The sequence below is a fragment of the Pelodiscus sinensis genome, chromosome 8, assembly GCF_049634645.1.
Source record: "Pelodiscus sinensis isolate JC-2024 chromosome 8, ASM4963464v1, whole genome shotgun sequence".
NCBI lineage: Eukaryota > Metazoa > Chordata > Testudines > Trionychidae > Pelodiscus > Pelodiscus sinensis.
In genome coordinates, this window is record NC_134718.1 from 1,425,919 (window position 1) to 1,671,120 (window position 245,202).

Below are 245,202 nucleotides of genomic sequence, written 5' to 3' on the forward strand. Positions count from 1 at the left end.
AGCAACACAGGGCACGAGGGAGTTTCTCTCATGGCCCAACTTCTGCTGGCGAGAGAGACAAGCTTTCGCCCTCATAGAGCTCGGATTCCGGACATTTCCAAATGTCACATCCTGCAGCATGCAAGGCCGGCCCCTGTCCATCATTCCCAGCAAGTGTACAATGCGTGCCTGCAACGCAGAAGCAAAAATGCCCCCCTTTATCTCTGCCACGTACCGCGAGAGAGGCTAGAAAACCAGAGCCTGTTCTCTGGGTCTAGCATGTCTCAACCCTACAGCTCAAAGCACTTTGCCAAGGAAGCTAGCATCTTTGCAGAGAGGGGGAAACCGAGGCAGGGGCTGGGGCATGGCTTGTAGCAGAGCAGGACACTGAATCTAGAACTCTGGAATCCTGGCCCAGTGCTCTGCCCACTAGAGCGCGCTGCATCCCACGTAGTCTCAGTACAGTCACAGTACCTTTAACAGGCCTAGTGCCAGGGGTGTCCTGAACACACAGCTCAAGGCAGCAAGGCAGCGTTCAAGGGTCCTCACCTGCCCCTCAACTTCCAAACCTGGTTATTTCTCTCGTCCCTCCGAGCACTCGGCAAGTCAGCTCCAAGCCTGGCCACAGGGGAGGGGCGACTCGAAACATTTCCCCAGTCCAGGCATGACTTAAGTGCCCCGTTTCCTAATCAGACGCTGCCTGCTCCCAGGTACTGCAGTGCAACACACACAGCCACAGGTCTCACGGGTGGGGGGGCAGAATCCTGCACCACTGGGTGCAAAGGGGACGTTCCCATGGGTGACACCCTGGTAGCTCTGGTCTCTACTGGGCTCTTGGGCACCAACACTTCAACCCAGAATCCGGCGTGTGCTCAGCACAAAGATTCATTTGTGACTCTCCGCCTCACCCAGTGTCACCTGGCGTTGGAGCATGGCAGTAAAATACACAAGTCTTCACACAGACACACACATCCCTTCTCCCCTTCCCCCCTGGAGAAAGCAGGGATACACGTCTTCTCCCCTTCCCCTCCCGCCCCCGGAGAAGGCAGGGAGGACCTGAAAAGCACACCGTGCTGTGGGGAGAGATGAAAGCAACAGTCATGTTGCCAGTTAGCGCCTCAGATGAACTTGAGAAAAGTAAGAAGTGAAACCCCTGCCTGGATTTTTTCAGGCAGGACACAGCCGGCGCTGCGCCGCTCAATGAGCCGCCAGCTGTGGCCAGCCAGCACACCCAGGGCGGGCGGAGGCTGACAGCCAGCCAGCCACGCTGCAGGGACTGCTGGCAAAGCGCTGATGCTCCTCTCGGGCCTGCCAGACTAGAAGATCACCAAGAAACCAGCAGCCCCCCACCCTGACCAGCTCCTCAGCCACCCTCTCCCCACACCTCGGGCACCCCCCGGCCATCAGAGCGGTCACGCAGGCCTGTGCACTGATTTGCACCCGCAGCCTCTCACTCCCAAGGCTGCATGAACCGAGCCCCCTCCCAGCTCCAGAGCGCCCCGCACCTGGGGCCCCCCAGCTCCAGAACTGGCCAGGAGCAGGGACTCAGGAGTCCCCAGTCTGCCTGCAGGGCTCAGCAGCCCTCCCACGGAGGGGGCTACGCAGCCCCCCCGCGACACCCCGAGCGGGCCTGGGACACAGCCATCCCCTCCCGCATGGCCCCGCCAGCTGGGGGGGGCCACGACCCCCACCGCGTGACCCCTCCCTGACTGGGCGACACAGCCCCCGCGTGGCGCCCTACGTGGGAGTGACAACCCCCCCCCCGTGACAGTGATTTACACAGGCCCCCCCGCGTGACCCACCCGGGACGGGTGACACGGCCCCCCCGCGACGGGTGACACGGGCCCCCCCCACGTGACCCCCCCGCGACGGGTGACACGGGCCCCCCCACGTGACCCCCCCGCGACGGGTGACGGGCCCCCCCCGCGTGCCCCTCCACATGGGGCCGCCCCCACATGACCCCCCCGCGACGGGTGACACGGGCCCCCCCCACGTGACCCCCCCACGACGGGTGACACGGGCCCCCCCACGTGACCCCCCCGCGACGGGTGACGGGCCCCCCCCGCGTGCCCCTCCACATGGGGCCGCCCCCACATGACCCCCCCGCGACGGGTGACACGGGCCCCCCCACGTGACGGGGTTGGTGACGCGCCCCGCGCGTGGGGCTCCAGCCACGCGCCCGCCCGCGGCTCCACGTGTCACCGCGCGGCCCCCCCCCCGCCGCCGCCGCCTCCTCCGGCCCCGCCCGGCCCGGCCGCTCCTACCTGCGCGGGGCTGGCGGGGGGGGGCTCCGCGCCGCTGCCGCCCCCCCGCGCCCGGCGCGCGCCCCGGCTGCCGGCGGCTCCCCCGGCGCCCCACAGCGCCGCCATCTTGGCGCCTCAGCTGCCCGCGCGGCCGGTGCCGGCGGCTCACGCGGCCCACGTGATGGAGGGGCAGCCCCGCCCGCGAGGGACTACAGCTCCCGGCAGGCCGCGCGGCGCCGCGGGGCATGCCGGGAGGGCTCTGCGCAGGCGCGGGGCTGCCGGCTTGGCTGGCTGCGGGGGGCGCAGCCGCAGTGCGGGGGGGCCGGGCAGGCGCGGTCTCGGCAGGGCCCCGGCCGCGGTATCCTGGCCCGTGCCACGGGGGCTGGCCGCGGCGGGGGCTGCGGACGGGCCCATTTCCGGGGGGAGGCCTCGCTTCGCCGCCATCTTTACTGCGGGCACCGCAGCCCCGCCCCTTCCGAGCTGGGCGGCTGACGTCACATCGCCACGTCACCCCTTCCTTTCCCGCGGCGCCCGGGCTCCTCCCCTCCACGTGGGCGCGGCCGCCCCTGCCCCTCGGGGCTCCCCCCTCCCCCCGCCGCAAGCGCCCCTCCCCCAGCCCCCCTGTTCCCCATCTCCCCCCTGCCCCCCGCCCTCCTGTTCCCACGTGCCCCTCTGCCCCCCTCCCCCAGCCCCCCTGTTCCCCATCTCCCCCCTGCCCCCCGCCCTCCTGTTCCCACGTGCCCCTCTGCCCCCTCCCTGTTCCCCATCTCCCCCCTGCCCCCCGCCCTCCTGTTCCCACGTGCCCCTCTGCCCCCCTCCCTGTTCCCCATCTCCCCCCTGCCCCCCGCCCTCCTGTTCCCACGTGCCCCTCTGCCCCCTCCCTGTTCCCCATCTCCCCACTGCCCCCGCCCTACTGTTCCCACGTGCCCCTCTGCCCCCCTCCCTGTTCCCCATCTCCCCACTGCCCCCGCCCTCCTGTTCCCCCGTGCCCCTCTGCCCCCCTCCCTGTTCCCCATCTCCCCCCTGCCCCCCGCCCTCCTGTTCCCACGTGCCCCTCTGCCCCCCTCCCTGTTCCCCATCTCCCCCCTGCCCCCCGCCCTCCTGTTCCCACGTGCCCCTCTGCCCCCCTCCCCCAGCCCCCCTGTTCCCCATCTCCCCCCTGCCCCCCGCCCTCCTGTTCCCACGTGCCCCTCTGCCCCCTCCCTGTTCCCCATCTCCCCCCTGCCCCCCGCCCTCCTGTTCCCCCGTGCCCCTCTGCCCCCTCCCTGTTCCCCATCTCCCCACTGCCCCCGCCCTCCTGTTCCCCCGTGCCCCTCTGCCCCCCTCCCTGTTCCCCATCTCCCCCCTGCCCCCCGCCCTCCTGTTCCCCCGTGCCCCTCTGCCCCCTCCCTGTTCCCCATCTCCCCCCTGCCCCCCACCCTCCTGTTCCCCCGTGCCCCTCTGCCCCCCTCCCTGTTCCCCATCTCCCCCCTGCCCCCCGCCCTCCTGTTCCCCCGTGCCCCTCTGCCCCCCTCCCTGTTCCCCATCTTCCCCCTGCCCCCCACCCTCCTGTTCCCCCGTGCCCCTCTGCCCCCTCCCTGTTCCCCATCTCCCCACTGCCCCCCGCCCTCCTGTTCCCCCGTGTCCCTCTGCCCCCTCCCCCAGCCCCCCTGTTCCCCATCTCCCCCCTGTCCCCCGCCCTCCTGTTCCCCCGTGTCCCTCTGCCCCCCTCCCCCAGCCCCCCTGTTCCCCATCTCCCCCCTGTCCCCCGCCCTCCTGTTCCCCCGTGTCCCTCTGCCCCCCTCCCTGTTCCCCATCTCCCCACTGCCCCCCGCCCTCCTGTTCCCCCGTGTCCCTCTGCCCCCCTCCCCCAGCCCCCCTTGGCCCTGGGGGACCCCGAGTGGGGTGGGGGGGCACACTGAAGGGATGGAGCTGGGCAGAGATTTGTCCAGTAGGAGGCAGCATTTGCGGGGTGTGGCCCTCTGACCCCAGCTCCTCGGTGCTGCCCTGTCGGCTCACTCTGGGGGAGCAAGATGGGCAGGGAGCCTGTAGCAACCGGCCTGCGGGGGGCACCTGCCTCAGTGCTCCGAGACTTTCTCTGCTGCTGCATGTACCTCCCCCTGCCAGAGCATCACCTGCTTCCGCTCAGAGTACTCCTGTGAGCACCGAGCTCCCTGAGTACTAGTCACCAAATGAAATGAACAGGCAGAAGGTTTAAAACAAACCAAAGGCAGCATTTCTTCCCACACCACGCAGCCAACCTGTGGAACTCCTTGCCAGAGGATGTTGTGGAGACCGGGACGTTAGCAAGGTTCAGAAAAGAGCTAGATAACCTCCCGTAATGGCTATTTGCCAGGCTGGGGGTTGGTGTCCCCAGCCTCTGTTCTGTTCACTGCCTCTAGGGCACCTGGCATTGGCTGCTGTGGGCAGACAGGACCCCGGGTCTGACCCAGCCTGGCTGCTCTGATGGGTCCTGGGAACCCCTGCCCGCTAGCCCCTGAGTACTGGGCGTCCCGGGGCCGCTGAGGACCAGGCCTGCCTGCCCTTCGTTTTATTTAACGGTTTTCTCGTGGGTTTAAGCACAAATGGATCAACGCTCAGGAAATGGCCATGGCCCCCCCTTGCCAGGGAAGGGCCCGGGGTGGCAGGGAGGGGGCCTGGCAGAGGTTTGACGTGTCAGCTGCTACGCAGTGACCCTGGCCCCCCGGCACCCACAGCTGGGCGCGGTCAGGCTGCACACGGCGCTGAAGGGCCCGGTTCCAGCGCTCCATGGGGGGAGACGGGGGCTCTCCCACAAGTGCCCAGGCTGGAAGGGGGAGGTGCTGGCAGGAAGGACAGAGCAGCAGGCGGGCGACAGCTAGAGCCCCCAAACCACAGGGCCCAACAGCTTTGTCTAGTGGCGCTCCATGGGAGGTGGGCGGGCACCAGGAGCTCACGGGCTGTTGGGCAGGTCTGACGTGGTCGGTTTGAGGGGGGATGCTATGGCTTGGAGGAGCACTTGCTGAGACACAGTCAGGGCACAGTGCTCGGAACCAGGGCTACTCACAGGGTCCTCCGCTATAAGGCACCAAACCAGCCAGACCGAGCGCTCCAGCTGCCCCTCTGGCCTGCAAGGGGTCACACAAGCAGCCCCCTTAAGGCAGGGCTGGGGAACCTTTTTGGGTTGGGGGCTGCTGACCCACAGAAAAATCAGTTGGGGGCCACACAGCAGTGAGAACCCGTCCCGAGCCCTGCAAAAAAAAAACCCTCACTGATGTTAAAGTTCTAGCCTTCACTGCATCCTCTGGCAAGGAGTTCCACAGGTTGTCTGTGCTCAGTGAAGAAAAAATTCCTTTTGTTTTCATAAATATGGCATCTGACTGAGGAGAAAGACTCTCCCACTCCCACCCTTTCCCTCACACACCAGAGCCTAAAAGGGCCCAGCCAGGGGCAGCCCATGAGCCTAGGCAGACTCGGTGGTCGCCTAGGGCGACACTGGCCCGGGGCACCCAATGATGACGTCACGGCCATTGATGGCCATGCAGGTGGGGACGCCGATCGCGCCTTCCGCTTGGGGCACCAGCTGCTGCAGCCGGCCTCGGGCCGCTCCTGGGGCCAGCCTGGTAGATTTTCTGCGCTCCAACTCTGTGAGGGGGAGCCCTGAGCCTCAGGGGCCGGATCTAGGCAAGCCCGGGCCTTAGGTTCTACTCCTGCCTTAGACGCTCCCACTTGACCTGTGCTACAACCAGCCCCGCTCCTTATGCAGATCGGAGGGTCTAAAACCCATCTCAGCAACTCCCAGCGGGCGCGTCCGTCTGTCTGTCCATCCGTCCGTCCGTCTGTCAACTCTAAAGGGTTGGTCGCTGTGACGTTCCTGAATTCTGATGTGAACTTACAAGGTGTGGCTGCGCGACGGCCCTCCTGGCCCGGGTTCTATGGATTTGCCAGAAAACGTCAGTGCGCCGTGCCGTGCTATGTGGGTGTTCGTGTGGTCCCCCCCCTCCGGGCTGCCCCACGGACAGTCCGTGTGTCCCACAGTCCGTGTGTCCCACTGCGGGCCCTGCACGCTTCCCCCTTTGCAGTTGGGGCATTAACAGGTCACGCCTGGTGAAAACGCAGAAGGCGCCTGCCCTGGAGCAGCGGGTGGGTGCGAGCAGGGGGCTGGCGTGCGACGCTCTGACCGGGTGACCTGAGTGGCTGTTGGGGGCGGTGAGCGTTGCCTTCTGGGGGGCTGGTCTTTTACCATCCCCAGGCTCTGCGCACTGGGAAACGGGGGCTCTGGGTGTTGGAGCTGAGGGGCTGGGTGCATGGGGGGGGCTCTGTACTTTGGGGCTGAAAAGGCTCCCCCATAGCCTCTTCCCTGCTGCTTCAGAGCCCCCCCGCTGAGTTTGGGGAGGGAGGGGCCGTGCCCCCCAGGCTGTCCTCACGTCTATTCCCCAAGCACTTGCAGCCCTAAGAAAGGGGGCAGCCCCGGGCAGGGGGTACTGAGGGCCCCTCACAACCCAGGCGCCTCTGCTGCACCCCAGCAAGCGCCTCCCTGTGGCCTCAGCTGGGCCTGATCCTGCTCTGGGAAATGGCAGGGTGGGGGGGGAGCAAACCCCCCTCCAGGACCCACTCCTTGTCATGCTGGGGCAGGGCAGCTGAGACCCCAGGCAGCTCATCCCGCTGACCCAGGCTGGGAGCAGCCCCAGGGATGGCAGGGGGCTGTGCTGGAGGCTGCGGCGGGACCCAAGTGCTGACAGCGGCCCCTTGCCAGGGCCCCTGCCCCCCGTGCAAAGGGGCTTTGGCATGGCTGCAAATGGCCTCGCACGCGCCCCGCCCCCTGGCGCCCCGGCTTGCTGCCTGCTGCAACGACACAGCCCCTGCCGCCGGCACTGCCGGGTGGTGAGCGGGGCTGCAGCGAAGGGAGCAGGTGAGCTCCCAGGTGCACCTGTGCGGGGCAGGAGAGCTGCTCACGCTACAGCCCTGCAACGCACCGGGCCCCTGCTCCATGGGGCCTCCCCAGTGTTTTCCCACTTGTAGCATTCACTGTCTGTCCCTCTGTCCATCACACACACACTCGTGCACAATACACACACTTGTGCACAATGCACACACACACGTGTGCATGCACTCGTGCACAATACACACATGCTCATGCACAATACACACACACACGTGCGCACACAGTGCTACAGACGGGATATAATTCCCAGCCTCAGCTGCTCGTTCTATTTCCCTGGCCAGGCAGTCTGGACCGGAGGGGAGGAGCTGGGTCGGCTCAGGGGCCCTGCTGCTCCTGGAGGATGATTGTGGAACCAACAGACCCAGTTCTGTAGTTTTGCACCCAACTTTGTCGATGTTTAGGTCCATGGCCCCTGTCCTGCCCCACGGCCCCAGGGCCCTGCCTGCCCAGGAGTCACCAGCTAACCCCAGAGGGGACTTTGATCCTCTCTCCTTGATGGGCCTTTTGTCTCTTTCTTGGGTGGGTTCTCTGCAGGGCTCCCTGCGTTGTTCTGCTGTCAAGGTGGTGCTGGCAGCTGCTCTCCAGACAGGCTGGCTGCAGGGCCTGAGTCCTTCCCACCCCACCCCACTTCACTCACAGCTCACTCTGCCAGAGCTCAGGCAGAGCAAAGTTTAACATGGGGGTTCGGTTACGAGGTGGCTTTAAAAGTTCCCACAACAGATTCTCCAGAGGCAGTTCTCAGCAGGTCACTAACTGCATCCAAACCCGTCCATGGAAACTGGGCCGCAGTTCATGAGGTGACAACATGGCACAGGGGTAGGTAGAATGAAAAGGGCCATTTCATTCTGCAGCCCTCCATGGTCACTTGCCCTTTGGGCTGGCCGGGTTAGGGCCTGCTCCTGGCCCCCTGGAATGACCCGGCAAAAGACTGACAGCTGAGACAAGGAAGGGCTTGGACCAGTCCCCGTTATCCTGTGGAACTCACTGCCACAGGAATCCCGGGGGCAGGTTTCCAAAAAAAGGACCAGGCGTTCCTGTGGCTAATGAGTGAGTGCCCCGAATGGCATCCCGGGGGAGGCGGAAGGGGCACAAACACTCCTGCCCCAGGTCATGAGCCAGCCCTGGACTTGCACCATCAGGGAGAAACCCCCCCCACCCCCTCCGGGGCTGGATTTCCCAGAAGTGCCCATCAGGTGGCATCTTGCAGCTTCCTGTGCAGCAGCTGGTGCTGGCCCAGTCTGCGTGGAGGCAGGGCGGTGTGGATCCAGTCCAGCCTGGCAATTCCTAGATCTCTAGGGCAGAGGTGGCACCGGTGCCCCTTGGTGGAGTGAGGACAAATCTGGGACCCTCCCCACTGGCTATCCTGGGACAGGCTCCAGCCCCCCCAACCCTGCACATCTGGGCCAGCAGAGGCTGGCCTGGCCCCAAGCAGGAGTGGCCCAGAAGCGGCAGGGAGGGGCTTGCCGGGAAGTCGCCCTGGCGGGGCCCGGCTCCCCATGGCCTCCTTGGCACAGCGGTTCCTGGGGGAGGCTCTGGCAGCTGGGCTGGGGCTCAGGGCCGAGCAGCGCGAGATCCGGGCCCCGGCACCGCAGAGGGTGGGAGCTGCCCGGGCGCTGTCCCTGGCCGGCCCTGGAGCACAGCCCGGACTGCAGGGAGGCAGCGCCGGGCCGGAGGCTGGGAAGAGCCACAGGCCGGGGATGGACTCTCCAGCTGCCTCCTCCCCCGCAGCGCTGGTCCTCTCTCCTGGCGTCCGTCAGTCTGTCCTTCTGGCCCCGCCCTCTGCCTGCCCAGGGAGACACCCCCAGGGGTTCTGGGGGCTCCCATCCCGCCCCATGCTGCTGGCTTCAGGGGAACTGGGCCCTGCAGAGGCGGGGGGGCCGGGGTTGGGCCAGGGGCAGCCCCAGTGGGGATACTGGGCCCCAGGGATAGGGCCCCCCAGCTCCTCTACCCCCACGGGGGCGCTGCAGCCAGGCTTCCTTGTGGGGCTCAACGCCCCCTGCAAGGGCACTGCGCAGGGCACAGGATCCAGCCGGGTTCCCCCAGGGACTGCGCAGGGCACAGGATCCAGCCGGGTTCCCCCGGGCACTGCGCAGGGCACAGGATCCAGCCGGGTTCCCCCGGGCACTGCGCAGGGCACAGGATCCAGCCGGGTTCCCCCGGGCACTGCGCGGGGCACAGGATCCAGCCGGGTTCCCCCGGGCACTGCGCAGGGCACAGGATCCAGCCGGGTTCCCCCGGGCACTGCGAGGGGCACAGGATCCAGCCGGGTTCCCCCAGGCACTGCGCGGGGCACAGGATCCAGCCGGGTTCCCCCAGGGACTGCGCAGGGCACAGGATCCAGCCGGGTTCCCCCGGGCACTGCGAGGGGCACAGGATCCAGCCGGGTTCCCCCAGGCACTGCGCGGGGCACAGGATCCAGCCGGGTTCCCCCAGGGACTGCGCAGGGCACAGGATCCAGCCGGGTTCCCCCAGGCACTGCGCGGGGCACAGGATCCAGCCGGGTTCCCCCCCAGCACTGCGCGGGGCCCAGGATCCAGCCGGGTTCCCCCAGCACTGCGCGGGGCCCAGGATCCAGCCGGGTTCCCCCGGGCACTGCGCGGGGCCCAGGATCCAGCCGGGTTCCCCCGGGCACTGCGCGGGGCACAGGATCCAGCCGGGTTCCCCCCCAGCACTGCGCGGGGCACAGGATCCAGCCGGGTTCCCCCGGGCACTGCGCGGGGCCCAGGATCCAGCCGGGTTCCCCCGGGCACTGCGCGGGGCACAGGATCCAGCCGGGTTCCCCCCCAGCACTACGCGGGGCACAGGATCCAGCCGGGTTCCCCCGGGCACTGCGCGGGGCACAGGATCCAGCCGGGTTCCCCCGGGCACTGCGCGGGGCACAGGATCCAGCCGGGTTCCCCCCCAGCACTGCGCGGGGCACAGGATCCAGCCGGGTTCCCCCGGGCACTGCGCGGGTCACAGGATCCAGCCGGGTTCCCCCGGGCACTGCGCGGGGCCCAGGATCCAGCCGGGTTCCCCCGGGCACTGCGCGGGGCCCAGGATCCAGCCGGGTTCCCCCGGGCACTGCGCGGGGCACAGGATCCAGCCGGGTTCCCCCGGGCACTGCGCGGGGCACAGGATCCAGCCGGGTTCCCCCGGGCACTGCGCGGGGCACAGGATCCAGCCGGGTTCCCCCGGGCACTGCGCGGGGCCCAGGATCCAGCCGGGTTCCCCCGGGCACTGCGCGGGGCACAGGATCCAGCCGGGTTCCCCCCCAGCACTGCGCGGGGCACAGGATCCAGCCGGGTTCCCCCGGGCACTGCGCGGGGTACAGGATCCAGCCGGGTTCCCCCGGGCACTGCGCGGGGCACAGGATCCAGCCGGGTTCCCCCGGGCACTGCGCGGGGCACAGGATCCAGCCGGGTTCCCCCGGGCACTGCGCGGGGCACAGGATCCAGCCGGGTTCCCCCCCAGCACTGCGCGGGGCACAGGATCCAGCCGGGTTCCCCCGGGCACTGCGCGGGGCACAGGATCCAGCCGGGTTCCCCCGGGCACTGCGCGGGGCACAGGATCCAGCCGGGTTCCCCCGGGCACTGGGCGGGGCACAGGATCCAGCCGGGTTCCCCCAGGGACTGCGCGGGGCACAGGATCCAGCCGGGTTCCCCCGGGCACTGCGCGGGGCACAGGATCCAGCCGGGTTCCTCCGGGCACTGCGCGGGGCCACAGGATCCAGCCGGGTTCCCCCGGGCACTGCGCGGGGCACAGGATCCAGCTGGGTTCCCCCGGGCACTGGGCGGGGCACAGGATCCAGCCGGGTTCCCCCAGGGACTGCGCGGGGCACAGGATCCAGCCGGGTTCCCCCGGGCACTGCGCGGGGCACAGGATCCAGCCGGGTTCCTCCGGGCACTGCGCGGGGCACAGGATCCAGCCGGGTTCCCCCGGGCACTGCGTGGGGCACAGGATCCAGCCGGGTTCCCCCGGGCACTGCGCGGGGCACAGGATCCAGCCGGGTTCCTCCGGGCACTGCGCGGGGCCCAGGATCCAGCCGGGTTCCCCCGGGCACTGCGCGGGGCCCAGGATCCAGCCGGGTTCCCCCGGGCACTGCGCGGGGCCCAGGATCCAGCCGGGTTCCCCCGGGCACTGCGCGGGGCCCAGGATCCAGCCGGGTTCCCCCGGGCACTGCGCGGGGCACAGGATCCAGCCGGGTTCCTCCGGGCACTGCGCGGGGCCCAGGATCCAGCCGGGTTCCCCCGGGCACTGCGCAGGGCACAGGATCCAGCCGGGTTCCCCCGGGCACTGCGCGGGGCCCAGGATCCAGCCGGGTTCCCCCGGGCACTGCGCGGGGCACAGGATCCAGCCGGGTTCCTCCGGGCACTGCGCGGGGCCCAGGATCCAGCCGGGTTCCCCCGGGCACTGCGCGGGGCCCAGGATCCAGCCGGGTTCCCCCGGGCACTGCGCGGGGCCCAGGATCCAGCCGGGTTCCCCCGGGCACTGCGCGGGGCACAGGATCCAGCCGGGTTCCCCCGGGCACTGCGCGGGGCACAGGATCCAGCCGGGTTCCCCCGGGCACTGCGCGGGGCACAGGATCCAGCCGGGTTCCTCCGGGCACTGCGCGGGGCCCAGGATCCAGCCGGGTTCCCCCGGGCACTGCGCGGGGCCCAGGATCCAGCCGGGTTCCCCCGGGCACTGCGCGGGGCCCAGGATCCAGCCGGGTTCCCCCGGGCACTGCGCGGGGCCCAGGATCCAGCCGGGTTCCCCCGGGCACAGGATCCAGCCGGGTTCCCCCGGGCACTGCGCGGGGCCCAGGATCCAGCCGGGTTCCCCCGGGCACAGGATCCAGCCGGGTTCCTCCGGGCACTGCGCGGGGCCCAGGATCCAGCCGGGTTCCCCCGGGCACTGCGCGGGGCACAGGATCCAGCCGGGTTCCTCCGGGCACTGCGCGGGGCCCAGGATCCAGCCGGGTTCCCCCGGGCACTGCGCGGGGCCCAGGATCCAGCCGGGTTCCCCCGGGCACTGCGCGGGGCCCAGGATCCAGCCGGGTTCCCCCGGGCACTGCGCGGGGCCCAGGATCCAGCCGGGTTCCCCCGGGCACAGGATCCAGCCGGGTTCCTCCGGGCACTGCGCGGGGCACAGGATCCAGCTGGGTTCCCCCGGGCACTGCGCGGGGCCCAGGATCCAGCCGGGTTCCCCCGGGCACTGCGCGGGGCACAGGATCCAGCCGGGTTCCTCCGGGCACTGCGCGGGGCCCAGGATCCAGCCGGGTTCCCCCGGGCACTGCGCGGGGCCCAGGATCCAGCCGGGTTCCCCCGGGCACTGCGCGGGGCCCAGGATCCAGCCGGGTTCCCCCGGGCACTGCGCGGGGCCCAGGATCCAGCCGGGTTCCCCCGGGCACAGGATCCAGCCGGGTTCCCCCGGGCACTGCGCAGGGCACAGGATCCAGCCGGGTTCCCCCGGGCACTGCGCGGGGCACAGGATCCAGCCGGGTTCCTCCGGGCACTGCGCGGGGCCCAGGATCCAGCCGGGTTCCCCCGGGCACTGCGCGGGGCACAGGATCCAGCCGGGTTCCCCCGGGCACTGCGCGGGGCCCAGGATCCAGCCGGGTTCCCCCGGGCACTGCGCGGGGCCCAGGATCCAGCCGGGTTCCCCCGGGCACTGCGCGGGGCACAGGATCCAGCCGGGTTCCCCCCCAGCACTGCGCGGGGCACAGGATCCAGCCGGGTTCCCCCGGGCACTGCGCGGGGTACAGGATCCAGCCGGGTTCCCCCGGGCACTGCGCGGGGCACAGGATCCAGCCGGGTTCCCCCGGGCACTGCGCGGGGCACAGGATCCAGCCGGGTTCCCCCGGGCACTGCGCGGGGCACAGGATCCAGCTGGGTTCCCCCGGGCACTGGGCGGGGCACAGGATCCAGCCGGGTTCCCCCAGGGACTGCGCGGGGCACAGGATCCAGCCGGGTTCCCCCGGGCACTGCGCGGGGCACAGGATCCAGCCGGGTTCCTCCGGGCACTGCGCGGGGCACAGGATCCAGCCGGGTTCCCCCGGGCACTGCGTGGGGCACAGGATCCAGCCGGGTTCCCCCGGGCACTGCGCGGGGCACAGGATCCAGCCGGGTTCCCCCGGGCACTGCGCGGGGCACAGGATCCAGCCGGGTTCCTCCGGGCACTGCGCGGGGCCCAGGATCCAGCCGGGTTCCCCCGGGCACTGCGCGGGGCCCAGGATCCAGCCGGGTTCCCCCGGGCACTGCGCGGGGCCCAGGATCCAGCCGGGTTCCCCCGGGCACTGCGCGGGGCCCAGGATCCAGCCGGGTTCCCCCGGGCACTGCGCGGGGCACAGGATCCAGCCGGGTTCCTCCGGGCACTGCGCGGGGCCCAGGATCCAGCCGGGTTCCCCCGGGCACTGCGCAGGGCACAGGATCCAGCCGGGTTCCCCCGGGCACTGCGCGGGGCCCAGGATCCAGCCGGGTTCCCCCGGGCACTGCGCGGGGCACAGGATCCAGCCGGGTTCCTCCGGGCACTGCGCGGGGCCCAGGATCCAGCCGGGTTCCCCCGGGCACTGCGCGGGGCCCAGGATCCAGCCGGGTTCCCCCGGGCACTGCGCGGGGCCCAGGATCCAGCCGGGTTCCCCCGGGCACTGCGCGGGGCACAGGATCCAGCCGGGTTCCTCCGGGCACTGCGCGGGGCCCAGGATCCAGCCGGGTTCCCCCGGGCACTGCGCAGGGCACAGGATCCAGCCGGGTTCCCCCGGGCACTGCGCGGGGCCCAGGATCCAGCCGGGTTCCCCCGGGCACTGCGCGGGGCACAGGATCCAGCCGGGTTCCTCCGGGCACTGCGCGGGGCCCAGGATCCAGCCGGGTTCCCCCGGGCACTGCGCGGGGCCCAGGATCCAGCCGGGTTCCCCCGGGCACTGCGCGGGGCCCAGGATCCAGCCGGGTTCCCCCGGGCACTGCGCGGGGCACAGGATCCAGCCGGGTTCCCCCGGGCACTGCGCGGGGCACAGGATCCAGCCGGGTTCCCCCGGGCACTGCGCGGGGCACAGGATCCAGCCGGGTTCCTCCGGGCACTGCGCGGGGCCCAGGATCCAGCCGGGTTCCCCCGGGCACTGCGCGGGGCCCAGGATCCAGCCGGGTTCCCCCGGGCACTGCGCGGGGCCCAGGATCCAGCCGGGTTCCCCCGGGCACTGCGCGGGGCCCAGGATCCAGCCGGGTTCCCCCGGGCACAGGATCCAGCCGGGTTCCCCCGGGCACTGCGCGGGGCCCAGGATCCAGCCGGGTTCCCCCGGGCACAGGATCCAGCCGGGTTCCTCCGGGCACTGCGCGGGGCCCAGGATCCAGCCGGGTTCCCCCGGGCACTGCGCGGGGCACAGGATCCAGCCGGGTTCCTCCGGGCACTGCGCGGGGCCCAGGATCCAGCCGGGTTCCCCCGGGCACTGCGCGGGGCCCAGGATCCAGCCGGGTTCCCCCGGGCACTGCGCGGGGCCCAGGATCCAGCCGGGTTCCCCCGGGCACTGCGCGGGGCCCAGGATCCAGCCGGGTTCCCCCGGGCACAGGATCCAGCCGGGTTCCTCCGGGCACTGCGCGGGGCACAGGATCCAGCTGGGTTCCCCCGGGCACTGCGCGGGGCCCAGGATCCAGCCGGGTTCCCCCGGGCACTGCGCGGGGCACAGGATCCAGCCGGGTTCCTCCGGGCACTGCGCGGGGCCCAGGATCCAGCCGGGTTCCCCCGGGCACTGCGCGGGGCCCAGGATCCAGCCGGGTTCCCCCGGGCACTGCGCGGGGCCCAGGATCCAGCCGGGTTCCCCCGGGCACTGCGCGGGGCCCAGGATCCAGCCGGGTTCCCCCGGGCACAGGATCCAGCCGGGTTCCCCCGGGCACTGCGCAGGGCACAGGATCCAGCCGGGTTCCCCCGGGCACTGCGCGGGGCACAGGATCCAGCCGGGTTCCTCCGGGCACTGCGCGGGGCCCAGGATCCAGCCGGGTTCCCCCGGGCACTGCGCGGGGCACAGGATCCAGCCGGGTTCCCCCGGGCACTGCGCGGGGCCCAGGATCCAGCCGGGTTCCCCCGGGCACTGCGCGGGGCCCAGGATCCAGCCGGGTTCCCCCCCCAGCACTGCGCGGGGCACAGGATCCAGCCGGGTTCCCCCGGGCACTGCGCGGGGCCCAGGATCCAGCCGGGTTCCCCCGGGCACTGCGCGGGGCCCAGGATCCAGCCGGGTTCCCCCGGGGACTGCGCGGGGCACAGGATCCAGCCGGGTTCCCCCGGGCACTGCGCGGGGCCCAGGATCCAGCCGGGTTCCCCCGGGCACTGCGCGGGGCACAGGATCCAGCCGGGTTCCCCCGGGCACTGCGCGGGGCCCAGGATCCAGCCGGGTTCCCCCGGGCACTGCGCGGGGCTGAGGTGGTTTCGAGGGCCCATGGCAGTGGGTGAGAGGGACTGGCGGAGCAACCAGGACCAGTGACCAGAGAAGCGGGCCTGGCCCAGCCCTCTCTACCGCCCTGTGGCTCCAGCTTGCTCCCCCTCCTCTCTGATCCCTATGCTGCCGGCCGCCCTCCTCGTTCCGCCCCCCTAGCCCGTTCCCTTCTCCCCCCGCTACCCCCAGCACGCCTCTACCTTCCACCCCTGCTAGCGGCTCCTCTTACACCAGGCAGCCAAGCTGGGCCCACAGTCCCTCGGCTCCAGTGCGGCCCACCCCCTGCTTGCTGCTCCAGGCCCAGAGGGGTCAGCTGAACCAACCCCCATGGGCAGGGGCTGCCACAGCACGGGCCATGTGTGTGTCCACCCCTGGTGCTGTCACTGTTCCAGTGGGGTGTGCGTGTACCTGCACACACCCATGCATGCACCTACGTCCCACACACACCCATGCACACGCTGTCTCGCACACACCCATGTACACGCCTGTCTCGCACACACATGCACATCTATGTTCCTGCACACACCCATGCACACGCACACACACACACGACTCCCATGCACACATCTGTCTCACACCATGCACGCACGCACATACACACCCCTCCCATGCACACACCTATGTCTCTCACACCCATGCACGCACGCACATACACAAGGCTCCCATGCACACACCTATGTCTCTCACACCCATGCACGTGCACACATACACAGGGCTCCCATGCACACACCTGTCTCACACACCCATGCACGCGCACACACACACGACTCCTCTGCACACACCTATGTCTCTCACACCCATGCACGCGCACACATACACAGGGCTCCCGTGTACACACCTGTCTCACACACCCATGCACGTGCACACATACACACGGCTCCCATGCACACACCTGTCTCACACACCCATGCACGCGCACACACACACGGCTCCCGTGCACACACTTGTCTCACACACCCATGCACGCGCACACACACACGACTCCCGTGCACACACCTGTCTCACACACCCATGCACGCGCACACACACACGACTCCCGTGCGCACAGCTGTCTCTCACACCCATGCACGCGCACACACACACGACTCCCGTGCGCACACCTGTCTCACACACCCATGCACGCGCACACACACACGACTCCCGTGCGCACACCTGTCTCACACACCCATGCACGCGCACACACACACGACTCCCGTGCACACACCTGTCTCACACACCCATGCACGCGCACACACACACGACTCCCGTGCACACACCTGTCTCACACACCCATGCACGCGCACACACACACGGCTCCCGTGCACACACTTGTCTCACACACCCATGCACGCGCACACACACACGACTCCCGTGCACACACCTGTCTCACACACCCATGCACGCGCACACACACACGACTCCCGTGCGCACAGCTGTCTCTCACACCCATGCACGCGCACACACACACGACTCCCGTGCGCACACCTGTCTCACACACCCATGCACGCGCACACACACACGACTCCCGTGCGCACACCTGTCTCACACACCCATGCACGCGCACACACACACGACTCCCGTGCACACACCTGTCACACACCCATGCACGCGCACACACACACGACTCCCGTGCACACACCTGTCTCACACACCCATGCACGCGCACACACACACGACTCCCGTGCACGCACCTGTCACACACCCATGCACGCGCACACACACACGACTCCCGTGCACGCACCTGTCTCACACACCCATGCACGCGCGCACACACACGACTCCCGTGCACACACCTGTCTCACACACCCATGCACACACACACACACACACGACTCCCGTGCGCACACCTGTCTCTCACACCCATGCACGCGCACACACACACGACTCCCGTGCACACACCTGTCTCACACACCCATGCACGCGCACACACACACGACTCCCGTGCACACACCTGTCTCACACACCCATGCACGCGCACACACACACGACTCCCGTGCACACACCTGTCACACACCCATGCACGCGCACACACACACGACTCCCGTGCACACACCTGTCTCACACACCCATGCACGCGCACACACACACGACTCCCGTGCACACACCTGTCTCACACACCCATGCACGCACGCACACACACGAGTCCCGTGCACACACCTGTCACACACACCCATGCACGCGCGCACACACACGAGTCCCGTGCACACACCTGTCACACACACCCATGCACGCGCACACACACACGACTCCCGTGCGCACACCTGTCTCACACACCCATGCACGCGCACACACACACGACTCCCGTGCACACACCTGTCTCACACACCCATGCACGCGCACACACACACGACTCCCGTGCGCACACCTGTCTCACACACCCATGCACGCGCACACACACACGACTCCCGTGCGCACACCTGTCTCACACACCCATGCACGCGCACACACACACGACTCCCGTGCACACACCTATGTCTCACACACCCGTGCACGCACCCAGGCGCGGCGGACGGGCACGCAGACGCGTGCCCACGTGGGGCCCGCCCGCTCGCCCGCCCGCGCGTGCACGCGCCCCGCCGCCCGCGCAGCCGCACTCCCGCCCGCGCGCCCGCCGGCTCCGCCCCCGCCCGCCGGCCGCCGGCGCAGGCGCGCGCGCAGCCGCACACGCGCCATGTCAGAGGCTCCGGCTCCGGCCGGGTTTGCTCCGCGCTGCGTCACGCGCCCGTGACCGCCCCCGGGGGGCCGCGCGTGGGAGCAGCGCCGCGGGCAGCGCGTGCGCCGGGGGCCCGCTCGGGGCCGGCTCGTGTCCCGCCGCCGGGCGCCGCCGAGCTGCCGGGCCCGGCCGGGCATGTGAAGATGTCAGTGGGGTGCGCATGCCCTGGTGAGTGGGGGGGCTGCACCCCGGGGGGGGCCGGCGGCGGGGGGTTGCAGCCCCCAGGAGGCTGGGGGGGGCTTGCACCCCGGGGGGGGCCGGAGGCGGGGGGTTGCAGCCCCCAGGAGGCTGGGGGGGGCTTGCACCCCGGGGGGGGCCGGAGGCGGGGGGTTGCAGCCCCCAGGAGGCTGGGGGGGGCTTGCACCCCGGGGGGGGCCGGAGGCGGGGGGTTGCAGCCCCCAGGAGGCTGGGGGGGGCTTGCACCCCGGGGGGGGCCGGAGGCGGGGGGTTGCAGCCCCCAGGAGGCTGGGGGGGGCTTGCACCCGGGGGGGGGCCGGCGGCGGGGGGTTGCAGCCCCCAGGAGGCTGGGGGGGGCTTGCACCCGGGGGGGGCCGGCGGCGGGGGGTTGCAGCCCCCAGGAGGCTGGGGGGGCTTGTACCCCGGGGGGGGCCGGGGCCGGGGGTTGCTCCCCGCAGGGGGAGCTGTGTGGGTCTTGCACCACCCACGGGAGGCGGGGGTTGGGGTTTTGCTCCCCCCAGCCTGGGGAGGGGGAGCTGCGTGGGTCTTGAACCCCCAGCGTGGTGGGGGGGGCGGGGCTTTGCACCCCCTCACGGGGAACGGGGCCGCTGGGCCTTGGTCCCCCAACGTGAGGCGGGGGGGTTGGGACTTGCACCCTTGAGGGGAGCTGTCTGGGCGATGCTCCCCCCCATGGGGGGTGGGGTCTGGACTTGGCACCTCCCCGAGCATGGGGGCTGGATAGAAGTGGGGCGCTCTGGGCTGCTAGGTCCTAGCCAGGGCCAGGCTCGAGTTGTTTCTAGTGGGAGGTGGGGCCCCTGGCCTGGCTTGGGTGAGGCGTCCTGGCACTGTGAGGGGTATGCCAGAGTGGGGGAGGGCCGGTGGTGCCCGGGGCGCTATGGCACCGGGTATGCCGGCGTTGTACTGGGGAGGGCCGGTGGTGCCCGGGGCGCTATGGCACTGGGTATGCCGGCGTTGTACTGGGGAGGGCCGGTGGTGCCCGGGGCGCTATGGCACTGGGTATGCCGACATTGCACTGGGGGAGGGCCGGTGGTGCCCGGGGCGCTATGGCACTGGGTATGCCGACATTGCACTGGGGGAGGGCCGGTGGTGCCCGGGGCGCTATGGCACTGGGTATGCCGGCGTTGTACTGGGGAGGGCCGGTGGTGCCCGGGGCGCTATGGCACTGGGTATGCCGGCGTTGTACTGGGGAGGGCCGGTGGTGCCCGGGGCGTTATGGCACTGGGTATGCCGGCGTTGTACTGGGGGAGGGCCGGTGGTGCCCGGGGCGCTATGGCACTGGGTATGCCGGCGTTGCACTGGGGGAGGGCCGGTGGTGCCCGGGGCGCTATGGCACTGGGTATGCCGGCGTTGCACTGGGGAGGGCCGGTGGTGCCCGGGGCGCTATGGCACTGGGTATGCCGACATTGCACTGGGGGAGGGCCGGTGGTGCCCGGGGCGCTATGGCACTGGGTATGCCGGCGTTGTACTGGGGAGGGCCGGTGGTGCCTGGGGCGCTATGGCACCGGGTATGCCGGCGTTGTACTGGGGAGGGCCGGTGGTGCCCGGGGCGCTATGGCACTGGGTATGCCGGCGTTGTACTGGGGAGGGCCGGTGGTGCCCGGGGCGTTATGGCACTGGGTATGCCGGCGTTGTACTGGGGAGGGCCGGTGGTGCCCGGGGCGTTATGGCACCAGGTATGCCGGCGTTGCACTGGGGAGGGCCGATGATGCACTGGGCGTTATGGCACTGGCTATGCCGGTGTTGCTCTGGGGGAGGGCCGGTGATGCACTGGGTGTTATGGCACCGGGTATGCCGGCGTTGTACTGGGGGAGGGCCGGTGGTGCCTGGGGCGCTATGGCACTGGGTATGCCGGCGTTGTACTGGGGAGGGCCGGTGGTGCCCGGGGCGCTATGGCACTGGGTATGCCGGCGTTGTACTGGGGAGGGCCGGTGGTGCCTGGGGCGCTATGGCACTGGGTATGCCGGCGTTGTACTGGGGAGGGCCGGTGGTGCCTGGGGCGCTATGGCACCGGGTATGCCGGCGTTGCAGTGGGGAAGGGCCGGTGGTGCCCGGGGCGCTATGGCACCGGGTATGCCGGCGTTGCACTGGGGGAGGGCCGGTGGTGCCCGGGGTGCTATGGCACCGGGTATGCCGGCGTTGCACTGGGGGAGGGCCGGTGGTGCCCGGGGCGCTATGGCACCGGGTATGCCGGCGTTGCACTGGGGGAGGGCCGGTGGTGCCCGGGGTGCTATGGCACCGGGTATGCCGGCGTTGCATTGGGGGAGGGCCGGTGGTGCCCGGGGTGCTATGGCACCGGGTATGCCGGCGTTGCACTGGGGGAGGGCCGGTGGTGCCCGGGGTGCTATGGCACCGGGTATGCCGGCGTTGCATTGGGGGAGGGCCGGTGGTGCCCGGGGTGCTATGGCACCGGGTATGCCGGCGTTGTACTGGGGGAGGGCCGGTGGTGCCCGGGGCGCTATGGCACTGGGTATGCCGGCGTTGCACTGGGGAGGGCCGGTGGTGCCCGGGGCGCTATGGCACCGGGTATTCCGGCGTTGTACTGGGGGAGGGCCGGTGGTGCCCGGGGCGCTATGGCACTGGGTATGCCGGTGTTGCACTGGGGAGGGCCGGTGGTGCCCGGGGCGCTATGGCACTGGGTATGCCGGCGTTGTACTGGGGAGGGCCGGTGGTGCCCGGGGCGCTATGGCACTGGGTATGCCGGCGTTGTACTGGGGAGGGCCGGTGGTGCCCGGGGTGCTATGGCACCGGGTATGCCGGCGTTGTACTGGGGAGGGCCGGTGGTGCCCGGGGCGTTATGGCACCGGGTATGCCGGCGTTGTACTGGGGAGGGCCGGTGGTGCCTGGGGCGCTATGGCACTGGGTATGCCGGCGTTGTACTGGGGAGGGCCGGTGGTGCCCGGGGCGCTATGGCACTGGGTATGCCGGCGTTGTACTGGGGGAGGGCCGGTGGTGCCCGGGGCGCTATGGCACCGGGTATGCCGGCGTTGCACTGGGGGAGGGCCGGTGGTGCCCGGGGCGCTATGGCACTGGGTATGCCGGCGTTGTACTGGGGGAGGGCCGGTGGTGCCCGGGGCGCTATGGCACTGGGTATGCCGGCGTTGTACTGGGGAGGGCCGGTGGTGCCCGGGGCGCTATGGCACCGGGTATGCCGGCGTTGCACTGGGGGTGGAGCTGCGGGCACCAACGAGCCCTGGCTCAGGAAACGGTTGTAACCACCTGGCTGCGAAGGGGCTGCCAGCTGCTCTTCCCATCCTCCTCTGCTGCCCCAAGAGCGCCTGGCGAGGCTGCCCGGGCAGGGCCAGGGCACAGGCTGGGTGCAAGTGGCCTCTGGTGGCAGTGTGTGGGGAGAACTGCAGCAATGTCCCAGCCAGGCTTTTGGCCCCCTTTCCCGGCTTGGCGGTCTTGCCCTGCAGGGAGTCTCTGGGCCCGAGGGGCTTTTCCGCCTGGCCGGGCCGACAGCGGGGCTCCTGGAGCAGTGTGCACTGGGCCGGAGCTGGGGGGGGCACTGGGTTTGTGGGCAGTGCTGGTGCAGGCATGTGGGGTGTTGGGGAGCTGGGTGAGGGGTTGATCATTGCTCCCTGCCTTCTCTTGCCCTGTCTGGGCAGTGCAGGCGGTGGCTGTTCATGAGCCTGCAGGGCACAGTGGATGGGGGCAAAGAGCACTGCTGGTTGACACTGTTAGGGTTCAGCTGGCAGCGGTGTGGGGGGGGGGGGACAGTCACACTTCCACCAGTTTTCCGTCTAACCTTTTCCAGCCGTGGGCAGTTTTTTTTCTGTCCGCATGTGGTATAAATTTTGTTATGTGCACCAGGGCATGTTTGGATATGCACCACACGGAAAAACACAAACCTGGCTGTGGGCGCTCTGTTCATCAGCTGGGCGGCATTAGAATCTCTCCTGAGTGGCCGCCCAAGCACTCAGCTTACAGGGCACACTGCCTCCCCCCTCCCTCCCAACCCAAACCCAGCATGCCCCTGCCGGAAGGCAGAGATCCCTTCCCATCATGGGGTGTTAGCTGGTGGCCCCTGGGCCTGGCCTGGAAGCTCTTGGCCCGCTGGGCTGCCCTTCCCTGCCAGAGAAGGGCCTGTCCAGGGCTGATGGGGGGGGGGGGGGCAGGGCCCTAGGCAGTCCCTGCTCTGCTACAGACTCCTTGTGAGACCTTGAGTGAGTCACTTCAGCTCCGTGCCTCATTTCCCCCTGTCCAGTGGGGATAGCGGGGGGGGGGGGGGGGGGGACAGAGCGCTCCCTGCCTTGTGACGGGGCCAGCGGGGGCCCCTGGCACGGCGTTGCTCCAGACACCCCCACACTAGGGTGCACTTGGGGGGGGAGGGCGCCTGAGCACAGCGGCCCCTCGGGGCCAGCCCCTCAGCAGGGCCCCGTTCCAGCCGTGCAGCCCCAGGGCCGGCCAGCCAGCCCCCCCTCTCTTGGGGCAGGGGGCCCCGTGCTGCCTGCCCGCTGCCCCTCCCCCGCACTGGTTCGAGGCGGCCCCTTCCCCCATCCGCCTCCCCCAGCTCCCTGGAAGCTGCCAGAGCCCTGCTTCCTCGAGCAGAAAGTCACGTGAGCCTCCCTGCCAGCCCGGGCAGCCGTTAAAGGGCCAGCCCCGGCGGAGACGCCCCCCTCCCCCGGCCCAGGCACCGCACAGCCGGGGGGGGGGGGGGGGGCAGCCCTGCCCCCATGGCTCCAGGGCTTGCTGCCCCGCTGGGACGGGGGGCAGTCCGGCCGGGCAGCGCCAGTAGGCCCTGCTGCACCCCAGGGGAGCCAAGGCCGCTGAGGGCAGTGCCCCTGGGTACCGCAGAGCGGGCACAGGCAGGGCCTTACACGGGGGGGGGGGGGCACATCCCGCCTGCTCCTCCACCCCAGGTGTGGCCCCCGTGCTGCAGAGACCTCGCCCGCATGCCGTGCACAGTCCTGGGCGGGGGGTCACGGAGGCTGCCCCTCTTCCCCCCCCCACCCCCGGCAAGGGAAGCTGCCTCTCTTTCCTAGGCCTCCCAGAGCAGCCGTGTCCTCTTCCCCTCCCCATCTGGGGTGGGTGGGGGGCTGGTGGCAGAGGGAGGCAGCGGGGAGCAGGCAGACACGCGTGTGTGCATGCGTGTGCAATGGCCGTCCCTGCCTCCCTCCCCGCACAGGGCTGGAAAAGCAGCGAGAGATTTCCCCGCCCTGCCCGGGCTGTTTATGGGAAGAGAAGAACAAACAACCTCTGCCTCTGGCCGCCTGCCAGCCAGAAACATTTAATGAGCCGCTGGGCCCAGGCTGCGCTCTGGGGCTGCATTAACTTGGAGGAGTTTCCTGCCTGGGATTGGCTATTGGGGTCTCCGGCGCGCCGCTCTCCCTAGGGAGCCCCTCCCTTTGCAGGGTGTATAGGGGCTCGAGAGGCACCCCACCCTCCAGGGGCCCAGGGTAACATTTGCTCATTGCCCTCCTGCGCCCGCCTCTTCCATCGGCAGTGCTCGTGGTGACAGGTGGGTCCGTGCCAGAGTCTGAGCGGGATCGGGATTGCACGGGGGTCATAGGCCCTCTATGGCTAACGGGGTGGGGATTCTCCTGCGGCTCAGGTGGCGAGGGGAGCAGAGCTCTGTGCCCGCTGGCACGGCGGAGATCCACGCGGCCAGCCCTGTGCTCTGTGGTGCAGAGCCCCCCGTGGGGCGAGGGGCGTGCAGGCGTGGCCCCTGCTGAGGGCAGGAGCGTGACCGTGTGCACTCACCCCCCCCCCCCCCCGCCCCGCGGAGGGACGTCTCGCAGCTGCCACAGCTGGAGGGAGGCTGAGCCCTGACCCCTGGGGCGGCAGTTTCCATAGTGCTCGCTCGGGGCTTGTCCCATGGTAACTGAGTCACGGGCGGCGGGGGCGGGGCGGGGGGAGGCTGCAGGGAGCAGGGCTGCTCTCTCCTCCCGCCTGGGCCTTCCTTGGGGCCAGAATCTCAGGGAGCTGCTGGGAGGTGGGAGCAACATTGGCCATGTCAGTGACTTGCCCAGGGTCACGCAGGGATGTAGTAGCGGAGCCAGGGAGAGACCCCAGGTGTTCTAATCACTAGACCATCCTTCCTCCCACACTTGGAGCTCCCCTGTTAGCCCTAGCAAGAGCTGTACTGGATCAGCGCCTCTTGCCACAGCAAAGCAGAGAGCAATGGGGTGTCTCCGAGGGAGGGGGCTGTGTGGTTTGGGTGAGCAGGGCATGTTTTGGGGAGCAATGGGGGTGTCTCCGAGGGAGGGGGCTGTGTGGTTTGGGCGAGCAGGGCATGTTTTGGGGAGCAATGGGGGTGTCTCCGAGGGAGGGGGCTGTGTGGTTTGGGCGAGCAGGGCATGTTTTGGGGAGCAATGGGGTGTCTCCGAGGGAGGGGGCTGCGGTGGTTTGGGTGAGCAGGGCATGTTTTGGGGAGCAATGGGGGTGTCTCCGAGGGAGGGGGCTGTGTGGTTTGGGCGAGCAGGGCATGTTTTGGGGAGCAATGGGGGTGTCTCCGAGGGAGGGGGCTGTGTGGTTTGGGCGAGCAGGGCATGTTTTGGGGAGCAATGGGGGTGTCTCCGAGGGAGGGGGCTGTGTGGTTTGGGCGAGCAGGGCATGTTTTGGGGAGCAATGGGGGTGTCTCCGAGGGAGGGGGCTGTGTGGTTTGGGCGAGCAGGGCATGTTTTGGGGAGCAATGGGGGTGTCTCCGAGGGAGGGGGCTGTGTGGTTTGGGCGAGCAGGGCATGTTTTGGGGAGCAATGGGGGTGTCTCCGAGGGAGGGGGCTGTGTGGTTTGGGCGAGCAGGGCATGTTTTGGGGAGCAATGGGGGTGTCTCCGAGGGAGGGGGCTGTGTGGTTTGGGTGAGCAGGGCATGTTTTGGGGAGCAATGGGGGTGTCTCCGAGGGAGGGGGCTGTGTGGTTTGGGCGAGCAGGGCATGTTTTGGGGAGCAATGGGGGTGTCTCTGAGGGAGGGGGCTGTGTGGTTTGGGCGAGCAGGGCATGTTTTGGGGAGCAATGGGGGTGTCTCTGAGGGAGGGGGCTGCGGTGGCCTTGGAGAGCGGAGGCAGGCTGTGCCGCGGGAGACGCCCCGTGGGACCGTGGGCGGGTCGCTGTGACTCTGAGCTTCCTTCCCCCGCTGGATTTTGGGTCTGCGTTTCCGGGGGGCAGCGCGAGGCCCCCTGCGGCCTGGCGGGCGGCGAAGAGCACTGGGGCGTTGCTGCTCCTCTGCAGTCTGGCCAGCCCGCCCAGAAATGGCCCCGATCCTGCAGCTGGACGCACGTGGCCATGTGCCGGGGGGGTTCAGCTGCAGGAGTGGGGTAAGCGCCCCCAATGCAGTGCAAGCAGGGGAGGGGCTCCCTGCCTTGCTGGGCGATCCCAGGCCATCCCGGCGGCGTGGCCTGCAGGTGGCAGGAGCAGCTGCCGGGTGTCTCTCCGGGCAGCGCCAGGGTGGAGCGGCTGTCGGAGCCGAGGGGCAGGGCAGGGCCCCTCAGTGCCCCGCATGCTGGCAAGGCCCCTCTCCCCCCCGCTTGGCTCCCCCGGCGACGTGCCCTGGGGAAACCCACCTCCTGGCAGCAGGCGTGTCCCCTGCCCCCAGCCCGAGGTCTCTGAGACAGCAGCCGGCGCGCATGGCTCCCCCGCGGTGGGGCTTGCCCCATGGCCTCTGGGCCCAGGGCTGCAGCAGTGCGCACGGGCGGCGAGGGGCCCAGGAGCGGGGCAGAGCGGGGTCCCTGAGGGGCGTTCCAAGGCCTGTGCCTCGTCGGCTCCTCACTGATTCCCGGGGCCCCGCGGGTGACACGCGCTGAGCTGCCTGCAGCCGTGGGTCCCCTGCGTCCATGGAAACGGGCCTGTGGGCCCGCAGCCCTGGCTGGGCCGTACGCACGGGCCCTGGGTGTTGGCAGGGGAGCGTGAAAGGCTCCCTGTCTCCCCACTCCTGGTCGGGGGGGTCTGTTATCAGTCTGCAGGGCGCAGCTGCTGCCCTGGGGGAGCGCGGGGTCCTGCTGGGCACCGCCGGGTACAGCCCATGTCCTGGGGAGGGGCTGGGCCACAGCCTCACTGGTGGGCCGGTGCCTGGCCTTGGGTAACAAGCGAGTCCAAACCAGACACTGCTCCGCCTGTCCCCGTACCGGGGTCCGCCTGTGTGACTGCGCAGCACCCCCCTCCCGGGCCTGCCTGCACTACTGTGCACCACTGTGCTCGTGCGCACACATGCACGTGCAGTTGTACACTCATGCGCACCTTGACGAGGTGGGGTTGCGGGGCACCGGCAGGGCTGGGGCGGGGGCTGCGGGCGGGAGCGAGGGGCACTGGCAGGGCTGGGGGAGGGGCTGCGGGCGGGAGCGAGGGGCACTGGCAGGGCTGGGGGAGGGGCTGCGGGCGGGAGCGAGGGGCACTGGCAGGGCTGGGGGAGGGACTGCGGGCGGGAGCGAGGGGCACCGGCAGGGCTGGGGGAGGGGCTGCGGGCGGGAGCGAGGGGCACCGGCAGGGCTGGGGGAGGGGCTGCGGGCGGGAGCGAGGGGCACCGGCAGGGCTGGGGCGGGGGCTGCGGGCGGGAGCGAGGGGCACCGGCAGGGCTGGGGCGGGGGCTGCGGGTGGGGGGGAGGGGCACCGGCAGGGCTGGGGCGGGGGCTGCGGGTGGGAGCGAGGGGCACCGGCAGGGCTGGGGCGGGGGCTGCGGGTGGGGGCGAGGGGCACCGGCAGGGCTGGGGCGGGGGCTGCGGGTGGGGGCGAGGGGCACCGGCAGGGCTGGGGCGGGGGCTGCGGGTGGGGGCGAGGGGCACGGGCGGGGGCTGCGGGTGGGAGCGAGGGGCACCGGCAGGGCTGGGGGAGGGGCTGCGGGTGGGAGCGAGGGGCACCGGCAGGGCTGGGGCGGGGGCTGCGGGCGGGAGCGAGGGGCACCGGCAGGGCTGGGGCGGGGGCTGCGGGTGGGGGCGAGGGGCACCGGCAGGGCTGGGGCGGGGGCTGCGGGCTGGGAGCGAGGGGCACCGGCAGGGCTGGGGCGGGGGCTGCGGGTGGGGGGGAGGGGCACCGGCAGGGCTGGGGCGGGGGCTGCGGGTGGGAGCGAGGGGCACCGGCAGGGCTGGGGCGGGGGCTGCGGGCGGGAGCGAGGGGCACCGGCAGGGCTGGGGCGGGGGCTGCGGGCGGGAGCGAGGGGCACCGGCAGGGCTGGGGCGGGGGCTGCGGGTGGGGGCGAGGGGCACCGGCAGGGCTGGGGCGGGGGCTGCGGGCGGGAGCGAGGGGCACCGGCAGGGCTGGGGCGGGGGCTGCGGGTGGGGGGGAGGGGCACCGGCAGGGCTGGGGCGGGGGCTGCGGGTGGGAGCGAGGGGCACCGGCAGGGCTGGGGCGGGGGCTGCGGGCGGGAGCGAGGGGCACCGGCAGGGCTGGGGCGGGGGCTGCGGGTGGGGGGGAGGGGCACCGGCAGGGCTGGGGCGGGGGCTGCGGGTGGGGGCGAGGGGCACCGGCAGGGCTGGGGGCGAGGGGCACCGGCAGGGCTGGGGCGGGGGCTGCGGGTGGGAGCGAGGGGCACCGGCAGGGCTGGGGCGGGGGCTGCGGGTGGGAGCGAGGGGCACTGGCAGGGCTGGGGCGGGGGCTGCAGGGATGGTGTGATGGGGGTCCCAGGGTTCCCCCTCCATCAGTGCACACGCTCCTTGCCGTGCTGGTGTTCTCTGCTGGGCCTGGCTCCGTCGGTGAGTTTGCTGCCACAGGCTGTGCCGGGCAGCGCCTCCCCCTTGGAAGGCCAGTGAACCCCAGGGCAGGCTCTCTGCTCCTGGGCTCTGCAGCCTGTCTGAGGGGGCCGCAAGCGACGCTGGACCAGAGGGAAACCCGCACAGCAGAACTGAGCCCTGGGGACCGGCAGCGGATTGCAGAGCTGCTGCGCCTCTGTGCAAAATGCAAACAAAAGCCGGTTGGGGCCCGCTGGGCTCAGGGCCACGCCCCATCCTGCAGGCCCCCTGGCGGGGCGCATGGGTGCAGGCTGTGGTTGGGGTGGCCAGGTGCTGGTGAGGCGCCCCGGGGGGGCAGCAGGCCCCCTTCAGCCGGCTGCCCCGCAGGAAGGGCAGGCGTGTCGGGCGCAGGAAAGCAGCAGCCAGAGGAAACGGAAGTGCTACATTATTGATGGGGCTGGTTGCTGCTGCTATATTTGGAGAGCAGCTTGGAGCACTCCGCCGCCCAGCCGTGCCCATAACGGATGCTGGGGAACCCTGGAGCCAGGCTTGCCCTCGGGGGGGATGCAAAAGCCAAATTAAATATGCGTATTTGTAGTTGATGGAGTTAGTCTCAGGTGGCTCAGGCAGGGGTGACGGGGAGCCAGGACTCCTGGGTTCTGTTCCCAGTGCTGGGAGGGGAATGGGGTAGAGCGGAGAACTGGAATCAGGGTCTGACTTGCAGTGCGACTCTGGGCGAGTACCCGTGCCTCAGTTTCCCCCTTGTGTAGCCTGGCAGTGCTGCCGTTCGCACGGAGGGGGCCTGGTTTTAACAGGTGGTTGCGGATGGTTCTGGGAGATGCACATGTGGAAATTGTGCTGTTTGCATGCATCTGACCAAGTGGGTCTCTGCCCACGAAAGCGGATGCTCCCACACTGCAGTGAGTCTCTAAGGTGCCGCAGGACTCCTCGCCGCTTTTGCAGATTCAGACTAACACGACTCCCCCTCGGATACTTGCAGTAGGGATGTAATAGTGCAGTCTGTGAACCGATGGGCAAAAGCTTGTAGGTTAATGCTGTAGACTACAGGCATCTCCCCCCCCCCCCCCCAAGTAAATTTTTTAGCAGCCTGGCTCAGTCCTGGCTTGTGCTGGGCCCTGGACCTACCCCTGCTGTAGCTCTGCATTTAAAGAGCATTAGGAGCCAGGCAGGCAGGCAGGCAGCCTGGCTCAGTTCCAGCGCGTGCCAGGTCCAGGAGCTCAGACCCCACCCCCGGACAGGGGCTGCCTGGGGACTATGGAATAGTCGACTGCTCGATAAGAATTTGTGAGGTTAATGAACTAGTCAGTTAACCGATACGTAACATCCCTAGTTCGCAAGCGGCCAGGGCCTGTTCCCATCTGTGCACGGCTCCTGGGGTCCCTGCAGCTCCCCAGTTCTAGGGGGCAATAGCAGCGCCAGGCGACGCCGACCGAGACTGGGGCCCCATGTGCTGGGTGCAGCATGAATCCCCTGCCCCCCAACCACTGCTGGGGCCCCAATGTGCCGGGAGCAGTGCGGATCCCCCCAGCCAAGACTGGGGCCCTGCTGTGCCGGGAGCAGCGCGGATCCCCCCCCCCCCCGACATTGGGGCCCCGCTGTGCGACGGATCTAATCAGAAGCAGCCGTAGCCTGGACGAGCTCGCTGCCAGCAGCCAGGGAGAGGGAGGGGGGGAGGAGGCCTGTCTCCCCTGAGGGCCTGGCCCCAGCTGCGGAGAATCCCCCCTCCCGTACCGTGGGCGCTGCTCGGATGGGGCTGTCCCTGGCGGAGGTGAAGGTGACTAAGCCCCAGCTGGGATGGCTCTGGGCACCTCCCCGTGACTCACGGCTCCTCAGCCCCCAGGCGCTTGGCCCCGCCCACGTGGGGATTCTTCCCTTGGCACGCGGAGACGCTGGCTCTGAAGGGTTAATTGCCGGAGCCCGGCTGCTGGTGGCTGGGTCCTCGGCAGGGCCGAGCCGTCTCCGCCTGGCGGGCGATGCGGTGGGGGAGTTGGGGATGGCTGTGGTGTGTCGCTGCAGGGGTCTGTCCACGCCTGGGCTCCAGCCGCTGACCAGAATAACCAGACAAAGCCTCTGGTCCCCGGCCTGAGAGCAGTGCTCCCCTACCCCGCGGCAGGCGCCCAGGGGCGTTGGGTCCTTTCCTCCAGTGCTGCCGGGCGGACGCTCTCCGAGAGCCCCGCAGCCCGGGTCCCCCGTGGCGCTGCGTTAGCCGATCGTCAGGGCACGGTGTAAAGCCACCAGAGTGGCCAGGCTGGGGCAAACCAGTGGTCCGTGTAGCCCAGGCATGGACAGGACGGGGAGTTATACAGGGATCCCTCCGACCCCCATTCCCGGCTTCTGGCAGGCAGATCCAAGGCCACCCAGAGCTTGGGTTGTGTCCCTGAGCATCTTGGCAGCAGCCCTCCCGTCCAGTGACTTGCTGACTTCTCCTGAGCCCTGTCACGCTTGTGGCTTTCACACCCGCCCAGGCCGGGAGCTCCCCGGGCTGGCAGTGCCCTGCGTGCAGCAGCCCGGCCGTGGCTTTGCTTTCAGCCGGCTGCCTGGGACTGTGGCTAGGTGCCCCCCGGCTCTTGTGCGGCAGAAAGGGGCGAGTCCCACGTCCCGCCTCGCGCTCTGCGCACTAGCTGTGGGTCTGTAGCCCTCTGTCGCAGCCCCCTTGGCTGGCACTTGACCTACGCAGTGCCCGGCTCCTCACCTCTCCTCCGGACACTGCTCCCTGCCCTTACTCGTGGCGGTTCCCCCGCGCTGTACTTTTCCCACTTGGAGATGGGACACCCGGACCTGCCCGCCACGTGGCTGCTGTTCCCGTGGAGTTCTGTCGTGGCACCACGACACCCTCGGGCACGTTCTCTGTCCTTCCCTGACGGAGCTGAACCTCCTGTCCGCGTTGCTGGCTGCCGCTGCCCAGGGAGCGCATGTTTTCAGAGAGCTTTCCCCAGCTGCTTTGGACCCCTGGTTTTGTGTGCGGGGCGGGGATTGGGTTTTGCAGAGCGCATTGCTCGTCAGCTGAGTTTTCTGTGTCCGTTGGCTGCCCGGGCATCCCGCGCTGTGAGATCCCTTTGTAACTCGGCCTGCTTGTGTGCCCCGGAACGCTGCCCCTCCCTTGCCGCTCACCCCCGTTTCCAGGTGGCTGAGCAGCCCTGGTCCGGTACAGACCCGGAGGGACCCCCTGCTCGCCCCTTGCAGTCCAAAACCAGCACGTTCCCGTCCATGGACCGTGAGAGCCCCAGCCTCTGCTCCGACTTTGCTAATGCGCCTGGGCGAGGGGCCTTTGGCAGGCCAAGCGCATTCTGCTGTCTGGGTCCCCCTTGGCCTCAGCTCGCTGACATCCAAACAGCTGGGTACGCCCAGGTGTGTCGTCTGCCAGGTGGCTCATGGGGACCCTGTTGTGTGGGTGCTTTCTGTGTCCCCGGCCCTGCAGTATGGGGGCCCCTCGCCACAGAACAGCCACTCTCCGCTTCTCTGCTGGGGCAAGGGGCATGTGGATCGTTCATTTTTGTATGTGACTGTGAGCAGGGTGTGTGTGTGCATGCCTGGGCCGTGTGTGTGTGTGTGGGTCTGTGGGCGTGTGGGTGGGTCTGGGTCTGGGTCTGTGCCATGTGTTGTCTCTGTGTGCCCGAGTCCTGTGTGTGCATAATCTCAATCTCTGTGCTCAGCGCCATTAGGCCCATTCTGTTCCCTCTCATGTGGCAGTGAGTTCCGCTGTTCCTGCACTCATGAGCCTGGCCTGGCAGGTGATGGGGTCACCGATGCAATGGACACAGCTGGGAGGGACTGTACTCACAGAGCGGGGGAGGGAGGCGTTGAATGCCAGGCATTGTGTGAGGGGGTGCTGGGCAGTGGGGTGCTGGGCCCCATCCCGGCTGGCGCTCGCGCAGGGTGGCTTTGTTCCCAGGTTCCCGGGAGCAGGAGTGACCTTGCCAGGGCGGACTTGGCCGTGTGGGTGGCCGGGGATGGTCTGTGCCTAGCTGGAGGGGGCGTGCTGTGCAGGCCAGTCCCCAGGAAGGGGCGTCTGGCTGCTGTGGCTCCCGACACGAGGGCTGACGGGGGCTCTGGACTCGCCTGGTGCCTGCAAGGACGCAAGGCTTAGGGTGGTGCGGGGCTTGGCTCTGCCCGTAGCCCCTTGGGCCCCATGCACCAGAGGCCCTCTGCCAGGAGGGGGCAGCCAGCTGGTAGCCTGGCCGGCGCTGGCTGCAGGGTGGGGCAGACCTCCGTTCCAGTGCCAGGTCCATGCCTGGGGCCCAAGCCTTGCAGTGTGGGCCAAGTCCCCAGCTGTGAGGCTGGGCTGGCAGGTCTTGGGGCAGCTGCTTGCTGTGCTTCACCCCAGAGGTGGCCGCATTTCAGCAGCACGGGCAGGGTTGGCCGAGAGGTGTCCTGCACCTGTGAGATGAGGGACCCCACGCTCTAGGGGTGCTGCCCCTGGGGGGTAGGAGGGCTAGCTGCAGTGTCCACAGTCCCCCTTGCTGGCCCCCTCTGGGCTCCGCACACCCAGAATGCATGGGGCAGATGCAGGCTGTGGAGGGGCTGCCCCCATAAGTTGAGGAAGGGGCCCCAGCGCCTCTCATGGGCGGGGGCAAAGAGGGGAATGGGCATGCCCCTCACCAGCTGCATCCCACCTCCCCCCTCCAGCGCCTCTTTAATTATTAACTCCGCTGGAACCGTAAGCAGCTGGGGCTGCAGCAGCCACTGGCCCTGCTGTGTCAGAGCCGGGCAGGGCCACGTGAGCAGCCACCGAGGGCCGCTGAGCCCTGGGGGGAGTCGCTGGGTTGTAATGTCCTGGAGCACCCATCTGTGTGCGAATGCACACGCGTGCCCGCCTGCGCCATGTGACCAGCACGCGGGGCCTCAGCCCCGGCTCTTCCGAAGGGGGAACTTGCGTTTCAAGCCCCGTCTCTGCAGGGGTGCGTTGGTCCACGGCCCCTGCCCTTGCTGTTACTGTGGGGGGGGCGGTCTCATTGGGCTGGGCATCACGCACACACAGCCGGGCCCTGCCCAGGCCATGGTGACAGAGTGCTGGAGGGGAAACTGAGGCACCAACCGGGGACGTGAGGTAGCCAGGGTCACCCAGCCGGACAGTGGCGGAGTCAGGCGCAGCCCCTGGGTCCCCTGAACTGCAGCTTCGTCCATGGGATGTGTTGCATGTTGGTAGCGTTCAGTGCCCAGGCCTGGCTTGCGTTTAACGACCCTTTCCCGCCGTTCGTGGCAGCGTGGGGTTTAGACACGTGTGCGCGTGTCCGTGCAAACACCTGTGCACAAGCGCGTGCCCACAAAGCGGAGCCAGGAGACTCTGGCGGTGGTGCCCGAGGCTGGCGCGGAGGCAGGGCACAAGCCATAGCCTAGGAGTAGGGGTGTGCAGGGGCTGTGCAGGGTAGCCCTGCCCACTTCCCAAAGAACCTGCCCCGTGCCCACTGCCCTGGGTCCCGTTACTGCCACCTCTTCCCTAGGGGAGCCCGTTACTGCTCTGGGAGGACGAGGTGCCCGACGGGGCCGTCCCAGCCTCTCCGGCTGGTGGGCTGCTCAGTGGCCTTTTGGCAGCTTCCGGGCGGGGCGGGGTCTGCAGGTTCCATGGGCCGTGCTGCCCAGCGAATACCCCGCCTGCCGTTAGCAGAGGGGCCGGGCAGACTGACCGGTTCTGTCAGCGCCAGGCCGGGGGCAGACGGGTGGCCAGGGCGGCTCCTGCCTGCAGGGCTGTGCCCCAGCCCACAGTGGGCAGCGGGGTGTGGAAAGCGAGGCCCACGGGGCTCTACACTCGCTCAGCGGGTGAGCCACGCGGAGGGGTGTCCACGCGTGGGCTGGGCTGCTCTGCGCCCCCCTCCCCCGGCCTCTGCGGAGCCGGACAGCCCAGACCTTTAGCTCCAGCTCTGCAGACTCCTGTGTCGGGTCCGCCCGGCTGGTGGCTGTGACAGACCCCTGGAGCCAGGGCGGCGGATAGCATCATTGCTGGGGTGTGACGGGAGGACTGGTTTGTGCCTGTGAGGGCGGGGGCGGGGGGTTGCTTTGCCTGTCACCTGCACTGCTTGGCCTGGCACCGTGTCAGGGATGCCGTGGTGGGCGCCCCAAAATGCACGGCAAATAGGCGGGTGTTTTAAGAGCCTCCCGCTCTGCCAGCAAACCCCTCCCCCAGCTGTACGGAGTGTGTGCGGGGGGGGGGACTCAGTGCGGCACGTATGACATTAGCAAGACCCATGCTACCCCTCGGGGGTGGGGAGTTCTGCCTACAGCTCGGGTCTGCCCGTCTACACTGGCGTGCGTGGCCCCAGGGGAAGACTGAGAGGCCCACAAGATCTCAAGCCGAAAGGCTGGCCAGAGCGCAGCCGCCCCGGCCCCGCGCTGCGACCCGGCTCGGCCCGGCGGGGTGTAACCACCCCGTGCAGGTGTTTGGCTTCGGAGCCCTGGCAAGAGACTGACTGGCTGGGGCTGGGACACTGGAAACTAGCCTGCTCGCGTTTCCATGGGGGGGGGGGGGATGTGGCTGCCGGCCGCTGAAAGCTGGAAAAGACGCAGGGTTTCTAAACATAAAACCCAACAAGTCTCAGAAAAAAAATGGTTGTTTTCTACGTGCCCCCCCCATTTCCCACCCCGCTGTGCTTGCGGCACATGGACTAGCTCCTGCCTCGCCCCTCCGCTGCAGCTGGTCACCGCCGGGGCGGGGGTGCCTGGCTCTTATCGCCCCCGCGCAGCAGCTCCGGCCTCGCTTGTATCAGCTGGGTGCAGCGTGTGGGGCAAGACCCTGAGCTCTGTCGCTTCTCTGTAACGTGCGCAGGCTGCATCTGCCCCCCCCTTCAGTGCCTGGCCCTGTGCCCCATTCCTGCCGGGCCCAGGGGAGAGGCACCCAGACGGTGGCTTTGTCGTAGCAGGTCTGCCCCGGGTGGGGTATTCCGCTGCCAGGACAAAGGAGGCCGCTGCCTACTCCATGCAGCCAGTGTCTGCCTTGTGCAGACGCCCAGAGATGAGGTGACGTGCCCAAGTCTATGGCAGAGCACGGATTCCGGCCTGCCAGCCCTGTTCCTTATCCACTAGGCAGTGCTGCCCGGGGTGGCGCGAAGACAAATACAGACTCTAGGCCCTAAGTTCCTAGCTCTCTGGGCTGCAGAGAGGAGCTTGTGATCCTGACGCCTAAGAGCCTCCAAGGCAAATACGACACCCATAGGGTTAGCGTCCAAATCGTGATTTTTACGCCCCTCCCTGGAGTCTGGTGCCTGCTTTGCTGTTTTGACGGCAGGGGCTGGTCTCTGCTCCGAGCCCCAGAGCTGCCCAGCACGAGAGCCTCTTCCAGGTCATGAGGGGCAAAGAAGCACAAGTGCCACATCTCCAGGCGCGAGTGCAGCGTGCGCCCCACGTCTGCCCGGCCGCACAGAATGGCAGCTGCTTCCAGACCTGTGGAGTGCCCTATGCAGCCCACGGTGGCCGACTCCCAATGGGATGGGGGAGAGGTTCTTGGGGAGACCGGTCTTTCCGGGAGCGTGGCGTCTCTGCAGCCCTGACGCTCCTGCCCCTCTCGGGGGAGGGAGGCAGAAGCAGGGATAGATGCAGGACAGGAGGGAGCAGGGAAGGGACTGGCACCATCCACTCATCTGAGCTGCACAGAGCAGGAAATTCTGGGGCGTGCGTGAGCCTTCCAGGGACCGGCCCATCACCCGGCATAAGGCGGGATCCCAAGCCAGGTCCCAGCCGGTGGCTGTTGTAACGACCTGGCCTGGACACCCCAGCGGCTGGGGGAGTCGGGGTCTGCATCTCCCAGCCCCAATCTGCCCCTTGCTAAAACTCCACGGGGTCAGCTCAGGGCAAAGGGGCTCCCGCCAGCCACGGTAGCAGCGGTGCCCGCGGGAGATGGGCATTGTCTCAGGGCCGCTTCCGCTCACTGCTCGACCCACCGGCGCCTGGGGAAGGCTCCAAAGGGCTCCGCTTTGTTTGTTTTTATGGAAATGCTGCTGCTGCTCCAGATTTATCGCTGCTGAAATGGAGGGTGGGGGCGGGTGGGCATCACGCCAGGGCCTTCCTCCGTGCAGCCCCTGCCGGGGGGAGAGCCCTTCTGGGACCATGCACCCGGCTCCTGCCTTTCCTCAGCAAGACCCCCGTCCCTGTGACTGCACCATGACCCTAGTCTCCTCCCCCCCGCCCCCCTGCTCTCCTTGGGACTGGGTTAAGAGTCCCTGCCCCCCCATGTGGGTGCCGGTTCCATCTGGGGGCCCACGTTGCTGGTGCGACCGTAAACAGGCAAGCTGTGGAAAAGCCCCCAACTGGTTCCGGCTGCCCTGGCTTGTACAGCTGGGCCGGCTTGGGGGCTGCGGTGAGTGGCTTTAAAGCCGCAGCTCCTGGGGACGTGGGACCCCCCAGGTGACCTTTAAAACACAGCGCCTCTTGCAGAGCGACGCGGGGGTGGGGAAGGACCCCCGGGTCTTCTGCGTGAGCAGTCGCGGGGGCTGGAGGGGCGAGTCGGCCCTGACCCCCCAAGGGGTGAGAGCAGCGTGAGCCTGCGGGGTAACCCCCCCCCGGTGCAGCGGGGGTGATCGCGGGGGGCTGGCTCACCCCGATCTCTGGTGTGTGCCTCTCCCGGGGGTGTCTGTCGGGGGGGGCGCTTGCCTTAGAGCACCCCGCTTTCCCCACGGCCCAGCCCGTTCCCGCGGGGGCACGTGTCCCACAGGGGCGGGCTGGCGGGGGGAGCGAAGTGGGGCGGTGTCCAGAGCCCCCCGCGCGTGTCCTGGGGCCGGGCCCCGCGGGGGGCGCTGACTTGGGGGGCTGTGCGCCGGGGGGGCGGGGCCGGGGGCGGGGTGCCCTTTGTCGTGCGGCCGCGGGGGAGGCGCGGGGAGGGTGTGGGGCCGTGCGTGTGCACAGCACGGAGGCGGCTCCATCCCCCGCCGGGCCTTGCCGCGCCGCAGCCATTGTTCGCGGGACGCGGGCGAACAAAGGACCGGGCTCGCTCCTGCCCGCGGCCGGCCCCACTCGCGCCCGCGGCGGCCCGTGGGCGGCCCGGCTGGCTCGGCGCGGGCGGGCCGGGGCCCGGGGCCGGGGCGCGCGAAGTTTCTCCCCGGCGGGAGCCCGCTCTTCTCCCGGGTGAGTCGGGCCGCGGCCGGCGTGGGGCGCGATCGCGGGGCTGCGGGCTCCGGCCACGTGCGGCCGGGGGGGGGGGGGGCGAGTCCCCGTCGCGCGTGGGCAGGGGGCGGCTGCGGGACCCTCCGCGGGGCGGGGCGGCTCGTCTCCACCTGCTCCGGGTCCCCCCCCAGTTCTGCAAAGTTTGGAGGTGGGACGGGGCCGCTTGGGGGGCTCCCCTCCCCCCACTGCTGGGGCTTGCTGCTTCACAATAGGGTCACAGCTCCGGGGGGGGGGGGAGGCCGGGAGAGGGACTGACAGCAGCCCCCCCCCCCCAGCTGGTGTGGGGACGAGCCCATGGACTCTGCCAGGGTGGTCCGACTCAGCATCCCTGAGACCCTGGCACCTGCCCCCCCCGCCGCCAGCCGCCCCCTTGGCAGCTCCACTCCCGGCTCCCTGTGGCTTTGCCAGGCCTCCAGCTTTGGCGCTGGCTCCCCGTGTGCAGCGAGTGCAGCCGCAGGTGTGGGATACGCAGGCCCCGGATCCGGGCCCGCTGCCTGTTTGCCCCCGGAGCCCCGTTACCGTGGAGGGGTTCGCACTCGCTCCCGCTGTCAGACCCGGCGCGCCAGGAGCGCCAGCACTGGCGCCGGACCAATGGCCTCTAATAAATGGATCTGATCCGGGGCTGGCTCCGCCGCTGGGGGTGCCGTGCTCCGTGCTGGCCTGCAGCGCTGCTCTCCGCTCACACTGGAAGCTCTCGGGGGCAGGGACCGTCTGTCCTAGAGCCGCTCTGTGCCCATTGGGGGGCGCTGCCGTGGCACAGGCGAGAGAGGCTGGGAGAGCAGCGTGAGGCTGGCGGGTCCTAGCTGAGTCCCCGTGGCTCCCCCGTTCCGGCCAGCGTTGTAACTCCAGGGTGTGGTGGGGAGCATCGCCCACGTGCCAAAGGGGGGGGCTGACTGTGAGCTCCCTCCTGGGGCTCGCCGTGTCCGTGGGAGCGTGGGAACACGTTAGCCAGCACGCGCCTCCCAGCACCCTGCCTGCAGTGTGCGAGCCACGCCGCGGAGCAGGGCCCTGAACCACCGTCCCGGCGCCAGTGCCCCGGGACAGCAGGCGGAAGCAGAGGGGAAGCTGGGCAGTGCCGGCGGGGCCGGGGCTCACACGTCTCCCCTGAAACACCCCCAGCCAGCATGCAGCTCAGGACGCCCTCTGAGCCGTCCCTTCCCAGCGCGGGGAGGCTCTGAGCTCTGTCGCTACAGCAGCGTACGCCCAGCCTCGGACCTAGCCCCCTTCCACCTCCACGCCGGCCGTGCTACGCTGGGACTCGGGCCCAGGCCCACGGGCTGCAGAGTCTGGCCCCGAGTCCAGCTGGAAGGCCCAAGCCCGGCAGCTCTGCCGTGTAGACGCGGCCCCACTGGACTGGTGCTCTGGGACATCGCCCCGAGGATCCCACAGTGCCCCAGGCCGGCTCGGTGTTCCCACGGCCCCACGCACAGCGGGGCAGAGCAGCCCCTGCCGGGAGGGTGCTGGGAAGCTGGGGAAGTGGGCGGTTGGGCTTGTCCCTAAGTGACGCGGGGCAGACGTAGGAGCCCCGGGCACAAGGAGCCCACCCCCAGGAACGGCTCCAGCGTCTGCTCCCACGAGCGCTGCGCCCCGGGGCTGGCTCTCACCGCAGCCGGGCCCGGGAACAGCGACTCTTCCCGGCAGCGCTCCCAGCCAGGCAGACAAAGGGGTGACTCGTTCCCATGTGGCAGAAGGAAAACGGGGGCCCGGGAACGCCTCCTCCGGCTCCTTCCACTGGCACTCGGGTGTGTGTTGCCTCGTGTGGGTAACGTGTCTCTGGCGCCCTGCTCCGGGGCTGGGTTTCCAACTTAAAATAGGCAGCCTGCTCTGTGAGCCGCCAGGGTCGCTCCGGGGAAAGCCCCTCCAAGGCCACCGTCCCGAGATGCTGCCCGGTGCGGGCCCCCCCGGCCTGGCGGCAGGATTGGGGCCACAGCCTTTGAGGCACACGCCAGTTCTGGGAAGCGTCTGGTTGTCAAGGGGCTCAGGGTTGTGTGCAGACAAGGGCCCAGTCTGGAGCTTGTCTGATAACACAGGCAGCCCCCAGGATGCTCAGAATATTGGAAGGGGGGGGGTTCAGTGCACACCAGGGATGGGTCTGTCGGGTGGCAGAGCTGGGGTCAGGCCCTGGCTGCGTGTCCTGGGGCCCCACCTCTGAGAGGGGGGAACCTTGTTATGAACTAGCGCGGGAGCGTCGCACACTGCTGCCCTCGCTGTGTGTCATGGGCCCGGTACTGCAGGGAGCTAAGGGAGAGCCGGCCCTGTGGAGCAGAAGTCTCATTCCCACGGTTCTCAGGAGATTCCCGTGGCTCCCTTGCGGGGGGTGGGGAGGGTTAGTGGGGTGTGTCCGGGCCCTGGTAGATGGAAAGCGCTGCAGCTGCCTGGCGGACGGAGGCACTGACGTCGGGTCACCGGCAGCAGCCCTGCGCTCAAGGGCCACGGCCCAGCCTGGAAGTGCGGAGTTAGAGGCGTGCGGGTTTTCTCGTCGGCTTGTTTGCGCCAGGCCCTTTGCCCGCTGCGTCCTGGGCTTTCCGCACCGGCGCCCGAGTCTGGCACTGCCAGGGGCTTTCTCCGCCCCAGCGCGGAGCCTGGAGATTCTGGGCAGATCTTGGCCTCTGTTAGAGTAACTCTCTAGGCCTGGTGGGAACGGAGGGCCCTGCAGTGACCTGATGTGCTCCTAAAAGCTCAGAATCTAGAAAGCAAAGGAAAGTCCCCAAGCTCATGATGTTTGGAAACCACTTCTTGCTTTTGGGCAGCCCGCCTCAGGGGTAGCCGACGGTGCTGTGCTGCTGGATCCCCCGTTCCCATGAGGCAGCCTGACTTGGGGTAGCAGCGCCCTGGCTTCCCCGGTGGGTTTGGGGCAGCCTGGTACTGCCCCGGTACAGGTGGGGACAGTGGTACACGGAGGTGAAGTGACTTGAATAAGGCCACACGCCACATCCCGGGCAGAGGCAGGAATGAAACTGCCAAGTCCTGGCGTGCGGTCCCAGGCTCCGGTTTTGTGCCTGGTGCGTGTCTGTCGAGTGGCTGCTGGCGTCTCGGTAGGGATGTTGCATTGAGGTTATTTTGGCAATCCCGCAGTCGGTAACGTTTTCATCGATTACTCGATGGGGCGGGCAGCCGGCTCAGTGCCGGGACCAGACCCGCTGCGGCTCTGCAGTTGGAAAGGCGGCGGGAGCCTGGCAGTGGCCCCGCTCCTGCTGCGTTTTAAATGGCAGAGCCGCGGCGGGTTTGGTCCCTGACCCGGGGCGAGCAGGGGCTAAGCCGGGCTGCCTGCCTTTTAAGCCGGCTCCCCCCAGCACTGGCTCCTGCTCCCGCCCCCTTTGCTGCCTCTGACATGGAGGCAGCAGGTGGGGGGCAGGGAGTCGACTCCACCGCTCACTTACACCCCCTGCTCGCGGGGGCGGGGGCTGGCTGTCGGAGCTCAGAGGAGCAGGTTGTGTGGAACCCAGCCCCCCCTTGTCCCTCTACGTCCCTGGCACCCCTGTGGGCTCAGTCGCTCTGTGGCGCCCTGGCTCGGCCCCGGAGAGCGACCGTGTCCCCTGGGGGAAGGGGGCTGACTGCAGCTCCCCGGCTCGGCATGCCTCCCTGGCTCAGCCCCGGAGAGCGACCGTGTCCCCTGGGGAAAGGGGGCTGACCGCAGCTCCCCGGCTCGGCATGCCTCCCTGGCTCAGCCCCGGAGAGCGACCGTGTCCCCTGGGGGAAGGGGGCTGACCGCAGCTCCCCGGCTCGGCATGCCTCCCTGGCTCAGCCCCGGAGAGCGACCGTGTCCCCTGGGGGAAGGGGGCTGACCGCAGCTCCCCGGCTCGGCATGCCTCCCTGGCTCGGCCCCGGAGAGCGACCGTGTCCCCTGGGGGAAGGGGGCTGACCGCAGCTCCCCGGCTCGGCATGCCTCCCTGGCTCTGCCGTGGGCGGGTTTCTCCAGACACAAGCTGGTCCCCGGCTCGCCCTTTGTCCTGGGGCTTGTGCACTCTGGCAGGCCTGCCTCCCGGCCAGCTCCCTTGTCACGGCTGGTTCCCGCCCGGAACGCCGGCCTCTGGGCCGCTCCCGGGCACCTGCTGCCCCTCGCCGTCCGCCTTCCTGCTGGAAGGGGCAGGGAACCTCCAGCTCTTCCGGGCAGCTGTGCACTCACAGCAAAGAGCCGCCGAGCTGCGGGCAGCCCCGTCCCCATCCCTCGGCCCTATCCCCCGGCCCCGAGAGCCTGCAGCCCATGCCTCGCTGTCTCAGGGCAGGGAGGGCGTTTGGAGACTACACGTCCCAGCATGCAACGCTCCATCCTGCCGCACGGAAAAGCTGCTTGGCTGGAGAGGGAGCGTTGCCTGCTGGGATCTCCCGTCTCCGCTGCCCACCTGGGCCTGCGGGCAGCGTGTGCCGCCCAGCCCGGGCCGAGCTCTGCCCTTCCAGCCAGTGCAATCCCGCACTGAGGCCACATGCCCAGGTGCAAGGCACGAGGGCTCCAGGGCCTGCCCCAGCTGGGGTTGCTACCAGAGGAGCCTTCGGGTTCGCACCCCTTGTGCCCCGTGCAGATTCCTTCGTGTCATCCGGCCTGGGGGGCGCCCCCTCCGCACGGGCCCGCGGGGGGCTCGCTACGGTGGAAACGCCCCCCCGCGTTCAGGCCTCGCCGGTAGCTGATAGAGCAAAGTCCAGCGCGTTTCCCCCGCGCACTGCCCGGCTGAGCCCTTCCCAGGCGAGAGTTGAAAGTGGCTCAGCCCCGCTGCGTGCCGGCCGTCGCCAGGAGCCCCGTGTGTGCTGCGCGGTTTGCGTCCCCTGGCCGGGGAGCCAGCGGCGTCAGGGGGGTGGGCTTAGGTCCTGTGTGCTCAGGACAGGCCTGGTAAGTCGCACACGTGGGCCTCTTCCATGCCGCCTCCTACGTGCCACATCAGGGGAGAGGCGCTGGTGTGCACGGCCCGTCCTCGTGCCCAGCCGCCGGCTGCGTGCTGCTGGCTGGAGAGAGCCCCCCTCGCAGAGGGGCAGGTACTACAGTACGTGCCTGGGGCCTCGCCGGGGGAGCGTCTGACCGCCACAGGACGCCGGAGCTGGATGGTGTCCGAGCACGCGCCATGGCGAGATGCCCCGCGGGTGTGCTGGGGAGCGGAGTCACAGGAGGGAAGCAGGACGTGGGGTGAGCTGGAGACGTCCCCCCCAGTCCCTTCTCACTCCTGTATTGCCCCGGCGGCCGGCCAGGCAGAGGTTTTGCCGCGTTGTGCTCCGGTTAGGTGTCTCGTCTGGGGAGGGCTGCGGACAGGAGAGCCCTTGAGGGGGCCTCCAGCATCCCGCCCAGCGGGGCCCCGATCCAGACACGCTCCTGCAGGGGCAGGTGGCCGCCGCTGTGACTTGTGTGCGGAGAGGAATCCCCGCGCCGGGCCAAGGGCCCTTGTTTGCAGCTCGGGAGCCGCGGAGGGTCTGGGAGCCCAGCAGCCGGTGGCTGAGAGCAGTCAGGAAGGAGGGTGGCGGGGTGAGGCGGCTCTCTCAGGGCTCGGAAAGCCATGAAGCTGCAGCCGGCTGGAGAGCAGGGGCCCCAGCGTGTGGCTCTGTCGCGCGGCCCCCAGCGAGCCCCCGTGCTAATGGGCTGAGCGGCCTTCGGGGTGAGTGGGAGCTCGCGACGGCCCCAGGGACAGCGAGAGCCAAGGCTGCGTCCTGCGCGGCGGGCGCCCGGCCGGGCTGTTGGCGGGGACACGGGAAGACCAAGGAAAAAGAGGGAGATAAGTCCATGGCAGTGAGGGTGGCAGGGGAGGGATCACTGGATGGTTCCCTCCCTTGGGGCACCTGGCCTGGGCCGCTGCGGGCCGACAGGAGCCGGTGCTGGCTGGGCCTTGCCTGGCCGCTCGGACGTCCCTGGGGAGGTCTGACCAGCTGGGCAGGTTTTCTAGGCGCCGCGTCTGGCAGGCTTGGGGGCTGTTAGAGAGGCGAGGGCCCGGCGCTCGGCAGAGGGGGTCCGGGTGTGAGCGGCGCCGTCTGGCTCGGGGGCTGCGGGGCGAGGGCCCGGCGCTCGGCAGAGGGGGGCCGGGTGTGAGCGGCGCCGTCTGGCTCGGGGGCTGCGGGGCGAGTGCCCGGCGCTCGGCAGAGGGGGGCCGGGTGTGAGCAGCGCCGTCTGGCTCGGGGGCTGCGGGGCGAGGGCCCGGCGCTCGGCAGAGGGGGGCCGGGTGTGAGCGGCGCCGTCTGGCTCGGGGGCTGCGGGGCGAGGGCCCGGCGCTCGGCAGAGGGGGGCCGGGTGTGAGCAGCGCCGTCTGGCTCGGGGGCTGCGGGGCGAGTGCCCGGCGCTCGGCAGAGGGGGGCCGGGTGTGAGCAGCGCCGTCTGGCTCGGGGGCTGCGGGGCGAGTGCCCGGCGCTCGGCAGAGGGGGGCCGGGTGTGAGCAGCGCCGTCTGGCTCGGGGGCTGCGGGGCGAGGGCCCGGCGCTCGGCAGAGGGGGTCCGGGTGTGAGCGGCGCCGTGTGGCTCGGGGGCTGCGGGGCGAGGGCCCGGCGCTCGGCAGAGGGGGGCCGGGCGTGAGCGGCGCCGTCTGGCTCGGGGGCTGCGGGGCGAGGGCCCGGCACTCGGCAGAGGGGGGCCGGGCGTGAGCGGCGCCGTGTGGCTCGGGGGCTGCGGGGCGAGGGCCCGGCGCTCGGCAGAGGGGGGCCGGGTGTGAGCGGCGCCGTCTGGCTCGGGGGGTGCGGGGCGAGGGCCCGGCGCTCGGCAGAGGGGGGCCGGGTGTGAGCAGCGCCGTCTGGCTCGGGGGCTGCGGGGCGAGGGCCCGGCACTCGGCAGAGGGGGGCCGGGCGTGAGCGGCGCCGTGTGGCTCTGGGGCTGCGGGGCGAGGGCCCGGCGCTCGGCAGAGGGGGGCCGGGTGTGAGCGGCGCCGTCTGGCTCGGGGGCTGCGGGGCGAGGGCCCGGCGCTCGGCAGAGGGGGGCCGGGCGTGAGCGGCGCCGTGTGGCTCGGGGGCTGCGGGGCGAGGGCCCGGCGCTCGGCAGAGGGGGGCCGGGTGTGAGCGGCGCCGTGTGGCTCGGGGGCTGCGGGGCGAGGGCCCGGCGCTCGGCAGAGGGGGGCCGGGTGTGAGCGGCGCCGTCTGGCTCGGGGGGTGCGGGGCGAGGGCCCGGCGCTCGGCAGAGGGGGGCCGGGTGTGAGCAGCGCCGTCTGGCTCGGGGGCTGCAGGGCGAGGGCCCGGCGCTCGGCAGAGGGGGGCCGGGCGTGAGCGGCGCCGTCTGGCTCGGGGGCTGCGGGGCGAGGGCCCGGCGCTCGGCAGAGGGGGGCCGGGCGTGAGCAGCGCCGTCTGGCTCGGGGGCTGCGGGGCGAGGGCCCGGCGCTCGGCAGAGGGGGGCCGGGTGTGAGCAGGGCCGTCTGGCTCGGGGGCTGCGGGGCGAGGGCCCGGCACTCGGCAGAGGGGGGCCGGGCGTGAGCGGCGCCGTGTGGCTCTGGGGCTGCGGGGCGAGGGCCCGGCGCTCGGCAGAGGGGGGCCGGGTGTGAGCGGCGCCGTCTGGCTCGGGGGCTGCGGGGCGAGGGCCCGGCGCTCGGCAGAGGGGGGCCGGGCGTGAGCGGCGCCGTGTGGCTCGGGGGCTGCGGGGCGAGGGCCCGGCGCTCGGCAGAGGGGGGCCGGGTGTGAGCGGCGCCGTCTGGCTCGGGGGGTGCGGGGCGAGGGCCCGGCGCTCGGCAGAGGGGGGCCGGGTGTGAGCAGCGCCGTCTGGCTCGGGGGCTGCGGGGCGAGGGCCCGGCACTCGGCAGAGGGGGGCCGGGTGTGAGCAGCGCCGTCTGGCTCGGGGGCTGCGGGGTGAGGGCCCGGCGCTCGGCAGAGGGGGGCCGGGCGTGAGCAGGGCCGTCTGGCTCGGGGGCTGCGGGGCGAGGGCCCGGCGCTCGGCAGAGGGGGGCCGGGTGTGAGCAGCGCCGTCTGGCTCGGGGGCTGCGGGGCGAGGGCCCGGCACTCGGCAGAGGGGGGCCGGGTGTGAGCGGCGCCGTCTGGCTCGGGGGCTGCGGGGCGAGGGCCCGGCGCTCGGCAGAGGGGGGCCGGGTGTGAGCAGCGCCGTCTGGCTCGGGGGCTGCGGGGCGAGGGCCCGGCACTCGGCAGAGGGGGGCCGGGTGTGCCTGGCCGGTGTCTGGCTGCCAGCTGCCTCTCTGTGGCCTCTCTCCAGGGCTGGGCCAGCTCTGCTCAAACCCTGGAAGGCCAGGGAGGAGACGCAGGCGGGTGGGGAGGGACCAGGGACCCGGCTGGCAGGCCCGCGTGGGGGTCGGGCTTTGGCTGAAGCGGGTGCTGTGAGGGTCCCTCTGCCCGGCCCGCTGTGGTCGGACTCTCAGGGTGTCCCAGATGCCCTAGGGCCCCGGCAGGTGGCCGCTCGCGCCTATCAGCCCAGCTGCCCCGGCGCCCCCCGGAGGCCTCGGTTCTGGCCCCCCAGTCTGGTCCGTTTCTTTGGGCTCCGTTCTCCCTTGCTGCCGGCCGGGACCCCGGTGCGGGCTGGGCGAGGCGAGGTCTGTCTGCGCTTCCCCGCCCGTGCCCGCAGCTGGGCTCGCTTTGGGCCTCGAGGGCTCCCTCACCCCCGCGCCGCTCCCGGGGGCGTTCGCAGCCTGTGGGCAGCTCCCGGGGCAGGATGCTGCTGTGGGTGGGGGGCTCCTGTCCGCAGGCTGAGCCCGTTCAGGTCGGCCTGGCTGCTCCGGAGGGAGGGGGCGAGAGAGCCGAACCCGCTGGGCCTGCCCCCCTCACCGCAGCGGGGCTGGGGGCCGCGCTGTGCTCCCCTGGGTGCAGCCTGCTCTCCGGACGGTGCCTGGGGCCTGCCTCCCGGGGGGAGGGCTGTGAGGCTGGAGGAGGTGGCTCCCTGGCTCGGCGGGAGGGCAGAGATGGGGCTGTGAGAGCTGCACCCCTGGGCCGGCTCTGGGGGCAGGTGTTGGGCTGAGTGGGTGCCAGGTCGGGCTGGCGACGGAGCTGGTTTGTGGGGCTGCCGGCCTGCCCGGAGGGGCGGGGGCGCCGGTATCAGGATGGGAGTAGCCCAGCCCAGCCCCCGTGGCTGGAGGGGGCAGGGGGAACTGGGCCCTGGGGCCGACTCGGAGGGGGTGTCAAGTGTTTGCTGACTGCTCCCTGGAACCCCCCCCAGCTCCTGAACCCCACGACAAGCCCCCCAGCTCCCTGCCCGCCCCAGCACCACCCTGGCCCTGCTAGGAGAGGAGCCAGCGGGCCCCGGTGCCCCCATGCCACACGGGTGCAGGGCCCTTCTGAGACAGCTCCCCGGTCCCTGCCAGGGCCCGCGCCAGGGCCCTGCAGCACATCCAGGCAGCCCCAGGGCAGGCAGCGCTGGATCAGATACCCCTCCCCTCCCCTCCCCTCCCCTCCCCTCCCGGCTGGGCTGTCCCCCTGCCGCCAGACAGGGCCCTGCAGGGGCAGGCGAGGCCGGCTGGGCATGGCTGACATTCCTGCCGGGCCCCTCCCAGCCGCCAGCCCTGGGCCCGGCCTGGCCCCTGGGCCATTGCTAGGTGCCCCGGCCCTGCGCTGCCCGGACGCACCTTGGTCCATGAGCTCCCGGGGCCTGAGCCCAGCCGAGGAGACCCCTGCCCCAGGGCGGGATCCTTCCCCTTTGGGTCCCTTGGTGCCAGTGTGGGGAGGGGCTGAGCGCCAGGCTCTGGGGGCCCAGCTGTGAAACGTGCCGCCCTCCTCGTGCGCTTGCACCGCCCCCGCCACGAGTGCTGGGGTGTGCGGCTCCCACTAACCCGCTTCCCTCCGCCTCCCTGCAGGCTGTTCCTCGAAGTCCTTCAAGCTGTACTCGCCAAAGGAGCCCCCCAACGGCAACGCCTTCCCCCCTTTCCACCCGGGCACCATGCTGGATCGGGATGTGGGGTGAGTGCGGGCTGTGCCGCGGGGCCGGGGCGGGCCGGCTTCCACACACGGGCTGGGGTGCCCCGGGAGGGCTGGCGAGGCCCAAGAGAGACGGTGACACTGACTGCCCTGACCGGCCCTGCCCCCCGCCCCGACGTGGATTTCTTCCCATGGCACCCGATCATCAGCAAAACCTCTTGGGGCCCCAGCCAGCTCTCTGCACCGAGCTGGGCACCCGGGTCCCCCGGCCTGCACGGGGAGCCTCTCGCCCGTCCCGTGGCGCCCCAGGGACCTGCCAGCCAGGGCTGGGGCCTCGGGCGGCTTTCGCCTGCGGGGTCGGGGCCGAGGCCGAAACACGGGGCCCTGCCCTAACCGCCTGGCGGCCCCTCTCTCCACAGACCTACCCCCATGTACCCGCCGACGTACCTGGAGCCCGGGATAGGGTAAGAGACGGGGCTGCGGGCTGGGCGGGGGATCGCGGGGGGCCCCCCCTCTTCTCGGGGTGAATGGCAGAGGAGCAGGATCCCAGGGCCATGACACAGCCCCCCGGGGGCAGGCCTGGGGGAGCACTGGGCGCTGCCCCACGAGCTTGAGGGACAGACGCGGCACCCCCTGGGCGTGGGGCTGGAGCCGGGATTAGAATTCGGGGCTCAGGAGGTGGAGGTGGCGGACATGGGGCCCCCCGGGAGTGGGGGGGTGGGGGCGGGCTGGGTGCGACCGGGCCCTGCTGAGGGCCGTGTGGTGCTTGCTTGGCAGGAGGCACACGCCGTACGGGAACCAGACCGACTACAGGATATTCGAGCTGAACAAGCGGCTGCAGAACTGGACAGAGGTCTGGGGGTGCTAGTGTGGGACCCTGGGGCGGGGGGGGGAGGGGGACAAGACCCTGGGGTTCATGGTAGTGTCCTTCCCTCCCCGGCCCCTTTGCGCGGGGCTGGCCTGGCTGGAGCATCGCAGCTGGGCTCCAGGCCACCCAGCCCGTGTCTGAGCCCTGCGAGTGGCTGGACGCCCGCGGGGCAGGACCCTGGGGCAAAGGGCACCCAAGCTCCCTGCCTTGGCCAGCCTGGGGACCCCGCCCTGTGCTCACCAGCAGAGCCTGGCGCTGGCTGCCTGGCTCCTTCCCAGGTCCCCAGGCTGGGCGGGTCCTCTCCCCTCCCCGTGACGCCGCCCGTCCCCCCCCAGGAGTGTGACAATCTCTGGTGGGACGCCTTCACCACGGAGTTCTTCGAGGACGACGCCATGCTGACCATCACCTTCTGCCTGGAGGACGGACCAAAGAGATACAGTGAGTGGCCCCGGGCCGCCGGCCCTCTGGCGCCGAGGCTGAGACCACGGTGACGGGCACCCAGGGCAGCAGCCTCACGCTGCAGCCCCAGAGCCGTCTCGTCCCGCAAGCTCCCTGCACCTCTGCCCCCGCTGCTGTGTGAGCCGGGTCCCTCGGAGCCTGGCCCAAGCACGGGAGGACGGGGGGCGGCAGGGGATAGCTGGGGGGTAGCCAGGGGCTGGAGGCGGCAGGGGGCAGCCAGGGGTGGTGGGGGATAGCAGGGGTGGCGGAGGGTAGCTGAGGGCAGTCAGGAGTGCAGGGGGATAGCCGGGGGCTGGCGGGGGGTAGTTGGGGGTGCAGGGGGATCGCTGGGGGTAGCAGCGGGTAGCCAGGGGTAGTGGGGGATAGCTGAGGGTGGTAGGAGGTAGCTGAGGGCAGCCGGGGCTGCAGAGGGATAGTGGGGGGCAGCTGGGGCTAGCTGGGGCGGCCTGGCCAGAACTGCAGCCCTGAGGCGACCGAGCCGGGGCTCCCAGGAAGCCGGGCGCTGATGGTCTTCCTCCCTCTCTCCCTGCCCGCTGCAGCCATCGGCCGGACGCTGATCCCCCGTTACTTCCGCAGCATCTTCGAGGGGGGCGCGGCGGAGCTGTACTACGTGCTCAAGCACCCCAAGGAGTCGTTCCACAACAACTTCGTCTCGCTGGACTGCGACCAGTGCACCATGGTGACCCAGCACGGCAAGCCCATGTTCACGCAGGTAGGCCAGGCCGTGGGGCCGGAGACCCTGGGCGTGTCCTTGAGGCCCGGGCCACGCTAATCCTGCGGCCGCTCCCTGGCCTCGACTGCCTGGCGCTGGGCTGGGCGTGTTTGGGTGCCGGGGCGGGCGCTGGAGCAAGGGGACCAGCCGTGCAGCCCTGGGCCGCCCTCGTAGGGCCTGTCCGGGCACCCTGGGCGAGGAGGCGGGGGGCAAAGCCGGGCTCGAGGGGCCTATGCTGGGCGGTTTCTCCTGGGGGGAGGGGGCGCGGGGGCTGGGCTGGGCCTGGGGGCGCTGGGTTTGACGTGCCCCCCCCCCCCCCAGGTGTGCGTGGAGGGGCGGCTCTACCTGGAGTTCATGTTCGACGACATGATGAGGATAAAGACGTGGCATTTCAGCATCCGGCAGCATCGCGAGCTCATCCCCCGCAGCATCCTGGCCATGCACGTGAGTCCCTGCGCCAGCGGAGTCAGTGTGGCTCAGCCCCCGGACCCCGGCAGGACTGCAGCGTGGCCCAGGCCAGCAGCCCCTCACGCTGCGCGTGCCGCCCTCCCCTCGTGCAAACACGGACACGCCCCCGACCCTCGGGCCATGCGTGCCGCCCTCCCCTCGTGCAAACACGGACACGTCCCCGACCCTCGGGCCATGCGTGCCGCCCTCCCCTCGTGCAAACACGGACAGGTCCCCGACCCTCGGGCCATGCGTGCCGCCCTCCCCTCGTGCAAACACGGACACGTCCCCGACCCTCGGGCCATGTGTGCCGCCCTCCCCTCGTGCAAACACGGACACGTCCCCGACCCTCGGGCCATGTGTGCCGCCCTCCCCTCGTGCAAACACGGACACGCCCCTGATCCTCAGGCCATGCGTGCCGCCCTCCCCTCGTGCAAACACGGACACGCCCCTGACCCTCAGGCCATGCGTGCCGCCCTCCCCTCGTGCAAACACGGACACGCCCCTGACCCTCGGGCCATGCGTGCCGCCCTCCCCTCGTGCAAACACGGACACGCCCCTGACCCTCAGGCCATGTGTGCCGCCCTCCCCTCGTGCAAACACGGACACGCCCCCAACCCTCAGGCCATGCGTGCCGCCCTCCCCTCGTGCAAACACGGACACGCCCCTGACCCTCGGGCCATGCGTGCCGCCCTCCCCTCGTGCAAACACGGACACGCCCCTGACCCTCAGGCCATGTGTGCCGCCCTCCCCTCGTGCAAACACGGACACGTCCCCAACCCTCAGGCCATGTGTGCCGCCCTCCCCTCGTGCAAACACGGACACGTCCCCAACCCTCAGGCCACGTGTGCCGCCCTCCCCTCGTGCAAACACGGACACGTCCCCGACCCTCGGGCCATGTGTGCCGGTCTCCCCTCGTGCAAACACGGACATGTCCCCAACCCTCAGGCCACGTGTGCCGCCCTCCCCTTGTGCAAACACGGACACGTCCCCGACCCTCGGGCCATGTGTGCTGGTCTCCCCTCGTGCAAACACGGACATGTCCCCAACCCTCAGGCCATGTGTGCCTCCCAACCCTCGTGCAAACACGGACACGTCCCCGACCCTCGGGCCATGTGTGCCGGTCTCCCCTCGTGCAAACACGGACACATCCCCAACCCTCAGGCCATGTGTGCCTCCCAACCCTCATGCAAGCATGGACACGTCCCCGACCCTCGGGCCATGTGTGCCTCCCAACCCTCGTGCAAACACGGAGACGTCCTCGGGCCATGTGTGCCGGTCTCCCCTCGTGCAAACACGGACACGTCCCCGACCCTCGGGCCATGTGTGCCGGTCTCCCCTCGTGCAAACACGGAGACGTCCCCGACCCTCGGGCCATGTGTGCCGGTCTCCCCTCGTGCAAACACGGACACGTCCCCGACCCTCAGGCCATGTGTGCCTCCCAACCCTCGTGCAAGCATGGACACGTCCCCGACCCTCGGGCCATTGTGCCGCTCTCCCCTCGTGCAAACACGGATATACCCCGCCCCTCGGGCCATCTGTGCTGCTCTCCCCTTGTGCGAACGTGGACACCCCCCCGACCCTTGGGCCATGTGTACTGCTCTCCCCTCATGGACACACAGACTTGCATGCTTGCTCTCCCCTTGTGCAGACAGATACACACACACACCCTTGGGCCATCTCTGCCGCTCTCCCCTCGTGCAAACACAGGCACGCACATTGGGGCCGTGGCGCGGGTGCCGCTCTCCCCTCGTGCAAACACAGACACGCACGCTGGGGCCGTGGCGCGGGGGCTGCTCTCCCCTTGTGCAAACACAGACACGCATGCTGGGGCCATGGCACGGGTGCCACTCTCCCCTCGTGCAAACACAGACACGCACGCTGGGGCCGTGGCACGGGTGCTGCTCTCCCCTCGTGCAAACACAGACACGCACGCTGGGGTCGTGGCGCGGGGGCTGCTCTCCCCTCGTGCAAACACAGACACGCACGCTGGGGCCGTGGCGCGGGTGCCGCTCTCCCCTCGTGCAAACGCAGACACGCATGCTGAAGCCGTGGCGCGGGGGCCGCTCTCCCCTCGTGCAAACACAGACACGCACTCTGGGGCCGTGGTGCGGGGGCCGCTCTCCCCTCGTGCAAACACAGACACGCACGCTGGGGCCGTGGCGCGGGGGCTGTGACGCTGCTTGCTCAGCTGTGTCTTCCCCATGTGACTGTGGGGGGGCTGCAGAGCCGCGGGGGCAGGGTGGGGAGCTGCCTGGGTGCCGTCCCTGCTGAGCGTCCCTGTCCCCTCGCTCCTAGGCTCAGGACCCCCAGATGCTGGACCAGTTATCCAAGAACATCACGCGCTGCGGGCTGTCCAACTCCACCCTCAACTACCTCCGGGTACGTGGTGCGGCTCGGGATCGGCCCGGGGCCCTGCCTGGAGAGCCCCTGCGAACGGGACAGAGAGACGCACGGCGAGGGCGTTTTTGCAAATCTGGCCATGCATATTCCTGAGTTATGTGCACTGTGGGTAGGACACTGCCAGGGCCACACCGTGGCCTGGCCCTGCCCCAGAGGCTGGGCTCGTGGCCCTGGCCCGCCCAGGGTGTGGCGGGTGGGATGCGCAGGGCGGGGGCTGGGGCCGCCGAGGCTCACTGGCCGGGGGCAGGGCGTTTGGCCGGCTCACTCCCGAAAGGAAGGAGCAGACGAGGGGACGTGGCCGCGGTTTCCGAGTATCTCAGAGGGTGTCCCAGGGAGGAGGGAGAAAGCTGGTTCCCTTGGGCCTCTGGGGACAGGACAAGCAGCAAGGGGCTCAAACTGCAGCCGGGGAGGTTGAGGTTGGACATTAGGAAAAGCCTCCTGCCTGTTGGGGGGGTTCCACGCTGGGATAAATTGCCTGGGGGGGTGGAATCCCCGTCCCTGGAGATACGGAGGAGCAGGCTGGACAGACCTCGGTCAGGGATGGGCTAGGCTAGTGGTTCCCAAACTTTTTGGCATCACACCGCCCCCAATAATAGCAAAACTTGATTGGGGGGGGCTGGGTCGCCTCGCACCCCCCCTGCAATTTCTGCCTTCCCCCCAGTTTGGGAGCCCCGGGTCTAGCCGGTGCTGGGTGCTGCCGTGGGGGCGGGGGCCTGGCCTCGAGGGCCTGGCGAGGTCCCTGCCAGTTCTAGGGCTCTAGGATTCTGGGTCCCTCTCCCCCCAGCTCTGCGTGATCCTCGAGCCGATGCAGGAGCTGATGTCGCGGCACAAGACCTACAGCCTCAGCCCCCGCGACTGCCTCAAGACCTGCCTCTTCCAGAAGTGGCAGCGCATGGTGGCACCGCCGGGTGAGAGCCCGCGGAGGGGAGGGGCGGGGCGGTTGGGGGGGTCTGCTCCCTCTGTGCCCATCCAGGGTGGGGCTCTCGGTGCCCGGCCCCCCAGCTGCATGCGGTCCGAGGGTTCTTGGCAGGGGTCCCCCCTCGATCCGAGCCAGCCGGGTCTTCTCGCCCTGGGCAGCGGGGGCGGATTGGGGGAGCAGGCGCGGGGGGGGCTGGGCAGGGCTCCTCCCCGGCCCAGCCTGGTTAACGCCCCTCTCCCCCCAGCCGAGCCGGCGCGGCAGCAGCCCAGCAAGCGCCGGAAAAGGAAGATGTCGGGGGGCAGCACCATGAGCTCCGGCGGCGGCAACACCAACAACAGCAACAGCAAGAAGAAGAGTCCGGCCAGCACCTTCGCCCTGTCCAGTCAGGTACCTGTAAGCATCCCGTTTCCATTTCTCTGCCTCCCCGGGCCCTGCCCCGCAGCAGCTGCCCCCCGGGCCCCGGGCCCCAGGCTCCCCGGGGGGCTGATTGCAGGGGCCAGAGCCGAGGGCTCCCGTCCTGCCGGCGCGCAGCAGTCCCGGTCTGGGGGTCTCGCCCGCGGGCGGAGCAGGGACCCGGCGGGGGGCCCATGGAAGCAGGTTGGCGTTGAGCTGCCTGGGCTGGGGCCGGGGGCCGGGGGCCGGGGCCGCCTCTGCCTCGATTATGTTTCGGGACCGTCTCCCCTTTCAGGATGTGATGGTGGTGGGCGAGCCCACGCTGATGGGGGGGGAGTTCGGGGACGAAGACGAGCGGCTCATCACCCGGCTGGAGAACACGCAGTTCGACGCCGCCAACGGCATTGACGACGAGGACAGCTTCAACAACTCGCCCGCCCTGGGCGCCAACAGCCCCTGGAACAGCAAGCCGCCCTCCAGCCAGGAGAGCAAGTCGGAGAACCCCACGTCGCAGGCCTCGCAGTAACGGCCCCGGCCCGGCCCGGCCCCGGACGTTTGCAAAGGAAAGGGACTGGAGAGCAGCCAGGGCTTGGGGTGCCAGGGCGCGGAGCCCCCAGCCCTGCCAGCCGCCCTGCCCCCGCATTGTCCCTGCTCTCTGCGCTCCTGCCTTCCCAGGGGAACCCCCCCACAGCCTGAACCCCTCTCCCGCCGTCCCAGGCCCGCCCTTGTGAAGTGGGAGAGCCCGGCCCCGGGGCGGGGGTTCTGCGCCCATCGCTCCTGCCTGTTACCGCCCGGCACCCTCCCTGGATGGGGAGCCCTCCCCGTATCCCTGCGCTGGGGTACTGAGGCAGACGCCTGCCTCGCTCCCGCCCCGCAGCCCACAACCCCTGCCTCTCCCGTCCCCTCCGAGCTGGCCCGTTGCCGCAGCCCGCGGGGGGGCGGGTTGTTCCGACCCGGTACAGAGGAGCCTTTTGGGAGGCTTGGCCCGTGGCGCCCCCTTCTGGCCACTTGGGAAGTGGCAGCCGGGGGGGTCCCCCTTCTGGCCTGGCCGGGTGAGGTTTGCCTGGGCAGCGTGGCCGGCCGAGGCGCAGAGCTGTGTACGTACCAACCTGCGATGGGGACAGGAGTCCGGCGGGGCAGTGGGGGGCAGCTCCTCTTAGATCTGGGGGGGATGGGACGAGGGGCCGGAGGGCAAGCGCCCCAGGCCCTCCCAGCTTGCTCGCTGTCCCCCCCGCTCTGTGCGGGTGGGCCCCGGCACGGCCCCGCCTCCTCTGTTTTTTAAAATAATATTATTAAAATTGTAAGTTTAAAACAATGCCCCCCCCTACTCCTTCACCCTGCCCCCCCCCCCTGATTTTTGTACAGGCTTCTAGATCTCTGGGGAGTCGTGTTTTCTACACCGTTCAGAGAGCTGCAGGCCAGGAGAGGCGTTGCAGACTCCCCCTCTAGCCCCCCGGGGCGAGGGCAGCCCCCCGTGTAAATCCCGCGTGCTGTTGTCCCCGCGCCCGCCCTCGGGTTTGTGTACCTCGTGCTTGTACATTTCAGCGCTGTAGTCGGTGTATGACCTGTTCTTTCCGTGCGGTATCACGAGAGCAGCTGCCTCCTTCCGTGTTAGGGGAAACAAGGCAAATAATAATGATTTTTAAAAGGAAAGTTCTTCCAGGCTTCTTCCGAGCCGGCAGGCGGGGTGGGGGGCCGGCGCCGGTTACCCCCGTGGGTGTTCGTGGGGGTGGGGGGTACAGTACGGTCTCCTGGGGTCACAGACTCACAGGTCGCGCCCTTGCGCCTCCAGCCTGCCTTCCGCAGCCCCCCCCCCCCCGGTCCTGCACCCCCATAGCAGCCACAGCAGACTCCGCCAGCCAGTAGAACGGGGGGTTATTGCTCCTCCGGGACACAGCCCAGCACAGACGTGACGTGGGTACTGGAGTCAGGGCCAGGGTGCCTCAGACCCTGCGGTTAGGGGTCCATCGCCCCCCATAGGCCCTCAGCTTAGGCTGTTCCCTTCATGTTTCCCAGCCAGCAACTGCCCCTTCCCCTGAAACCTCCCTCCCTTCGTCCCCTGCCTGCCCCCAGCCGGTCGGACAGGTTGGGTCTTTACGTGGCCTTAGGCAGCCGTCCTGCTGGGCAGAGCTACAGGAACCGGCCAGCAGGGGTCACCCCAGCCCACACGAAGCCACTGGTGGATGCCAGGGGGTGTGGCCTGCCCACCACACCACACTGAGGAGGTCCTGCCTCTTGCTATTGGGGTGGGACTTGAGGGTGAGGAAATGGAGCCCAGCTCATCTGAGTCTCCCCTGCAGCCAGGGGGGCTCTGCCTGCCCCCCTGCCTGTCCCGCAGCCCCCTCCTTCCAGCCTGGGCGCCGGGCCGGGGCAGGGTGGCTCTCTGGCCAGTTGTGCACTGGGTGCTGGGGTGGGACGGGGCAGGGTGGCTCTCTGGCCAGTTGTGCGCTGGGCGCTGGGGTGGGACAGGGCAGGGTGGCTCTGGCCAGTTGTGCACTGGGTGCTGGGGTGGGACAGGGCAGGGTGGCTCTCTGGCCAGTTGTGTGCTGGGTGCTGGGGTGGGACAGGGCAGGGTGGCTCTGGCCAGTTGTGCGCTGGGTGCTGGGGTGGGACGGGGCAGGGTGGCTCTCTGGCCAGTTGTGTGCTGGGGTGGGACAGGGCAGGGTGGCTCTGGCCAGTTGTGCGCTGGGTGCTGGGGTGGGACGGGGCAGGGTGGCTGTCTGGCCAGTTGTGCGCTGGGTGCTGGGGTGGGACGGGGCAGGGTGGCTCTCTGGCCAGTTGTGCACTGGGTGCTGGGGTGGGACGGGGCAGGGTGGCTGTCTGGCCAGTTGTGCGCTGGGTGCTGGGGTGGGACGGGGCAGGGTGGCTCTGGCCAGTTGTGCACTGGGTGCTGGGGTGGGACGGGGCAGGGTGGCTGTCTGGCCAGTTGTGCGCTGGGTGCTGGGGTGGGACGGGGCAGGGTGGCTCTGGCCAGTTGTGCGCTGGGTGCTGGGGTGGGACGGGACAGGGTGGCTCTGGCCAGTTGTGCGCTGGGTGCTGGGGTGGGACGGGGCAGGGTGGCTCTGGCCAGTTGTGTGCTGGGTGCTGGGGTGGGACGGGGCAGGGTGGCTCTGGCCAGTTGTGCGCTGGGTGCTGGGGTGGGACAGGGCAGGGTGGCTCTGGCCAGTTGTGTGCTGGGTGCTGGGGTGGGACGGGGCAGGGTGGCTCTGGCCAGTTGTGCGCTGGGTGCTGGGGTGGGGTGGGGCAGGGTGGCTCTCTGGCCAGTTGTGTGCTGGGTGCTGGGGTGGGGTGGGGCAGGGTGGCTCTGGCCAGTTGTGCGCTGGGTGCTGGGGTGGGACGGGGCAGGGTGGCTCTCTGGCCAGTTGTGCGCTGGGTGCTGGGGTGGGACGGGGCAGGGTGGCTCTCTGGCCAGTTGTGCGCTGGGTGCTGGGGTGGGACAGGGCAGGGTGGCTCTCTGGCCAGTTGTGCGCTGGGTGCTGGGGTGGGACGGGACAGGGTGGCTCTGGCCAGTTGTGTGCTGGGTGCTGGGGTGGGACAGGGCAGGGTGGCTCTCTGGCCAGTTGGGTGCTGGGTGCTGGGGTGGGACGGGGCAGGGTGGCTCTCTGGCCAGTTGTGTGCTGGGTGCTGGGGTGGGACGGGGCAGGGTGGCTCTCTGGCCAGTTGTGTGCTGGGTGCTGGGGTGGGACAGGGCAGGGTGGCTCTCTGGCCAGTTGTGTGCTGGGTGCTGGGGTGGGACGGGGCAGGGTGGCTCTCTGGCCAGTTGTGCGCTGGGTGCTGGGGTGGGACGGGACAGGGTGGCTCTGGCCAGTTGTGCGCTGGGTGCTGGGGTGGGACGGGGCAGGGTGGCTCTCTGGCCAGTTGTGCGCTGGGTGCTGGGGTGGGACGGGGCAGGGTGGCTCTCTGGCCAGTTGTGCGCTGGGTGCTGGGGTGGGACGGGGCAGGGTGGCTCTCTGGCCAGTTGTGCGCTGGGTGCTGGGGTGGGACGGGGCAGGGTGGCTCTCTGGCCAGTTGTGCGCTGGGTGCTGGGGTGGGACGGGGCAGGGTGGCTCTCTGGCCAGTTGTGTGCTGGGTGCTGGGGTGGGACAGGGCAGGGTGGCTCTCTGGCCAGTTGTGCGCTGGGTGCTGGGGTGGGACAGGGCAGGGTGGCTCTCTGGCCAGTTGTGCGCTGGGTGCTGGGGTGGGACAGGGCAGGGTGGCTCTCTGGCCAGTTGTGCGCTGGGTGCTGGGGTGGGACAGGGCAGGGTGGCTCTCTGGCCAGTTGTGCGCTGGGTGCTGGGGTGGGACGGGGCAGGGTGGCTCTGGCCAGTTGTGCGCTGGGTGCTGGGGTGGGACAGGGCAGGGTGGCTCTCTGGCCAGTTGTGCGCTGGGTGCTGGGGTGGGACGGGGCAGGGTGGCTCTGGCCAGTTGTGTGCTGGGTGCTGGGGTGGGGTGGGGCAGGGTGGCTCTGGCCAGTTGTGTGCTGGGTGCTGGGGTGGGACGGGGCAGGGTGGCTCTCTGGCCAGTTGTGTGCTGGGTGCTGGGGTGGGACAGGGCAGGGTGGCTCTCTGGCCAGTTGTGCGCTGGGTGCTGGGGTGGGACAGGGCAGGGTGGCTCTGGCCAGTTGTGTGCTGGGTGCTGGGGTGGGACAGGGCAGGGTGGCTCTGGCCAGTTGTGTGCTGGGTGCTGGGGTGGGACGGGGCAGGGTGGCTCTGGCCAGTTGTGTGCTGGGTGCTGGGGTGGGACGGGGCAGGGTGGCTCTGGCCAGTTGTGCGCTGGGTGCTGGGGTGGGACAGGGCAGGGTGGCTCTCTGGCCAGTTGTGCGCTGGGTGCTGGGGTGGGACGGGGCAGGGTGGCTCTCTGGCCAGTTGTGCGCTGGGTGCTGGGGTGGGACGGGACAGGGTGGCTCTGGCCAGTTGTGCGCTGGGTGCTGGGGTGGGACGGGGCAGGGTGGCTCTCTGGCCAGTTGTGCGCTGGGTGCTGGGGTGGGACGGGGCAGGGTGGCTCTCTGGCCAGTTGTGTGCTGGGTGCTGGGGTGGGACGGGGCAGGGTGGCTCTGGCCAGTTGTGTGCTGGGTGCTGGGGTGGGACGGGGCAGGGTGGCTCTCTGGCCAGTTGTGCGCTGGGTGCTGGGGTGGGACGGGGCAGGGTGGCTCTCTGGCCAGTTGTGCGCTGGGTGCTGGGGTGGGGTGGGGCAGGGTGGCTCTGGCCAGTTGTGTGCTGGGTGCTGGGGTGGGACGGGGCAGGGTGGCTCTGGCCAGTTGTGTGCTGGGTGCTGGGGTGGGACGGGGCAGGGTGGCTCTCTGGCCAGTTGTGTGCTGGGTGCTGGGGTGGGGTGGGGCAGGGTGGCTCTCTGGCCAGTTGTTCGCTGGGTGCTGGGGTGGGACGGGGCAGGGTGGCTCTCTGGCCAGTTGTGCACTGGGTGCTGGGGTGGGACAGGGCAGGGTGGCTCTGGCCAGTTGTGCGCTGGGTGCTGGGGTGGGACGGGGCAGGGTGGCTCTGGCCAGTTGTGCGCTGGGTGCTGGGGTGGGACGGGGCAGGGTGGCTCTCTGGCCAGTTGTGTGCTGGGTGCTGGGGTGGGACGGGGCAGGGTGGCTCTGGCCAGTTGTGCGCTGGGTGCTGGGGTGGGACGGGGCAGGGTGGCTCTCTGGCCAGTTGTGCGCTGGGTGCTGGGGTGGGACGGGGCAGGGTGGCTCTCTGGCCAGTTGTGCACTGGGTGCTGGGGTGGGACAGGGCAGGGTGGCTCTGGCCAGTTGTGCGCTGGGTGCTGGGGTGGGACGGGGCAGGGTGGCTCTGGCCAGTTGTGCGCTGGGTGCTGGGGTGGGACGGGGCAGGGTGGCTCTGGCCAGTTGTGCGCTGGGTGCTGGGGTGGGACGGGGCAGGGTGGCTCTCTGGCCAGTTGTGCGCTGGGTGCTGGGGTGGGACGGGGCAGGGTGGCTCTCTGGCCAGTTGTGTGCTGGGTGCTGGGGTGGGACAGGGCAGGGTGGCTCTCTGGCCAGTTGTGCGCTGGGTGCTGGGGTGGGACAGGGCAGGGTGGCTCTCTGGCCAGTTGTGCGCTGGGTGCTGGGGTGGGACGGGGCAGGGTGGCTCTGGCCAGTTGTGTGCTGGGTGCTGGGGTGGGACAGGGCAGGGTGGCTCTCTGGCCAGTTGTGTGCTGGGTGCTGGGGTGGGACGGGGCAGGGTGGCTCTGGCCAGTTGTGTGCTGGGTGCTGGGGTGGGACGGGGCAGGGTGGCTCTGGCCAGTTGTGCGCTGGGTGCTGGGGTGGGACAGGGCAGGGTGGCTCTGGCCAGTTGTGTGCTGGGTGCTGGGGTGGGACGGGACAGGGTGGCTCTGGCCAGTTGTGCGCTGGGTGCTGGGGTGGGACAGGGCAGGGTGGCTCTCTGGCCAGTTGTGCGCTGGGTGCTGGGGTGGGACGGGGCAGGGTGGCTCTCTGGCCAGTTGTGTGCTGGGCGCCGGGGTGGGACAGGGCAGGGTGGCTCTGGCCAGTTGTGTGCTGGGTGCTGGGGTGGGACAGGGCAGGGTGGCTCTGGCCAGTTGTGTGCTGGGTGCTGGGGTGGGACAGGGCAGGGTGGCTCTGGCCAGTTGTGCGCTGGGTGCTGGGGTGGGACAGGGCAGGGTGGCTCTGGCCAGTTGTGCGCTGGGTGCTGGGGTGGGACAGGGCAGGGTGGCTCTCTGGCCAGTTGTGCGCTGGGTGCTGGGGTGGGACAGGGCAGGGTGGCTCTGGCCAGTTGTGCGCTGGGGTGGGACAGGGCAGGGCAGGGTGGCTCTGGCCAGTTGTGCGCTGGGGTGGCTGGGGCAGGGCCGGTGGCTCTGGCCAGTTGCGCGCCGGGGTGGCTGGGGCAGGGCCGGTGGCTCTGGCCAGTTGCGCGCTGGGGTGGCTGGGGCAGGGCCGGTGGCTCTGGCCAGTTGTGCGCCGGGGTGGCTGGGGCAGGGCCGGTGGCTCTGGCCAGTTGCGCGCCGGGGTGGCTGGGGCAGGGCCGGTGGCTCTGGCCAGTTGCGCGCCGGGGTGGCTGGGGCAGGGCCGGTGGCTCTGGCCAGTTGCGCGCCGGGGTGGCTGGGGCAGGGCCGGTGGCTCTGGCCAGTTGCGCGCCGGGGTGGCTGGGGCAGGGCCGGTGGCTCTGGCCAGTTGCGCGCCGGGGTGGCTGGGGCAGGGCCGGTGGCTCTGGCCAGTTGTGCGCCGGGGTGGCTGGGGCAGGGCCGGTGGCTCTGGCCAGTTGCGCGCCGGGGTGGCTGGGGCAGGGCCGGTGGCTCTGGCCAGTTGTGCGCCGGGGTGGCTGGGGCAGGGCCGGTGGCTCTGGCCAGTTGCGCGCCGGGGTGGCTGGGGCAGGGCCGGTGGCTCTGGCCAGTTGTGCGCCGGGGTGGCTGGGGCAGGGCCGGTGGCTCTGGCCAGTTGTGCGCCGGGGTGGCTGGGGCAGGGCCGGTGGCTCTGGCCAGTTGTGCGCCGGGGTGGCTGGGGCAGGGCCGGTGGCTCTGGCCAGTTGTGCGCCGGGGTGGCTGGGGCAGGGCCGGTGGCTCTGGCCAGTTGCGCGCCGGGGTGGCTGGGGCAGGGCCGGTGGCTCTGGCCAGTTGTGCGCCGGGGTGGCTGGGGCAGGGCCGGTGGCTCTGGCCAGTTGCGCGCCGGGGTGGCTGGGGCAGGGCCGGTGGCTCTGGCCAGTTGTGCGCCGGGGTGGCTGGGGCAGGGCCGGTGGCTCTGCTGGGCAGCGAGCAGGAAATGGGCAGCAGCTGGTGGTGGACGTTCTCTGCACGGTGCAGGGGCCGCCGTGGGCGCCAGCGGGGCAGAAGCAGCCCAGGGCTCCTGTGTCCTGCCCGCCCGGCCCAGCTCCATGCCAGGAGAGGGTGAGTGTTTGGCTCCCAATGGCCACCGGGGGGCGCCTCTGCACCGGCCCGGTCCCTCTCAGGCCACCCCAAAGGGTGGAGCCGGGGGGAGGGGGAGGTCCCTGTGGGTCACGGCTGCCCCCTCAGGCTGGGGGCTCGGCAGGGGATCCATCTGGCCCCTTCCCTCCCCCGGCCTCACTCCCATCTGAGGGCCCAGCATCGCTCTGACTGGGGCAGCCCAGCCCCACTGCGGGGCACCTGGCTCGGTCTCCCAGCAGCCTCAGAGTCACTCTGCCCCACTGCTGTGCCCCGCCCTGGCTGTGCTCTGGGCCAGGCTGGCTCCCCTGCCCTTGGCCTGGGAGGGAGGGCCAGGCGCTCTTGGGGGCTCCCCCCATGTCCTGGCTAAGATGGAGCCCAGACTGAATTGGGTGGGTGGCCGGGGGGGCTGTCCCCTCCCCGTTGCTGTGTCTTGCCATGACATGGGACACGTGTGCCCCGCTCTGGCCCCGGGCCCTGTAATGGCCCCCCCCTCACCCTGGGGCGCTCTAAGGCTGCTTTCTGCCCCCCCACATTGGTGCCATGGGGTGCGCCCTGATACCCAGTGGTAGACGGCCCCCTCCCTGCTGACGAGCCAGGTGCCCCCCCATTTGCCAGTGACGCCAAGGGCCTGGCCCTGCCGGTGCCCTGTGGGCTGGGACCGAGATGCCCCGCGGGCGCTGTCCTGGGACCAGCCTGTTGCAATGGGCCCATGGCCCGTGCCTGGCGCCTGTTGCCGCGGTATCAGCCCTGCGCTTACTGGTGAGCTGAGCCTGCCTTGCCCACGGCCGCCTGGGCCTTGGGCCTCCCCCCGGACCGTGGGGTGGGGGCTTCTTTCAGGCCTCTTCCCTCCAGGGGTGGCGCTGAGCCAGCTATGGGGGCACTGGCAGCAGGGGGAGCCTAGCCCGGCGGGCAGGGGGGCTGTCAGGCTGCACCCCCATCTCCCCGCCAGGGCAGGAAGGAGTTAAGCGGCTGCAGCTGGCAGCTTCCCAGCCAGCTCCCCTGGGCTGTGCCCATCCTGGGGGTGGAGACAAGCTGCCAGCAGGAGCAAAGGAACAGTTGGGGGGGGACCAGGCCGGGTCTGGGCACCGCTGAGGGCATCCGCTCAGGGCAAATTGCTTGAACTTGGGGCTCCTTATGACCCCAGACTGGAGACCTTCCCAAACAGGCTGCAAACCAGCCCCACAGAGCTCCAGCTGCCTGCCTGGCCAGCCATATGCCTGATGGGCAAAACCCCTCGGACACCCCAGCTCTCCCTGTGCCACAGTCAGCCCCAGGCCTAACACACAGGTGAGGGGCTATAGAACCCGATCTCACCTCCCCCCAACGGGTCCTCCCAGTCCAAGAAACCAGCCACAGATCCCTGCCAATTTACACTCTGGATCTTACCCACAAATCACGCTGGGCCGACCCTCTAGAATCTACAGTGTGAAGGTTTATGACAAAAAGGAAAGGTGGCGGGCGAGGTGGTTGTGGAGAATACGTTCCGTGCACCAGTCCCCCAGTTCTCGGTGCAGGCTGCAGCAGGGATGTTACAACCTGCCAGCTTAGGAGTCTGGTTACATCCTACGCCAGGACGGGTCCCCGGTTCTTCCCGCTCGCTGCCCCTCGCAAGGCTGCATCTGGGATCAGGAGCTGAACTGAAGACAAGATGGAGTCGGCCACGTGGCATTTTAAATCCACCCCTAGTACCTTCCGAGCGGGGGCTGGTCACGTGGCCCAGTGACCGATCCCTGGGTCCCAAGTCAGCAGCCATGGGACCGGCGGGTTTGCAGGTCTCAGACACATTGCTCAGGTGTACTGGCCTCTCGGGCGCCTGTCCCTGGAGCCGAGCTAGTTAGCAGTCACTGACTGACCATTCCTGGCCCGTTGCGCTGTTCTTGAACAGACAGACACATGTGGACAGACAGACAGACACCCACATAGACAGGCATGCGCACGCACACACACGCTGTGACGACGCAGTCGAGGGCCTCCCGTTCCTGCAGCCCCGTGGCAGCCAGAACCGACTCCGCCAGGCGTAGAACCGAGAGGGGTTCACTGCTCCTTCAGGGCACAGCCCCGCACAGACGGGATGTGGCTACAGGGGCCCGGGCCAGGATGCCTCAGACCCAGGGTTAGGGGCTCATCGTCCCTAGGCCCCTGCTTAGCCTCTGCTCTCCATGCCTCCCCGACAGCCACTGCCCCCCTCCCAGGCCCTGCCCCCCAGCCAGGTGCGAGTCTCCCCCTCCCCCTTTGTCTCTCCCTGGGAGGCTGGGTTAATCCACATGTGGGTGAGTCGGTGAGAATCTCCCATCCCAGCGCAGGGACCCCCGGGTCACAGAGCAGACGCCCCCCCCCCCCCGCGCCACACGCGCGCACACTCAGACATGACAGCAGACACAACATCCTTTGCGGTTGCCCCGTGTCAGTGACCCAGCGCAAGGGGTCCCGTCCCTGGAGCTCCCGGCTGTCGTCACGGCGCAGCGTGCGGCTCGCTCACGCCTGCAGTCGGCACCCTTCGAAAACGGGCCCCCGGCACTTTGCAGGCCAGGTTTCTGTGCGCCCGGGTAGCTAGTGGGAGGGACGAGGGGCGCTGGGGGGTTGATCTCCGAGGCGCGCCTGCCGCCGGGGGCCATTCGGACTAGCGCGTAACACCGCGACCTCCACAAGACCCTCCGGCTGGCCTCGGTGGCGCTTCCCCTGGACCTCGAATAGAGCCTCCCGCCTCACCTGCTGCCCGGCTCGACAGGCGCATGGCAGCTATTTGCACGGCGCAGCAGCTGGCTAAAGCCACGGTCTCCTCCGGATAGGTCCCCGGGTGCAGAGGCTCCATACAGCCCCGGGGAGCTGCCTGTCTTGTAGCCGTGTTCACAGCTGGCTGTGGCGTTTGACTCCCACTGATTCACCCCACATTGGCCCACCCACGTAGGCCCAGCCGAGCGGATAAGGCTGTTCCTAGAGAGAGACAAAGGAAGGGAGGTGGGGACGGCGGGGGGTAGGGCCTGGGCGCTGGGGCAGCCTTGGCTGGGGGACGCAAGAGGAGAGCAGACTAAGTCCAGGACGGGGGGGTGTCAGGGGCCGGGAACCCCTGCCCCCGAGAGGACTAAGGCTCTGCCCTGGCTCCTGTGGCAGCATCGCCCCTAAGCCAGGCCGGTCTCTGCGAACCAATAACCCTTCTGCTCCACTGGCGGCCGAGGGTCACGTCTGGCTGCAGACGGGGGTGCAGGGCGGGCCCCCCGCCGCGCCGTCACAGGAGCCCCGAGCTGTGTTTCCCCAGAGGCACGTGGAGGAAGGGCCGGTCGGCCACGAGGGGACTTCCTGTCCCGCCCGGACTTCGGGAATGAAAGCGACGAGGAAGTGGGGAGAGGCTAATCCCGGCCGGAACTCGGCACATTCCACCGGAGGCTGCGCACAGCACACGCCCTCCCGACGTGGACGGCCGCACACACGTTGCCATGCAGGTGACCATGTTTCCGAGGCGCGTTCCTGTAAACGGCTGTTTGGCAAGAGCTGGATTTGCCACCCGTTGGCCGACTATTTACAAGCATCCGGTGTGATTCCTAAACGCAAAACCACAGGATAAAATGGGGGGGGCCAGCGCGAACGGCTCCCGTGGGAGGGGTGCTGTCGTCCGTCCGTACCGGGATAGCGGTTGCAGGGACGTGCCGCTTGGCACGGGCCCAGACCTAGTTTGCCAACCCCAGCCGCTTACCCCAGTTGCACTCAGCACGGTAGGGGGCTGGGTGTGGGGCTCTATGGGGCAGCAGATTGCACAGGACAAAGAGGTGCCCTCCCCCAGCTCCTTCCAGCCAGGCTGGTGGTCGTGGGCCATGTCACCTGGGGTGACCCACGCGTCCCGCCCAGCCGGTCCCAGCCCAGCCCCTGCCTGGGTTAACTAATGACTGGTCATTTCAAGGCTTAGCCTGCTCCAGCCTCAGCTTGAAAACTTCCCAGCAAGTGGCGGGCACGGCTGGCTGAGCCGCTGGGAACACAGACCCCACTCCAGCCCGGTGGGCAGGGGAGGTGGGGAGCAGAGTCGTCCCCCCCGGCTGCAAGGTGCAGCCCATGCCCAGATGAACACATGGCTCTGCCCGGTGCCCCGTGTGAGGAGCACAACAGGGGCACCAGTGAGTCACAAGTCCTCGTGCTAGGCTCACCAGGGCCGTGTGTGCAAGGTGGGTCTGAGTGTGGGGGGAGCAGGGGGGTGGGCGGGAGGAGATGGAGTGTGGGGGCAGAGTAGGGGCCGAGGGTCTCTGGGCAGAGGCACCATATGTGGAGCCAGGTCTAAGTGGAGGCGCAGTGCCAGGGGACAGGGCAGGGTGTCTGGGTGAAGATTTTGGGGGGTAGGGTGGGGGCAGGTTTCTGAGAGGGGCAGGGTGGGGGCAGGTCTCAGGGTGAAGATTTTGGGGGCAGGGTGGGGGCAGGTTTCTGAGAGGGGCAGGGTAGGGGCAGGGTGTCTGGGTGAAGATTTTTGGGGGCAGGGTGGGGGCAGGTCTCTGGGTGAAGATTTTGGAGGCAGGGTGGGGGCAGGTCTCTGGGTAAAGATTTTGGGGGCAGGGTGGGGGCAGGTTTCTGAGAGGGGCAGGGTGGGGGGCAGGTCTCTGGGTTAAGATTTTGGGGGGCAGGGTGGGGGCAGGTCTCTGGGTGAAGATTTTGGGGGCAGGGTGGGGGCAGGTTTCTGAGAGGGGCAGGGTGGGGGGCAGGTCTCTGGGTGAAGATTTTGGGGGCAGGGTGGGGGGCAGGTCTCTGGGTGAAGATTTTGGGGGGCAGGGTGGGGGCAGGTCTCAGGGTGAAGATTTGGGGGGCAGGGTGGGGGCAGGTTTCTGAGAGGGGCAGGGTGGGGGCAGGTCTCTGGGTGAAGATTTGGGGGGGCAGGTCCCTGGGACGCGAGGTCTCCGTGGGGCCCGGTCTCCGGGCGGGGGGCGGGCTCTGTGCGCGCCCGGGGCTGGCTGGGGGCAGAGCCGAACTTGGCGCTCCGGCCGGGGCTGGGGGAGCGCTCAGCGGGTCCCGCCCGGCGAGCCAGCGCCGCCCCGCACCGCACGGAGCCTGCCAGGGTAAGCGCCGCCGGGCTGCGGGAGCCTGCCCCACGGAGCCCCACACCCCGCCCGCCCGCCAGGGCCAGACCCGGGCGGGGCAATCCGGGCCTGATGCCGCCCATTCAGCGGCGCGGGGGGGGGGGGGGGGAACTGAGGCACAAAGCGGGGCGGGACCTAACCACTGCCCTGCCGGGCTGGGAACAGAACCCGGGAGTCCTGCTTCCAGCCCCCTGTCTAACCACTAGCCCCCACTGCCCTGCTGGGCTGGGAACAGAACCCGGGAGTCCTGCTTCCAGCCCCCTGTCTAACCACTAGCCCCCACTGCCCTGCTGGGCTGGGAACAGAACCCGGGAGTCCTGCTTCCAGCCCCCCGTCTAACCACTAGCCCCCACTGCCCTGCTGGGCTGGGAACAGAACCCGGGAGTCCTGCTTCCAGCCCCCTGTCTAACCACTAGCCCCCACTGCCCTGCTGGGCTGGGAACAGAACCCGGGAGTCCTGCTTCCAGCCCCCTGTCTAACCACTAGCCCCCACTGCCCTGCCGGGCTGGGAACAGAACCCGGGAGTCCTGCTTCCAGCCCCCTGTCTAACCACTAGCCCCCACTGCCCTGCTGGGCTGGGAACAGAACCCGGGAGTCCTGCTTCCAGCCCCCTGTCTAACCACTAGCCCCCACTGCCCTGCTGGGCTGGGAACAGAACCCAGGAGTCCTGCTTCCAGCCCCCTGTCTAACCACTAGCCCCCACTGCCCTGCTGGGCTGGGAACAGAACCCGGGAGTCCTGCTTCCAGCCCCCTGTCTAACCACTAGCCCCCACTGCCCTGCCGGGCTGGGAACAGAACCCGGGAGTCCTGCTTCCAGCCCCCCGTCTAACCACTAGCCCCCACTGCCCTGCCGGGCTGGGAACAGAACCCAGGAGTCCTTCTTCCAGCCCCCTGTCTAACCACTAGCCCCCACTGCCCTGCCGGGCTGGGAACAGAACCCGGGAGTCCTGCTTCCAGCCCCCCGTCTAACCACTAGCCCCCACTGCCCTGCTGGGCTGGGAACAGAACCCGGGAGTCCTGCTTCCAGCCCCCTGTCTAACCACTAGCCCCCACTGCCCTGCTGGGCTGGGAACAGAACCCGGGAGTCCTGCTTCCAGCCCCCTGTCTAACCACTAGCCCCCACTGCCCTGCTGGGCTGGGAACAGAACCCGGGAGTCCTGCTTCCAGCCCCCTGTCTAACCACTAGCCCCCACTGCCCTGCTGGGCTGGGAACAGAACCCGGGAGTCCTGCTTCCAGCCCCCCGTCTAACCACTAGCCCCCACTGCCCTGCCGGGCTGGGAACAGAACCCGGGAGTCCTGCTTCCAGCCCCCCGTCTAACCACTAGCCCCCACTGCCCTGCCGGGCTGGGAACAGAACCCGGGAGTCCTGCTTCCAGCCCCCCGTCTAACCACTAGCCCCCACTGCCCTGCCGGGCTGGGAACAGAACCCGGGAGTCCTGCTTCCAGCCCCCCGTCTAACCACTAGCCCCCACTGCCCTGCCGGGCTGGGAACAGAACCCGGGAGTCCTGCTTCCAGCCCCCCGTCTAACCACTAGCCCCCACTGCCCTGCCGGGCTGGGAACAGAACCCGGGAGTCCTGCTTCCAGCCCCCCGTCTAACCACTAGCCCCCACTGCCCTGCCGGGCTGGGAACAGAACCCGGGAGTCCTGCTTCCAGCCCCCCGTCTAACCACTAGCCCCCACTGCCCTGCCGGGCTGGGAACAGAACCCAGGAGTCCTGCTTCCAGCCCCCTGTCTAACCACTAGCCCCCACTGCCCTGCTGGGCTGGGAACAGAACCCAGGAGTCCTGCTTCCAGCCCCCTGTCTAACCACTAGCCCCCACTGCCCTGCCGGGTTGGGAACAGAACCCGGGAGTCCCGCTTCCAGCCCCCTGTCTAACCACTAGCCCCCACTGCCCTGCCGGGCTGGGAACAGAACCCGGGAGTCCTGCTTCCAGCCCCCTGTCTAACCACTAGCCCCCACTGCCCTGCCGGGCTGGGAACAGAACCTGGGAGTCCTGCTTCCAGCCCCCTGTCTAACCACTAGCCCCCACTGCCCTGCCGGGCTGGGAACAGAACCCGGGAGTCCTGCTTCCAGCCCCCTGTCTAACCACTAGCCCCCACTGCCCTGCTGGGCTGGGAACAGAACACGGGGACCTGAACTCCCAACCCCCCGTCCCAGGGCAAGGTGGGGGCTGGATCCCTGCCCAGGCTGGCCAACCTGACCCCAGTTCAGCACTGGGTGCTCTGGACCCAAACTGGGGCTGGCATGGGCCACCCACTGTGAGCTGTGACCCCGCCTGCAGCCCTGGGCTGGACCCTCCAGGCGCTGGCCGACAGCCTGACCCCGGCTTGGGACCGGGGCAGAGCTGCAGGCTGGGCACTGGGGGACAGGGGCATCCCTGGGGGTCACCTACTCCCCATGGGCTTGGGGGCTCTCCTGTTACTCGGGGGATGGGCTGTCTGCAGCCCCCCGGGAGGAGGCATGGCCCAGGCACTTGTGTACACTCTCTGGACCCCCTCAGACACCTGACCCACCGGGCTGCCCCACATGTTGGGGGCAGAGTTAATGCCCCACCTACAGTGCTACTGCCCTGCAGGGGTTAATTAGGCCCAGCCAGAGACTTTCTGCTCTAAGCGCAGCTGGGGTGGGGGGGGCAGGTTAAGCGGCTGGTGGCTGCCGCACGGGGTTACCCCACAAGCCAGGCCTGGCCAGAGGCCGGTGGGGGGGGCTGGCTGGGGCATCATGTAGCTGGATATGAGTTCTCTGCCCCCAACATGGGGTCTGAGATGGGGGGCGGAGGGGAGGGGGTCTCTGGCACCCGTGGGCCAAGCCAGGGTCTGTGACAATCAGGGCAAAAAAATGGGGGGACATAGGGGGGAACCACGTCCTCCCAGCCGCCTGCTAATGGCTGGGGAGCAGGGCACCAGGGGGCACCCACCCCAGGGCCGCCTTTCTGTTTTGGGGCCCGGAATCCCCCGACCCCCTGCCAGGCTCTGCGTCAGCCCCCAGAGGGGGACGGGTGGGCCGGCCTGGTGCTGTTTGCATTTCGGTGCCTTTGGGCTGCTCTCCTCACTAATTAGCGGAGGCTTCTGGGAAGGAGCGTCCCCCCATAGTGTTTTCGGGTGCCCCCACCCCGGGCCCCGTGTGCGGTGCGCCAGGCCCGCCCAGCTGCGCTGCGTGGATCCCGTGCCTGTCTGCCTGGGCCGCTGCCCGCCAGCCCCTCCCTGCCTCTCCCGGCAGAAAGCACCAACAGGTGTTTGAGTTTCTGCCCTACTTCCTGCTGGGCCCAGCGCCCTGCTCACACTCTGGTCTCTCTCAGGAGCCTGACCGGGCAGGACAGCGAGGAGCCAGCTTGTTGCCCCGGCGGCCCTGGGGCCCGGCCCAGGATGGCCCTGCAGAATGTCTCGCAGCCGGAGTACCAGCCGGAGCCGGTGCCCTCCGCGGGCAGCCTGCCCGGCGTCTCCAGCATGGTGCACTCCTTCCTGGCGCTGGTGCAGCCCAACGCCTTCCCAGCTGGTAAGCCCCTGCCTACTGCCCCAGAGCTCCCTCCCCTCCCTCGGGGTTCCCCAGGGTGGGGGCAGTGGCTGATGTGGAGCAGGGCAGGGCCAGACCTGGGTGACTTGGGTCCCTCCCAGCTCCCCCGCGTCCCACCCCGGTTCTGCGTGCACGGGGCCGGCCCGGCGTTCACGGCTCAGCCACCCCACAGCTGTTTGCTCCCCTGTCGTGGGAGGCCGCATGGCCCCATGCCTGAGACCCCTGGGTTCTCTACCCGGCTCTGCTGCTCACCGGCCGGCTGAGCTTGGGCTGGTCATGCGCCTGCCCCGTGCCTCAGTTTCCCCGTCGATGGGATGGGCTTGGGATGCACGGCTGGAGCGCGCGGGGCCCGAGGACAGTCTGTGGTGGCGTAATGCGCAGTGCAACAGACGGAAGGGCTGTGGTGCGGGTTACAACATGCTTAGGGGCTGGAGGAGGGATGCCGGAGCCTGGCAGGCCTGTTAAAGGAACGATTTACTTTTGAACTGGCAGCCCCCTGCTACGTGAGGGGTCCGGGGGGGTGGAGTGACGGGGGAGCTGGCTGGCAGGAGGGCATAACAGGGGCCAGTGGGGAAAGGTTCAGGGTGGCGACAAAGGGGGCATGGAGGATGGGGTCATTCATGGGTCACGGGGCAGAAACTCAGCTGGGACAGAGGGTGCATCTCAGCCAGACTCCTCTCCCCTCCCCACCTTACCCCAAGCCCCACCAGCCCTCTCAGCTCTGCCTCCTTATCCATGGGGCTGCGGTGGGGGTTCTCGGCCTCAGGAGTGTTGCAGACGGGCTGTGGGCTGAGAGCCCTGGGGGAGCGGGGGGTGCGGCCCGCAGCCCTGCGCAGGGCCTGGCCTCCGGCCTGGAGGGATGACTTCTGGGGCGTTGATCCAGCCCTGCCCTGTCACGCGGCCGTCGACTGGTTACGCGTCAGTTCCAAGGCAAAGGCTGGCCAGCCAGGGGGCAGTCGGCAGAGGTTACAGGATTGCCCCGGGCAGGTCAGTCCCAGGCAGAGAGCGCAGCGCTCCAGCGGGGCGACTGGGCAGCACCAGGCCGGCAGTGTTGTGGGTCCTGGGCTACCAGGGAGAGCTGGGCGGGGAGTGGGGGCCTCTTACGGGACGTGCGTCTGTTGTGTCTTGAAGAGCAATAAAAGCTGCTATCGAGCGCCGCGTCTCTTGGCAACAGAGCGGCAGATCAAAACCAGTGTGCCGAACGCAGCGTAATGCCCGCTGGAAAACACCCCACTAGCCGTGCAAGGGACGGCATCGAATACGCCAAGAAAAAGCTCTTGGAGTCGGCAGGGAAAGTAACTTAGTTTCTTACAGGTACCGCAACCCGGCTTCCTGCTGGCTCTGCCGGAGCTGTGCGCCCGGGTGCCCCTGCTCCCTGCACCCCGGGGAGTCCTTGTGGCTCACTCCCTGAGAACAGCTGCTCGAGGTGCAGCCGCAGTCCCAGCAGGCGGTCTGCGAGGCGCCGTTGGGAAAGGGGTGACAATTGCACCGTGCCACTGTGTAGGCAGCCAGGAGCATCCACACCTGGGGCACGGCACGCAGCTCTGTCGCCCCCCCAGCAGGAGATTAGAAGTGGGACAAGCGCAGAGAAGGGCCAGGGATCAGAGCCACCCGCGGGGAAACGAGAGCGCAGGGGCTCCCGGCGTAGGAGCGAGAGGGCGGGGCGGCCGGAGGGCCAGGAGACCGAGGCGGGTGTGGAGAAAGTGACTCGGGGCGTGTTATTTACCCTTCCCAGAACGTGAGACCTCGGGATCACCCAGTGACCGTAACAGGCAGCTGGTTGAAAGCAAACTCACGGAAGTGCTGCTGCATGCGCGGCACAGCCAGCCTGGGGAACTGCTCCCGGCGCGGGGCCGTCAAGGTCAAACTAACTGGGTGACAAAAGAAGTTCCTGGAGGGCTGATCCGTCAGCGGCTCTTAGACTGGGGGGCAGGGAGCCGAGCCCATGCTCAGCGCGTCCCTAACCCTCGCTCTTCCCCAAGCCAGCCAGACTCCCCCACACCCAGTAGCCCAGCTAAGTCCCTGCAGCCCCTCCTCTTCCTTTGTCCCCGGCCAAAGGTATCTCGTGGTCACACCTTCCTTCCAGGTGCAGGTTCCTTACGGGCTGCACACACCTCCTCAGTGAGTCCCGGAATCCCCCATCCCTAGCTAGATAGTAATGCAGTGCCCAGGTAAACCGAGGCACGGCCCGGGGTACCACAGGACAGCAGCAATCACGTGCCACAGAACAAAGCAGACCGGGCGACTCCGACCCCCGCTGCGTCACAGGGGTGCGGCAGGATCTGAGTAGGCTGGAGGGCAGAGGGTTGGGTGGTGTGGGGTGCAGGTGAGCTCAGGGCAGGGGTGTGGGGGGGGGGGGGCTCGGGCCTGGGAGTGCAGCCTGGGGCCCTGATCTCCACAGGTTGGAGCACCTCGGATCACCCTGGCCAGAGATGGGTTTGTGGGGCCCACCCCTCTGAGTCAGGTCCCTTGGAGGAGGCCTTCACGTGGGCACCCAAGGTCAGGGAAAGCGTTGGCTTTGGGCTTTTCCTGCCTCAGTTTCTCTGCTCTGTAGAACGAGGATCGCGACCCTTCCCTGTTTGCAATGCAGGCCGGTCGGCAGGGGCGGGGGTGGGAGGCCGCCTGGGAACGGCTCAGCTGTGCTGGAGGGACCGTTTCACACATGAACCCTACGAGGAAGGGCCTGGCTGCTTGTGGTCAGCGGAGAGCCTGGGCCGGGCAGCCCTGGGATCCGCCAGCCGGTCCCGCTGCGCCAGCTGCTGCTGGCTGCTTTCCCTTTAGCTTCCGGCTGCTGGGCGCTGCTCACCAGCCGCCTCCGTCCAGCCCAGGGGGCTCTGGCCCCCTGAATCAACCCCCCCCCTTCCGCCTGGGCCAGCCTGAGGCGCTTTTGTCCTTAGCCGCTCCCTTTGCCTCCCTGGCCTTGTTTCCTTGTTGCCCCATCGCGCCTGTTTCTTTTGCAGCTTGCAAACACGCAGCTCTGACTGGTTTGATCAGTTTCTGTGGTCAGCTGTGCCGGGGCAGGGGGCGGGGCTGTGCCGGAGCAGGGGGCGGGGCTGTGCCGGAGCCAGGGAGGTGAAGGACTAGTTGACTAGTGGAGTATCTAATAAGCAAATGCTTGTCGGATAGCCGACATGCTAGAGGACTAGTCATTCCCCCCTCCCCCTTGCTGCCTCTGTCAGAAAGGGGCAGCAAGGGGGGAAGGGGGGGGGTACTTCAAAGCAGCAGCGCCGTGTGGCGCATGGGGCCAGACCCCGACTCTCTGCCCTGGTGAGGTTCCTTGCGGTGTTTCAAAGCAGCAGCGCCGTGTGGAGCCTGGGGCCAGACCCCGACTCTCTGCCCTGGTGAGGTTCCTTGCGGTGTTTCAAAGCGGCAGCGCCGTGTGGAGCCTGGGGCCAGACCCCGACTCTCTGCCCTGGTGAGGCCCCTTGCGGTGTTTCAAAGCGGCAGCGCCGTGTGGAGCCTGGGGCCAGACCCCGACTCTCTGCCCTGGTGAGGCCCCTTGCGGTGTTTCAAAGCGGCAGCGCCGTGTGGAGCCTGGGGCCAGACCCCGACTCTCTGCCCTGGTGAGGCCCCTTGCGGTGTTTCAAAGCGGCAGTGCCGTGTGGAGCCCAGGATCAGCTGGAGTCCCCAGCTGACCCCGGGCTCCTTGGGCGCTTTCGCCTTTGAAGTGTAGCAACAGCCCTGGGGAATCGCCCTATCGACTGATCAAAGGGTTGATGCGAAATGCACCGACTATTTGATTTAGTCAGTTAGTCGATACTAAACATCCTTAGCCAGGGCAGGGGGCGGGGCTGTGCCAGGGCAGGGGGCGGGGCTGTGCCGGAGCGGGAGGGCAGGGCAGGGCAGGGAGCAGGGCTCTGCTGGAGCAGGGGGTGGGGCTGTGCCAGAGCGGGGCTGTGCCGGAGCAGGGGGTGGGGCTGTGCCAGGGCAGGGGGCGGGGATGTGCCGGAGAAGGGGCGGGGCTGTGCCGGAGCGGGGAGCAGGGCTGTGCCAGAGTGGGGCTGTGCCGGAGCAGGGGGCGGGGCTGTGCCGGAGCAGGGGGCGGGGCTGTGCACAGCCCTGCCTCTGGGGAGAGCGCCCCCTGCTGCCCCCGCCCTGCTCCTGGCAGTGCTGGCCTTTTGCTCAGCATTCTTCCTTGCACACAAAGCCGTCGCCCTCGAGGCCCGGGTGGCGCAGAGGGAGGGGCCGGGCGGGAGCAGGAGCGCTGGGTGCGGGCCCTGCCGGTGGGAGAGGGGCTGGCTGGGGGAGGCGGAGGGAGGAGAGGAGGCGGTGGGGCGGGGACGGAGGTGTGGGGGAGGGGCAGGGGGAAGGGGCAGGGGGAAGGGGCTTGGGTGGAGGCAGAGGGGTGGAGGGGGAGGGGTGGAAGACGAAGAGGCTTGGGCGGGGGGAGGGGAAGGCACCAAGAGACAGGGTGGAGGAGAGACAAATGGCAGGGGGCCAAGTGCAGACAATGAGGGAAAGGGCAGGAGGGGAGGTGTCAGTGGGAGGGGGACAGGGCGATGCTGGGAGAGGAGAGGGGAGGGGAGGGGAAGGGCATTGGGGGCTAGAGAGGGGAGGGGGAGGTGCTGGGAGAGGAGAGGGGAGGGGAGGGGAAGGGCATTGGGGGCTAGAGGGGGGAGGGGGAGGTGCTGGGAGAAGGCTTGAAAGAAGGGGTGGGCATGAGGAAGGTGGGGATGGAGCAAGGCATGTGTGAGGGCACAGAGGGGTAGGAGGGGGACGGGGCAGAGGGTGGTGAGGGGATGGGAATCAGGGAAAAAGAGGGCAAAGGGGGCAGGGCAGTGAGGGAAGGGGGAGGCACCAGGAGGGTGCAGGTGCCAGGGGATACTGGGGTGAAGCAGAAGGGCAGACACCTGCAGGGGAGGGACCAGCACCAGAGGAGAGAGGCAGGGCAGGTGTGTAGAGGGAGGTGTTAGGCGAGGGGATGAGGAGGGGTAGCTCACACGATCAGTGTGGCGCTACTGGAGGAGTGGGCACAGGGGAGAGAGAAGGGCTGGTGGAGGGGGGCAGGTCCCAGGAGGGCTGAGGGCAGTGAGAAGGGCAGGAGTCAGGGCAGCAGAGGAGGGTGAGGAGTCGGGGGGCAGCAGGCACCAGGGGAGCTGATGGAGACAGGGCAGCAGAGGAGGGTGGGGGGTTGGGGCAGCAGGCACAGGGGAGCTGATGGAGCCAGGGGAGGAGACAGGGCAGCAGAGGAGGGTGAGGAACTGGGGGGCAGCAGGCACCAGGGAGCTGATGGAGCAAGGGGAGGAGTCAGGGCAGCAGAGGAGGGTGAGGAACTGGGGGGCAGCAGGCACCGGGGAGCTGATGGAGCCAGGGGAGGAGACAGGGCAGCAGAGGGGAAAGGTCAAGGGTTATAAAACATTTATTAATACTTGGTCTGCTGCCCACGGCCAGTGTGTTTGTGCCCCGCGGTGCAGGTTGGGTTTCTGTGGCTCTGCAGGAAGGCAGCCCGCACTGCCCCCTGCCTGAAACCTTGTGCAGGTGTTGAACAGCTGTCCAGCCCACCCCAGAGGTGACTGCATTTCAGCGTGCCTGAAGCAACACTGCACCAGCAATGGACAGGAGAGTGGCTCCCGGGCGTGGCTTGCTCCACTGCTTCAGTCCCGTTGCATGGGCCTCCGCCTCTTTCCTTCCCCTCCCCCACTTTGCAAGGACAAGTGAGGCAGAGACCGGCCCTGTGGGGTGAATGAGGTGGGAATGGAGGGGGCGGAAGGTGACACCTCTGGGCAGTTGCAAAGGCTGGAGAGGGGAGGGAAGCCAGATCCAAGATCAATGAGCCCTGGGAAGGGGGCCCGTTGAAAGGAGACTGGACCTGTGGATGCCTTGGGGGTCTGCAGCAAGGGGCGGCTTTGGGAAGCCCCCTCTTTGGAGGTGAATGCCGCAGCATTGAGACACCACCCAGAAGCAGGCGCCACAGACACTAACTGCAGAGTCGTGGGACGGCTCTCACAGATCTTGCACATGCACAAGGTGATAGCTCCGGGGGCGGGAGGGCGGAGGGGTCAGTTGCCCCTGGGAGAAAAATAATATAAAATGTAGTTAAAAATAGATGTCCCACGTTTTTAAAAGGAATCCCAGATCTCCTGCCTTTGGTCTGTTTTTGTCTCTTTAGGCCCCCAGTTAACATTTTCAAAAGCACTTGAGTGACTAAAGTCATTTTTGAAAATTGGACTAGGAAATCTAAGCTCAGATTTTCAAAGGTAATTAAGCTCCTAAAGAGACAGTTGCCAACTCGGATCTTCAAAGATACCTATCTGATCTTTACACACCTTTGAAAATCTGGTCGTAAGTGTCCTAGTCAGTTTGGAATGTGAGATGGAGGAGCCCAGTCCTAATTCCTTCAGGCTTTTTTTTTTTTTTTTAATTTGAACATTTATCTACACTAATTCCTCTCCTTTCTCTTTCACTATCCAATAAATGCCTGGATCAAAATTATAGGTGCTTTGTGAATACGCTGATTTAAGAGTGGAAAGATTTCATATTGTCATGTATGATTCCTGGTAACCCGTCTCAAATATGAAAAACTAGGTTGATACCTGTTCATATGAGGAGCTGTTGAATTCAGTTCACCATTTGCAGTATCTCGTTAGGATGTTTAGTGGAGAAGATATTGTGCTTTTTGTATTTATACTGTGGGCAAAGCATGGGCTCACAAGAATTCCTCTATTGTTTTACCATGAGTCTCAAAACATTTGGTAGTGATGGAAATGTAGCCGTGTTAGTCTGGGGTAGTTGAAGCAAAATGCAGGACAATGTAGCACTTTAAAGACTAACAAGATGGTTTATTAGATGATGAGCTTTCGTGGGCCAGACCCACTTCCTCAGATCAAACATTTGGTGTTTTTCTAAAGGCCTGGAGTCAGTTGATTATGTAGGAATCTCAGCTTTCATTTAAAAAAAGTTCTCTCTACTTGTATCCTTTGGTATATATGGTTGTGACAATTTTCTTCCACTATTTGATCTGAGGAAGTGGGTCTGGCCCACGAAAGCTCATCATCTAATAAACCATCTTGTTAGTCTTTAAAGTGCTACATTGTCCTGCATTTTGCTACAGCTAAGGAGGAAGCTTTAAAACATGAACCCTACACACTCAAGAAACAAAAGGCCAATAAAAATCCAACATGTTTTATTTTTAAAAAATCTTATGATTTGTTAGACCATTCTCATAACTTTGTGTAGGCGTTCCTTGGGATTTTGGGTTGGCAATACTGCTCTTTGATTGGTGAATTTAGAGAGGTCTCTCCCTTCAGTTTCCCTTTCCACCCTCCTTTTTTGTCACAGGTCATCAGAGACAATGGAGAGTAGGGTGAGTCCATGACTCTGGTTAATGACTGGTCAGGGTGACTAACTATTATCAGCCAGTGGTCTGAATGAGCTATCTACTGCCATCTGCTAATCAACTGTAGGAAAAGGCTTCACGAGCAGACCTTATATATATAGACAACCTACTTTGCCACAGAGATCAGTAGCCACACTTGCTGTGTCAAGGTGATCAGTTTTGGCTCTCTTGGGTTGAAATTCGCTTAAGACTTGGAGCTGGGAGAATGAAATGTTGTTATCCGTATTGTAGGATTAAAAGGTAAAAGACCTGAACTTAATATGACCTGGCTTAGGGTCTACCATAACTTGAACACTACGCAGAGGATAGTGAGTCACATCGAACTGAAAGTCACAGAAGATGGAAACAGGTTTTATTTCTGGTGGTGTAGAGTCTATTTGGGAGTCCTCAATTACATCTGACCCTTTACATCCAGGCTGCGTCTAGACTGGCATGATTTTCCGGAAATGCTTTTAACAGAAAAGTTTTCCGTTAAAAGCATTTTCGGAACAAAGTGTCTAGATTGACATAGACGCTTTTCCACAAAAGCACTTTTTGCAGAAAAGCATCTGTGCCAATCTAGACGCGCTTTTCCGCAAAAAAGCCCCGATCGCCATTTTCACCATCGGGACTTTTTTGCGGAAAACAAACTGAGCTGTTTACACTGGCCTGTTTGCGCAAAAGCTTTGCGCAAAAGGGACTTTTGCCAGAACGGGAGCAGCATAGTATTTCCGCAAGAAGCACTGATTTCTTACAGTAGGAAGCCAGTGCTTTTGTAGAAATTCAAGCGGTCTGTGTAGACAGCTGGCAAGTTTTTCCGGAAAAGCGGCTCATTTTCCGGAAAAACTGGCCAGTCTAGACACAGCCCCAGTGTTTAAAGGCAGAGCTGACTAGAATCAATTGAGAGTCCTTGTCTTGTCTCAATGATCGCTTGAGCAAAAATCATTGATAAAATCTTGTGTAGACTGACCTTGGACTCAGCATGCAGGCAGCGTGTTGAAGGGCAGTGCAAGGAGGCAAGGGTGGGGAGGTACCATATTACCTAGTGAAATCATTGGTGCTGAAATCACTAAGGCCTGGAATTTGACCACAGAACTGACACGTTCTTAACACAGACTCCATTTTTGCTATTTAAAAAGTAAATCAATGTAACAGAAAACTGCAACGCTCTCTGGTAACTTTTTAAAAATCAAACTTTAAACTTTATTGAAAACATTGGATAGTTTGCAATTGAAAATATTTGCTCTACACTTAAGGCAACGGATTTAATTTTGTGTAAAATTTTGCATAATAAAGGCTGGCATTTTTTTTGAAAATGTTCAACTATATTGATATACGTTTTGATGAGATCTACTTCTGATGTGATATTTGTGTGTGGCTGTGGTCTGTTGTGTGGGTGGTTTTTTTTTTTTTTTGCTCAACAAAAAATTCTGGTGGTGGGGGGGTTCGAATTGGGCCCCGCACTTCCTACAGCCGGCCCTGCGTGCTGCAACGCAAGGGCAAACAGGCCAAGGTGATGCCAGCCGAGGGCGGGTCTGCGCTGGGGCTTAGCGGAGACGTGTGGGCTCCCAGGCTCATCCCAGCCCATGCTGAAAGGGAGCTCGGGGGTGGGGGCTGGAGGTCTAGGGGTGCCCCCCCCCGCAGGATCCTGCAGCCCCGGGCGCTTAGCGCCGTGTGGACGTAACTGGGGAGTCGTCCCTTCCTGACCACTCGGCTCCAGGGCGCCCGCCTGGGCTCCAGGCAGGAGCTGCTGGGTGAACTCTCGGGCGCGGCCGGGCGGGCTGCGGGCGCGTGTCTCTAGGACTGCTAACCCCCCTCTGCTCCTCTCCCCAGAGATCCTCAGCAACTTGATCCAGAAGAAAGCTCCCGTTTCAGACTCCTCCGCGTACAAAGAGGTAAGGGCCCTGGCGGGGTGCCGGGGCAGGGCTCCCCTGGGGCACAGAGGGGGAAGGTCCCTGTCCGGGGACCCTGGCCTCAGCCATGCCCCAACTGCCGCCCCTCCCAGGGATGCCATCCACGCTGCAGAGGGCACGTTGCAAGAATCTACCCCCAAGGCACTTTTCAAAGCCAGGGGTGTCCCAGGCAGCGGGGGGGTCTCTGGTCCCCAGGGACCCAGCATGGCACAGACTGGGCAGCACAGGGACATGGGGCAGCAAGTCCAGCCTGGGGGGAGGGGCCCAGAACCAGGGCCTGGCCCCCCTCACAGCCCCCCCAAGCCAGCTCAGATTCCCCCACACCCAGCAACTGGTCCCAGCCCTGCCCTGCCCCCCTTTCTCCCCTTCCCGGGCAAGCTGGGTGTGACGGCGCGTCGGGGCGCCCCCGGCCCTGCCCCCCGTCCACAGCCAGAGGGGATTCTCCGCCGGCCGGGAGAGGAGGTTTTACTGCGTCTCCGACACGGCGCAGCGCAGGGTCCATGCTGACAGGGGCCAGGGCAGAGCCTTAGTCCTCCTGGGGGGAGGGGCGTCACCCCCTTCCTTGGTCCAGAGCATCCTCACTGCCCTAGCCCCGAGACTGACCCAGCTCCCCGGCCCTGCGCCCAGCCTGGGGCCAGTCCCTGCCTCCCTCCCTCTGTCTCTCTGGGAGCAGGGTTGTTACCTGCCCGGGCTGGGCTGAGGTGTCTGGGCCAATCCACTGGTGGAGTGAGTCAGTGGGACCCACCCAGCGCACGACACAGCCGGCGGGGACACCGGGCACAGAGCACACAGCCCCCCACTGCGTCATAAGGGGTCACCTGATGACTTTCGAGGTCCCTTCCAGTCCTAGTGTTCTATGAGTCTATGAAACTGAGGCACGCACAGAGTCACTCCAGAGCAGCACAGGCCCACAGGAATCCCGTGCAAACCCTCCCCACTTCGTTACACGTGCTCCAGACTCCCTCCTGCCTCCCCACAGCCTCGCACCTCCCCCGCAGTGGCCACTGGGCGCCCCCTCACTTCCCGCCCTGAGCTGCCAGGCTGCGTTACACTCCACCGTGTTCTGCCCCAGAGGCAGCTGCATTCCGGGCGGGGGGAGGAGCGCCGCGGGGCGGACGTTGCTAGCGCTCGCGCTCTTGCCCTAGGTGCTGGTTTACGAGGTGGGTTTCCTGGTCTGCACCGCCATCGGCCTCCTCTTCATCCTCCTCGTGCCCCTGGTGGGCTTGTGCTTCTGCTGCTGCCGCTGCTGCGGGCGCTGCGGGGGGAAGCTGTCCCAGAAGCCAAGCAGGCACATGGCCTGCCGGCGCCGGGCGCTCTTCGTCTCCGTGCTGCTGGTCACCACCTTCATCCTGTGAGTGCCACGCTCCGGGCCCCGCCACGGCGCCCCCAGCTCCCCGGCCGGGCGGGTCTGCCCAGCACCTCCCCGGCTCGGGCACTGCTGCCTGGCCGAGCCGCGCCGGCCCCAGGGTGCAGGGCCCCCAGCTGCGGGTGGGAGGGGTGGGAAGCAGCCCGAGGAGCCTCTGGCACTAGCCCCTCTGAGCAAGACACATCCCTCGGCCCCCAGGCTGTCCCTGTGCGTGGGCCCCGGCCGCCTCTGCTCACAGCGCGGTGGCCTGGGCCGGCTGCGTGAAACCCCGGCTCCCCGGCTGAGCGGTACCGTGTTCTGCCTGGCCCCAGCGGGCTTTCCGTGCGCTCTCGCTGCGACCCCGCCCTGGGGAGCGACCCAGCGCAGGGGCCGGAGGGTCTGGCCGGAGAGCAGCTGGGCAGAGGGCACCCAGCTCCCTGGAGCCACCTTTGGGGGAGAGGGGGCCGGGGGCAGGAGCCTGGGGAGGGGCAGATGCTGGGAAACGGGCGAGGCCAGGAAGTCCCCATTGTTCGCAGGAGCAGATTCCTGCCTGAGGACAAAGGGCCGGAAGCTGCAGGAAGTTGGCCCTGGAGTTCAGCCCGGGGTCAGAGCATCGCAGGCCAAGCCGGCGCCTGGGACTCGCCTTGGGGCGGGGCGCCCAGCTAGTCACCAGGACTGGGGGGTTAGCGCCCGGCTGCACAACAGGGCTTTGCGCAGAGACCCCCGGTGTGCCCACAGCTCGCACGCGGTTTTGCGCAAGTAAATCTGCAGGCAAGCGCCAGGGCGGAGGGTGGTTGTGGTGCAGCCGTTCCTCCTGCTGCGAGGCGGAACTCCGTCTTGCACAAGAGCTCTTGTGTGGACGAGCAACGGGGATTTTGTGCGCAAAATCAGCCAATCGGAAGACGCCCAGGTGCCCTGGTGGCCATTCTGGGAATAGCTGTCAGCGCTTTCTTTCCAGAGCGCGTCCACGCAGTCTGGACGCTCTCTTGTGCAAAAGGGCATCGCTTCTCCAATGCACTTTTCCAGCGTGGACGTGCTCTTGCACAAGAAGTTTTTGCTGAAGATCTTTTCCACAAAAAGCTTCTTGCACGAGAAGCCTGGAGTGCAGACGTAGCCTAGTGTGACCAGCAAGATGATGCTGGAGCCATGCTCGGGGAGCAGCTCTTGCAGCTGGGCCCTGGCCACACTTGCTGGGGCAGGTCGGGCTCTCGTGCCTCAGTTTCCCCATCTCTGTGATGGAGAGGGTGGAATTCGCCGGGGCGGAGGGCGAGCGGATTGACCAATCTGTGCAAAGTCTGGGCTCTCCCAAGGGGCCACGGACCTAGCTCCCACTGAGAAGGGGACGGGGTCTAGAAATGCTTGCCACAGACCGGCTAGCCATGCTGCCCCCTGCTGGACAGGATAGGAGCCACCAATGTTTGTGTCATAAGGCCTATACCGCTGGAGGCGATTCTCCTATAGCTCAGCTGATAGGGGCCGGGGATTGATGCCTCCTGTGGTGTAGAAGTTCGCAGGCTCAGTGTGCACAGCTTGGTGACCCCATCGTGGGGCTGTTGCCAACCTCCCTCCGCAGCTGGGTGCAGCCCCTCAGGAAAGGGGGGTCAGTCGACCTGGGATTGGGGTGACGCTCTAGGGCTGGTGCCTTCCTTGCGAGCCGTGCTTTGCGCTGGCTTGTTGGTTATGCCCCCTCACCCCAAGGGTGGACGTCCTCAGGGAGGAAACTGAGGCAGGTGGCTCTGTGAGGCCGTGACGGAGCTGCCAGGAGTCCCAACGCCCAGCCCTGCTCTCGGAGCATGTGGGCAGCCTGGGGGCTCAGCACCCAGAGCTCGCCCTCCCCCGCCATGTCTGACACTGCCCCCCCTTTTCTCCTGACCCCAGGGCTGGGAACATCTGTGCTTTCATCAGCAACGACCGCGTCTCCCGTGCCGTGAGCGGCAGCTTTGGCACCCTCAACGCCACGCTGGACAACCTGGCCATCTTCGTCCGCTCCGTCCCCCAGGTACGCCCGGCCTCCCCGCCGATCCCAGCAGCTGCCCCGGGGTGACCCCCTGCCCCCGGTGGTCCCTGGCTGCTGGGCATGGCCCGTGCCCGTCTTCACCCCTTTGCCTTGTCCCTGCAGCAGGTGGATTTTATCCTGGACGCCAGCGACGGGCCGGTGAACCGGGCCAATGGGAGCCTCCAGGGTGAGTCTGCAGGCGGGAGGGGGCTGGCGAGGGACCTCGGGAATAGGGGCAGGTGCAGGGCTGGGGGTGGAGGGGTGAGTGCGGGGGACAAAGGTGCCATTTCGGTGGGGGGGGGGTGCAGCTGCACATCCCAGGCTGCTGCTGCTCTTCTCCCTCTGGCTCTCGGAGCAAGGGGCAATTCACGGCCGGTGGCATCCTCTGCCCTCTCCGGGACAGCCGGGAGCTGGAGGAGGACACAGGCGCTCGCTCCCTGAGAGCCAGGTGTGGCTGCAGCTCCGGAAAGGGCTCTGGGGGCAGGGGGCTGGGGCAGCCCCGGACGGGGGCAGGGGCGCGCCCCCCAGCCAGCCCCTTTCACCTGCCCGGCTCCCTGTTGCTTAGCAAGGCAGCCTGCAGGAGAGCCCGGAGCCCGGCGCCCCAGCCGGTCGGTTTCTGCTGGCCAGCGGGGCTCCCCGGGTGCCGGCTCCTTCCCCTCTCTCGCAAGAGCAGAACAGAGGCATAAGGCCTCCTGGGTCGGATCGACGGAGCAGTGGTGAAAACCACGGCTGCCCTCTCGAAAAGAGGACAAAGGGCTACCTGGGGACCTGGCTCCCCGGCAGGGCACAGGGGGGCCTGGCTCTGGGGAGGGGGATGGGAGAGGGTGTGGGGCTGTGGGGGGCCTGGCTCTGGGGAGGGGGTTTGGGAGAGGGCGTGGGGCTGTGGGGGGCCTGGCTCTGGGGAGGGGGATGGGAGAGGGTGTGGGGCTGTGGGGGGCCTGGCTCTGGGGAGGGGGATGGGAGAGGGCGTGAGGCTGTGGGGGGGCCTGGCTCTGGGCGGGGGATGGGAGAGGGCGTGGGGCTGTGGGGGGCCTGGCTCTGGGGAGGGGGATGGGAGAGGGTGTGGGCCTGTGGGAGCCTGGCTCTGGGATGTGGGGTGCGGGGACCCTTGGGGGGCCTGGCTCCGGGATGGGAGAGGGCGTGGTTCCGGGGCAGGCAATGGGAGAGGGCGTGGGGCTGTGGGGGGCCTGGCTCTGGGGAGGGGGATGGGAGAGGGCGTGGGGCTGTGGGGGGCCTGGCTCTGGGGAGGGGGATGGGAGAGGGCGTGGGGCTGTGGGGGGCCTGGCTCTGGGGAGGGGGATGGGAGAGGGCGTGGGGCTGTGGGGGACCTGGCTCTGGGGAGGGGGATGGGAGAGGGCGTGGGGCTGTGGGGGACCTGGCTCTGGGGAGGGGGATGGGAGAGGGCGTGGGGCTGTGGGGAACCTGGCTTTGGGGAGGGGGATGGGAGAGGGCGTGGGGCTGTGGGGGGCCTGGCTCTGGGGAGGGGGATGGGGGGGCCCTGTGGGAGGCCTGGCTCTGGGGAGGGGGATGGGGGGGCTCTGTGGGGGGCCTGGCTCTGGGGAGTGGGATGGGAGAGGGTGTGGGGCTGTGGGGGGCCTGGCTCTGGGGAGGGGGATGGGAGAGGGCGTGGGGCTGTGGGGGACCTGGCTCTGGGGAGGGGGATGGGAGAGGGCGTGGGGCTGTGGGGGGCCTGGCTCTGGGGAGGGGGATGGGAGAGGGCGTGGGGCTGTGGGGGGCCTGGCTCTGGGGAGGGGGATGGGAGAGGGCGTGGGGCTGTGGGGGGCCTGGCTCTGGGGAGGGGGATGGGAGAGGGCGTGGGGCTGTGGGGGGCCTGGCTCTGGGGAGGGGGATGGGAGAGGGCATGGGGCTGTGGGGGGCCTGGCTCTGGGGAGGGGGATGGGGGGGCCCTGTGGGGGGCCTGGCTCTGGGGCTGCATGATGTGCTGGGCCCTGGCTGCCCCATGGCATGACTGGCTCCCGCTCCCAGATGCCCTGCCCCCGTGCTCTCCCCACGGCCGGCTTTGTGCTGCCCTGGGCTCTGCCCCCGGCCCGTACGGCCCCACGCGGGGCCCAGGAGCCTGTACCCGGCTGCAGGGGGTCCCGCCGGGGCGCTGGCCCCTCTGGCTCCTGCCTGCTTGCCCCCCCCCGCCCTGCCAGGCTCACAGTCCCTGCCGGTGCCAGCCGTGGCGTTGGCCCCTCCCTCTCCGGGGGCCGTGGCTCCGTGGCCCCCTGCTCTGTGCCCTCTGCCCCCCGCTTGCCCAGGGCTGCTGGGCCCCTGCTGGGCGGCGGGGCCCCACGGTGACAGCTCTGCCCCCTTCTCCCCAGCCATTGGGCCCACCCTGGGCGGCAGGATCGTCACGGCGCTGGGGCACGAGGCGTATGGGGCGCTGGACTCGGCCACCCTCCTGCTGGCAGGTACCGGCCCTGGGCTGCTGGAGGGAGTTGGGGAGCCCCACGCACAGCCCAGCCCCTCCGCCCACAAGAGCTGCCCCCCAGCACCCGCGAGGCCTGAGGGGCTGGCACATGCCGTGGGCTCCCCTAAATGCGGGGGGGGGGGGGCGAGTCACCCTGGGGGTGTCAGGTGGGAAAACACCAGCTGGGGGGCTCAGGGCAGCGCCAGGGGGCTCAGGGCAGCGCCAGGGGGCTCGCTGTGTGGTGTGGGGCGGCACCTGAGGGGCACAGGGACTCCCTGAGCCCCAAGGCCCCAGGCTGGGGAATGGGAGCCCTGGACCCCCTTGGGCCCGGCCTGGGGAATGGGACCCCTGGACCCCCTTGGCCCCAGGCTGGGGAATGGGAGCCCTGGACCCCCTTGGGCCCGGCCTGGGGAATGGGACCCTGGACCCCCTTGGCCCCAGGCTGGGGAATGGGACCCTGGACCCCCTTGGCCCCAGGCTGGGGAATGGGACCCTGGACCCCCTTGGCCCCAGGCTGGGGAATGGGACCCCTGGACCCCCTTGGCCCCAGGCTGGGGAATGGGACCCCTGGACCCCCTTGGCCCCAGGCTGGGGAATGGGAGCCCTGGACCCCCTTGGCCCCAGGCTGGGGAATGGGAGCCCTGGACCCCCTTGGCCCCAGGCTGGGGAATGGGAGCCCTGGACCCCCTTGGCCCCAGGCTGGGGAATGGGACCCCTGGACCCCCTTGGCCCCAGGCTGGGGAATGGGAGCCCTGGACCCCCTTGGCCCCAGGCTGGGGAATGGGACCCTGGACCCCCTTGGCCCCAGGCTGGGGAATGGGACCCTGGACCCCCTTGGCCCCAGGCTGGGGAATGGGACCCCTGGACCCCCTTGGCCCCAGGCTGGGGAATGGGACCCTGGACCCCCTTGGGCGCGGCCTGGGGAATGGGACCCCTGGACCCCCTTGGCCCCAGGCTGGGGAATGGGAGCCCTGGACCCCCTTGGCCCCAGGCTGGGGAATGGGACCCCTGGACCCCCTTGGCCCCAGGCTGGGGAATGGGACCCCTGGACCCCCTTGGCCCCAGGCTGGGGAATGGGACCCCTGGACGCCCTTGGCCCCAGGCTGGGGAATGGGATCCTGGACCCCCTTGGCCCCAGGCTGGGGAATGGGACCCCTGGACCCCCTTGGCCCCAGGCTGGGGAATGGGACCCCTGGACCCCCTTGGCCCCAGGCTGGGGAATGGGACCCCTGGACGCCCTTGGCCCCAGGCTGGGGAATGGGATCCTGGACCCCCTTGGCCCCAGGCTGGGGAATGGGACCCCTGGACCCCCTTGGCCCCAGGCTGGGGAATGGGACCCCTGGACGCCCTTGGGCCCAGGCTGGGGAATGGGACCCTGGACCCCCTTGGGCCCGGCCTGGGGAATGGGAGCCCTGGACCCCCTTGGCCCCAGGCTGGGGAATGGGACCCCTGGACCCCCTTGGCCCCAGGCTGGGGAATGGGACCCCTGGACCCCCTTGGCCCCAGGCTGGGGAATGGGAGCCCTGGACCCCCTTGGCCCCAGGCTGGGGAATGGGACCCTGGACCCCCTTGGCCCCAGGCTGGGGAATGGGAGCCCTGGACCCCCTTGGCCCCAGGCTGGGGAATGGGACCCCTGGACCCCCTTGGCCCCAGGCTGGGGAATGGGAGCCCTGGACCCCCTTGGCCCCAGGCTGGGGAATGGGAGCCCTGGACCCCCTTGGCCCCAGGCTGGGGAATGGGAGCCCTGGACTCCCTTGGCCCCAGGCTGGGCCCGGTGCAGAGGGCCGAGCCGGAGCCCTAGGGTCCCTCGCTGTGTCCCCAGAGACGGGCCGGGTGGAGCAGGCGCTCCGTGCCGTGAACGCGTCGGGCCAGCGCCTGCAGGAGCTGCAGGAGGGGCTCAGAGGGAACCTCAGCCGCCTGCAGGGGCAGCTCAACCGGACCCTGCAGCGCTGCGGCCCGCCCTGCGCCAACGTGTCCTCCGGCGGCCTGGCGCCCGAGGCCGACTTCACCAGGGTGAGGCTGGCCGCAGGGCCCCGGGGGTGGGGGGCGGGGTGGGGACAGAACCCTCCCCCACGTGAAAATCCCCCCCAGACGTGCCCGCTGCCCCCCCAGTGGGCTGGCCCTCCCCTGCCTCTGACCCGCCTGCTCCTGCGCCCAGGTCCCGGACGTGAGCCACCAGCTGGAGCTGCTGAGCAACCTGTCCAAGGCCAACCTGAGCGCGGCCCTGCAGCAGGTACGGCCGGGGCGGGGCGGGGCGGGAGGGACCCGGGTGCCAGGCCCCCAAGCCAGGGCTCCGGGGTGCGGGCAGCAGGCGCTGACGCCGTGCGGAAAAGGCCGAGTGTGCCAGCGCGGCCCGGGGGCGGCAGGGGAGCTTCTGGCCTGGTACCTGCCCGGGGCTGGGCCGGGCCGGCGCTGAGCCCCCAGCATTGGCCGGTGCCCGCGGGCTGGGGGGCGGGGTGGTGCAGGGCTGGGCCCTCGCCCGTCTGCGCTGGGCTCTGAGCTGTCTCTCCCCTGCCCGCGCCGGGCGGCAGGCCAACCGCACGCTGAGTGAGACCCCCCTGCGGGTGGAGCAGCAGGCGCAGGAGGCGGTGGCAGGTGAGTGGTGGCAGTCACGCTGGGGTGCCCCAAGGGACGGGGCAGTGTCACGGGACCCTCCCACCCCGGCCACGCCTGCTCCCCGCTCTGGGACTGGATGCGGTGCTGGCCAGGGGCCCCCAGGGGCCCTGACTGCCCCCCTATGGTGCCAAGGGTCCTTCCTGCCTTGCCCCTGCCCTCCCCCGGCGCCCTGCCTGCCCTGCTCCCTCCAGGGGCTCTGCCCATCCCCACCCGCTGTCCCCTCCGAGCTGGGTCCGCCCCATGTGTTGTGCGGGGGAGAGGGGGGGCCAGGAGCAGCTGTTGGCGGCTGGGCGGCCCTGAGGTTTCTGTCCCCTCCAGACGCGCGGCGCCAGCTGGGCGAAGTCAGGGGGGCGCTGGGCCGGGTGCGGAGCGAGATCCCGGCGCTGGACACGCTGGGGGACGTCGCCGAGACGCTGGGCAAAGTGGGCCGGAACGCCAGCCAATACGAGCCCCAGGTCACCACCTACGACCACTACAGGTAGGGCTGGGCCGGCGGGACTCAGCGGAGCCCCCGGGACCCCGGATCTGGGGGGATCTGAGGGGAGCTTGGGGGGCCGGAGCCCGCTCGTGGCACCAGCTCACACGCGCCCATCCCCTGTCCTGCTGTACCCCCAGCTCACACGCGCCCATCCCCTGTCCCGCTCGTGCCCCCAGCTCACACGCGCCCATCCCCTGTCCCGCTGTGCCCCCAGCTCACACGCGCCCATCCCCTGTCCTGCTCGTGCCCCCAGCTCACACGCGCCCATCCCCTGTCCTGCTCGTGCCCCCAGCTCACACGCGCCCATCCCCTGTCCCGCTGTGCCCCCAGCTCACACGCGCCCATCCCCTGTCCTGCTCGTGCCCCCAGCTCACACGCGCCCATCCCCTGTCCTGCTCGTGCCCCCAGCTCACACGCGCCCATCCCCTGTCCCGCTCGTGCCCCCAGCTCACACGCGCCCATCCCCTGTCCTGCTCGTGCCCCCAGCTCACACGCGCCCATCCCCTGTCCTGCTCGTGCCCCCAGCTCACACGCGCCCATCCCCTGTCCCGCTCGTGCCCCCAGCTCACACGCACCCATCCCCTGTCCCGCTCGTGCCCCCAGCTCACACGCGCCCATCCCCTGTCCTGCTCGTGCCCCCAGCTCACACGCGCCCATCCCCTGTCCTGCTCGTGCCCCCAGCTCACACGCGCCCATCCCCTGTCCTGCTCGTGCCCCCAGCTCACACGCGCCCATCCCCTGTCCCGCTGTGCCCACAGCTCACACGCGCCCATCCCCTGTCCTGCTGTGTCCCCAGCTCACACGCGCCCATCCCCTGTCCTGCTCGTGCCCCCAGCTCACACGCGCCCATCCCCTGTCCCGCTGTGCCCACAGCTCACACGCACCCATCCCCTGTCCCGCTGTGCCCCCAGCTCACACGCGCCCGTCCCACTGTGCCCCCAGCTCACACGCGCCCGTCCTGCTGTGTCCCCAGCTCACACGCGCCCGTCCCGCTGGTGCCCCCAGCTCACACGCGCCCGTCCCCTGTCCTGCTCGTGCCCCCAGCTCACACGCGCCCATCCCCTGTCCTGCTCGTGCCCCCAGCTCACACGCGCCCATCCCCTGTCCCGCTGTGCCCACAGCTCACACGCGCCCATCCCCTGTCCTGCTGTGTCCCCAGCTCACACGCGCCCATCCCCTGTCCTGCTCGTGCCCCCAGCTCACACGCGCCCATCCCCTGTCCCGCTGTGCCCCCAGCTCACACGCGCCCATCCCCTGTCCCGCTCGTGCCACCAGCTCACACGCGCCCATCCCCTGTCCTGCTCGTGCCCCCAGCTCACACGCGCCCATCCCCTGTCCCGCTGTGCCCCCAGCTCACACGCGCCCATCCCCTGTCCCGCTGTGCCCCCAGCTCACACGCGCCCATCCCCTGTCCCGCTCGTGCCCCCAGCTCACACGCGCCCATCCCCTGTCCTGCTCGTGCCCCCAGCTCACACGCGCCCATCCCCTGTCCCGCTGTGCCCACAGCTCACACGCACCCATCCCCTGTCCCGCTGTGCCCCCAGCTCACACGCGCCCGTCCCACTGTGCCCCCAGCTCACACGCGCCCGTCCTGCTGTGTCCCCAGCTCACACGCGCCCGGCCCCCTGGTGCCCCCAGCTCACACGCGCCCGTCCCGCTGGTGCCCCCAGCTCACACGCGCCCGTCCTGCTGTGCCCCCAGCTCACACGCGCCCGTCCCGCTGGTGCCCCCAGCTCACACGCGCCCGTCCCGCTGTGCCCCCAACTCACACGCGCCCGGCCCCCTGGTGCCCCCAGCTCACACGCGCCCGTCCTGCTGTGCCCCCAACTCACACGCGCCCGGCCCCCTGGTGCCCCCAGCTCACACGCCCCCGTCCCGCTGTGCCCCCAGCTCACACGCGCCCGTCCTGCTGTGCCCCCAGCTCACACGCGCCCGTCCCGCTGTGCCCCCAGCTCACACGCGCCCGTCCTGCTGTGCCCCCAGCTCACACGCGCCCGTCCCGTTGTGCCCCCAGCTCACACGCGCCCGTCCCGCTGTGCCCCCAGCTCACACGCGCCCGTCCTGCTGTGCCCCCAGCTCACACGCGCCCGTCCCGTTGTGCCCCCAGCTCACACGCGCCCGTCCCGCTGTGCCCCCAGCTCACACGCGCCCGTCCCGCTGGTGCCCCCAGCTCACACGCGCCCGTCCTGCTGTGCCCCCAGCTCACACGCGCCCGTCCCGTTGTGCCCCCAGCTCACACGCGCCCGTCCTGCTGTGCCCCCAGCTCACACGCGCCCGTCCCGTTGTGCCCCCAGCTCACACGCGCCCGTCCCGCTGTGCCCCCAGCTCACACGCGCCCGTCCCGCTGTGCCCCCAGCTCACACGCGCCCGTCCTGCTGTGCCCCCAGCTCACACGCGCCCGTCCCGTTGTGCCCCCAGCTCACACGCGCCCGTCCCGCTGTGCCCCCAGCTCACACGCGCCCGTCCCGCTGTGCCCCCAGCTCACACGCGCCCGTCCCGTTGTGCCCCCAGCTCACACGCGCCCGTCCCGCTGTGCCCCCAGCTCACACGCGCCCGTCCCGCTGTTCCCCCAGCTCACACGTGCCTGGCCCGCTGTGCCCCCTGGGGCAGGGCCCCCGGCTGGCCCCTGGACTCCTCTCCCATCTCCCCACAGGTGGATCGTGGGCGTCTGCCTCTGCTGCCTGGTGCTGTGCGTCGTCTTGTGCAACCTGCTGGGCCTGGCGCTGGGGGCCGTGGGGCTGCAGCCGGCGGTGCTGCCCATCGAGCGCAGCTGCCTCTCCAACTCCGGCGGGCAGGCCTTCCTGGCGTGAGCACAGGGGCTGCGCCGAGGGGCTGGCGGGGCGGGGGAGAGGCGGTCACCGGGGGGTCTGGGCTGGCGGGGCGGGGGAGAGGCCGTCACCGGGGGGTCTGGGCTGGCGGGGCGGGGGAGAGGCCGTCACCGGGGGGTCTGGGCTGGTGGGGCGGGGGAGAGGCCGTCACCGGGGGGTCTGGGCTGGCGGGGCGGGGGAGAGGCCGTCACCGGGGGGTCTGGGCTGGCGGGGCGGGGGAGAGGCCGTCACCGGGGGGTCTGGGCTGGCGGGGCGGGGGAGAGGCCGTCACCGGGGGGTCTGGGCTGGTGGGGCGGGGGAGAGGCCGTCACCGGGGGGTCTGGGCTGGCGGGGCGGGGGAGAGGCCGTCACCGGGGGGGTCTGGGCTGGCGGGGCGGGGGAGAGGCCGTCACCGGGGGGTCTGGGCTGGCGGGGCGGGGGAGAGGCCGTCACCGGGGGGGTCTGGGCTGGCGGGGCGGGGGAGAGGCCGTCACCGGGGGGTCTGGCCTGGCGGGGCGGGGGAGAGGCCGTCACCGGGGGGTCTGGGCTGGCGGGGCGGGGGAGAGGCCGTCCGTAGTGAGAGGGGGGTGCTCAGTCACACACACCCCTCCCCCGCCGGGCCAGGTTTCCCGGGGTCTCTGCATGGGGTGACAGGCCCCAGGGGAGCTCACGGCTCCGGTTGCTTTTGCAGGGGGGTCGGATTCAGCTTCCTCTTCTCCTGGCTGCTGATGCTGCTGGTGCTGGTGAGCTTCCTGCTGGGCGGCAACGCCTACACCCTGGTCTGCCAGCCCTGGCACAGCCGGCAGCTCCTGCAGGTGAGAGCTCGGCCCGGCCCCCGGCCCCCGGCCCCTGGCCCCCGGCCCCCCCGCTGCTGGCGCTGCCCCCGGCCCCCGGTCCCCCACTGCTGGCGCTGCCCCCCGGCCCCTGGCCCCCGGCCCCCCGCTGCTGGCGCTGCCCCCCCGGCCCCCGGCCCCTCGCTGCTGGCGCTGCCCCCCCGGCCCCCGGCCCCCCGCTGCTGGCGCTGCCCCCCCGGCCCCCGGCCCCTCGCTGCTGGCGCTGCCCCCCCGGCCCCCGGCCCCCCGCTGCTGGCGCTGCCCCCCCGGCCCCCGGTCTCCCACTGCTGGCGCTGCCCCCGGCCCCCGGCCCCCCCGCTGCTGGCGCTGCCCCCGGCCCCCGGCCCCTCGCTGCTGGCGCTGCCCCCCCGGCCCCCGGCCCCCCGCTGCTGGCGCTGCCCCCCCGGCCCCCGGCCCCTCGCTGCTGGCGCTGCCCCCCCCGGCCCCCGGCCCCCCGCTGCTGGCGCTGCCCCCCCGGCCCCCGGCCCCTCGCTGCTGGCGCTGCCCCCCCGGCCCCCGGCCCCCCGCTGCTGGCGCTGCCCCCCCGGCCCCCGGCCCCTCGCTGCTGGCGCTGCCCCCCGGCCCCCGGCCCCTCGCTGCTGGCGCTGCCCCCCGGCCCCCGGCCCCTCGCTGCTGGCGCTGCCCCCCGGCCCCCGGCCCCTCGCTGCTGGCGCTGCCCCCCGGCCCCCGGTCCCCCGCTGCTGGCGCTGCCCCCCGGCCCCCGGTCTCCCACTGCTGGCGCTGCCCCCCGGCCCCCGGCCCCTCGCTGCTGGCGCTGCCCCCCGGGCCCCCGGCCCCCGGTCCCCCACTGCTGGCGCTGCCCCCCGGCCCCCCGGCCCCTCGCTGCTGGCGCTGCCCCCCGGCCCCCGGCCCCCGGTCCCCCACTGCTGGCGCTGCCCCCCGGCCCCCGGCCCCCGGTCCCCCACTGCTGGCGCTGCCCCCGGCCCCTCGCTGCTGGCGCTGCCCCCGGCCCCCGGTCCCCCGCTGCTGGCGCTGCCCCCGGCCCCCGGTCCCCCGCTGCTGGCGCTGCCCCCCGGCCCCCGGCCCCTCGCTGCTGGCGCTGCCCCCCGGCCCCCGGCCCCTTGCTGCTGGCGCTGCCCCCCTGGCCCCCGGCCCCCCGCTGCTGGCGCTGCCCCCCGGCCCCCGGCCCCCGGCCCCCCACTGCTGGCGCTGCCCCCCGGCCCCCCGGCCCCCGGCCCCTCGCTGCTGGCGCTGCCCCCCGGCCCCCGGCCCCCCGCTGCTGGCGCTGCCCCCCCGGCCCCCCGCTGCTGGCGCTGCCCCCGGCCCCCGGCCCCTCGCTGCTGGCGCTGACCCCCCGGCCCCCCCGCTGCTGGCGCTGCCCCCCCGGCCCCCCACTGCTGGCGCTGCCCCGCTAGGGTGCTCGGGGCTGGCTCACTGCAGCCTGGGGAAGTTTCCTTCTCAACCCTTCTCCCTCTGCTTCCAGTCACTGGAGACCTCAGGCCTGGCCGGGAGCTTCAACCTGTCAGAGATGCTGGGGCTGCCCGGCGGGACGGTGACCCTCTCCGGAGTGTACAAGTCAGTGCCAGCCCGGCCGGTCCGTGAGCCAGCGCCTCCTGGGACCCCCCCCGCCCCATGCCTCGGTTTCCCTCTCTGCACATGGGACGGGGTGATTCTCATCTCCCCAGGAAGGACACCAGCTGTGGAGTGGGACGGCATGAGGCCCCTACGGTGCTGCCGGGTTGCCTGTGCACAGGGTGGGGCATGGCCCATTGGGTGCAGGACCCTGGGTGCCCACGTGATGGGGGGATCCCGCTGGTCACATGGGGAGCCTCCCCACAGCCTGTGGGAGTGGCAGGCCCTGGTTGCACCCCGCCTGCCCTGGGCATGGGCTGGACCCAGCGCCTGCTCTGCCGACAGGGGTGTCCCCAGCTGGCACCCACCAGCCCCCACTAGCCCCCTGCCCTGCCCTTAGCTCTGCCCTCCCCCTGCAGCAACTGCCAGCACGACCAGCCCCTGTGGAGCACCCTGCAGCTGGACAAGGCTGTTTCCCTGGACCAGCTCCTGAACATCAGCCAGGTGAGTGTGGGCCACGCGGGACCGGCCCGGCTGTGCCCATTGGGGAGTGTGAGATGGGACCGGCTGTACCTGGCGGGGAGTGTGAGATGGGACCGGCTGTGCGCGGTGCCCATTGGGGAGTGTGAGATGGGACCGGCTGTGCCCGGCGGGGGGTGGGGACCGGCTGTGCGCGGTGCCCGTTGGGGAGTGTGAGATGGGACCGGCTGTACCCGGCGGGGAGTGTGAGATGGGACCGGCTGTGCGCGGTGCCCATTGGGGAGTGTGAGATGGGACCGGCTGTGCGCGGTGCCCGGCGGGGAGTGTGAGATGGGACCGGCTGTGCCCGGTGCCCGTTGGGGAGTGTGAGATGGGACCGGCTGTACCCGGCGGGGAGTGTGAGATGGGACCGGCTGTGCCCGGTGCCCGTTGGGGAGTGTGAGATGGGACCGGCTGTACCCGGCGGGGAGTGTGAGATGGGACCGGCTGTGCGCAGTGCCCGGCGGGGAGTGTGAGATGGGACCGGCTGTACCTGGCGGGGAGTGTGAGATGGGACCGGCTGTGCGCGGTGCCCGGCGGGGAGTGTGAGATGGGACCGGCTGTGCCCAGCGGGGGGCGGGGACCGGCTGTGCGCGGTGCCCGTTGGGGAGTGTGAGATGGGACCAGCTGTGCGCGGTGCCCGTTGGGGAGTGTGAGATGGGACCGGCTGTGCGCGGTGCCCAGCGGGGAGTGTGACATGGGACCGGCTGTGCGCGGTGCCCGGCGGGGAGTGTGAGATGGGACCGGCTGTGCACGGTGCCCGGCGGGGAGTGTGAGAAGGGACCGGCTGTGCGCGGTGCCCGGCGGGGAGTGTGAGATGGGACCGGCTGTGCACGGTGCCCGGCGGGGAGTGTGAGAAGGGACCGGCTGTGCGCGGTGCCCGGCGGGGAGTGTGAGAAGGGACCGGCTGTGCCCGGTGGGGAGTGTGAGATGGGACCGGCTGTGCGCGGTGCCCGGCGGGGAGTGTGAGATGGGACCGGCTGTGCGCGGTGGGGAGTGTGAGATGGGACCGGCTGTGCCCGGTGGGGAGTGTGAGATGGGACCGGCTGTGCGCAGTGCCCGGCGGGGAGTGTGAGAAGGGACCGGCTGTGCCCGGCGGGGAGTGTGAGATGGGACCGGCTGTGTGCGGTGCCCGGTGGGGAGTGTGAGATGGGACTGGCTGTGCCCGGCGGGGAGTGTGAGATGGGACCGGCTGTGCGCGGTGCCCGGCGGGGAGTGTGAGATGGGACTGGCTGTGCGCAGTGCCCGGCGGGGAGTGTGAGAAGGGACCGGCTGTACCCGGCGGGGAGTGTGAGATGGGACCGGCTGTGTGCGGTGCCCGGCGGGGAGTGTGAGAAGGGACCGGCTGTACCCGGCGGGGAGTGTGAGATGGGACCGGCTGTACCCGGCGGGGAGTGTGAGATGGGACCGGCTGTGCGCAGTGCCCGGCGGGGAGTGTGAGAAGGGACCGGCTGTACCCGGCGGGGAGTGTGAGATGGGACCGGCTGTGCGCAGTGCCCGGCGGGGAGTGTGAGAAGGGACCGGCTGTACCCGGCGGGGAGTGTGAGAAGGGACCGGCTGTACCCGGCGGGGAGTGTGAGATGGGACCGGCTGTGCGCAGTGCCCGGCGGGGAGTGTGAGAAGGGACCGGCTGTACCCGGCGGGGAGTGTGAGATGGGACCGGCTGTGTGCGGTGCCCGGCGGGGAGTGTGAGATGGGACTGGCTGTGCCCGGCGGGGAGTGTGAGATGGGACCGGCTGTGCGCGGTGCCCGGCGGGGAGTGTGAGATGGGACTGGCTGTGCCCAGCGGGGAGTGTGAGATGGGACTGGCTGTGCCCGGCGGGGAGTGTGAGATGGGACCGGCTGTGCGCGGTGCCCATTGGGGAGTGTGAGATGGGACCGGCTGTGCCCGGCGGGGGGTGGGGACCGGCTGTGCGCGGTGCCCGTTGGGGAGTGTGAGATGGGACCGGCTGTACCCGGCGGGGAGTGTGAGATGGGACCGGCTGTGCGCGGTGCCCATTGGGGAGTGTGAGATGGGACCGGCTGTGCCCGGTGCCCGTTGGGGAGTGTGAGATGGGACCGGCTGTACCCGGCGGGGAGTGTGAGATGGGACCGGCTGTGCCCGGTGCCCGTTGGGGAGTGTGAGATGGGACCGGCTGTACCCGGCGGGGAGTGTGAGATGGGACCGGCTGTGCGCAGTGCCCGGCGGGGAGTGTGAGATGGGACCGGCTGTACCTGGCGGGGAGTGTGAGATGGGACCGGCTGTGCGCGGTGCCCGGCGGGGAGTGTGAGATGGGACCGGCTGTGCCCAGCGGGGGGCGGGGACCGGCTGTGCGCGGTGCCCGTTGGGGAGTGTGAGATGGGACCAGCTGTGCGCGGTGCCCGTTGGGGAGTGTGAGATGGGACCGGCTGTGCGCGGTGCCCAGCGGGGAGTGTGACATGGGACCGGCTGTGCGCGGTGCCCGGCGGGGAGTGTGAGATGGGACCGGCTGTGCACGGTGCCCGGCGGGGAGTGTGAGAAGGGACCGGCTGTGCGCGGTGCCCGGCGGGGAGTGTGAGATGGGACCGGCTGTGCACGGTGCCCGGCGGGGAGTGTGAGAAGGGACCGGCTGTGCGCGGTGCCCGGCGGGGAGTGTGAGAAGGGACCGGCTGTGCCCGGTGGGGAGTGTGAGATGGGACCGGCTGTGCGCGGTGCCCGGCGGGGAGTGTGAGATGGGACCGGCTGTGCGCGGTGGGGAGTGTGAGATGGGACCGGCTGTGCCCGGTGGGGAGTGTGAGATGGGACCGGCTGTGCGCAGTGCCCGGCGGGGAGTGTGAGAAGGGACCGGCTGTGCCCGGCGGGGAGTGTGAGATGGGACCGGCTGTGTGCGGTGCCCGGCGGGGAGTGTGAGATGGGACTGGCTGTGCCCGGCGGGGAGTGTGAGATGGGACCGGCTGTGCGCGGTGCCCGGCGGGGAGTGTGAGATGGGACTGGCTGTGCGCAGTGCCCGGCGGGGAGTGTGAGAAGGGACCGGCTGTACCCGGCGGGGAGTGTGAGATGGGACCGGCTGTGTGCGGTGCCCGGCGGGGAGTGTGAGAAGGGACCGGCTGTACCCGGCGGGGAGTGTGAGATGGGACCGGCTGTACCCGGCGGGGAGTGTGAGATGGGACCGGCTGTGCGCAGTGCCCGGCGGGGAGTGTGAGAAGGGACCGGCTGTACCCGGCGGGGAGTGTGAGATGGGACCGGCTGTGCGCAGTGCCCGGCGGGGAGTGTGAGAAGGGACCGGCTGTACCCGGCGGGGAGTGTGAGAAGGGACCGGCTGTACCCGGCGGGGAGTGTGAGATGGGACCGGCTGTGCGCAGTGCCCGGCGGGGAGTGTGAGAAGGGACCGGCTGTACCCGGCGGGGAGTGTGAGATGGGACCGGCTGTGTGCGGTGCCCGGCGGGGAGTGTGAGATGGGACTGGCTGTGCCCGGCGGGGAGTGTGAGATGGGACCGGCTGTGCGCGGTGCCCGGCGGGGAGTGTGAGATGGGACTGGCTGTGCCCAGCGGGGAGTGTGAGATGGGACTGGCTGTGCCCGGCGGGGAGTGTGAGATGGGACCGGCTGTGCGCGGTGCCCGGCGGGGAGTGTGAGATGGGACTGGCTGTGCCCAGCGGGGAGTGTGAGATGGGACCGGCTGTGCACGGTGCCTGGCGGGGAGTGGGGACCGGCCCGGCAAGGGGCGTGCACGGTGCCGAGTGGGGAGAGGGGACCGGCTCGGCGGGGGGGGGGAGCGGGGACCGGCTCGGCGGGGGGGGGAGCGGGGACCGGCTCGGCGGGGGGGGAGCGGGGACCGGCTCGGCGGGGGGGGGGGGAGCGGACCGGCCCAGCGGGGAGGGGGGGAGGGGGAGAGGGGACGTGCCCGGCTGTGCTTGGCAGCCCCGGCCCCTCACACCCCCCGGCCCCACAGTACACCGGGGAGATCACCGCGGCCTTCGAGCAGCTGAACATCAGCCTGAGCCCCGTCACCTTCCTGAGCCAGAGCCAGAAGCAGCTGCTCTCGGACATCAGCACCTCCGGCCTGCAGCTCAACTTCACCGGCACCCTGCAGCAGGTCAGCTGGGGGGGGCTGTGGTGGCGAGGGAGGGGAGCTGGGGGGGGGCTGTGGCAGTGGGGGGAGGGGAGTTGGGGTGGCTGTGGCGGTGGGGGAGGGGAGCTGGGGGAGGCCGTGGCGGTGGGGGGAGGGGAGCTGGGAGGGACCGTGGGGGCAGGGAAGGGGAGCTGAGGGGGGGGCTGTGGCGGCGGGGGAGGGGAGCTGGGGGGGGCCGTGGCGGTGGGGGCAGGGAAGGGGAGCTGGGGGGGGGGCTGTGGCGGTGAGGGAGGGGAGCTGGGAGCCTGGCTCAGGCTGTCGGCGGGATCTCGTGGGGGGCGGTTGTGGGATCTGGGGGTCTCTACGTCGGGGTGTTTCCAGGGGGTCGCATGGCCCCAGCCTGCTGCTAGGCCATGTCCCTGCCTTCCCAGGGCAGCGCCCCAGACCGGGCCCCAGCGGCCAGTGGGGGCTTCTTCCGCCCCAGGGTTCCTCCCCCTCCCATGTGGGGCAGAGGCTGGGCAGCAGGAGAAGGGGTAGGGGCAGGGGGCAGGGGCTGAGCCGGGGGGCGGGGCGGGGCTGGGCTCTGCGTGCCTTCCCAGGTCTCAGGGCCGGTGCTCTGGACCCCGCTGCTCCCCCCCCACTGGCCACGTGGCCATTTGCCCCCCAGCTCCCCTCCTTGCCTCGCCCCCCAGCTGACCCCATCTCTCCTCTGCCAGCTGGCCAGGAAGGTGACGCAGCGGGACCTGCTGCCCCTGGCGCTGCAGCTGGAGGGGTTGGCCAACGCCACGGTGAGTGCGGCTGGGCCCCGAACCGCGCCCCCCCCCCCGCGCTGGGCGTGGGCTCCCTGGGTCACTGGCCTTTGCATGTCGCTCCGCGGGTCCCTCCGGGGCCAGCCCGTCTGGCCCTGCCCTCCCCTCCCCGCCCGGCCCTGGCCCGCGGGCGCCTCTGACTCTCTGCCCCGGCTCAGGACAACCTGACCTTGAGGATGGAGCTGAAGCAGGAAGCCGCTGACCTGAGAGACATGGACGGGCAGATCCAGGCGCTCTACCCCCCGGAGATGGTGAGTGACCCCGGACGCGGCCCCTCCCCGGCTGGAGCTGGGGGCAGAGGGCAGCGGCGGGGGGAGCCCTTGGCCCCCTCGCTTGCAGGGTCCCAGAGGGGCAGGGACCCCGGCTAGTCCCCTCCCCTCTCTAACCCCCCGCCTCTCCGTCCCCAGCAAGCCCTGAACGGCAGCATCTGGATCCTGCAGGCAGCGACCCCCCAGCTCCCGGTAAGCAGCGCGGGCAGGGGGAGGCTGCCTTGCCCTGGCAGGGGCTGGGCGGTCGCGGGCCGTGATGGGCGGCCCAGTGGCTCCTGTCCTGGCACTGACCTCTTACTCCCCCTGCAATTCTGCTAGCGGCCAGGAGGGGGCGCTGCCTCCCAGGGACACCCCCAAGCCGGGTGGGAAGAGCTGGCTCTGAAAGGGGGACCCGATCCACCAGCTGCAGCAACCAGCCTGCTGGGGGGGGGGGCTAGTGCCCAGCCTGGTCCCACAGAGACCCACTGATCCACCCAGGGCTGAGATCACAGAAAGGGGAGCAGGGGCTGGGGGCGGGAGTGAGGGGCACTGGCAGGGCTGGGGGGCAGGGGCTGAGGGGCGGGAGTGAGGGGCACCGGCAGGGCTGGGGGCAGGGGCTGGGGGTGGGAGTGAGGGGCACCGGCAGGGCTGGGGGGCAGGGGCTGAGGGGCGGGAGTGAGGGGCACCGGCAGGGCTGGGGGCAGGGGCTGGGGGGCGGGAGTGAGGGGCACCGGCAGGGCTGGGGGGCAGGGGCTGGCGGGCGGGAGTGAGGGGCACCGGCCGGGCTGGGGGGCAGGGGCTGGGGGGCGGGAGTGAGGGGCACCGGCCGGGCTGGGGGGCAGGGGCTGGGGGGCGGGAGTAAGGGGCACCGGCAGGGCTGGGGGGCAGGGGCTGAGGGGCGGGAGTGAGGGGCACCGGCAGGGCTGGGGGCAGGGGCTGGGGGGCGGGAGTGAGGGGCACCGGCAGGGCTGGGGGGCAGGGGCTGGCGGGCGGGAGTGAGGGGCACCGGCCGGGCTGGGGGGCAGGGGCTGGGGGGCGGGAGTGAGGGGCACCGGCCGGGCTGGGGGGCAGGGGCTGGGGGGCGGGAGTGAGGGGCACCGGCCGGGCTGGGGGGCAGGGCCTGGGGGGCGGGAGTGAGGGGCACCGGCAGGGCTGGGGGCAGGGGCTGGGGGTCGGGAGTGAGGGGCACCGGCAGGGCTGGGGGCAGGAGCTGGGGGGCGGGAGTGAGGGGCACCGGCAGGGCTGGGGGGCAGGGGCTGGGGGTGGGAGTGAGGGGCACCGGTAGGGCTGGGGGCAGGGGCTGGGGGGGCGGGAGTGAGGGGCACCGGCCGGGCTGGGGGCAGGAGCTGGGGGGCGGGAGTGAGGGGCACCGGCAGGGCTGGGGGCAGGAGCTGGGGGGCGGGAGTGAGGGGCACCGGCAGGGCTGGGGGGCAGGGGCTGGGGGGCGGGAGTGAGGGGCACCGGTAGGGCTGGGGGCAGGGGCTGGGGGGGCGGGAGTGAGGGGCACCGGCAGGGCTGGGGGCAGGATCTGGGGGGCGGGAGTGATGGCCCCGGGGCTGGCGGGGAGGAGGGTCTGTGCTTTGCCTCAGCCCCCTGCAGAGCAGCTGGTGGGCGGCTCTGGGGTGTCTGCGTCCCCGCTGGGCTCCCCGCTGGGCCGCTGGTCCCACCCTGCTCTCCCCCAGGCGCGGATCAACGCCACGCTGCAGAGCGTCGCTGCTGCGCAGACCTTCCTGGACAGCAGGGCTGCGGACGTCGTCCGGAACGTGAGCTGCGCTGCCCCCCGGCCCCGGGCCCCACGGGGAGGAGGCCCCCGGCGAACGCCCCCTGGCTTCTGGGGACCCTGCCCTCTGGCAGGGCTGCGCGGCAGGTCGCCGGGAGGAAGGGCTGGGGGTCCCCAGATGCCTCCCATGCCCCCCCAGGGTGCGGAGGGGGGCGCCCGGGGACAGGGCGCTGGGAGGAAGGGCTGGGGGGTCCCCAAACGCCTCCCATGCACCCCCAGGGTGGGGAGGGGGGCGCCCGGGGACATTGCACTGGGAGGAAGGGCTGGGGGTCCCCAGATGCCTCCCATGCCCCCCCAGGGTGCGGAGGGGGGCGCCCGGGGACAGGGCGCTGGGAGGAAGGGCTGGGGGGTCCCCAAACGCCTCCCATGCACCCCCAGGGTGGGGAGGGGGGCGCCCGGGGACATTGCACTGGGAGGAAGGGCTGGGGGTCCCCAGATGCCTCCCATGCCCCCCCAGGGTGCGGAGGGGGGGCGCCCGGGGACAGGTTGCCGGGAGGAAGGGCTGGGGGCTCCCCAAACGCCTCCCATGCACCCCCAGGGTGGGGAGGGGGGTGCTCGGGGACATTGCACTGGGAGGAAGGGCTGGGGGGTCCCCAGATGCCTCCCATGCCCCCCCAGGGTGTGGAGGGGGGCGCCCGGGGACAGGGCGCTGGGAGGAAGGGCTGGGGGGTCCCCAAACGCCTCCCATGCACCCCCAGGGTGGGGAGGGGGGCGCCCGGGGACAGGGCGCTGGGAGGAAGGGCTGGGGGCTCCCCAAACGCCTCCCATGCACCCCCAGGGCGGGGAGGGGGGTGCCCGGGGACAGGGCACTGGGAGGAAGGGCTGGGGGTCCCCAAACGCCTCCCATGCACCCCCAAGGCGGGGAGGGGGGCGCCCAGGGACAGGGTGCTGGGTGGGGTTCGGACGCCCTGGCGTGGGGATGTGGGCGTCTGGCACCGAGCTGTCCCCATCCCAGCACAGACATGAGCCCATGGGGCGGGGGATCCTGCCCCCCAATCCGTGGGGGACACCAGCTGCTCTTACTCCACCCCCCCCCCCGCTCCCAGCCACCAGCCCTGAGGGCAGCGTCTCACCCCTGTGCCCCCCGCAGGAGAGCCGGGCCTTTCTGCAGACGCTGCTGGGCTACTTCCAGTCCTACATCGCCTGGGCGAAGAGCACGGTGAGTGACGCCCCGACCCGGGGGCACCGCCCTGCCCCTGTGCCTGCGGGCGGGGCTGGCTGGGCTTCTCACCCCTATTGGGGACACTGAAGCACTGAGCGAGGCCGGGCCCTGCCCTGGGCGTGCCGTGAGCTCTGCCCGCGGGGTGCTCTCTCTCCCTTGGGGCGGGCTGACCCCGTGGGGGGCTCCCTGCCTGGTGGCGGGGGGGTGGGTGGGACGGGCAGGGGAGAGGCAGGCGGGCCCATGCCAATGGGGCGCTGATGAGCCGTGTCCTGTCTCTAGCTGAAGGGACAGGTGGGGCGCTGCGGCCGCGTGGCCAGGACCGTGGACGTGGCTGGGATCGTCGCCTGCAGTTACATCGTGGACTCCCTGGTGAGGGGCAGCGGGGATGTTGGGGGCAGGTTTGTGGGAGCTGGTGGTGTGTGGGCTGTGGGGGGCGTTGGGGGGCAGGATTGTGGGAGCTCGGGCTGTAGGCAGCAGGGAGGCATTGGGGGGCAGGTTTGCGGGAGCTGGGGGGCTGTGGGCGGGGGGGCTTTGGGGGCAGGTTTGCGGGAGCTGGGGGGCTGTGGGCAGTGGGGGAGCATTGGGGGGCAGGTTTGCGGGAGCTGGGGGGCTGCGGGCAGCGGGGGAGCATTGGGGGGCAGGTTTGCGGGAGCTGGGGGGCTGCGGGCAGCGGGGGAGCATTGGGGGGCAGGTTTGCGGGAGCTGTGGGTGTGGGCAGCGGGGAGGCATTGGGGGCAGGTTTGCGGGAGCTGGGGGTGTGTGGGCAGCGGGGGGGCATTGGGGGGCAGGTTTGCGGGAGCTGGGGGGGTGTGGGCAGCGGGGGGGCATTGGGGGGCAGGTTTGCGGGAGCTGGGGGGCTGTGGGCAGCGGGGGAGCATTGGGGGGCAGGTTTGCAGGAGCTGTGGGTGTGGGCAGCGGGGAGGCATTGGGGGGCAGGTTTGCGGGAGCTGGGGGGTGTGGGCAGCGGGGAGGCATTGGGGGGCAGGTTTGCGGGAGCTGGGGGGTGTGGGCAGCGGGGGGACATTGGGGGGCAGGTTTGCGGGAGCTGGGGGGTGTGGGCAGCGGGGGGGCATTGGGGGGCAGGTTTGCGGGAGCTGTGGGTGTGGGCAGCGGGGGGGCATTGGGGGGCAGGTTTGCGGGAGCTGTGGGTGTGGGCAGCGGGGGAGCATTGGGGGGCAGGTTTGCGGGAGCTGGGGGGCTGTGGGCAGCGGGGGGGCATTGGGGGGCAGGTTTGCGGGAGCTGGGGAGCTGTGGGCAGCGGGGAGGCATTGGGGGGCAGGTTTGCGGGAGCTGGGGGGCTGTGGGCAGCGGGGGGGCATTGGGGGCCAGGTTTGCGGGAGCTGGGGGGCTGTGGGCAGCGGGGAGGCATTGGGGGGCAGGTTTGCGGGAGCTGGGGGGCTGTGGGCAGCGGGGAGGCTTTGGGGGGCAGGTTTGCGGGAGCTGGGGGCTGTGGGCAGCGGGGAGGCGTTGGGGGGCAGGTTTGCGGGAGCTGTGGGTGTGGGCAGCGGGGGGAGGCGTTGGGGGGCAGGTTTGCGGGAGCTGGGGGGGTGTGGGCAGCGGGGGAGCATTGGGGGGCAGGTTTGCGGGAGCTGGGGGGGTGTGGGCAGCGGGGAGGCATTGGGGGGCAGGTTTGTGGGAGCTGGGGGCTGTGGGCAGCGGGGGGAAGTTGGGGGGCAGGTTTGCGGGAGCTGGGGGGCTGTGGGCAGTGGGGGGCGTTGGGGGGCAGGTTTGCGGGAGCTGGGGGGCTGTGGGCAGCGGGGGGGCGTTGGGGGGCAGGTTTGCGGGAGCTGGCGGGCTGTGGGCAGCAGGGGGGCGTTGGGGGCAGGTTTGTGGGAGCTGGGGGCTGTGGGCAGCGGGGGAGCATTGGGGGGCAGGTTTGTGGGAGCTGGGGGGCTGTGGGCAGCAGGGGGCGTTGGGGGCAGGTTTGTGGGAGCTGGGGGGCTGTGGGCAGTGGGGGGTGTTGGGGGGCAGGTTTGCGGGATCTGGGGGGCTGTGGGCAGCGGGGGGTGTTGGGGGGCAGGTTTGCGGGAGCTGGGGGCCTGTGGGCAGTGGGGGGGAGTTGGGGGGCAGGTTTGCAGGAGCTGGGGGGTGTGAGCAGCAGGGGGACATTGGGGGGCAGGTTTGCGGGAGCTGGGGGCCTGTGGGCAGCGGGGGGACATTGGGGGGCAGGTTTGCAGGAGCTGGGGGCCTGTGGGCAGCGGGGGGACATTGGGGGGCAGGTTTGCGGGAGCTGGGGGCCTGTGGGCAGCGGGGGGACATTGGGGGGCAGGTTTGCGGGAGCTGGGGGGTGTGGGCAGCAGGGGGACATTGGGGGGCAGGTTTGTGGGAGCTGGGGGCTGTGGGCAGCAGGGGGCGTTGGGGGCAGGTTTGTGGGAGCTGGGGGGCTGTGGGCAGCGGGGGGTATTGGGGGGCAGGTTTGCGGGAGCTGGGGGGCTGTGGGCAGTGGGGGGTTTTGGGGGGCAGGTTTGCGGGAGCTGGGGGGCTGTGGGCAGCGGGGGGTGTTGGGGGGCAGGTTTGCGGGAGCTGGGGGCCTGTGGGCAGCGGGGGGTGTTGGGGGGCAGGTTTGCGGGAGCTGGGGGCCTGTGGGCAGTGGGGGGGAGTTGGGGGGCAGGTTTGCAGGAGCTGGGGGGTGTGGGCAGCAGGGGGACTTTGGGGGGCAGGTTTGCGGCGCTGACGGCTCCTGGCCTCTCCCCTGCCCAGAACGGCTTCTGGTTCAGCCTGGGCTGGTGCACCATCTCCCTGCTCCCCAGCATCGTCCTGGCCGTGCGGCTCGCCAAGTTCTACCGGCGCATGGAGACGGCCGACGTCTACGAGTAAGGAGCCCCCCCCCCGCCGAGCCCCCCGACCGCCCCCCCGGTTACCCCCAGCCCCGGAGCCAACCCCCACCCGCCAGGCCCGGCCCCACCCTCTGCCTTGGCGCAGGCAGTGAATTCACCTGGCCCCGTGCTGCCCCCCAGCGGCACTGGGCTTATGGGGCCTGGGTCCAGCCCCACAGCTGTGGTGGGAAAGGGCTGTGGGAGGGTGGCCCGTTCACACCCTGCCGCTCACTGCCCAGGCATCAGGGAACCCCCGGACATGTGGGGAGGCCCCGGAGACGTGGGGTGTCCAGGCCCTGCCAGCTTCACGTCCTCCCGGGTCCCTTCCCCTGCGCCCGCGCCCGCCGGGGGAGAACCAGAACCCCTCGGCTGGCCCTGGGCCTGGATCAACCCTGCCCTGCCCCCTTGCCCCTGCTTGGGGTGAGGAGAGGGCGGGCCAGGGATCTCGAGGGCTGGACTCCCCTCCCTTCTCGGCACCTGCGGGGGCACCAGCTGCGACCGGCACGCCCCAGCCCTCACTGCCCCCGTGGGCCCAGCGGGTGCTGGTTCTGGCCCATGTGCATGGTGGGGGGATGTTGCTGCTGGGGCCCAGGGCGCATGGGGGTCTGTGCAGGGGGAGGCCAGGGCCCTCCAGCCCAGCCCCGAGCGGTGAGACGCCCAGCCAGGTCCCTCCAGCCCAGCCCATCTGCCTGGCTCCTGCCCAACCGGACCCCAACCCCCCCCGCCCCAGGCCGGGTTGGACAGTGCAGGCGGATGCTGCGTGGGGGCTGGGGGGCTGCTCTGCACAGCCCTGCTGGCCTGCATGGGGCGGGATGGGGGCACATGCCCACCCCCACTGACCGCCTGCCTCTCTCCCCCAGCAGTGACCAGGAGGCCCTGGAGATGTAAGTACCTGGGTGGGGCTGGCCTGCGTGGGGGGCAGGACGGGGCCACAGGCGGATGCTGCGTGGGGGAGGGGGGGCTGCTCTGCACAGACCAGCTGGCCTGCGTGGGGGGTGGGACGGGGGCATGTGCCCACCCCCACTGACCGCCTGCCCCTCTCCCCCAGGAGCGACGAGGAGGCCCTGGAGACGTACATTCCTGGGTGGGGCTGAGCGGGGGGCACAAGGGGTGAGGCCGGACGCCATCCCAGGGATGTGGGGGGGCCATGCCCTGGGCAGCAGGGGGTGGGGGGCAGATGTCCGCTTCGGGGGAGGGCCCCAGGACCTGTGGATCGGCCCCGCCGGGCTCTCCGGGCTGTCCCCGCGGCTCACAGGCACCGTTCATGGAGGCTGCAGGCTGCCCGGGCCAGGCCTGTGCCCCCCGGGGGCCGGGATACCCCGCCTGCCCCCCGCCCGCGGAGGGCCTGACCCGCCCCGTGCTTGGCTTTGCAGGGCTTCGTCCACAACGCAGTTCAAAATCCCCCGCGTGGAGACGAGGCAGTAGCGGCCCCGCCCCCGCGCAGACCTGGACTCTTCCGCCCGGCCCGTGGGCTGACCCAGCCAACCCGCTGCACCCCCTCCCCCAGCGCCGCCGGAATCTACGTGCTCAGCCAATCACAAGCCTTCCCTGGTTGGGCGCCGGCCCCTTGGCTATGTCGTGTTCCATAGACCCCGCGCTGCTCCACAACCCCAGAGCCCCCCCGCAGGGAGACAGTGGGGGGGGCCCCACCTGGCACCCTCCCCCTAGGCACCATGGGGGTTGCTGGGAGCTGCACATGAAGGCTGGGATTCCTGCTCTAGGGGCAGGGCCCAGCCCTGACAGAAGGGCTCTGGGTGGGCTGCCCCCCTCGCTCCGTGTGGGGGCGGGCGCCTGTGCCAACCGCAGCCTGCCTGTGGCCGTGGCTCAGCCAAGCCGGCGTCCCCGTCCCTTCGCCCTCCCGGTCGCGGCCCTGGGCGCAGCGGGGGGGGGGCTGGCGCTGGCTCGGGCTGGCCTCCGGCGGCAAGCGCAGGCCCACACGCGGCCCCCGCAGCGGGGCGGGAGGGGGCAGAGCTCTGAGGGGCCCCGCAGGACTCGGCCCTGGCCTTGCGCCCGTGTCCCGGCCAGCCTGGCCCGGGGGGCTCCTAGCTCTGGCCACCCCGCGGGCAGCGGAGCGTTTATTTATTTCTGTAGGGCGGGGAGCCAATAAAGCGGGTGCTGCAGCCGTGCGCGTCCCTCCGTGAGCCGGGCAAAGGGGCCTGGGGCAGCCTGGCCTCCAGGCCTAGTGTGGGGGGGGCAAGGGGCTAGCGGGGCCCCCTTGACGCACAGGGGGCACCTCAGCCCAGGCCTGGTGCTCTAACGGGCCACCCCTCCCTGCCATGGCCCTGCACTCTCCCGACCCGGGGGGGGTTCCCCTGCCAGTACAGAGTGGGGGCAACACAGCGCTCCCCGCAGGGCAGGACTGGGGGGCAGGCCCGGCCCACGTGAAGCCAGCCACCCCCGGGGCTGTGCTGGGCAGCGGGAAACGCCTGTGGTGAGCCGCGTGGGGCGGGCACCCCGGGGGGCTGGGTTCTGCTTGGCGGGGGCCCGCGTGAGAGAGGGCAGCGGCCGGCCTCGCCGTCACGGAGCCTCCGGCCCCCAGGGACCCACAGGGGCCCGCCGGGTCTAAGCCAGCAGGGGCCCTGGCTGGCCCAGCCCCGTCGCTGGGGTCCCCCGGCCAGGCCGCCCGAGCAGGAACCGGCGGGAGAGCAAGGCCTGGGGCAGCGGCCTGCCACCCCGGGGGCCGTGGCTGGGAGCGGGCGAGGCAACAGCTCCCGGGACATGGGGAGCAGCCCCACCCTCCACCCCCCCCCCCCGGCCCAGTGCACCAGCCCCACCCCCACCCCCACTGCCCTCCCCAGAGCTGCATCTGGCCCCTTTGCCCCTTCCCCTGCAGCCTTGGCCTCAGGTGCCTCTGGGCCGCCCCTGGCTTAGGGGGCAGGAAGGGTCGGGGGGAGTCTGCCTGCCTTGCCCCACCCCCAGGCCACCTTGGCGAGCCCCGACCTGCCGAGGGGCATGAAACCGACCACCGGGCCGGCTGGGCCAGGCTGAAGGGACTAGCCCAGCACCCAGAGCCGCTAGCCACCCAGGTGCACGTGGGCGCAGACTGGGCCGGGCTCTCCCTGCCTGGGTTCTGCCTTCGCTCCCCCCCCCCCCGGCCAGCCTGCCACTCAGAGCCACGCCCCCGGGGCAAGGGGTGCCCTGTAGCCACACTGCCCCCTTCCCTGCCTGGGTTCTGCCTTCGCTCCCCCCCCCCCCCGGCCAGCCTGCCACTCAGAGCCACGCCCCCGGGACAGGGGGTGCCCCGTAGCCACACTGCCCCCTTCCCTGCCTGGGCTCTGCCTTCGCTCCCCCCCCCCCCGGCCAGCCTGCCACTCAGAGCCACGCCCCCGGGGCAAGGGGTGCCCTGTAGCCACAACTGCCCCCTTCCCTGCCCGGGCTCTGCCTTCGCTCCCCCCCCCCCCGGCCAGCCTGCCACTCAGAGCCACGCCCCCGGGACAGGGGGTGCCCTGTAGCCACACTGCCCCCTTCCCTGCCCGGGCTCTGCCTTCTGTCCCCCCCCCCCCCCCCCGGCCAGCCTGCCACTCAGAGCCGCGCCCCCGGGGCAAGGGGTGCCCTGTAGCCACACTGCCCCCTTCCCTGCCTGGGTTCTGCCTTCGCTCCCCGCCCCCCCCCCGGCCAGCCTGCCACTCAGAGCCGCGCCCCCGGGGCAAGGGGTGCCCTGTAGCCACACTGCCCCCTTCCCTGCCCGGGCTCTGCCTTCGCTCCCCCCCCCCCCGGCCAGCCTGCCACTCAGAGCCGCGCCCCCGGGACAGGGGGTGCCAGGTAGCCACACTGCCCCCTTCCCTGCCTGGGTTCTGCCTTCGCTCCCCCCCCCCAGCCAGCCTGCCACTCAGAGCCGCGCCCCCGGGGCAAGGGGTGCCCTGTAGCCACACTGCCCCCTTCCCTGCCTGGGCTCTGCCTTCGCTCCCCCCCCCCCCGGCCAGCCTGCCACTCAGAGCCACGCCCCCGGGACAGGGGGTGCCCCGTAGCCACACTGCCCCCTTCCCTGCCTGGGCTCTGCCTTCGCTCCCCCCCCCCAGCCAGCCTGCCACTCAGAGCCACGCCCCCGGGACAGGGGGTGCCCTGTAGCCACACTGCCCCCTTCCCTGCCTGGGCTCTGCCTTCGCTCCCCCCCCCCAGCCAGCCTGCCACTCAGAGCCGCGCCCCTGGGGCAGGGGGTGCCAGGTAGCCACACTGCCCCCTTCCCTGCCTGGGCTCTGCCTTCGCTCCCCCCCCCAGCCAGCCTGCCACTCAGAGCCGCGCCCCTGGGGCAGGGGGTGCCCTGTAGCCACACTGCCCCCTTCCCTGCCTGGGCTCTGCCTTCGCTCCTCCCCCCCCAGCCAGCCTGCCACTCAGAGCCGCGCCCCTGGGGCAGGGGGTGCCCTGTAGCCACACTGCCCCCTTCCCTGCCTGGGCTCTGCCTTCGCTCCCCCCCCCAGCCAGCCTGCCACTCAGAGCCGCGCCCCTGGGGCAGGGGGTGCCACTGCCCCCTTCCCTGCCTGGGCTCTGCCTTCGCTCCCCCCCCCCCAGCCAGCCTGCCACTCAGAGCCGCGCCCCTGGGACAGGGGGTGCCCGGTAGCCACACTGCCCCCTTCCCTGCCTGGGCTCTCCTGGGCCAGGCGGCCGCCCTGTGGGGGGGGGGGGGGGCACAGACCTGCCAACAAGCAGGTCCAAGTCGTCCAAACAGCCCTGTGCCAACTGCAGCCAGGCCCCTTCCCTGCTGGCCCAGCCCCACGGCCGGGGGAGGGGAGCGCGGCGCTCCGGCCCCCCCAGCTGGGTGCAGCAGCCCCATGGAGGGGGGGTGGCTTGGAGGGGATGCCCGCAGGGCTGTGGCAAAGCCTGGGCGCTGGTGAAAGCAGCAGGCAGCACACTCAGCCCCCCCACTGGGGGGTTCCCCTTCCCCCGAAGCAGCAGGGATGTCCCGAGCCAGGCTCCAGAGGGGGGACGGGGAAGCCTGGCAGTGAACCCCCGTTTCCTGCTCAGGGACAATCACCCCCCCGACTGACAGGGAACGGGGGGGGTGCTACCTGTTCCCCCCCCCAGCCACGGTCACGTGGCTATTGCGTTACCCGGGCCCGTCCAGGGCCTTGCCCCGGCACTTCCTGGGGCTGACGTGCTGAGCGAAACGCACGGGCCCAGGCCAGCCGCTGGCCCTACAGCCTGGAGCACTGCGGCCGCGGCGCTGCCTTTTCAGTGCACCCTTAACCCGGAGCCCAGCCCCCGGCCGGAAAACATCTCCCCCCTCCCCCCCGGGGCTGCTCACGCCATTCAATTCTCCCCATTCACTTCCTGTCCTAAACCCGCCAGCCTCCCTTCCCCGCCTGCTGTGCCCCAGCCTGGCCCTGCAGCCCAGAGGGGCAGCCAGCTGAGCCGGCCCTCCCTGCGCCCGCCACCAGCACGTCCCACTTCCCCTCTGCCCCAGGCCCAGCAGCTGCCCCCCCCCCCCGGCCTGGGGGCACAGGGCTGCAGGGAGAGCAAGCCGAGCAGCAGTTCCTCTTCCCCGTGCAGCTGCTCCGGGGGCTTTCCGCAGCCGCAGGCACTAGGGCCGGGCGCCCCCCCGCAGCCCGGCCCCAGGGCGAGACAGGAGACAGGCAGTCGTTAAACACCATTTAATATTGCAGAGTGGGGCAGCGCCCGCCGGCGGCATGCAGAGCCAGCGCCTGCCTGGTGCAACCCCACGGGCCCTCGGACACGCCCGGGGACGGGCCGAGAGGGGCCGGCTGGCACCGCGCCTGCTTCCCCCACCCCCTTAAAACAGCAGCCAAGCCCCTGTGTGCTCCAGGCAGCTGGGGTGTGAGCACCGGAGCGGGGCAGAAGGGGCCAGGCCGGCAGTCACCCCTGCGGCCCCGGAGCGGATCAGGGCCGTGGAGCCGCAGGGCTTGGGGGACAGGCACGCCCCACACCACCCCCTCTCGCACCCCGTGTCCGACCCAGCTGGGCACTGGGACCGGCAGCAGCTTTCTGGCCTGGGGGGCTGCCCAGCAGCAAGGCTCCACTCCAGGGGACACCCTGTCTCCCAGCGCCTATCAAGAGCCCCTGCCAGCCCGAACCCAGCCGCCTGCCTGCGCCCCGCGCCCAGCACCCCGAGGCAGCCAGCTGGCTCCTCTCTGCCCCTGCCGCCTCGGGCAGCTCCTCCGCGGCCACAGGTCAGTGCCCGCCGGGATCGGCAACCAGCCAGCAGCCCCCTGCGCTGCCCCTGGCCGTGCTCCCTGCCCGGGGGGCTGCCCCCCTCCGCACAGGCAGCGGGGCCAACTCCAGCCGAGTTCATGGGGGTCGGACAGCCAGGCCCCCTCTCCCCGCTCACGCCCCACTCAGCGCTGCTTAACCCAGTGCCGCTCCTGTTTCAAACACACTCGGGGAGCTCTGGTTTCTGTCTACATCCCCCTAGAACCAGCCCCCTTGGGCAGCACTCCAGACAACCTCCCCTGCCCGGCCAAGGCTGCCCCGGGGGCTGGCGTCTCCAGACGGAAGGAACCTGCCTTTCCCTGCTGTGGGCAGGGCCGGGCGAGGGCCCAGGGCCCTGTCCTGCTGCCCAGCCACTCTGCGGACGTGGCGGTGGAGGGGGCGGGCCAGGCAGCCGGACCCAGCGCCTTTGGCTCCGAGAAGGCGGAGACAAGGCCAGAGCCCAGGGCAAAGGTAGAGGGGCTGGGAACAGGAGCGGCCAGGCCCGGTCTAGCTGCCTGCACTGCAGCTGCACCCACAGGGCAGGCTGGGCCCAGGGCAGCGAAGGGGCAAAGCTGCTGGGGAGGCCTGGGCGAGCCCAGGGCAGCGCTAGCTGGGGAGTTTCAGGCCAGTGGGGGGCAACCGAAGACCCTGCCAGCCCCAGGCTCCGCGCTCGAGGGAGGAAGCCGGGCGGGCGCCCACAGGCAGGCCCCTTCCCCAGGGAAACTGCCTCAGTGTGAAAATCCCCCTGACACCCTGGGACCGGTCAGCTCCCCCCCGCCTGCCGACCCGTGAACCGTGCCTCTCTGGAGCTGCTGGGCACTGCCTTGGGAATGGGGCAGGTTGGGGTTCGCCGCCCCCACCCCGCTGGGCTGTGCTGCTCAGTGAGCGGAGCGCCCCCCCAGGCTGTCGCTCCCATTCCGCCCCCCCGGCGTTTCACACAGCGTCACTGGGGCTCCAGTCCGAGAAGGGAGTCCTGCCAGCGCCCCCCTGGAGCGCCGTGTCCGGGGCTGCCTAGGGCCCAGCCCTGTGCTCCCGCGGGGGGGTGGGCGGCGGGAAGGGGGAGCCCTGCAAGACGTCGGCGTAGAGCTCGTCCCGGGCACACTGGTGCTGCGCCACCCGGTGCAGCAGCGGCTTCAGCAGGGCCAGGGTGAGCGGGGCCCCCCCGGCACAGAAGGGAGCCGGGTCGCCCGGCGAGGCGGGGAGGTGCTGCTGGAGGGTGCCGAGAACCTCGGAGGCTGTCAGGTCGGCTGGGCACAGCTCCCACAGGCTGGCCAGGTAGGGGTCCAGCTCCCGGTGCTGGGCGACCTGAGCCAGGAGGGCGGTGAAGATCTCCTTGTTGAGCAGCGGGCTGAGCCGGGAGAAGGTGGCGGCCGCTTCCACCAGCCGCGGCCACCTGCGGAGGCGGATGAGGAGCTGCACGGCTTGCAGGACGGCGTTGGGCCGCTCGCTGCACAGCAGCAGCTCGATCTCCGTCTCGCCGGCCGGGCCGTGGCGCGGCCGGGGAAGCACGGCCAGCGCCCTCTTGTAGAGGGGCACCCCGCCCTCGGGGCCCTCCTTGTACGGCCAGGAGGCGCCCACGTACTGCTGGGTCAGCACCACAAAGCGGGGCAGCCACTGGGGCTTGAAGCGGTGCAAGGACCTGCAGATGAGCTCGAAGAGCGGGAGCGCCCCGTTGGGGCCCATGTCCCCCTGCGGGGCCGGCCCCCCCAAGACCTTCTTCCAGATCTCCGGGGTGGCCCTGGCCACCAAGAGGCCGTCTCCATTCTGCTGCAGCTGCAGGCTGCCCCGGATGGCTTTCCAGGCGGCGCGGGGGAAGGACTGGAAGACGGCGTTCACGTAGGCCAGGTTCTCCCGGTCCAAGTCCACATGCAGGAGGCGGCCGAGCTCCTGCTCCACCAGCTCCTCACAGCACCGGTCAACGTCACTCTCCGAGGCGCCCACCAGGCAGGCCTTGAGGAGCTCCAGGCTCAGGTAGCTCTGCAGATCCACGCCCATGGAGCCCAGGAGTTTGGCGTAGGTCTGTGGGAGGCCTCTGGCTGCCTTCTCCGGGGAGAGGCTGTGCTGCAGGAGGGAGGCGAGCGCGATGGGCGCCTGGAACATATCCCCCTTCTTCAGCTTCTCCACTGTCAGCTGGGAGCCGCTCAGGCTCCGCCGCTGGTAGAACTTGCAGGCTTCCTCGAAGACCATCTCCACCAGCGTGGGCTCAGGCCGGCTGCCCTCCTCCTGGCTGGAGAAGCTGCAGCGATAGATCCCGGTGGGGGTGAGGAGCCGGATCGCCGCCTCTCCCTGGGGGCACGCCAGGAAATGCACCTCCTTAGAGGCCAGGAGCGTCTTCTCCAGCAGCCGCCCGCTGGCCAAGTCAACGAGGTACAGGACCCCGGCCCGCACGCAGGCCAGCGTGCCGCCAAAGGCCGTCAGCTGCACGGGCTCTCCCCGGGCCAGGCGGCTGCCCTCCACATCCCAGACGTGCCTCCAGGCCCCGTCAGGCTGCACCAGATGCACGGCACCGTGCGAGCCGAGAAGCAGGAGCCCCCCGCAGCTGGACAGGGCGCACGCATGAACGTCCAGGGGCACCGCGGACAACAGGAGACCCACGGACCCAAGCACGAGCTTCTTGAAGTCGCCGGAGCGCAGGGCTTCGCTGTGGACGAACGCTCGGGAGGGGGCTGCCATGGTGACTTTAGTCTCCCGTGGGCACCAGATGAGCAGGAACGTGGAGATGCTGGCACAGGCGGCACCGGTGGGCACCAGGAAAACATGCTGGGGTGAGGCCAGGACGTGGTACTGGGGGCTGTTGTGCACCAAGATGCTCAGGGCGCCCAGGCGGGCCTCTTGCTCCCCCACCTCCAGAGCCCTGGTGCAAATGCAGAACCTGAAGGCCCCCCTGCCGGGGTCCAGATGAGCACTCGAGGGGGGTCTCTCCTCGCACCAGACCAGGCTGTCCCCCTGGCTGCAGATGGAAACAATCCGAGCACGGGCTCCGTGGCACAGCTCCAGGGTCTGCTGCAGCTGCCAGCCCAGGGCGGGCACGAACCGCCACAGCTCGGTCCTGCCCTGCTCCCAGACGACGGCCAGCACCCAGGGGGTCAGCGCGCCAGGGCTCTGCAGGAAGAGCAGCCCCACCACAGGGGGCTGGGGCGGCTGCCAGCTCCTCTCCAGGTCCCCACCGCCGGTGCCCAGGCGCTGGAAGGCGAGTACCTGTGGCCGACCCTGCAGGAGCAGCAGCAGGTGCTGCCCATCCGGGCTGCTTTGGACCTGGCTGGGCGCCTCGCCCGGCCCACGCTGGCTCAGCAGTTCCCGGAGCCGGCGGCTGCTGCCGAAGTCACTGAAATCCGAGAGCTGCCCCAGCGTCCGAGCTCGCTTCATCTTCCGGTGCCTGGCACGGCCGCCCCAGGCATGAGGCAGGGCAGAGAGGGGCCCGGCTGCTGAGCGGTCACTGCTGCCGGAGGATCCTTGCACCCTGACTCCTTTGGGGGCTCCCCCAACCCCCGCACACCTTAAGTCCCTTGGGGGCTCCCCACGGCCCCATTCACCTAGCCCCCTAATTCCCACACACCCTGAGACCCTTGGGGGCTCCTCAAGCCCCCGTTCACCTAGCCCCCAACCCCGGCACACCCTGCGCTCTCCCCAACCCCCGCACACCCTGCGCTCCCCCCAACCCCCGCACACCCTGCGCTCCCCCCAACCCCCGCACACCCTGCGCTCTCCCCAAGCCTCCGTTCACCTAGCCCCCAACCCCCGCGGCTCTCCCCAACCCCCGCACTCCCTGCGCTCTCCCCAAGCCTCCGTTCACCTAGCCCCCAACCCCCGCACACCCTGCGCTCTCCCCAACCCCCGCACTCCCTGCGCTCTCCCCAAGCCCCCGGTCACCTGGCCCCCAACCCCCACACACCCTGAGTCCCTGCGCTCTCCCCAAGGCCCCGGTCACCTAGCGCCCCAACCCCCACACACCCTGAGTCCCTGCGCTCTCCCCAAGGCCCCGGTCACCTAGCGCCCCAACCCCGCACACCGAGACCCCGGAGGCTCCCCGAGCGCCCAGGCGCCCTAGGTCCCCAAACCTCCTGCGCGCTCTGCGCTCGCTGCGCCTCCCCGGCCTGCGTGCGCCCCGGGCCCCGCCTGTGTGCAGCGCGGCTCTGCCCTGCGCCCCGGCCTGGATACCAGCGTCCGGACTCAGCTGCGCCGCCCGCCCAGATCACAAGGCCTTTGGCTTCCGGGCGGAGCCACTCTCCGCCTCCGCCCCCCGTCTGCGGCCCCGGCTCCCCGGCCCTTCCCCTTCCGCCCCGGGCAGCGGCGGGTCGGAAGGCGGCGCTGGAGCTGCTCCCCCGCAGGAGCCACTCGGCAGCGGGGCGCGCCCCGTGCGTACAGGGCGGAGCAGGCCCGAGTCTGGGCAAGAGGGGCGCGCGCTTAGACTGGGGAACTCACCGCCACAGCATGTCGTGGAGATCAAGGAGTCCAGAGAGCGCCGGGCCACGGAGGTGGGAGTGGCCAGAGCCGGGGGCGTTTTCAGAGACACAACCCCCCCCCCCCTCCCCGCCGCTCTGGGATGTAAACCGGCCTCCATGAGGAGGGGCTGGGAAGAGACTTCATAGTACCCGAATATCCCCCTCCCCCGTCTGCCTGCTGTGGGGTTACCACAACTGCCTGGAGAACCTGGCGGGTCACCATTACCCCACGCAGGGTCTGACCCAGCCAGGGCTCCTAAGCTTGGCCCAGCAGGAGCACATGCTGGGCACGCACAATGTTGCACTTTCCTTTTAAAGAGCAAGGAGCCGTAGCACCCCGAGTCCCACTTCTCCCACCCCTGGCTTGGCCAGATGGGGTCAGACCCAAGGCCCGTCCAGCCCAGCGACCTGTCCTCCGACAGTGGCCAAGGCCAGGTGCCCCAGAGGGAGTGAACAGAACAGGGAATCAGCCAGTGATCCCTCCCCAGTCGCCCATTCCCAGCCTGACAAACAGAGGCCAGGGACACCAGTCCCATCCCGCCAGGCTAACAGACACTGATGGACCCAACCTCCATGAATTTATCCAGCTCTTTTTTGAACGCTGTTCAAATCCTAGTCTTCACCACATCCTCTGGCAAGGAGTTCCACAGGTTGGCTGTGTGCCGTGTGAAGAAAAACTTCCTTTGGTTTGTTTTTAAGCTGCTGCCTATTAATTTCATTTGGTGACCCCCTAGTTCTTATGTTGTGGGAACCAGTTAATAATTTTTCCTTATTCACTTTTTCCACACCACTCATGATTTTATAGACCTTTAGCATATCCCCCCTTAGTCTCCTCTTTTCTAAGATGAAAAGGCCCAGTCTTTTTAATCTCTCTTCATATGAGACCTGTTCCAAACCCCTCAGCATTGCTGTTGCCTTTTTCTGAACCTTTTCCAGTGCCAGGAGATCTTTTTTGAGATGAGGCGCCCACCTCTGTAGAAAGATGGAAAAATAGCTGCGTTGCTTTGGCATGTTAAACAGTCTCAGAGGAGTCGCGGTTTTAGTCTGCAACTTTAAAACCCAACCAGGAGTCCTGTGGCACCTTTGAGACTATGGAGCTAGAGGAAAGTTCCTGATCCTGTCTACTGTACATCTATTTGTTGGGCTCTAAGGTGCCCAACCACTGGTTGCTTTGGCATGTTCTCTCTTGCCCCCTGCGCCGCTTGGGCCTTGCCACCCAACCCATCCGAGGTAATTCGTGGAGTGAGTCAGCAGTGATCTGAGACCAAGGAAGGGTGCTGGCGGGCAGCCAGTCTGCTCAAAAGCAGGGGGGGAAGGGGGGAGGACGGTGTAACTGTACACCTGCTAGGGGAGGAGGAATTCTGGAATCTGTCCCCCGGAGCAGTGGAGGAAATGGGGAACAGACCTTTTTGACCTTACCTAGGGCGCCTTTGCCATAACTGTCCCCAGGGTGGCTTCTTTCCCACATTGGCTTCAGGTTGCTGCCTTTGCTACCAGTCTGCATGGTCAACATGTATTAAGGGGTGTCATGATTCTGGGGGTTATCCAGCAGCCTGGGGATTAAGGGGTTAACTACTCCTAGCCAGGTGGAGTGACCAGTAGGAATGTAGGTGAAACTTTCAAACTGGGACAAAGGAATTTGTGGTTTTTTCCTTTCTCCTTTTGTCTCTCTGGGTGAGTTCTCTGCAGCTACAATGTCTCTCTCTCTCTCTCTCTCTCTCTCTCTCTCTCTCTCCAAGAAACAATTCTTCACTTTCTGTAAGTAGGGTAAAGTTTAGATAAATCCGTCAGGTTTTCTTGTTTTATGATTTGGTTATGGGATCTGAGATCTGTACATGTTTTAAAAGATGTTTTGCCTTTTCTTTGTAACTAAGTTCTAGGTCCATGGAGTTTCTCCATGAGTATATTTTTTTACCTTCCCATCTAGTCATGATGCTTGCAACAGGAATATTGTTGTAATAATAAAAGGTCTTTCTTTTCTTTTTATTAACCTGGCATTGGTTAATTGTGTGCCCTGATTTTTATTCTGGGGTGAGATTTCCCAAATGATCTTTCCCCTGATTTCTTTATTAACATTTGGACGGTGGCAGCGGAAGTTTTATTCCCAAGATCTAGGGTTTTAAGCTTTTGGGGGAAGTTTTATCCCAAAGCCTGGTAGATAAGGCTTTGGGATACACCTGCTGGCCCCCACTTCTGCATTTATCATTCCAGAGTGGGGAAGGAGCCATGACAAAGGGTATGTCTGGTTGCTACCTAGGAGCCTGGCTGCTGGGCAGGGCAGGCTGCCCAGGGGGCCGGTTTTGCCCGCGATGCTGAGCCTTGCCCTGCGTGGCAGGAGATGCACTGACGATTGTGCACTGGCAGGAGACGTGACAGCCGTTCGGCCCATGCCCCCTAGCCTGCTCCTGGCTCCTCACTGAGTCAGGACTCCTAGGCTGTCTATGGAGTGAAGTGTCACGTTTAGAACAGGCGAGGCCTGGGGTCTGGGTGGGGAGTGGGGTCTAGTGGTTAGCGCAGGGGGCTGTGAGCCAGGACTCCTGCGTTCCAGTCTCGGCTCTTGGAGGGGCCTGGGGTCTAGTGGCTGCAGAGCCAGGGCTCCTGGTGCACCGCCCTGCTTCGTCGCCGGCCGGGCCGTACAGCAGTAGGGGCTTGTAACGCCCCGGGCCGTTGCATGGTTCGGGGCAGCCAAGCTCCGCCCGAACAGGAGCGGCGCTAGGACCCTGCGGGACGCTAGCGTGGCGGGCGTGAAGGGCTGCCGCGGGGCGCACGCGCAGTGGGGCAGCGAAGCCGGTGGCGCCTGCGCGTTGCGGGCAGCGAGCCGCTCCTCCCAGGTAGGTGCTGGGGTCCCGGCCCCGCCCTCGCTCGCGGGGCCCCCGTTGCCATGGTGCCCGGGGGTCCCGCCCCGCGCCGGGCCCCCAGCCCGGGGGAGCGCCTGCTACGGGGGGGGCCCTGCCACATGGGGGGTGTCTGGGGGGCCCTGCCCCCATGGGTGTGGGGGTGTGTGTCGGGGGGGGGCCCTGCCCCGCGGGGGGGGTGTCTGGGGGGGCCCTGCCACATGGGGGGGTGCGTCTGAGGGGGGCCCTGCCCCCAAGGGGGGGGGTGCGTCTGAGGGGGGCCCTGCCACTTGGGGGGGTGCGTCTGAGGGGGGCCCTGCCCCCAAGGGGGGGTGTGCGTCTGTGCGTCTGAGGGGGGGCCCTGCCCCCAAGGGGGGGTGTGCGTCTGTGCGTCTGAGGGGGGGCCCTGCCCCCAAGGGGGGGTGTGCGTCTGTGCGTCTGAGGGGGGGGGGCCCTGCCCCCAAGGGGGGGTGTGCGTCTGAGGGGGGGCCCTGCCACTTGGGGGGGTGCGTCTGAGGGGGAGCCCTGCCACATGGGGGGGTGCGTCTGAGGGGGAGCCCTGCCACATGGGGGGGTGCGTCTGAGGGGGGCCCTGCCACTTGGGGGGGTGCGTCTGAGGGGGAGCCCTGCCACATGGGGGGGTGCGTCTGAGGGGGGCCCTGCCACATGGGGGGGTGCGTCTGAGGGGGAGCCCTGCCCCCAAGGGGGGGGGTGCGTCTGAGGGGGGCCCTGCCACTTGGGGGGGTGCGTCTGAAGGGGGCCCTGCCACATGGGGGGGTGCGTCTGGGGGGGGGGCCTGCCCCCATGGGGGATGGGTGTGTGTGTGTGTGTGTGTCAGTCTGGGTGTTTGTGGCTGGCTGGTTGAAGCATGTGTGTGTATATGTGTGTTTGGGCAGCCCCTGCCTTATGGGCTGTGTCTGGTTGGGGGAGGGGAGGGGTGTGTGTGTGTGTGTGTGTGTGTGTCTGGATGGCTGTGGTGGTTCTGTTACACATGCAGGGGAGGGGAAGGCTCCTGCTTACAAGTGTCACCCCCTGGGTCTGTGCCCCTCCCAGGCTGTGCTTGCCCGCCATGGCCTGAGCTGGAGTGAGCCAGCCCTGGTGCCACGTTTTCGCTGCAGGGTGCAGAGCTGCATCACAACTCCCAGTCGCCTTCCCGCGGGTGTATTCTCCCATGGGGCCTGCATGAGTCTGGGGCTCCCCCCCTTCGGGTGCCTGGGGTGGACCATCCCTGGGGTGGCTGCCGGAGGCCAGGGCTCACCCCACATGGGACCTTGAGGGTGACATACTGCCCTGGGCGATGTTATTTTGGGGTATGTTTATGATCCACCTGCTAAGTGTGTGGACAGAAACCAGGTGTCATAGATTTGTCCTCCTGCCCCTTTTTGCTATGAAGTATTCTATAGCAAATGGCTCAGTCCAAGCACTGTAGTGCACTAGTATTTCTAATACCGTGTTTGCAGAAACCCGCTCTGTTGCACATCCACTCTGGTGCTGCTGGAGGAGCAGGGGAGCTGAACCGGAGTGCCCCCTTGGCTTCCAAGTGGAGCTACCCAAACCACAGGCGTCCCAGGGGCAGGAAATGTAGCTGGTCTTGTTGTGAATGAGAGTGAATCCAAACGTGAGTGGAATTTCCCACCAAGCCCTGCTCTCCAGTTCATTTCAGAAACACTGACCTGTTCATGAAAGGGAGCTGCCTCTCCCTGAATGAAACTGATGCGCTTGTCAGTTTCATAGCTGCTAAGAGCAGACAGCTGACAGAAATGTCCGTTTCACTTAGCAGCTGTGGGGGGGGGGGTGCTGTCTCTGGGCAGTACCCTACACTTGATGGGGCTGCAGGACCTGGCAGCACAGTCTCGGACTTCCAGGCTCAGCGGCAGGGAGCCTGTAATGGCAAGTCCTAAGTATTTCCTGCTCCCTGGAATTGTGGGAGGAGGCAGAGCACTGGGTGTGTGTGTGGGGGGGGGGGGGAGGTGGGAAGCGGCTGTGCTTCGGCAGCTCTCTGGAAAAGGGTTTTCCCAATTTCCCTAGCAAAGATTGAGGCAGAGGAGAGCTGCCATGTGACAGGCCTGCTATTCCACGCACAGGACGCTGCCTTTGAAAGCAAGCAGGGATGTGAGCGGGAGCCGATGGAAGGGTTCAGTAAGAGGGTTGGCAGAGTGAAGGCTTGCGATGGGAACCAGGGCAGGAGGAAGGTGGCTAGGCACTGTACAGCACCTTCGATGTGAGGTCCAGATGTGGCAGAAGGGTGTGATTGGAGAGGCGAGTGTGGGAGGGGGTTTGCTCTGCAGTGCCCTGAATGGATCATGGAGGGGAGAGGTGACAGGCCATGAAAGATGGGGTATTAGTGAAGGTTACAATAATCACACTGAGCAAGCCTGAAGGGAAGGGACATGCTTCTGTGGGGAGAGAGGATGTGGCTGTGCTGGAGACATTATAGAGGTAAAAGTGTCAGGATTTGGCGAGAACTTGGGTGTGAGCAGGGAAGATTAAAGAGGAATCAAAGATCATCCCAAGGTTGCTTGCTTGGTGATCTGAGGTCACTTTCCACAGGCATTGTTCCCCCTCATGTTTTTCCATGGACCAGTGGAATAAATTTCGTTATGTACACCACCAAATAGAACCACATAGTGCTGGCTGTGGGTGTTCTGCTGATCAGCTTGGTGGCATTTGAATCTCTCCTGGATGTCTGCCCAAGCGTTCAGCTTATGGGGAACACTGTCCAGAGGTGGCGAAGGGAATGGAGGAAGCCAAGGGGGGCTGAGGTGACGGGAGACAGGAAAGGAGATGTCCATGAGAGAGGTGATGGAGTGAGGGAGAGGTTTGATTTAATGGATTAGAGGGAGTTGGAGTGGAGAGGGGGCTGTTGAGAAGTCCGGTTGTGACGGCGCGTTGGGGGTTCCCCGTCTCCTGCACCCCGAAATGGCACAAACAGACTGCACCAGCCAGTGGAATTGAGGGTGGTTTATTGCTCCTCCAGCACAGCGCAGCACAGATGTAATCTGGTTACAGGAACTGGGCTAGGATGCCTCAGGCCCCCTTGAGATGGGGGAGACTGGGCCCCTAAACTCCAGCCCCTTCCCCTAGGCTCTCCTCCATGCCCTCCGACAGCCAGCAACCAACTCCCTAACTTCCAGCCCTGCCCCCAAGCCAAGGCAGCATCCACCTTCCTTTGTTCCTCTCCATGGGGGGTGTCTGGCCACTGGTTTGCATAGTGACTCATCCTGTTTTGCTGGGTCGTGGTACCCACGGCAGCCAGTGGGGGTTCCCCCAGAGCCAGCAGCATAGAAACCAGCCAGGTACCCCCACTACGTCACAGTTCTCCCCCCTCCGAGAGCGAACTGAGCAGGGTCACTCCGCTCGTGACCTAGGGAAGTTCGGGTCCTCTGCGTGGGAACCCGCCCCGGGGACATGGGTGCTCCCATTGACTCGGGCCGGCCGTGGCGAGGCCCCACATGAATTGGCTTCCCTCTGTCCACTCGCCGCCCCGCTCCAGGGCGACTGGCGCAGGCCTGTCCTCGGGGGTCACACCCACCCTTCCACTGGCCTTGATCTCTGGCCGGGGTTTCTCGGGCCGGGGCCATGAGCCCAGCGAGCCTTCTCTGGACAGCCAGGGCGGCTTCCACCCCCGATGCTCCATCCAGGGAGGACTTCCCCTCCCATAACTCTCTCAGCAAGCCCAGAGGGTCTATCTGGGGTAGAGCCCCCCAAGCCGCTTTCCTCCTGTCTTGGGCCTTCCCGCCCCTCTGGCAGGAGTCACAGGACCGGCAGTACCGCTGCACGGCTGTAAAGATTCCCGGCCAATAGAAGTGCTGGAGCAGCTTCAGCCGGGTGCTCCGGATCCCCCGGTGGCCCCCAACGGGGACATCGTGGGCCAAATACAGCAGCTTGAGGCGATACTTTCGGGGGACGACCAGCTGCCGCTGGACACCCCATGCCCTCGCCTTCCTGGGGGGGAGCCACTCACGGAACAGGAGCCCACGCTCCCGCAGGAATCTCTCCTGGCCACCTCTCCCCCGGGGCTGAGCTGCACGGAGGCCAGCCTGGTCCCTCAGCCTCTGCAAGGAGGGGTCTGCCTGCACCTCAGCCTGGAATTCAGCTGCTGAGGCAGGGATCGGGACCTGTCCCCCACCTCTGCCTAGGTCCGGAGTCCCAGCCTGGCTGGACCCCGTGTCCACTGGGATGGGACCCTGAGGACGCTGCCAGGAGTCCTTCCCTGGACCCACGTTGTCAGCCCCCCGCTGGCTCTGGCTCCGGGTAGTGACTAGAGCCCGCTGGGATTCATGGGGCCACTCCTCTAGGTCGTTCCCCATCAGCACCTCGGTGGGCAAGTGCGGGTGCACCCCCACTTCCTTGAGGCCCTCCTTGGCCCCCCATTTCAGATGCACCCTGGCTACAGGCACCTTAAACGGGGACCCGTCTATGCCCTTCAGGGTCAGCTGCGCGTGGGGTAGTATCCGCTCCGGGGCCACTATGTCGGATCGGGCCAGAGTCACCTCCGCCCCCGTGTCCCAGAAGCCCGTCACCTTCCTACCATCCACCTCCAGGGGTATGAGGCACTCGCTCCGCAGGGGCCGTCCTGCCCCCACCCGGTACACGGAGAAATCCGCCTCCTGAGAATCAGACCTCCCAGGGGAGGTGCACTGAGCATCCTTCCCCTCTCTCTGAGCTGAGGTTTGCCTGCCAGCCCCTGCCTCTGGGGCAGCCTGCCCTTCCTCCCGCCCCAGCCAGTTAACCCTGGACAGTCCCCGGTCCTGGGACCTGGTGCACTGAGCCCTCTTGTGGCCTTTTTGCCCACAGCGATGGCAAGTTAGGCTTTGGGCTGTCTCTGTCCAGGCCCTGGCTGGTTCTCTGGGGCGCAGACGACCTGTTCCTTGGTCTCGCCCCGTAGTTGACTCCCTCCGTCGCTCAGCCGAGATCCGGTCTCTGCGCGGTTCCCTCTCTCTCCGGGACTCCCGTTCACACCCGGACCGGCTCTCCGTGAACTCATCCGCCAGTCTCCCGGCCTCCTGGGGGTTCTCTGGTCTCCGGTCCTTGAGCCACAGCCTCAGTTTGGGTGGGCACGCTGCATAGAACTGCTCCATCATGACCAGCTTGAGCAGCTCCTCTGCAGTCTGGGCTCCGACTCCAGACACCCACTTGCGGCCGTATTGAGCCAGGCGGGAGGCCAGGTCCACGTAGGTCTCCCGTGGCCCTTTCTGTACCCCCCGGAACTTCTTCCTGTACATCTCGGGGGTCAGCCCGAACTTGTGCAGCAGGGCCTCCTTGACTCGGTTGTAATCCCCGGGCTGTAGGTCCTCCAGCTGACTGAGCACTCCGGCCGCCTCCTGGCTCAGTGCGGGGATGAGCTCCTGCAGCCAGTCAGCTGGGGGAACCCGTTGCAGTCCACAGGCCCTCTCAAAGGAGCTGAGGAACCCGTCTATGTCACCCATGTCCTGCAATTGGGCCACCACGGGCCTCTCCAAGCATCTGGCAGTCCTGGGACCCTGGGGCCCATCCGCACTTGGCGCAGCCGGTGCCCCGCCGGTTCTCCGCTCTGCCATGGCCAGCTCATGCTGCCGCTGCCTCTCTCGATCTTGGCGATCCCTTTCTCGGTCCTGGCGGTCCCTCTCTCGGTCCTCTACTTCCAATTCCCTGATCCGCAGCTGGATCTCCAGCCGCCGCAGCTCTGCTTGGCTGGCCCCTGCCCTAGATGGGCTGCAGCTTGCAGGCCTCCTGGGGGAAGCTGTCTCATCTCTCCTGTGGGTTCCAGCGCTCCTCCCCCTCTCTGAGCCTGACACACTCTCAGGGGGGGTCTGGCTGCTTCCCCTGGGGACAAGATCCTGGCCCTGTGGCTGGTCGTTCTCTTCTAGCTGAGCAATCAACTGGGCCTTGGTTGCTTTCTGCACAGGCAAGCCCCTCTCTCTGCACAGCCCCACCAGCTCTGCCTTCAAGAGTTGGGCGTAGGCCATCTGCCCGCTGGGCCCCTCGGTGCAGACTCACCAGTCTAGTGCTGCAGCGCCCCACGATACCCAGGAACCGCTTCGCTCTGTCTCCAGCACGCCTGGCTCCAGGGCTCTTGCTTCTACTGCGCCTTGTCGCTTGCCGCTGGAAGCTCCATCCACGGGGTGCAGTGGATCCCACCGCTGCCACCAGTGTGACGGCGCGTTGGGGGTTCCCCGTCTCCTGCACCCCGAAATGGCACAAACAGACTGCACCAGCCAGTGGAATTGAGGGTGGTTTATTGCTCCTCCAGCACAGCGCAGCACAGATGTAATCTGGTTACAGGAACTGGGCTAGGATGCCTCAGGCCCCCTTGAGATGGGGGAGACTGGGCCCCTAAACTCCAGCCCCTTCCCCTAGGCTCTCCTCCATGCCCTCCGACAGCCAGCAACCAACTCCCTAACTTCCAGCCCTGCCCCCAAGCCAAGGCAGCATCCACCTTCCTTTGTTCCTCTCCATGGGGGGTGTCTGGCCACTGGTTTGCATAGTGACTCATCCTGTTTTGCTGGGTCGTGGTACCCACGGCAGCCAGTGGGGGTTCCCCCAGAGCCAGCAGCATAGAAACCAGCCAGGTACCCCCACTACGTCACACCGGTCCATCCAGAGGAGGTTTTTGTAAAGACTAAACGAGACAACAGCCTGATGGAAAGCCCTTGAGAGCGAAGGGCAGATGCCGAGGAAGCCAGAGGGGCAGGTTAAGGGGTTACACTTGCAGGGATTCCCAGACCGTGTTACGTGTCACGCTGGGGGGGGTGAGTCTGATGTTCCATCCGTTCTCCCCAGAGCATTTTCAAGAAGGTGGCATGTGTGGGAGGGAAGAGTGCAAAGGATGAGGAGGACTCCCCCCTCGGGCCTTTTAGCCCCGTGCTTAGGGCACTTGCTGGGTTCAGTTCCGAGTTGAACAGCGATCTGCTTCTACCCAGAGTGCTGTGAGCACAGCTACCCGATTGGGCCCTGCATGCGACTTAGGCAGCGACCACCTATCTGCCGGTCTGAGAGTCGCTCCGGGGATGAGGTGGGGCACCTAGGTGGGAACTTCCATTGCTGGGGGTGTTTGGGTGCCTCCAGGGGTCGGAGGTAGCTCTGCGAATCACAGAGGAGCTGAACGCTGGGATTTAGGTGTCCTGTGCTTTTGTGGCTCTAGAGCTAAGTGCCCCGGGTCACGCAGCAGAGCAGAGAAATGAGCTTGGGTCTCTCAAGTCCTAGGCTAGTGCCCTGCCTTCCCCTCTCAGTTCTGGTACCAATACTGGGATGCAGTGTCAGTACCTTGCTGGTTGCTGTGGATGGCCCCTACTGGCCTCTGTCTGTGAGCACTGCCCAGCGGGAGGCACCTTGAGGGCCCCCATGACAGCTACCGGTTAAGGGGAGGGAGTGTCAGGGCACAGGACTAGGAGCCAGGAAATCTTCAGTTACGATTTGGGCTCTAGTGGCCTGCTGCTGCCCTTGGGCCGCTTATGTCACGTTCTCCAGAGTCCAGGCCTCAGTTTCCCCATCTGCAAATGGAGATTTGCCTCTTGGCTCCTGCCGCCACCTGCTCCTTATTCCATCAGCTGGGGTTGGGCTGTGCAAATGTCCATTGTCATTGTCCAAGGCAGCACTAAGACCCACCATCCTTTCTGGTGCAGTCCATCCATCCCTTCCTCTGCTTTCCTCAGGATCTCTCTCCTTTCTCCCCTCCCCTCCCTCCTGCTGTTTTCACCAGGTCCCTTACCTTCATCCACTGCATGTGTCTGACCCAGCCACATTACTGTTCGCTACCCCTGTGCAAACTCAGCCAAGGCAGTGGGATTCATAGATCCCAAGCCCAGAAGGGACCATCCAATCTGACCTCCTGGATAACACAGGCCAGAGAAGTTCCCCAAACTAATTCTCAGAGCCGATCTGTTAGAAAAAGTTCCAATCTCGATTTTAAAAATTGCCCGTGCTGGGGAATCTACCGCAGACTTGGCAGATTGTTCCAGTGCTTAATTACTCTCGCTCTCTCACAAATGTGCATCTTGTTGGCGGTCTGAACATGTCAGCTCTATGGTTCTATGATTCTAGCTTCAACTTCCAGTCGCTGCTTCATCGTTTGATTGGAATATATTTTAAAAAAAACCACTCTCCTTATTTTTCTTAAGTCTGCTGGCCTTTGGTTTTTACTTGAGCGTCATGGCTTCCCTTATCAATTTTCTGTAATTCCTAACTTCTGGTTTATGGTTTACTATCAACTTCTGCTTTCTTCCATTAGTTAACTATTTATTTATATATTTTGCAACTGCCTTCTCTTCCCCTCTATCCCAGGCTGTAGTTTTAGCCAGCACCACCTTCTTCCTCAGTTGTGGGACAGTGGCTTTTTGGTCATCTCAGTGAGGTGTTCTTAAAGGGTTCCCAGTTCGTCACATTTGTGTAATTATGTTCTTTCTCTCAGCTGATTTGGCTTAAAATGGATCCTGTTAGAACATACATAAGAACGGCCATACTGGGTCAGACCAAAGGTCCATCTAGCCCAGTAGCCTGTCTGCTGACAGTGGCCAGCACCAGGTGCCCCAGAGAGGGTGGACCAAAGACAATGATCAAGCGATTTGTCTCCTGCCAACCCTCTCCAGCCTCTGACAGAGGCCAAGAACACCATTTTATCCCCTGGTTAATAGCCTTTTATGGACCTAACCTCCATGAAATTATCTAGCTTCTCTTTAAACTCTGTTATAGTCCTAGCCTTTACAGCCTCCTCTGGCAAGGAGTTCCACAGGTTGACTACACACTGTGTGAAGAAGAACTTTCTTTTATTAGTTTTAAACCTGCTACCCGTTAATTTCATTTGGTGTCCTCTAGTTCTTCTATTTAGGAAACTAACAGACAACTGAGAATATCCCATATATATAAATATAATTATCCCCTTATTACCTTACCCATTACAAAGATAGCTTCCCCACTTATCACCTCTGATTAGCCATTCATTGACTCATAAATAGCTATTCCCTCCCTCCCTGTCCCTCGCCCCACCTTCTGTACTAAATCTGATTGGTCAGTTTAATAATGTGTTTACTTTTTTCATTGTATTCCTTTGGTATATAGGGTCATGCCAATTCTCTTCCAGAATCTGATCTGAGGAAGTGGGTCTGGCCCACGAAAGCTCATCACCTAAGAAACCATCTTGTTAGTTTTTAAAGTGCTACATGGTTTTTCTTTTTGCTGTACCCTAAATATGAGAGAGTCTTTGTGTCCGTTCAAGAACTCTCCCTGAATGACGAGGGGGCCTATGGCACCGAGAAGACGAACTGATTTATTTGGGCATCAGCTTCCATGGGTAAACCGAATAAATCGGTTCGTCTTTCCAGTGCCACAGGACTCCTCGTTGATGACACAGATTCACACGGCTGTCCCTCGGAGACTCCTACATGCTGAGAACTTGGGCTATCGAATGTGATGTGCAGCTTCTTCTTCTCTGGCTTCGGTCGAGCCAGGGAAACAGGCTGGGCCTGGAGTGGGATTGCTTTCATAAAGCAGACTCCCCAGGCACTGCCCCCCTTCCGGGACTGCCGAAGCCCCACCCTTTAGGAGGGTTGGGGTACTGAATTCTCCCCCCCCCCCCCCGTGATTCGAACAGGAACGTGGCTGGCTGTTCCTCTTGGTCAGGGAGCAAGGGGCAAGTGCCCGGTTTGCTGCATTCCCACTCTGGTGGGGGGTGCAGGGGGCAGATGAACTTGGACCTGCCTGGGCCGGGGACGTGCACCCTTCCCCTGGCTGTGCCTGCTGGAGCTGCAGCGGCTAGGCAGAGGCACTTCTCACCGGGCCCCACGCTGCTGTGGTGAGAGGGGGCTGGGGTTGTCCTCTCTCCCCGGGGCAGCCTGCCCCCCAGCCCCTTCTCCAGCCCCGCCCCAGAGCAATGATTCCAATGGCAAAAAAATTAATTGAGGTTAGGACCCGAGCAACCTCTCTGGGTCAATCTTCTAGTGTGTGTGTGTGTCTCTGTGTGTGTGTGTGTGTGTGTGTGTGTGTCTGTGTCTGTGTGTGTCTGTGTGTGTGTCTGTGTGTGTGTCTGTGTGTCTGTGTGTGTGTTTTACTTCTCTGGACTTTATTCTGCTTGCGCTTTGTAAGTGTGGTAAGTCATGCTCACTCATACCTAAGCTCCCCTCCCTTTTCAGTTCTGGGATCGCACAGGACTCAACTGAACAACAACGTGGTGGATCATGATGGCATCCCAGAGGCCCTAAGCTGTAGAGATCGGAATTGGCTGTTGATACAGGTGTCACGGTGGGTTTTATTTGCCCTGTTACAGTTTACGGGTGTGCAGGGAAAAGGATCCAGCTTCACGGGGCGTGGGGGTGGCGAGGATGAGTCTGTGGATTAGGAAAACCATTGTTTTACTTGCACGCTGGTCACCTTTGCAATGAACTCCCGGAGAGATGACCAACGTGGAGCCTTGCTGTGGGCTATTGACAGGGAGTTTTCAGGACAGCTCTGGGCTAGTTTCATATTGGACGTCTGCAACATAAGTGTAAAAACCAAACCAGGCTTGGTGTGGACTAGCAGTCAGTGCTTGGGGCTCGGAAGCATTCGCTAGTCCTGGATTGTGGCCAAGTGTAGATTTCATTCCCAGCTCTGTGTGCAGTCGATAAAGACAAAAACATTTGAAAATGCCGTGCGGGGCATATAGACAACACAGTGTTGTCAACTCTCTTTTTTAAGCAGTGTGACGCTGCAGTGGTGAACCAGGGTGTGGTTATTGGGCATTGCATGCCAAAAGCCGCGATGGTTTATTTAGGACTGTGCACTGGGATGTGTGGTTGTGTGTGGTGTGATTGCTCACAAACACCCGAATGCGCAGGGCGGTTAGCCAAGGAAGCAAAATGCAAAGCAATGCTAATTCAGAGTAATGCTGAGAGAGAAAAACCAAAGTCCAAACATTCCAAAATATGGCTCCACGGGCTGGAGTTTAGAGTGTTGTAGTTAAAACCATACAGAGGAATCTGTTTGCCATTACAAGGGAGATACTGTGTACAATGAAACAAGGTCTGTATGTGAAAGGGCTGGCGGGGAAACTAATTTTACTGTCCAGGTTTGTGTGATCAGAGCCCCTGAACATTAAGGGTTTTGCTTGTAGTGCCTGTGGGTGTTTTAAGGCCAGGTTAAGAGCTGCGTGTTCAGTGGAGGGGCCTGTGTTTGCTTGGGGGGCTCTGCTGTAGGGATGTTAAAATTAGATGAATCAACTAATCGAATAGTCAGCATTTCCATCGACTGTTCGACTAGCCGCTTCCGCTGTGAACTGTAGCAAGAGCCCGCCCGGCGGTTGCTGTATGTCAAAGGTGGAAGTGCCGCCCTGCCCCCTTCCACGGAGCTGGAGCAGATTTTGAAGCTGGCTCCCCCCAGAACCCCTTCCTCTCTCTCCCCCTCCCTCTTTCCGATAGAGGCAACGAGCCAGGGAGGGAAGGGACTAGCGTGTGGGCTAGCCGATGAGATGCTGCTTCTCGGCTAGTCGCCTGGTGGCTTACATCCCTGCTGTGCTGGGGGTTCTCCAGTGTCAATGACGGGAGTGGTGCTAGGCCTGCCTTGCGCCTGGCTGCCGAGCCCAGCGTTGGCGCTCGGAGAGCTTTCGAGAGCAGGCAGAGCTCTTCTGCCCCAGCCCTTCACTGCCGTGGCTTTTATGTCCCCACCTGGGGCCGGTTCTCCAGTCTAGTCACAGACAGGGAGCCGCCGGTCTCCGTGGAGCGATTACATTCCCAGGTAGCGCGCTCTTGCAGCTAGCTGCGTTACAGACTGGCAGAGCGCGAACCCCAAGTCCGTTAGCACTGGCTCATTGGCCCAGGTCGCAAGGCCGGTCCGGCCCTTGGGTGCTTCGGGATGAGAGGAGTCTTGAGCTCTTCTCCTCTGGTTCCTCTGCAGTCCCTAGAAGAGTAAATAGCAAACCAAGGCCTTACTGCATTAGCCCCTTGGCAAGCGTCTGTGTGTGCTTGCCCTGTGCTTTAGGCCAAGACCCTACATCCCAGTTCTCATCTTGACAAAGACCAGGGCTTTCGGCGTGCGTCCGACGGCCAGCCTGGCCACAAGCGCGTTTCACTCGGGCTGTAGCATCTCCTGTCTGCCGACACGTGAGACGTGTTAAACCTCCCTGCACTCTCTTGGTCTGCAGGGCGTACATGGAGTCCCCCCCCCCCCCGTTAGTTTGATGCAAGGGCACAGACCCAGGAGCGCTGCAAGCTGGTTTCTGAGCCTTGCGATTCATTAGCTGTAATCCAATTAGAATTGGACAGTGACAGCTGTGTTTGTGCACGTGGGCGCGGGCTGCTTTGGGTTCCGAAACTTGTGATTCCAATTGGAGTCTCATGCAAGCGCTCTCTCCCCCAGCCCGGCTGGCATCGCTTTGGTTTACTCTCCAATAGACCCCGTCTGTTTCCAGTTCTTGTCCCCACTCAGTGCGACCTCTTATTCCCGGGACACCGCTGCAAAGCAGCGGAGGGTCCCGAGGAGGGAGGTGATCAGGATGAGTGAACAGCGTTTTCTTGTTCACTTCTGTTTGACTTGGATGTCCCCTGCAGGGAAGTTAAATATCGGTTAACTGAATAGTCGACTGACCTCATGAATTCGACTAGTCTATAGTCCCTGGGGCGGGGGCAGCAGCCAGTGCATTCCGGCCCCGTGCCCGAGGAGCCCTGCGAGGGGAACCAGTTAAAAACCTCTGTGTGTGTGGAAACGCACGTCGTCTGTAGCACGAACCTAGGCGCTTTGCTCGTCGGTCAGTTGGTTAATCAGCTACCCCACTGCATCCCTAGTTCCCTGATCTTCGCTCCGGGGGCCTGCCAGGTTACAGAATGCAGGTCCAATGTCTGTCCGACGTGGTTCAGTAATTACTGTTGTTCCCAGCTCGGGGGGGGGGGGGCGTTCCAAGCCCGTTCACGTAGCAGTAAAATCCAGCTCTCCGTTCTGACACGGACACCCATTGGCCCCTGCCCTCTGCTCGCCGAGCGAAAGGCAGCTGGATCTTTGAACGTGCCGTGGAAGCGGTCCAGGCTCTCTGCTGTGAATTCCCGGGCTGCCTGCCGCCGTGCGTTGCACCAGGGACGTGTGTCGTGCACTTATCTGTGTGCACTGTGGCCTTGCTGTGCTAGCGGCCGCCCTTCTTTTCCTGGTGGCTGCCAGTAGCGTTGCCCGGGCAAGCCATGGAGTCCGGGGTGGTGTGGGGAGCATGGCAGGGAGATCAGGAGGTGGCCTGGGTTTGAGAGAGGCTAGATGCTCCATTGCCCCAGTGCTAGCGCCTGCCAGAGGAAGCCGTGCCCGTGTGTGACGGGCCCTGTGAAGGTAGGAGCCAGGGATGGTTCCCAGGGATACCCAGGGTGATGAGGCCCCTTGCGGGGACCCGCTCTTAGCGTCAGTTCTGTGCCTGCCGTGCGCTGGCTCCCTGGCTCCACGGATGACACGCGCCCTGCCCTGTTAGCCTGCCAGGCGCGCTGTCCCTCCGCAGGGTAGCGACGGGCACAGCCAGCCTCCAAGCGCCTGCTGAACGCCGAGTCGCTGCTCCCACCTCGCCAGTCTCCCCTTCCCACGCCGTCCGGGGCACCTTTGCAGGGAAAACGAGCTCACGCTGATGTACTGAGGAGCAGGGAACCAAGAGTTGCATGTCAAACGACGGCAGCGCTCTAGCACCCAGCCTGACCAGCCGGGTACTGGTAACTTACACCCCCAAACCCCTCCGGTTTATTGCAGCCGGGCTCGGCTGTCCTGCATTGGCGAGACGAGTCCCATGCTGCGAGGGCAGAGTCTGGGCCCCCTGCTCCCAGCGAGCCAGTCTCTTCTCCACCCTGCTGGCAGCTTGCCCCGGGTGCCTCTGTCTCGTCCGTTTCCATCTGTCAATCGGCACCGACTTAGACCGGCCTCCGCTGTGGCGTGGACGATACCCCACGCGCAGGAGCGGGGAGAGGGAAGCACCTTGTGTCTCCCGCCGGACTAGGGATGGACTTGTGCAGCCGATTAACCGATAAGCACAAGTGTGTAGGTTAACGCTATAGACTACATGCATCCCCCTCCCCCCTTGCTAGTACGTTTTTTGGCAGGCTGGCCAGCAGCCCGGGGCTTGTGCCGGGTCCGGGACCAATCCCCACTGCGGCTCTGCATTTAAAGTGTATGAGGAGCCAGGTGGGCAGGCAGCCCGGCTCTAGGAGCTCAGCGCCCTCCGGACAGGGGCTGCTGCCACCCCGCAGTGCTATCTCTGCACCCGAGGCAGCAGTGCAGGGCCACAGGCAGCCGGTCGGCTAGGGGCTGGTTTTTAAACTGTCTCCCCTCGCGGCCCAGCTCCCGCCGGGCAGGGCACAGAGGCAGCAGTGCAGAGTGGCGGGGGCTCTTCGGGAGTGGGGCCGGAGTGCACTGGCTGGTGCCCCCGCCCCCGGGGACTATAGACCAGCCGACTGGCTGATAATTCACCATTCAATTACCCGATGGCTAACATCCCTGTGCTGAGCCGACACACGTATTGTGCCTGGCTGGGCGCCGGCCTGGCGTTCAGAACACAGTGATCAGTGGAGACACAATTCCTGCAGCCATATCCATTTGCATGTTTCACGCTGATTGTGTGGCCTGTGGGTTATTGTCTCTTCCTGGAGCCCTCGTGCCACCCTTGTAGGAACTTCCCTTGCACGCATCTGAGCCAGGGGATCCCTGCCCGGCTCTGCACTTGCCGTGCCCACTGCCAGTTGGCAGGAAGCGGTTCCTGGCTCTCAAATCCGGGTTGTGTGTTTGGGAAACAGATTCCTTCGGGTGTGCGCAAGGGCCCTCTCTGAGACAGGACTGCTGGGGATCTGTGCCAGCCCATTGCCAGGCATCTGGTAACCTGCTGGCATGGCGCCGTGGCAGCTGCCCGCAGGCCGCAGATGGCCCGTCGGGATACCGGGTGTGGCCACGAGGCGTCGTGTTTGCTGTCACCCAGGCACAGGGCAGCAGATTCCGCTGGTTTCTGTCTGCGTCGGTTTTTCCTCCCAGTGTTACTAGTGACCCATGTGCAAAGCCAGGGCCCGGGGCATGCGGTGCGTTCCAGCTGCACACACTGCTTGTGGGAGCCATGCGCTCCCCCACGTCCCATCCCGGCGCTGCTCCGCAGCCGCCAATCCTGGCTCCAAGCGCCGGGAGCCAAGCTGCCCTGTCCCGGGAGAGCAGCTTGGTCACGCCCCTCTTGCAGCCGTGGCGTGGAGGGGGCCACTTGTGCGGCCGCCCACTGGCCACGGTTGCCCGTCGCTGGGGTAGCAGGGAGCCTGGGGGGTCCCGGACACGCTGGCAATGTGCCGCCTCTGCCCCCGTAGCACTGTGCTCTCGTCCCCCGTGCAGGCCGCGCCATGGCCCAGGCGGAGAAGAAGGGCGGGCTGCTCTGGAAATCGTCAGCCTCCAAGAAACCCTTGAAAGAGAAAGTGGTGCTAATGTACGACGAGATCTTCCTGGTAAGGACGGGGCCCCTTCCTCTGCACGGCGTGGCCCGGTTTGGTCCCCGTGGCTTGGGCGGAGGGCCCCGTGGTGCTGTCCCCGGCCTGAGACAGGAACCCGCGAGGCAGCAGTGCGTCGGTCCCAGCCAGGCTGCGCCACGCCCGTCCCAAACCACGTGTCTCCCCTGCCGCCTCCGCTTCACTCTGTGGCCTCCCCTGCAGCTGCCGCTGGCTCGTGGGGGCGCCGGATGGGACGGTGGCGAAGTCGGGACAAGGGGCGGGAGGCCAGGGAGGAAGGGAGTCCATAGCCCCAAAAGGAGGGGGAGCCAGGCGAGAGTGGCTTCCGCAGGCCCTGCTTCTGGGCCGCAGTGGGGATGGCTTGTAGTCGGCGCTCCAGGACGGGCGGCCACCTTCCTCTTCGGCGTCCGAGGTGTTTCTGCTGCTGCGCTCCTCACGGGCTCCCCTTTCTCTTTCAGACGGAGGACCCCAGTAAATGCAGCCCTCGGTTCTGGGAGGAGCTGTTCCTCATGAAGGTACCGCCTCTTCTCTTTTGGTCCCCCTTGTTTCTTTGCCCTGGGCTGGGGCAGGTTCTCAGTCCCGGGGCTCCCCCGCCCCCTGCCGTGGGTCTCCACTTCCTTCCAGCAGCTGGCTGAAAGGCATTTGCTGGCCCTGGCAGGTGAACCTGGAGTATCTGGAAAGCAAGCTGGAGTCTCTGGATGGAGAGGAGCTGATGAAGATCAAGGAGAACATCAACTGTCTGTTCCAGCACTGCATCCAGGCCTTGGGCGAGGAGCACCCGATCCGAGTGGTCAATGCGCTGCAGGTACCCGCGTGGCGGGCCGGGCCGGGAGGGGAGCACCCGGTCCGAGTGGTCAATGCGCTGCAGGTACCCGCGCGGCGGGCTGGGCAGGCGGGAGGGGAGCACCCGATCCCAGTGGTCAATGCGCTGCAGGTACCCGCGTGGCGGGCTGGGCAGGCGGGAGGGGAGCACCCGATCCGAGTGGTCAATGCGCTGCAGGTACCCGCGCGGCGGGCTGGGCAGGCGGGAGGGGAGCACCCGATCCCAGTGGTCAATGCGCTGCAGGTATCCGTGTGGCAGGCTGGGCAGGCGGGAGGGGAGCACCCGATCCGAGTGGTCAATGCGCTGCAGGTACCCGCGTGGCGGGCTGGGCCGGGAGGGGAGCACCCGATCCGAGTGGTCAATGCACTGCAGGTACCCGCGTGGCGGGCTGGGCAGGCGGGAGGGGAGCACCCGATCCCAGTGGTCAATGCGCTGCAGGTACCCGCGTGGCGGGCTGGGCAGGCGGGAGGGGAGCACCCGATCCGAGTGGTCAATGCGCTGCAGGTACCCGCGTGGCGGGCTGGGCAGGCGGGAGGGGAGCACCCGATCCGAGTGGTCAATGCGCTGCAGGTACCCGCGTGGCGGGCTGGGCAGGCGGGAGGGGAGCACCCGGTCCGAGTGGTCAATGCGCTGCAGGTACCCGCGCGGTGGGCCGGGCCGGGAGGGGAGCACCCGATCCGAGTGGTCAATGCGCTGCAGGTACCCGCGTGGCGGGCTGGGCAGGCGGGAGGGGAGCACCCGATCCGAGTGGTCAATGCACTGCAGGTACCTGCGCGGTGGGCCGGGCCGGGAGGGGAGCACCCGATCCGAGTGGTCAATGCGCTGCAGGTACCCGCGTGGCGGGCTGGGCAGGCGGGAGGGGAGCACCCGATCCGAGTGGTCAATGCACTGCAGGTACCCGCGCGGCGGGCTGGGCAGGCGGGAGGGGAGCACCCGATCCGAGTGGTCAATGCGCTGCAGGTACCCGCGTGGCGGGCTGGGCAGGCGGGAGGGGAGCACCCGATCCGAGTGGTCAATGCGCTGCAGGTACCCGCGCGGCGGGCTGGGCAGGCGGGAGGGGAGCACCCGATCCGAGTGGTCAATGCGCTGCAGGTACCCGCGCGGCGGGCTGGGCAGGCGGGAGGGGAGCACCCGATCCGAGTGGTCAATGCGCTGCAGGTACCCGCGCGGCAGGCTGGGCAGGCGGGAGGGGAGCACCCGATCCCAGTGGTCAATGCGCTGCAGGTACCCGCGCGGCGGGCTGGGCAGGCGGGAGGGGAGCACCCGATCCCAGTGGTCAATGCGCTGCAGGTACCCGCGCGGCGGGCTGGGCAGGCGGGAGGGGAGCACCCGATCCGAGTGGTCAATGCGCTGCAGGTACCCGCGCGGCGGGCTGGGCAGGCGGGAGGGGAGCACCCGATCCGAGTGGTCAATGCGCTGCAGGTACCCGCGCGGCAGGCTGGGCAGGCGGGAGGGGAGCACCCGATCCCAGTGGTCAATGCGCTGCAGGTACCCGCGTGGCGGGCTGGGCAGGCGGGAGGGGAGCACCCGATCCCAGTGGTCAATGCGCTGCAGGTACCCGCGCGGCGGGCTGGGCAGGCGGGAGGGGAGCACCCGGTCCGAGTGGTCAATGCGCTGCAGGTACCCGCGTAGCGGGCTGGGCAGGCGGGAGGGGAGCACCCGGTCCGAGTGGTCAATGCGCTGCAGGTACCCGCGCGGCGGGCTGGGCAGGCGGGAGGGGAGCACCCGATCCGAGTGGTCAATGCGCTGCAGGTACCCGCGTGGCGGGCTGGGCAGGCGGGAGGGGAGCACCCGATCCGAGTGGTCAATGCGCTGCAGGTACCCGCGTGGCGGGCTGGGCAGGCGGGAGGGGAGCACCCGGTCCGAGTGGTCAATGCGCTGCAGGTACCCGCGTGGCGGGCTGGGCAGGCGGGAGGGGAGCACCCGATCCGAGTGGTCAATGCGCTGCAGGTACCCGCGTGGCGGGCTGGGCAGGCGGGAGGGGAGCACCCGATCCGAGTGGTCAATGCGCTGCAGGTACCCGCGTGGCGGGCTGGGCAGGCGGGAGGGGAGCACCCGATCCGAGTGGTCAATGCGCTGCAGGTACCCGCGCGGCGGGCTGGGCAGGCGGGAGGGGAGCACCCGATCCCAGTGGTCAATGCGCTGCAGGTACCCGCACGGCGGGCTGGGCAGGCGGGAGGGGAGCACCCGATCCGAGTGGTCAATGCGCTGCAGGTACCCGTGCGGCAGGCTGGGCAGGCGGGAGGGGAGCACCTGATCCGAGTGGTCAATGCGCTGCAGGTACCCGCGTGGCGGGCTGGGCAGGCGGGAGGGGAGCACCCGATCCCAGTGGTCAATGCACTGCAGGTACCCGCGTGGCGGGCTGGGCAGGCGGGAGGGGAGCACCCGATCCCAGTGGTCAATGCGCTGCAGGTACCCGCGCGGCGGGCTGGGCAGGCGGGAGGGGAGCACCCGATCCGAGTGGTCAATGCGCTGCAGGTACCCGCGCGGCGGGCTGGGCAGGCGGGAGGGGAGCACCCGATCCCAGTGGTCAATGCGCTGCAGGTACCCGCGCGGCGGGCTGGGCAGGCGGGAGGGGAGCACCCGATCCGAGTGGTCAATGCGCTGCAGGTACCCGCGTGGCGGGCTGGGCAGGCGGGAGGGGAGCACCCGATCCGAGTGGTCAATGCGCTGCAGGTACCCGCGTGGCGGGCTGGGCAGGCGGGAGGGGAGCACCCGATCCGAGTGGTCAATGCGCTGCAGGTACCCGCGTGGCGGGCTGGGCAGGCGGGCTGGGCCGGCAGCTCTTCACTCCTTGTGGAGGACGCTTCTTGAGATTGCCAAGCGCCTTGTGCTAGTTCCTTGAGCGGGGCTGGGGGGCGGTGGCTGCTCCCTGGGGCTTCGGCTGTGTCTCACTTGCACTGGCTTGACAAGCCGCGGGTGCTTCACCCTCTTCTCCCCCCCCCCCCAACAGCACAGCTGTGCTGCGGCGAGTGCCGGCAGATGGCGAAAGCCGCTCGGGGGGAAGCAGCGATCCCACATGCTGACCCGTAGCGGCCGGGCCGTGTCCACCCTGCCTTGCTGCTCCACGTCCCCGTTCAGAGCCTTAAAGACGACACTGCCCACTGGGATCATGTGTCAGCCTCTCACTCAGCGCCGTGGCAGATTGGTACAGTGCAGCCTCCTCCTTGCTCCTCACTCACCGTTGCGCTTTTCCGGTTGTCACACGTGTGGCTTTACTGGGGCGCCCCCAGTCCTGCCTGCCTAGAGGAGCATTACGGGCTTTGGCAGGCAGGGGCTGGGTTCCTGGGAGCGTAGGGAGACCCCACACAGCCGGGGGGGCGGGGGGACGGAGAAGGGCTGCTGGGACACCAGGCTGGGAGCTGCAGTGTACTGCATGACAAGGTCTCTCTTCGCCCCACCTGCTGCCTGCCCCCCGCCTGACTCCCCCCAGCGTCTGTGGAGAAGGCCGGCTAGGATCCGTACAAGCACCGTGCTGATAGAGCAGGACTTGGCTGAAGAGGCGGCCCCATGGAACCATTTGGGGTTTTAAAGGGCCGCCCTGGATTGCTCATCCCAGCGGGAGGGGCTGCCCCATGGCAGAGCTCTCCTCTGGGCCCAGCGGCTCGCTTTTGTGGTGCTTCTCTCGCCCGTGGCTGTGCGGGGCACCCTGCGAGCAGAGGGCGCTGGTGGAGGCGCGGGAGTGGCTGCCCGCACGAGGGAACACGCGTGGGGAGGGGCAGAGTTCGGACGGGAGGGGACCGGGCGCGGTGACGGCCGTGGGCGCGCCTGCTCGGTCAGTCGGGTGAGTGCGGCGTGGGCGGGGCTTTGCCGGGCGCGGTGACGGCCGTGGGCGCGCCTGCTCGGTCAGTCGGGTGAGTGCGGCGTGGGCGGGGCTTTGCCGGGCGTGGTGACGGCCGTGGGCGCGCCTGCTCGGTCAGTCGGGTGAGTGCGGCGTGGGCGGGGCTTTGCCGGGCGTGGTGACGGCCGTGGGCGCGCCTGCTCGGTCAGTCGGGTGAGTGCGGCGTGGGCGGGGCTTTGCTGGGCGCGGTGACGGGCGTGGGCGCGCCTGCTCGGTCAGTCGGGTGAGTGCGGCGTGGGCGGGGCTTTGCCGGGCGCGGTGACGGGCGTGGGCGCGCCTGCTCGGTCAGTCGGGTGAGTGCGGCGTGGGCGGGGCTTTGCCGGGCGTGGTGACGGCCGTGGGCGCGCCTGCTCGGTCAGTCGGGTGAGTGCGGCGTGGGCGGGGCTTTGCCGGGCGTGGTGACGGCCGTGGGCGCGCCTGCTCAGTCAGTCGGGTGAGTGCGGCGTGGGCGGGGCTTTGCCGGGCGTGGTGACGGCCGTGGGCGCGCCTGCTTGGTCAGTCGGGTGAGTGTGGCGTGGGCGGGGCTTTGCCGGGCGCAGTGACGGCCGTGGGCGCGCCTGCTTGGTCAGTCAGGTGAGTGTGGCGTGGGCGGGGCTTTGCCGGGCGCAGTGACGGCCGTGGGCGCGCCTGCTCGGTCAGTCGGGTGAGTGCGGCGTGGGCGGGGCTTTGCCGGGCGCGGTGACGGCCGTGGGCGCGCCTGCTTGGTCAGTCGGGTGAGTGTGGCGTGGGCGGGGCTTTGCCGGGCGTGGTGACGGCCGTGGGCGCGCCTGCTCGGTCAGTCGGGTGAGTGCGGCGTGGGCGGGGCTTTGCCGGGCGCAGTGACGGCCGTGGGCGCGCCTGCTCGGTCAGTCGGGTGAGTGCGGCGTGGGCGGGGCTTTGCCGGGCGCGGTGACGGCCGTGGGCGCGCCTGCTCGGTCAGTCGGGTGAGTGCGGCGTGGGCGGGGCTTTGCCAGGCACGTGGCGGGATGGCCAGGCGTCCTGCCTCAGCGGCTTCCTTCCCTCGCAGACCCTGTGCGCCTTGATTCGTGGCGTGCACCAGAAGAACAAATCCACCTCGGGCTTTGACATCATCAACATGCTCATGGGCTTCGACAAGGCCGAGCTGTGCATGAAGGTAAGGGCTGGGCGAGCGGCCGGCAGCCCTTCCCGCTCGCTGTGGCCCGCCAGCTCTCCCTCGCAGCTTCCCCCAGCCCAGGGACCCTGGGAACTCCGCACCCATCTCCGTAATGGCGGAGCCCCTGCGCTCCAGCCTGCCGGCTGCCGGAGTGGCGGGAGCAGAACTGTTAGGCTGTCCAGTCGCACAGGCCGGCAAATCCCCCCACAACCCAGGGCGAGTCCTGTCGCTGGGGGCAGCCCTCTCTCCGGGCTCTGCCCTCGGTACGGCGGGGCGCTGGGACTTGCCGCGGCTCAGCCAGAGCCTGACCTTTGACGCCTCTCCCGCTGAGCTGTGTGGCTCGGGCAGCGTCCGTCTGTCCCCCAGCAAGCTCTGCGCCGCTGGCTGCTCTCGCCCACGGGCGTCTAGCGACCGGACGTCCGACTCCCTCTGCCCCGCCGGCATCTGCTGTGTCAATCCGTGGCAGGCGGGCACGGCGCTTCAAGGCGGCAGTTCGGCCCACCCTCTGCCTTGGTGCCGCCTCCTGCTGTGGGTGCGCCGAAGGCGTCGGGTGCCGCGCTTACGGAGAAACCCTTCTCTGAATTACAAGGTTGGATGTTGGCCAGGAGCAGCTCCATGCGGTTGGGGGGGGGAGGAAGACAGATGCGCCTCACGGGCTAACATGGGCCCTAGGTCTTGGTGGGGGCGTTCCTGGTGGGCTGCGGATGGGCTCTGCGATCGGGGCCCGGCTGGCATGCCGGCGAGATGTGGCCGGGCCTCGGGCCGCGGAAGCTTATCGCACCCGCCTCCTCCCTCAGAATCTGATGGAGAGCTTGGACTCCCTGCTCTGTGCGGAAGGCTCCGAAAGCCTGAAGAGTTTGTGTCTGAAGCTGCTTCTCTGCTTGGTAACGGTAAGTCCCACGACGCCGGCGTTTCGCTGGGAGCCCGGCCTGCGCCGGGGGGCCAGCCTGCCTGCCGAGCGGCGTCTGCGAGTGCCTAGTGTGCAGGGCGCCGTGGCTGGCCGCACTGTCTCCGGAACGGGCCTGCCTCCCGGCCTGAGTGGGCACTGCCAGGTGTTTAATGGCCACTTGGCATTTCCAGATGGGTGAGCAGCACGTTAAGGAGCCGGGGTGACGGCTGCGGGGCTTGGAGGGGCTGCTGGCTAGCCAGGGCTGGCCCTCCGGAGGACACATTAACGCTTCGCTTGGCACGGGGCGGGGCGGGGCTGGCCCAGCTGTGGGAAGGGCCGGGGGCCGGTCTGTGTCCTCTCGCAGTGTGTCGAGCACCTTGGTCTGTCCCTGGGACTCAGGTACAAACTGGGCATCTGAGAAGCTCCTGGCAGGTGCCAGGACCGGGGTGCCCGCAGGAATGGAGGCAGCATGCTGGGAGCTGCCCGGCTGGCCCCACTTCGCCAGCTCTGGTCCTACCCCCACTGCCCATGAGCGTGGGGGGCTGTTCAGGAGGGCAGCGCACACAGCTGCATTCCAAGGCCTGTGATTGCTTTCAGGTGACAGACAACATCAGCCAGAACACGATCCTGGAGTACGTGATGATTAACAGCATATTTGAAGCTATTTTACAGGTAAGGGTCTCTCCTCCAGTTCAGAGCCTTAAAGACGACACTGCCCACTGGGATCATGTGTCAGCCTCTCACTCAGCGCCGTGGCAGATTGGTACAGTGCTGCCTCCTCCTTGCCCCTCACTCACCGTTGCGCTTTTCCGGTTGTCACACGTGTGGCTTTACGCTCAGACAGCAGCTGAACGGCCCTGCTTTCCTGGCGGGTTTCTAGACAGGGACTTTGGACGGTCAGCCTGGGGCATAGCTTGGGAGCACACAGATACTGTCCTGTCCAGCGATGGGCGCAGCTGGGGGTGCCCCGTTTTACTCCCCGTAAGCCCGTGTTGTGGAACCGGCTCTTTGGGTTTCTTGTAAGCATTACAGATTCCCGTCTAGTTGGAAATGTCACTGTCAGAGCATTTAACAAATCTTGAATTTCATGGTTTCAGATACTGAAATCTTAAACGTTCCGGTGTTGTAAGGTGGGCGTCCCGACCTAAAAGAGGGCCCGGGAGGGGCTGCACAGCTATTGTAGGGCAGCTGCGGTATTGTCACCCTTGCTTCTGCGCCGCCTTCGGAGGTGGGTGGCCAGAGAGCAGTGGCTGCTGGCCAGGACCCCAGCTCTGAAGGCAGTGCCGCTGCCAGAGCCAGTGGAGAAGTAATATCATACCATGACTAGGCCATATCATGCCATGCTACCCTTCTGTACTGCTGCTGGGGGCGGGGCTGCACAGCCAGCAGCTGCTGCTCTCCGGCCACCCAGCTCTGAAGGCAGCAATACTGCATCCCCCAGCAATAACGGAACTTCACAGGGAGACCAGGTTTCCTGGTGTGTGATGCTTTTCTCACAGCTGTGGATTCCGTAGGGCCCTATGCATTAGTCGCTTAGCACAGGCTGTGCTGATGTGTTCCCATATTGGTCCGCTTGGTTGTCTGGCTTTGGGAAACGAGCTACATTTTAGCCAATAACTGGGCAAGGCGATTCATTTCTGCTTCTACTTCCAGATTCTGTCCAACCCGCCCAGCCGCAGGGAGCATGGCTACGACGCTGTGGTCCTTCTGGCTTTACTAGTTAACTACAGAAAAAACGAGGTAGGTGTGGGGCGCAGACAGCTGTGTCGTAACGCTGGTGTCTGACTTCAGCAGGTCTGTCCTTGGCGCGCGAGCCCTTTGTGAGTGCTAAATACACTGGTAAAGGCCAGCTTTGTATGCACAAAGGCAGGGTTGGTCAAACAGTGACTTCTAAACAAGCGCAAAGGAAAGCCGTTCTTGACAGAAATGCTTTCAAGAGGGCGTCCCGCAAACCGACAGACAGAACCCTTCATGTGTAGCGTGTGTGTGTAAAATGTGTCTTCCCCAAAGAGCGGCAGGCTGGTAATTTTGCCTGGGGTTTCAGACCCTGGCCGTGTGATCGGGAAGCTGACAGTCGCCTCAGAAGAATGTAGAACTCTTCCGAGAGCTGCCAGTCATGTGATTAGAGGGTGAGCTTTAATCTCTCAGCCTCCAACTCCTTCGAATGAGAAATGTGGTGCTGCGCCTTCCCCAAACCCACCGATCCCCTTTCCTCGGCCACGCTGAGTAATCGGCTTGTGTTTCTGCAGTCTCTCTCTGTCAATCTTATTCCTGAGAGACAGCGAAAGCAACGTCCCCGTGAAATGTCAGGGCCTCGTGTGTTTAATTGTCATAAGGGTTTCCTCAACGTCGGGAGTTTGAATGTGGTTATTTTGAATCACGAGTTCTGGGCTCCTCCGCAACGTGGTCATGAAATGCAGGCGTGTTTCCGTGTGACCTCGCGCCCGACTGCGGGGGAGAGGGGATAAAGGTTTCCTTGCGTATGTTCGTATTGGTCACAATGTGCTAGGGGCAGATCACATGCATCGGCAGATGCCCAGGAAGTAGGACGCATCTAAATGAAATGCAGGGGGAATTCGGACAATTCCTCACGTTCGGCTTTGGCCAGGACTGGTGGTTGATGAGCCAGCGTGTGTTCAGTGTCAGAGGGAGAGTCTGCTTTGCCTAGAATTCTGTGCAGCATGATGCACTCTGGAGCCAGGCAGGACCCTGGCTTCTGTAATAGATGGCCCCCTGAATCAGCTTTGTTACCCAGCCAGCGATGCCTCCAGTGAAGTTTGCTGAACCCCTTCTAGGACCCGACTGGGTTTTCAGGCGCTTCTAACTTGGCCAGACGCGAGCTGCTTCCAAGTTGGGTGTCGGCCCCGGCTGGCTGTTTTTGGAAGGATTCAGCCATGGCCTAGCAGACACTGGGGAAAGCACCGTTTGCACCCGTGTAGAATGGTCCCTGTTCTGCCAAAAGGTGGCTCCGTGCTCTGGAGCACAAGTTGGGGGGGCTGTGGTGCCCATCCCCAGCTCCCGGAAGCTGCCCCCGTCTGACCGATGGCTAAGCCTCTGGAAATCTGTTTGCACATGCGCAGCAGAGGTTTGTTAGTGGCAGCTAACGGCTCCCGAGATTCTCTCTGCACCGAGCATGCTCCAGACCGTCCCCGCACGGCGCCTGAGTGCGATGCAGCCCTGGGGCGCAGGGGCTGAGCGGGACCTGTCTGACCATGGCGGTCCAGGCTGCGGGATCCCCATGGTGCTCGGAGAGCAGGGAACGCCGTGCCCAGGAGGAGGAGGAGGCAGCGTAACTCGTGTGTGCCTGGGTGAGGGGCAGGGGGCGGGGACAGGAGTATGGGGGGCAGTGAGGGCAGACGGGGCTAGCTGGTGCGGGGAGCTCGTGGACAAAGGGTTCCGGAGCCATCAGAACACACATCTAGTACCACAATTGAATCCCGGAGACCTGATCTGAACATGCCTCCGCTGCCGAGCCAGAGACCAGGAACCCCACTGGCCTAGTGTCTTCCTGCTGCGCCTAGGGCAGCGGCGGGCCCTACGTGTATCCCGCAAGGCCTTGTATTTCCTGTTGCCCACATGCAGGGTTGCCAGATTGCACCAATTTCCGTCCTCCACGTAGTATTTCTTCCTCCTGGTACTCCAGGAGTGACCCGCGTGCAAAGCCAGGGCCTGGGGCGGGCTGGCTGCTCACACTGACCGTGGGAGCCGGGCTCCCTCCATAGCCCAGCCCTGCTCCGGGGCAGTCGGCTCCCCCCCGCACATTCTAGCACCGTGAGCGCAGCTACCCTTTCCCGGGAGAGCCTCTTGGTTATAACTTGCAGCTCACTCAGATGGAGGAGGCCACCCATGCGGCCCACTCACTGGCCTAGGCTGCCCATCGCGGAGCTAGAGAATAACAGCCTACTACTGCAGCCAGTGGCGGACATGGCGCCTACGCGCCCCAGCTCTGTTCTGTAGAGCCCTCGGCCCGGGTGCTGCAGTGCCACTCCTCCGCAACGTGGGCTGTCCTCCACTCCACACTGGCTTCCCATGGACGGGAAGGCTGAGGGGCCTGATCCTTACCTCGGGGAGCCCCGGCCTCGCCTGAGAGCCTGATCCTCCTGTTGCAGACCGTAGCCGGCAGCCCCGCTCTTCAGGCAGATGGGACCCTTTTGCCGTAAGGAGATGGCATTCCGTTACCATGGAACGAGCCAACGACCCCTCCTCCGCTCCCCCGGGGTCCGTCTTCCTGCCCGCACTAGCGCTAACGCGGCGTGGGCATGAACGTGCCTCTCTGCGGAACCGCAGCACCCTACAGCTCAGCCCCAGGGCGAGAGCCCCGGGCCTGGCTGGCTGCTGTGCGCAGAGCCTGGGCTGAGCCGAGCACTGTGGAGAGCAGGAGAGCAGCCGTGGGGTTTGGTCCGGGGCCGCAGCAGGGCATGGCTGTTTTCAGACAGCTTTTTCCGGACCGGGGGGACTTACCCACGGTGAATGAGGCCAAGTGTGGCAGGGCGAGATGAGACGGTCTCACAATTGAGGCAGCCGAATGCCGCCTTGGGGGCTGGATTCTGCCCCTGGGAGGGGCTGGGCTGTTACTCGCACCAGACCCTTCCTGGGGGCTCACTTGCTGTGTTCCTCCTTTTCTGGGGGCCTGACAGCCCGGTGCTGCGTACACCCAGCTGCAGCAGGGCGCGGTGGGGCCATGCCGTACCATGCTCAGCACGCAAGTACCCGGCATCTCAAACTGGGCACCCCAAATGAATGCATTGCTAACATGGTTCTCCCTTGATCAGCCTGAGCCAGCGCTCCAGCACCGACATCTCAGCCTCCACAGAGCTTAGCAAAGTTAGAAGCAACTGAAAACAGGGTCTGCCTTTAACAGGTAGCGCCAAGCCGCCTTCTGTGTGACCAGCTCTGCCCGTAATGCAGCCGGTCTCCCGGCTGGGAGGGAGAAGAGCCGTCTCTCCTTTGCCTGACCCGGGCGTTTGTAGAGTTCGAATTGTCAGCGTGGCCGATTGTTTCATGGCTTGGTTTCCTTTGCGTTTCTCTCTGCCTTGCTTCACTTGGTTTATCAGTTCCCTTTTCTTTTGCATCCCGTGGGTTGCTAATTGTTGTTCCACTTACTTAAGGAAATCTAATCGGGCTGCGAATTGATTAGTTGCCTACAATTTTGTGGGTGTCTGAAGAAAGCACCAGTGTTTATATGAATGTTCTTTCAGATTTCTGCTATTTGTGTTTTCTAGTCTCCTTTACACCTCCGTGTGGAATATCTGTTCAAGATTTCATAACCAATGCAACTGCATCATGTGTCTTGGTCATAAGAACGGCCGGACTGGGTCAGACCAAAGGTCCATCTAGCCCAGTATCCTGTCTGCCGACAGTGGCCAGCACCAGGTGCCCCAGAGAGGGTGGACCGAAGACAATGATCAAGCGATTTGTCTCCTGCCATCCCTCTCCAGCCTCTGACAGATAGAGGCCAAGGACACCATTTTATCCCCTGGCTAATAGCCTTTTATGGACCTAACCTCCATGAAATTATCTAGCTTCTCTTTAAACTCTGTTATAGTCCTAGCCTTCACAGCCTCCTCTGGCAAGGAGTTCCACAGGTTGACTACACGCTGTGTGAAGAAGAACTTTCTTTTATTAGTTTTAAACCTGCTCCCCATTAACTTCATTTGGTGTCCTCTAGTTCTTCTATTATGGGAACTAATAAATAACTTTTCTTTATCAGCCCTCTCCACACCACTCATGATTTTATAGACCTCTATCCTATCCCCCCTCAGTCTCCTCTTTTCTAAACTGAAAAGTCCCAGTCGCTTTAACCTCTCCTCATATGGGACCCGTTCCAAACCCCTAATCATTTTAGTTGCCCTTTTCTGAACCCTTTCCAAGGCCAAAATATCTTTTTTGAGGTGAGCAGACCACATCTGTACACGGTATTCAAGATGTGGGCGTACCATAGTTTTATACAGGGGCAGTAAGATATTCTGGGTCTTATTTTCTATCCCTTTCCTAATAATAATTCCTCTCTTATTAGCTTCAGTTACAGGCACTGAAGAGATGTGTGTGTTCTTTACACAGACACACTATCAACCTGAAATCTAGCCATGTTCAGGAACAGTTTAAAGTCGACTTGGGTATGATCTCTGCCCAAGTCCCTCTGTCGTGGGTTGGGGTTTATACTGATATTTTCGCATTTCATAGAAAATATTTCACTCTCCTTTGTTGCTCTGTGAGAGACTCACATGAAGAGGGGAAATTAAATAATTGATTACACAATGGAGGTAGTGACGCTAACTATACACAAGCCTGTCAACTATAGAAAATCAACTTGGCAGGGAGTGAGGGGTTTCCTGTAATCTGTCCTACTTCTAGTCCTCTGGCTTGCTCCTTGTGAGGCTAGGAGAGGGTAACAAAGTGACTGAAGCGGGTAGATCCCTTGAGAATCACATTTCTGCCTGGCAGTGCTGCTAAGTACCTGCGGAGTTACCAACACTGCCTGCCATGGGGAGAGCTGAAAGATGTGGGCACACATATTGTTCTCTCTCACATGGTTTATTATTTGCATGGCTAATGCCTGGCAAATCTGTGGATATCTGCAGTGGGCTGCAGATCCATGCTTTATATCTAGAGCCCTGCAAATCTGCAGACCATGTTAGTGCATGTTGTGTCTAGTCAGTTTCACTGTCTCAAACTGATTAGACACATGAGCTATGAGGGAAGGCTGAAGGAACTGGGTTTGTTTAGTTTGGAAAAGAGAAGCCTGAGGGGGGACGTGATACCCTTTTAGATACCTGAAAATGGCTGTCACAAGGAGGAGGGAGAAAACTTGTTCATCTTGGCCTCTGAGGATAGAACAAGAAGCAATGGGCTTAAACTGCAGCAAGGGAGGTTTAGGTTGGACATTAGGAAAAAGTTCCTGACTGTCAGGGTGGTCAAACACTGGAATAAATTGCCCAGGGAGGTTGTGGAATCCCCATCTCTGGAGATATTTAAGAGCAGGTTAGATAAATGTCTAACAGGGATGGTCTAGACAGTGCTGGGTCCTGCCATGAGGGCAGGGGGCTGGACTCGATGACCTCTCCAGGTCCCTCCCAGTCCTCGTGTTCTATGATTAAACCAGTCAATCTCTCCTTGAAAAGGCTGTATCCAGGAGGGACCAGTCAGGGAAACGTTTATAACCCTTTTGAAAGGGAATTGTAAAGGGGAAATGGCAGGACGTGCTGTTTGAAAGGAGGTGGATCAGAAGCCTGAATTATTTTACATGAGTCCAGATAGCAAAGAGGAGATACCTTCTCGTTTTCTTATGAGAGAGGGTGGCAGTGCTTGGGGGGGATCAAACATGTTCAGGGCGTTTATTTCTCCGGTGCTTCTCTCCACTCCTGTGTGCGTCTAGTTGGCTGGGGATTTTCCTTTGGTGGTTGGTAGCTGCAACACTCTCACGCTGTCCCTGCTTAGAATAAGTCGGTTGGTTCTGCTTTTTCCTGTCTCTGCCCGCCAGCTCCAGGATATTTTGGTCTCTGCCTTCCTGTGCAGCCACAGAGCTTTCAGTGGGGGCAGACAACTGCTCGAGACTGCCCCTAGGGCCCCGGTGGTTGGGTGCCAAGGGCCCATTTAAGCAGGTCACGCTCCTCTTCTCCCACCACTGCCCTGCTCGCACCCAGGACCTGGGAGCCACCACGACACCGGCTGGATCGACGCCTCTTTTCCAGATTCCTCCTCTCCCTTTGCCCTGGGGAAGCCGCTCTGTGGTGGCTGCTGGGGCAGTGAGGGAGGTCGGCTCTGAAACTGCCCCCACGCACCAGTAGGCCGGTGAATGGCTCTGCCCCGCTCAGGTGCTGCCGAGCGAGGCCCTCGGGCAGGGAAGGGGCGTGTTGCAGGGGTGGCAGGGCAGCCACGGGAGTCCGCACACCGCGGCAGCCAACTCACAGAGCCGTGGAGCCTGGGTCGCTTTTGCCGACTACCTGGGATGCCGTTGGCGTTGCTGGTTCTAGTCCGTGGTTCTCCTGAGCGTTCTTACTGAAGGGTTCCCGATTTCCCTCGGCCACCCGTGTGGAGGAATTTGGAATGCGTTCGGACACGTCATGGCAGGGCGCTGGCGCAGGGGTCTGCTCTGCGTAGCCAGCTTGTCCGGGCGAGGGTCCCCGCTGTTGGCTTTGGTGTGATTGATCAGCAACAGATTTTGGGGGGGGTTGTAACTGATTTTGGATTCCAAGAGGGGTCCTGTGAGTGTCTTCTCCAGGAAGGTGACTGACTGTGGACAGAGACGCTCCAGGGGGTAGTCGAGTTAGTCTGTCCAGGATAAACGTAACAAACATCAAATGGTCTGGTCGCACTTTATAGACTAACAGCGCGTGTAGATGGTACCACGAGCCTTCGTGGGCACCGCCCACTGCTTCAGATGAGCGGGAGCGGGGGGGCTTGCTCTGCGGAGGGTGCGGCTAGAAAGGCTCCGCCTCCTCCGGAGGGTTGGGGTAATATTCCTGGGGCAGCTGGAGGCGGAAGGACAGCTCTGCCCTCTCGGGACTGCGCCCGAGCCATTCTCGTGGCTTCTGGCTACTTCTCGCTTACTAGAGACGCTGCCTGCCCCGCCTCAGAGGCTGGCCCAGGGCGGGCTGAAGAAGGGCAGGTGGAAGGGGTTTACTGGGGCAAATGTCTCTTGCAAAGAGAAATCAAGGCCACTCTGACCAGGGGGCAGGCCAGAGAGAGTGACGAGGGCTAATACAGATGGGTACTTGGGCAGCTTGCGGTAGCCCAGCTGGTGCGCGCAGAAGAACTGGAATGGTTCATGTGCGCGGGCGGGGCGGGGCGGGGCGGGGTGGGGGGGGATGTTTCCTAATGAATCGTAACATCTCTGTGCCAGGGGCAGGGCAGTGCAGGGTAACAGGGGTCTCAGCGTGCCCTGCCAGCCCTCGGAAATGGGAGGGAGGGACTCATGAATACCTCCGTTATATGAACCAACAAGGGGAGGTGTCTGGGTTGCCCTCATTTTGTGAAAGGCAGCCCGGAGAAGGGCAGTAGAAATAACCAGGCGCCGGAGAAGGGGCTTCCTCGTGAGGAGACGTTAAACGATTGGATTTCTGTAGCGTGGAGAGGTGTGACTGAGCAGAGCGGGGACCGAGCCTATAAAATGATAATAGGTGTTGAGAAGTCTCCACTCCTTGTTTCCCATCCTCCTAGCAGTAGAAGAGCAAGAGAACGCTCAAACTTGGCACACTTAAGAAAGGTAAAGGGGAATGGTCGGAAGCCGCCCTTTTCCACAACCGGTGGAACTCACTGCTGCAGGGTAGCACTGAAGCAGAGACTCAGTTTAGTTTTTGAAGATTGTGTATATGAAGAATGGCATCTGCAGTTATTCAAATGGCGCTTTCCTCCAGCCTCCAGGCAGGTGGGGTCAGGAAATGCTTTTCCCAGGAGGCAGTGTTGGTGAGGGAGGTGCATGGTAGGGGGTTTCTGCCGTTGTCTCACACAGAGTACTGGACACTATTGTGACAAGATCCCCAGAGCGTTGGTCTTGCTAACGTATGTCTATGCGGGGTTTAAACTCCTAAATGGAGCAGAAGTGGGGCTGTTAGTTAACGGGTGGACCGGCCTCATATACACTATCTTCAAAAACTAAACTGAGTCTCTGCTTCAGTGCTACCCTGCAGCAGTGAGTTCCACCATTGCCCTTCCCAGGGCGCTTACCAGGTACCTGGTGGCCCGACATTCCAGCCCGGTTGGGTCCCTCTCCCGCCCCATTTCAGTGGTTGACTGGTTAAATGTCACCTTTAACCAGCTAACCGGGATTTCACACCCCTACATGCAAGAGGAACCCAGGGCCGGCCCACATTTTGGCACTGGGGGGGGAGCTCAAATGACGCCCCCCATGCCCCTCGCTTGGGCCAAAACTTTGAAAGGTCTCAATTCTCTGGGGCCTCGTGGCGCCCTCCCCCCCAGTCCGGCACTTGAGGCGGCCGCCTCAGTTTGCTTCATGGTAAGGCCGGCCCTGGAGGAACCGCAGTCCTCACACAGCGCTGCAGCCTGGGTGCGGGCTGGGCTCTGCCCTGCTCCTGACTGTGTGAGCATGAGCCAGGCCCCAGGCTGCCACGTCGGTAACAACGTGCTACACTGCGTGGTGCATGGAGGCTGCATCGGGAGGGTCTTTGCTGGGTGTGTATTAGGGATGTGCAAGCGTAACCGTACACGTGGTTACACGCGCCCTGCCCCTGCTGCTGCCTCTGTTCCAGAGGCAGCAGCATGAGGGAGGGGCAGGCAGAGCCAGTTGAAAAGCTGGCCCCCTGCGTGCACTGGGTCCCAGGGCGCCTCCTCCCTCCCCATGTGAAAAATTCCGTGGTTCCACGTTTACTTGCACAAACGCCTTTTCACATCCCTGGCATTTGTAAACACCACGTCCCTGCCCCTTCTCCGTTTGTCCCATCCAGGCCCCGCTGGCCTTGGCCAGTCCCTGCATTGCCATGGGGGAGCGACGGGGGTTAAGCGCACCCATGCTGCTATGGAAATACTCGTGGCTTCCTTGTGGGGGCTGAGTCTGGACGTTTCCTTCAGCTGGGAGCTCAGCTGGACCTGAGCCCAGTCAGACTGGGCCAGGCCAAGGGTCTGTCTAGGTCAGTAGCCTGTCTTCCCACAGCAGCTGGCGCTGGATGCCTCAGTGGGCATGCACAGGACGGGGCTGTTGGGAGCGATCCACCCTCTGTTGGGCAGTGCCAGCCGCTTGAGGGTGCTCAGAGCACAGAGCTGTGTCCCTGCCCCGCCTGGCAGACAGCCATCGAGGGACCTCACCTCCAGGAACTCAGCTAGGTCTTTTCTGACCCCCTGTGAGGTAGTGGGGGGCACCTTGCTGGTTGCTATGCTGGGCAGTGGGTTGTGAGTGACCTCCGCTGGCTGTAGCGCGGCCCAGCAGGGCAGGGGATGAGTCATTATGCAAAGAGGGTCTCTCAACCTGTCTGACCAGCTACCCCCCAAGGAGAGAAACAAAGGAAGGAGCTCTGCCGCCCCGGGCTGGGGGGCAGAGCTGGAAGAGAGTTTGTTAGTTTCTGTCTGGGAAGCAGGGGAGAAGGAGCTAGGGAGGGGGCTGGGATTGTAGGGCCCAGCCACCCCCCATCTCAAGGGGGGGCACTGAGGCTTCTTAGGCCCAGTTCCTGTAACCAGATGACATCTGTGCTGTGCTGTATCCTGGAGAAGCAATAAACCTCCACCTATTCTACTGGCTGGTGGAGTCTGTCCGTGCCATTACGGGGGTGCAGGAGACGGGAAAACCCCAACATGCTGTCACCCCCGTTACACTTCTGGCCTTCACAACATCCCCTGGCAGGGAGTTCCCCAGGTTGGCTGTGTGCAGAAGCCCTGCCTTGGGTTTATTTCAAGCCTGCTGCCTGTTACTATCATGGGGTGGCCCCCCGGCTCTTATTTACATCCTTATCTACTTTTTCCACATAAGTGATGGTTTTATCCATCTCTACCATAGTCCCTTCTTTCTAAGCTGGACGGTCCAGTCCTGTCAGTTACCCCTCGCTTGGCAGACGTGCCACGTGCCTGATCAGTTTTGTTCTTTTCTGTGTTTTCCTGTGAGCGGGGGCGGCCAGAACCGCAGCCGTGTGCGGTGGGTGGGCGCCCAGGGATTTGTACAGAACCGTTGCGAGGCTTTCTCTTTTAGCCTGCGCCTTTCCTTTGCGCTTTGCTGCACTTTTAGCCTGCGGCTGCGGCACACGGGGAGGATGTTTTCAGAGAACTCTCCACAGTGGCAGCTGCTGTGTCGTTTCGGAGGGGTAGCTGGGGTTCTGTTTCCCAGCGTGCACTGCTTTGCCCTTCTCTCTGAATTTCATCCCCGTCGCCCGGCACTGTGAGACCCTCTGTAACGCTCACAGGCTGAGCAGTTTGGTGTGAGCTGCAGACTGGCCCCCTCGCCATTCGCCCCTTTCTCCAGAGTGGTGAACAGGGCTGGGCCCGGGGCGGATCTTTGGGGGACCCTGCCATGGCCCCCTCTGCCCTGTGAAAACTTGCATCCTGTCCAGAGCCGGGAGAAGGGCCTTCCCTCCCGTCCCCGACGATCCTCCGGGGAGAGCCTTGGCGAAGGTTTTCGGCAAGTCCGGGTACACTAGAGCCAGTGGCTTGCCCGTGTGCGCGCTGACCCCCAGCGAGGGGCTCTAATAGGTCTGTGAAGCGGGTTTCCCTTTAGGGATGTTACTGGGTAACCGATAAGCCTCTCCCTTAATGACCGGTAGGGGCTGGAGCCGCCCCCTCCTGACCGTGGGTAGCAGCGTGCCAGCCCGGCCCCTCTGCCCGGTTAACCAGTGAACGGGATTTTACATCCCAGCTGGCTCTCCCGAGCACCTGGGTTTCTCCCGGTGTCTGATCCCTCCCGTGCCAGCCGGCCGGAGCCTGTACCGCCAGGGTCACCACTGGAGCCGGTTTTCAAAACTGGCCTTTGACTCGCTCCCCTCCAGCCAGCCCTGTGGCACAGGTGCCGGGCTCCGTGGCTCCCGCGCCCTCGGCCAACTGCACTAGGCAGGCGTGGTCCTGGCCGTGGCAGTCAGTGGTAGTGGGGCCTTCTCTCGAGCAGCCGTGCCTAGCCAGCGAGTGGAGCCAGGCTCGGCCCAGGGGAATGGCCCAGGGGGCCTGCGGGCCTGCCCGTGTCGCATGGGGAAGGCTGCCTGAGGCGAGCAGGGACGGGAGCCCTGCCTGCGCAGTGGAGGCTCGGCTCGCCCGCTGCTCAGGAGGCCGCGTGGACGGAGCCGGGGCAGCGTTGCCGAGTAGCTCGTGGGCCTTTGTGCCAGCACCGGCCAAACTAACGTCATTTCCTTCTCCCGGGCAGTCGGTGAACCCCTACATCGTGAAACTCTCCATCGTCGATGACGAGGCCACGCTCAACGTGAGTACCTGCGTCTCCGGGCCCTCTCCTGGGCTCCGCGCCCTCCAGCCAGGGGGCTGGCCGCCCTGTGTGCTGCTCCTGGGAGTGGGTGGTTCCTGATCATTTCAGTCGTCTGGGTGGCTGGAATAAGGACCTGGCTGGGGAGAAAGGGACGGGCTAAAATGAGCCGTGTCTGCATCCTCGGGGCTGGCCGTCCTAGGAGCTTGCTTGCTGGAGCAGAACCGGCTGCTTGGGCCAGGGGAACACGCCATTCGGGTCCCCCACGTCTCCCGCGGCCGTGGTTCATCGTCTGGCTGTGTGGGAGGGTGGAGGCGAGAACAAGGTGGACTCGGAGCACCTCCCGCTGCTGGCTGGTGGAGATGGTACGCGCCTTGGGGCAGGGCCCTCGTCTCTGGGCTGTGTTTGTGCAGCGCCTGGCGCGGCAGGGCTGGCTCTGGGCGCGGTGGCAGTACAGGAGTGCGTGGCACAGACATTCAGGCTGGGGGATGGGGTGTTGAACTTGAGGCCTCGGTGCCTCTTACTGGTTTAATAGTTCTCCATCAGCGCTGGATTTTCCCGAAGGTGGCCGAGTGGTTCTCGGGCGCTAAAGCTTCCCTCTGCATGGTGTGTGCAGGGGGCTGGGGGCGGGCGTAGGCACAGGGGGCTGGGAGCCCTGCGGTTTGACCGAGCTCGGCCTCACTTTGCCCAGCTGTAAAATGCAGCTCGTACGTCACTCTGAGCGGCCCAGGGCTTCCCGCTGGGGGCCCGCAGAGGCAAGGGGGGTCTCGCTGTTCGTGGCCCTGCACCGTGAAAGGCTTTTGAGCTGCTGTTGGCCCTCGGGGTGATTTTCACAGCGCTGGTCAGTCCTGGCTCCGTGGCTGTCCTGTGCTTCCAGCTCTGGCCTGGGGAGGGGTGAGGTAGCCCCGGGTGACGGTAACCGCTGTCTGGCACATTGCAGTAGGGAACCTTGCGCTCAAGAAGCCGCCCCGGCTCCTTAGGACTTTCCTGCTTGTGGACCAGGCTTGGTCTCTGTGCCGGGGGGGGAGTGTCTGCTCTGTAACCCGGGTCCCCCTGCGCTGGGCTGCGATTCCCACTGACTCACCCACGTGTGGATTGGCCCAGACACCCAGTCCCAGCCTGGGCAGGTAACAGGCTCTTCCCAGGGGAGAGACAAAGGGAGGGAGGTGGAGACGCCGCCTGGCTGGGGGCAGGGCCGGGGAGCTGGGCAGGTTTGGGCTGGAACCCATGAAGAGAAGAGACTGAGCAGCGTGCTGGGGGTTGAGGGGCCTGGACACCCTCCCCCAAGGGGGCTGAGGCTGCCAGCCCCTGACTCCGTACGTCCACGTCCCGTCTGCGCTGGGCGGTCCCCTGGAGCAGCACCAACCCCCCGTTCCACTGGCTGGCGAAGTCTCATCCCGCTGGAGACGGGGTGCAGGTCGGGGGTCCCCGGCGCGCCGCCACTATTGCTGCTAAGGCTCTTTCCGCTGGGCCGAGGTTGGGGGAGGAGCAGACTTTCCCCGGCGGCTCGGCCGAGGGGGATTCTCCGCCCTGGGGCGTCTGTGTAACTGGCCCTCGGTGGCTAGTGTGACTCCCCGCTGGCCCCGGCTCTTGAACTTGCGTCCCGCTGGGGGACTGCGTCTCTGGGCGGTGTCACTGGATTGCCCGCGGCGCGTACAGCTGTGCTCTCTCCCTGCAGGGAATGGGACTGGTCATTGCCCAGGCGCTGTCCGAGTACAACAGGTAAATCCGCCGCCTCGGCGTGTGACTCCCCGTCCGCCCGCGTCTCCTGTGCCCGCCCGCCGCTCAGGGGTGCTGGCAATGCCTCGCGCTGCCCTTGCCAGCGGGGTCTGCGCCAGCCCGGGCAGACGCGCTGCCTGAGGGGAACCCGGGCCCCCTGCCGCCACCTTGGGCAATGCTGGGTGGGCCGTCGTGGCCGATTCACAGAGCGCTGCTCTGCCCCGAGCCCCCCGGCTGTGCTGGGGACTTTGGTGCCTTATGCAGCGTGAGCGCCCTGCGTCCCCTGCCAGCGGGGGCCTGGCTGCTCCGTGAGGGGGGCGGGGCTGTGCTCAGGGTCACGGGGGGCAGGGCACCGAGGCTGGGGGGAGCAGTGGGACCGAGTGGCTGGGAGGCGGGGGGATCGGGGCTGACTGTAGGCATGCCCCATCCTGCGTGTGCCTGTGGCCGGCCCTGGCCCACCTGGGACAAGCAGAACTCTCTGCGAGTGCAGGAATTGCCCCGTTGGACCCGCCCAGCGTCCGGGCTCAGCGTGGGGCCAGGACCAGCTGCCTCCGAAGTAGGGAGGTAATAGCGCAGTCGATTAGCCGATACCCAAAACGGGCAGGTTAATGCTCCAGGGATCCCCCCCCCCCGGCCAGTCAATCTTCTAGCAGGCTGGCCAGCCGCCCGGCTCAGGCCCGGCTTGTGCTCGGTCTGGGACGTGCCCCCGCTGTGGCTCTGCATTTCAAGTGTATTAGGAGCCAGGCGGGCAGGCAGCCCGGCTCAGTTCCGGCTCGCCCCGGGTCCGGGAGCTCAGACCCCCCTAGACGGGGGCTGCTGCCACCCTGTGCTGCTATCTCTGTACCCGAGGCAGCAGTGCAGGGCGACAGGCAGCCGGTCCGCGAGGGAAGCTGGTTTTTAAACTGACCCCCCTCGCAGACCAGCTCCCGCCTGGCGCCCCCTGCTGCTGCCTCCGATACAGCGGCAGAGGGCTCCTTGGGGGTGGGGCTGGAGCGCGCTGGCCCCGCCCCCGGGGCTATAGACTAGTCGACTAACCGATAAGAATTCAGGAGGTTACTCGACTATTCAGTTAACCGATACTGAGCACCCCTCGCGTGCGTGCAGGGGGGGCTAATGTCTGCCACTGGACTGAGAGCAGCTTTCGAGATGACCGGGAGCCACCTGGTGACACGGCCGCTGCCTGCCTTGATAGGCTGGCCATGCCCACCGGGCATTCCGACTCCCCTGGCACCTCGCACAAGCTTTTCCGCACGCCCGCAGGGCTGCTGATGCTCGCGCCCGTGTGCTGCGAGGGCACTTGGATAGAATAGCCCAGTTTCCAGGCCTAACGCCCATCAGAGCGGCCAGACGGGATCAGACCAAAGGTCCATCTAGCCCAGTGTCCTCTCTGGGCACAGTGGCCAATGGCAGGTGCCCCAGAGGGAGGGACCACAACAGGGAATCCTCATGTGATCCCTCCCGTCACCCACCTTTGGAGAAATAGAGGCCAGGGTCACCATTCCTACCCAGCCTGGCTAACAGCCATTGATGGACCAACCTCCATGAATCTATCCAGCTCTTTTTTGAACCCTGTTAAAGTTCTAGCCTTCACCGCATCCTCTGGCGAGGAGTTCCACAGGTTGACTGAGCGCTGTGTGAAGAAAATCTCCCTTTTCTTTGTTTTAAACCTGCTGCCTGTTCATTTCGTTTGGTGACCCCTGGTTCTTATATTATGTGAACAAGTAAATCACTTTTCCTTATTTACTTTTTCCACACCACTCATGATTTTATAGACCTGTATCCTACCCCCCCCTTAGTATCCTCTGTTCTAACACCTGGCTTTTGCTGTCCCTTGCATTCAGACAGTACAAAGATAAGGAAGAGGAGCACCAGAGTGGTTTCTTCTCTGCTTTAACCAACATGGTGAGTGAGGCGGGGCGTTCTCCAGTGGGTGGGACTCTAAGGCCTTGCTCCAGTCCTCTGAATTCAGCGGGTGCCTTTGCCGTAACTTCCGGGAGCTCTGGCGAGCTGGGGCGCAGGGATGCGGACGGAGGCTGCGCTTTGCCGGGAGCACGTCCCGGCTGCCGGGGGCCCTTGTCCTGGCTGCGGCCTTGGCGCGGTTTGGTTGAGGATCAGAACTGCTTTCCCGAGCTGCCTGCTGAAAAGCAGTGCAGGGCTCTGTCTTTCCTGGAAGAAGGCGGCTTTTCTGCAGAAATGGCCTGGCCCAAAGCGCGGCGCGACAGGACCGCGGGGCCACGTGCACCCGGTGAAGCGCTGGTCCAGCAGCTTCTCCCAGGCCCCTTCCTAAGCCGTGCACTGCCGCTTCCTCCCACAGGTGGGCAGCATGTTCATAGCTGATGCCGACGAGAAGATCTCCGTGCAGTGAGTCCTGCAGGCGCCGGGCGAGGCCGGGGCCCGAATGTGGTGTGGGGAAATGGGGCGGGGCATGGCCGTACCTGGAGCGCTGCTCCCCCTTGGCGCTGGGCGTGGCTGTCTGCCCCTTGCCAATCCGGCGGGTAGAAGCGGCTCTCCCCCCCCCCCCCCCCCCCCTGGCCCAGCACAAATGGGAGATGGAGGCAGCCGGCGGCTCAGTGCTCTCAGTGCAGGGCTTTGAGGAGGGAGCCGTGCTTGAGAGCGAGGGACGGGGCAGCCCTTGAGGGGGGAGGGGCTCCGAGGCCTCCAAAAGGGGCCAGCCCTCGGGTGCCCGGGCGATGCATGTTCAATAAGGGGTCCCGGCGCCGCTGCGGAGACTCAGGCCCTGCGCGGGGTTTCCCGTGGGCTCTGTGGCGCGTCAGCCACTGGCGGGGCCCCGAGGTGACTGCGTCTCTGCTGCTCTTGCAGAACGAACGAGGCGATTCTTCTGGCGCTCTACGAAGCTGTTCATTTAAACCGGAACTTCATCACCGTCTTGGCACAGGTGGGGCCCTCCAGCCTCCTTCCCTCCCGGGCCGCGGGCTCGCCACAGAAGAGCTTCTGCTGCAGCCCCGGGCCGAGCCGGGGAGGCCTAGCCGGCCTGTCAGGGTGTCTCGGGAGTCACGGGCCCCTTAGTTCCCACCTTGCCCAGAAAAGAGCGAACACGTTTTTGGGGGGCGCTTCCCGGGATGCCTCTTCACACTGACCCAAGGGCTGGGGGACTCTGAGCCCTGCTAACAGTGCCGGGGCGGGCTGGGGGCTCTGGCCAGGAAGCACTGTGGAAGGGGGCCTGGTCCCTGCTAGCCTGGAAGCTAGGAGCCTAATCCCCCGCCCTGGTGGCGAGCCTGGCAGATTGTGAGAGGCTAGACAGCGGGCAGAGGAGTCGTTTCAGACGCTCGTATCTGCACGAGCTTGGGCGGGAGATGGGAAATCCGCCTTCGCGGTAGGCAAATTCTCCTGGCTCGAGTCCCGACTGCTCTGCTGGGGGGCTGGTGGCGGTAGAGCTGCAGGTGGGCATGGAGCAGGGCGTGACATGCCCTAAAGCGCCCCAACGCCACGCACGGCTCGCACGGCGTCTGCCTGCCCCAGGATGGCAGGGGATGCTGGGAAGGCCAAGACTTGAACGGGGTTCCCAAAAGAGCTGGGGACAGGCCCATCGATGGCTGTTAGCCAGGGGGCAGGGATCTGTGTGTCGGGCTGGGAATGGGCGACGGGGAGGGATCACTGCAGGGTTCCCTGTTTTGCTCCCTCCCTCTGGGCACCTGGCACTGGCCGCTGTCGGCCGACAGGACCTGGGCTGGCTGGCCCTGGGGTCTGACCCAGCCTGGCCGCTCTGATATTTTTAATCTCCAGCCACTACTACCTAGCATGGCTCAGGGAGCTGCTGGGGCGTGACGGAGACCCACAGCGCGAGTGGTGCATTCGGGTCTCTGCAGCTGCCAGTGAGCCGCTCCTGCGGGTGGTGCTAGACGCCCCGGCTGGCAGCAGAATTGGGGTTTTAGGAAGAGCTACCGCGGGGAACCCTGGCTGGTTTTATCCCGGGAGCAAACCTGTTCTCTGTGTGAAGTGTGTTTGACGCTGCCTTGCCTGGCGCGGCCACGATGGGAGCAGGCACCCTTGCTTCCCATGAAACGTGTGGCTTCCCCCACCCCCTGGAGTTCGACCACCCTGCCCTAGTCCCAGTGCTTTGCCCGCTGCACCGTGTACGCATGCTGCGGCTGCGTCTCCACTTGAAACGCTGCCGGGAGCAGCCGGGTCCAGCCGGCTCGGGGCAGCCTCGCCGGTTCCGCCGGGCGACGGAGCTCAACGCAGGCCTGTCGGGAGCGAAGCGCAGGCAGGGGCAGGCGAGGCGCTGGGGAGCCCAGGCGAGGGAAGGCGGCAGAGCAGACCCATGGCGACGTTTGTGTAGCGCTGTCTCCTGCCAACCAGGAACAGGGTCAGTTGCGAAGGCAGAAGCAAGCGCAAAGGAAGGTGTTCTGCAGTCCAGGGGCACTCGCAGGGCCGGGGAGCACTAAGGGGGCTGCGTCTTTTCCCATCTCTCTGCTATCTGGCTGCCTTGCAGTCCAGGCTGGTACCCCCATCCCCATGAGGCAGGGCAGTGCTGCTACCCCCCTGTGCACACGCCACAGAGAATTGTCAAGGCAGCAGGGCCTGCCAGCTTGTCCGTCGGGCCTCCCGTGGGCCGCAGCTTGGGGACAGGAGACGCAGAGCCCAGGTCTCCCAACTCTGCGACTCGTGTCCTACCCCTGGGCAGCCTGCCCCGGTGGGTGCCTGCCGGCCAAGCTCTGGGGGTGTGTGTCTAAACCGTGTGTGATTGAGACCATGTGTGTTTTGCTGCAGAGCCATCCAGAAATGGGGCTGGTGCCGGTGCCGATCAGCCCGATTCCAACCACGCCTGTCACGCCGCTTGGGACCACCCCGCCTTCTTCCGACGGTGAGACACGGAGCCCTCGCGTGTGGCGCCAGCCGTGGCGCACGTGGCAAGGCGGCAGCGCATCCCTGGCCTGTTGCCTGCCTTCCAGCCAGGCCTGCTCTGGTCACCAGAGCCAGTGGGCGCTTTCGGTGGCTTGTAAGAGTCACACGGACTCTCCGCTCTCGTGGGCCCGGCCCCAGGGATGGGGCTGGCGTGTGTCCCAAAGCCACAGCAAAAGCCACATCCTGCGAGCAAAGGACAGACGCAGCCTCCCGCCAGGGCGCCACCCAGGCAGTGTTGTCACGGGCTCTGCTTACGGCTGGTCTGATTGTTAGGGGGTTAGAATCCCAGAATCCCAGGGCGGGCAGAGCTCTCAGGAGTCATCCAGCCCAGCCCCCTGCCCAGAGCAGGACCGACCCAGCTCAGTCAAGCCGGGACTTAACACCCCTAGGGATGGAGATTCCGCCCCTCCCCAGGGAACCCAGCCCAGCGCTTCCCACCCGCCTAGGGAAAGAGCTTGTCCTGATCTCCCACCTAGGCCTGCTCATTGCCCCTCGATCTGCCATCTGCTGCCACTGAGAACAGCCTCTCACCATCCTCTCTGCGCCCCCTTTCAAATCCCCCCTCCCTCTTCTCTGCTGCAGACTGACTAAGCCCCAATCCCTCAGCCTCTCTGCCTAAGCCAGTGGAACTCGTCTGCCAGGCATTTAGCTGCTGTGGGTGCCACTTGTCACTAATGTACTTGTCTCCAGCTTGGAACTAGCCGACGATTTGCATCCAGGCTGTGGGGAAGTGGGAGCTATTCGGCTGTTACCGCTGCCCCGGTTTTTGAAATGCCCACTTAAGCTGCGATCTGGGAGCCTGGGGGTTCTCAGCCAGGCACCGTGCTGCCGGCGGTAATGCCCTGCCCTCGGCCGAGGCCTGCAGATGTGCGCCGCTCTGAGAAACGAAGCCGCGTTTGCAGAGCCTGTTGACCAGCAGGGCCCGCCTGCGCGGAGTGCGGTTTGGCAGTGCCGGGGTTACCCTTGTGCATCTGCAGCCCCGAGGCTGCGTTCTGCCTGGTTACCATGGATATCAAAAGCTTCAGTCGAAGGCCCGTGTCCCCGCGTGCCGGGTGCGTTCTGTGATGCTGTGGGCCCGGCACTCGGACGCTCCCTTCCAGAGCTAATGGAGCCGCTGCCCCGCTGTCTCGCCCCGCCACCTACCACTGCTCCTTCCCTTTAGTGCGGTGACGAGGCAGCTGCCTTCAAAGCGCCATCACGGCGGGCTCAGCCATCGCCGCGCCTCCCCGCTGCTCGCAGGTTATTGAGCTTAAGGAAGGGGAGTTGCTGCTAACCTGCCAGGCTCCCGCCGCGAGGCATCTTCCATGTGCCCGCCCTGGCGTCTTTGCTCTGCTCCCCCCTCCCTGCAGCGCCAAGCGCTGGAGCCTAGATGGGCTTTGGCGCCGGTGCCGCCCCCAGAAGGGCTGTTCTTGTCCGGCGAGGTCAGAGTGCCTCTCGGTTTGCAGCGGGAGCGCAGGCTCCAGGGTAGCGCAAGGCATTTCGGCTTGAGAGCGAAAGGCTTTTCTTTGGCTGCATTGGAAAAACAACAAACCCCGGAGCTGAGCTATTTTCCAAATCCAGGGCATGTAACAATCCCTGTGCAGGTTCCAGGCCCTCGTCTGAGCTCCGTGGCTTTAGAAGCAGGCTGGGGCGCTGAGCTGGAATTCCCCCGGCTGTTAGCCTGCACCATGAATTAAGCCTTTTAAAGTTTCAGGATAAACCCCACGTCTTCATAGCAGGCTGCGGCTTTTCCCTGGCTTCAGCCCTGATGGGTTCTGCAGAGGGATTTTGTTTTTAAGAAGGCTTCTTCGGTTTGCTGTAAACGCTGCATCCATAATATACCAGTGTGTGTTACAATATACCAAGGTGCCTGTCACCGGGGTAGCTAAATGCTAATTTCCTTATCATATATATAGTAGCCCAGTGTCTGAGTCTGTAACGCGGAAATGCCGGTTGTCCCTCTGGGTGGCGCTGTTGCTGAAATGCCGGTTGTCCCTCTGGGTGGCGCTGTTGCTGAAATGCCAGCTGTTTCCCCTGGGCGGCCCGTGCTGCATGGGGAGTGCGTGGCTCAAACGGCCGCTTGCTCCCCCGTGGTGGCCCGGCTGAGCGGCGCAGAAGTCAGCCGAGCGCCACGGTGGGAGGGGAAGGTGGGGCGGGGCGGTGACGTGGGGCGTGACAGCGGCTCCAGGCCCTGCCCCCTAGCCGTGAATGTCACCGCCCCATCCCCCTTCACCTCCCGCCGTGGCGCTCGGCTGACTTCTGCGCCGCTCAGCCAGGCCGCCACGTGGGAGCAAGTGGCGCAAGTGGCCGTTTGGGCTCTGCGCCCCCCATGCAGCACGGAGAGGGTGGAGCCCAAAAGGCCATCTGGGCTCCACGGTCCCCCAAGTGAGAGGCAGGAGGGGGAGGAGAAGAGAAAGGGGGGGGAGGCAGTAGGAGGAGGAGGGGAGAGAGAGTGGGAGGGAGGCAGTAGGAGGAGGGGAGAGAGAGAGGGAGGCAGTAGGAGGAGGAGGGGAGAGAGAGAGGGAGGCAGGAGGAGGAGGAGGAGGAGGAGAAGAGAGAGAGGGAGGCAGGAGGAGGAGGAGGAGGAGAAGAGAGAGAGGGAGGCAGGAGGAGGAGGAGGAGGAGGAGAAGAGAGAGAGGGAGGCAGGAGGAGGAGGAGGAGGAGGAGGAGAAGAGAGAGAGGGAGGCAGGAGGAGGAGGAGGAGGAGGAGGAGAAGAGAGAGAGGGAGGCAGGAGGAGGAGGAGGAGGAGAAGAGAGAGAGGGAGGCAGGAGGAGGAGGAGGAGGAGGAGGAGGAGAAGAGAGAGGGAGGCAGGAGGAGGAGGAGGAGGAGAAGAGAGAGAGGGAGGCAGGAGGAGGAGGAGGAGGAGGAGGAGGAGAAGAGAGAGAGGGAGGCAGGAGGAGGAGGAGGAGGAGAAGAGAGAGAGGGAGGCAGGAGGAGGAGGAGGAGGAGGAGAAGAGAGAGAGGGAGGAGGAGGAGGAGGAGGAGAAGAGAGAGGGAGGCAGGAGGAGGAGGAGGAGGAGGAGAAGAGAGAGGGAGGCAGGAGGAGGAGGAGGAGGAGGAGAAGAGAGAGGGAGGCAGGAGGAGGAGGAGGAGGAGAAGAGAGAGAGGGAGGCAGGAGGAGGAGGAGGAGGAGGAGGAGAAGAGAGGGAGGGAGGCAGGAGGAGGAGGAGGAGGAGAAGAGAGGGAGGGAGGCAGGAGGAGGAGGAGGAGGAGAAGAGAGCGAGGGAGGCAGGAGGAGGAGGAGGAGAAGAGAGAGAGGGAGGGAGGGAGGAGGAGGAGGAGAAGAGAGAGAGGGAGGCAGGAGGAGGAGGAGGAGGAGGAGGAGGAGAGAGAGAGGGAGGCAGGAGGAGGAGGAGGAGGAGGAGGAGGAGAGAGAGAGAGGGAGGAGGAGGAGGAGAAGAGAGGGAGGGAGGCAGTAGGAGAAGAGGAGAGAGCCCCAGCTCGTGCGTGGGATCCGGCTCGCCTTGGCTTTAAGCAGCTAGCGTTGTGTGGCGAGCAGGCTGGCGAGGCCCTGGCTCTGCTCCCGGGGCCACGGCTGGGCTCGCTGAGCCTGATGCAACCGACAAGCCGCCTGCAATGGGCCGCGGCCCTTGCGTGGGGTTGTGCTGAGCTGGCCAGCTCGCGCTCACAGCTGCCGCCGCCCCGTGGCTCTGGGAGTCTGGCTCGATCCACCCTAGTGCACTTGTGTCTGCCTGCCCCGGGAGCCTGCAGCGCGGAGGGGCTCGGGCGGGCTGGGGCCGGTAGGCGCCGAGGGGCCAAAGCGTACTGTGTGCACGTGGGCCAAGCTGCCCCCAAGCCAGAGTAGGGGGTGGGGCCCCTCACTAAGCCCCGAGGGCTCCGGGTGGGGAGGGGGATGAGCTCTGTCCGTAACCCCCGACCCCGCGTCAGGGTGGCTCGCCCGGCTGGGGAGCGCGGCGCTGAGGTGACGCGTCTCTGCTTCGTTCCAGTGATAAGCTCCGTGGAGCTGCCTCTGGACGCTGACGTGCAGACCAGCAACCTGCTGATCACCTTCCTGAAGTACAGCTCCATCGTCATGCAGGACACCAAAGGTAGCCAGCCAGACCCCCTGGGCACCAGGGCAGAGCGGAAGCTCGGTGCGTGCCGGAGCAAAGGGATTTCTCCTGGCCGGGTGCTCGTTACGCGGGGCCCGGGAGCCCTGGTGCTGGATGCAGCAGCCGGAATAACCAGGGCAGCATCAGCCACTCAGATTCCCAGCTGGGTGGGAGGGGCCAGTTCAGACCCCGTGGAGCTGGCTTGCTGAGACCAGGAAGGGACTTACGCCAGGAATCCGTGAAATGTTCTGTGGCCCTTCAGCGCCCGCGGGTGTCCCCTGGGAACTGGGAGAGACGGGTTCCGGGGGTGGGGCTCCAGTGCACCCCAGAGCAAGCCGCCCGCCCACCAGCCCCAGCTCCCGGGTGGGGGGCGGGACAGGTCACTGGGACCCACCCCTTGCAGTAGCGAAGGGGCTTCAGAGGGTCCCTGCGGCGGTTTCCATCCTTCTGGCCCTGGAGTGGAAACCCTGGTAACGAGGCGCTGGCACCCTGGCCCAGTGTGCACGGCTGCTTAGTGTGCCTCACCCGCGGGTGAGCAACTCTCGCACGTTTGTGACCAGTGTTCGGTGCATGTGCCAGCCCGTTGCCAGCACACGCTTGCTGCGTGTCGCTGCGCCCCACCCGTGCCATTGCTGCACGTCACTGAGCGCAGGCAGTGCCCCGCCCCGGACTGCACCCGGAGTGTCCCTGCCAGGGAGCTTGCGGGTGGGATGCCGGGCAGTAACTGAGGTGCTTGGAACAGCTGTGAAGACCGTGGCGGGGTTAGTAGGGGAGGTAAGTTCCTGGGGGAGATCCACCCAGGGCACTTAGCCGAGCCGGGCGGGAGGGAACTCGGCCACTGCCCTGTTCCGCCCTTGCAGCAGAGATGTTACAGCTGCTGGCTTAAAAGTCTTGGTGCGCATCCTAGATCAGGATGGGTCCACAATTCATCCCGGCTCGTGAATCCCTGCGAGGCTGCATCTGGGGCCAGGAGCAGATCTGGAGACCAAGATGGAGTCGGCCACAGGGCCTATTTATACCCCCTCCTGGCTCTTCCAAGCTGGAGACAGTCACATGGTCTCTGGCCAGGCACCTAGATCCCTTCATAGGTGGGTCTCTGGTACTTGAGACCTATTGTCCCTGGAGCCTTGCTAATTAGCATGTCCATAGGCTGAGCCCATTGCTCAAGCACATACAGAGAAACTCCCTGTCTCCATACAGAGCACATATTCCTAACTCCACACCCAGACGTTACGCAGATCTATGAAGGGCAGATACAGAATCTGTAGACATTAAGCTTTTGTTTGACACCTCACGTGGCCCCCTTTGTACCACTTTTGGGGCGAACACCCCCCATGGGTGCAGCAATGACCTGGGCTCCCCCAGCGCAGCCCGGGCAGGGAGCCTCGTGTGGCTCGCGCTCACAGGAGCCGTGCAGGCGTTGGGGCTCGGGCGCCACCACGGGGCTGTCCTCGAGAGCCGAGGCCCAGTGTCTGCGAGGCTCTTTCCAGCAGGCTTGCGCGGGCGTCCTGCTTCAGCCAGGCTTGCTGCGGGCGGCCCCCAACGACGCTCTTCGCCCTGAGGGGCGCTCCCCCAAGCACAGAGCCTTTTAATTCCTCCGCGGGCGTCCCTCAGTCCTCCCGCACAGCGGCCCCCCGGGCCTTCCCTTTCCGCTCGTGTTCTGAGGAGAGACGTCCGAGGCCAGCGACCCCGGGGGGCGGAGCAAGGGGAGCGCTGCTACAGGCCACGTCTGTGTCCGTGTGGGCGTGGGCAGGGGGGCCGTTTGCTCCAGGCCAGTACGGTTGCTCCGGCCCTGCCCCGGAAAGGCGGCATTTAAGACCCGTGCACTCGCTCCTGTGTCACGACCCGCCCCCGCGGGATCCCTTAGCTGGTGGAGCCTCGCGACAGCCCATCAGCCAGGGCGGGAGCCGGCTCGTTTCCCTGCCACAATGAGCGCTCAGCGCCTCTACTGGGAGATGCCCCAACGTGCTGCGCCTGCCGGCCCGCCTTGCCTCTAACTCCCGGCTGGAAGCAGCCTGCCAGTCGCTGTGCGAGCAGGCCAGCAGGGGCACTGGGTGGGGCGCGCCAGTGCTTTCAGCCTAAGCCCCAAGGGACGGACGTGGACGCGGCGCCTTAGGAACAAGCCGGGAGCTCGTGCCATAGAAAACTAACGGGGCTGCCGGGCAGTGCGTTCCCATAGGCCACGGCTGGTCCTGCACAGGAAATCCGGCTCTCCTTTGGTGCAGAGTCCGGCTGTGGCGGGGAGACGCTGCGGTGCCCCTGCGCTGCCGTGTGTCGGCTCAGTGCGCCCCCGGGAACGAGCAGAGCCAGCGGCCCAGGGGCCTGAGAGCTCCGTGTCGCCCAAGGTGGGGGGAGTGGGCCACTGCCCTTCTGCTGGATGAAGATCTGGGTCTTCAAAATCTTTCTTCCTGGGTTTTCCTTTCAGGCCGGGCAGCTTTTCCCTGGTCCGGGAGGGCTCAGAGCTGGGGCTTGGGGCAGTCTCGGCCCTTCGCGCATGCTGGAACGGAGCTGCCGATGGGGGATTCCTTTCAGCCTGTGGTTCTCAGTCACTCGGCCGGGGGAATAGACACAAGCGAAGAGCAGACTTTTAAGCAGCACGAACACAAGGAGCTTCCCTGCTCCCTCCGTCCCTTCCTATATACGGGCTGATCGCTCTGGCTGCCTTCTGGTCCAACGTCTACCAGGACAGACAGGACCGGACTTTACATGGTGGGGGTGAGGGAGCCCGTGACATTACAAACTAGCCCTTGCAGAGGTTTCTAGCCACCCTTCTGCACCCGGGCCAAGTCCCCGGTGCCCATGGGGGGGCGGCGAACGCTGCGGGTAGCGCCTAGGGCTTTGACTCCTGGTGCTACACTGCCTGGCTGCCACCACTCTTCTGCGTCCCCCAGAGACCTGGTGGAGGAAGAACTTGGCCCCGGAGGGCTGGCCAGGGGCTAATCGGTTCACACAGCCCATTGGGAAAGGGGCAGGGGAGCCAGAGAGAGACCCGGCTCCAATCTTGACGGAGCAGCTGCCTTACTCCATTGGGGCCCTCCAGTGCCTTGCTGAGCTGTTGCACTTCCCCCGAGCTGCTGAGGAGCAAACCCGGACAAGTGGGCTGGTGCAGGATTGTTTGGGGGTTGTTTATTGACACAGAGTCTTAAGAGTGAAGTGACACACCCACCCACCCACCCACCGCAGTCCTGCTGGCAGTTCGGAGGCAGGCTGCAAGCGCTCTGTAGATCACTTCTGACTTCGCTGCTGGCTGGTCAGCATCAGCGTCAGCGTCAGCTTCCCGGAGCCTCGCCCATGACGTTCCTTGGGAGATCCATTCGGCTCTGCAGGAGGCTTTACTCTCTCTGGGCCGGTCCCAGGTTTCTGCTGTGATCTTACATCTTGCCAGAGAGAGAGAGAGATTCAGGCTGCTTCTCAGTTAATTTATCTGCTTGCAGCGTCTTAATCTGCCTTAAAAGGTCACGGATCCTAAACTGCCTTTGGTTGGGTATTTCTCATTCACACCTTCCCCACATTCCACAGGTTACATGCATATTCATAAGCAGCATGGTTTCTAGGCAAAACTGGGCCTCGTGGCCTTGCGTACAAGAAATGGCATTGTACCGCAGCTAACATGCCAAAGGGCGATAAAAAGCTTAACAGAACTTGTAACTAAGAAAGCCAAGGTCAGGAAAGGGGCAAAGAAGAGGAGTGTCCAGTTAGCTAGAGCCAGTGGGGGGGAGTGGGGTGTGGTCCTGTCCGAATGGTTGCAGAACAGCTTCCAGCATTCTAGCGTCTGTGTGGCTGCAACCTGCCTGGTGGCTCTCACCGGCCTTGGTCATACTGTGGCATGACCCCAACACACCCCCAGGCCCAGATCCCCCCCAGAAAGGTGTGCCCTGTGCTGCCCAGCTCTCTGCCGACGGGAACAAAATCTTGTAAGTCTGTTATTTCGCAAAGGGAATAATATGCCAGTTTCTGATCTCCAGCAGCTTATTCAGACACTTCAATTTATCCACGCTAGATTAGCTCAAACTGTAAAACAAGTTTATTAACTACTAGGAGATTTGATGTGAGTACAGGCAATGAGGCATAACAGTCAGAAACGGTTACAGCGAAAACGAAGCGAGGGTGTTTATTAATGCTTAGCTTCACGCGCTAGATTAGACTTCCACAGCGTTTCTCACCGATGCTTTTGATGGGCTTACCAGCCAAAGCCAGCAGGTTGGGAGCCTTGGCCCGCACTCCCGACAAGCGCCCTGTGTCTCACGGTGAGTGCCGCGGGCGGGGAGAGGAGTGCCGTGGAGTGCTTGTCCCTCCATTGCACGGTGTCAGTCCCTCTCTTGAAAACCGTTCCCAGCTGCGCACTGGGAGACGGCCCCTACCTGGGGGGTGTTCCCTGCTGCACCTGGGCCAGCTCCCTTTGCTTCCCTCCCTGCTCGATGGCTCGGATCTCTGCTTCAGTGCAGGTTAGCAGCACCCCCTGCTCCTGTGTCTGCTGCCCCTTGGGGCAGGGCTGTGGGGTTTGGAACACGCGTCATTAACACCCTGTGGGGTGGATCTTGTCGCTTCACATCCCGTGTTGCTCCGTGTTTCCCGCGGGGCCAAGGCAGGCCAGCAGTCCGAGCTTTCCGATGGTACTTACAGGGCACGCTTGGTAGCAAGAGCGTTACAGCAGTGTGGAGGGTGTGAGGCCAGGGGTGTATTCTGTCTCTCCAGAGAGCCTGTTTGGAGGGACAGAATAACTGTGGTGGTGTTGCAGAGCCTGCCAGCAGCTCGGGGGAAGGGGGGTGGTCCGGCTGCGGAGGTGGGGGCGGTAGGGCCACACTTAAGACTGTTCGCTCCTGCAGTGTGGGGTGAGCGGGCACGTGATAGGGATGTTAAATTGAGTTTAATCAACTAGTGGACTGGTCAGCTCCCCCCCCCCCCCCGGCTCCTGCTCCTCCGCCCCCTCGCTGCCCCTCTCTGCTAGAGGCAGCAAGGCGAGGTGCGGGGAGAGCGACTAGTCGAGGGCCTGGACGACTGTCGAGAGGCTCGTGCTTGTGGGATAGCCGGCTAGTCGCGCCCATCCCTGGCGTGTGCCGAGTTCGATCCGCGGCCCCTTGTCTTGTGTCCTGCTCCGATCCCCCCGCCGGCGCAGCAAGGCCAGCGGCTCACCGGAGCATGTTCTTGTTCCTTGCAGATGAGCACCGGCTGCACAGCGGCAAGCTCTGTCTGATTATCCTGACGTGCATCGCGGAGGTAAGTCTCGGGCGCCACCCCGGCTCATCAGCCCCCGGCTCCCGCCCCGCCCCACCCCGGGAGAGGGTGACCCAGCCAGAGTGTGCAGCCCTTGGCCGTGACCCTCGGCGCCGCTGCCCTTAGTGCTGAGCCTACGCGAGCAGCCTGCGGCCTCTCGAGGGGCGTCACCATCTCGTGTCGAACGAGGGGAGCGCACCGAGCTGGCTCCCTCTCCTTCGGCGCACAGGTCCCTGGGGCAGCCTGAGTCCTTCCAGGGCCCTGCTGAGCCCCATGCTAGGCACAGTCCTGGGCAGGTCCTGCCGCGAGGGGAGGGGAGGGGATGTGGGCAGAGGCTCAGGTCCCGGCTGCAAAGGGGCGTAAGGAGAGGTGGGTTGTGCGCCAGTGAGCCCCGTGTGCTTACAGCCCCGCCCCCGAATGCCGAGATTTAACCTTTCGTCAGTCGGCTCTTCCCGTCTTGTGACCAGCGGTGGAGTAATGCGGAGAAGCTGGCTCTTGCCCCGTCTCCTGTTTCAATGTGAGGGTGCAGCCCGGTAGCGCCCTGTCAATGAAACCAGGGCTTCCCAGTCCTGGGGCGCGCGGGCCAGTGCGGATCGCTGCAGTCCAAGTGTGTCTGCCTCGGAGTGCCCGGGTGGCGTTCCCAACCCGGAGTGCAGCTCGGAAAGCCACGTGCCACGGTGCCGCATCAGGGCGCGGTGTCCGATTGCAGCACAAACGCTAGGAATCCGCTGGCCTGAGCACGCCCGAGAGGCGCCGAGACGGAGCGCACCACTCGACGGTCTAGCAAAGGCGCGTTTGGCCTGGAGCGGAGCGGGCGGATGTTGCCTGCCCAGCGTGGCCGTGACGTAGGGTGGGCTCTGGAATGAGCCTGGCCTGCGGATTGGAGCTGCTGAGCCGCCTCCCCGCAGCCTGAGCGGCAATAACTTCTGCCGGGACGGGCCATCAAAATGCCACCGTGAAGCTTCCTCTTGGCTCGGGCTCAGGGCCGGCGCGGGAGCCGCCTTGTGCGTGGGACAGCCCCGTGGCGCTGCCGTGGGCGAGCAGACACAGGCACGGGAAAGAGACACCGGCTGCCGTCTTTAGGGCTAGTGCAGCCGCTTGGGTTGTCAGGCTAGAGACACGTGGGGCACAGGCCAGAGGAGCAAGCGCCCCGGATCAGTTGGGGGCGAAGGGCTGAGAGCCAGGGCTCCTCAGAGCCCGAGCCTGGGGTCCTCTGCAAGGCACCAAGCCAGCCCCGCCGACGTCTGGCCCTCAGGGAGCCATACAATCAATTCCCACGGCTCTCCGGCGCCCCCAACCCCTCGGTAGAGAGGAGAGATTCTGAGCACCACTCTCCTGAAATAAAAGGTTCCTCCGGCCCCAAGGGCCAGCCGCCTTCCCAGGTCCGTCCATAACTTAGACTCTTACCAAAACGCGCGCTGGGCCAGCCCTTTGGCATCGAAATCGACGGGTGTATGTCTAGGGAGGGCGGGCGGGAGTTCCAGCTGTGGAAGGGATGAAATACGCGCACCGACTGTCAGCCCCCGCACCGGCGTGCAGCGGAGCAGGACTAGAGCCGAGTCTGTGGCGTGCACCCACCGTTGGGCTGGGCCCTTCAGTCCCGTGTTCAGAGCGTCAGGTCCTAGCCAGGGTCCAGCAGAGGCGAGGGCTCTCGGCGTTCCTTCTGTGGGAAGGGGCGGCCCCGCTTGGAGTTTGTCACGGTTGGGTAGTCAAACACTGGAATAAATTGCCCAGGGGGGTTGTGGAATCCCCATCTCTGGGGATATTTCAGAGCAGGTTAGATAAATGTCTGTCAGGGATGGGCTAGACAGTATTTGGTCCTGCCATGAGGGCAGGGGACTGGACTCGATGACTCTCGAGGTCCCTTCCGGTCCTAGTGTTCTATGATTCTATGTGAGCAAGCCCCTGCCCGTGCCGGACTCAGATCTTTACGGGTGCAGCCGCTGTTCCCTTGCGGGTTTGAACGTTCCCAGGGGAGCTCTTCCGATGGGGGTGGCCCCTGCACAGGTCCATGGTCACTCGAGCTCGTTGTGACGGGCAGGCTGGCTGCTCGGGGGTTACTCCAGGAGCTAACCGTGGCCATACACGTCCAGCGCCAAAGGTCCGGTACAGCCACGCTCCGCGCACAGCACAGCCCTCACCAGCAAGCCACGAGCTTTCCACCGACGCCTCCCGGGCCCACTTGGCACAAACCCAGGGCCACCTGTCTGCTCAGAGTTGGGCCTGATAACGCCCCAGCCTCTTCCCGCTGCCTAGCCCGTCTGCCGCCTGCAGCTGGGAGCCCCCGGGCACGTGGTGGGGCGGGGGCCGGCGCCGGGGCCGTTGCTCACCTCCGGCACCGCTCTCTCCCGTAGGATCAGTACGCCAATGCTTTCCTGCACGACGACAACGTGAATTTCCGAGTAAACCTGCACAGAATGGTGAGTCCCCCCCAGCTTCCTGTCCCGTGGGCCGGTGGCAGCCAAGCTTTGGGGTCTTCGGCGGGTTGTCCTGTTCACAGGCACCTGCCTTGGGCCGGGCCACCGGCGGGGGAGCGGGAAGGAGACTCCGCGCCTGGCTCCTTGCACCTGGCCCGGGGGAGGGCTGCTTTGAGCCGTGGCTGGCCCGGGTAGGCAGGGAGAGGTGCCGTGGGGAACGGCGGAGCTAGTGCTTCTGGGGAGCAGCCGGCCGTGCGCTCCAGCACACGCTAGGCCCCTGGGGGACAGCAACGTGCCGGGCGCAGGGACTCTCAGCTCGCCGAGCCGAGCCAGCCCTCGAGTAGAATCCCAGGGCGGGCGGAGCCCTCAGGAGGCACCGAGTCCAGCCCCTGCCCAAAGCAGGATTGACCCCAACTCAGCCATCCCAGCCAGGGCTTGGGGTTGGGGCGTGTGGTTTTCCCCTCGCTGGCCCCAGGAGCGCTGCTGCAGGAAGGCCACTTCCCTTTCCTCCAGGGAGCCCAGCCTGGAGCGGCAGCCTGCAGGGTTGGGAATTTGTGCATGTTCCCTCAGCGAGACTCACTCCGACCTGCCAGCTGGTCCCTGCGGTTGCTCTCCGGGGTGGTTCCCCCTGGTTTGGGACGGGCTCTGAACCCGGGGCCTGCTGGGGGCTGCACGCAGGTTTCAGGGGGTCCTCTGAGCAGGGCCAGCATTAGACTTGCTGGGGCCCTGGGCAGAAAGAAGCCGCCCCACGGCCTGGAGCTAAACCAGAGCCCCAGCCCCACCATCTGCGGCTTGCCCTGAAGTCTGAGCAGCTAAGCGTTGCGGGGCCCTGCGGCCAGGCTCCGCTTGCTACCCCTGTGCTAGCCCTGGCTCTTCTGTGCAGAGGAGGAGCTGGGGTGGCCCGAGGGCTGTGGGTCTTGGAGCATGTTGGGGGCGGGGGGCTCAGAGAGAGGTTGAGCTCCCCCAGCCTGGGAGACGCTGGGGTGACCACTCCAGGGCACAAGGCAGCAAGAAAACGTGGCTCTGGGCTGCACGTACAGGAGTGTGTGAGCAAGACACGAGGAGTCGTTCTCCCGCTCTGCTCTGCGCTGGTCAGGCCTCAGCTGGAGTCTTGTGTCCTGTTCTGGGCACCGCGTGGCAGGACAGAGGTGGAGAAATGGGAGAGGGTCCAGAGAAGAGCAACAAGAATGATTCAAGGTCGAGAGAACATGAGCCATGAGGGAAGGCTGAAGGAACGGGGCTTGTTTAGTTTGGAAAAAAGGGGACGTGATATTTTCAAGTACCTGAAAGGGTGTTACCAGAAGGAGGGAAGAAAATTGTTCCCCTCGGCCTCTGAGGACAGGACAAGCAGCAAGGGGCTTAAACTGCAGCCAGGGAGGTTGAGGTTGGACATTAGGAAAAACTTCCTGCCTGTCCGGGGGTGAAACACTGGGATAAATTCCCTGGGGGGTTGTGGGATCCCCATCCCTGGAGATATTGAAGAGCAGGTCGGACAGACACCTGCCAGGGATGGGCTAGCCCAGGGCTACTCAACTTTGGAAGCTCCGGGGCCCACAATGGTATTCTCAGCACATGCCGAGGGCCGCAACTTAAGTATGGTTGCGTGTACATGCAAATATATGTGCAAATTTATGCAAATAGCTTCTTTCACACTGACGGGCATGAATGCATAAATTAAGGCAAGGCCCCACAACACGCAGGCCCCATTGAAGTCTGCTCTGCTGATATGAATACAATGCAACAGTTACCTGATTCCCACCCACTTTTAATGAGCAGCGACAGTGCGGGAATGGAACTACCAAACCCATCGCAACAGGAGACCATGCTACTGACTACGGTTTTGTTTTGGCTCCCCCCTCGCTGGCTGCGTGTTGAGCCCTGCGTAAACCCAAACCAGCCATGGGCTGCATGTGGCCCACGGGCCACGTGTTGAGTAGCCCTGATCTACATGGTGCTGGTCCTGCCAGGAGGGCAGGGGACGACTCGCTGCCTCTCGAGGGCCCTGCCAGCGCTAGGGGTCTATGATTCTGTGTGCAGCCCCACACCGGTAACCCCAAGCCTGGCCTAGAATCGCCTGCCTGGGCTCCTCGAGGGGCAGGGAACACTCCGGGCACTGAGAGCAACTGGCCGTCTGGGCCGGGGGCGTACGGGAAAGCGCCACGCTCTGGCGAGACAGCGCCTGCCGTTACCCAGCTGCTGGCTGTCTGTGAGCGGGCAGGGCTGCCGCACCTAGAGCCGTGGGGAAGCCCCGTCGACAGGCAGGCCCGGGAAATGGGCTTATTTGTGTGGAAAGGGGCGACGCCGCGCCAGGGACCGCGCCGAGCATCTGCTGACTTCCCTTCTCTGTGTGTTTGAAGCCCATGAGGCACAGGAAGAAAGCCGCAGACAGAAACCTGCCCTGCCGCCCCCTGGTGTGCGCGGTGCTCGGTGAGTATTGCCAGCGCGGGATCCCTGTGACAAGGAGATGGGTGTTGTAGGGCAGAGCTTCCTGGTGTTGTAGGGCGGAGCTTCCGGGTGTTGTCGGGCGGAGCTTCCTGGCTACCTTAGCTGGGGGAGGAATTTGAATTCTCAGCAGGGTGGGTTTTATCCCGGCCCCTCCCTTCCCTCTCGCTGGTGCTGCCTCTCCTAGATCTGTCTAGGAGATCTAGGAGGGCTCCCTGGACCCCTCCTTGCCATTGCTCCACGAGCATCTCGACTCTCCTGCCTGAGCAGTGTCTGGTGCCCGAGCTGAGGGAACGCGGGTGGGAAAGGAACAGACGCAGGCTGGAGCAGACACAGGCTGAATGTGACTAGCTGGAGAGTTGCCTGGTCTGTCTCCCGGGCTGGGCTAGACCTGAGGCTACTTAAATGTAGCCCTTGGGAAACTGACCGAGATGAAGACCGAGTCGTATGCAGAAGCCACCGGTCGTTTCTGAGGGGAGACCGGATTCGCTTGGCTCCAGAGCCAGTTGGGTAGAGAGAGGCACATCCTCTTCGTGATCGTCTCGGAAAACAAAGCCGTAAAACCCACCTGCCTTCTGGTGACAGCCCTACAGCGTATTTCTTGCTGGCATTTTCCAGCCGTGCTGAGGTTTGACATGCGAGTGCAGTTCTGTGCATCAAAACTAGCGAGGTGCTTTCTGTTTGAACAGTGGGGAAAAGAGCGTGGAGCAAGCATGTGTCAGAGCACATCGCGTTAAAATGCCAGGCGACTTGATAGCGTCTTCCTCTGCGTTCAGAAGAAAGGCTTAATTCAGACGCAGCTGTTACTAAATTCTCCCTCTTGCTTCTACCTGGGACTGATGTCTGGTGACACGGGGGCTGTGGGGAGTCGCATGTGCTTGTTGTCTGACAGGTTTTATCTTGACTTTGTCTTTGTCCTCCCTGCTCTCGCAGATCTGATGGTGGAGTTCATCGTAACGCACATGATGAAAGAGTTTCCTATGGATCTCTATGTGTAAGTGACGTCGGTCCGGCCGTGAGTTTATTCTCTGGCGTGTGGGAGGGAGGGGAATTTAATCACATAGTGCTCGCCAGGCCAACACAGCACTGCTTGGGCAGGTGGGGCTTTCCAGACGCTCCTAGGTCCGAGCTGGAGATGTCCAGTGTGCCAAGAGAGTGTCAAAGGAACGAATTTTCCCGTCAGGCAGTTTGCCTAATCTGCCAGATCAGCCACACAGAGCTGCACAGTCACAAAACATTGGGCCAGCCGCCAGAGCCAGGTCCCAAGTAGGGCAGCCAGCCAGTTCTGAAGCACCAAGGACGGGTGACACAGGGCTGGGAAGCCAGTCCCACGCTCAGGAGCTTATTGCAAACAGGGTGAAATCTCCTCTGGAGCAAGGGGGTGAAATGCGCAGTTGGGGGCAGCATGAGGTCTGCGGGGCTAGTGCTGCATCTGCACAGTGCATGTTCCACCCCGCACGGCCCGCTCCCCACCCCGCGGGACACAGGCACGTCTAGGACGACGCTCGGCCCCTGCAGAAAGCACTGGCTGCCAGCGGAGCGGGCTTGCTCCCGTTCTGGGCCCGGTTTCAGAATCAGTGAGAGACGCGGGGAGGGGAGGGGTTTCGAGTCAGGGTCAAAGCACGTTTTAAAAAGATGAGACGGAAGAGAAGCAGCAGCAACTCCCCGTGTGCAGCCGTATGCATCCATCCAGCATGTTTGCGCAGGCCCAGTGCTCCCACGAAGGGGCGCGCCGGCGCGGCCGCGCACACGAGCATTCTGCCCCGCCCACCTCCTCTGGAGAGCCACGCGGCAGGCGGCTGCTCCGGTGCGCGGGGCTGGCTGAGACGGCGTGGGGAGGGAGCTGCTGGGGCGGGGGAGGCTGGCTCCAGTGGCCGGGGCTGCCATGTGGTGGGGGGACCCGGCTCTGCTCCGGCAGCTGGGAACGTGAGTTAATAACTTGGGTGCCACGGTGGCCCACATCCAACTAGTGCCCGTGCCCTCGGTGTTGGTGCACAAGCCAAACCCCCTCCGCTCATGAGGGACACTGGCCAGCCCCTCCGCTAACTCCCTGCCTGGGGATCCTGCATGACCTGGGAGCCAAGCGGCTCCTGTTCAGAAACTAGCCCCACAAATCCAGAGCTCTGTGTGAGACGCCCCCTCCCGTCCGGGCCTGGGGCCGCCTCTTCCCCCGGGCAGCAGGCCTGGGGTCGGGGGCCAGGCCCTCCCAGCCAGGGCTTGGTGCAGCTGCGGGCCCGGGCGGCCTGGGGGCAGCGCTGATCTTGCCCTTCGCTCTGTTCCAGGCGGTGCGTCCAGATCGTTCACAAGCTGCTGTGCTACCAGAAGAAATGCCGCGTGAGGCTTCATTACACCTGGCGGGAGCTGTGGTCAGGTACTGCCACCCCTCGGCCTGCGCCCCGGCCCGGCCCCTCGCCAGAGCCCCGGCCCGGCGACGGCTTCGCCAAATGGCTTTGTTTGGTCAGAAAGCCCTCCGCCCGGGAATTACAGCCCCTTAGATCTCCCCCTCGGCCCCCGGGTCTGCCCGGGCTGCCTTCCTTTCTGGCCAGGCGCCGTGGTACCCCGGTGCCTCCTGGCGGTGTCACGCCCGTCCTCAGAGCCCCGCTGGCCCCACGTCAGCACTGCTCCTGAACGGAGCCGCCCCCCTCAAGCAGCGGGGAACACGGGGCAGGGGTGGGAGACGTGGCCCGCCCTTTCCCACGTCCTTGCAGCACGGGGGGAAGGAGAGGAACGGAGCCGTGTCCCTGGGAAGGCTTTTAACCTCTGGCCCTCGCAGTGTTGGCTGCAGGCCCCCCCACCGAGCATGAGAAGGCCGTCTGTGTGCTCCTCCAAACGGAGCCGGGTGGGGCTAGCGCAGACACAGCGCTGGGCGCTTCTATTGCCCTCTGTGTGTTCACCGGAGAGGGGGCTGGGCGCTTCTATTGCCCTCTGTGTGTTCACCGGAGAGGGGGCTGGGCGCTTCTATTGCCCTCTGTGTGTTCACCGGAGAGGGGGCTGGGCGCTTCTATTGCCCTCGGTGTGTTCACCGGAGAGGGGGCTGGGCGCTTCTATTGCCCTCGGTGTGTTCACCGGAGAGGGGGCTGGGCGCTTCTATTGCCCTCTGTGTGTTCACCGGAGAGGGGGCTGGGCGCTTCTATTGCCCTCTGTGTGTTCACCGGAGAGGGGGCTGGGCGCTTCTATTGCCCTCGGTGTGTTCACCGGAGAGGGGGCTGGGCGCTTCTATTGCCCTCGGTGTGTTCACCGGAGAGGGGGCTGGGCGCTTCTATTGCCCTCTGTGTGTTCACCGGAGAGGGGGCTGGGCGCTTCTATTGCCCTCGGTGTGTTCACCGGAGAGGGGGCTGGGCGCTTCTATTGCCCTCTGTGTGTTCACCGGAGAGGGGGCTGGGAGCTTCTATTGCCCTCGGTGTGTTCACCGGAGAGGGGGCTGGGCGCCTCTATTGCCCTCGGTGTGTTCACCGGAGAGGGGGCTGGGCGCCTCTATTGCCCTCGGTGTGTTCACCGGAGAGGGGGCTGGGCGCTTCTATTGCCCTCGGTGTGTTCACCGGAGAGGGGGCTGGGCGCCTCTATTGCCCTCGGTGTGTTCACCGGAGAGGGGCGGGGAAGAGCAGGCCTTGTCCCTCGCTAATTCCCATGCCTTTGTGCCAGCCCCACAGCAGCGTTGGGGGCTGTTCCTGCCCCAGCCTTTGTGGCTTACAAGGGAGGTTGTAGCAAACTGAGGGAGTCCCCAGTGTCCCGCTCCGGGTGTTGTGGGTCACACCTGGGAGTGATGACTTGGCTGGACTCGCGCAGCCCTGGCCAGGAGCGTGGCTAGCAGGGGGCTGTTGGCCAGGCCGTGCCGAGGTTCCTGGTCTCTGTTCCCAGCCAGGCACCTTCCTTTGGCCGCTGTGACGTGGGCGTGCAGGGCCGTGGACGTGCACCACCGATCTGCCTCTGCCACGGCACGTGGGGCCCATCCTGCCCTTTCCAGGCTCTGCCTGCCGGGGGCGAAGGGGTGCCCTTCGTTAGTGATCCCTTCCAGTTGCGGCGTCCCGGCGGACGGCTGTGTGGCGGCGCCAGTAGGCACTGGGCCAGGCAGCAAGCAGCAATGGCAGGGTAGCAGTCAGAGCTGGGCCGTTCCTGCATGGCCAGGCCTGTTCCCTACACTGGCTGTGCCCCCCGCAAGCGGCTGTGCAGGCGTTTGCACCACAGCCCTGGGGAGACCAGCCCGCAGCTTACGGCTCTCGCTGCACGGGACCCTAACGCTAAGCTTGCCCCTCCCCCTGCAGCGCCCTGCGCTCTCACTGCACAGCCACGCCGACGCACGGCCCCGCTAGCTCCTTCCGTCCGTGGCTCCTGCCTCCCCGGGGGCACTTCCTCCGCCTGCCGGGCCGGGGCTCTGCAGCTGAAGTGCAGCGCTCGACGTTACTACCCTGGCCTCCCCCTGTACGGCGTGTGGGCTGTGAGGGGAGGGGAGAGGGTTTTCGAAGGGTGAGGTTCGGCGTGCGGGCTGTGAGGGGAGGGGGAGAGGGCTTTCGAAGGGGGAGGGGAGGGGAGAGGGCTTTCGAAGGGTGAGGTTCGGCGTGCGGGCTGTGAGGGGAGGGGAGAGGGTTTTCGAAGGGTGAGGTTCGGCGTGTGGGCTGTGAGGGGAGGGGAGAGGGTTTTCGAAGGGTGAGGTTCGGCGTGCGGGCTGTGAGGGGAGGGGGAGAGGGCTTTCGAAGGGGGAGGGGAGGGGAGAGGGCTTTCGAAGGGTGGGGGGAGGGGAGAGGGCGTCTGAGGCCTGCTGCTAGCACTTGCGCTGCTGGTGGGACCTTGCGGCGAGATGCAGAGGACCAGGCACGGGGGGGGGGAGGCCGCGGGAGAGGTCACAGCTGCCCTCGCCCTGCTGGGCCCCGTCTGTGTTTGCTCACACGCAGCCCAGCGGGGCCTGTCCCGTCTCGTGGGCTGTGAGTTGGCAGGAGACGGGTCCGCGGCCCGGCCCGATGTGTCTGCACACGCCTAGGCCAGGCTGTGCCGGCCGGCCGGGGCGTGGGAGGAGTCCCTAGCCAGGCAGGTGCGCTTGCCCCCGCGGGCGGGCTGACCCGTACGGGAGGGGCGAGTCCCAGCGCCTTGCCATGGGCAGTGCTCTCAGGACCGCATGCCCTGGAGGTTTTGTTGCTGTGAAAGAGCGCAGCCCTCTGGTGTCAGATTGTGCCCCTCCCCCAGGCCGGGGGCACCCCGCAGTCCCAGCGCGGCCCCGCTGGATGGCTGGGCGTGGCCCCTGCTCGCCGGCTGGGCTACGCGATGGACCCAGCGGGGTCTGGCCCCCGGGGCCCTTTGCCGGGGGAGCTGGCACCCAGCAAAGTGAACCCAAGCGTGTGTTCCCGCCGCGGCCCGCAGGTAAAACGCTGCGAGGCCCGTAGGCCTGGGGCCGGCCGCCCCCTCTCCTTGCCCTGCGGGGCTCGGGGCAGCTCCGCTCTCCTGGCCTGGGAGGGACCGACCGCCCTGCCGTGTTCTCCCAGCATCCCCAGCCGCTGCTCCCCCTCCAGCTGGGGGTCTTTGGGGGTTTGGAGCCCCTGCCAGCCTCGGCTTGGGCCTCGGAAAGCGGAACCAGCTGGCCTGGCTGGAACCCAGCAGGGGGTGTCCCCAAGGGGCAGTGCCCCTTCATTCCCGGAAGGGCCTGGGCCTCCCCTCAGCGCTGTCGTCCCCTTTGCTCCCCTCCGCAGCCCCGGGCCTGGTGCCGCGCCGCCTGGCAGGAGAATATCGTGCAAGCGAGGTGCCGAGGACGGTCATACAAGACTCAGCTCTCACCCTCCTCTGCCAGCCTGTTTCCATGCAGCAGTGCACAGCGCTCCCATTTCCGATCCCCCTCCCTTGGCTGTGAGCATCACTGCGAGGCCTTGCGCCTGGCGTGCCCCTCCCGCACAGTTGGCAGAGACCGACTTGACCGGTATCCGCAGGGGTGACGGGGACGCCGCCTGGAGCGTCCCCTTCACGTGCTGGGATATTAGCTGTTCCATCGCACTGCCCAGGCCGGCGGGTCGGAGCGCCTCGTCTTGCCCTGCCGGAGCGTTCGTGTGCGCCCAGCCCGTGCGGCTCGCTCCTGGGTCACAGCGGCAGTTTAAGAAGAAACAGCTCGGAGTCTGGTGGCGCCGTACGACTACCGATTGTCTCATGGCCACAGCCGCGGTGAGCTGCAACGCGCGTCCTCAGCGGCACGGAGGAGAGGCGGCCGGTAGGCCCCAGAGAGGAGCGGCTTGTCGGCGCTGGTTCAGTCGGTGCGTGTGGCTAAGGTGCGGATACCCACAGCGCACAAGGACTCGTTGTCACGAGAGAGCCATTCCCAGCCATTCTGATGGGGCAGACGTGCACGGTCCGGCTCGGTTGCAGCCTGTTGTAGAAGTGGGTTTGCGTGAGGACGGCGACGTTCGAGTCAGTGTGTCGGGGAGGTTACAGTGTTCTCCCGCTGGTGTTTGTGTGTGACCGTTCTGCGTGGGATTTGCATCCATCTATTCTGTGCGCAGAGACAGTCCACTTTGTCCAGCGTACATGGCAGAGGGGCCTGAAACTCCACCCGGAACCAATCCCTGTAACAAGCCCCGTGGCCAACTCTGTCCACACGTCTATGCTAGTGACGCCATCGCTGGACCTCACCGCATCAGCCCGACCATCGCCGGCTCGTTCTCCTGCCCATCTGCTAATACGCTCTCTGCCATCACCTGCCAGCAATGCCCCGCTGCCCGAGTTGCTGGCAAGAAGGAACTGAGAGGGGGTAGGATCGGCGTTGGCTAGTATAGCTACTCCAGGGGGCATCACAGCTGACCCTATGGACATCGCTAAGGCAAAGATCTCTGCTGACTGTGCAGGTGGGCGTGCGCACACCCGGAATGGGGGGGCCAGTGATGCATCTGGAAGAACTGTCTGTCTTCGGTGTACACGGGAATTGCGGGTGTTACATCTGTTTAACATGCTAGAAACAATGGCACGATGTGTAGTATAGGGAAGAACGAATGGATTCGTGTAGCGAATGTCTATACTGTGTGTGCACAAGGGGCAGAGTTAAGGGTGTTTTGGTGTTTGACTCTTGTGTGTTCATTCTCCTCTTACAGTTGTGTAGTGGAACTGATACAAATGTTTTAAAGTCAGCAAGTGATTGCCTTTCTGTTTGAGATCAAGGTTGGACAATGGTCACTGTGAATCTTCTAAAAAAAACCCTTTATTTGCTTGTGCGAGAGCTTACGTACCCTCTTGTAGGTGACTCAGCTAGAAAACTGTCTTGTGATGGCATCCACTGATTACTTGGCAGACTGTTTCCATGCTACCGTATTTGGCACGTCTAGAAGTCACTGCTTGTGGGCACTGAAGGTCGAGATTGAGGTGCATTGATAGAGCTGCAGGAGGAATTCAGGTCAGACCCATCCAGCTCTCTGCTGTGATGAATATTCAACTCTGCTCTTGGCTCTGTGAAAATAAGATAAGAGGTTGACTTAGCTGGTCATGAGGGAGGGGTCTGTGCATGTTAATTTCATTGAACACTTTTCTAATTAGTCCATGTTTGTGCAGCGCTCGGGAGATGGAAATCGCTCTCGATGTGCTGCTTGATGCTGGTTTATGTATAAGCTATTCGGAAAGCGTTGTGACTCATGTAAACCTTTATAGAAAAGGCCTCATTCCTTCAACTCCTCCCACCTCCAAATCAGTGATGCTTGAGTCGTTCCCCCAGAACACAGAGCTACGGATAACTTTTTCCGAGCAGCTACGGTTTGCTTTAAAGGAGAACCGCATTTATAGGCACATGAGAGATTCCAGTTGTGCTCCTAACTGCAAGAACAAATCACTTGATACAAAATCTTACATGGAATCAAAGTGGTGAAGCAGCTCTTTGGAGGAGCAACTGATTGCCAAATAGGATTCAAAATCTGCTTAGCCACTAGGCAGCATTGACTCGCTCTCCAAATTATACTAAGTTCCTAACGTTTATCTTGCTTAATTTGGACGGTCGCTGAGCCTGCTGTTAATGAGCGGCCCCTTCGGCAGTGCTGGAACTCAAGGTGAGGACTTTTATGGTAACAGCAAAGCAGATTTCTTTTCTATGCTACTAAAAAGGCCTCGTTGCGCGTCTCTATGTCCACTTGCTCTGTGACTGTGGGCATGTCACTTAAGCTGTCTCTGCTGGGTTTCGCTCTCTGTAAAATGCCTTTCGTTCCTGCGTTTGGCCAGGACTTGGGTTCCCTGGCTGAGAGCTAGAGAGGTACAAAGTGTGCCACTGGAGAGCGTTAAAATGGCCGAGACAAGGGAACTGTGGTAGGTGTTTCGAAGGCAGCTCTCAAAATCAGTCGTACGCGTCAGTCTGGATCAGCGTGTTCCAGTCGCATCGTTACTCACTAGAGATTTGCTCTGGTAACTGGGGCTCAGGCAGTGTCGCCAATGAGAGGTTCATTGCGCCAGTCGTGGAGCAAGACGGATTGAGCTCTCGGAGTCGTGTGGCTGGGCCGTTTGTGGAACCCCCCTCCCCTCGGATCCTGCTGGCCCCGGCAGCCCCAGCTGGCCAGGGACGCTGGGCGAGGCGGGAGATGCCGTGCTGGCTGCACGACAGACGAGCCGATGGGTCCAAGGGGAAATGGTCTTCATCCTGGCGCACTCGGAGCCCCGGGGCCCAGGCTGTGGAGCAGCTGGGAGAGGACTGGGAGCTTGGACCTGCAGGGGAGCGTGGGTCGGGCCTGTACTGCTGAGGAGAGCCGGCGGTGTTCACGTGAGGGCATGCCCGGCCCGGCCCGTGTGCTTGCAACCAGAGGAGGCGGAACCAGGGCTGAAAGCTCTTCTGAAAGCTTTCCTCTGCCCACCGGCCCTGCGGCTTGGCGTCCATCCCAGCCAGCTGCTCCCCTCCGAGCACTGCGTCCCGGGGGCTACGGGTGGTGAAGGGGAGGGGGAGTTTGGGGGGGTGCTGCTGCCTCTGCATCCAGGCGGCCTGGCTAGCCCCTCTGGTGCAGCGCGCCCCGGGTTGTCGGCTGGCAGGACCCCGTGAGTGAATCTCTCTGCCAGGCAACGTGGAGCCACGTGGTGAAGAGCAAAGAGGCCCGTGAGCAGTAGGGATCCCCTGGCGCAGGCGGGGAACCGTCCGTCTAGAGGCTGCAGTTCTGCCTTTTGCCCCGTCTTCCCTCGGTGCGTCCTGGTCCTTCCCCCCCGGGCCTGTCCTGGTCCTTCCCCCCCGGGCCTGTCCTGGTCCTTCCCCCCCGGGCCTGTCCTGGTCCTTCCTCCCCGGGCCTGTCCTGGTCCTTCCTCCCCAGGCCTGTCCCTTCTGAGCCAGGCGTGGTGCTGCTGCTGCACCTGCCCAGGGCGCTCCCTGCCCAACACGCCATGGCAGCCTTGCAGAGCTCTGTGCATGAATCTGCGCTGGCCCACGGGTGCTGACCCTGCGCTGGCAGGCTGGCCAGAGCAGAGTAAGCTTGGCCCCCTAGCTAGTGCCCACTCTTGGCCCGGGGGAGACCAGTGTTAGGGCCCCAGGGAGAAAATGGAGTTGGGTCCCTCTCCTGGTATGGAGGGGCAGCTCACCTCCGCCCCGCCCACTGCTTCAGCACCAGGAGCTCCCCCACTTCCATGCTGGCGGGGGGCAGCCGGGGACAGGGACGTGGGTCACGTAGGGAAGACATTGCAGGGACGGTTTGACATGGGCTGCCTGGTCCTGGGAGCGGCTGCTGCCTCTGCTCCCCCAGCCGGCTCCGGCAAGCTGCTGCCATTACCTCTCGGCCTGGGCATCTTGTCTCCAGGAGCCCCAGGGCTGGAGCAGAAGTCAGACGGGAACCTGCCAGGAGCAGCCTGAGGCCCGGCGCCGGCCGGAGGGAGGGAGTCAGCGGCGTCCCGCTGGCAATCCAGCCTCGTCCAAGCGCAGGCTGTTGTCTGTAGCTGTAAGCCTGGCTGGGCGGGAGAGGGGCGCGAGGCGTCGAGCAGAGATGCTAGTAGCACCGTATCGCGCTACTTGCTCGGGGCATCCGGGCTGCCTGTCCTCGGGGCTGGGAGCAGGTTCCCTCTTCCCACCACGCGGTGTGGCGAGCCAGAGACCGCCAGCCTGGGCTCAGAACCGCGCAGGCTGTGACCGTCGCCCTGTGGTGTTCGTGGGCTCGCCAGCCCGGCCCGGCAGAGCCCGGCGGGGCCCCGTCCAGGAGGTGAGATGTTGGACTGGGCGCAGCAGGGGCAGAAATCCAGCGCCCACGGCCCCTTGCCCGGGATTGAACGGCAGCGGCTCTCTTGGCAGAGTGCTGCTGGCCTACGGGCTCCCCCCCCCTCCGTGGGAGCAAGGCGCCAACCCCCCATACAGCATCCAGCCAGGAACAGCGAGGCAGGAAGGGAGTGGAACCATGAGCTCAGCTGCTCCTGGGCCCAGCTCGCTTGGGCTCCGAGTGAGGAGCACAGAGAAAAAAGGTTAATTTTGAGCAGGAAGGGGAAGCAAAGCCTGATGGGGTAGGGGCAGGGGGAAGGGTTGTCAGGCAGGAGGGATCCTGCCCCCTCCAGGGGCAGCAGGGAGCGGTCAGGGTGGAAGGGAGCCGGCTGTTGGCAGCCGGTACATTTGCTAGGCCCCAGAACCCCCACAAGCTGTGCTGGCAGGTCCTGCTCTGGAAACAAGCCGCTAGGACGTGGAGCTGCTGGGCTTAAGCCGGACGGTCCTGCCTGCTCCCAGCCCTGTGCGTGAGCGGCTGGTCTGACGTGCCCGGGCGGACGGGGCCGCAGCCCTGCCCCCCGGGGCTTCCCAGCGAGCCAGACGGATTGTCCGCAGACTCCCTGGGGTGGCATAGAGCTGGCAGGGCGTCGCTCTCCGGGCTGAGAGCTGGTCTGGTCCTGACCTGCACGGCAGTGGCTGGGGGCGGTTCCCACCAGAGTGGCTTTCACGGCGGCCGGTCTGCTCTCCCTGACCAGAAGCCGGAGAGGAGGCTGTAGGGCGCAGCCTGGGCGGGTCGGCCCCCTCGGAGCAGGGGCCCGCCTAGGCCAGCGCTCCGCCTCCACCCAGCCTGGGACAGATGCTTCGGAGGAAGAGCCACGAAAGCTGCTTGAGCCATTGCAGAACAGCCTGCCTGGGGGAAGGTCTTGTCCCAGCCCCTCTGTGAATGGGCGATTGCCCTGACCAGTGGGGAGCACAGCCCGCAGTCGTGTGGCTGTGTCCCCGGGTGCCTTGCCTGGGCGCTGTCGGCCGAGCCAGGCCCCGTCAGGACGGGGAGTTCGGAGCAGGGGGCTCCTACGCTAGCGCCATGAACAGCCTGGAGCTCCCTGCAGCTCCCGTCGCAGAGATCCCAGCTCCTGCGGGCTCCGCGGCCGCCCTCGGGCCAGAGGCCGGGCTGGGAATCCAGGCTATTTATAGCCCCGGCTCCGAAATGCCTCCTGAGTTGCCGTGACACTGCTGCAGGGCGGCTCTCTTCAGCCCACAGCCCTGATTGGGGGAGGCGGCGTGTTCTCCCGCTGGCTTAGTTACCTTGGAAACCCGGTTTCTCCGGCGCTCGGCTCTGCGCAGAGCCCGTCTGTACCTGCGAGCCTGAGGCGCCCCCTCCCCCGAATTCCCGTGGAGCAAGGCCTGGGCCTCTGCGCACTCGGAGGCTGAGTCGCAGTGGGGATGGTGCTTCGCGGCTGAATTCGAGGCGCCTTCGTGCGGCTGCCGCGCAAAATGTGCCCTGTGGGACGTGCCGCAGCTCCCCTCCCTCTGGGCTCGGCTGAGCGTGGGGCCGCCCCGTTCGCCCCACTCCATGCTGGAGCCCCTGCTGCGGGTTGCGTGTGCCTACACCCCCTGCCCCGTGCTGTGTCCCTGGCTCTGAGCCGTGACTCCCTCGTCCGAAAGCCGCTTCTCCGTTCCCCGCAGCACTCTCCCAGAGGGGCCTGGGGGCAGGCCCTCGAATCGGCGTGTGGCCAGGTGTGAGCGGGCCTGGGGAAACGCTGCCCACGGGTTTGGTCCCTGCAAGCCTGAGGCAAATACTGAACGTGCTCAGGGCCTCTCCATCACGCGGGCGACTTCCCCCGCTTTCCAAGTGCGCGGGGCTCGCTCCTTGGCGCTGTTACGCGGGGCTCAGTGACGGCTCCCTGCGCCTCGCTGGAGCTGCCTGAGGGGGGTCCCGCCTGCCGCCTCGCTCAAGCCCCCACTTCTGGGCCTGCTGCCCTAGTTCAGCTGCCGCGGCCTGGCTGGGGCAGCAGCACGTGCGGGGTGGCAGGCCGGGCGCGAGCGGGAAGGCTGCTGCTTACAACCCCTCCTTGTGCAGCCCAGGGCCCGGCCTGGCGCTGGCTCCGGGCACTGTCCGTGACTAGCCAATGGCCTTTGCAAGCCTGCCTCACACGCCTCGCCCGCCTCATCTGGCTGGCCGAAAATCACAGGCCCCGTTCCCTGTGGCTGGCGTCTGAGGCTGTGAGACGTAGTGGGGGGCTGTCTGCTTTGTAACCCGGCGTCCCCACCTGGCTGCGCTGGGCTGTGAGATTCCCAGTGACTCACCCACGTGTGCATTGGCCCAGACACCCCGGCCCAGCCTGGGCAGGTAACAAGGCTCTTCCCAGGGAGAGACAAAGGGAGGGAGGCAGGGACTGGCCCCAGGCTGGGGGCAGGGCCGGGGAGCTGGGTCAGTCTCGGGGCTAGGGCAGTGAGGATGCTCTGGACCAAGGAAGGGGGTGACGCCCCTCCCCCCAGGAGGACTAAGGCTCTGCCCTGGCTCCTGTGTTAGCTTGGATCCTACGGTGCACCATGTCTCTGAGACGCAATAAAACCTTCTCCTCTCCCGGCCGGCGGAGAATCCCCTCTGGCTGCGGACGGGGGGCAGGGCCGGGGCTCCCCGACACGCTGTCACAGGCTGCGCTTAGCATCTTCCCAAGCAGAGCCGAGACATGGGCGCTGGCTTCCGCCTGGATCCCGGGTGTGAATCTTTGAAAACCAGCAATTACTGGCAGTGCTCATGTCTCTCTCCTTTTGCAATGGTCCGAATGCAGCGGCGCTTTGCAAATTGGACGCCCTTAGAGCCCGTGCGTGTGAACTCTGCTCTGTTCGGATCGGACGGGCGCAAGAGTCTTTCTTGACTCGAGCAACTTCAGACTTATGGTCTTCTGGGCCTGCCCCTCGATAACCAGCCCGCAACATACTGGCTCCTCTGAGCTCTCAGGGCCAGCCTGTGTGTTCTGCCTTGTGTGCCAGCAGCACGGCCGGCGGCCGAGTTCTGGCCGCGCAGCCTGACGCTGGCGGCGCAGGAAGCAGGAAGAGGCGGCTGAGCGCTGCAGTTCCCAGGCAGAGCTTGAGGGGCTGGCAGGTAGAAAAACGGGCTTGTCCACAGACTTGGCTGACAAAGGACTCCCCTTGTCAGGTGAACGTGCCTGGGACAAGGTCGATTTCTGCTGTTGTGTGTCAGGCTTGACCAGCACGGTCGCTAGGAAAGCCGGGAGTCGGTTTGGCCGCCCTGGGGCAGCGGCTTGGCTGCACTTGGCAGAGACTTCTCGAAACAAGCTCTGATACTTGGCTTTTCTCCTTTCCCTCAGCGCTCATCAACTTGCTGAAGTTCCTCATGTCCAACGAGACCGTGCTGTTGGCAAAACACAACATCTTCACCTTGGCGCTCATGGTGAGTGTGGCGAGGGCGGGGGCGTGTGGCATGACCCCAGGAGGGGCTGGGGAGTGCGAGCTGCTTTGGTGACCAGGCGGTTAAGTTGTGCAGATATTAACGGACAGATCTACAGCTGGGAGCCAATCTGTGCGAAGGAGCCGTAGGAGACCCCCAAGACAGCCCTTGTGGGCATGAGGGGTGCAGGCAGACGGATGCTTGAGATCATAGAATGCCAGGGCTGGAAAAGACCTCGGGAGTCATCACATCCAGCCCCCTGCCCAGAGCAGGACCAGCCCAACTCAGTCAGCCCAGCCAGGGCTGTGTCCAGCCGAGACGTAAACACCTCTAGGGATGGAGATTCCACCCCTCCCGAGGGAACCCAGCCCAGCGCTTCCCACCCGCCTAGGGAAAGAGTTTGTCCTAAATCCAACCTAGATTCCCCCACTGCAACGTGAGCCCATTGCTCCTTGTTCTGCCACCTGCCCCCACTGAGAGCAGCCTCTCGCCAGCCTCTCTGGAACCCCCCTGCAGGGAGTTGCAGGCTGCTCTCAAATCCCCCCTCACTATTCTCTCCTGCAGACTAAACAAACCCAAATCCCTCAGCCTCTCTGCATAGGTCATGTGCTCCAGCCCCCTCAGCATTTTGGTCGCCCTCCGCTGGCCCCTCCCCAATGCGTCCACATCCTTTCTGTAGTGGGGGGCTCAGAACTGGACACAACACTCCAGATGTGGCCTCATCAGAGCCGAATAAAGGGGAATAATGACACCTCTGGATCTGCTGGCAATGCTCCTCTTAATGCAAGCTAATATGCCATCAGCCTTCTTGGCTGCAAGGGCCCCTGTTGACCCATATCCGGCTTCTCATCCACTGGAACCCCCAGGGCCTGTTCTGCAGAACTGCTGCTTAGCCAGTCGGTCCCCAGCCTGTAGCAGTGCCTGGGATTCTCCCCTCCCAAGTTGAACCTCATCAGGTTTCTTGTGGCCCAATCCTCCAATTTGTCTGTGTCACTCTGGGCCCTGTCTCTGCCCTCCAGCGTATCTACCTCTCCCCCCAGCTTCGTGTCATCTGCAGAGTCCCTGAGGGTGCAACCCATCCCCTCCGGCAGGTCATTCATAAAGCTGTTGAACAAAACGGGCCCTAGAACCGACCCCTGGGTGTTCCGCCCGACTCCGCCCACCAGCCAGACATCGAGCTGCTGGTCGCTACCCGTTGAGCCCAGCCACCTAGCCAGCTTCCTGTCTGCCGGACAGTCCATGTATCCAACTCACAGCGGGGACCTTGGGGCCCTCCTGTTGGCCAGGGCAGTGGTTTGCCAGACAGCTGAGCTCCCGGAGCGCTGAAGGGGGTAGAAAAGCAGGAGAAGGGAGATGTAAGAGCAGCCACACTGGGTCAGACCAAGGGCCCCTCTAGCCCAGTGTCCTGTCTGTCGCCCGAGGGAGCGAATATAACAGGCAATCACCACGTGATCCCTCCCCGTCATCCATTTCCAGCCCCTGACAGAGGTCAGGGACACCACCCCACCCATCCTGGTGAACAGCCATTGATGGACCCAACCTCCATACATTTATCTAGCTCTTTCTTGAACCCTGTTAAAGTCCTGGTCTTTACAACATCCTTTGGCAAGGAGTTCCGCAGGTTGGCTGAGTGCTGTGTGAAGGAAAATTTCCTGTTAATACTCAGATGGGGTGGAACCCAGGAGGGGAGCCAGTTGTCTCCCTGCCTTGGCCAGCCTGGGTGAAGTGTGTTTGGTGGGAGAGCCTAGAAAAGCCCAGGAGCTCACCAAACACGGGGGGCATGTGGTCTTAATTCCCAGCTGGGCCACGTGCCCGTGTCTGACAGTAGCTCACAGCAGATGCTTCTAAGAGAGGTGCAAGAAACCCCTTAATAGATGATGAGTCATGAGTTTGCTTGTAAGGGGCGTTTCTTTCCCTCACTGGTGTGTCTGAGCGGGGGCAGGGCAGGAAGAGAGCACATGGACCGCTCTGCGGCGGGCTCTTTGTCCAGGGCGCTAAGCGCGGCTTATTCTGAAGGGTTAGGCGGCCTGTCTGTCCAGTTGGCGTCTGTTGTAAATTAGATGGGGGCTAATGATCCCCCCTTTGCGCTTTTAATTTTTGTAGGTAGTGAACTTGTTCAACATGTTCATCACGTACGGAGACACCTTCCTCCCCACGCCCAGCAGCTACGACGAGCTGTACTATGAGATCATCCGGATGCACCAGAATTTCGATAACCTCTACTCCATGGGTGAGCGCCTGCCTGCTGGGTACCATGGATAAAACCAAGCGAGAGAGGAGCGGGGTGTGTGTGTGGGGGGGGGGAGTGAATGCACACGTTGGGGGGTGCGCAGATGCACATGCTGGGTGGAGCACATGGGGAGTTTACATAGAGACCCAGTACATGGACTCTGGAGAAAGGGATGAATCTGGGAAAAGAATAAACTGTTCCTTTTCCAAAAGAGCAAACAGCAAAACCTCCCCAAACCTCCATGGTGCATTAAGCAGCCAATAGTTGGCCTCTGCCAAGCCAGGCTGAGCTCCAGCGGGGCCAGCACGCCCAGCATGCCTTCGCCTCGGCTCGGAGAGCAAACCCAGCTGCGGAGCCGGGCAGCGCGAGCACAAGGGGTGAAAAGCAGGGCAAGTCGCCTGCTGCCAGGGCCGCGTTCACACTGCGGGGCCAGAGCACAGCCGGAGAGCAGCCCCCACACCGGGCTGGGAGGAGGAACTCACGCGCTGGCTCGGCCACAGGAAGCCTCCTTCCCGAGGATAGGAGCGCCCGGGGGAGCCGCCATGCAGAGCCCGGCGGGGAAGCCGGGGCAAGGAGGGGAGCACAGAACCCTGGAGGCATAACCAAGCAGTGTGCAAATGAGCCTGCGCCCAGAGCCTCCCACTGCAGGGCTGGGTTGTGCCGGGTGCTGCAGCTGGAGACGGCTGTGTGCACCGTGCCCACACCCCGCCCACTCCCCTGGGGCATGCGGACCTGCTAGTGTAGCTAACGGGGGCAAGGCGAGCGCATCCCAGGGTTGGGCAGCCTGAGAGCGCGAACCAGCTGCAGAGACGCACCCGCTGCTTCTTAGACTGCCACTGAACCAAATCTTTGCGGAATAAACGACCTCTCTTCTCCGAAGAACCGGAAAAGTGGAGAAGGGCAACAAGAAAGGTTGGGGCATAGAACAGCTTCCGTAGGAGGAGGTATTAAAAAAGGCTGGGACTGCGTAGCCTGGCAAAGAGATGACGAAGGGGGGCTATGAAAGAGGTCTGTAAAATCGCGACTGGTGTGGCGAAAGTGAAGAAGGACGTGTTATTTACTCCTTCCTGTAACACATGAATCAGGGGTCACCAATGACATGAATAGGCAGCAGGTTGAAACAAGCACAAGAAAGTATTTCTTCACACAGCCAACCTGTGGAACTCCTTGCCAGAGGATATTGTGAAGGGTAAAAGTATAAGTGGGTGTCGTACCTCGGTGTTTTCATACCTCGGTACCTTCGGTGGTCTGGACTGTCAGTGTCAGCGTTGTCTGGTCAGGGTTGTCCTGGCGCGCTCCTGACAGGACCTCTACTCCGTTGTTAAACTTTCGGCTGCGTGCGTAACAATCGGTACTCCCTTTATCTAGAGTGTTAGACCCCGTGCACTTAGGTCAACACAAAAGATCTCTGAGAGGCCCCGGAAACGACAGATGCAAGCAAGGTTTGAAATCAATCGAGCAGGTTTACTGTCAAATGCGAAGCTCTACCAGTTGGTAACAGAGATCAGTACAATGTTACACCACTGGGCACTATGGCCCGCGTTGACAAGGTACCAACACCGGGCAGGCCTATTGCCATATAACAAATATTAACAGCAGTTAGTCAAAGTTAAGCTACTGTGCACTCTGTAAGTTTAGGCAATGACACCTGCCGTTCAGGCGCCTAGTGCGCCCCCCCCAAGGTCGGCCGGAGAGCACCCTCTGCGGTGTCCTTTTATAGACAGGTACAAACAACTTACATCATTTCTTTACGTACCAGGTTACCACCCTCTGTTGCTTAGTTACCACCCCTCACCTTATGGAAGGGGGGCTCACTTACTATCCTTCATGCTGTCAATCTCGACCTGGTCCTGAACCTAGGTCGGTCTGTGCATTAGTTTTTTGGGAGTTTTTGTACCAAGACATTTCTTCTTAAGATGTTCCAATACTCCCCTTTGGCTCACAGTCTGTACCCAGTGCCTCCCTGTGTCCTTCCATGCTCGACCTAACTTACACAATCACACAATTTATCAATAGGGCCTCTTTCTTGGCTCCTGTTACTGAACCAAAGTCTTGCTCACTAGATTGCAGGCCTGTTGCTGTTTTCATGTTAGGCCTCTATTTAGGCCTGCTGACTCCATGTTACTGACCTCAACTTACTACAGTGGGCACAGAAAAGAATGAGATGAGTTCCTGGAGGATAGGTCCGTCAGTGGCTGTGGTTGGAGTGTCTCTCTGACAGCCAGGAGCTAGGACTGGATGTCAGCGGATGGATCTCTCAATGAATCATGGAACCCTAGAACTGGAAGGGACCTTGAGAGGTCTAGTCCAGTCCCCTGCCCGCACGGCAGGACCACGCACCATCTAGACCAGGGGTCTCAAACTCATTTTATCTAGGGCCAGTGCCAGTCCCCCTGTGCATCTCCCAGCCCTGCCTGCTGCCCCCAGGTGATTTAACCCTTTCCTCCACCCTCAGGGCTCCCCACCGCTGCCACCAGCAGTGCAGCAGGGCGAGAGCGGCTTCTAGCTGTTAGTTCCTCGCTGCTGCTGGCACACGTCCCTGTGGCCCGGGGGGAGGTGTGTGCAGGGATGTCCCATCTGTGGCATGGTTTGGGACAGCCACTCTGAGCCCTGTACTTTGGGGGGTGACCCGGACCGGGCCGGTCTGGGCACAGCTGAGGGCGTCCGCTCAGGGCGAATTGCTCAAATTCGGGCTCCTTACAGCCCCCAGACTGGTGACCTTTCTGAACAGGCCACAAACCAGTCCCACAGAGCGCTCCAGCTGCCTGCCTGAAGAAGTCTGAGCCGTCTCTCTCCTTCTCTTGCAGTGCTGCGGCTCTCCACCAATGCCGGCCAGTGGAAGGAGCCCGCCAGCAAGGTGACCCACGCGCTGGTCAACATTCGGTAAGGCCTGGCGCTGCTGGGAGCCCTGCTGGGCGCTTCCGTGTGGGCTGCACGGGGCAGGTTGGGGATTCGGTTCGCTGGGCGAGGGGCGTCCCTGCTTTAAACAAAGGGGGGGGGAGGGTGTTTGTGAACGGTGGAATGCACGTTCTGTGTGAGAGCGGTGCTGAGCGCTGCCCGGTGCTGAGCCCTGCACACGCGTCACCCAGTTAGTCCTTGTTGCGCCCCGGCTGTGCCCAGCAGGCCTGGCTCTGCTGCCTTCTCCGTGCTTCTGGCTCGCCTGCCGTGGCGGGGTCCGGGCTCGCCTGCCGTGGCGGGGTCCGGGCTCGCCTGCCGTGGCGGGGCGGGGTCCGGGCTCGCCTGCCGTGGCGGGGTGGGGTCCGGGCTCGCCTACCGTGGCGGGGCGGGGTCCGGGCTCACCTGCCGTGGCGTGGCGGGGTCCGGGCTCGCCTGCCGTGGCGTGGCGGGGTCTGGGCTCGCCTGCCGTGGCGTGGTGGGGTCCGGGCTCGCCTGCCGTGGCGGGGTCCGGGCTCGCCTGCCGTGGCGGGGCGGGGTCCGGGCTCGCCTGCCGTGGCGGGGCGGGGGCCGGGCTCGCGCCAGAGGCTGGGAGCCAGTTCTCGAGCCCCCGAGACATTTAAAGATGGGCTCAGGAGGAACCATGGACCCTCCCCGCCCAGGGCCAGTCACTGGCTGCCGAGGCTAGCGGGTCACTTGCGCCGTCGCCATGTTGGTCTGCAGCCGCAGGGGCTTCTGTGGTAGCGTTGGGGTTTCTAGCCCCCACCGACGACTGGCCTGGGGCCCAGCCCAGGATTCTTGAAAGGTGGAGGGAGGGAATTTAGGGTTGGACGTAACCTGCTGCCAGGACCTGCACCCACCGGAGCCCCAGTCGCCCCCCAGGCGGGGGTCCCTTTCTCCCTCTGCTTGGTGTGTTTTTCGCCTTGCCAGCGGGTGCTCCGGGCCCCCTCCCCTGTGCTTAGAAGGGGCCCCGCACTGTGTGGAAATCCCACGGTTTACTGGAGCAGAGGCAGAACTGGAGCTGTCTGGGGCGGCCGAGCGGGGCTGGGGGCAGCTGTCTCGGTTCCCGGCAGGCCCCCCCGGCGGCAGACGGCACGTGCAAGGCCAGCGCTCTGAGCGCGTGGCACGGGGACGCTTTGCACGGCTGCAAACCCGCTTGGCAAGCGTCCTCGGTAAGCGTCCTTCCCTCCCGGTGAGACCCCAGGCGACGGGTTTGTTCCCAGACGTCACAGGGCCTTTGTGGGCGGCTAATTCCCCCCCCCATGGAGCTGCTGAGCTCCCTGCCCTCGGAGCGCTCGGGAAAGGCAGACGCATCTCCGGGCTGGGAAGGGACCAGTCCCACCTGGGAAGGCCGTGGCTGCCCGGGTTGCTAGGCCTGTAGGCAAGCGGGTTCACGCTCCCTTCTGGTCACCCGTCTCCCTACCACGGATTCATTGGCACGGAGAAGAGGAAGCTCAGTGATTGGCAAGGTGGTTTCCTGCCCCCGGCTGCCCTCGCTGGGGCATCCAGCGGCTGGCAGTGGGGGGACGGGCAAAGGGACCCACCTGTCCCACTGGAGCCTCGAGGGAGATGTTTTCCTTGCTCCGTGTAGCCTGTTCTCCCGCCTGCCTTCCCGTTAGATCCCTCCTTGCTCAGGGAGCAGGCCAGGGTGCCAGCCTCCCGCAGGGGCGTTCCTTGGAGCCCCAGGTCCGGGGCAGGCAGCGCCAGTGTTCCTTACCGCCGGGGACCGCTTTCATCCCGGTCAGCCTGGTGGCCGGCCGGGGGTGACTGCCGTGGGCGGTGCTCCTTCCTCTCGCTGGGGGGGCCTGGTGGTACGTTCGTTCCCGCGGGCTGGCCGGGGAGGAGACGGCTTTCGAGACTGTCGCACTTAAACCCCCCGGTCTCTGTATCTCCCCTCCCTGCGGGGCTGCCCTGTCTGCTGGCGGGAAAGGTGAGCCAGGCCGGGCTCTCAGGTGCGGGCAGGCTGTTCGCACAGGCCTCGGCTGGCACTCCTGCTGTCTGGACTGGCATGTCACGGCAGCCGTGAGCGCTGGCTTCTTGCCTTAGCCCCGCCAGTGCCCTGGTGCCCGTTGACTGCTGGGGCGTCTCCCGCAGTCCCTCTCCGCGCCCGCTGCCTCCGAGCCCAGCTGGGGTTCGGCTGGGGCCTAGCGACCCGCGATCACGGCCTGGCTGCTTCCGGGTGCCTCGAAGGGGCTCGTGTCCCACAGCTGAGGAGCATGATCAATGACACCGAGAGAGGGAAAACTTTGGACGGGCAAACGTGATGCGGATCGGGAGAACGGATCGCGTGGCCTTTGGGCCGCACCTCGGTGGTGCTGGCTAGCAGCCGGTCCCGGCCCATGAGGGGAAGGGAAAGCAGCGACTGGAAAGGGCAGCGACTTCACGCCTCCTCTCTGCCACCACCTCCTGGCTTATAACCCTGCTGCCCGGGTCTGTCTCCGTCCCCAGCCCAGGAGCCTCGCGGGGCCGGCCGGCCCACGTGCCAAGCGGGGCCCAGTCGCACGGCTGGAGGTGCCAGGGCAGGCCAGACCCCACACGGGGACAGTTTGTGCGCTGGGACTCTGAGACGGATCAAGGGGCCAGAGGGGACCAGCAGCTGAGCGTGAGCTCCCGGTGGGTGCTGTCCAGAAGGACCCGAGAGATCTCTTCCCCCCCAACCTAGAGGGAACCACCAGCTGTTGTGAGCAGTTGGTGGTTCCTTGTGCCCCCGGTGGGGAGAGGAGACTTCTCGCGCTCCCCTGCTCCTGGGTCTCGTTTGGCCTGGGGCTGGGGGCACGGCAGGGGGGCTGGATGAAACGCCTTGGTGGGCTGGCTGCAGCCCGTGGGCCGTATCTTGCTGTGACGGCGCGTTGGGGGTTCCCCGTCTCCTGCACCCCGAAATGGCACAAACAGACTGCACCAGCCAGTGGAATTGAGGGTGGTTTATTGCTCCTCCAGCACAGCGCAGCACAGATGTAATCTGGTTACAGGAACTGGGCTAGGATGCCTCAGGCCCCCTTGAGATGGGGGAGACTGGGCCCCTAAACTCCAGCCCCTTCCCCTAGGCTCTCCTCCATGCCCTCCGACAGCCAGCAACCAACTCCCTAACTTCCAGCCCTGCCCCCAAGCCAAGGCAGCATCCACCTTCCTTTGTTCCTCTCCATGGGGGGTGTCTGGCCACTGGTTTGCATAGTGACTCATCCTGTTTTGCTGGGTCGTGGTACCCACAGCAGCCAGTGGGGGTTCCCCCAGAGCCAGCAGCATAGAAACCAGCCAGGTACCCCCACTACGTCACACTTGCCCACCCCGGTCTAGACGGTGCTTGGCCCTGCCATGGGGGCAGGGGACTGGACTCGTGGCCTCTCGAGGTCCCTGCCAGTTCCGAGAGAGGCGGAACTGGAACCCAGGGCTGGAAGATGAAGCCAAACACGTTCAGACGATAACGGGGCGCAGGTTGTTAACCCCGGAACCAGCTCCCCCGCCGGGCGGTAGGTTCCCCAGGCCTTGACGCCTGCAGCGCATGGCCGGCTGCTTTTCTAGCAGGTGCGCTAGCCAAGCGCGAGCCCTTCCTCGCAGTACCGGGGAAAGAGGGGAGATGGGCCGGCCTCAGACGCAGCGCTTCCCAGCCTTTCCGATGCCGCAGGCCAGCAAACCCATTCACACACTTTTGGTGGAGTGGCACCATGTATTGCATATTTGCATATTCATTATTTGCATAATACATTTGCAAATATGTAAATAAAAAGATGCCACTCCGCCTAGCCCCGACCCAGCCCCTTGCTCCCCAGTGCCCAACACCCTTTGACCCCCCCATCTCTACAGTCCTTGCCAACACCCTGTGCCCCCACCCACCCTTGCACTCCCCAGAGCGAGGCTGCCCCCTCTCCAAGCGCACCCATGGGTAGAGGGGGGAGCGCGGAGCCCCGGCCGGCCGCCATTGCCAAGGAGGGAGGGAGGCGCCTCGACCGCCAGGGCTGCCGGAGCTGAGCCGTCGCCAACGGCCGGCTTGAGCTCGGGCAGCCCGTCCCGGCAGCCAGCGGTTCGCAGACGGGTGCTGGTCTGTGGGCCGGCCGCCGCCGCTCTGCGGGACAGGCCTGAAGTGTGATACCCTGACTCCATCCTGCCCGGGAAGCCCCTGCCTGCAGAGGCCAGGGAGGAGCTACCGGGAGAGTCCCTCCAGTGTCCGCCCTCGCCAGCGCCTGGCGCCTCTGCTCGGGGCGAGTGGTCGGCTGAGCCTCTGCCTTGCGTCCCAGACCTTCTGCCTGCGGCAGGGAAGAGCGCCGTGCCAGGGCCCAGCAGTGCCCGGTGCGGCGAGGGCTGTGGGGTTCAGAGGAATCTCACCCACCTTCATGGTTCTCCTCCGTGCCGCACAGCTTCTCCCCAGCTGGCAGGGAGCCACCATTCAGAAAAGGCCCTTGGCACTGGGGCCTGCAGGCTAGGACCTGGCTCGTGGCACACGTGCTCCATCAGTGGTGAATTGCACGAGCGTGCCAGGCACTAGTGGCCGAGTTGCGTGTGTTTCCCAACAATCCCTGCTGCGTGGACTGGCACAACGTGAACCCTCGGCAGCTGGTGGCTGGGACCTTCCCGCCGAGGAGGAAAGAAGCAAATGTCCAGGCAAGTGACTTGGGGGAGGCTAGCGAGCCCCTTCCCGCTGCTGTCGTGCACGTTCGCGTGTCGCGATTTCTAGGAGGCCGCCCTGAGGCGGCTCCTGAGCGAGAGGTGGTGGCTGAATGGTCTGTTAATGGACTTTCTCCTCCTCAGCACTGTCCTCCAGGGGATAAACAGCGGAACCCAAGGCCTGATGGACGGCAGTCCCAGCCAGACTGCAGCGGCGTCTCGCTCTCCAGCCAGGTCTCCAGTGATTGCGTTTGTGCTGACAGATCCCACCTCTGCGCACGCTCCGCCCCCGGCCGGGCTCCTCTTGGGGACCCGTCCTTGTTGCGCGTTTCAGAAGCACGCGGGATCTTTTTCAGGGGAAAGGCAACACACCGCATGTATTGAAAACACACCGTGAAAAGCAGCATCTGCGCACACGCACACGCACACGCACACGCACTGGGCTGGGTTCCCTAGGGAGGGGTGGACTCTCCATCCCTAGGGGTGTTTAAGTGCTGGCCTAACACAGCCCTGGCTGGGTTGATTTAGGTGGGGCTGGTCCTGCTCTGGGCAGGGGGGCTGGACCCGATGCCTCCTGACCTCTCTGCCCGCCCTGGGATCCTGTGACCCTGAGAGAGAGACACGCACACGCACACGCACGCACACGCACACGCACACACACTATCCTGCAGATGGTGCAGAGTTCCCAGTCTGTCGTGGCTCACGTCCGTCTTACTGGCCAGGCCGGGCTGGCTGAGTGAGGAGTCGGGGTCTTTGGGTCGCGGTTCCAGGCTTCTCTGAGGCTCGGCGTGCAGGACCCGAGCCGAGTCCCGTGGCAGGAACGCCCCACGTTGTGCTGGCAAGTTCCCGTTGGAGCCTGTGGGTTTGCAGCGCCCTGCTGCCATCCTCCCTCCTGGAGAGTGTTGGTCTCCTGGATTCCTGCAGTGACCCAGGCTGCCCATCGGCGTCTCCCCCTCGGGGTCTCTCCTGCCTCCGGGCTCCGTCAGTGCTGCTCGTTCAATTCAGCCTCAGTCTCGACGGCTGTTTCCTGGTTACCTTCAAGGTTCCCGCCACTTCTAGACCCCCCGGGCACTGGTGCGGGCTGTTGCACGTGCACACCCCTCCTGCACTCACACCACACAATCGTGCAGCGTTTCCGACACGATTAACCGTCACCAAAGGAGTAGTGAGCAGGACGGAATCTTGCACAACTTGCTGGTGGTACAGGCGGGGCGGGGTGATGCTAACGCGGGGTCTCCCAACCTATGGGGCGCCATTACATTTCCAAAGGGTCGCCACGTGTCTCCCCGGGTGGCTCTGCCCCTTGCACCCCCTCCCCCGCTTTTGAATTGCCTTGGGTCACCAAGTCATCCTGAATTGACACATCTGGGAGCCACTGGGCTAACGGGAAGCAAGACCCCCCCGCAAACACTGTCGGATCACGGGCAGCGAGGCCTGGTGCCTCGACCCGTTGTGCACCAAGCGGCTGTTCTTACTCCGGTGCTAACGCGGTACCCGGCGGGCGCGCTCTCCGCAGGGTTCTCTGCGGGGCCTCGCGTGGGCGTGCGGAAGGGTGAGCTGGCTGTCAAGCCGCGTGGGCGCAGCTGGGATTTAGTTGTGAGAACGTGCCGCTGTGGGCGTGAGCCGAGCGCTATCTCCCAGGCTGGCTCTCAAGCAAGCACCCCGGCGGCCTTTCCGGTGCTCCGCAGCCCGACCATGAGAGCCGGGCGGGCGGGTGGGGGTCGGAGCTCTCTCCCGGTCCGGGCTCTGGCGCTTGCTCGCTGGTAGCTATGAATTCCAAAGGAGCAGTGGACTCGCTACTCTGAATGAGTGCCGAAAGCTCATTGGCCTGGCGTTCCCGGGGTTCCCCTGCGTGGGCACGAGGACACGTCTGCACCCTAGTGCCCCCGTGTCGCTGCCCGGCTTGCAGCGCCATGCGGGTCAGTCGCCCTTGGACAGCGGGACCGCGGCAGCCTGCCTGGCCCACCGCTCTGGGATGTGCTGGGCAGCAAGGGGTCCCGTGCCTCGAGGTGAGCGGAGACGTGCTCAGGATCCACCTGCTGCGGGCCACTGTCCCTCTCCGTACGTGGGGCCATGTGCGGAATGAGTTTTGTTGTGTGCACAGCTGGGGGCGGATGTGTGACCCGTCACGTCCGTACTGGTGCACATCCCATCGCAGTCTGCGGGGGGGAAGGTCTCTGGCTGGGGGTGCAGGCTCTAGACTGGAGCTGAGGGTTTGAGGTGCACGAGGGGGCAGAGGGTTGGGATGTGGAGGTGAAGGCTGTGGCTGGAGGGGTGGGGTTTGGATACAGGCCCCCTTGGCAGTAAGGGCTTCCCCAGGCCTCTCACCACAGCAGCTCCAGGCTGGGGAGCGGCGCCTCTTAGCCAGCCATGGCAGCTCCAGCACGTCTGGGCTGGGCTGGGAGAGGCGCCTCTGTCCCAGCTATGGCAGGCCCCCGCTGCTGGGGATCGCAGGGGGACTTTGAGAAGGCGCCTCTCCCAGCTGGACCAGACACACCTTTCCCCAGCCGCGGCTGCCTGCTGGGGCGTGAGGAGCGGGCCTCTCCCCCGCCAGCTCCGCATACAGCCGCTCTGAGCCCGTGTGGGGCTCCTTAGGCAGCTGTGCGGCCGCGCGGCCCTGCGGCTGGTCTGGGTATTGAAGTGCTGGCGGTGGCTGAGAACCGCGGGGGGGCACCGTGTGGAATGCGGAGTGGCTCACGGGGCGTCACTCCACTCACCAGAGCAGCGAGGGACCAGCTGGGGCCTCTCGGACCCCCTTCCCGTTCTCTGTGGCTGGCCCGGCCCCGCGGTGGTGGGGGACGTCTCCATGCCTCGGGGCATGGCCGGATGGACGCTGTTTGGCTGCCTGGTTCCAGCCTGGCCTCGCTGGGCAGCCATGGCGTGGGCCCCGCCTTCACGGCTCGGTCTGCTCTCCGGTCGGCTGCTATCGATCGGCGTGCCCCATTGTCAGTGCTGGCTAGTGGCAGAATGACTCCGTTCCATTGCTCCCCGCGGGATGTCACGGCAGTGACCTCTGGCATGCCGCCACGGCTAATCAAACCGGGCTGGGCTTGCTTTGCAGGTAGCCAAAGACCTTTCATTACGGCAAACAATTACTCCGGCCTGGAGTCCGCTGCAAGATCTCGGAGCTTCAGCAGGGTTTGCCGCGGGGGAGGAGCAGAGCATACAGGCTGTGAGGACGGGGCAAGAGAAGATCCTGCTTCCTCTGAGCCCTCTGCAGCAGCTGTGCCTGCCGGAGCCCGGGCTCTGGCCGTAGCTGGGATGGAGCAGCGGCGGGACTGCCTGGGTTCGGGGAGCACAGATCCTGGTTCTCCTGGCCGGCGTGGCACGTACAATGGGAGAGGGAGGGGCAAGCTTCACGTATCGAACGGCGCTGTCTGCACACGGGCCCTTCCTTTTCCCTGGAGTCTGACAGCGGTGCTTTCCGCGGCTTCCTGGTGCCCGTCCCTTCCCGTGTGGGGCTCTCCAGCTGCGGCAGCTGCAAATGGCGTCTGTTCAGAGCCGGCCGTTTGGTTTCCAGCCTTGCTGCGTATCTCTGATGGAGCACGCGCCGGTCTCCCTTCGGCCCGTCTCATTCCCGCTGCAGCTTACCCCAAAGGCCGTCGCCCGGGGGCCTGGCGCGTCCATTGTCCGGCACGAGGGCTCTCGCCGGTACAACCTGCATCCACACAGCAGCCTGGCGCCTCCCGGGTGCAGGCCCAGCTGGCTGGGAGGGAGCAGGGCAGCGGGCGAGGCTCTTGCTCTGTGCCTTGCCTGGCTTTGCTGATCTTTTGGCCTCGTTCTTTCCCTGAGGGCAGGGGGACTTGCCCCTTGGCCGGAGGAGGGTTGCGGAGCTGGCCACGGTGCAGACTGGCCTGGCGTGTGCTGCAGCAGCACCAGGACTCCCCTTTTTCCAAGGGGAATGCAGCCGGCTGGGGTCCCCGAACGATCCTGCTTCCCCTCCCCCTCATCCACCCGCAGCTGCAGTGGGCAGGGCCCCAGGCAGGCCCGCACTCAGGGGGGAGAGCCTGAGCCCCGCGGCATGGCCAGCTCCGCCGGCTGCTCTTTGCTGCCCACAACAGGAGCAGCTGCCTTCCCTTCTCCCCTCACTCGGAAACACCCTGCGGCCCCACACCTCCCTGGCCCCGGCCCAGACCCCTGTCTTGCTGCCTCCCCTTGGCCCTGACACCTGTCTTTCTCCCCCCTCCCCCCCGGCCCCAACACCCGTCTTTCTGTCCCCCTGGCCTGACACCCATCCCCCTGGCCCATCCTCCCGGCCCATCCCCCTCTCTCCCCTGGCCTGTTCTCCTGGCTCCCCTGGCCTGTCCTCCTGGCCTACCCACCCTTTCAGCCTGGTCTGCCAGCCCCGACACCCAGCTTTCTGGGTCCCCCCAGGCCTGATGCCCTCCCTCCCGGCCCATCCTCGCGGACCTCCTGGCCCCCCAACCCCGACACCCATCTTTCCAACCCCCACAGGCCTGACCTCCACCCTCCTGACCCATCCTCCTGGAATCCTCGGCCTGCCCTCCTGGCCCTGACGCTCATCTTCCTGGCTGGATTGAGCAAACCATTCGGCTGCAAGATACAGGCTGAACTCTCTAGTCCGGCATGGTGTTAGCTAGCCAGATGTCCACTAGTCTTGGGGGTGGCCAAATTTCCCGCCATCCCATAAAGTTTAACAGCCCCCAGTCCTGGCTCTGTGTTCTCGGCTCTTATTGAGCACGAATGCACCCGGAATGTCCTCTACCAGCCCAGCAAGCAGCGGCAGTGCTGCTAGACAATACTGACCGCCCATGACTCGGCAAGTTCTGGTTGGGCACCGGTCAGGCCCCAAGGGTGCTGGGCTAGCGAGGCTGCAGGCGGGAGGCATCCTGTCCCCGTTTCTGTTCACTCTGGTCATCGACTATGGATCAAAGCCAGCACCAGCGCTCTCTGGCCCCGGGTGGAATCGCTCAAGGCTGCGTGATCCAGGCTTTGCTGCCGCCGAAGATGTCGGCAAACTACAAAACCGCACAAAGCAAGTCAGGGGAGCAGCGGAGAAGACAGGCCTGGGATTCGACGCTCAGACACGTCCAGCCAAGCTCACGGGCGCTCCGGAGACGGCCATTGAACCTGAGACGCGACTGGAGACGGTGGGCGACTGTGTGTGTTGGAGAGCCCGTGCGCCACAATGGCCCCGGTTCCAGGGAAACCAGAAGGCTCAGGGGGAGAAACGCTGCATTGGGAAGATCAGAAACATCTGCCCCGAGAGAAAACTGGTGGTGCATGAAGCCGCCGCCATCGCTTGGCTGAGAGACGTGGCAGCTCCCTGGGGCCCGGCTGCATCTCCTCCCCACTGGCGGAGGGGAATGCGGGGTGACATGCCGCGTAAGGGGGGGAACGGCCAAGGCAGAAAAGTGACTGGACAAGGCGCCTTCCACAACTAACGAGACGACGTCAGCGACGGGGCGTGTGCCGAGAGTGGAAGAAGAATGTTCCCCCGACACCGCCCTGGCGTGGGAGCCAGACCGCGCGAGGCGAAAGAGGAAGAACCGCTCTGGGTGACTCCAAGGCCCGCAGCCTGGCACGGGGAGATTTGGGGGGTTGACAGGCCAGGCTGGCGGGCGGGTCGGCCAACGCACAGCTGAGTCTGGCATGGTCTGAGGTGGAGGCCAGAGAGGCCGAGGCGCACTCGCTACGTACCCAGCGACAAAAGGGGTGAATCTTCCACCAACAGGTTTCTCACCAAGCCAGGCTCCTGGTCACTGTCAAAGACTGCCACAAATCCGAGATGGTCCCAGTTTTCTTTCTGAAAGGCTCCGTTGGTTTCCCCAGCAGGGCCTAGTTCCAAACTCCGGCATCGCGGGTGGCCTCCGGCCAGTTCCTAGTTGACGGGTGTCTCCCTCGCTGTTGGCAGAGTCTGGCAGAGAAGCCGAGAATGGAGGGACCCGGATGACGGGCCCTTCGTGTTGGCCCTACCGGGTTAGGGTTGGAGGAGCTAGTTGGACGCTAGTACTGATTCTGCCCGGGCTGTGCCCTTTTCGAGAACAGACACCGGGTCCTGCCTCGGCTGGTATCAATCAAGCAGTAAAAATTCGCTGAGCTGTTTCCTTCACCACCCAGCGCACGTAACTGTAGCTGTGAGCCTGTGAAGTTTGAATAACACCTTCCTCCCCTGCGAAACGGAGCAGAGCGACTCCCGCGTGGAGGAATCTGTCGCTCTCTGCAGAACAGCAGCAGCCTGGATTATTCTGCTGCTGGATTTTTTGCTAGAAATGGAAACGTTCGTGTCTCTTAATTTTTCCTTGAGGACTCCGTTGACAAAGCGCCACCTCATTAAGTGCGTCTGCTCATTAAGATAATGAAGTGCCTACCTTCGTCGTGTACTGGAAGCAATGAAGATAGATTGTCCACCCGACTCCAGAAGCTGCTGTCAATTGAAGGATTTGCACATGAAATCTGGAGGCCAGTCCCCAGGACGGAACAATACGCCAGACGCAGAGGTGGTTTTGTTAAAAGCCGAGCGTCCCTGTGGGCGGAAACGCGCCCTGGCTTTCCAGGTGGGGATGCTTGGTGCCAGGAGCGGACTGGGGTCCCGGCAGGCCGTGGCTACTGGAAAAGGGGGCGCTCCAAGGAATTCTCTCTTTCCACTCTACAAACGTCTCGGGTTAGGCGTCTGTCAGGGACTCGCAGGCCCCGGGAGGCCCCCCTTCCGTGTGACAGCCCTTCTGGGGGGCAGGCCCCTTGGCCTCCTGGGACCACGACACTGGGCCTCCAGCCCACCTGTCTCTGCCGTGGGCCCTCGGGGAGTCCCCTCGCTCTGCCCCCCGGAGCCGGCACTCCCGGAGGGGATAGCACAGCCCCGTTCTCGACTCAGCCCGTGTCACATGGGGGGGGGGCAGAGCTGGACGCCCTGGCCTCTCTCCCCCCAGCCCGTCTGAGTCTCCCCTGCAGCCCGGTGGGCTCTGCCTGCTCCCCCTTCCCAGTCCAGGAGCTTCCTCTTTCAGCCTCCAGTACACCTGGCCCCGGCGGCCCCTCCCTGGCCTCTGTGTGCTGGCCAGGTCACCAGGGTCACTGGCCCCCCCCCTCCCCTGGCTGGGCTGGCCACAGGGTCCTCTCTCCGCAGCCCATTGGCCTCCCGCTGGGTCACCAAGTCACCAGTCTCCACCCTCTGGCCACGGTCCCAAGGTCCTTGCTCGTCCCTGCAAAAAGCAACTCCCTCGGCTCGTGATGCCCGTGACACCGCCCCCCCTCCCTCCCCCCAGGCCCTTGGGAACTGGATCGAGTGATGGCGGCCCGGCGAGCTGGTGCTCGCTTCCTTGGGGCTGTGGGTACGGGGTGGCTATCGCCCGGCTGCGGGGGGCAGGCGGACGCAGCGCTGCCTGCAGGCGGTAGGAGCCTAGGGCGCCGGTCCGACCTGCTGGCGATGCCGATGGCTTGAAGGTCTGTAGCGGTGACTCTCCCATTGCTGGCCGGAGAGCAGGGTCCTGGCGGAGTGACGAGCCCCTTGTGCCTGTGGGGCGCGGCTGTGGGCAGTTTGACAATCCCAGGTCGCCCCGATGGGGGAGTCCTGGCTGCTTGGCATCAGGGCAGCCCAGAAAGGGCACTTCCTCCTGCGGGCTGGCGTCTGGCAAGTGTTTTCCGTGGGGCGGGCCCTGCAGGTCCTGGGCCTTGCTGGCGGGGCGGAAGCCACAGGGCGCCTTGCTGCGTGGAGGGCCGTCCCTGCACACGTGGGCCCCAAGGCGGGTTCTGCCCCGCGGCTCGTCTCTGAAGAGCTGTTTGGGTCTGTTTGAGAGGTCAGGCGTGCTGGGCTGCCGGAGGTCCCCTCTGCCTTGCCTTGCCTTGCGAGGGTGTCGGGCTCCAGGAACAGGAACGGCTGCCCCAAGGGGCGATCAGGCCTTTGTTCCAAACAGACGGGGCGCCCAGCTGTGGGGGGGGCAGAGATGAGCCTCTCTTGGCGCTTTCTTCCCGAAGGCTGGGCAGTGCGGCAGCGCACGGGAACCCTTCTCTGCTGTGCGGGGGGTGAACATGAGACCCTGCGTTTCTTGCCCCACCTTTCCTGCCGGCTTTCCCCAGGCTTACGGCGCTTATCAACCCGCAGCATGTGCGCCTGCCAGAGGCCCGGGGCTTTTGTTTCGACTTTTTCCTCTGGGGAATTTATTTAATATCCTGCTTATAATTTTGTGGCACGACTGATTGGCGTTGGCGCTCGAGCGCTGCACTCCCTTCTCATGGGTGTTTGAGATAAGCCTGCCTGAGGCGCACACCCCCCTCCTCCCAGACGCCAGCGATCGGCCGTGTGTTCCCCAGTTACAAAGCCCAGGCGGCTGGCGGCATAGCCGGAGCAGGGGACTGGAATTCGCAGGGGCGACCAAAATGCTGACGGGGCTGGAGTGCAGGATCTACGAGGAGAGGCTGAGGGATTTGGGCTTGTTCAGTCTGCAGGAGAGAAGAGTGAGGGGGGATTGGAGAGCAGCCTGCAACTCCCTGCAGGGGTTCCAGAGAACTGGAGAGAGGCTGTTCTCAGTGGGGGCGGATGGCAGAACGAGGAGCAATGGGCTCAAGTCGCAGTGGGGCAGGTCTAGGTGGGAGTTTAGGAAAAACAATTTCCCTAGGCGGGTGGGGAAGCGCTGGGCTGGGTTCCCTAGGGAGGGGTGAGCTCTCCATCCCTAGAGGCGTTTAAGTCTCGGCTGGACACAGCCCTGGCTGGGCTGACTGAGTCGGGCTGGTCCTGCTCTGGGCAGGGGGCTGGATGCGATGACTCCTGAGGGCTCTGCCCGCCCTGGGATCTAGGGGTCTAATGTGCATGGAATTCAGTGGCTGCTGCCCACCCTGCCAGGCCCACTGGCTGCTGCAGCTCATCCAAAGGTTTTCTCCCGGAGGGGGGCTCCTCGGGAGCGTGTCGCTGGGCCGGGGCAGAGCCGCTTGCTTCACTGGCGGGCAAAGGTCTGGCGTGTCGGGGCAGCGACATCGCTGAACAGACCCGGAGGGGAAGAACTAACCCCTCCCCCGCTGGGCTCAAGGCTGCCTCATGCCGCACGCTGGTGTTGGGCTGCCGGGCAGAGGCGTGTGGACACGAAAGCCAAAGAGCAGCAGCTGGAGGAGGGCGCCGAGGGCTTCGCAGTCGCCGAAGGCGGCACATCTCGCCAGCTCGGCGTTGGGGAGAGGAAACCCTCCGCAGCGGGCCCGGGCCGAAGCTGGGCACAGGGTCAGCGCCTGGTCCCGTGGCGCCTGCCGTGTTCTGGTCCCCGGCGTGAGCGTGCGCCGGGAAGGCCCGCGGCTCTGCGAAAGTGAGGGCGTGCCAGAGAGGCGGCTAGCGACCGCGAGGGGCCGTGGCTGGGCAACGACTGAGCCTGTGTCTTGCAGTGGAGCAGAAAGCCACTGTCGGGCACATCAGTGTGGAAGTTCAGTCGCAGGGGCCATCGGCTGGTTGGAGTTGCCCAACCCCACGGACTCTGGGCAAAACAAGCCGAGCCCTCCAGGGCCTAGCTCCCCTTACCTGGCTTTTATCCTAGCCTGTCTGCGTGTTTCCCAGAGACGGAAAGCACAGCGAGGGGCAGTCTGGCAAACAAAAGGCTCCCTGGAAAATCAAGTCCCCCCGCCCATCTAGAACCGAGACGTGTTTAACTCGCTCCTGCCCTGTTCCAGCCAGGCCGTGGTCCCTGCTGCGTGAAACAAGCCCTGCTCTCTCCACGTGTCTCCTCGGCGAAGGGCGCTGGGGGTCCGCTGCACCCTAGACACAGTCCAGCCCCCAGCCCCTCTCCTTGGCAACAGGGATGTGGACCATAGTTGACTAGATGATTCACCCAGAAGCCGAGGCTAACTAGTTAATCTAGTAGACTCCTCGCATCCCCCTGGTCCCCCCCCACCGCCTCTGTATCAGAGGCAGCACGGTTGGGGAGAAGCAGGAGCTGGTGCTGGGGCGAGCCGGATTAAAAGCTGGTTCCCCCCAGTACTGGCTCTGTGCTGCCGCCTGTCCCCTCCCCCACGCTGCAGTCTATAAGAGGCAGCAGCGCCGGGGCGGGGGAGGCTGCCACAAAGCAGCCTCTGCCCGCAGCGAGCCCGGGCCCACCGTGGGCAGAGGCTGCTTCCCGGCAGCCTTCACCCCTCCCCGCCCCGGCAGCCTCTGTCCGTGGGGGCCTCGGACCCCTGCGGACGGGGCTACTGCCTCTGTACGAGAGGCAGCAGCGCTGGAGGGCAGGTAGAGCTGGTTTAAGAGTCTGCTCCCCTCGCGGATTGGCTGCCTGCCACCCCGCTCCGCTGCCTCTGATCCGGCGCGCTGGCTGCCGGCCCCACCCCCGGGCTGCAGAACCGCCGCGTAGCAGATACCAATTCCTGCGGTCACTCGGCTGTTTGATTACCCGCGACCTCCAGCCCTAGCGAGCACCCGCGGCCACTCCCGTCGGCCGGCCAACAGTCACTTCGCTCACCCGGGGCCACGCGCGTCCTGCACAATTGGGAGGCCGGCTAAGAATTTGCCGTTTGGACTCCGTACAGCTGATAAATGTGAGCTCCGGAAGGGAAATCTATTCATTTGACTTAGTGCGTCCGTGATGAATTGCTTGCCAGATTAAATTGCTCCATAAAAGCACACACTACTTTCTTTGATCTGCTCCTGGTGTGATTAGCTAGGCCATATTGTATGTTAATTACATTGACATTTTTCTCCTCTTTAGTTTAATTATTTTATATATTTTTAGCCCAGCAGGCTTGCTCTTAGTGTGGATAAAAGCCATTATGTTTTGCTTTTTTTGGCCACGGCCTTCTGCCTGTTTCTGCAGCAAGATCCTGCAGCGCTTTACAAAGGTAGCAAGCTCCTAGAGGGACCTTTTCTTCTGCCCCTGAAACCCGGCAGCTGCATTCCCAGCGCCTGGCTGCACTGTGCGGAGTAAGGATGTTAGCGAGTAGCATACGCTTATCGGGTAGTCGAGTGGAGTACTCCACTATGGCCCCCCCTCCCGCTGCCTCTGTATGAGAGGCAGCAAGGGGGGGGCAGGAGCTGGTGCTGGGGGGAGCCAGCTTAAAAGCCGGATCCCCCCAGCACCGGCTCCGTGGTGCTGCCTCTCTCCATCCCGGCACGGGGGGTAAGAGAGGCTGCTCCGGTAGCAGCCCCTGTCCCAGCGGGGAGCTGACACCCCGCCCGCCCCCAGCCAGGGGCTGCTGGATGCGGCGCGAGCCAGAACAGAGCAGTCGCGCCCGGGCCGGTCCGGGACGCTGCGTCTCTGCATTTTAAAGGTAGCGAGAGCCCAGCAGGTTTTATGACCTTTAACGTGCAGAGCCGTGGCGCGGGTGGCCCCTGGGGCCAGCATGAGGCAGGACTGCACAGTCCCAGCTTGAGCCGGCTCCGGGAGCCACCCCGCTGGGCTCTGCAGAGGGGTCCTAGCACCTCGTCATGTAGTCGAGCCAATGTATCAATGAACAATTAGCCAGGTTCACACCAAGCGCCAGAGCGTGGCGTCGGAATGAAGAGCACGTCTCTCCCCTGCTCCTGGGGCCGGGGTGTAGCGCCTCCTGCGCCCTCGTCTGGGGGCACCTCCCCACCGTCACTTCTACTCCAGTGACCCCATTGCACCCAGCGCTGCAGCGTCCCCTTCATGGCCCTGCGCTCCGGCCGTGCTACGCTGCGTGTTCCCCTTTCCAGCCATTCCCCCCGGAGGGAGCGGGAGCTGGGGGTCTGGCCCGTTCACTGCTCCAGGTCCCGACCTAGGGACCCTGTAGATGAATGCCACATGCTGCATCCCCTCCAACCTCTCAGTGGCTCTCCCATGGCCACATCCCCTGGCCCCGGCACCCTCTTTCCCCTTGCCTCAGGGCTGCCGCCAGCAGGTGTCCTTAGCTCTCTGGGTCTCTGCTCTGTCCATCGTTTGCTACCCTCTGTCTGCAAGGCAGCCCATTCTCCCTCCTCAAGCTCCAGGGAGTGACTTCTACTGGTCGGCTTTGCAGCCCTTCTTATATGGGCCAGCCTGCCTTGATTGGCTGCTCCCTGCAGCCCTTCTGTGATTGGCTGCCTCCTGCACAACATCCCTAGGTGCCTTTACCCCTTGGGTGCCCAGTGTGGGGCAGGCGCTCTATCACAGTGTCCGTTTGGGGAGTAGATGCCCAAACGAGTTTGCCCAGCATGCTGAGAGCAGCCTGTCTCCTTTGGCAGAAAGTGCTGTGGACTCTTTATTGAGCACAAAGTCAGGACTCGGTCCAGGCCTGCGTTTCTTACGGGGTCTGGCCGGATCACAGCACAAGGTGGTGAAAGGCAGCGCACGTCTGCAAACCGCCCAGCGTATTGAGAAGTCCACACTGGTCACCCTGTCGTAGCTTGCGGGTAAAGCCGCCGAGCTGCCCTCTCTCCTGGGTGCGGTCAGTAACGGCCGAGGGCTTGAAACGCAGGAAGTGGAGGCGTCTTGACGCTCTCCAGCCGCCATCGCTGTGCGTGAGGTTACAGGTTTGCTGCTGACCTCGCGCTCTGCTGTGCGGGTTGGGAAGAGACCTGCTTCTTGTCTGTCTGCTGCCTTTCCTGCCTGTTCATCAGGCAGAACGACGCCTCGGAAGCGAGGTGACTGTTAATTTTCCAGGCGTTTTAAAGCAAGGTCTGGGCAGGCACATGCGATGCTCTCTCTAGCTGCCCTGCGAGTGCTCTGAGCCGTCTGCGTGACAACGAAAGCCAACTTTGCCCACCGTGGACCAGTCTGGTCCCTTGCCAAGAGCCCGAAACCACACTTCACTGACCGCAAGTCATTAAGCCAGGAAAGGGCTGGAGAACATGAGATGTGAGGGGAGGCTGAAGGAATTGGGCTTGTTTAGTTTGGAAAGGAGAAGGCTGAGAGGGGACATGACAGCGGTTTTCAAGTATCTAAAAGGGTGTCACAGTGAGGAGGGGGGAAATTGTTCCCCTTGGCCTCTGGGGACAGGACAAGAAGCAAAGGGCTTCAACTGCAGCCAGGGAGGTTGAGGTTGGACATTAGGAAGAACTTCCTGCCTATCGGGGTGGTGAAACACTGGAATCAATTGTGGAATTGTGGAATCTCCATCCCTGGAGATATTTACGAGCAGGTTGGACACACACCTGTCAGGGATGGGCTAGTGCTGGGTCCTGCCGTGAGGGCAGGGACTGGACTCGGTGGCCTCTCGAGGTCCCTTCCGGCTCTAGTGCTCTAGGAGTCTATGAGATGGAGGCGATATCAGACACCGTCACCTTTTAATGCGGAGATGCTGCCTCTGAGGACCTTGCCACTTGGTTCAGTTTGAGCACTGGTGGTGTAACCCGGGAGATGGGGGCTGCTCGTTGGGCCGTCTCTGAGGTGGGAGAAGTGAATTGATAGGCACCTGGCTTGTGTAATATAAAACCTTGTCCAAGAACAAGTGAGTTTATTAGTAGAAACGGGGCTGGTCCCGAAACCTTTGACAGCTTTTCTGCTGGAAAATGAGATTCGGTCACAATTGAAACGCTTGGGGAAGTCCTGCCTCGGGCTGAAATGTTGTGATGGAGAAAGGACGAGGGGTAAACGTTTGGTGGTGTGGAAGTGTCCCGTCTCGACCCTGCCAGAGTAAAGCAATCTGCCTTTGGAAACAGTGTTTTGTCTAGAAACGTTTCGCTTGAATGTTTGCAATCTGATGCAACGGAAACGTTTTCCTTCTGTCCGAACGAAATGGTTTGATTGGCTCTGGAACCGGACTCTGTTCCGAGTGTTCCTCCGTGGCGAATTCCAACGTGTGGGGGGGCTTCGGTAAGAAACAAAGCGAGGTTTGGAATCCGAAAACCCCTTGCAAAATGGCGAGAGTCCTGCCCCATCCCAGTTTGAAACCCTGCCCCGGAGAGCATCGGAGTGTAGGTACGAGCCGAGCTGGGGCCTGCCCTCCGGCGGGCTCCTTTCAGGTTTTCCCCTATAGGGTTACACTGGTTCCTTTTTCACTTTGCTAGAGACATTGCCTGGCCAAGGCTCAGTCAAACGGATCCTGTCGCTGGTCATCAGCTTCAAATACCCTGGCCCGTGTCGCTGACGTGCTGATCAGCTAGCCTGTATTGGCTGTTAGAGCAATTGCTTCCCGCGAGGCCTGGGAAATTTGGCCTGCTATTGAAAATACTAAGACTCAGTTCTCTGGTGGGTTTTATCCCTGGGGGGCCCTCGTTCACCAGGGAATGGGGTTGCTACCCCCAGTTCCTGGGCTCACCTGTCCGTTCCGAAGCAGCGGCGAGAAGCCGGTTCATGCAGGCTTGGAAAGCATGCGGGGAAATGCCCGTACACGTTTTCAGCGCAGAGCGGGGGAGCGGCGTGATTATTCTACATGGCATTTACAGCTTTTCCGCCGCAGGTTAGACTCCTGTTTTCAGAGCAAGATCTTTGCAGTGCTTATTATTTCCTAGTGGTAAAAGCGCTCCAGCGTGGAGTTCAGAACCAGGGTTCAGTTATTCCGGGAAGCTTTCCCTCTATAGTATACATGTGGGGCCCGAAGTGGCAACCCAGGAAGGAGGAGGAGGGGGTTGCCGGTTCCCAGCCTGCCCAGCCCCATTTAATCAGCTAAGCAGTTAAACGTCACTAACGAAAGGGGATTTTACTGCTGGGTGGGTGCCAGCTAATGCCAATTCCTGGCATTTTAGCAGTGACCGGAGCGTGGGAAGCCTTTTTGTAGCATCCTTACTTTATTCCCGTCACCCCACAAACCTGCCCCTCTCAGCAAGTGGCTCCCCGTGCGGCGTTGCAGTCACAGAGCTGAAGCTATTTTCCCGGGCTGGGCCGATGTCAGGGCTGCTGGTTCCCTAAGAAACGTCGCATTCGCTGTTGCCCCCTCAGAGACCCGGGGCAGGTCAATTAACAGGCCAAAGCAGAGGGCAGAAGTGGGCCTGAATGGAATGTCGATTTCCACCTTCCTTCCCCCCAGAGGTGCGGAAGGGGATAGAGGAGAAGCAAAACCCTTCCACCAGTCTGGCGCTGTCCTTGAGTCAACGCAAGTTTAATATTAAAATGACAATTAATTTTGGGCCAAATCCCAGAGTTTCCATCCGCTGAGGGTCTGGCCTCTATTTTTAGTATTTGTTAATTATCAGACATGGAGGAAACATTTTGCCTGGCCTTTTTCCCGTCAGTTCTGCTTGTGCTTTTCCCGAATGTTCATTTTATTGGCAGAGGCTAAAGTGTCCCAGGGCGGCCTCAGTTCTTGGCTGTCTGGCTTCAGATGCTTTGGGCCTGAGGTCAGGGTGCCGAGCGCCTCCTGTTGGGTGCAGTGAGAGTTGCGGGGGCTGAGCATTTCCAGAAATCAGGCCCAGGCTGCTTCCAGTTGGGCACCCCAAAATTGGCCCCATTGCAGCAGACCGCTCGAGAGAGAGATCTTGGAGTCACTGGCGAGTTCTCTGCAAACATCCACGCAGTGCGCAGCGGCTGTCACAACAGCAAACAATGTTAGGAATCATTAACAAAGGGATAGAGAATAAGACTGAGAAGATCTTATTGCCTCTGTATAAAACCATGGTACGTTCACATCTTGAATCCTGCGCACAGATCTGGTCGCCTCATCTCAAAAAAGATCCTTTGGCTTTGGAAAAGGTTCAGAAAAGGGCAACAAAAAAGATGAGGGGTTTGGAACGGGTCCCATGTGAAGAGAGATTAAAAAGACTGGGACTTTTCACCTTAGAAAAGAGGAGACTAAGGGGGGATATGACAGAGGTCTATAAAATCATGACTGGTATAGAAAAAGTGAATAAGGAAAAGTGATTTACTTGTTCCCACAATATAAGAACTAGGGGTCGCCAAATGAAATGAACAGGCAGCAGGTTTAAAACAAACAAAAGGAAGTTTTTCTTCACGCAGCGCACAGTCAACCTGTGGAACTCCTCGCCAGAGGATGCGGTGAAGGCTAGAACTTTAACAGGGTTCAGAAAAGAGCTGGATAGATTCATGGAGGTTGGGGCCATCGATGGCTGTTAGCCAGGCTGGGTAGAGATGGTGTCCCTGGCCTCTGTTTGGGGGTGGGCGACAGGGGAGGGCTCACGTGAGGATTCCCTGTTGTGCTCCCTCCCTCTGGGGCACCAGGCATTGGCCCCTCTGGGCAGACAGGACACAGATGGTCCTTTGGTCGGACCCAGCCTGGCTGCTCTGATGTTCTTATGATGCTGCCTTTGGCACTTCCTGCTGAAGCGTGCAGCCACTGGGAACGGGGGGAGCTTTGCCAAGCGGTGTCGTTGCAGCCCTCGCTGTGGGCCTCTGGCCGCTGGGCTCCACAGGAATTCCGGCTGTGTACGGAACACGGATGCATCTCGTCAGGGAAAGGTTCCTGCTGGGAGGGGTCAGAAGCAAGCCTCCCTCTCGGCCTTCACTCGGAAAAGTCCGGGGCTGCTTGCGTGCCAGTCTGCACGGCCGCTCGCGCTGGGCTGGCTGCAAGGACGCGTCGGAGCCGGCCGCATGGTCTGCTTGATCTTCCATTTGTGCCAACTGCTTGCTGTTCTCAGCCCAACAGACCGGTACAGTACGGGCGGAGGGGGTTGATTTTCCAGATGGGCGTTTTGTGGTGCTGCATGTCGGTATCATAGGAATTTTAGCACCCGCCCGTTCTCCAGTCCCATGCAGGACAGAAGAAGTCGGCAAATACCTTTGAATTTTCAGGAATACACACTGATTAGGCCCCCTCAGCTGGAGTCTTGTGTCCAGTTCTGGGCACCACGTTTCAGGAAAGCTGTGGAGACATTGGAGAAGGTCCAGAGAAGAGCAACAAGAATGAGGAAAGGTCTGGAGCACACGAGCTGTGAGGGAAGACTGAAAGAACTGGGCTTGTTTCGTTTGGAAAGGAGAAGGCTGAGAGGGGACATGAGAGCAGTTTTCAAGCATCTAAAAGGGTGTTACCAGGAGAAGGGAAGAAAATTGTTCCCCTTGGCCTCCGAGGACAGGACAAGCAGCAAGGGGCTTCAACTGCAGCCAGGGAGGTTGGACATTTGGAAGAACTTCCTGCCCGTCAGGGTGGTGAAACACTGGAATAAGTTGCCTAGGGAGGTCATGGAATCTGCATCTCTGGAGATATGGAAGAGCAGGTTGGACAGACACCTGCCAGGGATGGTCTGACGGCACTGGGTCCTGCCGTGGGGGCAGGGGACTGGACTCGATGACCCCTCGAGGTCCCTGCCAGTTCTAGGGCTCTAGGATTCTGAGACTAAGTCTTTGAACCTCTCCACTTTGCATCCCAAGTGAAGGATGTCAGCGTTAACCTTCCTGTCGGTAACAGCTGCCCGCCGCCCAGCAGATGGGGGTGAGCACAGAGGGAAACGGCGGAACTCAAAGCCTCACACCGGTTCCCTGTTGGATGGAGAGCCTGCCCTGCATGAGCCGTGCTAGTCACCTTGCCTGGGGCTCTCCTAGGAGGTGCTCTCCGGCCACGGGGGAAGGGAATGGTTTGCAGCTTTTGTCTCAATCTTGCCTAGTGCGGCTGAGCGTCTTGGTCGAGGTCTGGTGGAGACTGGAGCCGCGGTGAGGCTGGGCGAGGTGCCCGAGATCAGGTGCTCTGGCGAGGCGCGGGGCAGGCGGAGGGGAACTTTTCAGGAAGTACATTTGGCCAAGGGGGGTAAACGGTGGGAAGGAGGATAGGGGCGGGGCAGGGGATGTCTGTGCTGTGAGCGGGAGGAACTCGTGTGAGGCCCCCACCCCCACGCAGAAGAGAATCGCAGCCGTGGCGAGGGAGTTGGGAGCACTTGCAAATCCTTGGGCTTTCAGAGTTCGTGTCGCTGCTCAGCGCGAGGGTATGGATGGCCAGTTTGGTGATGTTCCTGCAAAGTGGCCACGCGGCCGGTCCTGCCCCGCCCGCCTTGGAATGGCGTGCAAGATCGCAATACCGCGTGACGTTTTCTTTGCCCCCAGGTGCGTGGCGTTTGAGTCTGCATTGACCCCCGGGGGCCATCAAGTGCACTCTGCAGCCCCTGAGCACTGGCAGGCACATGCCCATCTGCGCTCGGCTGCCGGGCTGGCGTCCTCGCGTCTCTCCAGAGGCCTGCGTGGTAGGTAGCAGGTGCCAGGCCGTGGCGTGGCCAGTAGCGCCTGGGAGCTTACGCTGGCTTTGAGAGGGCCACGGCTGTGCACAGCCGTAACTGACACCACAGGGGGACTATTCACCTGGTGGAATACCAGCATGGGGCTACAGCGTTCTTCCCTCGTCCGGTGGCTTTGACCAGGCTGGTTCTCGCTCAGCCGGTGGCCGAACCGCACCCACTCCTTCTGCTTTAGCCATGCAGGGCTTCGGCACGTTGTTCTCCCCATCGCCCCCCCAAGCCCGAGACAGGCAGGGGCTTCTCCGCTCCTTCCCCCTTCCCCCGGGTCCTGTCAAGGGAGCAGTTTGGAGAGGCCAGCGCGCCGTGGCAGCAGCCTCGGACTGCAGGCGGCGGGAGAAATCTCTGTTTTCTATGATCTGAGAGGGACTTTTCTCTCACCGCCGCCTCTGTAAGGGTGCAACTCCTAGGGGCTGAACCCGAATCGAGCAGCACAGCGAGAGTCATCCGCATTCACTTTCAATGATCGAGTTTACGTAAACGGTCGGCTGCTTAATTAGCCCAACAGCCTCCGTGACTGCCTCTCCCGGGGAGCTGTGGGATGGAATATAAACTTCAATTTCACTCGCTGCCTGGCGTGCTCGGAAGCCGGTGCGTGCAAGCCAGATGGCATTCGGCAGTAAAAGAAGCCGCCAACAAAGTAGGCCTTCTGCTTTTCTTAAAGGTAAATGTCCTGGACCAAAATGACGAATTAGGCTATTAATGGGCATAACAAGTAATTCACGTGTTTCGGCTTCCCTAGGCAATGCCAGGCTCGGCGATGTTTTGAGTCTGGGGTGCGGGAATCTAGACCCGTCACATGAATTGGGAAGCACCTGGTGGAGGCTGGTCCAGTTGCCGTGGTCGCCATGAATAAATCAATATTTGTCCCACTTGTTACCTGTTGTTGGCGGAGCAGGGGCTGGTGGCATTCAATGCCTCTGTGTGCTATGTGTTGGCAAACACGGCCGTTCTGCGGGCGGGCCCTGTACAACACCGGACTAGAGGAATATCACACTCTGTCGTTTGCTCCTTACCCACCGGTCGCCCTGGGAACCGGAGGGTTAAGAAAATAGCCTTTGCCAAGGATGCCATTCTGTGCTCCCGCTCGGTGCGTTGACACGTCTCGCTGCTGTAAAATACATGGCTGTTGGCACCGGGTGGGCGCTGCTGTTGGCACCAAAGGCACAGAGTGGGCAGGGCCATGCTGAGAGAATCCGGGCCTGCCTGGTCCCTAGCCTGCAGCTTTGCCTGCCGCCGTGTCTGAAGCGCTGTCCCGCCTGGCAGCAATGCAGAGCGGTTCCTGGCCGGCCGTGCGCGGCTCGCCTTGCCGGGCCAGAGACGAGCGCCGCTCGGGATGGAACGCCCTGCCGGCGGGTACGGCTGCAGCCCCAATGGGCCGATTGTGTTAGGGCTTTGAACATGTGGGGAGGCTGGGGCTGAGGGGGAAAGAGCTGGCACCGGGCCTGTCTTCTGTGAGCGGTGACGGGAGCAAAGCGCCGGAGGTGGACATCCCTGCAAGGGGGTGTCGGGCGGCAGCCAGGTGCAAGCTGTGGACTCTGAGCGGTCCTAGGTGTACGGCTTTGACCCGTCAGCGCCCGTCGACGGTGCTTTGACACCCCCCAATGGATCTCCGGGGTTCAGTGACGGCTTTGAGTGTGGCCATCCCCTTCCGGGACGTCACTGAGGCAGGAGCTGCCTTCTGGCTGTCATCAGCCCCCCAGGTTGTCCGCTGCTAGGGCGGGCAGAGCCCTTGGGGTGGAGTCCAGCCCCTGCCCGAAGCAGGGTCAGCCCCAGCTCTCTTGTAGGAAAATGCTGCCGCTCTGCCCTGCCCTGATTAGGCTTCAGCTGGAGAATTGTGTCCAGTTCTGGGCACCACGTGGCAGGAAAGCTGTGGAGACATTGGAGACGTCCGGAGAAGAGCAACAAGAATGTGGAAAGGTCGAGAGAACATGAGCGATGAGGGAGGCTGAAGGAACTGGGCTTGTTTAGTTTGGAAAGGAGAAGGCTGAGAGGGGACATGAGAGCGGTTTTCAGGTGTCTAAAAGGGTGTCACAGGGAAGGGGGAAAATTGTTCCCCTTGGCCTCTGAGGACAGGACAAGCATCAACGGGCTTAAACTGCAGCCAGGGAGGTTTAGGTTGGACATTAGGAAAAACTCCCTGCCAGTCAGAGTGGTTAAACACTGGAATAAATTGCCCAGGGGTTTGTGGAATCCCCGTCCCCAGAGATATGGACGAGCAGGTTGGACAGACGCGGGTCAGGGATGGTCTAGCCGGGGCTTAGTCCTGCCGTGGGGGCCGGGGACAGGACTCGACGACTCTCGAGGTCCCTTCCAGCGCTAGGGTTCTAGGGACCGTAAGGAGCAGTGTCGGCTGGGGGAGAGGGCCCGGTAGCTGGATGCTCGGTGTAAAATTCTCCATCCACTGCGTTCGTGGCACTGGCACATGGGGCGCTTCAGAAGCCTCTGACAAGGTTTTGATCATTCGTGTTGCTTTATTTAGTAAAGCCGCTGGCTAAGCCTAATTAAGGATTCTAGCCAGGGTGAAAGAAACTAACATTTCTTACAAGCTCTGTTGTATCGCACCCCGGAGAGGGGGGCAGGGCAGGAAACGGGGGGTTGCAGTGCAGCAGTACCCATAAGGAATGTCAGTGTGGGGTGGAGCAGGGGGCTCGGAGCAGAGGATGGAGGTGGGGATGGGGGGGGTTGCAGGAGTTGGAGCAGGGGGGCCTCAGGGCAGTGTGGAGGGGTGCCGTGAATAGGGGCTCAGCGCAGAGCGTTGAGGTCTGTGTGGGGTGCAGGAGGCAGGGGCTTAGGATGGGGTGGGGATATGGGGGGTGCAGGGCTGTGGTTGTGGGGAGCTCTGACAGTGACAGGAAGGGAAGAGCAAGCCATGTCCCTGTATGAATCTTATGGGGGGCTCCAGCCTCCCGAAATGGCATCATGGGGGGCTCGGAGCTGGTTTGGTGGGGGGTGCCCCCAGCCTGTCCCATTGACCTGCCTGCTGCTTAGTGCGGCCGCCTGCAGGAGAACCCCGGAGGCAGGGCTGGGAGCGCGCCCCATTGCCTCCTGCAGCCCATTGGCCCGGCAGGGTTCCCCGCTGTGCTTGGGGGGCCGGGATCTGTCGTTCCGAGGCGGGGGGGCGCTCTCGGCTGGGCCTTCCCAGAAGGGTTCCAGCGGCGGGCTGGCCGTGCGGGATCCCTGCGTTGGGGCGCGTCCCCTCTGAATGAGCCGCCTGGAGGAAGCGATGGAGGTGCGAGGCTGGGACTTCGGCATCTCCCCCGGCTGAGCCCTGTGGGGCCGAGTGGTGTTAACAGGTCTGAGGCCGACGTGCCGCCTGCTCGCGCCCTGCCAGCGCCGAGGCGGAGGGGCGCTGGGAGAGCCATGCGGCGGGGAGCAATCGCCGGGCTCTGCGCTCCCCGCCGTGCAAGGAGCCAGCTGAGCCTGCCAACCGCGCCATCCACCCGCACATCCGCTTCTGTCCCTGTCTCGTCAGATAAATAGGCCGCGCGTCTCCACCTACCGCACGGCCTGTCTGCACCACTGGTAAGGCTGTGACAGGCGCATCTCCGTGCTGACTCGGCTGGTTCCACGGCTCTCCCTGGATTCCAGCAGCCCTCCGTTTGCCGGCGCCCCTGCAGTTTAGTGTTGCGGCCAGGAGCGGCTCGCTCGCCAGTTGCGGACTTGCTGCTTAATTGTGGCTTATTAGAGCGAGGGCGCTGCCGAAATCCCTCAGCCCGCTCCAGCGGGCCGGCCTGGGCTCAAGCCAGCCCGGAGGAGACGTCCGTCTGCCGTTCCAGATGGTTTGCTCGTGTTTAATTGAGGCCTGCTCTTTAGAAATGCCTCCGAGAGGTTTGTGTGAAAACAGCCTCCCTGCCAGGTGCACGCTCGGCGAATGGCCACGCGATTGCTTGGCCCTGGGCTTTGGCTGCCCTGCCGTCGGAAGGGGGACACAGCCCTTGCCCCGGCACGCACGTCTGTGCACGGTGAACGTGCGGGCGCAGAAACGTTGTGTGGGGCTTCGCACGCAGGGCTGGCAGAAAGCCCGCTAGGCGAGCATGTGAAGAAGAGGGAGGTGGTTTGGCACGTGCGAAGGGAGGGAGTCCCTGGTGTAAATAGTGTTCACTATCCCTAGTGCTCTCTGTAGCCTCGCCTGGAAGAGATGACACTGGTGTAAAACTTCCCATCCAGAGCACTTTGCCCAGGTGGCAAGGACCCGGGGGCGGCTGCGTTCGTCCGTTTCAGCACAAGTAGCCAGGAGTCCTGGGGCAGCTCCGAGAAAGCGGGCGCCCAGTCGCTGCGTTGGTCTGTAAGTGCCAAGCGGATCCTCCTTATCCCACTGCACAGGGGATGGCCCTGGAGCGGAGTGAATCAGGAGAGTGGGCACCGAACCCAGGTTCCCTGCTCGCCCCTTGTGAGCCCTGGGCCTGGTGCTCCCTCGTGCGAGACACGGCAGGGGAAAACTGTCCCCGCCGGGCTTCCGTCCAAGGGAAACAGGCAATACCGGATATTTCACATGTCCGGCATTTTCTTTTCTTACCGGACGGGGGACCCAAATGCCGAACTGTCCGGGCGAACACTGGGCACCTGCCGTTCTTTGAGTTGGCTGGCCCGGTGGGTGCTCCGCGACCCCCTGGCTCCCCTCTGCTTTGCCGCCCAGGCCCGGGCTGGACACTCGCACCAGCGATGAGACGTGGAGAGGGTAGGCTAATGTTTTCAGAAGCATCAAGCGATTCCACTGCTCCAATGAGACTTAGGCTCCTAAGTCACTTCTGGAAACCTTACCCCGGGCGTCCCCACCCCTGCTCTTCAGCACAGGTTGCTCGGACGCCATGTCTGCTGATCCTTCGCTCATAAAGAACCATGAACTTGTCTGCCCGTTTCTGGGTGCCCGTGTGCCTTTCTCTGCTCGAATAGCTGCACGCAACTGGCTGTGTGCAGTGGAGAAACAGGAGCGCTCACAGCCTCCCAGGCTGGGCTGGGGATGGAAACGTGTCCTGGTGCCATCAGAGCTGCATGGCTAGCTCGCTGTTCAGACGTGCCGCGGACTTCGCCGGCTCCTCGGGAGGATCGGGAGCAGCTCGCACCCTTTCCTGCGTGTGCCTGTAACGATCTCGGCAGCTGTTGGCTCACAATCAACTGTTTTGATAGGCAGCAGGTTTTTAAACAACCCAGAGGAAGTTTTTCTTTGTATAGTGCGTAGTCAACCTGTGGAACTCCTTGCTGGAGGATGTTGAAGGCCAGGACTTGAACAGGATTCAAAAAAGAGCTAGCTACATTCACGGAGGTTAGGTCCATCAATGGCTGTTAGCCAGGATGGGCAGGGAGGGTGTCTCTAGCCTCAGTTTGTCAGGGCTGTGAATGGGCGACGGGAGGGATCACCTGATGATTCCCTGTTCTGGTCACTCCGTTGGGGGCACCTGGCACTGGCCACTGTGGGCAGACAGGACCCTGGGCTGGGTGGGCCGTTAGTCTGCCCCAGCCTGGCCGCTCTGATCAGGGATGTTTGAAAAGAGCTCTGGGCACTGCCCGACAGCCCTGGGGGAGCGCTCCCCGGGGGGGGGGGGGGTTGTGCCAGCCCCAGAGCGGGTGGGGGGGAGTCAGACAGCGGAATTTCTGCTCTGCGGCCCCTCGGGGGGCTTGTACCAAGCGCCATTGCATCTGGCAGCGCGCGGCAGGGCCGCTCAGAGGGGCGGCCTCTGTCTCAGGGCTCTGCAGCAGGCCTTCGGGGGTAACACACGAGGGGGTCCTGAGACTCACCCCTGGCCTGGCGGCAGCTGCTCTTGCCTGGCGGAGAAAGGAATCGCGCGTGGGGCGGCTGGCAGGCTCTGCTGTGAGGAGGGCCCAGGCAGGCACGGGGGGGCCCAGCTCCAGGGGGGCCCCTGCAGGGGGGGGCCCAGCTCCACGGGGCGACCCTGCGCCGTACGGAGTAGCAGCGGCCGGGTGGGTCTGTTCCCCAGCGCCAGGGATTCCTTCTCTTGGCACCCAGAAGGAGCCAGGCTGCGTGCGCACGGGGCCTGGTGCAGGGCCCGGCTGGCGGCGGTTCTGCCGCGGAGCACGCTGGGAGCGCTGTTGGCGCAGAAGTGGGGCAGCGCGCGGCGGTTTGAGTGTGGTGGAGCTGCCGGCGTCCCCCGGCTCTCGGGGAGCAAGCTGCATTGCCAGGCTTTCGGAAACCGGCTTAAAAGCAAAGCCGGCGGCGGCCTGGCGGCCCCCGGGCGCAGCGGCTGCGATTGCACGCACCGCTGGGCTAGCGCGGAGCTGAGCGCGCCGGCAGGCGGCCCGTCGGGAGGGGCTTCCCAGCAGCGGCCACAGACGATGCCGAGGCGGCTCCGTAGCGAGCGCTGGAGCCGTGGGAGTGCCGAGCCTGCTGCACTTCGGCCCCCGGGGGAGTTGTGGTGCGTCTGGTTCCCTTCTCGCCAGCGCTCGCAGCGCCTCCCGGGGGTGGAACCGTCCCCCCGGCCAGGCAGGAGCCAGGCCGCTTGAACGCCACAGCTGCAGGAGCCTGGCTCCTGGGGAGCGAGTTTCTCCCTCACTGGTGCCCCGTCAGCCAGGGAAGCGGAAAGAGAGAGGCCCCTTCGCCACCAGGCTCCGACACCCTCCCTGCTGGAGACCGCCTGCCAGGAGCGGGTTGGGGGGGCTGCGGGCTGGGCCGTCGCATCTGCTTACGCCCCGAACGTCCCCTGGGGCCCTCCGCCGGCCAAACGGCACAGGGTCCCCAGCGCCCCCGCCGTAGGCAATCGCTGCGACTGCCCAGCCCCCAGCTCCGTACCCACAGCCCCCTCCACCCCTTATTGCGGGCCCGCTCCTGGCAGGCGACTCCAGGCGCGGCACGTGCAGGTGGTCTCCGGCAGGGCGGGAGTCCGGAGCCTGGTGGCGAAGGGCCCTATCTTGTCCCATTGCCTGCTAAGGTCCCAGGGGGCGAGAGGGAGTGGCCGGACTGACGGCGGGCGGTGCAGATGCAGATCCTGGCGAGCGAGCAGGCAGCAGCATCCGTGCAGGCGATGGAGTCGCTGGGGCCAGGCGTCCCGCGATGCCAGGCTTGGAAAGTGCCGTGTGGCCGGAGCGCGGCTGCGATCCCCCCTCGGGGCAGAGTGAATTGCAGCCCGTCCTGGCACGCTGCCGACGCCCTGCCCAGGGCGCTGGGGGCTCCGTGCCGAGCACGTCCACGCACCCGCACCTGGGGCGAGCTCCCTCTTTGCCGTTTCCCAGCGCGTGTCTGACACGCTGACCGGGGCTGCTAGCACTGCGGGGGGGAGGGTGTTAGCCGAGCCCCCCATGCACGGCTCAGACTGCCAGGGAGAATCGCCTCCCCTCGCCTCTATTCCTAACAGCCTTCTCCTCTTTCAGAGCCATCATCAACCACTTCAACCCCAAGATCGAGTCCTACGCGGCCGTGAATCACATCTCCCAGCTCTCGGAAGAGCAGGTAAGCTGCGTCCCCTGCCCAGCGGCATGGCGTTCCGGTGAGCCCTCTGCACGGTGCCCTGGGCTGTGCCAGGCCGCGCGTCCATGCCCAGGGCCCCCTCTCTCCGCACGCCCTCTGGCTGGGCATCAGTGATGGTGGCAGCGCTGGGATGCGCAGCAGGCAGGGAAGGGAGCAGGCTGGTCTTCGCCGTGCTGCCTGCAGGAGGCAGCCCGGGCCGTGCCGAAGGAGGAGCGGGCAGGGTCATGCTTGCAAGTGTGCGGGGCGGCGCTCGCTCGTTCTGGCATTTGGAAGTCCTCAGCGGGGACTTGGCAATGGCTCCGCCTGCTCGTTAGAGAGAGGCTGAACGCAGCTTCGTCTGAGCCGCGGTTGGGCTCCTTAGAACAGAGGCAGCAGTTGGAAGCGATTTTCCAGCATAATTGAATTCGCTGTGCCCGGAACAGCTCGTCTGCAGCGGAGTTTTAACCAGAGGGAGGGCGGGCGGATTGTCAAGGGGTTTTCCCCTTTCATTTAGTCGGATTTCTCCTCTGCTGGCCAGCCCGCCTGTGCGAATGGGCCTCCCGCGGGCTTGGGGGCTGTTTCCTGGGCTGCGTGGGGCTGGATGTTCAGAAGCACTCCGCAAGGGAACAGGGGTTGGGGGCCGGGCGGGACAGTGGCGCTTGGCTGGGCCTGTCTGGGCAGAGATCTGGGTGGGGCTGGCCTGGTTTAGGGTTCGTGTCTGTGTCCCTGGTGCCAGGACGCTAGGGCCGGGCGTCACTGACCCCAGCCTGGCCGGAGCGTGTCTGCGCGCAGGGCGCTCGGGGCCTGCTGGGCGGGCGCAGGCGCATGCAGGCAGGGCTGAGAACAGACGGCGAAGGGGGCGCGTCTCCGGTGGCGAGGCCTGATAACTATCCACAGCCGACACAGCTCGCGAGGCTGGGAATGCTGCAGCGGCCGGGCCCGTGCGGCCGAAGAGCGGGGCCGTTCCTGCCTGCGAGGGCCAGGCCGGCTCTGCCACGGCCACGCCTTCACCTTGAGGGGCTCAGAGCCCTTGGCGCCTCGCTGCCGGCCCCCCCGGGGCTGCGAATGGCTGAGCCTTGAATCGCAGGGAGCTCGTTCCCGGAGTGAGCGCTCCCCTCCTCCCCCCTTGCGCCGCCTTGTCCCTGGGGCCAGGGCTCTTGTGCAGGGCGGCCTTTGCTTGCCTGGCCTAGGAGCAGCTTGTCGGAGGGAGGCTCCAGCGTTTCGGGACTTGCCCCCACCCCCCTGCTCCCCAGAAGCCAGCGGCACAGCGCGGGGCTGAGCGCCAGCCGGGAAATAGCGAGCCAGGGAGTGCTCAGGTCGCCAGGGGCGGGCGGACGGAACAGCTGCCCCGCGGCTCGCGCTGCCGGCCTTCGACTCCGGCATGCAGCTCCCGGCCCGTCCTGCTGCCGCTTCCTAGAGCCGCCGGCGAGAGGGCAGAGGGACTCCTGTGTGCCGATCGCCCGCCGCAGGAGAATCCGGACCAGCCGCCGAGAGTGGAGCTCTCGCTTTCTGGGCCTGGCCCGGCGCTGCGGCCGGCAGACGGACGCGCGGTGCGGCCGGCCCACCCCTCGGCAGCTGGAGAGGCTTGGAGCAGACGGCGGCGCTAGCTCAGGGTCCCATGAGCTGCGATCCAGCCTCCGTTTGGATCATCCCGGGCCCCGTTTTCCCTCTGGCCCCAGTCGTGCTCCAGCTGTACCCCTGCCCCTCCCCCCGGGTTCTTGCACGTCGCTGGCCAGAGGGACGAGTGCCAAGCCCGGCTCAGGGAGCCCCGTCCTGGCCTCGGCAGCAGGCCCCGGGCTCCACGGGGTGCCCTGAGCTGTGCTACCCGCAGGAGCCCTCGCTGCTGTGCTGAGCGCTCCCGTGTTACCATGGGCTGTGTCCGCTGGGTGTGGGCGGCCGGCTGGCCCTGCACCGAGTGTCGTGAGCCTCTCGGCGGAACTCGCCCAGCCCCGGGGCACGAACCGCCTCCCTCCCGAAACGCAGCCACCTCTGGGGCGGAAGGCAGCGTCGCTGGCAGGGCGTTGGTGGCTGGCGGGCTGGCGGGCTGGGCGGAGCCGAGCAATCACTTAGAGCCGTTTAGTGCCTTTCATTAGGCTAATGCGCTGACCGCCAGCAAGCACGCGGCCCTGGAGAGCGGGGGAGGGAGCCAGGCTGGAAGGGCACGTGAAGGGCTCCGGGTTGGGAAGCATCCAATGGAGGATGGGGAGGTCCGGCCCGGCCTGTCCCAACTCAAAATCAAATCAACCCCCTCCCCCCCCCGGAGGCTCCATGCCTGTGGCAGTGCCACCCCGGGGCTGTGCTCCCCATTGGCGCCCTGGGGAGGGGGAGGCCGGCAGGCGAGCGGGGCCCTGGCGGGGAACGCTGCCCCAAGAGGACGCGTGCGGCGCGTGGCGGGTGACCAGCACCCGTGCCCTGCGGGCCGTCTCATCGGGCCGGGCCCAGTGGCGGTGAAGTCGCGTTGGTGCCCCCAGCGAGCGGCCCAGAGCTGCGTCTGCCAGGGCGCCGAGCCATTGCCACCGTCCCTCCTGTCACGGGGTGTGGGGGCGTCCCCGGGTCCCACAGCCAGGGGGCTCCCAGGGACCCAGCACAGCACAGGGGCCAGGAGCAGCCAGGGCAGCCTAGGCTGGGTCACACCAAGGGTCCATCAGCCCAGCATCCTGTCTCCCCACAGGGGCCAGTGCCAGGTACCCCGGAGGGAGGGAACAGAATGGAACCATCACGTGATCCCTCCCCTGTCGCCCATTCCCAGCCTGACACACAGGGGCCAGGGACCCCTCCCTGCCACCTGGCTAACAGCCATGGAAGGATCGATCCCCAGGAATGTGTTTAGCCCTTTTCTGAGCCCTGTTCTATTTTAGGCCTTCACACCATCCCCCAGCAGGGAGTTCCCCAGGTTGGCTGTGCGTTGTGTGCAGAAGCTTTTTTTTTTTGGTTTCTTTCAAACCTGCTGCCTGTTACTGTCATTGAGTGACACCTCCCCCCCCTTGCATCTCTCGGTGTCCTTCCCCTGCTTGTGGCCCACAGTTCCCCGCCCGTCCGAGGGGCGCCGGGATATACGAAGCGCAGTGCGATCTCTGGCGAGGGGCGTGGTGCGTGTACACAGCCTCCCCGTTCATTGGCACAGCCCCGGGAGGGTCGCCGGGGAAGGGTCCGCGCTGCCGGCCTGGGCAATGGTTACATCGCAGCTTCCCACCGCTGCGACCAAGGGAGATGCTGCTGCGGGCGCACGGGGCTCGGCCCGGGACCCCAGACTGCTCAGGTGCTCATGGGGTAGCACCAGCAGCCTCGCCCCAGGGCCTGAGTCTCACTGAGCGCGGCAAGGGCTGGCGGGTCTCTGTGTCCCCTGGCTCTGGCAGGTAGAGCCGTTTGGCAAATCCCTTTCTAGACGGTCCCTGGGGAGGTGGCAGGTCCGTGGGTGCCCCGCCCGCCCCTGCTTGCCGGGGGAAGGCGAGTGGGAGAGCGGAGGGGCAGGGCTGTGGGACGGACCGGAGAGGTCTTCCCTTTGGCACACGCTTAGCTGCATTCCAGCCTTGGTCCTGCAGTGGGGGTACGGACCTGGGGAGCAGCCCGCTGGCCGTTCCAGGGACGTCCTCTCTGGCCCCTTGCTGGGAGCGTGCCCTCGCCAGACTAGCTGCCCTCCTAGGCTCCTCCACCCTGATCTGCCTCCATTTGCCGAAGCAGTAAAGTAGGTCGCAGCTCGGCTTGCCAAGCGGGAGCCGAAGGGGGTTTGCAGACACCGTGCAAGAGAACCAAGGCTACCGGGTGCTCCGCTCAGCTGTCTCAGGCACAGGAGCTGGTCACTTGCTGTGTAGACCCTCAGGCTTGGTCCTAGGACCCTGCGAGGTGGAGGCTGAATGCCTGCAGAGCACGCAGGATAGTGATAGAGATGCAGCCGTGTCAGTCTGGTGCAGCTGAAACAAAAGACAGGACGATGCAGCACGTTAAAGACTAACAAGATGGTTTATTAGGTGATGAGCTTTCGTGGGCCAGACCCACTTCCTCAGATCAAATAGTGGAAGAAAATTGTCACAACCATAGATACCAAAGGATACAATCAAAAAAATGAACACGGGAAATTGGCAAATCAAATTTTAGAACAGAGTGGGGGTGGGGGGGAAGGTGAGTGTCTGTGAGGTAGTGACAGAGGGGTGATGGTAGGGGAAGCTGTCTTTGTAATGGGTGAGATCATTAGAGTCTGTGTTTAGACCCAAACAGAAAGTGTCCAATTTAAGCATGAATGACAATTCTGAAGCTTCTTGTTGAGTCTGGAATTCAAGTCTCTCTGAAGCAATGTGCGTGTTGTAAGGTCATTGAGGGAATGGTCAGTCTGGCTGAAATGTAGGCAGCCCCTGAGCCCAGCTCCCTGCGCCTGGGTCAGCCGGCACAGGCCAGCCACCGGAGTGTGCAGCCGCAGGAGGGCCGTGCCGCGGGGCAGTGCGAAACCCTGCTGAAACGGTGACTCTGCGTTGCCTGGCCTGCGCGTGGGATGCAGAACTCCTAACGGAGACGTGCCTTGACTGTGCGTTTGGGTGGCGGGGGGGGAGGGGGCGCGGGTGACCACACACACACACACACACACACACACACACACACACACACACACACACACACACACACACACACACACACACACACACACACACACGGGAGTGGGAGCGGGCTGCCAGCTGCCGACACCGGCCCGGCGCTTTGCTGCTGCGCCCAGCGGAGGGGCTGTCGGCGAGATCCGCACGAGAGGCTGGTGGCTGCGTGTGGCTGTTGCTGCAGCCCACACGTGTCTCTCTGGATAGCGGAGCCTGCCTGCGCCAGAGAGACAAGCACACAGCCCGTGTAACGAGGTCACTGAGCAGCGCTAGGAATCCTCTGGCTACTCCAGATGCTTTTACCGCTCCGCGCGCTCGGCTTCCCGGCGCCTCAGGGCTCCCGGCCCGACGCCTGCCGCGAGACAGCGAGCCGAGGCGACTCAGCCTGACCCGATGGGTCGGCCAGCCACATGCCCTTCCGCGTGCAGCCACTTAGCGCACGTGCCCTCACGTCTGTGCCGCCCGCCAGGTCCCTGCCTGTCCCCGGTGCCGCGCCGGCCAGCACCGTACGGTGTGTACAGACCGGGAGAAGGGAGGTTCCGTGGTCACCAAGCCCCACGGCGTGAACTGGGGAGGGTGTTAACCCCCCGCGAGGCTGGGCAGGAGCTACAGATTTCATGGCGATGGGAAAACCGTCTCTCAACCATCACCCTTCCCGTTTGGGATAGCCCCAGCCCTCCCCTCGTGCTGCCGGTGGCCTAGCGCCCCTGTGCTGGATGGGGGCTCTCAGCGCAGAGCGTGATGTGCCTGGAGCTAGTAACGAGGCTTGCCACAAGGCCGGCATTCGGTCAGCTCTCCCTGCCTCATGGCCAGCTCTCCCTGCCATATGGCTGGTGTTCGGTCGGCTCTCCCTGCCGCAAGGCCGGTGTTCGGTCGGCTCTCCCTGCCTCATGGCCAGCTCTCCCTGCCACGTGGTCAGCTCTCCCTGCCGCATGGCTGGCTCTCTCTGCTGCTTGGCCGGCTCTCCCTGCCGCAAGGCCGGCGTTTGGCCGGCTCTCCCTGTTGCGCCTCAGGACGACACGCTGGCAGCAGCCTGCCCCTGGAGGGCCTGCGGCAACATCGTGCCCCGGCAGAGGTGGTGAATGTGCCTTGTCTTCCACGTCTCTTGTGCACCACGAGGCATGTGCAGCCTTTCCAAACCAGGGTGCTGCCTCCTGCTTTGCCCCGACTGGGCTGTGCTCGCAGGCAACTTCTGCCTAGGCTGGGCAAGTTGTAGTAAGTAGCCATCGGCCCCCACATGAAATAGAGAGATGAAAGGTTCGGGTGCCCGAGGCAGCATGTCCAGATGGCTCAGGCAGAGATAGAGCCCCCAGGACTGAGCCCCAGCGCAGTCCAACGGCTGGACGGTGGAGCCAGACAAACTCAGGAAACGAGGGGTCCCTTTGCAACGGTGAGAGCAACGAACAACGTACCAAGAGGCAGGTGGCTCCTCTATCCCTGATCATGTTTCTGTCCAGACGGGCCGTGTTCCAGAGGTCTCCGAGCGTCACTGTGGGGGAGCCCCGCTGCGGCGTTACTCTGGAGTCGGTGAGTCTCTGGAAAGTGAGGGCAGGCGCAGGTCGTGGGTAGAGCCCCTGGGGCCGGGTTTTGCTTGTGGGCGCCATTTGGCCTCTCCTGGTGTAAATAAGAGTTCGTTCTTTCTTTGGCAACATCTGAGGTACGTCTAGACGACAGGCTTTTGTCGACAGATACTGTCGACAAAGCTTCTGTCGACAAAGAGCGTCTAGATGACAGCCAGTTCTGTCGACATGGCAGTGTAGACGCAATAACGCCTTCTGGCGACAGAACTGTGTTGACAAAAGGCGTTATTCCTCGTAGAATGAGGTTTATTGCTGTCGACAAAACTGCCGAGTTCTGTCGACGTTATGTAGACGCAGGTAGTCTAGACACACCCTGTGACGTAGTGGGGGTACCTGGCTGGTTTCTATGCTGCTGGCTCTGGGGTAACCCCCACTGGCTGCTGTGGGTACCACGACCCAGCAAAACAGGATGAGTCACTATGCAAACCAGTGGCCAGACACCCCCCATGGAGAGGAACAAAGGAAGGTGGATGCTGCCCTGGCTGGGGGGCAGGGCGGGAAGAGAGTTAGTTAATGGCTGGCTGGGAGCATGGAGGAGACAGCCTAGGGAAGGGGCTGGAGTTTAGGGGCCCAGTCTCCCCCATCTCAAGGGGGCCTGAGGCATCCTAGCCCAGCTCTGTGACCAGATTACATCTGTGCTGTGCTGTATCCTGGAGAGGCAATAAACTTCCTCTATTCCACCGGCTGGTGCAGTCTGTTTGTGCCATTTCGGGGTGCAGGAGACGGGGGAACCCCCAACGCGCCGTCACACACCCCCAGAGTGGTGTTTCTTAAACTATGTTCTGCCCACACTGGAGTTCAAAACAGCCTCCTTTAAAGGGGCAGGTGACTTTTTTTTTTTTGCTCAACTTCCCCCCCCCCCCCCCCCCCACCCGACCTCTCTCTTCTTTTTTGGCTCAACAAAAAACCCTTGGTGTACCTCATAAAAAAAAATTGTTCGGTGTTCCTTGGTCTTAAAAAGTTTAAGAAACACTGATGTGGAGTCAGGGGAGAAGGGTGGCCTGGAGCCAGGGATCTGGTTGGTGCAGGGTCGGGGTAGCCCGGCTGGCACTTGGCTCTGTGAGGTGCACTGGCATCTCCTGGGATTCGCCTCTCCGTTCTGGGGCCTGCTGCTTTGGAACCGCCCCGCCGTGCTGGGGATCTGGGCGGAGCTGCTGGAACAGCCAGCCCCGTAAGTACCAAGGCAGCCGGGAGTCTGCCTCCAGCCCCACGGAGTCCTCTCCCTTCCGCGGATGGCTCGTGGGAAGCCCGGTGCCGCCCCCCCGTGGCTCCCCTTGGTGCGCAGCATCTGTGGCCAAGCTGATAGGCTCTCCCTCGCTCTCTGCGAGCCCCGCGCGTGGGCAATTCCCACTTGCCCCAGGGCACCACTCAGCCCAGAGCGAGGAGGATGCTCCAGGCCTGCGTGGGGGAGGCCCTGAATGTCAGCACCTGGCCCGGCTCGGCGTCTGAAGCCGGCGCTCCCGTTGGGCAGCGTAAACCAAAGGGGACTGGAGCGGCTGTTCTGGGAAGTTGGTCACTGCCCTCCCCACCAGGCCCTGCCCAGAGCCCCGTCAGACGGAGCCTGCGGGCGCGTCTGCCTCCCGGCCCCCTCCCGGCCACGCACGCGCCTCTCGCTCCAGCTGGTGGGGCTTGACGCCTGGCCTGTCACGGGCTCTGGGCTGCAGCTCCAGCGCGGCTGGGCCCGGGGTAGCGATGCAGCGGGACGTGGCTCCAGCACCGCTCCGGGATGCACCGGCGTGGCAGCGGCTGGGGGGAAGAGTGTCGTGGCTGACTGGCCCGGGGCTGTTTGAATGCAAGTCGTGTTGGGGAGGGGGCCTCGGGCCTCGTTACTCTTCCACGTTCTCTGCGCCCATGCGCAGGGGCGTACGGCTTAAAAAGACACTAAAGACAAAACTGGTTGTGCAAAAAATCCAAGTGGTTGTCACAGTACAAATTAGTGGGCTTGAGATCTGCCAAAAACTGCAGCTGAGAGATTAATCCCTGACTCGAAGCCCCTAAGGCCTTTTCCTGAGTGACTTCTGGCTGCCACCTACACAACGCTCTCTAAGGGGAAACGAACCAGCCCCGGTGAATGCGCCATGTCAAGGGGCTGGCCCCACGAGACGCTGGGCGCGCTCTGGATCTCGTTGCTTCCTGAGAGCGAGTCTCCCTCTCCCGCCTCGGCAGAGGCCGGTGTTCGCTGGCTGCATGTGCAAAGCCATCCATCCTGGAGCTGCTCGGAGAGCGTCGTGTGCATCCCCTCGATTGCTTCGGACAGCTTCTAATGGGGCCGCTGCGCAGCCAGGCTGAATGGATGCAGCTGCCGTTCCCGGTGCAATTGAACCTGCCTCTGACTCGCGGAGTAAATCACATCTCATTTCCCTGTGTGCGAAGACAGGGCTGCGTGGGCTTCCGCCCCTCCTCCCCTGCTCGGCGGCTGCACAGCGCCCTGTCTGCACGCCGCCGGGTCAGAGCCACCTGGCGCTGTGCCGAGGCCAGTGCTTGGGAGCGCTCGCTCCCCGGGCTGCCGAGCAAGGGGGCCTCGGAGCACTGCGGAGACCAGTGGGGGCAGCGTCTGCCCCGGGCCCTGCCCGATCTTGCCGGGGATCAGAGGGAAACTGGGATGCCAGCGAGTGCTCGCCCAGTGCCCCCTGCCCTGAGAGGGAACTCTGCCCCTGTGCGCCGCTGCCCCCCAGCTTTACACTGCCACTAGCCCCCCGGGGGCCACAGGGAAGGTCCCTGGAGCGCCAGACCCAGGTATTTTATTCTCTGTGTCCGTTAGGTGAGAAGGGACGGAGCATCAGCTGGGAGTCACCGTCCCCCGACGGCCGGGCGAGCTGCCAGCGGCCCATCAGCAGTAAACACCTCGGCGCCCGCCCCCCCATCCGCCCAGGCAGGCAGAGGGGTCCCTCGCTCGTCTGACCGCAGGGCGCCTTGCTCACCTCGCCGGGTGCATCTCAGTGGTGTGGGGTGCTCCCTGGTGAGGGCAGAGCCGGAAATAGAAGCCGACCTCGATGCCTCAGCTGTTCCCGGCAGCTAGCACCCTGCCCGCGTCCCGGTGTGCTGCCGCCAAGCGGACGGCTCCTCCTTGCGCTGCCGGGGGCCTGGATTTGAACTCGGCGCTCTGCCGAGGGGCGCTCTGCCCCACAAGGGAGCTGAATCTCGTCGCTGGAGAGTCCTTAGCTGCTGAGAACGTGCCTCTCTTGGGGCAGCCGCGCTGGCCTGTCACCAAAAAACCTGGAAACCCCCCAGTGGTCCCGCAGCCCCGTAGAGACTAACAAATGTGTAACTAGGGTCACAAGCTTTGTAGCACAGCTCGGGTGACAAGGGTGCAGCAAGAGGCCCGGAGGCTGAATTACAAAGCACACGTGAGAGTGGCCAGGCTGCGTCAGAGCCAAGGGCCCGGTCCTGTCTGCCCACAGTGCCCCAGAGGGAGGGAACAGAACCGGGAACCATCACGTGATCCCTCCCCTGTCGCCCATTCCCAACCCTGACACACAGAGGCCAGGGACCCCTCCCTGCCCAGCCTGGCTAGTAGCCATTGATGGACCCAACCTCCATGAATCTACGTAGCTCTTTTTTGAACCCTGTTAAAGTCCTGGTCTTCACATACTCCTCTGGCAAGGAGTTCCACAGGTTGGCCATGCATTGTGTGGAAAAAATGCTGCATTTGGTTTGTTTTAAACCTGCTGCATATTAATTTCATTTGTTACCCCTAGTTTTTGTGTTATGGGAATAAGTAAATAACTTTTCCTTATTCCCCTCTGGTGAGGCCACATCTGGAGTATTGTATCAGGGGGTAGCCATGTTAGTCTGGATCTGCAAAAGTGACAAGGAGTCCTGTGGCACCTTACAGACTAGCAGATGTATTGGAGCATAAGCTTTCGTGGGCAAAGACCCACTTCGTCATATGCATGTAGTGGAAATATCCAGAGGCAGGTATAAATATTCAGGCAAGAATCAAGCTAGAGATAACGAGGTTAATTCAATCAGGGAGGATGAGGCCCACTTCTAGCAGCTGATCTGGAGGTGTGAATTCCAAGGGAGGAGAAGCTGCTTTTGTAGTTGGCGAGCCATTCACAGTCTGTGTTTAGTCCTGAGTTGATGGTGTCAAACTTGAAGATGAACTGTAGCTCAGCAGTTTCTCTTTGAAGTCTGGTCCTGAAGTTTTTTTGCTGCAGGATGGCTCCCTTTAGATCTGCAATTGTGTGTCCAGGGAGATTGAAGTGTTCCCCTACAGGTTTTTGTATGTTGCCATTCCTGAGATCTGATTTGTGTCCATTGATTCTTTTACGTAGGGACTGTCCAGTTTGGCCGATGTATATAGCAGTGGGGCATTGCTGGCACACGATGGCGTCTATCACATTGATAGATGTGCAGGTGAATGAACCCATGACGGTGCGGCTGATCTGGTTAGGTCCTGTGATGGTGTCGCTGGTGCAGATATGTTGGCAGAGTTGGCACCAAGGTTTGTTGCAGGGATTGGCTCAGTTTGTGTCCAGTTCTGGGCCCCCCACTACAGAAGGGATGTGGACTTGGGTCTGTTTAGTCTGCAGAAGAGAAGAGTGAGGGGGGATTTGGTACCAACATTCAGCTCCCTGCAGGGGGGTCCAGAGAGGCTGGAGAGAGGCTGTTCTCGGTAGTGGCGGATGGATGGCTGAACAAGGAGCCGTGGGGTAGGTCTAGGTTGGAGATTAGGACAAACTCTTTCCCTAGGCGGGTGGGAAGCGCTGGGCTGGGTTCCCTAGGGAGGGGTGGAATCTCCATCCCCAGAGGTGTTCACGTCTCGGCTGGACACAGCCCTGGCTGGGCTAATTGAGTTGGGATTGGTCCTGCCTTGGGCCGGGGCTGGACCTGCTGACTCCTGAGGCTCTTCCAGCTCTAGGATTCACTTTCTCCACACCAGCCATGATTCGACAGGCCTCTCGCATCCCCCTTAGTCGTCTCGTTTCCAAGCTGAACTCTCCCAGTCTCATTTCTCTCTCCCCAGACGGGGCCGTTCCAGACCCTCGCTGTTTGTGTCGCCCTTCTCTGACCCTTTCCCAGCTCTGATCTCTCTCGTGGGAGATGGAGCGACCACAGGTGCACGGGTGTTCAAGCCGGGGGCGTCTCGTGGGTTTATAGGAGATGATCCCGTCTGTTCGGTCTTCTCTGTCTGAGTCCCAACGTTCGGTTTGCTCCTGTGACGGCTGCTGCACACGGAGGGGATGTTTTGAGACTGATCCATCACGGGCATGTCTAGACTAGGTGCCTCTGCCGACAGAGGCATGTAAAATAGGCTCCCCGACGCAGTCAATGAAGTGGGGATTTCAATATCCCCACCGGCCCCACGCCCGCCTGCGGTGCTGCCGCTCAGCTTTGGGGGCTGAAATGCCCTTGGCGGGTTCTAGCTTGTGCGGCTGAGACCGTCGCAGCCAAGCCCCCTCGGCCCTCGCAGAGCCCGGCGACCGCGCAGTCGGCTGCGGCATGTTCCCAAGGGAGGGGACCGGTCCATCCGTTGCTCCCCCTCCCCGTTACAGGGCCCGGGGGTCGCTGGCTTCTGCGCTTTGGGTGCAGAGCAGCGTCGCGCGCCGGGCTGGCACTGGTCCCTGGAGGGCGGCGGGTTTCCAGCCACTTGCAGACCATGGTTGGTGCCGCAACCCAACATGCAGCTAGTGTGGAGGCTGGGGGACGGGGCTAAGGATGGGCTTTGGGGTACAGGAGGGGGCTCTGGCTTGGGGGGCAGGGCTGGAGCAGCTCCCACTCAGTGGGGGGCTAAGGCAGCTTCCTGCCCCTCCTGGCCATGCTAGTGGGAGGGCGGAGCTAGTGCTGGGTGCAGGGGCAGCGCCAGAGCCCTGTACACTCCCTCCCCCATCTAGGAGCCGGGCCTGCTGCGGCTGCTTCTGGGGCGCGGCGCGGTCTGCGGGGCCAGGACTGGCAGGAGCTGCCTTAGCGCCCCCCCCCCCCCCCCGGTTCCCTGCAGCACCAAGCCCAGGGCCCGACATCCCGCCCCCCAGCACCGGGTCGCGGCCCGTCGTTAGAAACCTGGGTTTAGTGCATCTCATCTCAACCCCCGGGAGCGAGGGCAGACGAGCCAGGCAGCCCTCGGGAAGCTCGGGCCGAGGCCTGAGGCTGTGCCGATGGCGCGGGCCGGAGAGACGCTGTCAGACAATGCGCTGAGCGGCTGTTTGATTTGATTTCCCTTCGAATTCTTGCGCACGGGGCCCTCCGTGCCGTGCCTGGGGGTTAATGCCAGCGCCCGCCTGCCTCAGCACTTGTGGGGCTGCTGGGCGAAGCCGCGTGCTGCGAGCTTAGGAAACTCTTTTCCATTTGAATTAGGACGAGCACTCGGAAAACGACGTGGCGCCGTGTCGTGGCAAGCCGCCTAGTGGCAGCCGCTTTCCCGCGAGGCGGCGCAACGGAGCCGTCCGTGCCAGCGCCCTCGGAAAGCCCGTGGGATTAACGGGGGGTGACTTGGTGTGCGAGGCGCTGGGCTGTGTCAAAGCTGGGCCAGGCCAAACGAGTCATTGCCGAGAGTGGAGTGGAGACCCAATCCCCTCGTGGTCCTGGAGCCGGCCGGCCCGTCAGCTTTGCCGGCTGTGCGGGCCCTCGGCGCAGCCTGGGGAGCGCGAGCGCGTGGGCACCGCGCTTGGCAAGTTTTCGGAACGAGGAGGGCCAGGGTTCCCTGGTGCGAGCACTCGCCAGTAGGGAGCTGCACACTCAGCACTCGGTGTGCCGGGTCGGACGCGCATCGGCCCTGGCTGGAGCGGGACGGGACAGGAGAAGGAAGGGGGGTTCGTTGTGCCCCCCTCGTGCCAGGGCTGGGCACAGTCACGCCGTCCGGGAGCGCTCCAGTGCGGGCCAGCCTGGCGCCGTGCGGTACGTGGGGGGAGGCAGCCTTGGGACCCGCCGTACCTCTTCTTTCCCTCCCGCCACCCGGCAGCTGCTGTCTGGGTGGCCTCGTGGCCCGGGCCCCGGTGCGGGGGGATGTTTTCAGCCCGGGTAGGAGGGTCGCTCCGAGCCCCTCGGACGGAATTGGCCCGGATTCCGAGCAGATCTGCTGCTCCCCGGTGGTGGCGCTTTCCTGGGTGGGGCGGCAGGACGGGTGCGCAGCCTGGGCCCGGGGGGCGTGGGGAGCAAATAGCTAAGAGCGGGGGGCGGCAGGGGGAACACGTGCTGGAGAGCTGTGTTCTAAGCCCAGCGCCTCCCCCGGCACCGCCCTGCCTGCCGTCGCGTCCCCCCGCACGAGGGTCGCCCAGCGCCACGGAGCCGGGCCCGCCTGGCGGTTAGGGAACTCGAGCCTGGTGCGGGACCCTCCTTGGGGCTGAGGGTCGGACCGAGGTGCCTGGGCGGGGGCGGGGAGCCCTGGATCGGAGCAGCAGGGCGCGGGGGCGGAGCGGAGACACACGTGTGGGCGGTGCCCGTGGCTCTAGGTCAGGCATTCCCGCCGGCGCCCCTTGGCTAGCGCCTGAGCCAGGGCGGCGTTCCCTCCCTCCCGGCCGGGCCCCGGCGCTGACGCCCCCTCTGCCGCCGCCCGCAGGTGCTGGAGGTCGTGCGCTCCAACTACGACACGCTCACCCTCAAGCTGCAGGACGGGCTGGATCAGTACGAGCGCTACTCAGAGCAGCACAAGGAGGCGGCCTTCTTCAAGGACCTGGTGAGCTGCCCCCCCGGCCCGGCCCAGCCCCCTCCCCGGGGCCTTCCTCTTCTCCGGGGTGTGGGCCCCTCTTTCCTGGGAGATGGGGCGCGGAGGGTTCCAACGGGGCTTGCAGTCTCCCCGATCCCCCCTGCCGAGCATGGCCTGGCCGGTGGCGCTCTCTTTGCCTCCCCGTGGGAGGGCGTGTGCAGCGTGTGACAAGGCTTGGCAGGCCTTGGACCGGGCAAAGCGCCATCACCGCTGCGATAGGGTCTCAAGCATGTGGCTGAGCAGGACCCGGAGCCCTGGTCCCCCGCACGCAGGGATTGAACCCACAGGGAAGGGGAGAGGCCGTCTGGTTTCCCCACAGAAGTGCACGGGGAGGGAGGGGGGTGATCACGCCAGCAGGACCCAGACAGGATGAGGCCCCTGGGTGGGTGTCTCTGCGGGCTGGGCCCACTGCCCAGGGGCTGGGCCTTTGGGGTCCTGCTCCCCCCGGCCGCCTGCACCAAGCCAGATTGTCCCTGCCAGGGGCCTCTTGGCCTGCCCTCCTTGTCCTGCGAGCTCTGTCCCCGCGGAGCAGTGCCTGCTCCCGCCCCGCGCCTCCCCTCTGCCGCCCCTTCTCCAGCGCGCGCCTGGCTCCGGCTCCCCTCCGTGCCGGGTTACTGACTCGCCCCCTTTGGCCTCTCTCCCCTGAGCGTCGGCCTCGCCGCCGAGATCAGAGCCCGCTTCACCCACACCCTGTTCCCGCACGGCAGCCCCGGCTTGACAGGGATCTGAGGGAACTTTCCCCCATCGACAGGGCCCGGCAATCTCGTCCCTCGCTCAGCACTGCCCTCCATGCCGTACTCCGGCAAGCGCGGCGAGCTGGGCTGCCAGCCTGACCCCTTCTCTTCCGCGAGGCGGCCAGGCAGCCTGGGCAGGGCCCTTCCCCTCTCCAGGCCGCCCGACCACGCTCCCGCTGAGCGCAGCTCGGCAGCGCCAGTCCCGGGTCCCCGCCCCAAGCCTCGCAGCCGGCCCTGGACCGGTCCGGGGGGCCGCCAGGGCTTCGGCCCCTGAGCCAGAGAAGGGCTTCCCGAGCTGCAGCCTGGACCCCCGGAGCTGAGCCTGGGTCCCCTGTGCCCCCACTGTCAGGCCGTCTGCGCCCCGCCCCCAGTCACGGGGCCTGCTCCTGCAGAGGAAGGGGATGGGGACGGGGACGTGCCCCTCTCGCCGGCGGCTACCCCCGGGTCTCCAGGGCGAGGTTGCGGTTTCAGGCCCACGGCGATGCTGCTCACGCCAGTCGCTCACGCAGAGGAGAGCCGCAAGTGGGTGTTCTCAGCTGGACACGTGCTCTCCTCCTTCAGGGCCCGATCCTCGGGGGCCACGCACCCTGCAGGATGGGCCCCTGTGGTCCCAGAGGCAGTGGCAAGTCAGTGCCGTGGGGGGCTCGTGTCTCCTGCCCCACTTGCGGCCCCCACAGGTCCAGTGGCTGCTTGTCCTTTAGCCACAGGCTTTGGCCGTCTGAAAGTCCTGGAGCTCTGCACTCCACTGCTGGTGTGAACGCCTCACAGTGGGGAATCTGGGCAGTCAGCGTCCCGCAAGGGGCAGAGTTAAGGGGATGTAGGTGCCCTTTCTGCTCCCCTCCGCTCTCGGGAAGGGTTGGGTTTCTTGCAGCCCCCCCTGAATGCTAAGTGTTCTGGGTTTCTATCATTTCTGATTGCTGAGTTCAGGTGGGTTTGGGGGGTGCTGCCGCCCTGGCGGTCGTGCCTGAGCGTGGTCTGGGGGGTGTCCAGCGTGCGTGTGGTGGGCGGGGAGAGACGGACAGGCCTGGGGGAGGGGACCAGTCTGAATGCAGGACGGTGGGGCGCCAGCTGTCAGGACGCAGGCAGGCGGCTTGTCCACACTCAACGCTCAAACCGCACTTGAGTGTAGACGGGGGCCCGCGCGGTTCTCCCATGGCTGGTGCGGCTCTGAATCCACAAGCCGCCCAAAATTCTCTAGCGTGGGCCAGCGGGGAACACATCCCGGGAGAGCATGGTCGGGTACACGTGATCTCCGCCCCCACCCTCCGGCGGCTGGCGCACATGCTCGCCGTGTCTCTAAGGGGTGACCCGCCTGTGCTCCTGCTCCGCGTGGTCAGGTCCTCCCCGGCTGAAGCGCCCGGGAAGGGGCGGCAGCTCCGGTCCTGGCAGGGGCGTCTGGCTGCAACGGCTGCTTTCTCTCCGCCAGGTTCGGTCCATCAGCGTCAACGTGCGGCGGACCCTGGCCTTCAACACGCTGAGCCAGGAGGTGCTGCTGAAGGAGTTCTCCACCATCTCCTGAGCCGGAGCCGCCCGTCTCGGCGCAAAGGCGGCGGAGCTGCGGGGCGGCTGGCGCGTTTGCGGGGCCCTGGGGCACCTGGCGGCCAAGCGTTGGATTCCCAGCGCGCCTTCCTCCGGACTCGGCTCCAGAGAGCCTCGCCCCCGGGCGCCAGGACGCTGGGCGTGGCTGCGGCTCCGGCCGAGGACGAGCGGAGAGTCCCCTGCCGGGAGGCGCAGGAACAGTGCAGGGGCCGGAGCGGAGCCGGGCTGGGCAAGATCCTGCCCCTCGCTCTGCCCCCAGCCTGGGCATTCAGGGCCCGCCTCACCCACCTCCAGGCCACGCGGCTGAGTCGCTCTGGCCCACGCGGCGCATGGCAAAGGCCCCTGGCAGCCAGCACGGGCCGGCGCTGTTCCTAGGGCGCCCGGGGGGAGCAGAACCGTCTCCCTTCCCCCCACATTGCCCTGCAAAGCCTCTTCCCTTGCCACACCCCGTCCCCGGGGCTGAGGGGCCCACTGGAGGCTGGGCCCCACCTGCCTCTGCTCCAGCGGGGGGCGGCGGGGGTAGCTCATCGGCTGGCTCCAGCTCCAGCCTCTCCAGGCACTGCCGGTGTCGCCCACGGAGAACAGGCCGCGAGCGCTCCCCAGGCCTGGCCCGTGCGTCTGCTCGAGCTCCCTCTGCCCCGGGTCCCAGCCGGGCGATGCCGGCCCGCCCTCTGCCGCCCCGTGCCGTGGGGCTGGGCCCTGGTCCCGCTGCACCCTCAGCTCTCCGGAGCCATCTGGCAGCAGGGAGCCGGCTCCAGAGCCCCCGGCCTGGGAGACGCGCTGCCCTGGGCTGGCTCCTGCCGCCTGTGCTGAGAACAGCGGAGCCTGGCGTCCGGTGGAGCGTCACCGGCCCCAGCACTGGCCGGGGGTCTGTGCCGAGCTCATAGACGGGAATGTTCCCCTCCTGAGCGGGGGGGCAGGGCCCCTCTGTGTGGCAGTGCCGGGCTCAGCGCACGCCCGAGAGGCTGCCCCGCTGCCTCCTGTCCCTAGGCCGGGTTCTCCCTCGGCACTGCGGGGCCGGGCCAAGCCGAGCCTCGTCCCCACCACTGCCAGGCGGGGCTGGGGCTAGAGCCCAGCTGCGGTATCCCTGGGGCTGGCAGGCCCCCAGGCTGAGCCACGCAAGTGCGGCTGGAGGCCTGAGCGGAGCTGCAAGGCGGCAGGCCGGCTGCTGTGCTCGGCGCTGTACACGTTGCTGCGACACCCGCCTCCGTCCCTGCCCTCCGCTGCATGGGGTGCCCGGGGTCCCGGCCGCCTGTGCCTGGAGCAGAACTCGCTGAACGCCCTGGAGCCGGCTGGGGCTGCCCGGACAAAGCTGCTGGGAGCGCAGATGCCAAGAAACCCCAGGCCGGGGCCGTCTCAGGGGCTCGCTCGAGCAGGGCCCAGTGCCTGACGCCGGCTTGCCGCGAGGAGCCTGCCAGGCTCGTGTGCAGCTGCAAACCGGCCCAGGGGCAGGATTCCAAGGGGCAGCGCCAAGTGGAGTAAATTTTGTTCTGGCTAATTTATGGCCCGGTCCTCCCCAGACAGCGTGTTCCTGGGCCGACGCCGTGGGGACAGAGCCGAGCGCCGGCGGCAGGCAGGGAGACAAATACCTTAAAAAATACTGACCTCTCCTCCTGGCGAGAAATGGTGTTTGAGCGCAATGTGGCCGGAGACATTAAACATCGATTCTGAAGCACCTGGGGGTTTCTTTGTATCAATTTTCCTTCCCTGCTTCTACAGGGTCCATTTTTCATGCAGGACTGGGAGCGTTTGCGCGCCGCGGGAACTTGTCTCCTCGCACAGCCCTCCCCAGGCCGGGCCCCCATCCCTTCGGGGAAGCAAGGCCGGGGCCATCTCGGGGGCCGGGGGGCACCAGGCATCCCCACCTCCGCAGGGATCCCCCACGGGGGGTCCGGAAACGGCTCCGCGCTGGTCGGCTGTGTACAGGACAAGCGCTCGGGGCGGCGCTCTGCCAGGGGAGGTGGGGGATGGGTTCAAGTCAGCAAAGTTAATGTGAGAATGGCCAGGCTGGGTCAGACCAAGGGTCCATCCCGCCCAGAGCCCACAGCGGCCAGCGCCAGGTGCCCCAGAGGGAGGGAACAGAACGGGATCATCAAGCGATCCCTCCCATTGCCCATTCCCAGTGTCTGACAAACAGAGGCCAGGGACACCATTCCAACCCAGCCTGGCTAATAGCCATTGATGCACCTAACCTCCATGAATCTATCCAGCTCTTCTTTGAACTCTCTTAAAGCCCTGGTCTTCACCACATCCTCCGGCGAGGAGTTCCACAGGTTGCCTGTCACTGTGAGGAAAAACTTCCTTTGGTTTGTTGTAAACCTGCTGCCTGTTCATTTCACTGGGTGACCCCTAGTTCTCATGGGAACAAGTAAATCACTTTCCCTATTCACTGTCTCCACACCGCTCATGATTTTATCCACCTCTCTCCTGTCCCCAGCCTGGCTGTTCCTGGGGGAGTCTCGGGCCAGCTCAGCGGGGCTCCGGCTGAGTCCAGCTCTTGCTCCCGTTGCAGGGGGAGATCGGCAGGCACCTCGCTCGGTGGGACACGGCACGTCCCCCGTCCAGCCCCGCCCACGTGGGGTCTCAGGCCCGGGCCCAGGGGCCAGCGTGAGAGGGTCGGTTAGCCCGTCCGTGTCGGGACCGCACACGGCTCTGCAGCCCTGGGGGAGCAGACGGGGCTGTGGGGGCTCTGAGCGGGCAGGTGGCGGTTCAGCGTGCCCGGCCTTGGCGCCCCGCTCCCCGGAGTCCCCCCGACACGGCTTTTCCCTGCCCTGCTGGCCGGCAGGGGCGTCCCAATGTTCACAGGAGCTGGGACTGCCCAGCCCTGGCCTTTGACCCCCCACTCGTGTGTCCCCCCCCCCCGTGAGGGAGTTCCCCTGGCCTCTCCCCACCGCCCCTTCCAGCCGTGGGCTGCCTCCAGCTGGCAGGAAGGGCCAGGCGCCTGGAGCCCTGCGGGACCCTCCCTCGTTAGCGCTCGCGCTGCCAGCCGGTTCCATCGCCGCAGACGGGCTCCGGCGCCGGGGGCTAAGGAGCCCAGCTGAGCTGAACAGGCCGTGAGCCCTCGTGCCGGCCGGCCGCAGGCTCCCCTTGCTCCAGCGCAGGCTGCTCACCCGAGCCTGGCGCCTTGGCTCCTGCAACGTCAGGGCAGACGGGGCCAGATTTCGGGCTCGCGCGTGGACCCGGGAGCTGCCTCCATCTGCGCGGGGGCTCTAACGGGCCCTGTTGTCTGCTCTGCGCCGGCTTGTGCTGGAACGTCGCAGTGTGTCCCCTGCCCGGCACAGGGCGCGTGTCTCGCAACTGGTCCCTGTGCGTGCGTGTGCGGGAACGTGTCTCAGCTGCATGTGTGTGTGTCACAGCCAGTCCGTGTGTGTGTGTGTGTCAGCTGCTCCGTGTGTGAGCCTGTGTGTCACAGCCAGTCCGTGTGTGTGTGTGTGTCTCAGCTGCTCCGTGTGTGAGCCTGTGTGTCACAGCCAGTCCGTGTGTGTGTGTGTGTGTCTCAGCTGCTCCGTGTGTGTGAGCCTGTGTGTCACAGCCAGTCCCTGTGTGTGTGCGCACGCGCGTCTCAGCTGCTCCGTGTGTGTGTGTGTGTGAGAGAGAGAGAGAGAATCAGTCAGTCCCTGTGGGGGTGTGTCTCTTTCACACAGCCAGTTCCTGTGTGTGTACGTGTAACAGCTGGTTTCTGGCTGTGTGAGGGGAGATGTCACAGCCGGTTCCTGTGTGTGTGTGAGAGAGTTTCTGGGTGCGTGAGGGGAGGTGTCACAGCTGGTCCCTCTGGGGGGGGGATGCCCCAGCCAGTGCCCGGGAGCGCGCAGGTCTCCCCTCCAGTCACCGTCGGCGGGGCCCTTGCAGCCGTGGTGCCGGCAGAGCGCCCGCAGGGAGCCGGCGTGGCCGCACCCAGAGCAGCGTGGCCGTGTGGACATTCTGCGGCACGGGGGGATCACCCATCGCTGCGGTTCACACGCCCTGAGCAGCGGGACGACTCCGCCCATTGGCCTAGACCTGTCTGCTCCAGGGCTGGCTCGGCATGGCCATAGGATGTTGGGTGCCCGGGTAGCCTGCCCCTGTCTGGTGCCCGGCACAGCCAACGCACCGCGCCCTGTGGAGCGATTTGCAGCTAATGACTGAGCCCCCCTCTCCAGCGCCGCTCCCCGGGTGGGCTGCTTTCGCGGCGACAGCGTGTGGGAGCAGCACGACGTGAGCTGAGCCGGTTCGGCTCCGTTAACTCCTTCTGCATCCACGCCCAGCAAGGCAGCTGCCTTCCCCGGGGCTCTGCGCTGTGCGGGCTGGCCAGCCCTGGCTGGAGTGGATGGGCCGTAGCTCCGTTGGGGTGAATGGGACCAGACCCCAGTTGGCGTGAATGGGCCGTAGCTCCATTAGGATGAATGGGGCCAGACCCGGCTGGCGTGAATGGGCCGTAGCTCCATTGGGGTGAATGGGCCATAGCTCCATTGGCGTGAATGGGGCCAGACCCCCATTGGCGTGAATGGGCCGTAGTTCTGCTAGAGTTGAAATGAAGCTGCGACCAGCGACCCCTGCTGCCTCCAACCGCCACAACCGACCCGTGCTCCCCCTCCACCCGCAGAAGGGGAAAGTTCTTGTGAAGGGTGAGGCCTGGGCTCGTGGTGCTCTCTGAGGCACCCCGGAAGCCCTAACTTTTTTCCTCCATGTGCAGAATAAATGTTGTTCTGTGCACTGAGGCATGTGCACCACCAGGAGAAGCACCTGCTGCCAGCGCTCTGCTTATCAGCTGGGCAGCACCTGAGTCTCTCCTGGGCGGCTGCCCAAGCACTCAGCTTCCAGGGAACTCTGGCCAGGGGGTCAGGCTGTTCTCCGCCTGCCTTGCTGCAGCCTGCAGGAGCTTGCTGCATTCACCATGGCCTGGAAGGGGCCAGGGCTGGGCCAGGCCCGCTGGGATGGAACCCGCACTCTGTGGAGGGAGGATTGGCCACAGGATGCTCAGGGCAGCTCAGCCGCTCTGATTCGTTCGTACCAGCTGGCGGAGCTGCCCGGAGCCGCCCAGCCTTCTCTCGCCACCGAGCCCGGGTTCAACTCTGGGCTGGTCTCTGGGCGATCCCACCGTATCCCAGGGTAATGCAAGACCAGCCTGTGTGCTGCTGCCCTCCGCTGGACGGCATCACAACTGCTTGGCTGTGTGTCATGGGCCCTATACTGCTAACAGCTCCTGAGCCTGTGGGTGGGAGCAGGAGGCACTGGGCGGATGACAGCCCGGCCGGCCGCAGTGCAGTGAGGAAGGGGAGGCCCCAGCCTGGCATGGAGCGGGTGGTTTATTTCGGCCGGAGGGATCCCAGCATGCCCTGCCCTGGGGGAGTGGGGGGTGAAAGGGGGGGTGTCTCTGGCCCTTCCAGCCAGCAGAGCCACGGCCCCCGTCACCAGCACCGCACCGGCCTCACACCACGAAACTTCCCCCTCGTGCGGAAGGGACCTGGTGCAGCACCGTGCCTGGGGGCCAGCGGGACCCTCAGCAAGTAGGAGTGAGCCGCTCCCACGGCCTTGAGCTCTGGGGCAGGCCCTGAGCAGCCAGACAGGGTCAGGCCCAAGGCCCATCCGGCCCAGGGTCCCAGCCGCCCACAGCGGCCAAGGCCGGGTGCCCCCGAAGGAACGGACAGAACTGGGAACCATCCAACTTCCTGCCTCTCCGGGGGGTGACACACTGGAATAAATTGCCTGGGAGCTGTGGAATCCCCATCCCTGGAGAGATTTAAGAGCAGGTTGGACACACACCTGGCAGGGATGGGCTAGACGGTGTTTGGACCTGCTGGGAGGGCAGGGGACTGGACTCAACTCTCGAGGGCCCTTCCCGTTCTAGTGCTCTGTGATTCTAGAAGTGATCCCTCCCCTGTTGCCCGTTGCCTGACAAACAGGCTAGGGACGCCACCCCTGGCTAACAGCCATTGATGGACCTAACCTCCACGAATGTATCTCGTTCTTTTTTGAACCCTGTTAGAGTCCTGGTCTTCACAACGTCCTCTGGCGAGGAGTTCCACAGGTTGACTGCACTGAGTGAAGAAAAACTTCCTTTGGTTTCTTTGAAACCTGCTGCCTGTTCATTTCATTGGGTGACCCCTAGTTCTTGTGTTACAAGTAAATACTCTTATTTATTCACTTTTCCCACCCCACTCATGATTGTACAGACCTCTGTCAGATCCCCCCCGCCAGTCTCCTCTTTTCCAAGCTGACAAGTCCCCGTCTCTTTAGCCCCCCGTCATACGGGGCCTGTTCCAAACCTCTCATCAAGCATCAGTTCCCGCCCAGCCCGAAGCAGCGTCTCCCCTTCCCCCGCCCGGGAGCGCGGCTTGCATGGCTGCTGCTTGTCCTGCACTGACCGTGGCCCAGGGTAATAGCTCTTGCCAAGGTCTGGGGCCCTTAATTCCAGGCCCAGCTGGGACCGGCGCAGCAAATTGATTTTCAATCCTTCTCAGCTGTCGCCAGGACGATCTTGGCAATGCACACCGGCTGCAGGAGAAGCAGGACTCCCCCCAGCTCAGCGAGCGCCCCCCAGCCTGGTGAGCCCTGCTCTGCCCCCCGTCACGCCTCCCACCCTGCTCACCCACCGGCCTCCCCTGGCCCAGCAGGGGGCGCTCTGCGGGAGATGCTGCTGCCTGGTGCCAGAGGCTGGGGGGTCCCTTCAGCCAAGCGGGAACCCCCAGATCCCGCCTGCGTGGGCTTGTTACGGATGCTGTGGCGGGTTTCTCGCCCCCGTCTGCCTTGCTGAGTGCTAGGAATTGAGGCAGGGGCTGTACAGCCCCTTGGCCCCGTCCACACTACTTCTCTGGGCAGACTCGGAGGCTGTCGTCTTAGCACAGCAGCATGTGTTCCAAGTCAGGGCTGCTGCTCGGGCGTGAAATGCAAATGTCACTTTGCCAGGCGACGGCACCGTTCAATGGGTCCCGGCGTTTACGTGGGCAGGCGTGAGCGGTCGGTGGGCACAGGCCGAGTGGGCACGAATCCAATCGTGGTCGGGTTTCTAGGGCTGGTGCAATGGCCTGGAAGCGCTCGCTGCCCGGCTGGAAGAGCTTCCTTCGGGTCACGTTTCCTGGTGGGAGGGATTTTAAATACGTCCATGAGAACACAAGAGCGGCCAGACTGGGTCAGACGAACGGTCCATCCAGCCCAGTGTGCTGTCTGCCCACAGTGGCCAGTGCCAGGTGCCCTAGAGAGACTGAATGGAACAGGTAATGATCAAGCCATCTCTCTCCTGCCATCCATCCCCACCCTCTGACACACAGAGCCAGGGACACCATTCCTCACCCATCCTGGCTAGTAGCCATTGATCGACTTAACCGCCATGAATGTATCTAGTTCTCTTTTAAACCCTGGTATAGTCTGAGCCTCCTCAGGCGAGGAGTTCCACAGGTTGACTATGTGCTGTGTGTATCTAGCATCGGTCACAAAAGGTTCATGGCTTG

At 65.8% G+C, this 245,202-nt stretch overlaps 5 protein-coding genes across 18 annotated transcripts in view; 3 read left to right on the forward strand and 2 right to left on the reverse strand.

Moving 5' to 3' along the window:
• Positions 1-2,421, reverse strand: part of PPRC1 (PPARG related coactivator 1) — a 19,016-nt gene extending 16,595 nt beyond the window's left edge. For 2 of the 5 annotated variants that reach the window (XM_075934486.1, XM_075934485.1), the window contains exon 1: positions 2,244-2,418. In XM_075934486.1, the coding sequence (XP_075790601.1) occupies positions 2,244-2,348 (105 nt within the window). In that variant the 5' untranslated portion in view covers positions 2,349-2,418. Of the gene's footprint in view, positions 1-2,243 lie in introns of all 5 variants that reach the window. The other 3 variants (XM_075934487.1, XM_075934488.1, XM_075934489.1) reach the window with 3 other exon arrangements.
• A 15,739-nt stretch (positions 2,422-18,160) lies between these two features.
• Positions 18,161-54,702, forward strand: LDB1 (LIM domain binding 1). Of its 4 annotated transcripts, none has more exons than XM_075934491.1 (11): positions 18,161-18,368; positions 46,788-46,890; positions 47,268-47,312; positions 47,626-47,701; positions 48,052-48,154; positions 48,715-48,887; positions 49,209-49,331; positions 51,633-51,716; positions 52,522-52,645; positions 52,901-53,049; positions 53,345-54,702. In XM_075934491.1, exons 1-11 carry the CDS (start codon positions 18,344-18,346, stop codon positions 53,573-53,575), a joined length of 1,236 nt encoding a protein of 411 aa, XP_075790606.1. In that variant the 5' UTR covers positions 18,161-18,343; the 3' UTR covers positions 53,576-54,702. The 4 variants fall into 4 exon arrangements, with proteins under 4 accessions (XP_075790606.1, XP_075790607.1, XP_075790608.1 ...); XM_075934492.1 differs by lacking the exon at positions 18,161-18,368 and adding an exon at positions 23,840-23,856; XM_075934493.1 differs by lacking the exon at positions 18,161-18,368 and adding an exon at positions 36,873-37,066.
• Positions 54,703-63,859: 9,157 nt separating this feature from the next.
• LOC102444131 (prominin-1-A-like) lies at positions 63,860-106,184 on the forward strand. Of its 3 annotated transcripts, none has more exons than XM_075934495.1 (25): positions 63,860-64,319; positions 69,236-69,432; positions 78,599-78,660; positions 79,824-80,029; positions 81,902-82,022; positions 82,143-82,206; positions 84,344-84,433; positions 86,255-86,445; positions 86,591-86,665; positions 86,964-87,027; positions 87,367-87,526; positions 90,180-90,332; positions 91,025-91,148; positions 92,611-92,702; positions 93,119-93,203; positions 97,128-97,271; positions 97,964-98,035; positions 98,215-98,307; positions 98,464-98,517; positions 99,987-100,067; positions 101,175-101,243; positions 101,526-101,615; positions 103,947-104,059; positions 104,923-104,946; positions 105,436-106,184. In XM_075934495.1, exons 2-25 carry the CDS (start codon positions 69,303-69,305, stop codon positions 105,485-105,487), a joined length of 2,409 nt encoding a protein of 802 aa, XP_075790610.1. In that variant the 5' UTR covers positions 63,860-64,319; positions 69,236-69,302; the 3' UTR covers positions 105,488-106,184. The 3 variants fall into 3 exon arrangements, with proteins under 3 accessions (XP_075790610.1, XP_075790609.1, XP_075790611.1); XM_075934494.1 differs by lacking the exon at positions 63,860-64,319 and adding an exon at positions 65,763-65,912; XM_075934496.1 differs by lacking the exons at positions 63,860-64,319; positions 69,236-69,432 and adding an exon at positions 70,526-70,764.
• A 2,567-nt stretch (positions 106,185-108,751) lies between these two features.
• On the reverse strand, positions 108,752-113,838 carry HPS6 (HPS6 biogenesis of lysosomal organelles complex 2 subunit 3). The gene has a single exon (XM_075934497.1). The coding sequence runs from the start codon at positions 113,570-113,572 to the stop codon at positions 111,218-111,220; it is 2,355 nt and encodes a 784-aa protein (XP_075790612.1). The 5' UTR covers positions 113,573-113,838; the 3' UTR covers positions 108,752-111,217.
• A 622-nt stretch (positions 113,839-114,460) lies between these two features.
• ARMH3 (armadillo like helical domain containing 3) lies at positions 114,461-239,450 on the forward strand. 5 transcript variants are annotated; one of them, XM_075934498.1, is made up of 27 exons: positions 117,382-117,479; positions 127,589-127,697; positions 132,756-132,865; positions 133,324-133,380; positions 133,524-133,670; positions 138,536-138,643; positions 139,441-139,533; positions 140,130-140,204; positions 141,186-141,272; positions 152,326-152,382; positions 154,058-154,101; positions 155,940-156,000; positions 156,413-156,459; positions 156,919-156,994; positions 158,830-158,923; positions 162,894-162,995; positions 168,157-168,215; positions 170,567-170,632; positions 172,987-173,056; positions 174,005-174,065; positions 175,354-175,442; positions 186,515-186,597; positions 188,698-188,824; positions 191,632-191,707; positions 221,619-221,697; positions 235,356-235,472; positions 237,663-239,450. In XM_075934498.1, the coding sequence occupies exons 3-27, from the start codon at positions 132,764-132,766 to the stop codon at positions 237,753-237,755; spliced, it is 2,070 nt and encodes a 689-aa protein (XP_075790613.1). In that variant the 5' UTR covers positions 117,382-117,479; positions 127,589-127,697; positions 132,756-132,763; the 3' UTR covers positions 237,756-239,450. The 5 variants fall into 5 exon arrangements, with proteins under 5 accessions (XP_075790616.1, XP_075790614.1, XP_075790613.1 ...); XM_075934500.1 differs by having other exon boundaries at positions 127,589-127,689; XM_075934501.1 differs by lacking the exons at positions 117,382-117,479; positions 127,589-127,697 and adding an exon at positions 114,461-114,681.
• Positions 239,451-245,202: the final 5,752 nt, after the last annotated feature.

Excerpts from the sequence above, each read along its gene's own strand:
- LDB1 (XM_075934491.1), top strand. The coding sequence starts at position 18,344 with ATGTCAGTGGGGTGCGCATGCCCTG. Across the intron at positions 18,369-46,787 it reads AGTGGGGTGCGCATGCCCTG|GCTGTTCCTCGAAGTCCTTC; the intron begins GTGAGTGGGGGG and ends GCCTCCCTGCAG. Across the intron at positions 51,717-52,521 it reads CCACCCTCAACTACCTCCGG|CTCTGCGTGATCCTCGAGCC; the intron begins GTACGTGGTGCG and ends CTCTCCCCCCAG.
- LOC102444131 (XM_075934495.1), top strand. The coding sequence starts at position 69,303 with ATGGCCCTGCAGAATGTCTCGCAGCCGGAGTACCAGCCGGAGCCGGTG. Across the intron at positions 86,446-86,590 it reads CCGAGGCCGACTTCACCAGG|GTCCCGGACGTGAGCCACCA; the intron begins GTGAGGCTGGCC and ends TCCTGCGCCCAG. Across the intron at positions 98,036-98,214 it reads AGGGGTTGGCCAACGCCACG|GACAACCTGACCTTGAGGAT; the intron begins GTGAGTGCGGCT and ends GCCCCGGCTCAG.
- HPS6 (XM_075934497.1), bottom strand. The coding sequence starts at position 113,572 with ATGAAGCGAGCTCGGACGCTGGGGCAGCTCTCGGATTTCAGTGACTTC.
- ARMH3 (XM_075934501.1), top strand. The coding sequence starts at position 132,764 with ATGGCCCAGGCGGAGAAGAAGGGCGGGCTGCTCTGGAAATCGTCAGCC. Across the intron at positions 158,924-162,893 it reads CACCCCGCCTTCTTCCGACG|TGATAAGCTCCGTGGAGCTG; the intron begins GTGAGACACGGA and ends GCTTCGTTCCAG. Across the intron at positions 191,708-221,618 it reads CACGCGCTGGTCAACATTCG|AGCCATCATCAACCACTTCA; the intron begins GTAAGGCCTGGC and ends CTCCTCTTTCAG.